At 46.3% G+C, this 288,358-nt stretch overlaps 1 long non-coding RNA gene across 1 annotated transcript; it reads right to left on the bottom strand.

The window, feature by feature from the left end:
- Positions 1–61,488: 61,488 nt before the first annotated feature.
- On the bottom strand, positions 61,489–274,030 carry LOC142767102 (uncharacterized). Its single transcript, XR_012884752.1, has 4 exons — positions 273,988–274,030; positions 141,731–141,852; positions 134,838–134,949; positions 61,489–61,659 (listed from the first exon to the last, which is right to left on the bottom strand). It is a non-coding gene; the product is annotated as an uncharacterized LOC142767102 (long non-coding RNA).
- Positions 274,031–288,358: the final 14,328 nt, after the last annotated feature.

The following is a 288,358-nucleotide window of genomic DNA, read 5'->3' as shown; positions in this document are numbered from 1 at the left end:
TTTCACCCATAACTAACTTCAACTCACACTAAGAACGAAGTTTTTCGGCCGGCAAACCTACAGACATCTTCACACGTTTTTGTTCCTGTCGATGCGTCTCGCCGTGCTCTTCAGCCTCGCTATGACGGTAATTTCCCAGTCTATAAGCGTTCTGAACATCATTTTACAATCCTGCATAATGGACATGAAGACACAGCCAGCATTGAAAGGATCAAGCTGGCACCCATTCTGACGAGCTCCGTCTGATTATTTTTTTTTTCAAGTGCCCACGGCCCCTTGCCTGGAGGGGGCGCCTATCTTTGGCATACTTTTCTTCTTCTTCTGGCACGACACACTTGGGACATAGCCTAGTAGTGGGTTGTCTGCTGAGGAAAAGAAGATGTAGTTGAAATAATGGCGGAGATGCAATGATAAACCGCGCTGTTTTTTCGGAACCAGGTTTCAGAGTGCTATACAAGCTAGAAACGCTTCTGCGTAAGGTTGCCAAGAGAGCCATGGGTCTACCCCTGTACACAAGCACAGGAGCTCTCAACGCATTATGCATGTACAACAGGCTAAGCAAGATTGCGGAAGCACAGGAATGGGCACAGATCACCAGGCTGTCTGGCTCACCTGCAGGTTGATGGGTCCTACGAGAAATCGGCGTCGCACCTCGGGAGACCAAGTGCAATAGGCACAGGTTAACGACAGAGCAGAGGAAAAATATTTGGGCAGCACCCCTTCACAGGAATATGTACCCAAAGCACCAGATCGACAGGCGACTAGATCGAGCCAAAGCACTCCTCCGACAGGCAGCGGCTACCGAAAAAGCAGCCTGCTTTACGGGTGCAGCCATATATTCTGGCAGACGAGCCTAAATAGCTGTGGTGGTCAACAAAGATGGCGTGGTTATCAACGCGCGCATGGTCTGCATGAAGAGTCCTGAGGTGGTCGCGCAGCTGGCCATCGGCCTTGCACTCCTTGACGGGGCAAAGACCTTGGCATACTGCAATTCGAAAAGGGCAGTCTTGTCCTACGGAACAGGGAGCATATCCCCGACAGTCGGCGAAGTACTAGGCACCCAACACCTCACCCCACCCTACGTTTGTTCCAGGCACCCACCCTACATTTGTTCAAGGCACATATGTCACCATTATAGGGGTCACTAGCTAATCTCAGCGAGACGCCACATGAGGCCACACGGAACCTAACTCACCGTGCGAGCCCACACTCCCTCTCGGCAAGATGGGAGAGCAAGCGTGATCCCCTGATCACTTATAAAGATCTCACGCAGCACTACAGGCTTATTGAGAGAACCATGCCACTAACACACAAATCAGTCAAGAAAGTACAAGAAGTCACGCTCAGGCAGGTTCAGATGGGCACATACCTATGCCCGGCATTCTTGCACAAAAACTTCCGGACGCTCACCCCCACGACTCTTTTGCTATGGTGACAAGTCAGCTAGTTTAACTACATGCTTGGTGGTTGCCTTCCGGTACCGGAGGCCAGAATGACTAAAAAAGTGTGGGACCGAGCTCTACGCAGCTCGGACCTTGAAGCACAACTATGCGCTGTCCGTCGGGCCCACGGCGTAGCGGAGGGGCAAGGTCTCTCGGTCCCGACGTGGGAGCGGCCAGCTGTGCGCTAAAAGTACGCACTGAAAGATTTTTTTCGTCCATTCATTCATTAGAAGTGCTGGAGTGTTGACAAAAGCGAAGGAGCCAGCAACGTTTAGTGGACCATTATTAAGACAGTGGGTAAGCTCGTATGGCTGTGGAAGTCAGCAATATTTCTGTGTCAATTTAAGAAGACCCGGTGTGTTGGTTCAAACCGTACAGCCATGTCGCCCATTTCAGTAAATAGAACAGTGAGGAGAGGCATGGCATGGTCTACGTCGCACTTGAAGCTGCCGCTAAGAAAAGCGTCCAAGACATGGAGCCTATCCCAACAACCTTGGACGGTAATCACACCAGGTTATTAGACGCGATGACAAGCGTCGTCCAGTCACAATCACGAGCTCTACAATACTTTCTTTATTATAGTCCGAAAACGGCGGCCATTGGTAGTATAATCTTTCAAGAACACGTGAATAAAATTTTAGAGCACAGCACGTGGACAGTTAATCAAAATAAGTTATCAAAGTGAGATAAAAACTGATTGCTCTTCTTGCGACAAATGACAGAAACGCTCAAAAATCACTCGTAGAAAGCCATCTATGACCCAATGGCTAATTTGAACGCGGCGCGTTTTTCTTGTAGAGATCGCCATGGGAAGCCGCGACTAGTATAGCGTGCGTGCATCAGAAGAAAGAAAAAGCGCTGAAGGTCACCGCACGTGAAATTTTTTTAGCCCCTGTCGTCCCTTTCTGCTTCCCTTCCAGCGCTTGCGCACGGAGAGGAGAGAATGAAATTGAAGCATTCGACAAATCTTTGTAACTTCATTCGCACAGGACAGATTCTTAAAATTTTTGTGGCGTTAAACTTCTGAGACAATAAGCTCTTCTAGTGAATTCATTCCAGTGTTACTGAAGAAAGTAATTTAGGGCCCGTTTAAAGTTGCACTGTTCACGGGTGATGCGTGTGGAAGTCCTTTCGGTGCCGGGTGTGTTGAATATTGGAAGGAAATATTGCTGATTGACTAGCATGTGGAGCATATGGTGCGGGAATGGACTAATCTGGATTGGCTGAGAATGAACATGTTTATGCAAAATGGCTTTGCGCAAATTAGGTCGCCCTGTTTTGCATTCATCCAACGAGACGGCTTCCTTTATTCTACGTTTTATAGCGCCGCAATACCCGGGATCGGTAAATAGTGTTACCCGACAACGAAAAGAATTCCACACCAACGAAGATGAATCGCATAAAGGGCAAATGAGTAACCCAACAAGCTTCGCATACGCGTTTGCATAACGAGACCAGCCTACTAAATGAATCGAGCCAGTTTCTCGCCCCGACATTTTGAGTTCTGCGCAACCGACTGAAAAACTGCAACAATAGTGCACGCGTGCTCAACAGACTGGAGAAACTCTTTACGGGCAAGCAAGCAGCTGTAGACTACTTATTGGTCTCGCAGTATGAAGACAACGCAGCAGTCACTTTGCATCTTCTCTCTATCAAATCGAGAAACTTCAGCCTGAAACGACCGTGATCAGACACCTGCAAATAACCAATAAAAGTAAGAACCTCGGTACGAGTGATTCTGCAAGACTGGTTGCCGGTGCTTCGAGAATACTGAAGCTTGACTTTGTGCACTTCAGCGGAGCAGTGCGACATGGAAGCCATTCTGGGACGCTTTCAAGCATGCCGTCCATACAAACGTCATGCGTACAAACGTCAAAAGATTGCTCCGCTATGGTGGTCTAGTGGCTAAAGTACTCGGCTACTGACCCACAGGTCGCGGGATTTATTCCTGGCTGTGGCGGCTCCAGTTAAGGTGGAAGCGGCAATGTAGGCTCATGTGATCAGATTGGGGTGCACTTTAAATAACCCCGGGTGGTTGAAATTTCCGAAACCAAGAGCAGCGAATGAGCCGCCGACAGCAAGGTCTCCCACCGGAGTACGGCCTTCTACAAGACAACGCGCGGAAGACCAAGACCTCGACTGCAGCGACAATGACAACCGGAGCGTCCCAGCCCGCGATCGTCATTCATCAACCCAGGGAACCACCAACGTTCCATGGCTCATCGTTTGAAGACCCGGAAACCTGGCTAGAAACATACGACCGTGTCGCCGCCCTCAACCACTGGGACAACGAAGAAAAGCTCCGTCGTGTGTACTTCTACCTGGAAGACACCGCAAGGACCTGGCTAGAGAATCGGGAGTCCACGCTCCGAACGTGGGATGTCTTCTGCGGCGCATTTCTGCAAACGTTCGCGAGCGTCGTTCGCAAAGAGAGGGCCGCTGCTCTACTAGAGGCCCGGGTTCAGCTACCAAATGAAAAGGTTGTAATTTTTACCGAGGAGATGACCCGCCTATTTCGTCACGCTGACCCAGACATGCCTGAGGAGAAGAAAGTTCGTTTCCCCATGCGAGGAGTCAAAGAGGAGCTCTTCGCGGGACTAATGAGGAATCCACCGAACACCGTCCAAGAATTTGTATCTGAGGCAACCACCATCGAAAAAACCCTGGACATGCGCACCAGACAATATAATCGTCGCCTGACTCCAGAATGCGCTGCTGCTCAAGCCAGTGACTCCGACAACCTGCGTGAAGCGATCCGAGCGATCGTGCGGGAAGAGCTGCGCAAACTGTTGTCTTCGGCGCAACCTCAAGTGGATTCGATCGCCGACATTGTGCGAGAAGAAGTTCGGCAATCAGTTCGAATTCCTGAAACAGCGCCGCCCGAGCCAGAAACTATGAGCTACGCCGCTGCAGTGCGCCACAACGCTCCTCCCCGTCCACGTCAAAACTCCGCCCCGTCACACTTACGTCGCCAGACGCCACCGCCGCCACCACCCCAACCGGCGTCCTACCGTTCCCCAGCGGGCCAGCGCAGTGCACCGAGGAAAACGGACGTTTGGCGTGCACCTGACAACCACCCGCTCTGCTACCACTGCGGCGAGGCCGGGTACACATACCGCCGTTGCCAGTACCGACAGATGGGACTGCGTGGATTCGCCGTCGATGCACCAAGTCCGCAGCCAGGGGAACGGCCACGTGACATCGCCGACTACCTGGCAGGAACTCAATGGACACCACGAAGTCCTTCCCGTTCGCCGTCGCCCAGCCGCCGCATGTCACCGCACCCCCGGCAGTACTCCGGCACAACGCGGGGCCGGTTTCCAAGCCCGTAACCGGGAAACTAGGGGCAGCAATCGGTGGAAGTGCGGTTGCTGTGCGACGAACTACCGAAGATCTTCCGACGACGACGACGCCGCGACGGAGCTTTCCGAACACAACGCCAACCAGGCAAAGCCCTGACGGCGAAAGCTCACTTACCGAAGGTGGCCTGACGACGCAACATGGAAGCAGCGGAACAAGCCGACGCAGCCGTGACCCGACGCCACGCCCTAACTGTAATGCGAGACGACAAACTAGCGACCTCGACGTTCTTATCGACGGCCACAAGGTGACCGCTCTCGTCGATACTGGAGCTGACTATTCTGTCATCAGTGGGTCGTTCGCCGCGAAGTTAAAAAAAGTTAGGACAGCTTGGAAAGGCCCTGAAATCCACACAGCTGGAGGTCATCTCGTAACGCCTGCAGGAATCTGCACAGCGAGAGTCACCATTAACGGCCGTATTTATCCTACAGACTTCGTAGTTCTACAGCGTTGCTCGAGAGATGTCATCCTTGGCATGGACTTCTTATGCCTCCATGGTGCTGTCATCAACCTAAAAACGAAGTCGATAACGTTATCCACAGAAGAAGCACTACCGCCGCGCACGCCGTCAGGACACCATGCCTTGAATGTGCTGGAAGAACAAGTCACCATTCCGCCTTGCTCAAGCGTCATTATTTCAGTCGGCGCTCCTAAATCACCTGACTTGGAAGGCGTCGTTGAAGGCAGTCAGCATCTGTTGGTCACCCGAAATATTTGCGTCGCAAGAGGAATTGCAGAGCGGCGGGGAGGCAAAGCAATGGTTATGCTCACGAATTTCAGCAATGAGTACAAACGTGTGAACAAAGGAACAACGGTCGCATACATCGAAGAAATTGTCGAAGCCACCAGTGCTTTCGCCCTCGCCGATTCTGCGGAACCTGCTTAGAGGAACCAAGCCCCTCCCATAGCTTTCCACGTCAATTCCAGACTTCCGAATGATAAGCAAGAACAGCTCAAGGCCCTGCTCCTGCAATACGAAGATTGCTTTTCGTCGTCATAGAAAATTCGGCAGACCCAATGAATACCGATCATGTGCCAATGGAAACCGATCATGGAAAACACTAGTTAACCGAAGGCAACGCGTTAAGAAACACGAGCGTGACACAAGCATCAGAAGCGGCGCAGGAGGAAACCCATTTAGTCAAAGACTGAGTGACCTGCAATTGGTAAACGTACTTGTGGACGACCAACATATGCTTTGAACGTGGGTGAATTAGAGTTTCTTTAGTGTCAGGCGCATCTTTTGAAAATGGCATAGTTTGGTCCTGTGAACTAAGAATACCGGCTGTTTCTCAGCTGTTGAGGCCTGTACCAAAACTGTACTCTTTATATACCGCCACCTCAGGCTGTGAAGCGTATTGAATATAAGCAAAAGGAAAGTATGATGATAAAATAGCGTTGGAGCATGCTATGCGGGACTGCGCCGATCTTAGTCGGCCAAGAATGGACGCGTTTAGGCAAAGGTACTCTGGGCAATCAAGTGAACCTGTTTTGCATTCTTCCAACAAGGAGGCTTTCTTTATTCTACAATGCGACACAACTTGCTGGAATGCCAGCTTTGTTATGCCAAAGAACAAGAATTCTTGTTTCTACGTACGAGAAGCAAATTAGGAGCTCTTCACTTGTTTCTCACGTGACGAAAAGTCCGTGGTTCATGTTGTCACACATGTCCCGTTAAATAGGGAGGCAATCGCCGGGCTAATTCCAAGAGCCGATGTATCGGCCCCCCGAACTGCACCACGAAAGCGTGGACAATTTAGAAGTGGTTCTTTTTGGCGCGCCAGCGGACGCCGGCTGCGGCCCAAAGAACAAGTTAGAGCCGAGAGTTGATAAACAAAACAAATAATATATTCTCAAAAATGACAGATCGAAAACAACACACAAGAATGCACACTCCACAATAGTTACATACAATACGTCACCAATCAAACAACGTACTACACAGTACAATCAGCCACACTTGAAACAACGGACGCGGACAACAATACGCACTACAATGCAGTCGCATGCATTGAACAACCAAGACACTTAAAGACTAGAGAGATAGAAAACTTATTCAGTCCAAAGTTCTTGGAACCAAAGTCTAGATGATACTCTTCCGAGAATCACTCACTCAAAGTTCAGCGTTGTTGTCGTTCCGCAGCCCTCGAAGTTTCTCTTCCAGGAAACCTCCCGTCTTCAATTCGCCCCTCTTCAAACTTCAACTTCTTCGCCGGAACACGTCGGCTTCACACCCGCAGCTGTTGCCTCGCGTCTTCGCTCGATAGCGGTAAACACACGCTCTTGCCTGTAGCTCGAGCTTCACCCCTCAGGTGGAAATCCTCTTTATCTCCGGCTTCGTCCCTACGGACCAAAACCTTCTCCGACTACACGGCGGAATCCCTACGCGCTCTGGCGTTAACTTCCGTCTCCTCCTGCTTTCTCGTCTCGGCTGCTCGATTAAATACGTTCCGCGCCACCTTCCAGAAAGTTCTCCTCATTTCGTCGGCGCCATGCGCAGCGAAAGCTGGGAAGAGGGCGAGACGGTTGGAAAGCCCTCTCCGGCCGGTGAGTCAACTCGGTATGACCACGCCCCTTTCGTTCTGGAAAAATCGAGCGCTTGCCCGGCCGCCGCTGTGGGGTTAGGAGGTTCATCGCTTCGCCGCTTCCGAGAGGAGAGGCGTCGCGCGCCCGGGGAGCCCTGGATGCTTGTTTTCTTTTTTTTTTGACCTAGCGGTGTTTCTCCCGCTCGTTGTCGCAAGAATTTGGCGGCGCGCTCATTTTTAGTGCTCGTTCTGTGACACATGTATCAGGACAACAAAGACGCCACTGAAAATGAACATGCAGCAGCTTTTCAAGACTTAAGCCAACGCTTGTTTCTCATATTCATGGTCTAGACTTCCATGACCTTCACGAAATCATCCCAGGCTTCAGTCAGAAGGACCTGAAGGAGATGTCTGAAATGATGTCCCATGTCAATACAAAATTGTCGATTTGATTGCTGAGTCAAAATAACAACCAGAAATCACACTAGTCATAAATGCCGAACAAGTCCGAGAAAATAGAAATAAGTGTGAGGGCTGGCGTGTACTAAATGTGGTGGAATAAAACTCCAGCCATACGAGAAGTCCCACTGTTACTTATTCCTCTTCATAGCGTACCGTTCGGTCAGGCAACTGTACTTGTCGATACCTTCCGGTCAGCTTTTGCTTCGGCAATAATGTCACTCGCACTACGACAGTGTCGCAGCCAGTGTCACGCAGTACTGTCACCGGCCGTTTACTCACGAAGCCTTTCACAACGGACATGTTCCGAAATTTCGCAGATATAACGCTTCGGCTGACTGCAGTGTTCCCAACAAGGACTTTTGACCCATCTTGGCAAACAACGTGATTTGCGTTCGTTGCAGAGTTCCTCTAGTTTCGCTCTACTGCCACACGCAAAATGTTTCGCACCTATCCCATAACAAGGTAGACTTGGCATCACTATGACCAACCGAAGGGAAGCATAATTTTGTGCGCGACCAGCATTCAGCTGCCCAATGTTCCGTCCTGTCTGGTCACACAGGAAGTGCTGTTTTAGGCGTTTTATTTGTCTTTCTCGCTGTCTTCGACTCTCTCAAGCTCCAATTATTCGGCTTGTTTGTCCCCCGTTTCTTGGAGAGGGTTAGCGCTTCTAATAAGCAGTCGGCGTTCTCACACATTGCTCTTGTGTCTGGTGCTTTTTCTCCATGAAAAGTATTCTCACTGCTGGGGAACAGCCTTTCATGAACCGCTCGCATATCACTAATTCCTTTAGGCTAGAGTAGCATTTTTCTCTATTGATTATTGCGAGCAAATGGTTGAAATAGCTGGTAAGCCGTACAGGGAACAGTAGGCCAGGCTTGATGTCTTCGGGTATGGTTTTGCGAAACTTCTTCAGAAACCGCAGCAGTAGTGCCACCCTTAATTGGTCATAATCCAACACCGGTGTTTGATCGAGGCAGTTTATTGCTGCTATGGCCTCTCCGGTCACGCATAAGCTCAACGGGAAAGACCATATCTTACGGCGCCACAATGGGAGCGTCACAACGAGCTCAAACCAATGTAGGTAGGCGTTGAAATCCCCCCGTGCTTCATCAAAAGATAGTATCAACCAATGAGCACCACACATCTCCAATGTACGAGTAGTTCTCATGCTTCATCACCTTGGTTCCCTAGCCTCCATACCCTCTCCTCCCGTGCTTCCCTGAAATCGAAGCTTCAGCTCAAAAAGTTTCACCTCTGTTTCCTGATGCCGAAATCACTCGGCGCTTCCTTTTGCATCGTGTCTTTCCCATGCGCGTTCATCACTAGCTAGGGTGCGCTCTTCCTTTGCCTAATCTCGGAGCTCAATCTTCTCAAGCCCGGCGAAGTGCGAAAAATCTTTCGTTGTCAATTACTCAGTTCTGAATCTGAGTTGTGGGTGTATTGTTATTATGCCATCCTGCCAGACGTTTGCCACTTTTGGTTGTTCAGGTCCCCCACACACGGATAATGAAGACAACGACGAGAAACAACCATCGACTTGACACAATTGCAAACACTATGAACAGACAAACACGACCAGCAGCATTTGCGTCCCAATTATTACGCTCCTAAACCTACAGAAGCACGGCCTTCAGTGCGTTCCAAAGTATAAAATTCATCCGATCTCATTTCCATGACGATGAGATGTTAATGATACGAGTGCAAATCGGTAAGGGGACAACGTGTCGTACTGGCGTGCACAATAACGTCCTGCGATAACGCACAAGAAGACGTTGAACTGCTCATTGCCGAGCACGCACGCCATGAGGCCAAGGCTTTATGCTACGGGTTGTGACAGACCCACTCATATGGTGTCCATGCCTCCACTGTGGTTCCGCGTCACTAGTACGATGACGATTTAACTGTTTATTTGGGCGAACCTGTGCCCGGTAAAGGGAAAGTCTAATTACAGCAGCAGTCCTGCACAGATAGCAGTCTCGGACTGATAGCGGCGAACGCAGCGTCGGCCTTCGATCAACAACTGACAAGCGGCGAAGAGCGTCGGCATTTATACTCTTGCCGTCGAATGTTCTAGCGTTATCGCTGGCGGTGGCGTAGGTTCCAGAACAATCTGTACCATTCGCACAGTGGGCGTGATCAAATCGAAATGATCTACTACAGTCCGGAACCTTCTCGAAACCTGCAGGCGCGGTTTGCGCCGAGAATGCTGTGGTGTTTCGGAACGATAACAAAAACTTGTGAAATGGAACGTGGCATTCCCCCCTATGAAAAAAGACATCGTCCCGGATCTTTAACTAAAGATGAAGGTACAATAATAATGCAAGAAAGTACAATGAATAAACTACAATACAACACTAATACAAAAAACACTGTTTCAGTTTGTTAATGTGCATGAAACGGCTTGAGGCGCGCGACATGGACGACTTCAGGTCGCGATCGGCGTCGTTGAGAGTTCGTGATGCCGTCGGGGACAACCTCGTAATCAAGTGGTCCGAGACGTCGAACCACCTTGTACGGTCCGAAGTACCGTCGCAGAAGCTTTTCACTTAGTCCACGTCGGCGTATCGGCGTCCACACCCAAACACGTTCACCGGGCTGGTATGCCACGAAGCGTCGTCGAAGGTTGTAACGGTGGCTGTCGGTCGTCTGTTGTTTCTTGATACGGAGACGCGCAAGTTGTCGGGCTTCTTCGGCGCGTTGAAGGTACTCGCTCACATCGAGGTTTTCTTCGTCGGTGACGTTGGGTAACATGGCATCGAGCGTAGTTGCCGGGCTCCTTCCGTACACCAATTTGTATGGAGATATCTGCGTCGTCTCCTGCACCGCCGTGTTGTATTCGAAGGTCACATACGGCAGAATGGCGTCCCACGTCTTGTGTTCGACATCGACGTACATTGACAGCATGTCGGCGATCGTCTTGTTAAGCCGCTCGGTGAGGCCGTTGGTCTGTGGGTGGTACGCTGTCGTCCGGCAGTGGTTTGTTTGGCTGTATGCCAAGATCGCTTGAGTTAAGTCGGCAGTGAATGCCGTTCCTCTGTCGGTGATAAGGACCTCCGGGGCGCCGTGACGTAGGACGATATTTTCGACGAAGAACTTAGCTACCTCGGATGCACTGCCTTTTGGCAGGGCTTTTGTCTCGGCGTAGCGGGTGAGGTATTCGGTAGCTACCACGATCCACTTGTTTCCGAAAGCCGACGTCGGGAACGGCCCCAGTAGGTCCATACCAATCTGCTGGAAAGGTCGGCAAGGTGGATCAATTGGCTGCAGAAGTCCCGCTGGCCTTGTCGGCGGTGTCTTGCGTCGCTGACAGTCCCGGCATGTCCTCACATAACGAGTGACATCGGTGGTAAGACGTGGCCAGTAGTACCTTTCTTGTATCCTCGCGAGCGTGCGGGAAACACCGAGGTGCCCTGCCGTCGGATCGTCGTGCAGGGCCTGCAGGAGTTCTGGTCGCAGAGCTGAAGGCACCATAAGGAGGTACTTAGCTCGAAGCGGTGAAAAGTTTTTCTTTTGTAGAAGACCGTTTCGTAGAAAGAACGACGCAAGTGCGCGCTTGAATACCTTCGGGATTTCGGCGGTCCTGCCTTCGAGGTATTCTATTAGGGCTTTAAGTTCCGGGTCGGCCCGCTGTCGTTCAGCGAAGTCGTCGGTAGTTATCGTTCCCAAGAAGTACTCGTCATCCGAGTCGTCGGGTAGCGGTTGGTCGACAGGCGCACGAGAGAGACAGTCAGCGTCGGAGTGTTTTTTTGCCGGACTTGTAAATGACAGTAATGTCATATTCTTGAAGTCTCAGGCTCCATCGTGCGAGGCGACCTGAAGGGTCCTTCAAGGTGGCTAGCCAACACAAGGCGTGGTGATCGCTCAAAACTTTGAAGGGCCTGCCGTAGAGGTAGGGGCGAAATTTCGACGTAGTCCAGATGATGGCGAGGCACTCCTTTTCTGTTGTGGAATAATTTGCTTCTGCTTTGGATAGCGATCGGCTGGCGTAACTAATAACCCTTTCAAGTCCGTCAGCCCTCTGCACAAGAACCGCGCCAAGACCTACGCTGCTTGCGTCAGTATGTATTTCTGTCTCGGCGAATTCGTCGAAATGGGCAAGTAACGGAGGCGTCTGGAGGCGATGTTTAAGCTCCTGGAAAGCGTGTTCCTGTGGCGTTTCCCACTTGAACTCCTAGTCGGCCTTGGTAAGGTTAGTGAGAAGATCGGCGATGCGGGCGAAGTTTTTCACGAACCGCCTATATTAGGCGCACAGGCCCAGAAATCGGCGCACGGCCTTCTTGTCAGTGGGCGGCGGGAAGTCGGCGATGGCGGCTGTTTTCCGTGGATCGGGACGAACTCCAGACTTGCTGATAACGTGTCCAAGAAACAAGAGCTCCTCATACGCAAATCTGCACTTTTCTGGCTTCAGTGTGAGTCCGGACGTCTAGATGGCTTCAAGTACACCTTCAAGGCGCCGAAGATGCTCGTCGAAACTCGAGGAAAACACGACGACGTCATCCAAGTACACAAGGCAAGTCTGCTACTTCAATCCTGCCAGTACTGTATCTATAACGCGTTGAAAAGTTGCAGGCGCTGAGCAAAGGCCGAAGGGCATCACCTTAAACTCGAAGAGGCCGTCCGGTGTTATAAACGCCGTCTTCTCTCGGTCTCTTTTGTCGACTTCGATTTGCCAATAGCCAGCCTTGAGGTCCATTGACGAGAAGTACTTGGCGTTATGGAGCCGATCAAGTGCGTCATCTATTCGTGGGAGAGGATACACGTCCTTTCTTGTGATTTTGTTCAGGCGGCAATAATCGACGCAGAAACGTAGGGTCCCATCCTTTTTCTTCACTAACACCACGGGGGATGCCCACGGACTCTTGGACGGCTGGATAATGTCATCTCGCAGCATTTCATCAACTTGTCTCTTCATTGCCTCACGTTCTCGCGTCGAAACCCTGTACGGACTCTGACGGAGTGGTCTGGCATTTTCTTCGGTTATGATTCGAAGTTTCGTGATTGGGGTCTGCCGAATTTTCGATGACGACGAAAAGCAATCTTCGTATTGCAGGACCAGGGCCTTGAGCTGTTCTTTCTTATCGTTCGGAAGTCTGGGATTGACGTCGAAAGCTATGGGAGGGGCTTGGTTCCTCTGAGCAGGTTCCGTACAATCGGCGAGGGCGAAAGCACTGGTGGCTTCGACAATTTCTTCGATGTATGTGACCGTTGTTCCTTTGTTCACATGTTTGTACTCATTGCTGAAATTCGTGAGCATAACCGTTGCTTTGCCTCCCCGCAGCTCTGCAATTCCTCTTGCGACGCGAATATTTCGGGTGACAAACAGATGCTGACTGCCTTCAACGACGCCTTCGAAGTCAGGTAAATTAGGAGCGCCGACTGAAATAATGACGCTTGATGGAGGCGGAATGGTGACTTGTTCTTCCAGCACATTAAAGGCATGGTGTCCTGACGGCGTGCGCGGCGGTAGTGCTTCTTCTGTGGATAACGTTATCGACCTTGTTTTTAGGTTGATGACAGCAGCATGGAGGCATAAGAAGTCCATGCCAAGGATGACATCTCTCGAGCAACGCTGTAGGACTACGAAGTCTGTAGGATAAATACGGCCGTTAATGGTGACTCTCGCTGTGCAGATTCCTGCAGGCGTTACGAGATGACCTCCAGCTGTGCGGATTTCAGGGCCTTTCCAAGCTGTCCTAACTTTCTTTAACTTCGCGGCGAACGACCCACTGATGACAGAATAGTCGGCTGCAGTATCGACGAGAGCAGTCACACAGTCGCCGTCGATAAGAACGTCGAGGTCGCTAGTTCGCCGTCTCGCATTACAGTTAGGACGTGGCGTCGGGTCACGGCTGCGTCGGCTTGTTCCGCTGCTTCCATGTTGCGTCGTGCGGCCACCTTCGTTATGTGAGCTTTTGCCTTCAGGACTTTGCCTGGTTGGTGTTGTGTTCAAAAAGCTCCGTCGCGCCGGCGTCGTCGTCGGAGGATCTTCGGTAGTTCGTCGCATAGCAACCGCACCTCCATCGGTTGCTGCCCTTAGTTTCCCGGATACGGGCTAGGAGACCGGCCCCTCGTTGGGCCAGAGTACTGCCGGGGGTGCAGTGACATGCGGCGGCTGGGCGACGGCGAACGGGAAGGACTTCGTGGTGTCCATTGAGTTCCTGCCAGGTAGTCGGTGATGTCACGTGGCCGATCTCCTGGCTGCGGACACGGTGCATTAACGGCGAAGCCACGCAGTCCCATCTGTCAGTACTGGCAACGGCGGTATGTGTACCCGGCCTCGCCGCAGTGGTAGCAGAGCGGGCGGTTGTCAGGTGCACGCCAAACGTCCGTTTTCCTCGGTGCACTGCGCTGGCCCGCTGGGGAACGGTAGGACGCCGGTTGGGGTGGTGGCGGCGGTGGCGTCTGGCGACGTAAGTGTGACGGGGCGGAGTTTTGGCGTGGACGGGGAGGAGCGTTGTGGCGCACTGCAGCGGCGTAGCTCATAGTTTCTGGCTCGGGCGGCGCTGTTTCAGGAATTCGAAGCGATTGCCGGACTTCTTCTCGCACAATGTCGGCGTTCGAATCCACTTGAGGCTGCGCCGAAGGCAACAGTTTGCGCAGTTCTTCCCGCACGATCGCTCGGATTGTTTCACTGAGGTCGTCGGAGTCACTGGCTTGAGCAGCAGCGCATTCTGGAGTCAGGCGACGATTATACTGTCTGGTGCGCATGTCCAGCGTTTTTTCGATGGTGGTCGCCTCGGATACAAATTCTTGGACGGTGTTCGGTGGATTCCTCATTAGTCCCGCGAAGAGCTCCTGTTTGACCCTTCGCATGAGGAAACGAACTTTCTTTTTTTCAGGCATGTATGGGTCAGCGTGACGGAATAGGCGGGTCATCTCCTCTGTGAAAATTCCAACGTTTTCATTTGGTAGCTGAACCCAGTTCTCGAGTAGAGCAGCGGCCCTTTCTTTGCGAGCGACGCTTGCGAACGTTTGCAGAAATGCACCACCGAAGACATCCCACGTTCGGAGCGTGGACTCCCGATTCTCTAGCCAGGTCCTTGCGGTGTCTTCCAGGTAGAAGTACACACGACGGAGCTTTTCTTCGTTGTTCCAGTGGTTGAGGGCGGCCACACGGTCGTATGTTTCTAGCCAGGTTTCCGGGTCTTCAAACGATGAGCCATGGAACGTTGGTGGTTCCCTGGGTTGATGAATGACGATCGCGGGCTGGGACGCTCCGGTTGTCATTGTCGCTGCAGTCGAGGTCTTGGTCTTCCGCGCGTTGTCTTGTAGAAGGCCGTACTCCGGTGGGAGACCTTGCTGTCGGCGGCTCGTTCGCTGCTCTTGGTTGGCGTCGGTGTCTTCTCCGCGACGGGGGCTGGGTTCACGGCTTGACGGGGGCGTTCGGTACATGAACGAAGCAGCACCTCCACCAGATGTCACGGGGCTGTGAAGTGGCCAAAGACAGGAAACTTCGTGTTGGGATTTAACTGTTTGTTTGGGCGAACCTGTGCCCGGTAAAGGGAAAGTCTAATTACAGCAGCAGTCCTGCACAGATAGCAGTCTCGGACTGATAGCGGCGAACGCAGCGTCGGCCTTCGATCAACAACTGACAAGCGGCGGAGCGCGTCGGCATTTATACCCTTGCCGTCGAATGTTCTAGCGTTATCGCGGGCGGTGGCGTAGGTTCCAGAACAATTTGTACCGTGTTCGCACAGTGGGCGTGATCTTATCGAAATGATCTACTACTTTCCGGAACCTTCTCGAAACCTGCAGGCGCGGTTTGCGCCGAGAATGGTGTGGTGTTTCGGAACAATAACAAAAACTTGTGAAATGGAACGTGGCAGTATCAACCAACGAGCACTACACATCTCCAATGTACGAGTAGTTCTCATGCTTCATCACCTTGGTTCCCTAGCCTCCATACCCTCTCCTCCCGTGCTTCCCTGAAATCGAAGCTTCAGCTCAAAAAGTTTCACCTCTGTTTCCTGATGCCGAAATCACTCGGCGCTTCCTTTTGCTTCGTGTCTTTCCCATGCGCGTTCATCACTAGCTAGGGTGCGCTCTTCCTTTGCCTAATCTCGGAGCTCATTCTTCTGAAGCCCGGCGAAGTGCGAAAAATCTTTCGTTGTCAATTACTCAGTCCTGACTCTGAGTTGTGGGTGTATTGTTATTATGTCATCCTGCCAGACGTTTGCCACTTTTGGTTGTTCAGGTCCCCCACCCACGGATAATGAAGACAATGACGAGAAACAACCATCGACTTGACACAATTTCAAACACTATGAACAGAAAAACACGACCAGCAGCATTTGCGTCCCAATTATTACGCTCCTAAACCTACAGAAGCACGGCCTTCAGTGCGTTCCAAAGTATAAAATTCGTCCGATCTCATTTTCATGACGATGAGATGTTAATGATACGAGTGCAAATCGGTAAGAGGACAACGTGTCGTACTGGCGTGCACAATAACGTCCTGCGATAACGCAGAAGAAGACGTTGAACTGCTCATTGCCGAGCACGCACGCCATGAGGCCAAGGCTTTATGCTACGGGTTGTGACAGACCCACTCATATGGTGTCCATGCCTCCACTCTGGTTCCGCGTCACTAGTCCGATGACGCATTACTTAGCTCCAACAATACGCATAAGTTCATCTTGCCTAGGGAGAGTTTATATGCTTCCTCGGCAACTGCTAACCTCTTGGTGTTTCAGGAAACCACTGTGAATGGCTCCCTGGCTTCCTCAGCATATCAACATCACTTCATAGGTGCTGCGATGCCATCTGACGAGACAGTGCACGTGTTCGACCCTGTATTTTAAACCGGATTATCTGATAGCACCACGGAGTTGCAGGACACCATCGCTCAGCTCTACTGCGACTAGCGCTTTATAGCATCGAGCTTCGAGCTGTCAACTGAAGCCTTGCACAAACTGTACGATAGAGATGAAGTGTCTTGCTGGGTGTATGCATCGGACACCACTTTGATGCGAGCTGATATAAGAAGCACATTGAGCACTGGCGTTCGCTCTCTGAATAAATAGTTTGACTTCCATGTCTGGCGTCAGCCGGCTCTTGATTTTTCGAGAGCGGGCTGACGCCAGGCATGCGCCAGGCACGATCTCTACATGCGAAATACCACTGTTCTGCGGCTTTCAGGACGTCTTTAAGTGGATTTGAACCATCAGCTATCTGGGCATTTTGAATGACTAGACGGAATATCACGAATGATTTGATAGCCATTGACCACATTCGAGATGTTGGGAAGACTTGCCATGCCTACGAAGGAGTTACGCAAGTATTCTGGACAGAGTAGTGCGCGAGCCTGACAAGTATTTTTCGCCAACGTTTTCATGCTTTTGACCACTTTTCTGCTCACCAAGTGTCACAGAACGAGCGCTAAACAAGAGCGCGCCGCCAAATCCTTGCGACAATGGGCGGCAGAAACGCCGCGAGGTAAAAAGAAAAAAAAGAGAAAGCCAACATCCAGGGCTCCCGGGCGCGCGCTCTCCCCGCAGAAGCACGGCTTCGCAGACGATCCTCCTCACCCCACATCGGCGGCCCAGCAAGACCGCGATTTTTCTAGAACGAAGGAGGAGGGGTCAGACCGAGTGAATCATCCTCCGGAGAGGGCAGTCGAACCGTCTCGTGCCTCTCCCCAGCCTTCGCTGCATATCGCGCCGACGAAATGACGAGAAATTTCTGGAAGGTGGCGCGGAAGGTATTTATTCGAGCGGCCGAGACGAGAAAGCAGGAGAAGACGGAAAGTTAGCGCCGGAGCGCGTAGTAATTCCGCCGTGTAGTCGGCGAAGGTTCTGCCCGTAGTGACAGAACAGGAGGAGACGGAAGTGAGCGCCAGAGTGTGTAGAGATTCCGCCGTGTAGTCGGCGAAGTTTTGGTCCGTAGGGACGGCTCGAGCTACAGGCAAGAGCGTGGGTTTACCGCTATCGAGCGAAGACGCGGGCAACAGCTGCGTGTGGGAAGCCGACGGATTTCCGGCGAAGAAGCTTGAAGCTTGGAGAGTGGCCATTTGAGGACGCGAGGTTTCCTGGAAGAGAAACTTCGAGAGCTACGGAACGACAACAACGCTAGACTTTGAGTGAGTGATTCTCGGAAGAGTATCATTCAGACTTTTGTTCCAAGGACTTTGGACTGAATAGGTTTTCTATCTCTTTAGTCCTTAAGTGTCTTGGTTGTTCAATGCATGCGACTGCATTGTAGTGCGTATTGTTGTCTGTGTCCGTTGTTTTGAGTGTGGCTGATTGTACCGTGTAGTACGTTGTTTGATTGGTGACGTATTGTAGGTAACTATTGTGGAGTGTGCATTTTTGTGTATTAATTTCGATCTGCCATTATTGAGAATATAATTTGTTTGTTTATCAACTCTCGGCTCTGACTTGTTCTTTGGGCCACAGCCGGCGTCCGCGGGCGCGCAAAAAGGACCACTTCTAAATTGTCCACGCTTTCGTGGTGCGGTTCGGGGAGTCGATACTTCGGCTCTCTGAATTAGCCCGGCGATCGCCTCCCTAATAAACGGGACAGGTGGGACAATTATACTGGCGTCCGCGACCTAGGACCTTTTGGCGCACAGTGTGTCCAAAGTAGTGAGAAAGAGCCTCGAGTTATTGATACTGCTATCGGAACGATTTTGTGTGTTGTTCAGTGTTCTCGTTAACGAGTGCAGGGGAGTTTTCCGATAGACTGATATAGGCAGATACTTTTTGCACGCGGCAAGGCCTTATTTGTGAGATACAATGGATCTCGAAAAGCTAGTTGCTCTTGGTGAGAAGATGGGTCTTTCTGGCACCGAACTACGGAAGTGGGTAAGCCAGAAGGAGAAAGAGGCGTTGGAGAGAGAGAGGTTGGCAGCGGAGAGAGCCAAGGAAGAAAAAGCCGCTGAGTTAGAACGAGAGAGGTTGGCAGCTGAGAGGGCCAAGGAAGAAAGAGCAGCTGAGTTGGAACGAGAGAGGTTGGCAGCTGAAAAGGCGAAGGAAGAAAGAGAGCAACAATTGAAGTTGGAGTTAGAGAGAGAAAAGCTTGCAGCTGAAAGGGCGAAAGAAGAAAGAGAGCAGCAATTGAAGTTGGAGCTGGAGAGAGAGAAGTTGGCAGCCGAAACGGCGAGAGAAGAAAGAGAAGCGAGGGAGCGACAGCTGAAGGAAGAAAGAGAAGCGAGGGAGCGACAGCTGAAAGAAGAAAGAGAAGCGGAGATGGCTGAAAGGGAACGGCAGCGGCAGCACGAGATGGAACTCGAGCGGCTCCGTTTGCAACAGCGAAGTGAAACTCCCGTCCAAGCTAGAGTTGAAAGCAGTGAACGGGAAGATCACGGCTTCCGCTTGAACCCAAGCAAGCTGCTCGTAGCGTTTGATGAAAGGAAGGACGACCTAGACGCGTACCTCCACAGATTTTAGACGATTGCGAGGAGCCAGAATTGGCCGGAACAGCAATGGGCAACTGCTTTGAGTACTTGCTTGAGTGGTGAAGCGCTCAGTGTGTACGGTAGGCTGACGCCGACCGATGCAGCCAACTATGCCAAGGTGAAAGCTGCTTTGCTGAAGCGATTTAGATTTACCGTGGAAGGATTCCGGGACAGATTTAGGACAGGAAAGCCAGCTGATGGGGAGACGGCTACGCAGTATGCCGCCCGACTTTGTCATTATTTCGACAGATGGATTGAACTTTCAGGGACAGCACAGGAGTACGACGAGCTTAGAGAGCTCCTAATTAGAGAACAATTTCTTACTAGTTGCCACCCAAGCCTGTCGCTGTATTTGAAAGAGAGGAAGGCTGAGTCACTTGAAGGAATGCTTGAATTGGCTGATCAATTCTTGGAAGCGCAAGGTGGCACTAATTTGGCCAAAGTCAAGAAGGAGTGTCCCGACGATTCGAAGAAATTGGCTCCCGAAGAAAAGAAGCGTGCACCAGAGAGCATTCCGCGATGTTTTCTGTGCAACCGAGTGGGTCATCGCGCGAAAAACTGTCGAACGATCTTTACGAGCCCTACGGCAGTAAAATGTTTCAAGTGTGGTCAGACTGGGCACAAAGCAGATGCATGTCGGAACGGAGTGAGTCAAACTCACCAGGTATCCTGTGTGCAAGCAGCACCGAAATCTGATAATAATGCCGTCACTGATGGATTCGTAGAGTTGAAGATTGGGGAGAAAATTCCTATTGTGGGGGCTGTAATGTCAAAACAGCCAACCGGTGTTACGAAGGGAATGCCAACGCTTCCTGGAAAGATTGCAGGCAAGAAGATTACGGTTCTAAGAGACACCGGTAGCTCCACGGTTATCGTGAGGAGAAATTTGGTACGGGAAAGAGAGTTGACAGGCAGAACGAAACCGGTTTGCCTAATTGACCGTACGGTCCGGATGCTTCCCGAAGCAGAAATTGAGGTTGAAACCCCGTACTTCAGCGGGAAGGTTACTGCGTTATGCATGACGACCCCCCTGTATGACCTTGTCATCGGAAACATCGACGGGGCACGAGGGCCAAGTGATCCAGAATGTTTGGGAGAAGACCCGAAGTTAGAGCCCTTGCCAACACAGCGGCCGCGAGATACAGTGGAGGAGCATCCCGTGACGGATCTCACTAGAGCCCGAGGCGAAGCCGAGGCGCAAGAGACAGCGAAGGAGAAGACGATCATGTCGAATAAGTTCACGGGCCGAGCAACCGGACTTACGTCGGCACGACCTCAACCGACCGACAGTGTAAAGGAGACGGAGTTGGCCAGCCGGGCAAAATGTAGAGGCATGATCAAGCGGGTAAATAAACAGACAGGACCCGTCGAATGTAATGACGCGTTAACGGTGTCGGAAGAGACAACGATGGCTGAGACGACGCCTCAGATATCGTCGTTGGAAAAGGCTCGCCGAAAAGGTACAAGGAAAAACAAGAAGAGATCGAGCGAGCACCGCAAGAAAGGGCGCAAGCGCTGTTCGAAGTACTCAAGATAGGTGCTGAGGTGGAATCAGAATGTGTTTGGCAGGGCTGAGTGACATATGTTGTGTTAATGTTCTCGTTATCCTGTGTCTCAAGTGTATGTCGAGCGAGTCAGTGTTCTGTGCGATGATGTGATGTATAGTGTTGTATAACTGTTGTATAGACATAACCTTGTACGTTTGTATTGTTTGGAATGTGTGATGAAGTGTTGTAATCATGTGCCTGTGGTTATATTTCATGTGCTGTGGAATTGAACTACAATGTAAGATTGTATTGAGTGATATATTGTGAATGTGAAGTGTCATGAGCGACGGATTGTGTTACAGTCTGTGAGAATGTGTGGTGACTGTTCGCGCTCGTTTGTGTGGTTTTGAATATTATGAGATAATATTCTTAAAGTGGGAGGCAGTGTCACAGAACGAGCGCTAAAAATGGGCGCGCCGCCAAATCCTTGCGACAATGGGCGGCAGAAACGCCGCGAGGTAAAAAGAAAAAAAAAGAGAAAGCCAACATCCAGGGCTCCCGGGCGCGCGCTCTCCCCGCAGAAGCACGGCTTCGCAGACGATCCTCCTCACCCCACATCGGCGGCCCAGCAAGACCGCGATTTTTCTAGAACGAAGGAGGCGGGGTCAGACCGAGTGAATCATCCTCCGGAGAGGGCAGTCGAACCGTCTCGTGCCTCTCCCCAGCCTTCGCTGCGTATCGCGCCGACGAAATGACGAGAAATTTCTGGAAGGTGGCGCGAAAGGTATTTAATCGAGCGGCCGAGACGAGAAAGCAGGAGAAGACGGAAAGTTAGCGCCGGAGCGCGTAGAAATTCCGCCGTGTAGTCGGCGAAGGTTCTGCCCGTAGTGACAGAACAGGAGGAGACGGAAGTGAGTGCCAGAGTGTGTAGAGATTCCGCCGTGTAGTCGGCGAAGTTTTGGTCTTTAGGGACGGCTCGAGCTACAGGCAAGAGCGTGGGTTTACCGCTATCGAGCGAAGACGCGGGCAACAGCTGCGTGTGGGAAGCCGACGGATTTCCGGCGAAGAAGCTTGAAGCTTGGAGAGTGGCCATTTGAGGACGCGAGGTTTCCTGGAAGAGAAACTTCGAGAGCTACGGAACGACAACAACGCTGGACTTTGAGTGAGTGATTCTCGGAAGAGTATCATTCAGACTTTTGTTCCAAGGACTTTGGACTGAATAGGTTTTCTATCTCTTCAGTCCTTGAGTGTCTTGGTTGTTCAATGCATGCGACTGCATTGTAGTGCGTATTGTTGTCTGTGTCCGTTGTTTTGAGTGTGGCTGATTGTACCGTGTAGTACGTTGTTTGATTGGTGACGTATTGTAGGTAACTATTGTGGAGTGTGCATTTTTGTGTATTAATTTTGATCTGCCATTATTGAGAATATAATTTGTTTGTTTATCAACTCTCGGCTCTGAATTGTTCTTTGGGCCACAGCCGGCGTCCGCTGGCGCGCCAAAAAGGACCACTTCTAAATTGTCCACGCTTTCGTGGTGCGGTTCGGGGAGTCGATACTTCGGCTCTTGGAATTAGCCCGGCGATCGCCTCCCTAATAAACGGGACAGGTGGGACACCAAGACTGTTGCCTGAGCTGTGAGGAACACAACGTTGATGGTGCTATTCGGGTGTCTACAAATCTGCACTGCGTTGGAGATTGAGTTAGTGGCGCACTCTCAACTTAGCCCATCGGTGTCTTCGAGCTCTTATTAGAGAGAGTTTGCAGCTGCTTTTCAGAAAACGTCGAAAGCATGCATGTTGTGTGCTTCGCTGCTGGTCTCCGTCTTTGCTCCTTTTATCCAACGCTATCACATTGATAGGGAAGGCGGAAACCTTTCCTTGTGCCACGCCGTTGAGGATCTGGCCAAGGATTCATCTTTGCTAGAGCACACTCAGACATCAGCAGCTGTGGTGCTCGACATCCCACCAGTGAATGCACGAGGAGAGCCAAAGGTCTTCACCAGGGAGGCCGGTGGTGTATTTTATGAAAAACAACTCTGTGTTGAACATACCCCTAGCAACCACCACAACGTGATTGATGCAGAATGCCTTGGAGCACACAAGGACCCTGGCGACGAGGAGATTTGTCCCCGTCGAAGATATGAAATTCGGTGATGTTGTCAGAGACCCCAATAACTTTTGCGCAGCTGCCCGCAACAGTGATTCCAAGCCTGTACTTTGCCAAGGTACCTGTAGAGTCCCTGGCACACACCAATGTGCTCGTAAACCTACTGCATCGATTTCTGCTACTTCTAGGGTATGGCTTGACGAAATGCGCACCGAATAACAACTGATCCAGTGGCAAGATTTTGCGGAATCAGGGTAACTAATTTGCCCTGTCCCTCGTCTCCTAGTATGTTAGCAGGACACGTACTTTACTGAAGAAGCCAAAAATGAAGCGCCCAGCCAAGGCAATCAGGTGACTGTCCGGAGGTGGTGACGGCAACATCCTTCACGCGTGCGACGCCTGCCGGGGACTCCACAGCACAGCCGGCGCCCATCCGAAGGTGTATGTTCAGCAGCTGCCCACGAAAACTCCATGCATCACTGATAGCGACCACGGCGCCACACTCAGACTTGACTTCTAGATCTTCTGAAACATTGTCGACCACAGCGATGAAGCCAGGGTCGCTCCGCAGAACGTTCGCCAGCTCGGCGCGAGTGGAGTAGTGGCAACAGAAACCGATCAATCCATCATGGTCAAGGCTAAGTGCCAGGTGCAATTATGCTAGCGATGGCGCTTCAGTGTGCAGGGCCTGTAGGCCTGCGAGGATCAACGTTAACCAGCCAGTCTCGTTCACCACTTTGGCAGATCCCCTTGCAATATCATGCGTGGATGAGTGTAATGACGGCAAATGAAACTAGCACGCGGCACACACGCATGCTGGATGGGAGAAGACATTAAAGACAAAGCAAAGCAAGAACAATTATATATATATATATATATATATATATATATATATATATATATATATATATATATATATATATATATATATATATATACATACCATATTGACAAAACAGCATTTCCAGTCTTCCCCAGTGCGTTTTAGCGTGCTGGGTGACGCTGGAAACGCTCTAAAGTGAGTCCTAGTGTACTACAGTGCATTGCCAGGCTCTGGGACACACTGTGCAGCATGACCAGTGTCGCCTAGTGCACTGAAACACACTGGGTCACACTGTACAGCGTAGCCCAGTGTCTTAAAGCACGCTTGGAGGCACTGGGCCACATTGTATAGCGTAGCCCAGTGTCTTAAAGCACGCTGGGCGGCACTGGTCACGCTTACAATCTCTACTGCACACTGATAATCTTAGTGGCACATTGGCAGAAACTAAGCGCGATCGGCGCACTTTCTCGAAGACTTCATATTGAATCACGACATGTCGAGCGTAAAATTTACCGAATATGATGGTAGTCCCATCTATGAGCTACACATAGCTTCAGTTTCCTTACGCAATGGATGCGAGTACACTGAAGCATTCATGATCGCGTGGGTCAGAGGTGCTGCTAGGCTTTTGTAGCGGGGGGGGGGGGGGGAACAAAGGACAACTTTGTTTCTGCAGGGGGGCAGGATGCACAGATTTTATGCATCGTGTTTTGTTCGTGCTTGCTGCTGGAGGTGGGGGCAAATGGGGGGGGGGGGGTGGCATGCAAGAGTTTCGGGAAAAAGGTTCCAGCCCATCCAAGAATGCCCCCCTTGGCGAGGGTGCACTTTCCTTGAACTTTCATTGAGTTTTGTCAATGTATTTCATAAAAGGCATCAATAGAACTCAAAATTCGCAACACAAAATGACAGTAGTATCAGTATGATAAACAAGACGAACCTACTCTAGCAGTGAGTTGGTGCGGCACGTACCGTAGCGAGCCCCATGTCCCCAGCAGCAGTTATCCAATGCAATGCCCGATTTTGGTGTTTTTAGCTTTCGATTTGTGTAATCGAAGGTGAAAATATGACCATTTATGGGCCAGTTATAATCAAAACTACATTGTAACACTTATTTGACTTTTTATAACTGACGATCTACGATCTTCAGAGAAACCGTGGCACAAAAAGTACGGCACTAAGCCTAGTGGTCGTTTCGGCTGGTGTGAACTACTGCGGCTATCCTTCGCGGAACGTAATCGAGCAGAGAGAAAATACTTACAAACTATCGAGGGTCAAAATCTACAATGCTCAGTAAGCAGTTCAGATGAACGCTGTTTTATACATAAGCATGACTAACCGCATAGCGAGTCATTATGATTGTTGTAACACATCTGCAGCTACGCTAACAAGCTGTGCGGCAAAACGTGCCAGATGGATGTGATCCAAGACAACCCGCAAATAATGAGCTAACAATCGCAAGTTTGGAGCGAGCACAAAGAGACGAAGCTCTGCGTAGGTACGACAAGTTCAATATATTTGACATCTGCATTACTTTCAGGATGGAGAAAAGTAGTCATTCTCGTGTTTCAGGTGTGGAGTAGTAGGCAGCGTGTGTGGCTCTCAATACGTGATGTGTTAAAGTAATACGTTCGACTCCAGCTCACTCAGTTTTTTCATTGCGTGCGTGTTTCAGACTTAATTACAAAGTGCGTATGGCCCCCAATTCTAAACACAATTTAAAAGCCAGATTTTGGCCAATAATGGGTGTCCCAGTGTGCAGCGCCAACGTGCCTCGTGCAGCGTGGCACTGTCCAAGTGTCAGCGCCACACTGGACACTGGTCCAGTAATCAGGTATGACACTGGGCCAGTGCCATTGTTTGTTTTGTTATATATATATATATATATAAATATATATGTATATATATATATATGTATATGTATGGTGTGCTCAAGATATTTTAGGCGGTCTTTACAAATACCCTGGTGTGTCCTAAGACAACGCAACTAATTGCAGTATTCTTATTACCGTATTCAGTGAGCCGGACTGATTTTTGTGTTCCACAACTTTGGTAACTAGCGAATATTATTTATTTAATTCGGTTACGACAGTGTTAGGCAGATAACTCAAAAAAAATTGTAGAGCAGTCTGGCACAAACACAATGTGAAATTTGTGCCTTTCTATCTGTTCATAAACAGCGTTGACCAGAAAATGAGGATGCCTGTGAAGTGCACTGTCCGCGCAGCGACTGAAGTGTTCTCAAACTTTCTGCGTGCGAACTAACACCGCATATCGCTGTGTGTACCACAGCTTACAGGCGCCAGAAGTTTGAACCAGCAGGTGGCCTTGCGGTCTAAATCATCAACCGTTATCGCTTTCGCTGCATAAAGCGTCTGACAGACACAGCAGTTACGGAAAGTGACAAACTCGTAAGTCGGGTAGTGAAGCAAAGTTGTTTCGACCATGATGCTTCATTCGCACGAAGAAAAAGCAAACATGGTTCTTGCCCTAGGAGCTGCAGGTAGGCATACATGGCTCGCTGCAAGAGTATTTGGCAACAGAAACACTGGCACGCAAGTTAGCCTGATGACCACAGTGAAAAATTATGATGAAGAAAAGGGCTGTTTTGTAAAAAAATGGCAAAAAGCTACACCAATAAGCAACGAGTTGAAGTCTGACAAGTTGGTGTATGTGGCGATGAATTCACACGCGAGCACACGTAGCGTGAGCGCAGAGACTGGAGTGTTGGAACGAACTGTCTGGAGGAATTCGCAAGTAGCTTCACTGCACCCCTATCATCTGCATTTGCATAAATGCCTGGAGCCCAATGATCTGCACAGAAGACTCGACTTCGTGAACTGCATTTTGATTCAATTTGAACAAAACAGTGAATTCCTAGACAGGGTAGTTTGGATAGACGAGGTCAAGATTTTCCGAAAGCTTCAAGTAAATCTTCACAATGCACCCTAGTACATTGGGAAAATTTATTCTGGCTCGGAAAATTTCGCCTCACAATTGAATGGTCTGATAATGTTTGGTGTCGCATAAGTAACAGCAACATTATTGGGCCAGTATTTTTCAACAACACACTGACTTGCCGGAGTTACTTAAGTGAGATTCTTACAAGTCCAGTTCAAGACTTCCACTGCGAATTAGCGCTGGCTTGGCTTCGCGTGATATGCTATCAGCCTAATGGGGCGCCAGCCTGCTCATGGCTTGATGTGAACTTCTCACGGCAGTTTATAGGGGCGAAACAGGCCCGTACAGTGGCCAGCTTGGTCACGAGGCTTTACCCCTCTTGAGTTTTTGCGACCCCAGAAGAGTTCAAGGAGAAAATATCTGAAGTATGCCGTGGCATTTCACCAGTCGTATAAAGGCAGCGATATCGAACTTGCCGAGAAGGTCCCTGTGCTGTATTTCAACACAAGGTGACCTCTACGTTTTGCGAAAGCGCATGTCTCCAAATAAGCATAACACCATTGAAAAATGGTGTAAGGCCATCGACGTGTCTTTTTTGCCGTCGTTATCATCGTTTTGAAAAAGTCTTTTTCGGGCATTTTCATTTTTCTTAGAGCTATCCCGTAATGACGCAATTGTTTCTTGAGGCAGCGCAAAGAGACTCACAGGATCTGCCGTGCGTATCGCAGTTATGATGCACAGCAAGGGAAGCAATATTGCTGGCGTCAATCACACAAACAAACTAACTGCCGTGTGGTGGTACGCACAGTCAAGAGCGATTCTAGTCCGAACGCGCGAACTTTGAGAGCACTGCAATCGCGGCACGCAAGAACGCATATAACGAGGTTTGGATTTGTATATCGCAGGTATCCGCTGTAATCCAAAAAACACAAAAACACAATCATAGATAGATACAAAATATTTAAAAAGCTGTTTGGCAGATCAGTCTTCGCCTTTACCTCAAGACATACTACCTTACTTTGGTGCTTTTAAGTTATAAAAAATAATTTCGCTAATAACCAATTTAATTGAAAAAAAATAGTCCGACTTACTCCTTACGATCTTAAGAAAACGCAATTGCTATCATTGCTATCATCACCTTCTGGTGCATGGGAGTGTATTTAAACCCTGGCTAAAAATACTGGGCACACTCTCTCTCTCTCCCTTAGGTATACACTTCTTTCTATTAATCATTAACGAGGGTCTCATACTGGCAGACTTGGTGCTGCTAGGTTGTATAAGAGGGACTATTGGTCAGCTGCCCGCTCGTAATAAGTTCACGTGCTACGTGACGCCACACAGGTTCATAAAAGGGTGTTCCACACTCGCCGCTATGGCTGCAGATGGCGCTGACTGACACTTTCATGTTTAAATTTACATTTGAGCTCAATAAAGTGGCTAGGGGCAAAGCCGCGGCACTAGCTCAGTGGTAAGAGCATCGACCGCATTATTGGAAGGTCGTAGGTTCGATGGCTGCCCAAAACAAGTTGTTTTCTCACCCACTTTTCTTTCTTCTTATTCACATTACATTGGTTCCAATAACTTCCCCTATACATTTCTTGCATTATTGTCTGTTAGATCTCAATAAATTGTGTAAAAACACGCAAAAACGAGCCCTTAGGTACACACTTCTTTTTTTTATACACACACACACACACACACACACACACACACACACATATATATATATATATATATATATATATATATATATATATATATATATATATATATATATATATATATATGTGTGTGTGTGTGTGTGTGTGTGTGTGTGTGTGTGTGTGTGTGTGTGTGTGTGTGTGTGTGTACAGTAGCCTCGTCTAGTTTTTAAGTGGGAGTGTTAAAAGGATCGTGTCGCAGAAAATTTCACTCCGGCATTAGGGTCGGCTTTGTTGTCGTTGGTGTCTACGGAAAATCGCCATCTTGTGCATGACTAAACAATCGAGAAATTAGCTAATAAAATAAATATAAGAATTTGTGGGTCCGAGTGTAAATTCAACCTGGGCCCTTTTCGTAGAAAACAGCTGATCAACAACAGTCATGCGGCTGCTAGAGAGTACCGTCAAAAAAACTCCCCCTACTTGTAAATGCAGTCAAAATAACAGTCATGCTCTACAAACTCATAGGTCTTGTATACAGGCTTCATAATACACATTGTAATACCGCAGTGACAACGCGTGGCGCCTAAATATTGATAGGGCGAAAGAACGAGCTTTTATCATGATGGATTTGTGGTTTAAAGCTGGCCACCCACTTCAAAAGGCACGCACGTTACCGCGCGTATTCCTTAACACTACGTAGAAAAAATACGCGTTTATTTGCACAAGTCGCGATATTTGCCGCCCATTACACAGAGAGCAGCTTTATGCGACAGCTTCACTGACACAAGCCATTTTCAGTTTTATCGAATACATTGCAGTAATCTGCAATTTGCACTTCTCGAGTAACGTCATACAACAAACAATATGCACCGATTGGTTGAACTACGCCATAGGGACAGAATATCGATATCGTGTTCAATATTTTAAGTCGAAGCTTAAGTGTCTCTGCCATATACATGCACCAGTAGGCACGTACTCAGTTTTTTTTTCTTCAAAATGTGGAAGCAAGGGGTAACTTTGAGCAGATTAGCCAGCCCACTTATTTGCTACTAACTGTAAACAGTGCATATACGTACCACACATCGAAAAGGAACAGACAATTGTGATGCAAATAAAAGATAGAGAGGAGAGAATAGTTTACGAAGCAGCTGTCATGGTACGTGTAGCGCAGCAACATGCTTCAATGAGCCATCGATAAAAACTCCCTCCTGCAGAAATCCAGTTTTTGATCGACGTCACAAGGGCAAGTCAATTGTTCTATATCTTTTCACGCTCTCTTGTTAACTTTTCTTGCATCTATTTCAAAGCTTCTTTAAAGGAAAATGTTGTGCAAGGTAAAGTGTTTTCGCTTTATAAATAACACGCACAAAAAAGTAATGAATACGTGAGCATACACCAAACGTAATTGTCACTTATCGCCAGTCACATGCGAGATCTGTAGCATTCAAGAATTTCAAAAAAAGTCGCGACATTGTTTCTTGAAGTTTGAGGGATCACGCGAAAAAACAATAATGATGACGCTGTCACATGGGGAGTCTAAACGTTGCAGTGCCTCAAATAAACCTAGCCGTTCCTTCTTAAAACTGACGACACTTAAGCAAATAGTGTTATATATAACCTTTTTCTTTGCAATTCGGGCCCAAGGGCGTCGCAGAGAGTCTGAACTTGTGGAGCCATGCTGATGCACGCGCTGATCCTGTTCGCATGTGATGAAGTAAGCTGGCGTATTCCCTCGATAGACCTTTTGTCACACGTGGCTGGTGGGGCCTAAGCTATAACAAGTGAAAATGCTTATTGACAGATTTTCGTAAGATACGCTGATTGTCTATGGGAGCCTTCTCCGTTGGTGTAATCTCCAAAGCACTCCGGACAAGTCTGTCAGCCGCCTCAGTGCCCGCTATACCCACATGTGGTGGTATTCATTGAAACTTAATGTTCATACCAATGCCATGCAGGTCTTTAAGGATTCGCAGTGATCTTTGAGTGCATCGATTCAAAACTAATTCATGCTTTAGCCACTGCAAAGCGTGGGTACTGACGGACAACAGCACGACTTGTTGCTGCCTACATAACTACAGTTTCTTCAGGGCTGCCTGAATATCCATGCTTTCCCATGCTGTCGATGAAACACCACGTTCGAGTCGCGCTGCCCAGCAACCGTTACAAACGGGATCACAAACGATTCAAAATTAAACCGAATAAAGCTCAGACAGCATCACAGCCGTGATTGAGACAACTCATACCACGACAATTGAGAATGGTGTTTCTTATTGGGTGAACGTTCCGAATACGATAACTCGAGAACACTCTTCAAAAGGCGCTTTAGGAAAACATCTTGGAAGTGTTCTCATAACAGATGTTTGTGCCAATGGAAACTGATCATGGAAAGCACAAATAATCCGTAGGCAACGCGTTAAGAAACACGAGCGTGGCACAAGCATCAGAAGCGGCGATGGAAGAGAAGGCTCAGGAGGAAACCAATGTGGTCACAAACTGAGTGACCTGGATTCGGTACAAGTACTTGTGAGCGATCAACATGTGCTTAGAACATAGGTGAATTAGAGTTTTTTTTTATTGTCAGGTGTCACACACAGGTCCCGTAAATTAGGGAGGTGATCTCCGGGCTAATTCCGAGGGCCAAAATATCGGCCCCCCGAACTGCACCATGAAAGCGTGGACAACTTAGAAGTGCTCCTTTTTGGCGCGCCAGCGGACGCCGGCTGTGGTCCAAAGAACAAGTCAGAGCCGAGAGTAGATAAACAAACAGAATTATATTCTCAATAATGGCAGATCGAAAACAATACACATGAATGCACACTCCACAATAGTTGAGTACAATATGTCACCAAACAAACTACGTACTACACAGTACAATCAGCCACACTCGAAACAACGGACACAGACAACAATACGCACTACAATGCAGTCGCATGCATGCTTTCAACAACCAAGACAGTTAAAGACTAAAGGGATAGAAAACCTATTCAGTCCAAAGTTCTTGGAACACAAGTCTGAATGATACTCTTCCGAGAACCACTCACTCAAAGTCCAGCGTTGTTGTCGTTCCGCAGCCCTCGAAGTTTCTCTTCCAGGAAACCTCGCCGAAGTTTCTCTTCCAGGAAACCTCACGTCTTCACTTGGCCACTCTCCAAGCTGCAAACTTCTTCGCCGGAAACACGTCGGCTTCACACACGCAGCTGTTGCCACGCGTCTTCGCTCGATAGCGGTAAACACACGCTCTTGCATGTAGCTCGAGCCTTCACCCCTCAGGTGGAAATCCTCTTCATCTCCTGTTTTGTCCCTACGGACAAAACCATCGCCGACTACGCGGCGGAATCCCTACGCACTCTCGCGCTAACTTCCGTCTTCTCCTGCTCTCTCGTCTCGGCTGCTCGATTAAATACCTTCCGCGTGAGATTCCAGAAGGTTCTCGTCATTTCGTCGGCGCGATACGCAGCGAAGGCTGGGAAGAGGGCGAGACGGTTGGAATGCCCTCCGCGATGGATGACTCCACCCGGCGTGGCCACGCCTCCTTCGTTCTAGAAATTTCGCGGGCTTGCTTGGCCGCCAATGTGGGGTGAGGAGGTTCGTCGGCGAAGCCATGCTTCTGAGGGGAGAGTGCGCGCCCAGGGAGCCTTGGATGTTTTTTTCTTTTTTTTTCTTTTGACCTCCCGGCGTCTTTCCCGCGCGTTATCGCAAGAATTTGGTGGCGCGCCCATTTTTAGCGCTCGTTCTCTGACACTGCCCTCCACTTTAAGAATATTATCTCATAATATTCAAACCCACACAAACGAGCGCGAACAGTCCCCACACACTCTCAAAGACTGTAACATAGTCCGTCGCTCATGACATGTCACATTCACAATATATCACTCAATACAATTGGACATTACAATTCAATCTCACACACATGAAATATAACCGCAGGTACATGAGTACAACGCTTCATCACACATTCCAAACAATACGAACGTACAAGGTTCTGTCTTTACAACAATTATACCACACTATACATCACAGCACAAACACTTCGACACTTGTGACACAGGATAACACAACATTAATACAACATATGGCACTCAGCACTGCCAAACACATTCTGATTCGACCTCGACACCTATCCGGTGCATTCCGAGCGGCACTTGCGCCCTTTCTTGCGGTGCTCGCTCGATCTCTTCTTGTTTTTCCTTGTTATTTTTCTGCAAGCCTTTTCCAACGACGGGGTCTGAGGCGGCGTCTCAGCCATCGTTGTCACTTCTGACACTGTTAACGGGTGATAACGCTCAACTGATTCTGTCACCCGCTTGTTCATGTCACGACATTGGACCTGGCTGGCCGACCCCGTCACCTTTACACTGTCTGTCGCTTGGGGTCGTGCCGACATACGTCCAGCTGCCCAGCACGTGAACTCATTCAACTCGATCATCTTCTCACTCGCTGTCTCTTGCGCCGTGCCGCGGCTTCACCTTGGGCTCTAGTGAGATCCGTCACGGGATGCTCCTCCACTGTACCCCGCGGTCGCTGGGTTGGCGAGGGCTCTATATTAGGGTCTTCTCCCAAACATTCCGGATCATTCGGTCCTCGCGCCCCGTCGATGTTTCCGATGACAAGGTCGTAAAGGGGGGTCGTCATGCATAAAGCAGTAACCTTCCCGCTGAAGTACAGGGTTTCAACCTCAATCTCTGCTTCGGGAAGCATCCGAACCGTACGGTCAATTAGGCGAACCGGTTTCGTTCTGCCTGTCAACTCACTTTCTCGTACCAAGTTTCTCCGCACGATAAAAGTGGAGCTGCCGGTATCTCTTAGCACCGTAATCTTTTTGCCCGCAACTTTTTCCAGGCAGCGTTGGCATTTCTTTCGCAACACCGGTTGGCTGTTTTGACATTACAGCACCCACAATAGGAATTTTCTCCCCATTTTTCAACTCTACAAATTCGTAGGTGACGACATTATCATCGGATTTCGGGGCTGCTAGCACACAGGATACCTGGTGAGTTTGACTCTCTCCGTTTCGACATGCGTCTGCTTTGTGCCCAGTCTGACCACACTTAAAACATTTTACTGCCGTAGGGCTCGTAAAGATTGTTCGACAGTTTTTCGCACGATGACCCACTCGGTTGCACAGAAAACATCGAGGAATGCTCTCTGGTGCACGCTTCTTTTCTTCGGGAGCCAATTTCTTCGAATCATCGGGACAATTTGGCCAAATTAGTTCCACCTTGCGCTTCCAAGAATTGATCAGCTAATTCAAGCATGTCTTCAAGTGACTTAGCTCTCCTCTCTTTCAAGTACAGCGACAGGCTTGGGTGGCAACTAGTAAGAAATTGTTCTCTAATTAGGAGCTCTCTAAGTTCATCGTACTCCTGCGCTGTGCCTGAAAGTTCAATCCATCTGTCGAAATAATGGCTAAGTCGGGCGGCGTACTGCGTATCCGTTTCACCATCAGCTGGTTTTCCTGTCCGAAATCTGTTCCGGAATCTTTCCACAGTAAATCTAAATCGCTTCAGCAAAGCAGCTTTCACCTTTGCATAGTTGGCTGCATCGGTCGGCGTCAGTCTACCGTACACACTGAACGCTTCACCACTCAAGCAAGTACTCAAAGCAGTTGTTCATTGATGTTCCGGCGAATTCTGGCTCCTCGCAATCGTCTCAAATCGGTGAAGGTACGCGTCAAGGTCGTCCTTCCTTTCATCAAACGCTACGAGCAGCTTGCTTGGGTTCAAGCGGAAGCCGTGGTCCTCCCGTTCGCTGCTTTCAACTCTAGCTTGGACGGGAGTTTCCCTTCGCTGTTGCAAACGGAGCCGCTCGAGTTCCATCTCGTGCTGTCGCTGCCATTCCCTTTCCTCTCTTTCTTCTTTCGCCCTCTCAGCTGCCAGTCTTTCTTTCTCCAGCTCCAACTTCAATTGCTGCTCTCTTTCTTCTCTCAGCTGTCGCTCCTTTGCCTCTCTTTCTTCTCTCGCCCTCTCAGCGGCCAGCTGTTCTCTCTCCAACTCAGCTGCTTTTTCTTCCTTGGCCCTCTCAGCTGCCAACCTCTCTCTCTCCAACTCAGCTTCTTTTTCCGCTTCGGCTCTTTCGACCGCCAACCTCTCTTTTTCCAGCTCAGCTGCCTTTTCTTCTTTGGCCCTCTCTTTTTCTTCTTTTTCCTTCTGGGTGACCCACTTCCGTAGCTCGGCGCCAGAAAGACCCATCTTCTCACCAAGAGCGACTAACTTTTCGAGATCCATTGTGTCTCGCAAATAAAACCTTGCCACGTGCAAAAAGTATCTGCCTAAATCAGTCTATTAGAACACTCCTCGGCACTCGTTAACGAGAACACTGAACAACACACAGAATCGTTCCGATAGCACTATCAACAACTCGAGGCTCTTTCTCACTACTTCGGGCACACTGTGCACCAAAAGGTCCTGTCGCGGACGCCAGATTAATTGTCACACACAGGTCCCGTAAATTAGGGAGGCGATCGCCGGGCTAATTCCAAGGGCCGAAATATCAGCCCCCCGAACTGCACCACGAAAGCGTGGACAATTTAGAAGTGGTCCTTTTTGGCGCGCCAGCGGACGCCGGCTGTGGTCCAAAGAACAAGTCAGAGCCGAGAGTAGATAAACAAACAGAATTATATTCTCAATAATGGCAGATCGAAAACAATACACATGAATGCACACTCCGCAATAGTTCGCTACAATATGTCAGCAAACAAACTACGTACTACACAGTACAATCAGCCCCACTCGAAACAACGGACAGAGACAACAATACGCACTACAATGCAGTCGCATGCATTCAACAACCAAGACACTTAAAGACTAAAGGGATAGAAAACCTATCCAGTCCAAAGTTCTTGGAACACAAGTCTGAATGATACTCTTCGGAGAACCACTCACTCAAAGTCTAGCGTTGTTGTCGTTCCGCAGCCCTCGAAGTTTCTCTTCCAGGAAACCTCGCTGAAGTTTCTCTTTCAGGAAACCTCACGTCTTCACTTGGCCACTCTCCAAGCTTCAAACTTCTTCGCCGGAAACACGTCGGCTTCACACACGCAGCTGTTGCCACGCGTCTTCGCTTGATAGCGGTAAACACACGCTCTTGCCTGTAGCTCGAGCCTTCACCCCTCAGGTGGAAATCCTCTTCATCTCCTGTTTTGTCCCTAAGGACAAAACCATCGCCGACTACACGGCGGAATCCCTACGCACTCTCGCGCTAACTTCCGTCTTCTCCTGCTCTCTCGTCTCGGCTGCTCGATTAAATACCTTCCGCGTGAGATTCCAGAAGGTTCTCGTCATTTCGTCGGCGCGATACGCAGCGAAGGCTGGGAAGAGGGCGAGACGGTTGGAATGCCCTCCGCGATGGATGACTCCACCCGGCGTGGCCACGCCTCCTTCGTTCTAGAAATTTCGCGGGCTTGCTCGGCCGCCGATGTGGGGTGAGGAGGTTAGTCGGCGAAACCATGCTTCTGAGGGGAGAGCGCGCGCCCAGGGAGCCTTGGATGTTTGTTTCTTTTTTTCTTTTGACCTCCCGGCGTTTCTCCCGCGCGTTATCGCAAGAATTTGGCGGCGCGCCCGTTTTTAGCGCTCGTTCTGTGACATCAGGCCTCACTTCTTCTAATGGCATAGTTTGGTCATGTAAACTAAAAATACCAACTTACTCTCAGCTGTTCAGGCCTGTACAAAAACTGTACCCTTTAAACACTGCCACCTCAAGCCGCGGAGTGTGTTTAAAATTAGAAAAAGAAAAGTTAGATGATGAAATAGCGTTGGGCGTGCTAAGCGAATCGGCACTGATCTGAATCGGCCAAGAATAGACGCGTTTATGCAAAGGTGCACTGGGCATTAAAGTCAACCTGTTTTTCATTCTTCCAAGAAGGAAGCTTCCTTTATTCTACAATGTGACACAACTCCCTGAGCATGCCAGCTTTGTTATGCCCAAGAACAAGAATACTTGTTTCCTCGTGCGAGAAGCAAATTGGGAGCCTTCACTTGTCTCTCGCGTGACGAAGAGTGCGTGGTTCATGTATCAGGAAAACAGAGACGCCACTGAAAATGAACATGCAGAAGCTTTTCTAGACTTAAGCCAACACTTGTTTCTGATATTCATGGCCTAGACTCCCATAACCTTCACAAAACCACCCCCAGTCTTCTTTCAGAAGGACCTGCAGGAGATGTCTGAAATGATGTCCCATGTCAATACGAACTTGTCAATTTGATTGCTGAGTCAAAATAACAAGCAGAAATCGCACTAGTCATAAATCCAGAACCAGTCCAAGAAAAGAGAGATAAATGTGAGCGCTAGCGTGTACTAAATTCGGCGGAATAAAGAATGAGCTATACGAGAACTTCCGCTGCTATTTTATCCTCTCTCTAGTGTACCGTTCAGTCAAGAAACAGTACTTGCCGATATCTTTCGGTCAGCTTTTGCTTCGGCAATATTGCCATTGGCACTACGACAGTGTCGCAGCCATTGTCGCGCAGTACTGTCACTGAGCGCTTACTCATGCAGCCTTTCGTTGCTGACATGTTCTGCATTTTTTGCAGATATAACGCTTCGGCTGACTGTAGTCTTCCCTATAAAGACTTTCGACCCATCTTCGCAAACAACGTGATCTGTGTTCGTTGCAGATTTCCCGTAGTTTTTCTTTACTGCCACACGCAAAATTTTTCGCACTTGTTCATAACCACGGAGATTGGGCACCACTATGACAATGCACAGGAAAGCATGCTTTTGTGCGAGACCAGCATTTAGCTACGCGATGTCCCGTCCTCTCTGTTCACACAGGAAGCGCTGTCTTGAGCACTTTTTTGTCTTTCTCGCTGTAATCGATTTATCTCAAGCTCGAATGATTCGGCTTGTTTGTGCCCACGTTCCTTGTAGAGGGTTTGCGCCTCCATAAAGCAGTCCGCGCTCTCACACATTGCACTTGTGTCTGACTCTTTTCTTCTTGAAAAGACTTCTAACTGCCGGGCAACAGACTTTCATGAACCGCTCGGATATCATTTTTCCGTTAAGGTAGAGTAGCATCTTTCTGTATTGCTCATTGCGAGCCAATGATTGAAATAGCTGGTAAGCCGTTCAGTGGACAGTAGGCCAGACTCAATGTCTTTGGGTTTGGTTTTGCAAACTTTCTCCCGATGCCATTCAGCGGACTACCGAAACCGCAGCAGTAGTGCCACCCTTAATGGGTCATAATCAAACACCGGTGTTCTATAGAGCCAGTCTATTGCTAGGGCCTCTCCACTCATGTATAGGCTCAACGAGAGCGACTATATCTTTCGGGGCCACCCTGGGAACGTCACGACGAGCTCGAACCACGGTAGGAAGTCATTGATATCCTCCCGCGCTTCACGAAAAGGTTGTATCAACTTATAAGGCTACACATGTTAAATGTACGAATAGTTCTCATGCTAGATCACCCTGGTTCTCTTGCCTCAGTATCCTCTCCTCCCGTGCTTCCATGAAGTCGCAGCTTGAGCTCAAAACATTTCAGCTCTTCTTCCTGAGGCCGATGTCACTCGGCGCTTCTTTTGGCCTCTTCTCTTTTTTATGCGCGTTCATCACTAGCTAGGCCACACTTTTCCTTTACTGAATCTCGGAGGTAATTCTTCTCAAGCCCGGCGAAGTGTGAAAAATCTTTCCTTGACAATGGCTGAGTCCTCAATCCGACTAGTTGGTGTAATGTTATTACGTCATCTTGCCAGAGGTTTGCCAATTTTGGTCATTGAGGTCCCTCAGACACGCATAATCATAACAACAATGAGAAACAATCATTGACTTGACATAATTGCAAACACTATGAACAGTGAAACACGACAAGCAGCATTGGTGTCCTGAATATGACGCTCCTAAACCTACAGAAGCACGAGTATCGATGACTTCAAAAGCAGAAAATTTGTCCGACTTCATTTGCATGACAAAGAGATGTCGACGACACGAATGCGAATCGTTAAGAAAACAACGTGTCGTACCGGCGTGCGCAATAACGTCCTGCGATAACGCACCAGAAGACTGAAATGCTCATTCCCGAACACGCAGGTCATATAGCGCCCGATTCGGCCTTGAGGGCACGGCTTCAGCTACGCGTTGTGACAGACCCACTCATATGGCGTTCATGCCTCCACTGTGGTTCCTGGTCACTAGTCCAATGACGCATTATTTAGCTCCAACAATTCGCATAGGCTAATCTTGCCAAGGGACGGTTTGCATGCCTCCTCGGCAACTTTTAAACACTTGGCACTTCAGGCTCCCTCTGTGAATGGCGTCCTTGCTTCCTCAACATCACAACAACACTTCATAGGTGCTGTGATGCCATTTGACGAAACAGCACACGGGTTCCGAGCCTGTATTTCCAACAGGATTATCTGATAGCACCGCGGAGTTGCAGCACACCATCGCGCAACTCCACGTCGCGACTAGCGCTTTATAGAATCGAGCTTCGAGCTGTCACCTGAAGCCTTGCCCAAATTGTGCGATAGTGTTGAAGTCCCTTGCTTTGTGTTGCCAGCGCACACCACTTTGATGCCAGCTGATATGAGAACCACAGTGAGCACTGACGTTCGCTCTTTGAGCTTTTAGTTCAATTTCCATGCCTGGCGTCGGCGCGTTCTTCATTTTTGCCTGGCATTTTACGATCGCTACTTGCGAATTACCACAGTCCTGCGGCTTTCAGGACGTCTTCAAGTGGATTTCAACCATGAACTATCTCGGCATCTTGCATGGCTGGACGGACTACAACGAATGATTGGTAGCCATAGACCACCTTCGAGATGTTGCTAAGACGTGGCATGCCTACAAAAGGTTAGGCAAGGATTCTGGAAAAAGTGGTGTGCGATCCTGACGAATATTTTTCGCCCATGTTTTCATGCTTGTGACCACTTTCCTCCTCACCAAGACTGTTGCGTTAGCTGTGAGGAACACAACGTTGATGGTGCTAATCGGGTGTCTACGAATCTGCACTGCATTGAAGATAAAGTTCGTGGCGCACTCTCAAGTTAGGCCGCTGGTGTCCTTGATCCCTTATTAGAGAGAGTTTGTAGCTACCTTTCAGAAAACGTCGAAAGCATGCATGGTCTGTGCTTCGCTGCTGGACTCCATCTATGCGCTTTATCCGACGCTCCTCGTGCCACCAATCCTCGTGCCATGCAGTTTAGGATCTGGCCAGGGATTCAACTTCGCTAGAGTACATTCAGACACCAGCGGCTCTCGTGTTTGACATACCTACAGTGGATGCACGAGGTGAGCCAAAGGTCTTCATCACGGAGCCCAGTGATGTATTTTATGAGAAAGACCTCTGCGTTGAACATACCCGTAGCAGCCACCACAACGTGATTGATGCAGAATGCCTTGGGGCCCACAACGACCCTGGCCACGAGGAGAGTTCTCCCCACCGCGGATATGAAATTCGGCTATGTTATCAGAGACACCAATAGCTTTCGTGAAGCTGTCCGCAACCCTGATGCCCAGCCTGTGATTCGCCAAGGTACCTGTAGAGGCCCTGGCACACAGCTCTGTGCTCCTAAGCACACCGCATCCATTTCTGCTACTTTGAAAGTATGGTTTGACGAAATGCGCATCGAATAAGAAATGATCCAGTGGCAAGGTTTTACGGAATCAGGGTAACCGATTTGCGGTATCCCTCGCTCCGAGTCTGTTGGCGGGACATGCACTATACCGAAGAAGCCAAACATGAAGCGCCCAGCCAAGGCACTCAGGTTACTGCCCGGAGGTGGTTACGGCTACCTCCTTTACGCGTGTGACGCCTGCCGCGACTCCACAGCACCGCCGGCACCCATCCCAAGGTATATGTTCAGCAGCTGCCCACGAAAACTTCCTGCGTCCCCGATAGCGCCCATGGCACCACAGTCAGACTTGATTACCAGATCTTCTGAAACATTCTCGATCACAGCGATGCAGCCAGTGTCGCTATCAAGAACGCTCACCAGCTCCGCGCGAGTGGAGTAGTGGCTTACAGAAACCGACCGATGCATCACAGGCAAGGCTAAGTGCCAGGTGCAATTACGCTAGTGATGGCGCTTCAGTGGGCAGGGCCTCTAGGCCTGCGATGATCAACGTTAACCAGCCAGTCTCGTCCACCCGAGAACACTTCGGCAGCTCCCCTTGCAATATTGTGCGTGGATGAGTGTAAGGGCGGAAAATGAAACTAGCACGGGACGCATACGCACGCTGCAAGGGAGAAGACAAAAATACAAAACAAAGCAAACACACATACACATATATATATATTTATATATATAGGGGAAAGATGTGTATACCTAAGGGCTCGTTTTTCCGTGTTTTAACACAATATTAATGAGATATAACAGACAGTAATGCCAAGAAATGTACAGGGGAAGTTATTAAAACCAATGGAATGTAAATAAGAAGAAAGAAACGTGGATGAAAAAATTACCAACTGTGAGCAGGAATCGAACCTACGACCTTCGAATTACGCGTTCGAGAGCATCGAACGCGTAATTTGAAGGTCGTAGGTTCGATTCCTGCTCACAGTTGGTAATTTTTTCATCCACTTTTCTTTCTTCTTATTTACATTCCATTGGTGTTAATAACTTCCCCTGTACATTCCTTGGCATTACTGTTTGTTATATCTCAATATATATATATATATATATATATATATACATATATATATATATATATATATATATATATATATATGAATGGGCGACGTGGCCTGGCACATACTCCATGTTTATTCCATTTTCCACTTCTTCCTCCTCTACTTCTAACAACCATCACTTCATACATCACACGATTCCCCCTCCCCCCGAAAGAAAGCCTGGATTACGAACAATAAAAAGTAAACAAGGAGAGGTTAAAGAAGTCATAAATGTCATAGTTCACAATTGGTTCTGTGCTCCAGGGAAGTTCCGTAAACTTTCAGACTTTCAGACTTGAGGGAAGAGTGCAGCAGTCCGGTTAACGCAGGAGTTCTGGTGGGTGAGGCTGGTGGTTGCGTCCTGGATAACACAAAATTGCTTTGGACGTGAAGATAAGGGTAAACACAGCTAGAATTCTTGTGAAGAACGAACGAGGTTCGAACATCTTGCAGAATAGACAGTTCCAATATTTTAGGCATCGAATTCCTTGTCGTGGGTGATACAAAGGCCGTGCAAGCAGCTTGCGTGAGCGTTGATCGAGGTTGATTGGCCGCTGCCTGTGTTCCTGCCGGGTACAAGGGGTGCTTTTGTGGCTTTTGTGGCTTTTGTGGCTTTTGGAGATTTTTCTATAGCGATGTCGCAGATGTTTTAATCGAAGGCGCATTTTCAATGTCTGGTGGAGAATGTAGCCACAACGATGGGCCTTTTCGCAATGTTCTTTGAGCCTTAACTGTGGTTTCGATGAAGTTTTCTTTCGTCGCTGACAATGTTGAAGTATACGTTGACGTTGTAGTTTCTTGGTTTCGTCGACTTGCGTGTGGTGTGACATTGATCGTGGTGTGCCAGCATTCTTAGCAAGTACTCCGCAGGCTTCTACAACGCCAACCAATGCAGCTGTCTCTGGCGCAAGACAATGTTGGAGGTTTCGTGCACTTGAATCTTCTGTATTTATAAACCGCTCATTGTAGGTGGTTGCCTGAATAGCACTTGTGTCATCAGAAGTCACACCTGCGCTTTTGTTTTAAGTGTTCGCAGTGAGGTTGTATGCTGCATTGCCGTCGCGTCGATCTTGTGATTGATGAACACTAGACGCTTCTGCGATTACTTTTCTTCACAAGATGCTGATTGTGAATGCTTCTGTCTTTGTGGAACTGCTGAGCTGAATACCACGTCAGTTTGCAAAGTACGCATGTGCCACGAAGTATTGAATTCATCCGGGTCATCAACAGTGGAGTGCATTCTTTTATGCAGAGGAGAGTTGAGCACTGGTGATATTTGCTCGGGTGAGGAGCCAGGTGGAAGGTTGGGAAAACGACCGCGTGGTCTTTCTGTGAGCATGTGGCTAACTTCACCTGACGGGAATGGTAACTTTATGCTGTGTGCTCGAATGCTTGAACGCTGCTTATGACTGCGATGACTGAGTTCGAATGCATTGAGAGTGTGTGTTCTAATCAAATTTTCCTTATAGCCTTGAAACCAAATGATCATTTCTTCTTTTATCTTTTGCCAAGACTCGTCGTTGTCGAATATGTGGGTGAGGTAAAATTTAAATGCCTCACCGGTTACGTAGTCGCTGAAATTCGTAACCATCTCCCGTTCCGACCAAGATTCAGCGGTAGCGTGGAGTTCGAACAGGTTGAACTAGTCCTGTACGGTTCCGTCGTCCGCTGATCCGGTGTACTTGGGGATGTCGAGGTCAGCCGATGGTTCTGTCATGGTGCTGGTCGTTGTCCTCCTAGGCGATGATTCGGTAGTCATTGTACGGTCAGGGCGTCTTCTGGGGAACTGCGTCGATGATGAGTGACTGATGGAGGGGCAGGCAGGTCTCCATCCTGTCGACTCGTGTGACGCTATGATGAATGGGCGACGTGGCCTGGCGCATACCATATGTTTATTCCATTTTCCACTTCTTCCTCCTCTACTTCTACCAACCATCACTTCATACGTCATATATATATATATATATATATATACTTATTTATATGGAGAGAAAGAGAGAAAGAGAGAGAGAGAAATGATTTTTCCCAAATAATTTAAGGTGGTCTTTATAGATACTTTGGTGTGTCCTAAGAGCACGCAACTAGTTGCAGTCTTATTACCGTATTGAGTAAGCCAGACTGATTTTCGTGTTCCGCTACTTTGGTAACTAGTAAATATTATTTATTTATTCCGGTTTCGACAAAGCTAAGCCGATAACTCCTGCAAAAAATTGCCGAGCGCTCTATCACACACACAATGTAAAAGCTTCTGCCTATCTATCTGTTCATGAGAGGTGTTTTCCAGAATTATGCAGATGCCTGTGAAATGCACTGTCCGCGCAGTGACTGTAGTGTTCTTAATCTTTCTGCGTGGGAACCCCGCATTTAGCCGAGTGTACCGCAGCTAAATGCGGTAAACGCCAGGAGTGTGACACTCCTGGCGTTTACACACTCCTGGCGCTTTCACACTCCTGGCACCTTCACAGGCGCCAGGAGTGTGAAGCAGCAGGTGGCTATGCGGTCTAAATCATCAACCGTTATCGCTTTTTCTGCATAAAGCGTCTTACAGGTGCAGCAGTTACGGAAAGCGACCGACTCGTGAGTTGTGTGTTGAAGAGAAGTTGTTTCGACCGTGAGGCTTCATTTGCACGAAGAAAAGAAGACATCGTTCTTGCCCTATGTGCTGCAAGTAGGCAGACACGGCAGGCTGCAAGAGTATTTGGCACGAGGAACCCTGGCACGCAAGTTAGCCCCATGATGACTGTGAATAATTATGATGAAGGAAAGGGCTGTTTGGTAAGAAAACGGCAAAAAGCTACACCTATGAGCGACGAGTTGAAGTCTGCCAAGTTGGTGTATGTGGCGATGAATCCACACGCGAGCACACGTAGCGTGAGCGCAGAGACTGGAGTGTTCAAACCAACCGTCTGGAGGAAATTGCAAATAGCTTGACTGCACCCCTATCATGTGCATTTGCATAAATGCCTGGAGCCCAATGATCTGCAAAAAAACACGACTTCGTGAACTTCATTTTGACTCAAGTTGAACAAAACGATGAATTCCTAGACAGGGTACTCTGGGTAGACGAGGCCATGCTTTTCTGAAATTATCAAGTTAATCTTCACAATGCACACTACTAAAGTGAGAGAAATTTATACTGGCTCGGAAAATTTCGCCACCGAAATCAATGATCTGATAATGGGTGGTGTCGGAGATATTTTGCAACAACCCACTGACTGGCCGGAAGTACTAAAGTGAGATTGCTACAAGTCCAGTTCAAGACTTTCGCTGCGACGTACCGCTGACTCGGCTTGGCGCGATGCGGTATCATGACAATGGGGAGCCAGCCTACAGCTCTTAAGAAGCATGCACATGGCTTGATGTGAACTTACCATGGCAGTGGATAGGGGCAAAATGGGCCCGTACAGTGGCCAGCTAAATTGCCAGGCCTTAGCCCTCTTGCTTTTTTGTGACCCCAGAAAATTTCTGTAGGAGGATAACTGAAGTAAACCATGGCTTTTCACCAGTCGTATTAAAACAGCGACACCAAACTTGCTGGAGAGGTCCCTGTGTTCTAATGCAGCACAAGGTGACCTCTCCGAGGACGTTTTGCGAAAGCGCATGTCGCAAAATAAGCAAAACACCATCAAAAATGGTCTAAGGCCATCGACGTGTCTGTTCTTCCGTCGTTATCAGCGTTTTCAAAACGTTTTTTGGGGCATTTTTATTTTTCTGAAAGCTATCCCGCAACGACGCAATCGTTTCTTACGGCCGCTCAAAGAGACTCACACGGATCTGCAGTACTTATCTCAATTATGAATCACAGCGAGGGAAGCTAAATCACTGGCGTCAATCACCTAAACAATCGAACTGGCGCCTTTCAGGCGGCGGTTCAACTAGTTAATAGCGAGTCTACTTTGAAAGCGCGAAGTTTTAGAGCACTGAAATTGCGGTGCGCAATGGCGCTTGTAACTAGGTTTTGTTTTGTATATCGCATGTATCCTCAGTATTCTGAAAAAACCCAAGAACACTAATTATGGATACATACAAAATATTTAAAAGTTGTTCGGTAGGTCAATCTTCGTTTTTTTCTTAGGACATATTTACCTAACTTTGGTGCTTCCTAAGTAATTAAAATAATTTCGCTAATAAACAATTAAGAGGAACAAAGATTAGTCCGTCTTGCTCCGTACGAAATATATATATATATACAGTATAAAAAGAGGTCGACAAACGTGCGAAAAAACACTAGTTTTACTAACGTTTCGGCAGGTGGGCCTGCCTTCATCGGAGTGAATTTCTCCGACGAAGGCAGGCCCACCTGCCGAAACGTTAGTAAAACTAGTGTTTTTTCGCACGTTTGTCGACCTCTTTTTATACTGCATTTTCCACCGGATCCATTGAATATCACCCCACCATATATATATATATATATATATATATATATATATATATATATATATATATATATATATATATATATATATATATATATATACAGGGTGTGCCTAGTATATTTAGCCAGAGGATGAATTTACTCCGATGCCCCTGAAGGTGGTGATAGCAATGATCCCTTTCTCTCTCTTTATATATATATATATATATATATATATATATATATATATATATATGTGTGTGTGTGTGTGTGTGTGTGTTTGTGTGTGTGTGTGTGTGCGTGTGTGTACAGTAGCCTCGTCTAGTTTTTAAGTGGGAGTGAACAAGTGAAAATGCTAATTGACAGGTTTTCTTAAGATACGCTGATTGTCTCTGGGTGCCTTCTCTGTTGGTGTGATCTCGTGAGCACTCCGCACAAGTCTGTCAGCCGCCTCATTGCCCGCTATATCCAGATGTGGTGGTATCCATTCAAACCTAATGTTTATACCATTGCCATGCAGGCCTTTAAGGATTCGCAGTGATCTTTCAGTGCATTGATCTAAAACCAATCCATGCTTTAGCCGCTGCAATGCGGGCGAGCTAACCGAAAACAGCGTCACTTGTTGCTGCCTACAAAACTATAGTATCTTCATAAATGCCTAAATTACCGTGTTTCACATGCTGTCGATGAAACAACGCACTCGAGTCATGCTGCCCAGGACGCCTTTATTGACGGGATCACAAACGCTGCAGCGCTTGCTCCGCGCACTATGTGGACCGATACATCTGTGAAAACTTTCAAATGATCGGCGTACTTTTCTTCAATATATTCAAGCACAAAAGAACGTGCTTCTGCTGTGGGTGTGAAACGTTTGCAGTGCATCCGTGAAATCATCACCTGGCGGTCGACATCCTCAAGTGACCAAGGTGGGTCTTGTCGAAGTTGCCTTTGTTTGGGAAAATCGCTGCCAATTCGCAAAGAGTGTGGAAGGCCACAAAAGCTCACGATTGCATGCGTCGCCAAACGCGACTGAGTAGTGCTCCTGCTGTGCTCGATTTACCAACTCGGCAAAGCTATGTCAGCATTCACTGAGAGGCGAGAAGACGTAACGGCGGAAGGCCAGCTTCATGAAGCACTTACATGAACGCTGTAAGTCTTCCACTCTCAAATTGAGTCTGAGGTCTTTACAATGTAGTTTTTTCAGCCATTCGTACTGACTGATTTGGAGAGATCAGAGGCAATCAGAAAAGCACACGATATACAATTACTGCCGTGTGTGACTTTATCATTGATATTTGGTGGCTCCCAAAGCTTGTTCCTGCCATCCATCGGAAAATGTACACACGGGTGACAACGCTGACATTGTCTTGTGTACTGCCCGTCGCCTATTCATATTGCTGTCTAGTGTGACTCCAGGAAATCTCATTCACTTAACATGCCTAATTGACGCATCAAAAAGAAATATTTTCATCCTTGTTTCTCGTCTTCGCACACCTGTGAATAGCATGAATCGAGACATTTCAGCTGCTAACGTTAGTCCAATAGATTCAAGATAGGTTTGTGCGGAGAGTATAACTGTTTTGTCAATCATTTTCAATCGCTTATGCTGATATCTAGACACCCAGATGCATATCTCGTCAGCATAAATTGTTATTTGAATTGCCTTTCTCACAGTCTTAACAGCATCAGGTAAACCAGCCATGGCCACATTTACCAACATTGGAGACAAGACAATGCCCTGTGGCACTCTGGTGATTTTGATTGAGCTACTGAGCACTGTCCTTAGCTTCACCTGGATCGAGCGGTCACTAAAAAACGCCTGAACAAAGCGTAAAAGTTGCCCTCTTACTCCAATTGAAACAATACAGCAAATTATGGCACTTCAGAACACGTTGTAGTACGCTTTTTAAACGTCCAGGAATATTGCCAGAGTTGAAAACCCGTATGCTCATAGGTCTTTAATGTGACTCACCAAGTCCAAGATACTGTCCTGTGCGCTGAACTGTTGCCGAAACCCAGGTATACATGCTGTGCGGGCCTTAAATTCTCCATCCACCAGGTCAGCCGAACACAGGCCAGCTTCTCTAACAGCTTAGCTTCGCATGAAGTTAGTGATACTTGTTTGTATGATGCCGATTCTGTCTGTCTTTACCTGGTTCAGCACTGCCACAACCCAGGCCATCTTTCAGGCTTGAGGAATGTTTCCCGACTACCAAACAAAGTTTTTAACTGCATCAGAAGCCTGCTTTTAACTTTTGCAGGCAGATTTATATCTTTTGGTATGTAATTCCATCAGGTTCAGAACCACAGCGTCGACGGAGACTACTTATGGATGGCGTAAGTTCCCGCAGCTTGAAAAGTGCGTCGATGGCAGATGTAAAATGAGGCGAAAGTGGGTAAAATGGTTCACTTTCTCTTCATTACACAGACATCAGCTAACTCTTCGGCTAGAGACGGCATTGATATATCATTGAGTAACGCGAGAGAAATAAACGATCTCAAAGGCTGCGGCGTGCTTTCGGCACTATTTACTACTCGCCATATCCATGAAAATGCAGTACACCTAAACTCTCACAAAACGTTGCCCCTTGTTTTTTCCGATGTTTGTTGATTGGTCGCCTTATTGCTTCATTAAGTCTGTTGAACTGAGTTTCGCTAGCAGGTTCTCCGCCTCTCCGCGTAAACCTTTTTTCTGCCCCTCTTCTAGCCGCAGAGAAATTACGGAGTTTCAAGTCGGGGACTGGAAATTGGGCAGGTAGCTTAGGTAAATTTGTTGGAGCTGCTTTGCTTGCCAGAATATTCTAAAAGCTATCCCTTGATCGGTAATCTAGTTGTTCTCGGTAACGATTCCAGTAATTTACTTTGCAGGATTTACCTACCATAAAATGGCACCTAGCGAGATTTATAAATATACAGAAGTGATGACTTGCTGTTCTGTCCAGAGCTGTGCAACACGTGAGTTGAACTTCAATTGAGTCAATAATGAATGTACGAGCGGAGACCTAAACAGTGTTACATTGCCGTCATTTGCAATGCATAAGTCTAGCTTACCAGTAGCATTTTGCAGACAATGTCCACGTGCATCTGAACACTTGTCCCTCCATGATGTGTGATGCGCATTGAAGTCACCATAAATGATGCGCGGAGCTGGGCAACGATGACACCGATTTTCTGAAAACTTTTCGATGAAACGTTTCTAGTGAGGTGACACTAGTACCGATGCAATGCTGACTTTGTGAATTCCTTATCTGTGCCCTGATCGCACAACCTTCTAAAACATCTGTGCACAAGTCCGCCACATTGAGTTCTACGTGTGGTATCTCTCTTCATACATACACATCTGCGCTTCCAATTAAGAAAGTCATTATGGTCGGGTACTTGTGAGTGACGTATCCAGTGATTGATTTTTCTCTCAGTATTCGGGCCTCCGACAGAGCCAAGAACGTAATTTGATATTCTCTCAAAAACAAGTGTAGTTCATTCATGCGAGAAACAATACCGCAACCATTTCACTGCATTATGAAAGGCAATTTTCGGTTATTTAACGTGCATAGAGGCTTGGCCTTCGGCATTTACTGCTTGTTGTGCTCGAAACAACCAAGCAGCACTGATGCTAGAGCCAGCACGCCCTGCAGAATTATCTTTGCAGTACTTCGTGGCACTGTCGCTAGGTGTGGACTTAGAGGGGCAAACAGAACACGAAAAATCTCTGCAGTGTCGCGCATATTTTTCTTCTTTCTCTTCGTCTTCTATTCGTATTCTTGTCTCAGTATTCTTGCATAGGTAGCTTGTGTAGAAATGTTCTAAGTAGACTCAGTTGGCCTGGCTCCTTCTTTTGCTTGACTCGCATTGCACGGCGTTTTCCGGGAGCGGGCTTCTGATTGCACCTCACGTACATTTTTGCACTAGTTGATATTCTGTCTTTCAATAATGGAGGAAAATCTTCAGGTGATTGAGCAACTGAATAGGCAGTAGTTAGTTTAGGCCCCGTAAGAAAGGCTTTTCGCCTACGCAGTGCACTCACTCGGATTGGGAACCCACTATAACTGGCGGGATGATCACTATTGTATTTTGCGCATTTAAAGTCCGTCTTGCAAGTACTGAAGTAATGTGAACCTCCACACAGATTGCGTCGCAGCTCTTCTTTGCAGAATTTTGCCACCGGACCAAAACGTTAGCATTTAAAGCACCTCGGTTGAGGCTTCGTGTATTCAGCAAGTTCATGTCGAATAAAGCCAAGGTTAATAGTCAGAGGTCGCCCGGTGTTTGGGGTAGACGCAAGTACTACCACATTCGTGGGTATAAAAATCCACTCAGTCATAGAAGAAACTTCTCGTCGAACAATCCTCCTGGCGTGAATCACGCCTTGGGGTTTCGTGTATCCGAGAAGATCCGCCTCTGTGTACCACTTCACACCACTTCTGATCAAGCAGGTGTTGCACAGGTAGGCGTTAGGATGACGAACAATAACTGCTACACCACACAGTTTACTGCACCTGAAAAGCGTATCACTTGATTTTCAGTGGCCACGTCAAGCAGTAGCGAACCTTGCGCAGACAGATAACTCCAAGCTGGCTCAAAGTCAATGACGATGTCACCGCAGACTGTAAAACAATAGGGTTCACCTTTCTTAAATTTTTAGGGGCAAAGCTCCTTATAGCGGCACCCGTTCGTCCCCCGTAGTATGTAACACGTATAACATTTAGACCTCCAAGGTGGTGCCGGTGAGAGACTTCTTCTCTGCGTTGTTGAACAATAAAAATTTGTGCTCAATGTACATGTCAATGGCTGCTAATCGGGAATAAGGGACAGGAGCATTCGGCTTTTAGGTAACGCACAAGCTTCGATCACCATTAGCAGCCATTGGCATGTCCATTGAGCACTATCTGACAAGAATGGGTTGCTACGTTATACTCGCTGGATGTAACGTCCTTAGCTTTAGAAAGGTTTAGCGAGCGTTGAGCCGCAGTGCCATGAATACAATGAACTTGTATATATTATGAATGAACTCGAGGTGGTTAAAAATGGGAAGTAGATACGAAGCGCAAGCCGTAAGAAAGTAAAAGCCGAATTCTCCGCCTCTCATTTCCCACTAGCAGCATTTGGCATGTACATTGAGCACTATCTGACTGAAAAAGTTTGCTACGTCGTACTCGCTGGGCGTAACCTCCTTAGTTTTCGAAAGGTTTAGCGAGCGTTCGGCCGCAGTGCCATGAATACAGTGAACTAGTATATACCATGAACTCGAGGTGGTTAAAGGTGGGAAGTGGACCCGAAGCGCAAGCCGTAAGAAAGTGTGCGTGTGCCACCTCTCGTTTAGTCCTTTGACTGTCCGCTGGATGGCGGTGCTTCTATATGGGGAATATATGACGAAAAGATGCGAGATGGTGGTAGTTGGAGTTTTGAATAGATGAACGAACGGACACATAGACAGATGCATGGATGGACGCATGAACGGACGCAGGGGCGGCTGCATGGACGAACGCAGGGACAGACGCACGAACAGCCGCACGCACGGACGGGCTGATGAACGCATAGACGCTCACACTGACGGACGCATGGACGGACGGAAGCAAGAACGAATGGACGGACGAATTCTTCGCCCCACTCTCCATCATTCACTCCGTGGATATGCTGCCATTTTTTTCCGCTCTCAACAGGTGATATAATGACCGGAACATCCAGAGTTATGCTTTTGTGGTGGCTTACCTTCTTAATGTCTACCTACTTGTCTAGTCCCACTATTGTGGATGTGCCGTCATCAGTTGGAAGTCCATTTTTTTGCCACCGTTACGTTCACCTGCTCGTTGGTCTGGTTGTTTCGATGACGTGTGGGATAGATCACACGTTTGTCTTGGTCACTTGCGTGGCTGGGTCATAGCCGAAGTCCCGGAATGAGATCCTTCTTCCGGTCACGCCTTCTCGAAAGGGGTTCAGAAGGGAAAAACCTTCTTGATGCAGCAGATGACTTGGAGAAAATAACAAAAAATACCACAAAATAAGAAAAAATGGAAGATTGAGGCTAGAGTTTGGTGCACTCTCAACGTTGTCATAAGCGTACCAGATCAATGCAATGACATATGTAGCAACCATCAAAAGTGAAAACTAGGCAGTGAAAATTGCATACCATTATTAAGAAGCATATTTGGATTTCTCAGTTATTCTTTCGTAGCCATCTCTCAAGTGTTGAAGAAGTTCCCGTCATGGGTTAAATGGTATAGGGAAAAGTCAGCTTCACATCACATTAAGTGTTACGGTACAGATGTTAAACTCACCTCATTAGCGAGCCGCAGTTTCAAATTTGTTACGTCTGTAGTAGAAGTGGTGGGGTTTACTGGTCAGATGGCTCGAATGGCCAAACCACAGGCAACAAAGCTGCCGAGAGATCATCTTGCCACCTCTACACTACTTCCGCCTTTTCTAAATCGGGCACGTACACATTATAATACTACCCCCCTCACAGAAGAAGCGCACCATGCGTTTTATTCATCGTCCTGCCATGTAAAATATTTCAGGTAAGCCACGTGGGTGGCCGTTTTTCTTGATTGTCTCTCACTAGATGTCAGTCATGCTGAGGCGCTCAAGACGACGAAGAGGTTTGTATAGTGTGCGAGGAGTTTTGGCACCAGCGACACTTGCGGAAAGGCTTTCACACCAGCACATGGCCTTCCGGTTCATAGGTGACATACCGGTACTTGCTGTAATAGTAGAACTTTGATCGTTCATGTCATGCTATGGCACGTAGGTGGGCAAAAGGGTGAGCTTCTACAGTGCGACAAAGTTTTGGCTAAAGAATATTTGTCAATATCAGCGAACGAAAAGATAGTGCTCACAGCATAACGAGAAGGTCGAAAATAAGGAAAGAAAGGGTTGTGGCCGGAGGTCCCGTGTTGCCCACTACTGAAGGCATACGTGATGAACAGTAAGCTGTCACCGCAGTTACTATGATTGGACGCCACGTACATTCGCAATAAAATCACCAGCGTCCGATTTGTTCGTTCGGTTAGGCAATTCGTCTGTGTAGCGTAAGATGTCGAATGTCGAAGTTCCGAGACATATGTAGGTAAGAGTTCCAAGTCAACGTCTGCTATAAGCTCACGTTGCGGTCTCTTATGACAGGAGTAGGTCCGTAGCGCATTACAATCGATTGCAAGAAGAACGAGGAGACTTTGCCTGCAGTCGAAGATGGTATGGTAGCCGCTACGCAGTAGTGGGTATGATAATCGCAAGACACTACCGTTCATCGGTTCCCTTTTGACGAGCGTGAAAAAGGGTCTATGAGGTAAATGCCAACTTGCCTAATTTAAGCACTGAAAGAGATCACAGACTGTAAAGTCGGGATGGAGCTGTCATGACGGATTTCAGTCTATCATTGAGCACAACTGGCTGCGTACTGCTCAACTCACTGGGGCATGTGTGGCCAGTAGAAGCACTCCTGTGTGCCTTGGAGTGCTCGCGTCAATCCCAAGTGGCCCGAAGCTGCGTCATTGTGCATATCTTGCAGAACAGAGGAAAAGTGTGTATCTGCGAGCACCAACTGGAACGGGTAACCCGTGGCCGAAATAGTCTTCATGTGAAGCAGTCCTTCATGAACGCAAAAACGGCCTTCCGAAGTGAATGCTCATGCTCTGGCAAACAACTGCTCCAAGCTCATACCCTTCTATGTGCTCCATTTTGAAGATGGCCTGGTTCAGGAGCATTGGTTTCACTGGCACAATGAGGTGATCGACGTTGTGGGCATCGTAAATAATGTATCAAGCGGCATTCGACCGGGGAAGTCATTAAGTGTCAGCACGTTTCCTGTCTCTCTTGTACAAAACTGTGAGGTCGTATTCTTGCTAGCGTAGGACCCACCTTGCAAGGCGGCCCGGTGAATCTCGAAGGCCTACAAGCCACCTCAAGGAATTATTATCTATGAGGACCACATGACGACTTGGAAAAAACGACCGCAAAAGTGCAAGTAGAATCGCTGTACAACGAACATGAGTGCCACACGTTGTTGCTCAGCCACCGTGTGTTGCGTTTAGGCTTACTTATTATTTTGCTGGTACCCAGCCGCGCGGTGAGAAATCTTATTTTTATTCAGCAGCAATGACTGGGATATGCAATCATGGTTTCCCTTTCGTTGCAGTGTTGACTAAAACTGCAGCTATACTAATGCCACTGGCGTCAGCAGAATATACGGTTGTCGATGAGGGGTCGAAGTGCCGGCAAAGAGGCTGCTACTTAAGTAGAGACTTCAGTTCGTTGTAGGACATTTGCACTCATGTGTCCCATCAAAACGAGTTCTTTGAAGTAGCACATTACCTAAGGTAAGGCACCATCAGGAAATTCAGGAATAAATCGGGAAAATTTCGAGCCCAGGCTTAGGAAGCTATGAAGCTCCTTCGCTAAGCGACATGGCTTATACGACTTGACGACGGCTTTCTTGTTTGAATTTGATCTGACGCCATCTTTATCAAAAGATTTTATCTTTGTCAATGCCATCTTTGTCAAGAAAAAGTTTTGTCGCCCGCCGTAAGGGCACTTTTTAGCATTAGGAACCAGCCAGCGTTTCTAATGCCAGCGTCTCATCTATTTTATCAATGTCAGACAGACGCGCCCAATCTAGCTGTTCACCGTGCTCTCCTTTTGTCCTTTCTTGCTCTCACCCATCGCCTAACTTTTGCCTATGTTTTGCAGTCATAGGGAAGAGAGACCTTCATGCAGTACCTCACGAGGGTAATAATATAAAGTAAGTTTTTGCTCATTATTGTACAGATTCATGGAGCGGGGTCTTGCATTACTCGTTATCACAATGTTGGTGATCACGCCGACCTTGTGAGTGATACGGTCATTTCAGATAGCGTGTCGCTATTCGTGGCGCGCTGCGGCAACCTATGGAGAGGCTTCATGTTGACGCCACTGCCTGACTAGCTCTGTAAGGTGGCGGCGCCAATGCAGTGGCGTCGGCAATGCTTCCAGTCACAAAAAGAAGCGTGAAGGAAGAAATCTGAATGACGTATAAGATTGGAAGAGACACACGTCTATAGTGTTTCTCGTAAAGGTGCTCGGAAGCACGCATGATTCAAGCAGCCCTATTCCTTCAGTTGGGTCACATCGCGACCACTCTGAACTAATGCGGACCGCCAGCGCTCGTTGAAGAGTGCGCATTTAAACTCGCAATAAATGAAATAAAGGAGGCATTGATAATACATTCCAAAACACTGTCCTCGTGTTCCTTATGCTCACTAAATGCGCGCTCAAAGATTTCCATGCTTTGAAGAGAACACACGCAGCTCCATTTTAGGCCACATAGATTGGTATTCATGAATCCATTGAAATTGATGGGAGTTTTACCTAACCCAAACAGCATCACGGTAAATTATTACACACTGTTCGGGGTACTGAAAGCAGTCGTTTCTTCGCCCAGTGAATGCGTAGGAATCTACCAGTAGCCTGATGCAAATTCATGGACAAAAATTGGCAGATCCCACGCACCTGGAAATCGACGTTGTGCAAATCATACTGAGGGAAGTTGACCATGTGGCAATTTTTATTGTGCGACACGCCATGAAATGACGCTAAATATATGTACAAATGTTGCAGGTGGAAACATATCTTGAAGAGTGGCACATATTTGTGTGACGAGTTCCTTGCACTCGCAACACGATGCCAACTCGAACGTGCGTATTACCCAGATGGTTGTCGTGGTGGCGGTTGTGATGTTGCAAAGGTGGGGTTAGCTTAGCTTAAAAGGCCGGCAATTGTTTGGCCTGAGCGTCTCCAAAATAAAAGGGGTCAGTCCCTAAATGTTGTTCAGCCCAGTGTATCACAGGAAAGTCATTAAGATATTTTGAACGCTCTTCCTCGACACCGCGTGTCTTTCAGGAAAAGTGACGTGTTCCGATGCCCCGTGCTTGTCAGAACCTTTTTGGAAGCTCAAAAGCATCTCTGTTATATTTCTGTCAAACTATGGATGCAGCTAATTGAAATGTTCGATGTCACCGGCGTTACCACAAACGGCACAAAACAGGTCAGCGCCTCAACCAGTCTAGAAAAACCAAGCCGGCGGGTATGAGGAGTAAGTTCTTATCCAATAAAGCAGCCTCACTTGTTGTCCGGAAAGTCCGTGGATTACGCATGAATGATGCGGAAACTTGTTGATCGCCATAAAGTGATTGCGTATAATGTTCATGTTGTTCTGATAAGTTTTAGGAGCTCTTATTTTTCGGAACGCATGTTCGCGCTTCGCGTGCAAAGGCATCAGCTTTTTCATTGCTTTCAATTCTAACGTGGGATAGAATCCACTGAAATTTTACATTGAAGCTCTTGCCGATCAGGCGGTTAATCAACACCACAGATCGTCTTGAGAATTTTTCTTGGGGTATCCCTTGATTCAGTCTCTGTAATGCCGACTGTGAATTAGTCAGCACTACCACATCTCGAGCAGAAAGCGTTTGCAGTATTCTCAAAGCCGCGGTGATTGCTGCGCTTATAAAGTTGGTGACGACACAACATGATCCAGACAGCCCGACTATGACACGCCCAAGGAGGGTATGCAGAAAGCTGCTGCGCAGCTATCTGTCAGTGTGCACAACGATCCGTCTGTGTAGACTTGTAGGTGACCACAGTACATTGGGCTCAAATGATCCAACACCAAAAATTTTGCTTACTAAGCGGATACAGTGCATTTCGTCGGCAGTTTGGGGAACCTGAAGTTACAGGCAACGTCCACAAAGGACCATGGCGGGTTTAGAGGGCTCCGATGAGGCGATTTCAAGCCTAAATGTCGAAATGTGTTCAGCGCCACGTAAAAATCCGAGTCAAGTCTTGCTCTTAGCCGCCGTAGAAAGGCCATCCCTGTGGAGGACTCGCTCATGCAGTCTTGATAGCTGCGTCAACAAAGCCTGAGACGCCAGAAGGCGGAGTACTAGAGACTCGGCTTTATCGCTGATGTTCTTGTTAGACGTCGCCTGAGGGACTCTCATCGCCAGTCGAAGACCCTTTCTGCGCACTGCCTCCATGCGTTCGAACTAGCTCGGTGGTTGCGATATGGGCGGCAGCGGATGAAGAATGGCGCTTGTTTTCAGCATAGCATTCAGCTATGCTCATCGACATATTATTGTTGCTCCAGAAAACACCTGCCATGCGACGAAGAGCGTTCAGTCTCTGCACGGATGTGGCTACAATACCATCAACCACTCGTCGAAAGAGTAACTTGTCATCAATGTTGATGCCCAGAAAACGAACACTTGTCGCATGAAATGGCCTCTGATAATCAGCAACAAGTGCGTTGACTTTCGCCGCACCCTCGGGAAGAGCATGAAGGCAGATTTCTCCGTTGATAGAGACAGACCAAGTGTCAACAAATGGCGTTCAAATTGTGGAAATTGCACCCTGTACTATCTGGACCAGACGTTAGTGTTGGTACCCTGAGACCCAAATGCAGGTTTTCTCCGCATAGATTGATATTTTAATTGCTTTCATAGGTACTTCGAGAGTGCCCTGAATGCTGGCCATGGCAACGTTAAAAAGCAAGTGAGACAGAACACTTCCTTGTGGAAGGCCGAATGAAATGCTTCGCTCTTCGCTCATGCATTTCCGAACCTAATCCAGACACGGTGGTCTCCGATGAATTCATGTACAAACGAAGAGCTTTTCCAAAACAACTATGGCTTGGAGTCCGTTGACAATGCCTGTTGGAAGCACATAGTCATGTGCTTTGGCATTATCCATGAAGAAGGCGAGTGTAGAGAGGCCGCTGCCACGCTGGTGCTCGATGGGGCTCAGCAGGTCCAATACACTGACCTGGGCGCTCCACCGTGGGCGAAATTTCGTCATACAGGCTGGCCATCTTCCTTGTTTATCAAGGTACCAAGTTAGTCTTGCGCATATGAATATTTACATCAACCATGATGGACATGATTTTAGCGATATGAGTTGATATGAGGTGAGGCTAGCGGGGTCTTTTCCAGGCTTCAGCACTGGCACCACCCATGGTGTCTCCCATACAAATCGAACCTCTCCTGTGCTCCAGACATGATTAGATATGTGCAAAAGGGCGCACCTTCGATCATATGGCAGATTCGTCAGCTTCTGATTGCTGATCATATCGGCACTCATATAGCATAGCGTCTTTTAAGTTTGCTAAGCACTATATTCCACTCTCGAAATTTTAACAGCGTACACATTGTATGGGATGATTGAGGTAACAGAGACATCGCTGCTCCTGCTGATCTGCCAGAAATGCATACCTCTGTAAAATATTCCACAAAAATTTGCAAATCTCTACCTTGCTTCAAAGCGAGTTCTTCAATATGTCTGTGAGAGTGGCAGTTTCTAGAAGACTATTTATGACTCTCCATTTTCTTGTCAAGATTGTGAACGGTGATAAAATTTCACAGAAAGCAGTCCATCGAATTTTGCGTAGTTTTTTTCTGTGGCGACGTATGGCGCAGCGTTTATGCGGTTGTATTCTGTTTTCACCGATTGGTTTCCTTTTTTGGTCACTTGCTTCCGCTTCACTCTTCTACGTGCTGCGCACAGGTTGTTTACTTCAAGTCTGCAGCAGGAAAATGATCGGGCGACTTCAGTACTGATGTAGCCACTCGCTCACTTTGTAACATGTCTGCAAACAGCTCACCGGATGATTCGTCCAGCGCTGTTAGGTACGGGTCACAGAGAGTCACATTGCAGAAATGTTGACAAGTGGTCCCGATCTGATGATATTGGTGAATGTAGAGAAATGGTCGCTGCCCATTCTGTTTGGGGCAGCTGCCAATAATACCAGAAGGTACTCGGAGTATAGTACAATGTCTATCACACTCCACTAGTCTGGTGGCTGAAAAAGTGTTCGTTTGCCATCATTCGCCAAACATAGGTCAGCAGCATTCGCTGCTGCTAAAAGTTCCTTGCTTCGGGAGTCAGCGCTCTTATCTCCCCAGAGCGGGTGATGTGCGCTAAATCACCACAGATTATTCGAGGAGCGGTACACCGTGTGCAAAAGTCATTTAGGAGAGCCTCCATAGAGACCTTTGTTAGTGTATTTATGTAAACCGATATTACAATTCCTTTTCGGTTTCTTTTGCACAGTGCCACTGCAGCGACTTCCAGTGAGTTCGAAGAGAGGTCTTGCACTGGTAATGTGACGTCAGTCACTTTCCACCTTTTCTATATTCTGACGCTTCCATTCGACAGGATTGATATGCTCGCATTGCAATGACAATATTTCCTGTGGGCGTCCTTCCATTTGGGAGGCCGGCTTCCGAAAGGGCTAAAGTAGGTATAGGAGTGTCTCGCAGGAATAAGTAAAATTTATACAGAGCCTGTAGAAGACTGGGACAGTTCCATAGCAATATTAATAGCAATTTTGAGGGACGCAATGGGCCAGGCGAGCAAGATATTACCCTTATTCGACTGTGTATGCGTGGAAGCTAAGCACAGTATCACCGACTCGAGAGCCAGTACTGCTTGTAACATATCTTTTGTAGAACTCGCTGGCATCTTTGCGACGTGTGAGCGTAGTGCCTTGCACAAAGCTCGAGTCACACGCTGGATGCTTTCTTGCTAATTGTATGCAGTTGTTTTAGATCGGTCAATGCAGCTGCACAGGTGCGCATGCCCAACTCTGTGACACGTTTTTCAGCAACTACAATAAATTCCGTTCGCCCAGTTACGTCTCGTGTTGATTTCAGGCGCAGAAAAATTCCGCTGCATGGTCATTATCTAAGCAACTACGCTGCGGTGCATTGATCATCTTTTTTGTGTGTGATGGTTCGCCTACAGCCTTCGGATCGAGAAGAGACGTTTTATTTATTCGCCGAGCAGCTGTTCGTCCTGGACATCGGCCGTAGCTAGCTGGATGGTCACCGCTGTAGTTAGCACACAAATGTTTTTTTACGTATACACGTCTTGCAGTCATGAGGACGCCCAAAGCACTTGCATCTCTTCTCCATGACAATGCTTAGTAACATGCCCGAAATGCTCACATTTGAAACAACGTGGCGGTGTGTCCATGTAGTCTGCCACCTTATGTCTGCTGAAGCCAAGGTTGAAGTAGTCTTGGCGCTCCGATTCGGGAGCTAGTGTGAGCACCAAAGAGCCAGTAAGCCTAGATTCCTATCCGAAGGACGAGGTTTGGACTCGATGGAAGATTATACCTGCGGGGTATACTCCGTGAGATTTCAGGTAGGTTAGCAACTCTTCGTCCGATTTCCATCTTGGGAATCCTCTTAAGATGCACGTATTCTTCATATAGCTATGGGGTATACGGGAAGATAAGGCTATGCCACAAGTATGTTTGGTTTCTAGAAGCACGTTAGCTTGATCTTCCATCGCAATGTCACCGAGCAAGGAACCCTATGCTGTGAAGTGACCCTTGACTGGGGCTCAACCGAGAATTCTATTAATCTCAGAAGAAAGCACAATATGGTTCCCTTGCGTCAAATAGTTTTTTCGGATGCTGAAGGAAGTATTACAATAATTCCCAATGTCCTGTATTTGCGATGACACACCACAATAAAGCCACCCTCGTCCATAACTACATTCGCAAAGCTCGCCACGTTGGGGTCCCCGATGTCAGTTGAGGCGTCCTAAGTTTAGGTGATGTCTTGTTGCTTGCAGTCAGACATATTTGCACAAGCCACTTGATGTTTGTGGCCTGGTGTCACCACTTGGGAAGTCATGGTGGCACTGTCGTTGACCCTTGTTTCAGTCCTTCGAGTACCTTTCAACGTGGCGGGTTGCCCAGCATCCGTCGGTCTCCAATACGGGAGGTACCTTTTCGAGTCGTCTGATGTATTCCTCAGTTCTGTGTCGTAATAGAAACAAAAGAAATTATAAATGCAAACAGAGCTACTTATGCAGGCAACACCAGCTTAGTCGTAATTTTCCTCTTTATCTGCGTATTAGCACACCAGAAGCTGATTTATTAGTTCGCGAGGATGCTGGCCCTGGACACTGCAAGATAAATCAGTTACAGCGCGTGGCAACTTACCACAATGAATGGTAACCAGACGTGACGACAGTATAAAAAGAGTACATATTATTTGTTTATAAAACTAGGTAGGCCGCACTGCAACCCCTATGAACGTTTCACGATGGTTAGCGTCTACTTGAAAAAGAGCTCCAAGACCTGGCGTAGCTCTGTAGTAAAATCCCTCATCGCCATGCAAAATGCTTAGGTTCAATTCCAGCTAGAAAGGCCATCTTTATTCTATGTACTTGTCGGGTCGACATGACGGATGTCGCGCATTTCTTAACGTTAGCGTGTTAAAATTGCCCATGTGGGTTCTTGTCGTTCCGGGGTAGACACCAAGTGTCAATCACCTGTGGCACATACCCGCATACTAGCGCCATATACCCGTTCGTAGGTATGTGCCGCCGTCTGACGCAAACTGTTTGACGACGTACGTGACGGAATTGTGACATATTTTATGTCTTGACAGGCGCGTCATGTTCGTCGAACGATCTCACCCTTACATGCTAATTCTGATTTACCCTAAGTGAAGCAGTTGACCTCGAGAGCACCCAAACGCAAATGGCCAGATAGATAGATAGATAGATAGATAGATAGATGTCTGGAAATCAAGAGTCTTTCGCTTGTGTTTGCCATGCAATCATGCCATACCTGGCCAGTTTTGCAACATGCCGTGTGAACGAAACCACCGCGAGAGCTGCAGGATTGTGAAATGTAAATCATGACACTCATGACACACATATAAAGATTTTGATGTTATGACTAGTCAAATATGTTCTTGATTGATAAGTGGGGTTTAACGTCCCAAAACCACTATATGAATATGAGAGATGCCGTAGTGGAGGGCTCCGGAAATTTAGACCACCTGGGGTTCTTTAACGTGCACCCAAATCTGAGCACACGGGCCTACAACATTTCCGCCTCATACAGCCATGTTATGCCATACCAAGTTAGGTAACGATACGATTATCGAAAAGGCCATAAGAGCTAAAATTCGTAGAGGGCTAGATAGATAGAGAGATATATATATAGATAGATAGATAGATAAATAGATAGATAGATAGATAGATAGATAGATATGCTCAAGTTTGCTGAAGTTCACTTAGAAATGCTTCGAATTTAAAAATAGGTCACTGAATATAGAAAGTCACATGTCATTCACGATGTCGGATGTGTGAGACACTGAAGCAGCGCGGAAAAACGCCGAAGTTTGATTTTCTTGCAATAATGACCATGGGGGTCAGTGTAGAAACTATACCAACCATTGAACATGCTAGAAAGTTGTGACAGCATGAAGTGCCTGGGAGGAGGAAAAGGAACCTTAAAACTTGTGTCGCCTTTGTAACTTACCCGAAAAAGCCGTAATAACTAAAATAAACGAGTGAAAAAGGTGTCTACCAATTGATAAAGGCAATCACTTTATTCGAGCTGAATTTGCGGGCCACGAACAAAACTTTTTAGGAAACCCTGCATTAGGGTTCTAAATTATCGTCCCACGAAATCATCGAATAGCTCGGCAGTGTTCACAGCATAGTGGGTAGGCGACCGGGCTTGGTTGTCCCAGACCTGCAAGATGTACGCTTTGGCCAGCTCGGAATGGACACCTGCGTTCAAAGAAGTTTTTGTTTTGCTTAAGACGTCTGCTTTTACAGTAGTGCTGCCACTAAAATAAAATATTTTTACAGTGAAAGCAGTAAATGGCTCTGGGCCAAAAAAAAAAACATTCGCCACCAGTATTGATGAACGTCTGCGTTGGGTGCTCCGTCACTTACGTATTTTTCTGCTTCACACCCAAGCGCCTGTGCCATTCAGAGTGCGATCAACAACGTCGACAATTTCCAGGCAGCCTTGCTCTCTAGCTCCATGCGTAGTAGTTTCAACGGAATGACTTTTAAAACGAGAAGATTGAAGGAAGACACCAGGCTGATTCTTTTTTCTAGAAATTGGTAAAACACGAGAGTGAAACATGTCTTCACCGAGATAGGTGAGTGTTTATTGTGCATTGATTTGGCACAAGGCCGAAGGAATGAATGCTACTATAAGAAATTACAAAGTCACGCGAAGAATGGCAAGCAGCAGTAGCTCGAAACTTGCAGCGTGTACCCTTAAGCAGAAAGCACGCGCAGCGCCAAATAACAACCATCAAAGCTCCACACTTAAAGAGCGCTGTATAAACAAAAAAAAGGTGCAAGAAACGAGCGCACAAGTATACAGAGGACCAGTTCGTATAAGTGTCACATTTTTTACTTCGTGTGTAAGTTGCGTGCTCTTTTCTTCTATGCAGCCGTGGCAGCGAGTTAAGTGACCTTCGTGCTCACTCGAAACACGAGCATAATACGCACGTGTGCAGGAGACCACGCTTCGTGGAGGCGGCGCTTTCAGAAATACGAGAGGCGGTGAAAATTGGCGCACCTAACGCGCGGTTCTTGTGCCATCTCGCTACTGACGACAAAAACGCACTGAAACTTTGGACCGTTAAAAACCTCCAGATTGTATACTGCGCATAAAAATGGCTTTAGATTAGCAGCACTGACTACATGCGCTCTGTGGCGTGGTGGTTAGCACTGCACGCCGCTGATTGATAGGCCACTGTTTGGACGCTCCGTGAAAGAGATCTCGAATATTGCTTTTTTTTCCTTTATCTTATATACTTACATGTGTCGTAGATACTTTACAACACCATATGCGCGACGGAAATACCTCCGCAGCAAAGTGGTGCACTCCGAAATAAAACACTATCGCGTTTAAATATGAGGAACGCTTTGAAAATTTTAAAGTGTGTTCGGCGAACAATGTGCCTCTGTGGCCAGTGGGGCGGGGTTGACAAGAATGGAAAGCGATAGGCGCGTCTCTCTTGAAGCCAGAATAAACACGCTGCGCACAGTGACTCAAAGTAACGAAAATGTTAGTGCTGTAGCACGGGAACTGTATAAAATATTGGCCGCGTATCTTCGCGCTTCACTGCCAAAGGTCCTCAAAGTCGATAGTCCTCCGTATGGAGACAGAGACTAAATCGCTTGTTTGACATTTTGCGTGACTAGATTGGTGAACGGGATCCATAGGCAGAGATTCCATTGGCGTGGGCTGCTGTCAACATGAGCTCGTTAAGACGTGTACGCCATTTGAGAGTAATTTCTCAAAAATTACCTTTTTTAGAGCCCACAACCACTAGTGCGTGAACACACCGTGTTGTTCAGGTGATGCGTAGGAAACACCCGTCAATTGTTCTTAGTGTCGAATAGTTAGCGTAGCGTAATTAGCACTGTGGCCTTTATAATTACGTATCTATATATTAAAGAAGCACAAACACTATTTATTACTAGCGCAGTGATAATAATCACAATTTGTTGCTTTTTGATTGACAATGTTCACAAGCATGAATAGAGCTAGGAGATTAATTGGCTGGGCGTTCAGCCTGAGCCGAAAATTTTGCCAGGAAGCAGAAATGTCCCGGTCCTGTCCTTGCTCCTGTCTAACTACCCTAAGATAGCAGAAATACCGACATGCCGGAATCTCTCAGTTTAAGTATCGCATGAAAGACTACCGTCTTAAAAAATTGAATAATGCCGCGTAACTTGGTAATCAACGTTACGCAATGGAAGTAGAGGGAAAGCAGTGATCTTGTATTTTTTATTGAGAGACACCTCATGAAAGAACGCTGAATATATCTCTCAATCTTCCACGCACAGACGTATGTTGAAGAGAAACACATATCTATATAACGAGTTTTTTGCCCTTGCGCAACGATACCAACAGGAACATGAGCATTCATCATCATCATCATCACCTGACTACGTCCACTGCAGGACAAAGGCCTCTCCCATGTTCCGCCAGTTAACCCGGTCCTGTCCTTGCTGCTGCCAATTTATACCCGCCAACATCTTAATTTCATCTGCCCACCTAACCTTCTGTCTCCCCCTAACCCGCTTGCCTTCTCTGGGAATCCAGTTAGTTACCCTTAACGACCAGCGGTTATTCTGTCAACGCGCTACATGCTCAGCCCATGTCCATTTCTTCTTCTTGATTTCAGCTATGATATCCTTAACCCCCGTTTGTTCCCTAATCTACTCTACTCTGTTCTTGTCTCTTAAGTTTACACATACCATTTTTTCTTTCCATTTCTCGCTGCGTCGTCCTCAATTTGAGCTGAACCCTCTTTGTAAGTCTCCGGGTTTCTGCTCCGTAGGTAAGTACAGGCAAGATACAGCTGTTATATACCTTTCTCTTGAGGGATAGTGGCAATTTACCTGTCATAATTTGAGAGTACTTGCCAAATGTGCTCAACCCCATTTTTCTTCTTCTAGTTACTTCAATCTCGTGGTTAGGCTCCGTGGTTATGACCTGCCCTAAGTAGACGTAGTCTTTTACAACTTGAAGTGCACTATTACCTATCTCGGAGCGCTGCTCTTTTCCGAGGTTGTTGTACATTACTTTCGTTTTCTGCAGATTCATTTTAAGACCCACCTTACTGCTCTCCTTGTCTAACTCCGTAATCATGAGTTGCAATTCGTCCCCTGAGTTACTCAGCAATGCAATGTCATCGGCGAAGCGCAGGTTACTAAGGTACTCTCCATTAACTCTTATTCCTAGCTGTTCCCATCCTAGGCTTCTGAAAAACCTCGTGTAAGCACGTGGTAAATAGCATTAGGGAGATTGTGTCCCCCTGCCTTACACCCTTCTTGATTGGTATTCTGTTGCTTTTTTATGAAGCACTACGGTAGCAGTTGATCCCCTGTAGATTTCTTCCAGGATGTTTATATATACTTCATCTACGCCCTGATTCCGCAGTGTCTGTATGACGGCTGATATTTCTACTGAATCAAACGCCTTCTCGTAATCTATGAAGGCTTTGCATAGTGGTTGGTTATATTCTGAGCATTTCTCTATTACCTGATTGATAGGTATGAATGTGGTCGATTGCTGAGTAGCCTGTTCGAAATCCTGCTTGTTTCTTTGGTTGATTGAAGTCTAATGTTTTCTTTACTCTGTTAGCAATTACCTTTTTAAATAGCTTGTAGAGAGCAAGCTAATCAGCCTGTAAATTTTGAAGTCCTTGTCATCTCCTTTCTTATGTATTAAGATGATGTTAGCGTTCTTCCAAGACTCTGGTACTCTTCCCATCAGGAGACACCTCGTAAACAGGGTGGCTAGTTTTTATAACACAATCTATCCTTCATCTTTCAGCAGATCTGATGTTACCTTATCCTCACCAGCAGCTTTGCCTCTTTGCATGCTCTCCGAAGCTTTTCTGACTTCTTCTATCATTACTGGTGGGGTGTCATCTGGGTTACTGCTAGTTCTTATAGTATTAAAGTCATTGTTGTCCCTGCTACTGTACAGATCTCTGTAAAACTCCTCCGCTATTTCACCTATCCTATCCATAATGGTAGTTATTTTGCCCTCTTTGTCCTTTAGTGCATACATCCGATTTTCGCCTATCCCGAGTTTCCTCTTCACTGGTTTGACGCTTCCTCCGTTTTTCAGAGCGTGTTCAATTCTCTCCGTGTTATACCTTCTTACATCGGATACCTTTCGCCTATTAATTAACTTCGAAAGCTCTGCCAGTTCTATTTTGTCTGTTGTACTTGAGACTTTCATGATTTGGCGCTTCTTAATGAGATTATTCGTGTTCTGGGAAAGCTTTCCAGTGTCCTGTCTAACTACCCTGCCTCCAACTTCCACTGCACACTCCGTAATGATACTCGTCAGATTATTATTCATTGTATCTATGCTAAGGTTGGTTTCCTCACTAAGAGCCGAGTACCTGTTCTGAAGCGAGACTCTGATTTCCTGTACTTTCCCTCTCAGTGCTAGCTCATTGATTGACTTCTTGCGTATTAGTTTCTTTCGTTCCTTTCTCAAGTCTAGGCGAATTCGAGACCGTACCATTCTATGGTCACTGCATCGTACCTTGCCAACCACTTCCACATCCTGCACGATGCCTGGTTGTGCACTCATTATAAAGCCTATTTCATTCTTATCTTGGCCATTAGGGCTCCTCCATGTCCACTTGCGGTTTTCTCGTTTTCGGTAGAAGGTATTTAAAATCCGCAAATTATTGCGTTCTGCGACTGCTACTAGTAGCTCTCCTCTGGCGTTTCTAGTACCGATGCCATAATCTCCTACTGCCTGGTCTCCAGCCTGCCTCCTTCCTACCTTTGCATTAAAGTCTCCCATCAGCAATGTGTACTGTGTTTTTACCTTACTCATTGCCGATTCCACATCTTCATAGAAGCTTTCAACTGAAGCGTCATCATGGCTGGATGTAGGCGCGTAGGCCTGTACCACCTTCATCTTGTATCTCTTATTCACTTTAATTACAATACCTAGCACCCTTTCATTAATGCTATAGTATTCCTCTATGTTGCCAGCTATGCTTCTGTGAATTAGGAACCCCACTCCCAGTTCTCTTCTGTCAGCCAAGCCCCGATAGCAAAGGACGTGCCCATTCTGTAGCACCGTATAGGCCTCATCTGTCCTCCTAACCTCACTGAGCCCTATTATATCCCATTTAACACTTTCTAGCTCCTAAAATAGTACAGCTATACTTCCCTCACTAGATAAGGTTCTAGCGTTAAACGTTGCCAAGTTCAGGTTCCAGTGGCGGCCTGTCCAGATCCAGAGATTCTTAGCACCCTCTGCTGCGTTACAGATCTGACCGCCGCCGTGGTCAGTTGCTTTGCAGCTGCTGGGGACTGAGGGCCGTGAGTTATTTGACATTTGGATGTGGGAGGTAGCGGCCAGATACTGCACCAAGGTGGCCAATCTTTCTCTGGTGAGGGAGTGCGTTCCCGGCGGTGGTCAACGGTGAGGCCGCACCCCAGGCTTCGTAATGCAGTTCCATCACCATGCGATTTTTTTTATCCGGTTGGGAACTGTGCGGCACCGGGATTTGAACCACGGATGCATGCCAGGCGGATGCTCTTTAGCATGCCAGGCGGATGCTCTAATCACTACGCCATCGCTGCTGATTGAGCACTATCCTTGCATAGTGCTAAAAGAGACGAGGTTTATTTTAATGTACACAGGTGCTTGTTACAAAAGTTGTTTACAAAAATGTTTAGCTAATAACCGAAAATAAGCAGCTCACTCATATATATTACTACATTAAATATTAGGTACACATATATTCACTTTGTGCTGTGGGCGAGAGCTATTCGAAGACATACAGTGTGCTTCAGTGAGCCATGGCACAGCCTAGAATGGACACTTGCTTAATTTTTACATGACAGTAAATAGTAAATAGTCTGCAATAAGAATTTCGTAGTTGTGGTATTTCTCACTTCATTTTTGATTTTCAGTGAAAATGCTGTCATCCCTCATTAGAGTGCATAGGTTTTTGACATGTACAGAATTAGTTGTGTGCTTGTCGGATAACACACAGTTTCATCCTAGAGGTAGGATCCCTGCTTTAGCTGTCTTGTCCATAAACCCTGGTCCAATTTTTATATTTGGTCACCGAATCACAACCTGTAGTTATTTTAACACAAAACTGCCTCAGCAGTAAACACAGTCTTGCATATTTTGCCTAATTGATCTAGTCATTTCTGTTTTTAAAAGGACTTCAAACATATCTGCGTAAGCACTCTACATGTTGGACACGGTACAAGCAACGAAAAGTTCTTGGTGTGTTGCTTAAGCCAACATTTGAATAACTTTGCTTTTCAAAATCTTGGCTCCAGCGACACTTAATGCATGATTTGTAACTTTTTGGTAACATAGCAGCCTGCCGATAAACATTGACATCAATTGCGAATGTCAATGTCTAGAATATCATAACAATTTAAAAAAGTTAGAATCGCAACGCCGCCACCTCTGCCCTCCTTGCGATTTACATTGAAATGTTCGTATCCTTGAAGTGCATAGTACTCTGAGTCATCATCATACCAGGTTTCCGTAAATATCAAAACTTCAAAACTGAGGTTACATGATTCGATTAGCACAGTGACCTCATCCGTTTTGTTCAACAGTGACCTTGCATTTAGATGCATAATTTTTAGCAGTCTGTCTGTTAGTAATGTTGTGCTTCATAATGATGTTGCCTGGACTTACATAGCCTGAAGGCTCCATCTCTATTCTGGGCATGAATATATTGTAGTGTCTGTGAAAAAATGTGTTCGTTATCTTGTTCAAATCGCTTTCACGTATTATGTGGACAACCGGCGAAGTCTTGGTGCGGTGTGCATGAACAGTGCCATTTTTCGTCCACCCAAATTTTCAGCTGTGTTCTCGTTTGCGCGCTATTGCCATTCTGAGCATTTTCTTCACTTCAGGGCAAAGGTGTTCATTTACGAACACCTTTGAGATTCAGCAGGTAGGCCGAGAGAGGCATTTGTTGGCCTTTTCTTGCGCGACTTCTGAAACAGTTCATCGCGTTTGTCCCTTCGCTGAAATTGAACAATTATATTGGTTTGACCAACCTGCTTTGTTCGAACCCTGTGGCAAACGTCAATGTCCTCAGGGGTTATAGTCTCGCCAACTACCTCTCAAATTTTTCGGAGTACTTCAACAAGGTTCTCATTCGGTTTTTCGGTTATTCTTTTATTTCCATAATAAAGCATATATAGAAAGGCATTGATCACAACGCTTTTCATATGCTTGTAGCCAAAGACCCACAGACCATCATGGCCGTGATTCAGCTCTGTGAAAGTTTCGATGAGCTGCGCAAGCAGCGAATTTCTACACGACGCGCTAATACGCATGCAGCGGATATTTCGGCTTCGGAGTGCAAAATTAGTGGCCCCATCTACAACGTATTGATGCCTCAAATTCAACAGTACACACGGGAGGAAGTTGCTCGACAGCTCTTTCTTGTGGCCACCATCAACGAGACCCCCACAGCTTTGGACCACTCACTTCACCGTGCTATTCAGCCTCAAATTGCAGAAGTTCGCCCTTTGCCCGCGTCCCCAGTATCAGTTACTGCACCGCTGACTTCTGCAGAAGCTGTCGACCGACCTCCTGCCCAACCGCCGCTTCCTTCATAAAGTCCAGCAACCAACTACTGTAGGTCACCAGTTTCTGTTTATCCGGTAAATCGACCCTTCCCGCCACCTGGAGCACCTGTAAACTCCTGGCGAACTCCGGATAATCAGCCCGTCTGCTACAACTGCGGTAATTCGGAGAATGTTGTGCGCTACTATTGTTGCCGTAGATTCTATTTTAATGATGCTCAGCATTCGGGCAAGTTCCCTCGGCAATACACGTGATGCACCTGACCTCCGCTCAAGTCGACCAGACTTCAGCCCACATGATGGGATATGCACATCCAACTTTGCCTTTCCCCATTTCTTGTATGTCCACCCCTCATGTAATGTCCCTTCTGTTAGGGACCCTTAGGGAAAATAAAATAAATAAATTACATCCATCTCCTTCACCCCGTCTCCGGTCTCCTACCCCCATGCTTCGTCGTTCCAATCACGCCCAGGAGGAAAACTAACAGTCGTAGTTCCTCAGGCAAGAACTGAGCCACCGACGAAATTTCCAAGGCCTCATCCTTCGCCCCTTAACGAGATTGCCCTGTTTGTGGACATGAGCATTAGCAACAACAAAAACGATAAGCTAATATAAAGCGCTCGTGCTTGCGAGGGTGGTAGCTGTTGAATTTTCTGCATATATCAATTTCAGAGCATAGCACACAACTACGAGTGGCTCGAAATGACAGCTGTAGCATAGGAGTATATATGTAATGTTTATAAAATTGGATAACCAAAACTACATTTACTATAATGAAACGGGTTGTTGAACAAGCAGAAGTTGACTCGGCGAAGGAGAGCTTTATTTAGCGCAAGAGCTAACTGAACGCAAGCTCATGCTGATGCTGATGGCCTTTGATGGATGGCGTTTACCCACAAAGGGGGATGGGCCAAGAACCGGGCGGCAGGATACTTAAATGAAACTAAACTGAAAATGAAGCCAATCTGAAAAAGTAGCTTAAAATAATACTACCAAAAACAAAAATGTGTGCTGAGCAAGTGGTCAAACCTTCTTTTGTTTTTGAAAGACATAACTACGAATTATAATTTAAAGATCTGAAAAGGTAGTGGTTGACTAGCATGGTAATCTTTTAGTTGCGTTGATGTACTCAAACACAGCGGAGCATACATTCCTGTGGCAGTAACCAAATGAAGTTCCGCCAAGTGATAAAATTACTGGTAAATTTACTTGTTTTCCTAGCTTTTGTAATGGGGCTACTAAAAATCTTTTTCTCTGATAAGAATAACGATGACAGAATAAAAAGAAATGTTCAATTGTTTCAATTTCGTTGCACCAAATGCCTAGCGGTGACGCCTTGAGTTGAGCTTTATTAAGGTAATAATTTAGTTGTGGAACTGCACAGCGCAATCTGGTATAAGTGACCTCCAACTGGCGAGATACACACCACTGTTTATTCCAGCAATAGCTCAAATGCTCGAAATCTTTCAGTTTATCCAAATTACCTTTTCCCCATTGCAGGCAAGCATTTCGGAACCTTAGCGCGGTTACGTAAGCCGTATCTGGCAAAACTGGGATGGTGGGCCCACCCAGGGATACTGCTGCTAAAGAGTCCGCCATTTCGTTCAAATATAATCCGCGGTGACCTGGTACCCATAGCAAATGCAGTTTTTTTTACGTTTTTCGGTACTAAATGCCGAAACGTATTCATCAGCTCTGAATTTACTGCCGTAGCGCAAGAGCTAACTGAACGCAAGCCTGCGATCACAGCAAGTCTTCTTCCTTTTCTATACTCGAGCTCCATGCCCACTGCCCTCGTTACAATAAGCATTTCACTAGCATTAGCGTCTACTTCAAAAGCAGCGTTGCTCTGTGGTAGAATGCTTGATTGCCACGCCGAATCCTTTGTTAGATTCCTCCAGTGACTCCGATATTTCTTCTTTGCATTCATTGGCTCAACGCTTCATATGTCAGGTTTTTCTAGACGACGTTACGTTATATTGCCGATGTGTGTCCCTGTCGTTCCTGGCTGCGTACTGTGTGTCGCCCACCTGTGGCACACACCCACAAGCCAGTGGCAGATAACCACTCTCGCGTATGGGCAACTGTTTCACGGGAAGAGTTTCACTACGTAATTGATAAGATTGTCACAATATTCTTGTCTTGAACAGCGCATCATATTCATCCCAGCATCTTTGCTCCGATGCTGATTTTGGTTCACGCCAAGGGGTTGATAACTAGAGCACCCAGACATAAGGGGTTAGGTAGATAGAAAGATACGCAAATGGACGCCAAAGTGTTTGCCGTTCGCAAAGAAGTGCTTCGCATTGAAAAAAAAACGTTTCAGCCCTCAGTTTGAGTGAGCTATCAGAGCCTCTGGACTGCTGCATTTCGATCTTCCCAGCTTTTCCTACACAGGCTTCGCTGCTGTATCTACGGGTCGGTTGCATACCGCCCTCCTGGTGAACCTGCACTCCAGAAAATTCAACACGTGTTTCGCAAGCTGCTAGATCCTATGATCCACTGCTGTCTTCTGTCTCCTCCTCTGGTGTCGCTGCTGTGCCTGTATTCAGGCGACTTAAGCTTCTCCGTGAACACCCAGCAGCATCAATAGAACGAGCGATCACAGCCAGCTGACTGCTGTATTTTGAGCTTCTAATCTGTCTGCCTTTCCTACTAAGGTGATCAAGTGCTTTATTCTTACGTGCATATTGCCGCATGAATTCGCGTGGTTTTCGTGTGGAAGAGGACGAAGAGGTTGGGATTGAGACCGGCATGGAAGTGCGCAGAGCTTCGGCATATGTGCGGTTCCCAACATCAGTGGACGCAGGAGGTGGTTCTAGATTTGTAACCGTTGGTTGAGGGCGACGGCTGTGAAGCACCTGCTGGACCTCGTCCCGAATAATATTGGTGATGCTGCTTACCTCCGGCTGTCTCGCCCCGTGTAGTTTCGCGATTTCCTCGCGGACGACGGAGCGGACGATTTCGCGAATCCACTCAATGCTGTTGCTCCCGAAGCTGGCGGAAAATTCAGTAGGTGATGCAGAATTCACTTGCCGGTTGAGTAGGGCTGACCGCTGATGAAGTACCCTCTCCATCGTAGTGGCTTCGGTCAGGAATTCTGCTACACTCTTCGGAGGACTCCGCACTAGACCAGCAAAAAGCTGCTCCTTCACGCCTCGCATCAGATAGCGTAGCTTTTTTTCTTCTGGCATTGCCGGATCCGCTCGCCTGAAAAGCTGCGTCATGTCCTCCACGTACATGGTGACGGTCTCATTAGGCATCTGGATGCGTGAATGCAATGCACGTTCAGCACGATCGCGGCGGTCGGGGCTCCGGTAGGTCTCCAAGAGGCGATGCTGGAACTCGCGCCAGGATGTCAAGACATCACTTCTGTTCATGAACCACGTTCGGGCGCCGTCTTTCAAACACGCGTAGACGTTGCGGAGTTTGGCGGCTTCGTCCCAGTAGTTGATCGCTGCGACGTGTTCGAACTCGCTCAGCCAGTCGTCCACATCCTCAAACAGCTCTCCGTGAAAGGGACTAGGCATCAGCGGGTTCTGGACAGTGCAATAAATTGGTGCCGACGACGTAGGAGTTTCCATGACGCCTTGAGGCGAAGTCATAGTCGCTCTATGGATAAGCTGTGCCGGTGTCTCTGGTGGTAGGCCTCGTTGGCGGCGGCTTGTTCTGTGAACTGGCGTGTCCACGGGCACAGGGCTTGTGTTCCGGCTCCTGGATGGGCTCTTGTGCATGGGGTGCGTCGTCAGTTGTCGTACCCAGCACCTCCACCAATCTTGTCACCAATCTTGTCTCACTCAAGGAAACCTTCCGCAGAACTGCTCGTCAAGCTAGGACAAAAAGAAAAACTGCTCCAACCCAACCTCTTCGTCCTCTTCCACACGAAAACCACGCGAATTCATGCGGCATTAAAAAGCGGCTCAATCCCAACCTCTTCGTCCTCTTCCACACGAAAACCACGCGAATTCATGCGGCATTATTTTTCCTCTGACTGCGGCGCTACGATCACTCATTTTGATGCGGGTCCTGCTATCGCATCGCTTTCTAAAGAGTTTGAAGACTTTAAGGTGTCTAATAAAAATTGGCTGCCGTTCGGTACACGTTTGACTCAGTAAAATTTGCAGTGAATGTGTGCCAACTTGAAATGGTGAACCAACTGAAATATAAGATCAATGAGATCAAGAAAGCCATAGATATCATGAGCAGGAAGTTTGAAGCTGCGAAGTCGGAAAACAGCGGCCTTGTGTCTGACAACAAGCACCTGAAAGAAAACAATCAGATGCTGCTGCAAAACGTTCAACATTTAGAACAGTACTTCCGCCTCAACAATTTGGAAATAAGAAACAAACTTGCTAATATTTATACCAACACGCTGCTTTGTTTTTGGCTCACAGCCATCAATCGATTACATTCTAACAAACATCTATGCCGTCAGTCATGCTGGTGTCATTGAGAGTGACAGTATTGATCACTTTCTTGAATTACTATATGTTGAACAGATCATCACTCGTAACAACGTAATAAGTCGAAAGTATCAATTTGATACGGAAAAGTAGCGCATGCTCATTGCCTATGAAGTTTGGTCAAACGTGTGTGCCGCTAATAATCATAAAGAGGCCTTGACCAGGTTTTACGACGATGTTTATTCAGCAGTTGAGCGTTCAACTACATTGCATTCATCTAACAGACGCTACTTTGCCCCACGGTGCTCTTGGTTATCTGACATTCTGACACGAACTCTTCGCAAGACAGAGAACCTCTATGAAAAGACAAAACATCAAATTTTTTGGTGGCACTCGAAAGCACGTTTTAAAACCTAATTAAACACATTGGCTACACTTTTAAGAAAGGTGAGACAAAGAAACAAGAGCGGGAACTACAAATCATGGACAAAATTCGGGGCACAAACGGCAGCTTTTAAAAGCATTTTTAAATTCTACCGAGTGCGCATAAAAGGCACTTCTATTCGTGCCAATAATGTCACCCTCACTGCGGCCAGAGACGTGGTCTTTATGTACACTTTTTTACTGGCCTTGAAGTCACCTCCTGCTCGCACTATGTACCTTCATTCTCTCACAGTTCCCAGTCCATGTTTCTTTTTTCTACTTGTGCTTCCGAAATTCGATCAATTAGTTTAGGATTAAAAGCTACCAGAGCTGGGTTAGACAACATACACTCGAAGCACATTTAACATGTAAGATATCTTGTTGCGCCTATATAAGGCCACATTTTACCGCTCTTTTAAAAACTGTTTTGCCGGATAAATTGAAGTTGCGAAGGTAGATCCAGCATCTAAAAAGGTGATCTCCTCAGCATGTACAGGCCCATATCTGTTTTTCCCTTCCTGGATAAAGTTTGGAAAAATTGATTCAAATAAGCATATCTAAACATTTAAGAAAATTTATCATACATTCTCCTTGTCAGTTTGGTTTTTGCGCTGGTCTTTCCACTGGTAATGCAATCGCATGTTTAATTGACAAAATCAGATCAATCATTGGTATTGGTAACATCGCAGGATCTGTCCTTGTCGACTTAACTAAAGCGTTTGTTAGTATTGATTATTTCATCCTATTTTGTAAACTTGAGTACTGTGGCATAACTGGTCCCGTATTAACGCTATACAGAGCGCACAAAACTTTGCATCCAGTCCCAACCCCTATATAAGAAGTGTTCTGCAAGGTTCAATTTTGGTTTGATACCGTTTTATTATTCATAAATGATTTACCACTTTGCCCTAATTCTTTTTGTTTACTCTGATGATACGACTCTCTTTTCTCATCACTTGCATTTTGTAACTCTTGTGTCCAGATGTCGAGCCAACCTTAATTCTGTTTTTTACTGGTGCAACCATAATAGATTATTGATTAATCCTTCGAAAACCTGTGTTACGCTTTTTTGTTCACCAAACCAATAGCACTCACTCCTCACCTTTTGTGAACTCAGTAGTTTATTTTTTAAGTGATCATAAGTCATTTTTAAAAGTTATAATGAACATACATATCAAATTTGAGCGACATATATATTAAAGACGATAGTCTTTTCCGGGAAACTCCGATGCGAAAATTCGGTCTGTCTGTCTGTACATTTGTCTGTTTCTCTGTCCTTAACAGTACACTTCGGCCCATACGACACCAAACAATACCTCAAACGGCCGGCCCCATCCGCAGCGCCCACCAATATTGCTCATGTTTTCGCGTTCACACTTGTGTGATTGTCAATTGAAAAGCAATAATTGCGAATATCTGAGGCACCATAACAAGACGTCAATATTTTCTATGAGTAGCTTTATACTAGAGAAAGCGAACATGAGTAATTCTAAGAACTGAATCATTTGTCACGCTGCGCTGACAGTGCAACACGATGCTCAAAAAGGTAAGTGTTTCCAACGATTTGCTAAGACAATACTGCGGCACCTACCCGTCGCCTTGCGTTCTGCACCTCATCGCCTCCAAGACAGGTACGCACGCACGGCGCTTAGTTTTCCAAGGTAACTAACTGTCAGATAGCGCTCATGTCTCACGTATGGCGTGACTCCATGCGCTCGTTCGTCTCCGCTGCATGCTCGAGGCCCTCTGACGCAGCGCCATCAGAATACCATTCACCTATTTTCTTGCGGACATCAAATAAACGTGTTGTTCACTCTCGTCAGACACAAGATTATCGTCTTTCGACATTTGCAGTGAAATATGCAGATACGGGGCCACTTTTTCTGTTTGTAAAATGATCTCACACAGTACCAGGGCGTTGGTCAAATCATGGCAGTGTTTTAAAATCAAAATTCTGAAGGCATTTATTTATGCATTCTTAAACAGTCATCTCAGTGATTGCTTTACTTCTTGGGGTAATTCATATTCAGTACACATTTTGCCGTTAAACGTATTGCAGAAACACGCATCGTGGCTCATAACTATAGCTTTACGTCACAGGCCATCACACCCAATGTCTTGCCAGCTTGACGTATTACTCATCTCCCAAATGTACGTTTATATTGTGTGTGTATTGTTTTTCAAATCTTCCACCGCACCCTCAGTGGCGACATATTTATTACTGCCTTGTTGAATAATTCTTATAAAACTAGATTCGTGGTCATCAATAACCCGTTATTACCCAAAGTTCACACTAATTATGAAAAATGAGCAGTGTTTTTAAATCAATTTCAACATAGAATTCTTCATTACATTATAAGAAAAACTCAATGCATATTCATATTTTAGGACAGAATTGAGAAAAGTGTCTATAAATGTATAACTGCTGTATTTAGTTATTTTTTTATATCTTGCTTTTTTGTAAAAATATTTGAAATATTCTAGTGACATGCCCTTTTGTTATTCATATTTTAGCTTTTTCTTTGTATTAACATGGGAGGTCCCGCCTGTGGTCTACCACATTGGGAGCTCCTCCTGCATAAATACTAACAATGTAAAAAAACAGAAACCACGTTAGAATGCGAGGAAGCACTGGCCTTTGCTCGGGTTACCATTTATTGTTACAATTTTTATGTTACCGTGCATATTTCATTTGTGTGTGGAGTTGTCTATGTGTTCTTGGGCACTTATGTTACGCCCCCTGCCAGTGTTGTGTATTACTGTGTGTGAGGACCACAAAGTGAACAGCCAACGCTGCTAAAAGAGTGCAACAGACGCAGGCAGCTGTTCGGCTCAATTTTCATTTTTCCTTTTTAACGATCACTACCCCGTGCCCTCCTCCAAACACAGATCTACATACAGTGGGGAAAAGCCGACGAAGGTTTCCCATAAGAAAATGTAGGATGTTTCTGCACTCCATTCTTTCCGTTTGAGGATGACGACGACGAAGTTTTATCGTTCGGTTTTTAGTTTTCTTGGCTGGTGAATTTTTTTCCATTTTATTTGTGTCGTCGTGCATTTTGGCACCCAGCATGTCCTGTACTGATCCTCAAGACCTCTGCTCTGCTGGGGAGACCCTCTCTGCAAATTTTGGTACGTCGGATGACTCGGATGCATTTCTACCTACTAAACATCGATGGCCAAGATGGAAGTCGGTGGCATCGTCCTCAAGTGAAGAGACCGTTATATACAACAGTACGTGACTTCGACAGTTGCTTATGTGCCCGCCGACGTCACGGTAAGCCTGAACCCTATCTGCAAACAGAATTATCATGACATTATCATGACTTTTTCTTCAAACTTGCCCCTGGTTTAATTTAAAAAGTTCAAGTGAACCCCAGGAAAAATATCATCGCCGTAGACACAACAGATGAGACGATAATGCAAACCCTGCTAGGTCTATCTCAGCTGTGCAACGTCAACGTGCGAGCTTTTGTTCCACAGAGCGCTAATATAACAGCTGGGGTTATATCAGATGTAGACCTAGAACTTTCGGACGACGTTTTGAAAAGTGTGATAGTTTGCACGTCCCCATGTAGAGTCATAAGCGCTCGGAGTCTTGGCTCTTTGAAGTGCGTGAAGATTTTTTGCTGTTGTGAAAAGCTACCTAGTCACATAAAGGCCGGACTAGTGTGGTAATGGATCCGACCTTTCATACCAAAGTCTCTACAATGCCGCCAATGTCTCAAGCTTGGACATGTACAGGGTTTGTGTACACGTTTGTGGTCTGTGCTAAATGTAGCGCAAATCACAACGTAAAACTTTGCAACAGTGCGACATCTCGCTGCCCTAGCTGTAATGGTGAATACTTGGCAACGGACAAGGAATGTCCCAAGCTAAAAAAAAAAAGAAATCCTGAAAGCGAAAACGAAAATGAAAGCATCACGAGAAAAGACGCCTAGCCATAGCACCCATCAAGTAGCTGGCAACAGCACAACTGAAGGTGCACCTGTTCGTCCGAAGAATAGTAGAGTCAAGGAGAATTGAAGCGGCGAAGGGAGGCGCCATTTCATCATTCAGGCCACATCGTGGCCGGCGCTACCATGAAAGCCGTCGGACACAACCTCCTCAAAGGTAACGCCTCATTAAGTTCCGAAACCAGGTTCCGCCAAGGCCATGTCTGCAGTAGAAAATACTGTAAACAGACCACGCTAACAGGACACGCTAACGACTGTACGACAGGTTAGTGACAGGTTAGCGACAGATTAGCCAGAGCCAAATCCTCACCTAAAGCTTTTGAGACTACGTCGTTGTCGACGACATGATTACAGGAGGGCACAGAGTTCCAAAAGAAGCTCTGATTGGACACTTTATAACCGTTTAAATGCAGCCAATAGGCGGCACACAAAACAACATCATCGAAGAAGCTGGGCTGCATTGTGTAGCTCGTTGCAAATGGCGAGTGGTTTCGGGAGTGTATGACGCATATTGAAGACTCTCCGAACAGCAGAGGTCTGCAAGAGCCCAACTACAGCATTGTGCATCATGAGTGGACGGTCTCTGAAAATTCTTGCGGTAGACTTTGCCAATATTTTTCCCTGTCCTCTGCCAAAAGACAACGCCAGTCATTCTGCCGTGCCAATTTTATATAGACCTCCAAGTGAGATGGATGAGGCAGAATTTACCCAGGCCGAGCTGCGTCATGCACTTAGCCTCTGTTACCATCGCACTGCCCCAGGCGAAGGTGGTGTTACGTACCAAGTCTTGCGAAACATTGATGAGGTCTTTCATGAAAGTATCCTGGACGAATACAACAAAGAGTGTCAAGCGAGTCTGATTCCTGCTGAATGCAAATCGTCTGTGCTGAGGCCAATTTTAGAGCCTGGTCAACCTGCACAACTCCTGAAGTCATACCGGCCAATATCACTAACTTCTAATGTTATGAAGCTTATAGAATGTATGATGCTGCTTCGTCTGGACGCCAGATTACAGAAGCTTACTTTCATCCCTGACGTCGCGAGTGGATTTCGTCGCCACCGATCAGCCCTCGATCGCATAGCGTACCCCGTACCATCGCTTGAATCTGCTCGTGTTAACAGACATTCAGCGTATATTCTAATTCTTGACACACCGCAAGCGTTTGACTCGGTGCCACATAAGGTGATTATTTGTGCACTGATGAATGGAGAAAATTCAGATTGTCTGTTATATTTTCTCCATGATTTTCTATCTGAGCGCAGAATGAAAGAGCGCATTGGAGATGTACCCAATACACCTCGCGCTGTTAACTGTTGTGCCCCGCAAGGCAGCGTCTTGTCACCACTTCTCCTTACCAGCATACTTGCTGGACTTCCAGGCAGAATATCATAACAATGTGACTTTCCTGTAGGCATAGCAATTTATGCTGATGACATCGCACTCTGGGTCAGTTCTCCATCACGCTATGGTTCACGTCTTTTTGTATATTGCAGTGAGCTCTGAATGCAACTTCAGAAGACTTGGTGGAAGTTGGCCTGCAGGCTTCACCTTCGAAGTCAGCTGCAATCACGTATCATCCAAAGCAACGCGCTCGTCGAAGCCTTAGCAGGCTTTACAAGGTGACACATCGATACTGTGGGTACACCAACATCGCTACCTGGGCGCAATCATCGATGATCGCCTTTCTTGGCGCCCTGCTGTTAAATCTTTGAGGCGAAAATCGCTGTGTCTGTTCAAGTATGTAGCCGCCTTGACTGCTAGGGGTGAGGGATTTGATCAGAAAATGGCTTTACAGATTTACCAATCAGCTGTATTCTCTTGCGTGATATAGGCCTTGCCAGTCTTAAATGTACCGCCTGCTTCAATGTCTCAGCTAGAACGGGATTATCGTGTTGCCCTCCCAGTACTGTTTGGCTTACCTCGTGAAGCACAATCCATCCCACTACTGAAAAAAGCACACGAGTTGCCGCTAAAGCTGCAAGCTGACCGGAGAGTGCTACATCATCTTGAGCATCTGAACCAAGCCCCACATGGTAACACACTCCTTAACAGGCTGTAACAGCGCCCACTTTCTCGAATGGGTAAAATGGCGGCTTTTTTCAATGACAATACTGGCTATTCCAGTGAAACTAATAGGTTGCCAACATCGACAGAGCACAGGCCGTGTGCCTTCCCTACCTATCTGTCAATTCCAGGAATACGCAAAAAGTGTGACCAATATGTTTCGGAACTATTCCAATTAGCCCATTCACACTTATTTGAAAAATCCGAAGACAATGCAAAAGTATTTACTAACGCATCTGTACCCAGCGATAGCCTGAGCGCTTCTGCAGCTTTTTTCTGCCCTTCAACTGATATCAGGTGGTTGTTTAAAATACCGCACTCCTCATCTTCGGTGAAGATCGAGCTAGATGCGATTTCGGTCGCCCTTAAGTACGTACAAGTAGGGTTACCAGCATCGAAGGTTGTCATCCTCACCGACTCTCGTGGTGCCCTTAGCAGACTCACCCAGCCAGGAGACCCACAGCCCTATTCTGAGCAGCATCATGGAATCCATCAAAAATATTCTGTCACATGGATATGCCTGGCTGCACAGTGTACTGTTACGAAGGCCGCGACGCCAACACGATCCCGAAGGCGCCACTGCTCCGAACTCCACCGCCAAGTTCACCAGTCGTTTCGTTGCGTGTCTTACTCAGCTCGCGACGGCTTCTGCGCAGAGCTAATAGACGAGCGGACGAGACAACGGTGAGTTAAGGCAAGGTTTATGTACAGCATAGCAATGAAGGTGTTACGTATTTGGCACTGGGGTCGACAGCTTAGGGACTCGAAAAGCCGAGATGTCTCCTCTCGCACAAATCCGTCGGGTTCTCTCTCTGTTACGAAGGGCACCGCTGACGACGTTACGTAGGGCTCCATAAAACTCGCTGCTGCCAAGGACACTGGGCGCGCCGACTGCGAAAGGGGCTCGACGCGACGAGAGGATTTTCTGACACACAGGTTTACTACCGGCGGTGCGCCACAGGGCTTTTTTATAGGCACCGCGTGGATCCTTTGAGACGCCAAACGTCCAACCATAAGCGCCGCTGGCCGTATTGTGAGAATCCTCCAATGGGGCCCGCCACTGGGGCGCGTCATGCTCATTAAATCCGGATACGCTGCGCGTGGTAGCAGCCTAGGACGAGTGGCGTCGCCACACGTTCTGTAAGATTTGCCCGACTGGAAGGTGCCGATTGCTTCAACAGGCTCGTGGGCTGAGAAGCTCGCTGTGCATTGCATGACAGACCAGCGGCGCCACTTGATGATGTCGTTTAGTCGATCATGTCAGGTGGGCTCTATGCTGGCCTTGACCCAGATTGCCTTTGCAGAGGCATTGGCGTTCAGTGTGGACTCGCAGGCGTAACAGTACCTTCGCACGTGAGTATTGTGGGCAATGAAAAAGCGGATCGCCTTGCTTCGTCATGCAACCATGATAGCTGTGACTGTCCTGGAATTCCATGTATGATGAACAACGCTCGTCTGCCTATATGCTTATACGCCGACACCTCCTAAAGCAGCACCAAGACCAGCCTGTGGCGAATGGGTTGTTTCTCCCCGTGTTCGTGGCCGTGGCTTGCCCCGTATTTTCCGAGCGGTGTTCTAAAAACTAAGCGTGGACTCTGTGCTGGTGCGTGAACGATTATAAAGTCATGGGGGTGCGAAAAGCCCGTTGTGCGCAGCTTGTGCCTCCTGCAAAACACTTGAGCACCTCGTAGTGCACTGTCCCACATTTACTACTTAGCGGTCTTTGCTGATTAAGGAATATAAATTCCTAGGACTTAAGTGTGCGACTCTAGACGACTACCTCTTTCTGAGTGATAGTGCTGCCTGACGCGACCAGGCTCACCGAGCTCTCCTTACAATTATGAATAAAACGGTCCTGGCCACTCGTGTATAGACGGTTTTTTTTGGTATTATTTCTATGTTTTTTACTCATACTCGTTGAAGTCTTCATCATTTTCCCCTTCCTCATCTTTTTTCTTCTTTCTACCTTCTAATCTTAGTTTTCTCTGTGCAGGCGTTGTGCCCCTCCAGGTGGCAGTTACCAGCTTGCTCTCTCCCTCTTTCCTCTGCGTCCTTATCTGTGTATGCAAATCAAATACCAATAGTAATATTTTCTGTCTATCGTCACCCTTCAGTCTTCTACGCGCAGTCCTTTCAAGAGCTAGAGATGCCAGCGTTGAGAGGGATTCATCATGCAGCAGCAGCTGGCATAGCCGAAGCCTGCACGCTTCAAGAGAAAATCTGCGGCCCCCGGAGAAGGACAGCCATAACGCTGCCATTTTTTCCCAGCCTCCGAGCTAAAAGAAGGTAACAACCGGTTCTTCCTCCTCTCCTGCCACGATCATGGCTTCCTACAAGGGACAACCTTCTCACAGCTGTCTAAAGAGGGAAATATTCTCCGCCTTCTGTTCCTCATAGAAACAATTAACACCAGCCTTGTCGGCTTCCAACCCATTGGATACGACGTGGGAAAACGTCGAAGGCTCCAGCTTCCACTTCCACACTATGTTTACACTCTCTATGTAACTAGACGACGACACAACCGAGGTGGCAATGCCACAGCAACCGCCCACTTGTGAGCAGCAGGAGAGAGCAGCGACACTACGCCTCAGCTGTTTGCTGACACACTAGCGGTGCCCGTGCCAAAGCCGCCTGTCCTTCGTGCAGCAGTGGGAAATTGCGGCCGCTAAATGATTGATTCACCCTGTTTAGAAGAGGGTGACCTTTTTAACAGCATCCCGCGAAGGCATCGCGGCCTTTTTGTCTTGCTTCCTTTCCAATCGACATATGAGCGTCAATTTTCGACACAACGTTGTGGGAGGGAGTATTTAGCCTTTCGCGGACCCTTCAATTCTTCTTCGGGTGGGCCGCGTTTGCGAGATCTAGATAAGAGGCATAGTGCTCGTACATAGCACCTGCGTGTGCACCAACGTCGACGCAAACCACGACATAGACCAAATAACGACCAACTTGGTTTCTGTGGTCCCTGTCTTCTCCTGCGTCCGCCGTGGCTGGCGTCTCTTAGTCACCTTTCAGGGCACTACAGATCCAGCGGAGGCACTCCCATTCAAACTATATTACCGGTTCTCCTGCGTCAGCCTCCGCTCCTTCACTTCGCCTGCTGTGGTCGCGTCAGCATGCCTCAGCGACTCGCTCGCGGTACGAAAGCTGCCTTCAATGAAGTGGCAGACACCCCAATGGATCGTGCTCCACATCTCCACGCTGCCTCAAATGCAGCAGAATGTACCGAGCGGACGAGGCACCCCACCTATACTGGCTGATTTACCGCAAGGCTGCCCTCATTATTGTCTCTTCTGACGGCCCCGTGACGCACCGCCAAGCGTCGGAGCAGGCCAGGACCGCCGTCAACATAGAGAAGCGTCGCAGTTCGGCGGCACTGTCGGGCCACTCGTTCTGGGACACGCACACGGGTGCCAGCAGGACGGCTTCAGGAACCACCCAGAAGGCCACCTAAAGTGCGCCTGTTGTCTTGACTACCACATCACCTTCTTTTTTGACACTGCTGGCTTCTGCGACTGACATGAAGGACACAGTGTCGGTCGTACTTGCTGTGAAAATTCGTGTTTTCACAATTCTCCAACTGAATTCACCAGTGCACTGTTATTGTGGGGCAGCTCTGCACGCCCACGATACCTTTACGCTTATGTAATAACGCTCTGAAGCAGCGCTACCAACTGGGCCAACCGGACCTACATTGTGAGTTTGCAAGGCCCTTTTTTGCCTTTTGCCCGTGTTAAAGTGTGCACACCACTGTACCCCTAGCTTTCTCGGCGGTTTTGCTCGGCCGATAGCGCGCGGCGAGCGGTTGTTCTTGCGTGCGTATGACACATCGAATGTTGTTTTCTTCTTTTTACTCCTCTTTTACTTTTTTATTCTTGTCAATTTCACTCACATTGCCCCCTTCCCCGCACGATGTTGTGAAGGTGTGCTCCTTAGAGACAGTAACGATGCAGCCTTTATTGGTTCCCTTTTCCCTTAAGAGCCTCTAAGTGGTGGGGAGAAAACAGAAGAGGAGAAACGAAAGCAGAGGCACCACTCTTCTACTTGACTTCCTTTCACCTCCTCGCGTGAGCGCGAGGAGGGTGTTCTTGGTGACCGTCCGCTCACCCACTGACCATACAGCAACAATACCCTCTTCTGGATAAATTTTCTTTAGACGTGAAGGAGCTTATGGAGGAATTATTTGTTAGTGTGCTGTGTGACCACCATTACTTCGCATGTGCTAGCTATCTTCCTTCCCCGCATGAGCGCGAGGAAAGAAGGTAAACTTTGCGCATGCGCAGTAAGGGGGGCCACGCCGCCCAATACCTGGAAAAGTTTCGCCACAGGCTTCTTCGCGTCTAAAGGATTATCAAGCGGCAATCACTGCTTACATATAGTCTGATCCGAAGTGCAACGACGAAGTAAGCTAAGAAGCAGCGCCGACTCCTCCGCCACCCCACGCGTTTGCTTGGGACAAACCGTACAACGTCGACGCTGTGGTCAACAGACATAATCGCAGGCACGTGATTTCCTCACGACAGAGACAAACGACAGCGATGAGCGATAAAGTTGGCTGTCGTGGAGCCCCATTTATCAATGCCACTTTTTCTGGAAAACTAGAAAATATTGCTTGTTAGAAACTAGAAAACATAGCCGCGGCCCTCGTACTTCCTTCATTTGCAAACTGCTATCGATGCTCGTAATCCATGCGTACTTCAAGGAATGCAAGGTATCAACTATCTTTGTTACATTCTCAACTCACGGCAGAAGTGAGAGAGCGGCCGTATGTTTCTTAATTCTCGTTATCGAAGGTTTATTTTGATGTTTCGATGGCATGCGACATCATTGGGTAAAATGCCTCGTAGCCGTCATAGCGTACGCTTGTGGGCAGCCTGTCATGGTTAAACTAAATATCGCAAAAAAGAGGGGTGTGAAATTTTTTCGTAGTCTCCTAATGCCACAGAAGACAGCAATAAATTTGACATGTTGTTATTGAGCTGCTACTTTCAACTTTCTTCACAATATATTGCCGCATGAATTCGCGTGGTTTTCGTGTGGAAGAGGACGAAGAGGCTATGCACGCGATATCTTTCAATCTAGCAACATTGAAGATATGTCGTAGACATGCGGTTGCAGCCGTCGTGACGTGACGGCACGATGGAGCAAGTTTGTCGCTGCTGCTTGTCGAGGTCACAAGCAGATTGCGTCATGCGGTAGAGGGCTTGAGGGTGCTAGCGACGAGCACCTATCGCGCGATGATTTGCGACTGGCAACCTAAAAGCCACGATGTTAACATTGGTAGAGGCTGCAGGGCTGCTTTAGAGCGACCGAAAGTCACAAACCAGGAGTCACGTGTGGATGTCGTTATCAGCGAGAACTTTCATGACTGGCGGCGATCATTTGATAAGGTGATTGCCAGCAGCCAAATGAGTGGAGCCAACTGAGCGTGCCGCGTTTATTATATGCAAAGCAGCTGTTTGACTCACTTATGTACCGTACGCGTAAGCGTCCGTATGAACGTGCCGCAACGTGCTCTTCTCGCCGCAGGTGTTGGAGTGGTGCCAAGTAGGTCCCGCCAGAGCTGCGTGTTGTCATCACGCTCCCCTCGCACGCTTTTCTCTACAGTTCGCACTGACGTAGCTCTCTCTCTCTCTCCTGCAATACGCTAGCCACACAATCTGCAGGTGCTGCCTCGCAACGCACTTTTCCCTCGCTTCAAACTCTCCACCGCCCACAACGCTGTAGGGCACGTCGAGTGGAAACGCTCTGCTCGGTTACATGCAATGAAAAGTACACAAACCCAATGCACCTCTCAGGTCCTTGCGTTTCAAACAAGCGTTTACTCGAGCAAACAGCACATCGAGTTTCGCTTCAGACCGTTCTTCTAGCCACCTCGTCGACGCCCGTTCACACCGGACCAACGCTCTGCAGACCACTGCTTCTTTTCTTCCAATCAGGGTTCACTTCAAAAAGATGGACAAAACTTTGTTTGCGTCAGATGCTCTGGTGAACAATTCCCAACACTGTGATGTAGCTGGATTCCAGCGAAGAAAAAGAGACTGTCATGGTCCAGATGCGCTTAACCATTGGGTCAGCGCTCGTAGCATGAAAGCGTTCAAAAAATAAAATTTGTGGTAAATGCGACCACCTTTCTTCACTAGCGAGAGGTTGCTGGGTACGCAACTCGCCTGTTTCCTGACCTGGTTTCACATGACGAGGGGTATTTCCGATATAACGTCGTACCTTTTTGAAACACGGTTCCCTAAATAAAGCGTGGTTTATTAATGCATCTCTCGCATCGTTCCGACTACCTCTTCTGACCACCCGCTGACTTCCCACGAAGAGTTCGTGTACCAAACGGGTAGTGCCACTTGAACGATCCTTGACCTCACCTTGACTTGCCACTGCCTTTAATGCAACACAAACGTGTTTCAAGCTCACAGCATTGAACTTGGTTCCAAGACAATTTCAATAGAAGGGGCAATTCTGATTAGGAAAAAAGATAGCGCATTACCTGTTTTCCCTTTCATTTGATGACACTTAGATTCTTGAGAATGCCAACATGAACATTCGACACTCTGCTCGAGTTGTGGCACCCCGCCATGTCCAAGCCGAGTACACCGTGGTGCCCATGGTAGCGCAGAGCAACACAGTGCTTTGTACTTCGCGGCAGTAGGTCAGCGCAATAAAAAAACAACGAGGTCGACTGTAAAAAATGTTGCCGTCACTGTATTGACTTCACTGATTGGTTGCAGACCTTCTGCTCTAAAACAGTCGCAGAAACTAAAAAATTGTGCAGCCAGTCACTATCCAAAGCAGTCGTTTTGCGACCAATACGACCGTTTGTGACCCGTCGCAAAACAACTCACTTGGTCGCGCGACCAGCTGCAATCGGTGGTCTGAACCAGCCTTAACTCTTTCCTTCACTCTCCTCCTCCACTCGCAGCGTATCATAATTCAGCGTATCATAAAGCCCTTGAATCTTCACAAAGTAGCGGCACTCTCCTCCTCCGCTCGCGTTTCTCATCAGTCTCCTCCTCTTCGCACTTGCATTTCGAGCAGCGTGCCACTGCCCTTGCTACTGCGTAGTAAACACCCTTCGCGAAGCCAGCGCCTGCTTGGCAGGCAGCAAGATAGGAGTATTCACGCCACACGTCTAACTTATCCTAAATATGTCTCGACGAGTGCAACGTTGGCCCATGATAGTTCTGCTCAGTGCCACGTGCAACGCATACGTTTTACCAGGCCTTGATCGAGTCACTTGGAGTCGCGCTGACCAGATGTTAACACTGAGCACTACCCAATTAGTCAGTATGTTCTTAACGTAAAAATGAAATTTTTAGTCAGAACTCCTGTGTTTTATTGTGTTAGTAGCTATGTGACACTCTCGGCTGAATTTTCCTGTCGGCGTTGACGTCAATATATATATATATATATATATATATATATATATATATATATATATATATATATATATATATATATATATATATATTATATATATATATATATATATCTACGTATCTACATAAATAAAAACGCAAGAGAGCAAAAAATCTTTAAAAGACTCAGGCGCGCAGAATCAAACGTGGGACCTCCGCGCCGTGATTGTGAGGCGTGAACCACTGAGCCACCAAGGAACATGTTGTTAAACGTTCAAAGAACAAGCTATTTATGTCTACCACTGACCGCTGTGGCAGGCATGTCGGGGGGGAGGGGTATAGAGTTTTCAGCATTATCAAAAGATGACGCAATGAGCGTGCGGCAGCCCTCATCTCTCCCGCGTACTTTGGTCCGTGGAGAGAAGGAAAGTGGCCAAATTCTCGCACGCCACTATCTCCCTGTGGGGAACATCGTAAATCTTGGCTGGCGTTGGGCTTGCACTGGAACAATTCTGTTGTAGTTACGGGGCGCGCAAACGCCACAGTAATCGTTGGACAGCCTGTGTTTGTGAAAATAGGCGCGCTTTTCTTACACAGCGAAATAACAACTGAGACGCTTATTCGCGTTCATCTCTACCTCTCAGTAAGTTTCGTGCGTCATTTGTGTGTCACAAACGCCAGGCAAGTTTGGATCAGCTTGCTAAGCTGCGCGGACCTTCCAACTTCTTGGTATCACGTTCATTGCTTCGCCTTTGCGGCTAAGCTGTGATTTTTTTCTTCGCCCATTCTTCAGCGAATCTTCAAGTAGGTTCTGCACTGTAAATACCATCACTCAAACGTTCATGTTGAGCTGTCACGGGTTACCTTTCTATTATTTCCGTGATATCACCCGAAGAGAAAGTATTTTTTTTTTCTTTCTCATGGCGTGGGTGGCGCTGGGTATGTCGTATACTGGGTGTAACAGGAACTGTCTAGCAGTGAAAGCAACTAGTCGCAATGACGCAGTCTAGGTGGGAAAGCGATGTGTGCGACGACCAATTTTAGCGTTTGGTGAAGCGTCTAAGGCTTTAATCATAATAATGATTCAGATGGCATGCATCAAATATTTGTTATAAATCAGAAGAGCTGTTGTTTCGTTAAGTGATTGAGCGCACCAATCACGATTTCGAAGTGCACCTTGTAGACATATCTCACATACCAACTATGCCATTTAAGAAATGAGCTAGCATATGAGTGAACTCGCGTGCCTTCATAGATATCAGTTCGTGAGACCTCCAGTCGTGCATATAAAACTTCGAACCTAAACAAATAAACTACCACGCGACATGTCAAATATGTGTGAGGTTGATAAACTATGCACGAATTGATGATCGGAAGGCATGCACGTTTTGCATTGCTGCCCTCAGAGAACAGAAAGGACTTTGCTCTGAAATGTATGAGCGCGCAACAAAAACGAACGTAGAGTAGCAATCGCAATTGAATTTGCGGCAATCTAATTTTCCTTATTCAGAACAGCAACGCGAAATTTTAGAAGTTTCGCATTTACTATAGAGGCGTTTTTTTTCGCGGACATTCTAAGGGCACGAACCAGCACCGCAACCTTAAATCAGTCGGCGCATAACAGCAAACAGAACACGTAAACATGAACCGTTGACAAAAAACTGCTCCGGTAGAAGCGTTAATGAAACCTGAGGGAGAAATAGCAACGTCCTGCACGATTAATTCGGACTCTCGCTTCGAAGATGACATGTCTGTTTTGTTACTTCTGTATAATACTGCGCATCTTGTGTGCTGTCTGGGAAATGTTAAGCACCTTAAATTTTTGCAAGCCAGCCACGGTGCTATTCATTGATTTATTTGTGGGGTTTAACGTTCCAAAACCACCATACGATTATAAGAGACGCTGTAGTTGAGGGTTCCGGAAATTTCCATCACCTGTGGTTCTTTAACGTGCACGCAAATCTGAGTACACGAGCCTACATTTCCGCCTCCATCGTAAATGCAGCAGATACAGCTTGGATTTGATCCCGCAACCTGCGGGTCAGCAGCCGAGTACTTTAGCCTTCAGACCACCGTGGCGGGGCATGGCCCTATTCACTTCATGGCGTGTCACTTGCTAATAACTGGTCAAGCTACGACTGTATTAATAAAGGTTTTTCGGTATGTGTAAAAAGTGCATGTTTAAGTATCCTGAAATTTGTTATCTATTCTCCTTCTGCACTCTCTTTATTTTCGCTGTATCTTCTTTTCTTCAATTTTTTCTTGCTGTATTGAACTTGTGTTCATGCTCTAAAGATATACCGAGTGTAGTGCACTATTTTGGTCTGAGGGGGATTGGTGCATTGTCAGGCATTCAGTTGCCTTTCACCCCTTCCTTGCCATTAAACCAGTGGATAAATATGTATGCTTCAATAATGAATGAACTTCCAACTTCAATTACAATTTAGACATACACAAACGCTCGCACACGCAGGCACGAACATACGCCTAAAAAATACGTGCGCTTAGTGACGTGCAACTCGCACACGAATACATGCAGAAGCGCACGATGGGCCTCACGCACATGCGCACGCTCGAATGCAGACATACACAAACTAACGCGCACGCCAGCATACACATACGCAGATATACGTGTGAGCACACGCATACACAGGCGTGAATACAGACGCAAAAAAACGTACGCACTCACATGAACATATACAAAGCCTCGCACACGCACACACACAGGCACAAATACTGACATACACAATCGTAAGCAAACGCAGCCGCACACTTGCACACATAAATGCACGCACACACATGCATTCATAAAGAGGCACGTGCACGCTCGCACAAACACAAACACACACACACAAACAGACACACACACACACACACACACACACCCGCATTCACTGCTATATATTCGGAATTACACACGTTGGCTTAAAAAGTGAATACCTCGAAAACTAACGCACACTTGAACACCCAACAAAGCTTTGCCAAGGGGCAGAGAAAAACAGCATAAAATAGTCACTCACTCAGAATAAGCTAAATCCACATTATTATGTATTAGTTATGAAACTTAACGGACAGCCCGGTCTGAAATGAGCATTATATTCTCCATACAATTTCATCCACGTACACATAAAGAAATTGCTAACAGTTATCTCGCAATGAACGACATGCTTCAAAGCATGAAGTTATTTCGCCCGATGTTCCAACTGCACTGCTTTCCGTGCAAACAATTTATTGCCTCGAAGAATATAAGATAATTTTACTCTTTTATCTCATGTGCGGCTGCACTGAAACACGCAGAAGCCAGGCAACGCTATCAAAAACGAAGCTCGAAATTCAACTATGAAGCACGTTCAGAGCGGGGAGCCTGGAGAATTTATGGCGTCCACGATGAATGAAAATTGCGTAAAGTTCGTTTGCGTGTGATTGATGTGACGTCTGGGCCACCTGACTAACTGGTAGCGCACGTCTCAGCTATTCAGCTCTGCGGATGCGCTGGCTCTGTGAACGAGGCAGTGAAAAAAAAAGGAGGCGATGGCACGGCGAGCGCGAGACAGCGTAATTGAAGTGTGCCTACTTTCCGAAATTTAGGGGTTCTAGCAACGATGATGATAGTGAATTGTGGTTATGCCCTTAGTATCAGATAGGCAACTCTCAAAGGCTTTAACTAAAGTGAAAAAGAGAGAAAAAATGGAAGAAAATTCACAATGTAGAATATAGAAACAAGAAAATGAGACAAACAAGAAAAAGAAGGGGAGCGATACACAGATGCGCGCACGAGACATAAAATGTTCGCCACAGCCGGCTAATGTATCATTCAGGGCACCTGTATTGCCTGAACTGTCTGAACACTGCACTGTAAAAACGGGCCGTCATTATGGCAACCATCTGTTCATCAATTTTGGCGAGTCGTCCGCGTCAAACCCAAAAGACGGGGTCACCACTTTCATTTAGCGAGAAGAGAAGCAGGGATGAGAGACAGAAAGGGAGAAAAACTTCCAGTGCGCTTCGCTTGGGTACGACACGTCATGTGACACCTCGCTCTCTCTAGCGCCCCTTTGAGGCCTCCCGTCCACGAGACAGTGCAAAGGAGGTTGCCGCTGCTGGGCCAGAAAGTGCGAGGAACAGCTGAGGGTGCCATTGCAAGCATTGCCAACTTTTTCCTTCGTGTTCCTGCGTCCTTTGTGCGTTTTTTTTTTCTGGTCGGGAAGAAGCCTTCAGCTTAGTGTGCCATTTTGTCTTTTTTCTTGCGTGCTGTACTGGAAAGACCGAGGGCCCGTGTAACGCCCATTCTGCTCGACGTTGCAGCCTAAACCTATGTTCAAAGTGAGTGTGCTTATGTACTTCTTTTGTTTGTTTACATCCTTGGGCTGTCCATGGCTTTACCACGTCCCCTAGTTTGCAAGTAGCGAAGAAGCAAGCGCTAGTTTTCGCGGGTTGTGCAGTTGACTTCTTTCACGCGTGCGCGCGAATTCTCTACTTGCAGTATGCATTAGAGCTACGTGCATGCACCGTGGAGTTAGCCCAACACCAGCGCCTTGGGAGGTGCTTTCGCGCCAAGGCTGAACCCCGTCCAGCGATTTTCAGGCGTTAGCTTGTCTAATAATAAAAAGAGAGAAAATTTCTCCTTCTATGAAAGAAGAAAAAAAATGTGAGCGTACGAGGAGTACTAGCGCGTGTTTATTGCAACTATTGCGCACTTTCGATCGCGATTGAAAGTGGTTAACGTTGCAAGGACCGTAATCGATCGGTCGGTCGCGTTCAAGACAAGTGCCCTTGTGAAAAGGCCGTCTTGACATTGCATGATCATAAAGTTTCCAACCGAAGTATAGTTTTTATATGGCCTGATTTTATCTGTGAACTGTGTTATATGCAGATGGTGAGGGATACTTTAGGCAGTCCCAATCTGCTTCACTATTGTATCACAGGTAAGATGCACTTGAAATTTGAGAATGAGGCTACCTCCAAATGCAAAAATTCTGTGCTTTTTCATTTATATGAATATTTAAGTTGACAAGCCACTTTAGGTCTAAAGACCCAGCCAGACAGATTTCTGTCGAATATGTTGTGCTATTTAACGCAAAAATAGCTTGTATCATAACATTTTGCCTATGCCAGCAAACTTCAACTACATTCTGCATTCCTTTTCCTTTTCCTAATAAGGATGTCTTTTTCAAAAAGCATATAATAGTTCGTTGCTGCTCAACGTTGTTTTCTTTTTATTTCTTGTGCAATGTCTATATAGCTATTTCCACTGACAGGTGTTATGTGTTTATCTAAGAGTAACACCTAGGTCATTCTAAGCCAAGTGTCCCAACCGTTTCGGTGGCCATGTCAAATGTATTGGGTCATTTCATATCAAGCCTACCCGGTCAATTTTCAACCATCTCCGATCATGCAAAAAAAAAAGAATTGTGCAGGTATATGTCGTTGTGAGGAAAAGGTATTGAGCCATTATATTTTGCAAAACAATATTGTGTTGGCTGCTAGATGGCACTTCAAACTTTCGGCACCCAAGTTAAACCGTGACACACTAAGTACATATTTATATAGTATTGCTGATTCGATCACCTATATATAATGACAAAGTGTTTTCGTTATTTTGAAGGTGATCATAACGATGATATGTAGGTTTAATTGTGTAAGGGTCATCTCTTGGCTAAAGAGCGCCATGGAAAAGATGGAAGAGCGGCAACGATTCGCAATGTAACAATGACATGTGTAGTATATCAACTAAGATGATGCTACAGGGCTGTATAGGGGCCTAAAATTGCCCGCCTTAAAGAATATAAAACAAAACATATTAAAACATGTCAGTGAGGTGAAAGGATTAGCTAAAGAATAATGGCAATACTCGTATTAAAAGGATAAGAAAAACTTTGGGACTGACATGTTATTTAGAACATCTGCCTCATCAGTGCCCTTGAATACAAGATCGTGAGGCAGGATGCTGTCTATGCGGCCACCGCAACAGCAACCTCAAGGTGGAGGCCGTGCTAAGAGTCACGTCGAAATATAGCTTTAAAACCATGTACTTCTTTTTAAAATGCCAACAATGATCTTTGTTTAAACAGTGCATCCTTACCGATAAACATAGAAGTGTGCAGTGGAAGCTGCTGTCGATAGGGCAGTAAAAACTGTTTTTTTTTCTGATACCATTCAACTCGCTGCCCTGGACAAAGATGTAGACATCTGTAAGTAGTTCACCACATATGTCAAAGCTAGGTTGTTCACCACCAGACAGAAGATATGAATGTCTGCTGTGTGTGTGTTCTAATTGTAGCCTGGTAAGTGTTACTTGTCCGTAGCGTTATTTAGATACCGGTGGCCAATTTTCAAGTTTGGGTTTGATAACATGTAGTTTATTTTCAGTCTGCCTATCTCATAGGCACTGCCCAGATTTTCTGAGGCTTTGTTTTAGAAAGTGTTTCATGTCAAGTGCAGGGACAGTCAAAGATGGGTTGGCGGCAGCGTTGTCTTGCGCGCATACTTTTGGCTGGTCCGCGGCCACGTTTCCAGCAATCTCGCGGTGCCCTGGGTGCCACAACATGCCGTTTGAGTGCGTAGATTGTACATAAAGTGAGTGAAGCGATACAAGCACAGGATTTTTATGTTTTTTCATTGTTTCAAAGCTGTTACAATAGTCAGAGAGTCCATGTAAATAACCGTGCGTGCTAGTTTTAATTACTTAATATGTTTGGCAGCAACAGATAGCGCATGAGCTTCTGTGGTGAAAATGCTTGTTTGTGGGTGCAGAATACCGGGAGCTGAAAAGGATGGCCCTACAGCTGCATAGGACACAGAAGTAGGGCACTTGGTGGCACATGTAAAATTTCAGGGCAAGCCTATTAGTGTTTAAAGGGCCACTCACCAGGCCCTATACCAAATTTTAGGTTGACAGTGGCAGTTTTTGGGTGTCCGATGAGGAACGTTTTGCTACAAATTTTTTTTCGAATCGGAGCGGAGAAAACAGGTTTTTTGAAGCGGCATGAAACGAGAAAGGGAGGAGGCGAGCTTGAAACCTTTGCAGCTCTTCCGCAACCTTTGTAGCCTTCGCAAGACAAATCTTTTCCCCACCCTCTCCAGCATCCGACAATGAGGTGACGTGCGCATGACGTGCCCAAACTAGTCCAACCATCGAGCATCCGAGCAGCGTTGCTTTGTTGACCAGCGTTATATTGTGGTCGTCTGTCTCTTTGGGATGGTTTGGAAACGCTGGCTTGGATGCGGTAGAGTAGATGTGCACAATGAGTGTGGAAACGCGTAGGAGCGTTTCGCGGTGGTCGTCTGCTTAATGAACTGATGGTGGAGACATAAACGCATGCTAAACGCTGGCACAATAGCCCCGCATCTCGTGGCATTTACCGAGAAAAAAAATGAAAGAAAAACGCGCACAATTTTTTATTGCTTCTCATTATTTATTTCAAGTTTTAATAATCTCTTAAAGCAACAAATACATAAACTAGCATGATGTGCTAAATAATTTTTGCTATGTCCCGTGGTATGCTGTTGACAACATCAGAGTAGAGTCGTCTATGTAGAAGACCAACCTCATTGCATTGCCATGTACGTAGGGCTATTCATACACCCACGTCGTGCCCTCATTCTCTAGGCGTGCGTCGGCAAAGGAGAGGGGGAGCAGCGTTCATTTTGAAATTTGACTCATTTCCGCAGCGCGTAGCATTGCAACTTTTGGCAGACGTGACTATGAACGCCTCGTCTACGCATTGCGCATGTGAGCTCAAAATGTCAAACCTGGTGAGTGGTGCTTTAAGTTCCATTACGTATGTGCGCATATGTGCAATAGGTGCATGCTTCGTCACTTTGCCGAAGGGTACACTACATTCTATCGCCTGTTACAAACACGGCGGTAGGTGTACAGCAGGAGCCATGAGATACTGTTAAAAAAGCGGCACACCTGTTATCTCGGCTAGGCCCAACACGCGAAGTAAGACTCTCCCGTCGAGGACCGGTTTTAAAAAAGTGCACAACTAGACCGATGATTAATTTTGGAACGCGTAGAGTGTTCCTTAACGCTGTTCAGTTTCAAATAATAGATAAAAGACATGTTGGACCTCTGCAGGCAGAGTGAACACTCAATCGTCTCAGCCTAAAGGTTCTCTACAGGGCTCGTTCAATAGGCACCTGTAGAGAGGCGGATGCCCAGATGATGTACAGGATCCAGAATCTTCAATGTGCTTGGCGAGGCTGAATGATATACTATTACCTCATTGTCAAGACGTGAACATACCAGGCTTTTGTATGGACTCATGAGGCACTTTCTGTGGCTGCCCCAGGATGTTTGCGACAATAACTTCAGGATATTCATTGTTTTCATGCATTTATTTTTAAAGTGCTTGATGTGTGATACGAATGTTAAATTTGCATCCAAGATTATACCTAGGAACTTATGTTCTGTGCTTACGGGTAGACGTTCGCCTTTCATGACAATCTGAGGATCAGGGTGTAAGCCTCTTTTCTTTGTGAACAGGACACATGTGCTTTTTTACGGGTTGACTTTGAACCCAATTTCATCAGCCCATTTCGACACTTTGTTTATAGCAAGCTGAACCTGTCACTCATGAATGCCGAGGGAACACGATTGAAAAGCTATCTGGATGTCATCAACATATGTGGAGTAGAATATGTTGTAGAGGATGTAACGACGGAGAGAGTTCAATTTTATAATAAAGAGCATGCAGCTCAGTACCCCACCTTGTGGTACTCCGGTGTCCTGTACAAATGTTTGGGACAAGACATTGCCCACTCGACCTCGGAATATGTAATCAGAGAAGTAACTTTCGATGATAATGAACATATTACCACGTATACCAATATGCGAGAGGTCTCTCAATATCCCAAACCTCCACGCTATATCATAGGTCCTTTCCATGTCAAGAAATAAAGATAGAAAAAACTGGTTATGGACAAAGGCTTGACATACGCGTGTCTCGACCCGTACGAGATGATCGGTGATGGATCAGCCTTCTCTAAGCCCGCACTGGTATGGGTCTAGCAGTTTGATTCTAAAAAGTGGAGTAGGCGGCAATTATTTATTTCTTCGAAAACTTTACAGATGCAACTGGTTAGTGCTATAGGCCTGTAATTTGATGCAGACAACGGATCCTTACCCTGCTTCAAATTCGGAATTATCACAGCTTCCTTCAAAGAAGAAGGGATCACACAAGAAAACCAGATAAGAGTGTAAAGGGAAAGGAGAGTTTCTTGTGTTTCGGAGGGTAGTTGCTTCAGCATCTCATACAATATGGTATAAGGACCTAGACAAGTTGTGTTGCAACAGTTCAGTGCTCTTTGCAACTCTGCTAAGCAGAAGGGTTCAATATAAGCCTCATTTTTTAGACATATTTTCTAGATTTTGTTTTTCCAACTGTGCTTTGCATTTTTGAAATGCGTCAGAGTAGTGTAAGGAGCTCGGTATATTTTCGAAGTGTCCACCAAGAAAGTTGGCTTGATCCTCCAAGATTTCTTCGAGGGTATTTACTAATGGGAGAAAACATGTTTGTTGGCCTTTGGTTTTGTGGCCTTCGTTTCACTCTTCTCTTTCATCTGTGTACGAGTTGATGCTCGTAATGAACCTTGTCCAGCTCTCTCGTCTGGCTTGTCTGCGTGTTCTCCTTGCCTGCGATTTGACCTGCTAAAATTTTCCAGGTTTTCTACTCTTGTAAAATCACAGAGCAATGCCTACGTTTTGTTCTGAATCATTCGAGCTTTCCTACAGGTGTAATTTCACCATAAGACTTGCAATTTAGAACTCATTCCTCTCATTTGTATAATACACTTAGATGCGGCATCAAGAATAAAAGCTGTGAAATACGCGACAGCGTCATCTATGGTCAGAGCAGACGACTCAGTCCATGTTATGTGGGTAAGAGTTTGGTACTGTTCTCAATCAGCTCAGTGAAGCTTCCACCTCAGAACCTGCGAAGATAGTTGGACTTTGTTTGACACGCTCAGGATGATCGGGAAGTGGTCACTCCCATAAGGGTTTTTGAGAACATTCCATTTAAATTCAGCTAAAAGTGACGGCTAAGAAATGCTAAAATCTATCAAGGAGTTGTTTGCGATGTTTGCGATGTTGAAATGCTTGCAATGCTAAAATACGTAGGCTCTTTTGTATTTAAGAGACATAACCTAGACGAATAAAGAAGCTGTTCAATGAGACGTCCTCGAGCGTCACAGCGACAATCACTCCACAGGGCTTTGTGTGCGTTAAAGTCACCTAATATCAAAAAAGGTTTTGGGAGTTCATCTTACTAATGATTCCAAGTCGTGCCCTTTAAGCTGATGTGAGGTGTTATATACAAAAAGCATATGGTGATGAGTTTGTTAAAAAGTACAGCTTGAATGGCCACTGCCTCAAGGGTTGTCCGGAGCTTCGTATGCTGCCATGCGACATTTCTATCACCTCTAATGGCTACTTCGCCGTATAATACGGCAGCATCTTCACGGTCCTTCCGGAAAGTAATGTATTAGCGGAGAAAGTTGCTGTATTTAGGAGTTAGGTGTGTTTCTTGCACACACAGCGCTTTTGGGTTAAATTTACTAAGAAGTTCTTGAACACCATCTAGATTTCTGAGTAGCCCTCTAACATTCCACTGAATGATTGTATTCATTATGAATTTAAAAAAAGTGCTCTGTGTAGACAAGATTGAGAAATTGGTTCATTTTGCAGGGCCTTTGCGCGGCCCTGTAGTTGGTGTTTTTTACTTTTTTGAAGCGGTTGACAAGAGGTCGCCGTTCCTTTGGCACTGCCGGCGCCGTTTGTCTAGAAGTGGTGTCCATAGCCTTCTGTGAGGCACTGTACACCCGCTCGAAAGAGCGATGTGTGCGTCACTTAGACTTCGACTCAGTCGACAAAGTCTTTGCCCCCAACAGGCAGGAGGTTTTTGGGGCCTCCTTGGTCTCCTGATTGCTATGGCTGCTGCCAGGGCTTGAAGAAGCCACCGGTGTGGACTGGTTGGCTGTGGGCGGGGAAGCGCTTCCTGGTCCCACCAGAGGGGCAGGTGGCTTTCACCTGGGCACGCTAGGCATGGTTCAGGTAGCCGCCAAGGGCCATTGTGGGGCTGCCCTCGTTGCACCACTTCAGCGAAGGAAGCTTTTAGTGCGAAAGTAGGTGAGACTCACTGTCGTGCATCGCGGAAGGTTATATTTTCGTTAACGTTTATGGTGATAGTTTTATCTCCTTTTCAGGATGGGCACGCTCTGGAGTATGCAGCATGGCTGTCTTCGCAGTTTGCACAGTGAAACTCATCATATTCGCACTCATCAGTACCGTGACCAGTTTTGCCACACTTGCCACAAGTAAGCTGACCTCGGTAGGTTTGAAATACGTGTACGAATCGCTGCAATTTAAAGCAACTTCTCAGGTTGGGCACGTATGGACGCACACGAAGTTTTACGTAGCTGATTTCGAGAGTTTGGGTAGAATGCTTGAATTGAAAGTATTACGTGCTTTGTTGCGGTTTCAGTGTTGTTGCGTCTGATTTTCATGCGCTGCACATGTATTATGCCTTGATCCTTCTATGCGTCAAGGAGTTCCTCTTTGCTTAGTGTCATAAGGTCTTGGTCGGATACTATGCCCTTCACGGTGTTCAGAATATGTTGTGCAGAAACTGATACAGAGGTATTGCTAAATTCTACAAGGTGTGAAAGTTTGTTGTACTGTTCTTTGTCTTTTGTTTCGAAGAGAATGTACCCACTTGCCATCTTTGTGGCCTTATAGCCGATTCTAATGGAGCTCTTTAAGCACTTGGCAACAAGAAAAGGTGATATTGATCTGGCTTTAGTTGACACTTCTTCACAGCGAAGAACATGGTATATCGAGAAAGTCTCGATGTTTTGGGGAAAACAAAGAGGATGCATCGGTGTGTACCCTTTTCAGGGCACCATCGGTTACAGGAGGGTTATTAGGTCCCGTGAAAATTGGCCTCTTCGGCAACGGTGCCTACCATCCAGCATTGAGCCCAACAAGAGGACGCAGCAGATCATGTGAACAAGTCTGCCCTACACCAGCAGTACACCATTGCTATAGCCGAATTACGTTCACCCTAGGTAGGATAGCACACAAGGTTAACCCTAGCCGTCAGGAAACAATGAAGTAAATAGAAAAGAGAAGACAGGACAGATTCAAAGAGGAGAATAAGAAGATGCAAAAAGAAAGAGACAGGAAAAGCCGACTGCCGATTTCATCTGGGTGGGTCAGCCCAGGGGTGCCGTACACGTGAAGCCGGGGCCAAAGGTGTGTGTTGCCTCTTCCGGGGGGCCTTAAAGGTCCAATTGCCCAGCGTCGGCTCAACCCCAAGGATCCCCTTTTTTCCGGACATGGCGCTATACACATGGCTAGGCGTGGGAGGGAATCGGAACTCCCCCGTTAGCTCGGGTCCGTGTGTCGCTACGCACCAAACGCCTACTTACGCAGACGCCCCTCCGGGGAATGCCAAGGTGCTACTCTGTGAAGGCTCTGATAGGTTATTCATTTTATCTGGATTTTTTTGCCTTGGCAAAAAGTTACAATGTGCTGCAAGTTTAGCGTTTTTTATAAGCACAACGTTTTCGCAATACTGTATAGTAATAATGTTTTGTGTTTTATATGTTCCCCTATTTTCAGCATATGACAAAAACCATTACATTTGCTGCACAACATTTGTGTCTAGTGTTCGTTATTTTATAATGCAGTGTTTAAATCACACAAGTTAGCATAGTTGAGAAATTTCCGGCGTTTCACTTCTGAAGCCCAAGTATGTGATTGGCACAGTTTATGTACCATGGACGTGGTTTTTCATTTGATTTTCGTTTCCAGGTTCAAGGGGCAGATCATTCCGACTAAACGCTGTGATAAAGGCGTAGTCGGTGGAGTAGCTCGAAGGGTGCTCAGTCTTCTCAAAGTACATTGAAGAATATATGGGCAAATATTCACAAAAGGTTTCATTGCATATTTCATGCAGTGCTACCAAGTCGAATGTCAGTGGCATGGTGACGTAATTCATTATGACACAGAATACGCTTGTTCACATGAGCCATTATCGACAATGCATTGAGAGTGTGCTGTCACCTTACAAAGAAAATGCTGCATTGATGGTGTAATAATAGTTTAATTGACAACGAGAGGTTAAATTACAATAATTAGTAATTACTTTCATCTTTTGACGGTCAGACGTTGTCACTTGGACAGTTCAGTTGTGTATCAGTTCACTAAAAAACATAATGAAAGAATACCATCATATGCAAAGACGACCTGTTGTTATTTTGATGTAAATGTCAATTTGACGGTTTGCTTGTATTTTGAAATGACGGGAAACACAACAAAAGGATAAAATTGTACCGTCATTTGAAAATCATGGCCTGTCGTCATTTCGACGGCCATAACCTTGAAAATTGAGCTGCCGATATATTCATCGTCATTTTGACAATTTTTACAGTATGTTTTTGCATCGGCACTGCCTGCACGTCTTGCGCCACAACTGGGCCAGTCTTTGTTTCGTGACGTGCACCGCTCTGGCCACTGCTGTGTTCTTCCACTCCGCATCTTCCCGAAACCCAGTGCCAGTGGAAACATGGTGTCCTCTGCGTGAACTGGGCACAAACCAGCGCAGCTGAATACGTCGTGTGCTGTTTTCTACTTCTTAGCGCCGCATATTTGGCATATGACCCAGTCCACCTCGCGATTCATAGTGCATAGCAATTTACAGTGCGTAACGCCACCTGATGTGGCGCGTGCATCTCATTCAACACCTGACATAGCCTCCGAAGCGGTGGGTGCGTGGCGTGGTTTTCTCGAGCAGTCCCGATCGCCGCACTCCTCACCAAAACTAACGCGTATCGACTACCGCGTTCGGCTACCGCGAGAGGGCGTGGATTCAGGCAGCGTAACGGTGAATTGACGTGTTTCTTTTGAGCGCTTCCGATCGACTGTGGAGATAAATTGTTTTGCATGTTTTGAGCTTGTCTTTATTATTATAAGGCTGCAGTTAAAATCCATATAGCACTTATTTGATTGTACGGCTTTTTCGGTGGTCAGTCACCAGGTATTTATTAGTTTGTGCGTGTGTGTGTGTGTTAGTTCATTTTTTTTGTTTTTCGTTGTTTTTTCGTTACCTCTTGGGGCAGGTGCACGTACTTTGAACACGTAAATTTTTGTAGTAGGGCTTAGGCTTTCTTTTTCCCGTTAGGCAGGCCCTGAGTTTTGTGATTATCGAGTGAGACAAGTCATAGGGACAATGTGTGTCGGAAAGACGTGGTTAAAAGGACTGTAAAGTGTTCAGGGTGTGGGGTGGGTTTGAAAGTGGACCCAAATGTTGAAGCAGAAGGAGAAGATGCTGACGCGAAGTGTAGGCAATGTGAGGTTGAGGAAAAAATGGAGAAAGTGATGGTTGCCCAGAGTGACCTGCTGTTGAGAATCGCCGAGCTCGAGACTGCGTTGGTGACAGAGCAAGAGGAAACGAGGGCTATGGAAAAAAGGCTGAAGTCCGCCGAGGAAGCAGCAGTCAAGGTGAACAGAGGAGCGGCCTACGGAGAAAACAGTAGGGAACCGTCCACCAGAACAGCGGAGAAGAAATAGCAAGCCAGTTTGGAAAAAACAGGTTCAGCCGGTTCAATTGTCGCAAGGCCCAGCTTCAGCGAAGTAGTGGTGGGGCTGGGAGGGACGTAGCAGCTGGCGTCACAGGTGCAAGTGTCCCCCAGGTGCAGGACGCTCCAGCTGAAAATTCACAGCATGTGATAATTGGTGGGGACTCGAATTTAAATCGATGCACAGAAGCTATCAAAGAGAGTGTAAGAGGTGACAAGAGGGTTGCAGTAGGGGCGTTCCCAGAACGCGAGCTTGAATCAGTCATGAGGCAAGCGAGCACAAAACTGAAAACTACAGCTGATAGACAAAGCTCGTGATGATTTCAAGCGGTTTAAACGATGTCCTAAATGAAGATACAGCAGGACTAGCAACCACACTGGCGAAAGGCGTCGATGACATGCGCGCCACTTCTCCTCAGGTAGAAGTAGTGATATGCACGGCACCGGAGCTACTGGTACGTGATATAAATCTGCAAAGAGCGTTTGTCAACGCAAACCAAGAGACATGACGGATGAGTTGAGAGAAAGGCTTTGAGGTGGTGGAAATAAACATAGAGGTGCATAGGTGGGGTGGCTTTCAACGAGACAGAATTCACTTCGATGGGCGGCTAGGTCATGAGGTGGGTTGGCGACTTGCAGGACGCGCAGTAGCTTTTTTGCTGGACAAGTGGGCCCTTCGGGGTGCAGGATAGCTAGTAAAGAGAAAAACGATCAGAGAGACTCTTTGACAGGTGGTATGGACAGATACGATTCCAAAGTGCTACCATTATCTAAGATAGGTAGTGTCTGGGGCAGAAACAGAAGTAGCCACTGGCACCGAGCCAATTCAGACATAGGGTATAGTAACATGCAGGGTGGTGGGAAAAGGCTGAAGTGGGGAGAGATTGAAGAACAGCTAAGGGAGGAGCGGCCGATGGTATACGGTTTTGTAGATACACATCTCAGGGACATGGAACAAACTCCTAACAATGCGGACTACGAGTGGCATTATTGTGAAAGAACAGAAAGCAGCAGAAAGGGGGGTGGTAATGGGGAATTCATTCATAAAAGTACAGAATGGCAAAGGGTCAAGCAGGAGTACAAGGAACATTTATGGCTAAAAGGGAAAGTGGCAGATAATTGATACTTCTTGGTTTCGTGTACTTGTGGACGGGAGCAAAGGCCAGAGTGGAAAACCAGGCAATGGTAGACTGTCTATCAAATGATATTCAGGGGTTAGGAGGAAAGTGCGAAATAATTATACTAGGAGATATGAAAGCGCACTTAGAAGATATAGGTGGGTATACCAACCCGACAGGCCAAATGATCATAGATATGTGTGAAAGGCTCTATTTGGTCATTTGCTACAGTACCGAGAAGTGTGAAGGTAAATAACATGGGAGCTAGGAAGGCTGCAGTTGACAATAGATTATGCACTGATGTCACATAGGATGTATTATAATCTTAGGGGATTGCACATAGATGAAGGTGGCTGCAGAAGTTTGGGTAGTGATCACAAACGTATCAAGCTAAGTTTTGGAATAAACAGTGAAAGTGGGAAACAGACAAGATGAGCAACTACAGGAAAAGTGTTATTCAGAACGGTAAATTGATATAGTTACTAAACAAATTGAGAAAATAATCACTAAGAATAATAAAACAGTTTGAACATACACGAATCTAATTAGACTGTTTGAGCTAGAGCTTGCTAAGGCACGTGACAAGTCACCCCAGAAAAGAAGACACAAACGCAAACGTTGGTGAGATGAGGAAGTTAACAGAGCCATAGCAAAACGTCAGGAAGCCTCTAGAGAACACACACATGCTAAGCAGCGGGGTGAACCGACAGATGATGTTGAAAAAAAATGGGAAAACTTTCTAAGCTGTAGAAGGGATGCCTCCCTTCTGATCAATGAAAATGTTGGAATAAATGGAGCTCAGTGGCTGGCAGAAGTACATAAAAAAGATAAAAAGGCAGCTGCGAATTTTTGGAACCATCTAAACTCCCTAAGATAAGAGACGCGCCTAGAGCAGAGGTTTATAACTACAGCTAAAGGAGCTAGGCTAGAAGGGGACGAAGCTATTGAATATATTAGAACAAGGGTGACAGCAAATTTTCAACAAAGTGCTTTGTGCACCACAATAGACAAGGATGAGTCAAGTAGCGCACTGGCTCCATTTTCACAACGAGAGTGCGAAAGGGCTGAGAAAAGTGTTCCTAGTAGTACATCAACAGGTACAAATGGCATTCCAATCAAGCTGATAAAGACATTAGGTCCGAAGTCAAAGCAGGCTTTGAGAGAGGCAGTGAGCAAAATGATGATCGATGGAGAAGTTCCCGATTTATGAAAACTTAGCAGGATGAGCATGATCTATTAAGGATAGGGGGACAAAGCTGACAAACAAGTAGTGTCCTATAACAGAGACATCAGTGGTCTACAGGCTGGCGATGCAGATTATAAAGGAAAGACTGCAGGAATGGACAGATGATGAGGGAAGCTGGGGGAACTGAAGAATGGGTTTCGAAAACAAAGGATGTGGGAAGACAATCTGTTTTTACGGACGCTGTGCATCGGAGTAGCAGAAGAGGAACACAGGCCCCAGTGGCTAGCATTTTTGGATATCAAGGGAGCGTACGATAGCGTGGATCAAGAGGAATTGTGGGGAATACTGGACACACTAGACGTAAAAAATTTAGTCACTAATCCCTTAAAGGATATTCATAAAAGTAACAAAGAAATTATACTGTGCAAAACACAGGTATCTAAGCCTGCAGAGGTAAACGGGGGCTGAAGCAAGGGTGTTCTCTGTCACATTTCTTATTCATGATGTACATAGAAGGATTAGAGGCAAAAACAGAGGGAAGTGGACTGGGCTTGAACCTCTCTTTCGTCAAACAAGGAAAATTCATTAAACAGGCACTACTAGCATTGATGTATGCAGATGATATAGTGCTAATGGCTGACAACAAGGAAGACTTGCAGAGATTGGTGGACATCTGCGGTAATGAGGTAGATAGGTTAGATTTTGAATTCAGTAAGGAAAAATAGCCAGTCATAATTTTTAATGACAATTAGGGTAGTGAGCTTAGAATACAGGAGGTCACGCTAGAGATAACATATAAATACAAATATCTGGGCGCATGAATAAGCAATGGGTCCGAGTACCTGAGGGAACACGAAATATACGTGACGAATAAAGGTAACAGGAATGCAGCGGTAATGTAAAACAGCGCACTGTGGAATTACAATAGGTATGTTGTTGCGAGAGGGATATGGAAAGGGGTCATGGTTCCTAGTCTGACGTTCGGCAATGCGGCCTTATGCATGAGATCAGAATTTCAAGCAAGGTTAGAAATTAGCAACGTGGAATAGGTAGGCTTGCCTTACGAACTAACGGGAACAGACCAAATCAGGGAGCACAAGCTCATATGGGATAGACATCATTTGAAGGCAGGGAAGCTAGCAGCAAGATAAAACTTGAGAAGCGATTGAGAGAATTGGGGTAGGAGCATTGGGCAAGGAAGATATTCAGCTAGCTTGTACACGAAGATTGTCGATACAAAATGAAGGAAGCCAACAAGAAAATTGACTAATAAATAATAAAACAGCAGGGGGCCAAACCGAAAAACAATTATCACTCAAGAAGAAGGTGAAGGAAAGTCAGACCAATATGTGGAGAATGGTCATGATTAAGAAGTTCGCACTAGAGATCTATCGAACTTAAAAGCAGGAAATTACCAAGGAAAGGATTTATAATGCTACGCGGGGTAGTTCTCTACTGTTTGAGGCCAGGATGGGAGTATTGCGAACCAAGACATCTCAGGCCAAGTACGAAGAGGTAGACACGGTATGCAGTGCGTGGGGAGAGGAAGGAGAAAATGCCGATCACATAATATTGCTACGTGCCAGTGCATGGAGCTGAAGAAGACGAAGCAGATAGACTGGCACGAGCTAATCTGTGTGGCTGGCGCTGCTCGCCTAACCGTCTGTAAATACATCGGTGACTACCCCTCTGAGTCAGTCTCCTTCACGTAACATATTTGGTGGAGTTGTGCGATCCCCGTCCTCGCCACGGAACTCCGAAGCGGACGCTCACTCGCGGCTTACAACATGACCACCCAAGACTCGGCTACATCCTCTCCGGTCGCTCCCCCTTCTGCCCGACCTGTCAACCCAGCGCCCGCAACAACATTCGTGACGCTTCCCGCGCTCAAAGACCCCGGCGTGTTCTCGGGCAGCGAGGGTTCCGACGTCGACCAGTGGCTACGCCTCTACGAACGCGTCAGCGCCACTTACAGGTGGGATCCCACTCTTATGCTGGCAAACGTCATCTTTTATCTCGACGGAACACCTCGTGTTTGGTTTGATAACCACGAGCATGACATAACAAGCTGGGACAGCTTCAAGGCAAAGATCCGTGAGCTTTTTGGCAACATCTCTGGTCGTCGTGAAGCTGCGAAAAATGAGTTGTCGACTCGCGCACAATCTTCCACGGAGCCCTACATCGGTTATATTCAGGCTGTCCTTTCACTATGCCGCCAAGCTGACGAAAATATGTCTGAACCTGAAAAAGTTGCCCATATCCTAAAGGGTATCGCCGACGATGCGTTCAACTTGTTGGTATTCAACAATGTGTCGTCTGTTGATGCCATCATTTAAGAATGCCGCCGGTTCCAACAAGCTAAAAGCAGACGCATCTCCCATCAGTTCCAGCGCCTCCCGAACACCACTGCGACGTCCTCATGTCTCGACACATATCATCCACCAGACAACTGTGACAACTTGACGCGAATCGTCAGGCGGGAGCTTGAAGCGGCTGCTCCAGCTAAGGTGGGAACAACGTCCCCTGACCCTTCTCCGCCAATTACGTTGCCTCTCATTCAAGCAGTCGTCCGGCAGGAAATCGCCAGCTTGGGAATTCACTCTATCTCACCGCCTACCCGCACCGACTACCAGCCCCGATACACGCCTGCACGTCCCTTCCCGACCGGCTCTCCCTCAACGTTCCGTAATCCGTCCGCATGGCGAACACACGATGACAAGCCGATATGCTTCTCGTGTCACAGAATCGGGCACATTTCTCGCCATTGCAGAAGTCGCTGGGGTCCTCCTGCACAACCGTCCTCTCGTCCCTTATATGCACGTCCTGCCTATCGCCATGAGACCAACCGCGACTATTTTGCCCAGGAACCTGCTTCTGAACGCCGCTACTCCCGCTCTCCATCCCCACAACGTCGCCAGTCTCGTTCTCCACAGCCCCGCCGACCATCTTCCCCCGCCTTCCCACGAGGTTCTCCGACGGAAAACTAAGCGTTGCAGCCCCCGGAGGTGGCGCTGCATCGCTCGGACTGACCGAAAATCCTCTTTTGACGATACCGACAAAACGGAACCTCATAGACGTACAAGTAGACGGCCTACATGTCACTGCTCTTGTCGACACCGGCGCCCGACTTTCCGTGATGACGAGTGATTTTCGCCGCAAGCTCAAGAAGGTTCTCACACCTGCGACCACCCAGTTCGTCCGTGTTGCGGATGGTGGCATAGCATCGATCGTTGGAATGTGCTCCGCTCGTGTGAGCATTGCGGATCGACACACAGTTGTTCTCTTCACAGTCCTTGATAAATGCCCCCACGACGTAATCTTAGGCCTCGACTTCCTATCCGCGCATTCTGCCCTCATAGACTGTTCGACCAGTACGCTCCGTCTACACTTGCCCACAACAGAACCTCTTACACAACGGCCGAGTCGCCTCTGCACAACGGGACACGCGCGCCTCCCTCCACAGACACTGACCTACATAGAGCTCGTCTCAATACCACCAGTTCCCGACGGTGACTATGTTCTGACCCCTATCACCGATGTTCTCATAAGCCGTGGCATTACATTACCGCACACCATTCTGTCCATCGCAGGAAATTCTACGTGCCTCCCAGTTGTCAACTTTAGCTTGACACCTCAAGTTTTGCCGCAAGGGATGTCTTTAGCGTTGCTCTGCACTTTAGCAGACAATGCGGTAGATGTTTTCGCGATGGCCGCCCCTTCTGAACCCCACGCTCAACATCAGTCTGCCACTTGCTCCGACAGCGCTATTACTTCGATGATCGCTTCCAACTTAACACCGCAGCAGACTGATGAGCTCCACCGGGTTCTGCTGTCCTACATCGACGTATTTGACATCAGCGGCCGTCCGTTGGGGAAAGCTACCGGTATGAGCCACCGCATAAACACTGGTAATGAGCATCCTATTCATAGGCGCCCATATCGGGTGTCGGCGGCCGAGCGTCACATCATCCAAAGTGAGGTCGACAAAATGCTCGCCAAGGACATCATTGAGCCATCTTGCAGTCCTTGGGCTTCTCCTGTAGTGCTAGTCCGCAAGAAAGACGGTGCATGGCGTTTCTGTGTGGATTATCGACACCTAAACAAAATTACCAAAAAAGACGTCTACCCTCTGCCACGAATAGATGATGCGCTTGATTGCCTCTATGGGTCCCACTATTTTTCCTCCATAGACCTTCGTTCCGGCTACTGGCAGATAGAGGTAGATGAAATGGACCGTGAAAAGACGGCATTCATCACCCCCGATGGCCTATATCAGTTCAAGGTCATGCCCTTCGGCCTTTGTAACGCTCCAGCCACCTTCGAACGAATGATTGACTCCCTGCTCAGAGGATTCAAATGGTCCACATGTTTGTGCTACTTGGACGACGTCATCGTCTTTTCACCAACGTTTGAAACTCACATAGAGCGCCTCTCAGCCATCCTGGGAATCTTCCGTCGCGCTGGCCTGCAGCTCAACTCGTCCAAATGTCACTTTGGACGCCATCAAATCACAGTGCTTGGCCATTTAGTAGACGCCAACGGTGTACAACCAGACCCGGCAAAAATCAGCGCCGTCAAAAACTTTCCTGTACCACGATCTGCGAAGAATGTACGCAGCTTTATCGGACTATGCTCCTACTTCCGACGCTTCGTGAAAAATTTTGCGCACATAGCGAGGCCGCTTACGCAGCTCCTCAAGAAAGAAGTCCCGTTTTCATGGGGCTCCGAAGAGGCTTCTGCGTTCTCGACTCTCGTCGCTCTTCTCACTACCCCTCCGATTCTGGCACACTTCAACCCTGCTGCCCCTACGGAAATCCGTACAGATGCAAGTGGGCATGGCATTGGTGCAGTGCTGGCTCAGAAACAACATGGCCATGATTGCGTTATTGCATATGCCAGCCGCCTCCTATCCGCCCCTGAACGTAACTATTTGATAACAGAGCGTGAGTGCTTGGCTCTTGTATGGGCGGTAGCGAAATTTCGACCTTATCTATACGGACGCCCATTTTCGGTAGTTACCGACCACCACGCACTCTGCTGGCTGAACTCTCTGAAAGATCCATCAGGCCGCCTTGGTCGCTGGGCTTTGCGCCTGCAAGAGTTTTCCTATTCGGTGGTCTACAAATCTGGCCACCTACACCGTGATGCCGATTGCCTCTCCCGGTACCCTGTCGACGATCCTGAGGACACTGACGAGCCCACGGAGAACTCTATCTTGTCAGTGTCCGACTTCCTTAATATTGGGGAAGAACAGAAGCGTGATCCAGAGCTGCTTGACATCATCAGCCGTATGGAATCCTCCACAAATGATGCTTCCGTCCGCTACTTTTTCATTCAAAAGGGTGTGCTATACCGTCGCAATTTCCGACTAGACGGGCCCGACCTTCTCATTGTTGTGCCTAAGCATTTGCGCCGCTGTGTTCTCACCGAACTTCACGACGCTCCCACGGCTGGACACCTTGGCGTATCCCGCACGTACGAGCGCGTCCGGCGCCGTTTTTTCTGGCCAGGCCTTGCTCGTTCGGTACGCCGATACGTCGCCACATGTGACCTATGCCAACGTCGTAAGACACCATCGCTGCTACCCGCTGGCCATCTTCAACCAATGGACATACCCGCGGAACCATTTTACCGTGTTGGGTTAGACCTGCTTGGTCCTTTTCCCACATCAACATTGGGAAACAAATGGATAGCCGTTATCACAGACTACGCTACACGCTACGCTATTACGCGAGCTCTACCGACCAGCTGTGCAACCGACGTCGCTGACTTCTTGTTACGGGACGTTATATTGATTCACGGTGCGCCGAGACAGCTTCTCACAGACCGTGGCCGTACATTTTTATCCCAAGTCATCGCCGACATTCTGCGTTCTTGTTCGACGCAACACACACTGACAACCGCTTACCACCCTCAAACAAACGGCCTTACGGAACGATTTAACCGCACTTTAACAAATATGCTCGCTATGTACGTGTCGCCCGACCACCGAGACTGGGACCTTGCCTTACCCTACGCAACTTTCGCGTATAATTCATCCCGTCACGACACAGCGGGCTTTTCGCCGTTCTACTTATTGTACGGAAGAGAGCCGACTTTACCACTGGACACAGTCATCTCAGCTCACACCTCGTCCACCAGCGAGTATGCCCGCGACGCGATTGCGCGAGCCGATCATGCCCGTCAGCTCGCTCGCGCTCGGCTGATGGCGTCGCAAACCAACCAATGCCGTCGGTACGATGCGGAACATAGAGACGTACATTTCGCTCCCGGTACCCTCGTTTTACTCTGGTCCCCTCATCGTCGGCTGGGCCTATCCGAAAAACTTCTGTCTCATTACACGGGACCCTATCGTATATTGCGTCAAGTAACACCTGTCACCTACGAGATCAGCCCCATCTGCCCATCATCATCTACTATGCGGCCCAGTGATATCGTACACGTCTCGCGGATCAAGCCCTACAATAATGCGTCAGATAACGACCTTTAAAGCACCGGGCCGGTGCCTCCGCCGCCGGGGGTCATGCTACGTGCCAGTGCATGGAGCTGAAGAAGACGAAGCAGATAGACTGGCACGAGCTAATCTGTGTGGCTGGCGCTGCTCGCCTAACCGTCTGTAAATACATCGGTGACTACCCCTCTGAGTCAGTCTCCTTCACGTAACAATATTGTTCTGTAAAAGGCTTCACCCTATGGTTCAGGATGATGGCGCAGAGTTTTTTAAAGAACTGGGGTTTAGGGACAGGGGGGGGGCAAAATAGACTTCAAACGGGTTGAATTAACAAGAAGGAGGTTATCTGATTGGTTGGTAAAGTCCAGGCGCGAGTGAAAATTAAACGCTTCACTGCAAAGTACAAATCCTCAAACTCAAACTCACTATTTAAAGGAAAAAAATAAATATAGGTTTTCGTTCATTAAATATTACAGCTTGGTGGTGCTAGCCACCACTCGATCTAAAGGGTACAAAAACATCCATCCATCCACTCGACCATCGGAGATGGCAGCGCAAAAAAGAAAGCAAGGGATTGTTGCGTGAGCATAGTTTTTATTGCGATAACAAATATATGCACAAATTAGCATGTTTTCATGATTGCTGCAGCTGCCGCAGTCATACACGTGTTTCCAGGAAAGGATGCGCTGTCTCTTCTTTCTGCACAGCAAACATCGACTTTCTGGCCGGGGCCGTTCGCGTGCGCGCTTATCTCGTGAGCGAACAAGAAGGGAGAGGCCGCTTATGGTTCTTGCGCTACAGCTTGGTGGCGCTAGCCACCGCCCGATCTAAAGGGTACAAGCATATAAATCAATCCATCCATCCATCCATCCTACTGTGGCAACGATGAGCGTTCCACTCTTGCCCCCACAGCAGGCTGAAGTTTCTATGGGATGCGCTCTCAACACAAAAAAAATGGTGCCAAAAGTGTACCTGGAGTGGCCTTTCACACATTGATCCGGTCTAGACATAAACCGACTCCAGCGGCGATACACGATATATAGCCCTTAGTACCAGCCCTTAGTACCAGCGATATATAGCCCTTAGTACCAGCAGAACAAGAAGGGAGAGGCCGCTTATGGTTCTTGCGCTACAGCTTGGTGGCGCTAGCCACCGCCCGATCTAAAGGGTACAAGCATATAAATCAATCCATCCATCCATCCATCCTACTGTGGCAACGATGAGCGTTCCACTCTTGCCCCCACAGCAGGCTGAAGTTTATATTGGATGCGCTCTCAACACAAAAAAATGGTGCCAAAAGTGTACCTGGAGTGGCCTTTCACACATTGATCCGGTCTAGACATAAACCGACTCCAGCGGCGATACACGATATATAGCTCTTAGTACCAGCATACGCTACCCACGGGGGGTGCTTTTTATCAACGCCATCACTACGCACGAGCCTTGTTGTGTTCATCTACCGTAGCCGCGCAGCAGAAAGCTTGGTTATATTGCAAGTGCATGTTTACTACAATAAATATTGCTCCTAATGTATTATAATCATTATTGCTCCATAATTGCTCCGATGTCGCTATAGAATTCAATGCTTAGCCCTTTTGGAGAAAGTATGATCTTTGTTCCGCGTATGAGCAAGAATCACCAACAAAATTTTTGGCTCAACAGAAAGACAGTTTTTTTCTGTTGCTGCATTTTTTGTCGAATTTACAAAGAAGAGCAATGTAACTGCTGTAGTTTCCTGATAGGTACTTGTAAGGATCAATTGATTCATCTATAGCATTCATTACGGTCTCTTTTGTGTATGTTCCAAGTACCTCAGTGTGATAAATACAGAGGTGTTCTAGCATTCTTCCTTTTTGGAGACCTGTATGGGTGATATTCATATGTGTGGTTTAACGTTTCAAAACCACCATATTATCATTAGAAACGCCAGAGTGAAGGGCTCCGGATATTTTGACCACCTGAGGTTTGTTTATGTGCACCCGAATCTGAGCACACGGGCCTCATCAATTCCGCCTCCGTCAAAAATGCAGCCGCCACAGCTTAAATTCAATCGCATGACCTTCGGGTCAGCTGCCTACTGCCTTAGCCACTAGACCAACGCAGTGGGGCTTTAGGGTTGAAAACTGAACAAGTTAGAGGCGTTTAGTCACAATCGTTTCCAATCCTGATGGTAGTTTTCCAATTATATAGCGTGTGGGTAGTTATGAGGTGGTCAACCAAAGCGCGGTTATGGTATAGAAACTGAGTGCCCTGGTAATGTCATTGATATAAGCTACGTTAGAAGAAATCCTGCCGCAATATAGTAGAAGGCTTCGCTTAGCCGACCCGCAATCACTACCCACGTCATTCCCAGTCAAGTCAAGATTGGGGTGCACATGCACGTTGGGGTGCACATGCACGCCGGAGGATTAAAAGAGCCTGAGTGTTCATCGTCTCCTTTTTCGTCATCTGATTTTCAATGAAGTCTTGGCAGCACAGTGGCAATATCAGTGTCGTGTTCGTTTACTGTACCCTCAACTGCATACGAATCAAAGCGTCACACGTGTAACATAACGGCATCTTTCTATGAAAACTACCGTAAAAACCGGAATATACGTCGAGATATTTTGAAAATAATAACGAGCTAAAGTCGCACCTCGTCTTATATAGTGGTGTCTAGCCGAAAGTGCACCGTTGTCTGGCAACATGTGGCTTGTATGTGCATGAGAAGCTATATACGGCCTTATTCGCATTCAAATCCGATGGCAGTTTTTTTTCTTTCTAGTCTGCTTGTTGCTTTCGTGATTTGCCTTCGATCTGTTCTAAGTTCTCGCTCCGCTGGCCCTGTGTTTTATTTCTAGTTGCATTTTTTCGTTCACTGACTATGAGTAGTGGTACGAGAAGGCAGTGCTCAGCTGCGTTTAATCTAGAAGTTGTGTTGCTAGCAGAAGTGATTGGGAATACAGCTGCTCAGCGTGGCTTTGGTGTATCGGGAAAAAAAAGCCTGCGCTGTTGGAGGGTGAAGAAAGGGAAGCTGCAGATGTGCAATCCTCTGAAAATGTCATTTCGTGGGCGAAGTGCGGTTCATCCGCGGCTGGAGAATACGCTAGGGAACTTTGTGTGGGAAGTTGATGCGTGCTCACTGCCACTGATCGTGGATACCATTCGCAAGAAAGCTGTTGAACTTGCTCGAGAAGCTGGGCTTACGAGGGAAGAGTTTCGTGCACCAAACTCTTGAGTGCGTTGATTCATGAGATGCAAATGATTTTCTTTCCGGTGGCGCACAATCATCTGTCAGAAGTTTCCAGACGAGTTCAAGGACCAGCTTATAAACTTTCAGGGCTTCATGAACCGGCTCTAAAAGCAGAACGAATACATGATGGGGCAGATTGACAATGCCAATGAGACTCACGTGTGGTTTGACATGCCTTCATCGACCATGATTAGGCATCGTAGCGCCAAGAATATGAAGCTGTTGTCTACTGGCAACGAGCACTCGCGCTTCACCATCATACTGGCATGCACGGCCGATAAGAGAAGGCTTGCGTCCTTGATCATTTTCAAATGTAAGACATTGCCGAAGGCAGTGTTCCCGCCTGGTTTTGTTGTTCGCGTCAACAAAAAGGGATACATGGACGAGGCCATGATGCTCGAACGGATACGAGTAGTCTAGAGTCGTCAGCCAGGAGCACTGCGGCGTCTTTGCAACATGCTGGTGTTAGATTCGTTTTGTGGTCACTTAACCGACGCTGTAAAGCACGCACAGGTCGATGGAAAAACGGACCTCACCGTGATACAAGGTGGTTTGACGTTCAACCTCCAACTGATCGACACTGTGCAAATAAGCCGTTCAATGACCGAGTGATGCTGGAGTACCAAAAGTGGATGTCTGGTGACAACCCAAAGACACCGACGGGCCACCTAGAGAGGCCTTCGCTTGCGACTGTTTGTAGCTGGGTGGTTTCCCGTTGGCGTTCCTTGCCAGATATATAGGTGGAAAATGCATTTAAGAAATGTTCCTTCAGCAACTTGCTGCACGGCACAGAAGACAACGCACTGTGGGAGGTGACCAGCGACAAACTCTCGTCTTCAGAAGACAGTGGTGCTTGTTCTGACGAATAGGAACAGTTGCGATGGTGGTTTAGGGGAGCTTGAATGATCGGGGTGTGGTGTACCCAATGCGCAAATAATGTCGTTTGGCAATTTCGAGTTGTTTTCTCTTTTTTCTTTTTTGTTAACCTGAACTTGGGGGTTGACCTATATTCCTACTGGACCTATAGTCTGCTTTATACGGTAAGTGTTCACAGAGGTAGACTCTTAAAGAACGAAAAAGTGCAAATTGGCACTGCCATATAACACAAGAGTGTTTCTTACCAGGTGCATCAAACTCTTAACACGTGTTCCATACTTCTTCACGAAACAAACCTTTTTGATGTTCGTTCTTACATTGCCCAATGTACTCACTGAACACCGTAAAATGCAAAGTGCGCATGGGCGACCTCAATTGAGGAAAACGTGCCTGTAACCAGCCTGTAATTGTCGAAGATCTGACGACGTTAAACATAGTCTAGACACATGGTGACCGCCTTCACCTTTCTCTCTGTATCCTGCCTATGCAGAACGACAGAGGAGTTCTTTGAATGGCGTTACACTGAAAAGTAGCACTAGTTCCATGAAAAGAAAGAAAAAAGTTACCCTTAAAATAAAGTATGACCCGTGAGCGTAGAACGCCGCACTCTATGGCTTTGTTTGTTCATTGAGCTGTCGTTTTTTTTTCTCCGCATGTGCCCTCGATAATATACAGTTTGCAATCTTTGAAGTACAGTAAGTTTGCAGACCATCCGGATCACTTGAAGAGGCATGGTACTTATGGTTGCTCTAATGTGGCCAGTGCAGATATAAAGGGAAAAAAAGCCCATGTGAGAACATATGCGTCCAAGCCCTGAAATTCCTTTCGCATACCTTCGCCCGACATTCCCAAATGACCGCGACGTTATATAAAAGTGCAAAACCAGTTTTTCTCGCTGCTTGCAAGCTTCGCCAATGGCGCGGCGGCCTTTTCTACCTAACGAAGCAGCGCCGCGGTGCCGCGAAAACAGTGTGCTACGCCGCCCACCGCGAGTCTTATTGAAAATCCTTGATTGGTGGATGCTGGTATCCTTAGTAGATATGGTGGAAATAATACTGGATATGGCGGAAGCTGTAGTAGTCATAATGGCTGATGACAGTGAGAGTGAAGAAAAGGATGGCAGATGGTGGTGGTGGTGACGAGTCAACGGTCGTGTCAGTGGAAAATGCCGGCTCATGATAGCAAGAGTAGAAAAAATTGGTTCCAAATCTAGATGTTAAACCACAAATGTAGTCCAAAGACAATATGCTTGCCTCTAGAGAGGGTGCACAAAACGTCTATTTGATGTTCTGCGCAAGAAAATCGGTGAATGGTATTCTGGAGGAGCTGCGTTAGAGTGCCTCGAGAGTGTAGCGGATGCAAACGAGCGCACCGAAACACGTTAGACACAAGCGCCATCTGGGAGTTATTTTCAAAAACGAAGGCATGCCGCCAGCGGATAAAGATGCATGCCAGACTCAGAGGTGATAAGGTGTAGAACGCAAAGCGATGGGCAGGTGCTCTCATTGTGCCGTCGTAGCAAAGCGTTGGAAACACCTTTTTGAGCATAGCGTTGCGATGCTCAAACACACAAGCAACGCGATGCTACAAACACACAAGTTACTTGTGTGTGCCTATTCTAGTATAAAGGGGCAGACATACGAAACTTCAAAGTGTTGTTATGGCGCCTCAGATATGCAAAATAATTGCTTTTTACTTGACAATCGCAAAACTATGAACGCTACACTTTGAGCATATTGGTAGGCGCTGCGATCGGGGTTGGCAGTTTGGTGCCATTTGAGGTATCGTTAGGGCGGACAGACAAACAAATGTACACACAGACAGGCAGACAGACAGACATACAGACAGATAGAGAGACAGACGAAAATTTTACAGCCGAAGGTCCCCAAGAAAGACTATCGTTTTAAAAATGGGGGCAGATGGTGGTGGTGGTGGCAAGCCAATGATGGTGACAGTGGAAAATCCCGGCTGATGATGGTGATTCAAAACGTGTATCGTGGATTGTTGGTTAACAAGCGGGATGATGATGGCATGAAGAAAAAGCAGATGACAGTATGTGGAATCACCTAATTTTTTATAGTGTTTCACTCTGGAATGCACGGAAAAATATGTTTACGGTCGAAAGAAACAAGCGCCGCTCAATAAGGTTTCTAGCATGTTCTCTTTTCCTGTGCTGTCAACAACGGTTCAATTTTTGTCGAGCGTAAATTGTGGCCGTGAAAGCTTAGATTTCGTGCACGTATACATCAGCTTGACATGAGCAATTTGGTGCTTTGTTTTGATGTTTAGAATACTAGAGGCGTCGCTGTAAACAGTGACAGTAAATGTGCTACTTCGCCACGCAGTTGCCGAGAAATTAATGAGCTCGTAATTAATGAGTTCGTAATTGCCCTTTTCAACGGTAGACCAGAATACTGCGGTCGCTTAATTTCGCCAAGCTAGAAACGCAACTGTGGCAATTCTTGCAGATCCAGTTACTTGAGCCGTACTTGTAAGTTAACAAAGTGCGTGCGACGCTAAAATACATAAACTTCTCCCTTTGACATACATCGAGACGAGTCCCAGCAAGTTTGACTTTCACCCTTCTGTTCTACCACCATGATTTCCACCAAAGGTTTTGCCGACCGACCAAGCCCATACAAGTGGTATCGGCGCTTCTGTGTTTCAGAATACACAATTTTAATGAGTAAGGACCACAATGCATCACAGCTGTGGCATCATTTAACCTAAATGAAGCGTTTTTTTTTGTAGCGTACAGTGTCCGCGGAAGAAGGTACAAACATCGATTTGACGCGGTGCCAGCACTTACAGCAGCTTACGCCTTCCGTCATAGACAGCCACCGATGGCACTCACCGCAACTTTTTTGGCTTTTACGCGAGCACACAGACTTGTCCTATGCTATGCTTACTGAACCAATATGATAGCATAATGTTTCCTGCACACTGCATTCGTTTTGGCCAAGCTGTTTGTAGTTGTTACTAACGATAGCGCTACAGCACTGCGCTGGCACGCCTGCCCTGTACATTGGGCGAAAAACATCGCATTACTCTATCACGTGTGTGGGCGTATCTATCAAATGAGCCTAGAGTCGTCATGAAGTCTGAGCAGATGCCGCCTTTTAGTACGAGCGAAAAACAGATAATAAAATTGACAGTATTCGCCGGTAAACTCTCCCCGGTCCTCAATCCACTTGGGTTTTTTTAAAAGACAAAAGTCTTTCTTGGGGACCTTCGACGTAAAGATTTTGGTCTTTCTGTCTGTCTGTCTGTCTGTCTGTCTGTCTGTCTGTACATTTGTCTCTGTTTTTCACTCATAACGGTACCGGCTACTCTGAACAGACCAGCCGATAGCCCAAACGGCCGTCCCCATCCGCAGCGCCCACCAATGTTGCTCAAGGTTTAGCGTTCATATTTGTGCGATTGTCAATAAGATCAATTATTGCGCATAACTGAGGCACCATAACAACACGTATACATTCTGTATGGGCGTATTTTGCTAGAAAAAGGTATACATAGGTAATTGGAACTACGAAAGCGTTTATCACGCTGCGCTGACGATGCAATGCTTGCACGAAAAAGCGACTGTTTCCAACGCATTGCTAAAACTAATATCAAGGGGCTTTAGCTAAAACGAAACGCTGGTGGCACCTACCCGTCACCTTGTGTTCTACATCTTATCACCTCGGAGACGGGCGCACACGTTCGTCTCAGAGCCACGCACTCTATTTTTCAAAAAAAAAACAAAAAACGGCCAGATAGCGCTCATGTCTCACGTGTGATAGAGTTACTGTATATGGTACTTTTACGTATCAGAGTTGCGCCACTGTTTTACGGGCGCCGCTCGCTCCGCCTACAGTAATTCAGCGCCTCTATTCGCCCAGCGCCATCACGTGTTCATAGGTGGTTCATTTGCACTGCGGAGAAGCCAACGCTACGCAGATTCCGGGCAGATCAAGCGGGTTTGACAACGGCTGTTGTGGTTCTCGCCGCGCTTCTGAAGCAATGTAGCCATGCTGCCTGTTGGTAATGACAAATGCGGCAGCAAATGCATACTGCATTGAATTGCACTACGTAGATCCATGCGATTACACGTGGGTGCAGCAGGTGCTGCTATAAAAAGAATAGTGTTAAGGAATCATCGCTTGGCCATTGTCGTCAGCAGGATTTTCTCTTAGGAGTGCAAACCATTGTTGCATTGCGGCATAGAGAGAGCGATAGCACTGGTATAACTTCGTTGAGGGCAAGTGCTGTTGTGGCTAGAGGGGGGCAAGGGCCCATTTTCCACTTCTCCGCTGACGCCCATACGCTTGGCTTTTTTTAAATCTGTACACAGCACTACAACGCTTGCCCTATTTGTATTACCCACATATGCAGTAGTGAATACGCTACACATACGAAGTTGGCCAGCGTCTGCCAGCTGCATACGTCCAAATTATTCTGGCGGTTAAAACGCTAAGATTAAAAGGAGAATTCAAATTAGAACTATTTATATTGGCAAGGTGTGGCTGCTAGTGGGTGAATTGAATGCAGCTTTGAAACGTTAAGCGAAAAGAATGTTGGAGATGACAGGTTTGTTGAATGACAATTCACATCAATTGTCGTGAGCAGCGATTGTAATGCGATCGTAATACGAGATGCGCGCTTAGCGCGGGCGTCGCATGGCCACTCGCGATCGCCATCCAGCTCGATTAAGTTCAAGACTACAAAGCTTCAGCTGGTTAACTCACACTGTTATCAATTGAGTTAAACGCAATGAAAACCTTTCATCTCTTGCTCGATAGTGATCAAGAGTGAAAAATTGTAGTGTGTAATTCGGAAAACCGATGCAAATCAACCCGAAGCTAATGTGTGGCCTAGTATAGTTATACATATGTACCACTGGTTCAATGAGCTGACGCAGGTTGTTTTCATTAATACTCACCAAAAACATAAACATAAAATCAAGGCTTCCAGGCATTACCAGTGAAACTGAGTTTATCTCATATCTTCATAAAAAATAAAAGCAAAAGAAAGCAAGAAAATAAATAAAGCAACGCTATAAGGGCGAGCGCTGCTCCTACATGTGTGTTGAGGGTAATTTCCGCAAAATATTTGAACCCAAGATGGCGTAACTTGGCGCAACTCTGCTACCTAAAGGAAGCATATACAGTAACTCAAACGAGTGAGGTGACTCGATGCGCTTGTTCACCTCCGCTGCACGCTCGAGGCACTCTAACGCAGTGCCTAGGAATGCCATTCTGGAAGCAGTGCCTCCAGAATGTCATTTACCAATTTTTAATGCAGAACATCAAATGAATGTTTTGTTCACTCTCTCTACACGCAAGACTATCATCTTTCGACAATAGATGAAGATTAACACGCAGATTTGGGGAAAATTTTTTTTCTTACGGTTGTGAATTTTAAGAAAAACACAGAGCTGAAGCCATTGTCGCAGTAGAAATTCTTTTGGCAGCAGTGCTTTGCGTTCAATGAATGTGTCAGTTTTCGTAGCAGGCGCAAATCCCCTCTAACTGTAATAAGCAACAAACAAAACTTAAAATGAACGGCCAAATCGTAAGTTCACTTGCGACTTAACTACAAGTTTCATCAAAAGTGGATTCTGGCAAGGCATGTGGGTCCAAACTCCTTTTGGTCTTCGCGAATATTCATTGATATGCGACTCCTATGAAATACCTTCGTGTGCCTCTCAATAACTATCGTAACAGCGGCCCACACTGGACCACTGACATAACTACGATCCGCCGGAAGGTGGCAACATGGCACGGACGAGAGCTTTTCATTTTTGCCAGAGCGAAATTGTGCAATATATTGCTTGTATCAAAGCTTATTTATTTGTATGCTGCAGGTGTTGCACTGCTCTCGTGGACACATTCCTGTCTTTCATAGGATATGTGCCTGCTTTATTGGGAACTTTTCCTGGGAACCCATGAGAAGACAAAATCTTTTTCTTCCGCTTGAAAAGGGTGGCCTCGGCCTTGTGTATTTGCTCGTGTAACCGATGGTGTCGCAATTTTTTTACCTCAATGATGTGTGCCACCCCTTTCTTTTAGCGGTTCTTCGTAACCGTCTATGTTCCCACCTTGCTTTTATTCATGTCACAACAAGCGTTGCTAAGGAATTGCCGTTGCGGAGATTCCTAAAGAAATTTTTGATTCTGTCAATTTTTTGAAACCCAGGTTTACCTTAGAGTATTTGTATACTATTGAGAGAACAAATTTAACAGCCGCACTTGTGAGTAACCTTTTCCTCGAACCTGTTTATGGAAAGCCATATTCGCTTTTGCCTGGTCACGATGTATTATTTCGTGTACGTAGAATGTGGATGTCTCCTTCAGCGAAAACATTTTTCTTTACACTGCACACTTCCACGCTGCCAGTGAAAACGTGGCTGAATGAAAAATGAATATACGTACCCTGGACATTGAATTGTAGACTCTGCAACCAACCTGAGACTATAGAGCATTGGTTTAATCATTGATGTTACGCTTTTTATTTTTGGGACATTCTAAAAAGAACATTAAGAAAAGAACTTCCAATCACAGCTCCTGGTATTAGGTTCCTCCCATTCAAAAAGAGTCTGACTGATAATACACCTTATGACCTATTTATGTTGTTGAGACATTATGCACTATTGATAAGTCGCATGATTTATACACACGCCAAGCCACCACGGTCGCCGAAATCTGTCTTCCGAAAAGCAGCTGCTCAAGTGCGCAGTGTTGTTGAGACTTTTGACCCCGTTCCAGAGTGGCTTCCTCTTCTTGACGCTTGTGGGTGTTTGCCTGACTTCTGATGAAGTATGTTGTGTGTACTTTACTGGTGATAATTTCATTCATTAAAGAAGAAAATTGGCATGGCGCAGTGCTTAACGTGTTCAGCTCAAAGTCCTAAGGTTGCGAGTTCGAATCCTCACGATCATGTATTTTTCAACGGGTTTGTTTTGCATTCTTTTCTATACAATTATTCTTTTCATTTATTTTTTTTAGTTTTTGGCAGCTTGTCACGTTAGTTCTGACGCCATTTCGCACTCCTGGATTGCCGCCACTCCATCATTCACATTGTGCCACCATTATTTTGAACACCATATCTACCAAAATGAGGGAATGTGAAGTCTAACATTTCTATGGTGAATGTTTTTCAATGAAGAACACGCTCTCTCCGTGCGATTGGGACGACCGGAAAGAAACTCGCCGCGCGCCCGCCATCTCAGTGGCCATGCTACTGTGCTTATAAACGCTTGCGTCAACTGTGAGAGAACAGCAGGGGCCATGGCAGCGGTGGCTGGCGATGGCGTGTGCGGAGTGTGTCACCTGCCAGAAACCCATATACCCGGTATCGGTGTCAGAAGTGTTCTTTATGGGCTGTGCTGTCAAAGGTCAACATTTATGTTTCCATCCTGTTTCTATGTTTCCATCCTGTTTCCATCCTGTCGCAGCGGTGGCGCTGATCGCACGTTCAACTGCTTCCACTGAAACGTTCAACATGGGTGAGCCACGGACAACTCTAGAAGAGCGCCGACAGTGGAAACGTGAAAGAGCACCTAAGCCATACAATTTGTGAAGTCTATTTTTTTGTTTTAAGTATGCCCATTTGAAACAGCCCACCTGCATGGTGCTAATCATCTGCAGTATGTTATGAATAAAAAAGAGAGGCAGAGATCAGGTCAAGTCCATGTCACTAATTTATGGAAGGAGGCAGACAGAAGTCGATGCTGATAGAGTTCAAGAATATATAGTTCGTTGGAAGCTCTTTGTGCAGACGCAGACAACAGGCGTGAGCACCTCGTGCTTGGTGCGTCATCCTCATCGTCTTCTGGTCGAATTCTCTTGAGACGCGGTAACGCTCTACAAGCGATTGACGGCGTTTTGGAGGCTAAAAGACGCGTGTACGATAAAGGTTGGCGCTTCGCGTTTATGTGCTTTGAGAATGCAGTAATTTATACTTTGTATTGTGTGATACTTCTTAACGGCTACGTTTCGTGACGAAGAGAGCATTACGGTCACAGTTCTGGGGGCACCATCTGCGGATGCGATGAAAGGATGGCATCAAAATAACATCGGTAATGAAGCCCTAGAACTTCACACAGGAGCGACACTCTCGTCCTTTCCTCACCTTTTTCTACTATCTCCTCTCTGTCACACTCACATTTTAAGCTTGGTGCCACCTTTATCCGGTAGCCTTCGGACTGCGTGACAGCGTTTTTTCTGACTCAATAGTTTTCTTCTTTTTTCTTTATTGATTTTCTTTTTTGTATTAGTTATACAGTTCTGATTTTTTATATCACCCACAGAGTCTCCACTGGCCTAAGTAGGATGATAAAGGCCAACGTAGCCTCTTTCTCTTTTTTTCGACAGACAGACTGACAGCGAACTTCAATAGAACTGAAGGAGTTACTGCCGGACACTCTAACTAGGGACTCTTGTAAACTCTGGCCACGCCCACGTAGAGTACAGAACGCCGTGACGCTCCGCCCATTCCTGAGCCCCCTGGACTGCCTGCATTTGCCTGCTGAGTTCCGTACTTCTTATGGCCTTGTGGCATTCGGCTTCACTTCAAAGAACACTTTTAGGCAGCGCGAACAATGCCAGAGCCTGTGAGCCACAGAGCAGAAGGTTTCACTGCAGTCAGGGCAGCTAGGATCAACGTCTGCGTATATTCAGCTTAGGAATTCCCGCTACAGGAAAGACCCCGTCTGCAAATGGTTAAAGTTGCTTTTTTTGAAGGTTTATTTATTACCTCACGCTAGCCGATTCATTTATTGTCCCCTGACACTCCTTGTGATCAGTGGCAACCTAAGGAGTTCACCATAAGGGGCAGCTCAAAACGCTGGCGAGCGTTTGAACTTTTTCTCCTGGAGGCAAACAACAACCTTCGGCAACATCAGGCCAGAAAACCGTTGTCGCCACGCCGTCATTCTCATGAGGTTCCCAATAGTACTGCTCACCCACGCAGGCACAAAAGACCCGCCACGGCTGTCCCTGGCACCACGTACCTAGCACCAGCACTGCCATCTAGCCCCGGCCCCTCCAATTCACTGGGCGCCATAGTTCATCAAGCCGAGGAAGTCCTTGCTGCCATCTCAACTCTCCCTCCCTCCCAAGGCGTCCAAGTTACCACTGAAGCAAATTCCACAGATCAAGTTTCTGGGAAACAGGAGGGCAGCGCCTGCACACGAATTTAATAGGAGAATCAGGCGGGACAGTTCACCTTTTTAAACGAAAATCCTCCCTTTACCAACGAAGTGGGGTGTGAAGACAGTCGAAGCAACCCACATTTTTCCCCAACGTGCATAGCAAGGCTGAGCATGATCGGTCTGGAAGCGCCTTTGCTCATGTTCAAAAAAGAAAAAAAAAAGAAGCCCCTCAGTTAGAGTGTACTAGAAGTGTTGAGTGGCGTGACCACGCCTCGCCGCCTGATCCTTTCCGCGTTGCCCGTAACGGCGGCGCTGCAGTCGAATATTACTGAAAGAGCCGCGCGCTGCGTGCAGGAACTGGTATGCATATTGGCTCCTCCATCGCTTTTTTTATTCAGATTTCTCTATGCCTGCCCATTAATCATTTCGATCACATGATGCCATAGTCCTTGAAGTAGGACAGGCCAATATACTGAACTTGAGCTCCATAAGAGCCCTTGTAGGGTCGAAAATAATTCAGAAATGGGGTGTCTTATATCGATTTCTTCTTTATTAACTCTTCTTCGTTGGTTAGGCGTCTGCAATATACATAATAACTGAGCCGATTTCTTGAAAGCCAGCTGCTCTCGGAAAGCTGTGAGATTTAAAAAAAGAATACCATTTCAAGCGCAAGCAGAACCTGGAGGCAGTTAGATGGAAGGAGGGAGCGTGCCTTAACCACCAACACCACAAATTTTTTTCGAAATTTTTGGAAGTTTTTTGCTCAGAAAGCTGTGAGATATAAAAAACAATACCATATCAAACGCACGCAGAACCTGGAGACAGTTTAAAAGGGAGAGGGAGGAAACCGGAACCCCCTACACCACTAAATGTTTTCGTAATTTATTTTGAGGGTATACTAAAATATTTACACGGATATACAGCGACCACCAATTGCTGAAGATAGTGGTTCTGCTGTACTCACCCCTTCAAAAAAATTCTGGGTGCTAGCTTTGCGCCGAAGGTTTACAGTTGGCGAAGGTAAATACAGCGTGTCTCTGTAAAATTGCTTACTGTAAATTTTACCTTTTTGACAGTATGACGTCCTAAAACTGGTTCAAGTCTGACGTAGTCGGACGAGAAATGCACCACCAAAAATAGTAGCAGTGCAAAGGGGCATTACATGGATATTGTAATAGGGCTGTGAGGTGTCACTCATACGCATGTACTATTATATATATATATATATATATATATATATATATAATATTTATATATATATATATATCTGTGTGTGTGTGTGTTTACTGTGTACAAATACAAGTTAAATATTAAATTTCCCAAAAGAAGATGCACCACTGCCAGCCTACACTTTTGACATTTAATCATAGACCCATACTTATAAGATAAAATATCTTCATAAATTTTCTGGCTTGCGATGACGTTACGGCAATAGATTATTTGGAAAGCAGCAAAAATTAAGCTGTCGACACAAAATGATAGCTGGTTACAATGAATTTACGCATAATAACGGACAGTCCATATATACAATTGCAACTTTTTTATATGTTACAGCACCGAGCCCTGTAAGGCTGTATGCCTTACAGCGCTCGGCGAGTAGTCTGTGTCCACGCAACTCAACTTCTGCCTCCTCACTTCGAGAAGTTCCACAGGACTCTCGTACACTACAGGCTGCCGTGTTTGCCGTGACAATTGCCCCCTTACACTGACTGAGAGCTCCTATCTTCCATCTTCCCTTTTTTCCTCCACTCTTCCCCCCCCCCCACAAGACGCTGTGCCGTGCTCCCTAACGGGCTGCAGAAATTAGGCGTCTTTTAGTTCCTCTAATCACTACCACCACCTTCTAGTACACTGTACCTCTGTGGCGTCTCCTCCTCCCCACTCCCCCGCACCAGCTGCGTGCTACCACGGCTGACGGCTGAAGTAACATCGCCCTCGCTCACTTCAACGTCGGAAGGAAACACCACCTCAACATCTGCCGTAGCAGCTACTGACATCAGGTCAGTAGCTGCTACAGCTGCTACGGCTGCTACGGCTGCTATGGAGGATCAGCAGACTCCAGATGCCCTAACATTTACCCTTTTCTCACACTCAGCGCGTCTGCCTGAGTACAATTTATCTGTGAAAAACAGTGAAGGTACCTCTCCTGAAAGAGGAAAAACATATTACCAGCCGGGCGCACCAGCTGGTGCGCCCAGCTGCGTCCCAGGAACCGTCTCAGCTCATAATTTGCCGCCCTTGGCCCCGATAGATCCTTCGGGCTACACACCCTTGTGCCGTCCAGTGGTTACCACCGTCTCGCGACAGCCCGACTGCCCCGAGTCCCCTGTCCTGTCTGCTTCTACAACCCTGTAGAGTCCACGCTTGTACAAGGAGTGCGAAACTCAATGCATCAATACGACACACTCCTCTACTACCCCTGGACAGAAAATTTACTTTCTGGCTGGTCTCCCAAGAAGCAATTTCTGCCTGACTGGCACCACTTGATGGCGTAGAACGGGTCAGTGCGAACCTTTGAAGAAATGTTGCTGCTGTAGATGTCCCCACCAGAGCCCATCTCAACTCCCTTCTGGCCATCTTTGATATTTGCTGCGTTGCGATGAAGGCTAAAGCAAACTGCACACAACACCTGTAGTGGGGTAATCTATAATGTTGGTCCCGCTATCGACGAATAGGAAATACGAAACATTTCGTGCTGCTAGTAAGCTCTCGAGTGTCCCTGAGTGGGTCGAAACATAGTTGCACGGTTCGCTGGCAAAATGCACCGTCAAACACTGCATTTATCAAACAACGCCACCGTGTTTGCGCCTGACGCCCACGTCCAACCTAATGTGTAGGCTGTGGCTGATACGGCCACACTGACATCACATGCACTTCTCGACCACGCTATATACGTTGCTGTAATCCCCACGCACGCGCTGAGTGCTCAGCCGAAAGGTCTAAATGTTTTTGCTGCGGTGGCCCAGTCCAGTCACTGTACCACGCTGCCCCCTATGACAAGACGAGTGGCGTCTTCTTGAGTCACTTGCGAGCGATTTCGCTCCAAAAGTGGAGCGGCAGCCTCCGCGTGATTCCAAAACAGGTTTCTGCAGCTGTGACTGGATGCCCTTGTTAATATCGCCAGAGTTGCGAAAATTCGCTCGCGGTATAATCGCCAGAGTGACAAGTGACGTCGTCTGACACGCGTTGCCAAGGGCGGAGTAGAAAAGTCGACACGCACGCTGTGGGGAACTCGCTTCGACTGAGTTGCAGGTGACATCTGGCCTCTCCCTGGCTCACAAATGTCTCGGGTTGCTTTCAACAAGTTGCTCATTGCAGAAGTTGTGAAACTACCTCTAGTTTGGAACGTTGAGATGGAGTATTTCCGCAAGAAGCATAAGAAGAACATTCTTTGGGAAGAAAAGGCCAAGCTCCTCAAGAAGTCGCATACTCTGTAAAGTAAAAGTCGTTGAACTGGCCAAAATCCCTAGTGAAGACGAAGTGCAGCTGTTTTCCTTTTTTTTGCTTTTGACGATGCTTCCACCAGAGTGACAACCGTGTGCGATACCTTTTTTATTTCAAAATTATTATTACCACTTTCTTTTTTTGCATTTTCATCAATTGTTACTCCCACAGAGAGGCGCCGCATGACACGCCGTCCTTCTATGTCGCAGTAAATGTTGCTGATTTAACAAACGATGAAATTCGGTGACATGATGCATAAAAGAAAGGGTTCACAGGAGCGAGAGAGCAAGGAAGGGTGCTACAGCAGTTGACTTGAGAAGTTGCATTTTACGCAGGTCACTCAAAAGGAATTTTATGACGTTCTCAACAAAGAGCAGGTAGGAAGCTTGCTGTCAAGGTTTGGCACATAAGGCATTCACCTGGGGCATTTGTTTTTGTTCTCCACTTCAAAACATCTCAATTTCTCACGAAAACCTAGGCTCATTTGTACGTGTCCTCCACGACGCTTTTCGTGCAAGGAACAGTTGCACCATACAGCGCTAAGGTCGGCGGGCTGTCGACAGGCCCTACCACACCGGCCCGCTGCTCTCCGTGATACTCAGTGCTGGAATGTGCGACTGGTTGGGCTAAAAGAGACGTTTTCTCACGAGCGCAACATACAATGCGTAACTTATAAAGAACAGCTGTTGATTTCAGGCACCAGTTTAGCAACACGTAAATTACATGGCCGAAGGCTACCGATCGAAGGTCATTGTGTGCTGACGACAGAGGTGAGTTGTGTAAAATGATGTGAAACTTCGACTTTCATGCTTACCACCGCAGTATGTATAGACGAAAATTTCTGCTTAAGCAAGAATCGCTACATAGTGCCTGACCTGGGCCGTGCACAAGTATATGTAAAGCACCAAAGAACCGGGAAAATGAGGGTATCACGTATGCCATGCTACTCGCCGTTGGTGAAACTCTTTCTGGGGAGCTCTAATGAATCATTCGAAACCTAAGAGGCCTCCTAATTATGATGGAAGCATATAAATTCGAGCGACAGAAGAGATGTAGACCAATCAGAAAATCTTCATGAAGAATTTGTTCGCATATGCCACAGGGTGGCCACAAACACGACCAAAGCTTACCACTGACAGTATTTATATACACTTTCATTTTAACTCGAGCAAACAGGTACTGGGCTGACGGAAACCTTGTTAGACGTCCCAAGGTAAATCGCTAAAAGCAAGAGCAATGAATCAAGGGAAACATAATAAGTGCTGTGCAAAACATGCTTGCAGTTCTTAACGATTCCCCTAGATGGAAGAGCTGTATAATAAAACCTTTCCAGCAAACAAGTTCTTTTGCTTCTCCATGGCCAGTTATATGAGTGCGCAACAAAAATCATACCTTGAAAAGCCAGGACGAAACAAAAAGCAACTGCAAACGTTGCTAGATTCATGTTCTACATAGCTAAATCAGTGTACAGACGTGTGAAAGTAGAGCGGCTATCAATTATGAACCTCGCTGCACAAAGAATGGACACTTGGTGAAGAGCGCGGCTTTTAGATACCACTGAAAATAGCGGTTAACCGGTGCTTTCCACGGACAACATTGCTTTCAAGAGCGGTATGCGTCGCGCAACAGAAGTGGTAGGAGCGATGCATGTAAAACAAACACGCGTCTGCGCGTCCTCTCACCGCTCATTGCCGCGACCGCCACCGCACGGTCGTTCGAATGTATGCAATGAGTCGGCTCTGCCGATACCGCGATGCGGGGCGCTCGTCATGGTGCGTGGCAAAGGTTCAAATTCGCAATCATAGCAGGATTCGTGCACTATTTGTGAGGACCTGTCCTTGGCGTCCGCCCCTGGTGGATCCTCGTCGACACGCACACAGCCTCGACTCAGCGTCCATATGCTTCCTGGCTCTTCCACCAGCAACAAGAATGACTCCATCCTCTCCGTCCAGGTTGTGGTACAAAAACCCGATAGAGACTTCCTGCCCACCGGCTGCCTCTTTCGCCCACTCTGTGCTGCAGCGCTGGCCACCCACGTGGCACTTACCAGTGATGACGACTCACAAACGTGAGCGAAGGCAACGCATACTGCATTGGAACTGTCGCTGACTTCATCGCCGCCAAGCAAAGCACGCCGTGATTCTTCGTCTGTGCGACTACAACGTCCTTGCCACGCAGGAAACGTATGCTCGCACATATGTTTCGCTGCCCGGCTAGATAGGGTACAGCAGTTACACTCAGTGTGCGCTAGCCGAGTGCAGCAGTCAGCCGTGCTGTGACATCCCCCACAAGACTGGAAAGCCCCCCGCTTGATTATACATTTGTGACACGCTCACCCATGCGCTGGTTCCTACTGAATAATTATGCAGTGCAATAGTTGAGTGTGTCAATGCCAATGTGTGCATCGACGGTGTTGACACTTGTGTCGCGAGTGTTTATGGGCGTTTTGTTCTTGCAGCCAGCTGCGAATTTGTGCCGCGTCTTCCCGCAGCGCTTGCGCATGACCACGTACTGTGCGGTACTTGAACGCGCATCACATGACAGATAGACGTGGTGGGATTTTGGCGACGCGATCATCTCAGTGGGTCTTTTGGTCCTAAACTCCGGTGAACTCACCATGATCTGCCGTAGCGCGGCCTCGACTGTGATCCACCTGGCGCCGGTGTCAGAACGCTGCTCTTATGACTGGAACCGCCATGCTGACACCGCTGGGTCTGATCACTACGCGATCACGCTCCTTCCTTGTTACCCCTGCCATGATATCGTTCGCGAATACAGAGTTGTGCAGTGGCCACTTTTCCGCGAGTCGTGCGCAAGTGTACTGAAAAGAGATGATTTCTTACTGCGCATCGCGGACTGTGCTGAGCGTACGACAACACGCTGTATTGTTCCTGCTGGCACGCCCTTCCCTGACATCTAGCTGCTGAACCTCCGCGCACTGTGCCAGCGCGCAGAGAGGCGCGCGCTGCGTTCTTCTGTTAGACGGTGCATAGACAGCGTACGATCGATTGGACGCCGTATGCCGACGTCACGCGCAGCGGCTACGTGACCGCAGCTGGACGGCCGTTTGCTCTTCTCTGAGAGACCCAGGCTGCCGTCGCCATGGCGGGCATATCATGCGCATCATGATGAATCCGAAAGTGTCACGCTACTGAGTCCTCGCTGGAGTGATTGCTCAGGGAATCATTGAGAAGGAGCTTACTGAGCTGCTTGCTCCTTCATTCGCGCCCTCTTCAAGTACAGATGGTGTCACCACTCGCACGGCAACTGGTGCGTTCGTCCTCCCTCCCGTGGAACCCCCCTACTCAGCCGACATTCGTCCTCTCTGCGAGTAAGATTTATCTGACGCCGAACTGGATCAGGTTCTCCTCAGAAGACGCAAGCGCAGCGCCCTGGTCCGGACAGAACCACGGATCCAATGCTCAGGAAACTGCACACCTCCCAGCAGTCTTTCTCTGGATGCATTAAACAGTGCTTTATCTCATGCTGTCCTCCCGGATCAGTGGCGCTCCGCAACTGTGATCCATGTCCTCGAGCAAGGCAAACCGTCAAACTTGGTCAAGTCGTAAATACCCATCTTCCTTACCCCAGTTTCGGGCAAAACAATGGAAGAGATGGTCTTTTATTGACTTCAGTGGATCGTGAATTGTCGAAACGCCTTTGCATCAGAACAGTGCGGATTCACACCTCAGCTCGCGACAACTGATTGCATCACCAAAATCGCGACCACCATCGAGCGAGCCCTACACGATGAAAAATGGCCATTATACTCCTCCTTGACATACAGTCGGTGTTTGACTCACTCCCCCCTGCTTCCATCATCAGTGCTGTGTGCGCACTCGGTGTCGAGGGCAAACTCTTGAACTACGTTCAGGCCTTCCTCACCAACCGGACTTTTACTGTGCGCGTGGGAGGGGTGCCAAGTTCACCGCGGCCCGTCAGCTGTGGCGTCCCACAGGGCAGGGTATTCATCCCGTTTTTTTTTATTTGGTGCTGGCGCCACTCAGCAAGTCCCTTTAAAAAGCTACTCTGTTCCCTGTGTGCTCGGTTGTGTACGCAGGCAATGTCGCTCTTTATGTGCAGGGATGAACTCGTAAGTGCTCAGCTGTGTGCGCTTATACGCAGGAGGACCTCCAGTTTGTGGCTACCTTTGTTAGAAGCATCGCCCTCACGGTCACGGCGTGTAAAACCAAGGCCCTCATCGTTCACTCTCGTGCTTAGGCTCGACGACGTCTCCCGAGCCTTCAGCTAGATGGTGCATCGATAGTTTTGCGCAGTTATGTCCGCTACCTCAGCCTCGCAACATACCGTCACCTCCGATAATTTCTGGTGGTGCGGCGCGTAGGCCAGGGGAAGCGTCACGCAGAGTCGGCTGTGTGCGGTCTACTCGTCCATGGCAACGTCTGCCCCGCTGCCTTCGCCTGCGCTATGTACTACGCGTTGCCTCAATTTACCGTCTGCTACACACTGCCGATCTGCAAACTCCAGGTACTCTAGTTGCACGGTGATGGTCCAAGACCATCACCGTGCTATCCGCATGTGTCACGTAATACCTAGTAGTTCATCTGCACTTGCCGAGAATCCGAACGAAACACGACACCCCGTTTAGTGCCATGACGCAGGAGGTTGCGGTGCGAATATACAGGGACTTGACTGGATGGACGCACGTGTTTTTTGATGGGTCCATGCTGCAGGATGGTTCGGCTTCGGCCACGTGCATAGCCTCTCAGCTTGGCACGGAGTGAGAGAGTGGCTTGCGGTTTTGTGCATCCTTGACAACAGCTGAGCTTGTCGGGCTTTTGTTGGCTACCAACCTCCTACGCGACTCGCCTGCTGTCAAGAGCGCAGCAATATTCTGTGACTCAAAACCTGCCCTTAGTCGGCTTGTGAAGGAGGAACGTGGCCCGCTTCTGGCTCAACGCGCTGCACGCAGCCTACTGGTCCACCAAGAGCAGGGCTGTGATTTTGTGGTTCAGTGGCTCCCATCTTATGTCGGTATTGCGGAGAACGAGGCCACAGACAAACTCGCCAAACGAACATACTTCGCCGACACCCCCCTAACCGACGAAATGCTTTCACCAGGAGCTTACGTGCGAGCTCAGGTTGCCGCCAGGCGCCCTCTCTTCCTATGCCAGCGACTGCTTTCACCCGCCGCGAGCAAGGGCTCCTCCTAGCCTGGGGGCCAGGTTCTTGTGGTCAGTTGAATGGAGGCATCGTCTGTGCGGCGCAAGCTTTCCGAACTGTGCTGACTGTGGCGTGGTAGAGACACTGTCGCACCTCTTGTGTGAGCGTCCTTTTCTCGCTGAAGTGCGCAAGCTGCTCTGGAAGAGATACGGTATCATCAGACTTCCTTGTGTGAGCCTGGAGGACCTCCTTTTCCCCACCGGCTACGAAGATTATTGCCGCTCGAGCCTAGCTGTATTTTTGGTCTTAAGGACACCAGCTTGACCAAGCGACTTATATAAGCCACTCGCCACTGTGAAGCATGTCTTTCTCCCATCAGGCTAGTTTCTTTTTTGGAGCGTTAACTACACTGGCCTCGCTGAGCCAATTTTGCGTGGCACTGGTCTGCGCATGCGCGACGATACTCCGCCGCCGCCGCTCGCGGCTCACCCTGGTGTAAGCGCAATTCGATGCGCTGCGCAGACGATCAGTGGTGTCACGCACCGGAGCCGGCACCTCCCTCGCACTCGGCCGCGGCCGCGCGCGACTCGCCGCACTGGTTTGCGCATTCCAGAGGAGTGCCGTCATAGCCTTGGTAGACATATGGTCGCCGATGCGCGCGGCTTCCCTGTGCAGTCGCCACCTGACACTGCGCTGGAGCCGCTTAATAGCGCCTCTGACTGGCGTTTGCCACTGTGGTATAGCCATGAAGAAGGAGAGTGCAAATGCTGCTCAACGGAGCAGTATAGTGGAGAAGCTTAACTCATCGGATCCCGAAGTAGTGGCCCGGCCAAATAAATATACATGTGCCACATAATACGTATACCGTGTGTGTGTCATTGGAACAGCTGTAAGCATGATATCTGGAAAGCTAAGAATAAACAGCTGAACCTTTGCTAACGCTTCGTATATCCTGGCATAGCTGAGCTAAGCCACTGCCATTTTTTCTCCTCCTTGTTATCTAGCCCCACCTTTTTCTTTTCAGCCTTTCTTTTCTTCACTCTATCTGGCACTTTGTTTCCTGTTCCCCATGACTGTATCAATTGAGGCGTCCTTGCAAGAGAGACAGTTATCGTGCACTCCACAACCAATATGTTTACGTCGTTGCATTTTTTCCCTAAAGAACCACTCCACCTTCACCTCAACGACCTTGCTCCTGCGTAGCAGACGCCATTTTGCAAAAATAGCACTTGCTCGGCAAGCAGCGCGCTGAAACCATTTGTGCCAGTCATTCAACTCGCCCTAACATTATCTTAACGAGTGTAGCATTCACCCATATGAGCTCTGTTAAGTGCCACGCGCAATGCGTACTTGTGATCCGGCCTTTATCGAGTAACTCGGCGTCCAAGTGACCGAATGTTAACTTTGTCCACATCCCTCTTTAACATATATCTCACCTTAGCATGTAAAAATGTGATCGTAGTGAAATCCCCCGTTTTTCTTGGCCCACGTTATAACGCGACTTTGGATAACCTTTACAGTGTAAATAAAATCGCTGAAACTTTATTGTATGGCGGCTACGGCTTGCCTTCCTGTTAAGTGGCGCGATAGTGCCCGAAGGGACAGTGCGACTGTTTTTCTTTACTCAGCGTGTGAGTGGTGCAAGCTTCGCCGTATATAAAACACACGATCTGTGCAGAAAGCTTTCACAGAGACTCTCATGCAGTGAAAGCAACAGCACGCGTTGACGATGCAAACGCGCAATGTCGCCAGCGGCAAATCTTAGCATTTGTTGAGGCATCTAAGGACTTCTTAATTTGTCAGAAGGTGCACAGTTGATACATTCAAAGAGCTGTGGTTGCTTTCTGATGTGGTTAGACGCACCAATCATCTGCTGCAAGTTTCCTTAAACAAGATATGGAAGTTGGATGTGACTGTTCTATCTGTTGATTGTCTTTAAGTCATATTTTTTTTTGGTTTTGCAAGGGTAATTTGAGAATTCGCAAGTAATTTCATTTGTCGTACTTGTACGGAAGAGAAGCTTGGTATTGTTAAAAGACAATCTAACACTTCAGCAGTGAGAGAGGCGTTGACAAAGACGACGCGATCTTCGTGTGTGGATCATACTCTTGTTCTCTATCTTGGTTTGTACTTTGGCGCTGTGTAAATCTTTCTTAAACTGCCTCGTTTTTCGCGTGCATTGGAAAGTGCCTTGGAAGGTGAAAGGCGCTGGGTCACAACGCACGATAGAGCTATGCGGGGGATGCCAAGTCGCTACTTTAAACAAGTCTACCGGCAGCGATGCTCCGTCAACAGCCACGCATGATGAATCAACGGCGCTTGTCAGGCTGCCTAAGTGTGTAATTGCCTTAACAATATGAATCCACAAATTGAGACTCCATTATGGCTTGGACAAGTGTACCCTGAAACTTTATTCGCGATGAGAGGCAATAATTTTAAAAACAAATGGGAACATGATGAATATTCTCACGTTTGGAGTCGTAGTCCGAGTCCATTAAGAAGGCAAATAACTCGAACGCAGGGGTAGGCGAGTGCCAGTGATTCGCCGCTCCTCATAATGTGACCCATAAACCTGCATCCTCCTGGTAGAAGGGAGAGTGAAGTAGTGAATGTTTTGAGCCGTCAACACGGAGACCCATAATTTTGTGACACCACGAAAGGCACGTTTAGTTGCTTCATTTTTGCGTGATTGGGATTTACTCTCGAAAGCACATTACCACCACGCGTTGTACGCTGCACGGTGTGTCTCAAAACTTCACGATGGCTTCGGACTGCTCAGCCTACAATACGCGAATGACATGAGTATCTGTTTTTATTAGAGGTCCCCAGCCATAGCGCAAAAAGTTTATATACGGCACTCAGAATAGCGTTTCAAGGATTAATAGATTATTCGATGGCTGACACCCATACTAGTTTTAAGACTATACTTCAATCCTTTACAATTACCGCTTAAAGCCTTTAATCTTTGCCTGCTGGGCTGTGTTATTTTCTCCAGCAAAGCCACGCGACGATATAACACCTAACATGTAATCTGTGGTTCAGTATAAGATGTTGCATAAACAGCAAAGTACTTTCGTGAGTACCTCTCCAGTCTAGAGACAGATTGTCGTGCTGTTGCTGCTTCTGCTTCACCTCTTGGAGCGTTGAGTCGGAATAAATAGGGGTGGACTAACTTGAAATCCTCCGATCCGTTCTATCCTCACAAAAGTGTAAAGTAATTGTGCCTGCTTACGCACACAATAATCAGAATAGTGAGAAAGAAAATAAGTTGGGTGCGTTATAGATTGAAAGCCTATGGCCCGCGCAGCAGTAATAATTATTATTATTAATTATTATTATTATATTTATTTAGTATTAATAAAATTATTATTAATTATTATTTCGCCTGACGACGAAAAATATATCCCTCTCTTCCGCTTCACTTTCTATCTAAACACTGAGATGTTGGTTTTGACGTGGAATAGGGTTTCTGACAGCATGGAACCTATTTGAGATTGAAACTTTGTGACATGATCACACAAAACAAACACGAACTTTACTCTTGTGTGGTACATAATTCTCAATTCATCAATTGTTTTCTCTTCATCGGCAACCCAGTGAAAAAAATGACTAAAACACTCACCACCTTGGCTACAAATGACGCTGGCTAACCCTCTCAGTTTTAAACGTACATATATACCCAGAAAAGTGCACAATGGGACGCTCTCCTTGTAGCTCAATGCGTAAAATATCAGACTTGTAATTTTAAAGCGGTGTGCTTGAATCCCACAGAAAAGCAAGGTGTTTTTTGTCACCGGCAAGAACTTCCAAGGTAGGCAACAATTTTCAGGCCAGAAATAAAACATTAAATGCAGTGCCCGTTGCTCTTGTTAGACGAATTTCCTTCACTTCGTCAACTGGTCCAAGAAGTCAGTTCTTCTCATGTGCTTGTATTGTTTGAAGATGTATGAGCCTCCCTGGCAGCGCCTATTTGCGATAAAGGAAGCTTCGTTAACAATGCTCTATTACTTTGCTTTAAGCACCTGATTTGTGCAGTGCAATAAGAAATGTTACGTAGATTCATTCGGCTTCGATTGGAACTATACTAGAATGAAAATAAACTCATGACGACTTAGTATTCACTTTCTCCACAGCCTACCTTGTATACGTACTAAAGCTATACGGTATCATCAACAGAATGACTCTTTTTTCTGCTGCGCGCGGAAGTTAAACAAGCGTGGCATACAAAATAATCAAAGAGGTGACGAGAAACGCAAATTAGCCGTCAAGGAGGTCAGCTAAAATGCCGTGAAGTTTTTATGTTTGGCTAACCTCTCTATGTTTAAAACGATGCATGTAGAAGTTTTCAACTTGGGCCACTCGTAATAAACAAATGCACTACTTCTGGTTTTGTCACATCAATGGAGACAGCAAAAGCTGTGGTTTAAAAAAAAGAAAAAGAGTACACATCAATATTACTTATTAAATGCCATAGAGACTGGGTCTGTCATCCTCTAGAGTGGGGCTGCAGTAACGCACGGTACAGAATGTGTAAGGCGTGTCGTTACCGGGGGCTCAATTTCTGATCACTAGTTTGTTTGGTTCGTTGTTTGTATGTTTTAGACATTTTCTTGCAATCGCAGTGTCTGTTGTTTATTTATAAGGGAAAGTGTCAGTAAACTCGACTACGGCCCGTAAGGAGTGCGCTAGTGTGCCGAAAATGAACGTAAGTTGCGCTGCGTACAGCGCTTTAGTGTGAAATACTCAGCTCAACGCAGCTCCATACTGGTCAAATAACGCCGTGTAATCCTTGTACTACCGCTCTAGTTTTTGAAATAGATACTTTTAACCTTACACTAGAAAGAGCATGCAGTGAAAAAATGAATGTTAAGTGAAAGCCCGGGAGGTTATAGAGAAGAACATTTCCGGTTGGTTATACCCAGAACGGTGGTGATGGAGTGCATAGGGTGACAATAATAAAACGGGGCATCGGGTATGGTGTCCAGAACAGCTATATTTCTTAACAAGCACACACACAGCCACTCCCAACGAACACTGACTATCGGCTGGGAGAGGCTCCAAATGAAAATCGTACGAGGTGAACGTACACAGCAGTGTGACACTAATGCCGGAACGCAGTCGTTCCAGTGTAGCGATCCCTATGTCTCAAATATGTAACAACACATTTAGTCTGTCGCTGGCACGGAGGCGGAAATGCGTCAGATGCAACATATATTGGCAATCGATGTTTGCAAGCATGCGAATGTAACGTGAATCTGTTTTATTTTTTCATGGGCGAGATTTCATAAAGTGGTGTTAAATATGTGCACAAATGCACGCACAAGCATACGTTAAGCAGGCGCGTGTGATTAGCAGCTGTTCGCTGTTACGTAGCGATGCCATCACTAACGTGCATGTTAGCAACACCAGTAACGGTAAGCTGATATGAAGCTTTGGTGTTGGCACTTGTGCGCGTGAGTATGATGGCCCACAACACTGCGACACAAATCAACTTCAGCGGACAGAACCCAACTACAGTTTACGTTAAGCCGACATCATGGCTGCATGACAGCATAAATTGGTAATGTTTCTCATATTGAATAGTCAGTAGTACAGCCACAAAGAGGTTGCATGTACCTGAAGGTCTATATAAAGAGTATATCAGAAGCCTGGCATGGTTATGTGGTGGAATACTGCATTGCCACGCAGAATGTTCGGGTTCAATTCCTGCTGGGACACGGCCATTTATTGTTTGAATACAACCAGTCAACTCCGCTTATAGCAGTCTTTTTTTTAACGCTCAAGTGTTAAAGTTACACATGTGTGTTTTTGTCGTTCCTGGATAGACATAACATGTCACCTGTGGTAAATACCCACATACCAGTGGCACATATTTGCCCCTTGGTATGTGCCACTGTTTTGGAAAGGCGTTGCACGATTTACACGACGAGATTGTCAAATTACTTATTTCATGACCAGCGAGTTGTGTTCGACGAACCACTTTACACACCTGTACTAATTTTGGTGCACCCAATTTAATGCGTAATCATGAGAGCACCCTGACGTAGATAGATAGATAGATAGATAGATAAATAGATAGATAGATAGATAAATAGATAGATAGATAGATAGATAGATAGATAGATAGATAGATAGATAGATAGATAGATAGATAGATAGATAGATAGATGTCTGAAAATCAAGAGTAAATCACTTGTGTTCGCCATGCAATCATGCCATATCTGGCCAGTTTTGCAACATGCCGTGTGAACGAAACCACCGCAAGAGCAGCAGGATTGTAAAATGTAAATCATGACACTCATAACACACATATCATGATTTTGATGTTATAACTAGTCAAATATGTTCTTCATACAGCCATGTTATGCCATACCAAGTTTCGTAATGATACGATTATCGAAATGGCCGTAAGGGCTAAAAGTCGTAGAGGGCTAGATAGATAGATAGATAGATAGATAGATAGATAGATAGATAGATAGATAGATAGATAGATAGATAGATAGATAGATAGATTGATAGATAGATAGATAGATAGATAGGTAGATAGGTAGATAGGTAGATAGATAGATAGATAGATAGATAGATAGATAGGTATGTGCCAAATTTGCTTATACGCAATGAAATGCCTCACATTTAATACTTCTCTAATACACCTCTCACACACTATTGTACAATAATAGACTTGACGCGCAACATTGTGCAATAAAAGAGTAGACAATGTACTCCTGATATGACAGGACTCTTTTTCGCATTTTAATGACTCCTCTGATAGACGAATCAACCACTTTCTTTTCAGTTTACAACCTTTGTGCAATACTACGCTATACTGAGTGAGGCTAAAACCTTATGCGGGGAACTTTTTGAAAGGCAACTCAGCCAGGCCATTTTGTCGCATGTCAGCAGCAGTTTGCACTAGGTAAAATATACCATCGGAAATCGAAACTGCCCTTGTATTGTGTACGTATTGTTTTTATTTACCAAGCTGATGAAAATATACGCCTACAAACACAGTAAATGCGCCCTAAACTATATATATGGAGGCCACTTTTCACGTCATTGCTAGGAAGCCTATGATTTTACTGCCAGATGCAAGCTTAAGCTATTGAATTGCTGCCAATGCTAGTACAGGTAATATTTAAATAATCTTCGAAGATTCAGTTTCACCAAGCGAAAATTAAGGTGGCATTGGTTGTCGTTTCAGTAGCAGTGTAGGAAAGTGTGCAAGCAATTCTTGAGTAATAATAACTCAAATAAAATACGGTGAACATTCTCCTGTTCATCGCCCATTTGTGTCGCAAAGCACATAGTAAGCAAAAATTAGCCGAGATGGAGTTTTTATTGCATACAACTACGAAAACTCCCCTGCCGCTAATATTTACTCCAAGGTAGTGGAGTGTACTCGCTACATTTTCTCGTAAAATGCCCCTTGCTTAATGACATAATATTTGAATACATGGTCTTGGTAAACTACCCATGGAGTTGCTGGTCATGCGACTAGAAACTCTCTATGAGAATTTTAAAAACCTTTTTTTTTATCAAGACGTGCGTGCGTGCGTGCGAGTGTGTGTGTGGTCGTATGTGTAGCACGCCAGTGTGAAACTCGATTGCAATGTGTGGGTGATCGTGTGAGAACTTGTCGACAGAAAGGAAAATGAACAGTGCAGCGAGGTTTTGTAACGACCGGTGGGTGTTTAGTGTGAATGTTCAAGGTATTTCACACCGTTCACCTACACATCAGATCAATTCCAGAACCACTGCGCCGCGAATACCTCGCTTCAATGTGCCGAGTTATGAAAAGTTGCGAAGAATAATTCAACGGTAACAAATGTAAGCTCTTGCGATCAGCAGTGGTTGCGCCTGGAGTTTCATCGTATGAAACTTAGAATTGATTCGAAGTAGGCTTCGCTAAACCTCGACAATCCGGCTGGCAGCCTTTTTAAAAGCTGCGCTGGTGACATGCTTGCCCTGACCACTGGTGGTGGTTGCTTCACACATTTTCCCCGGTATTTCACCGGCTGCAACGTATAAGCGGCGAGAAGGCCTCGCTACGCCGTAGGTATTCAGCCGGTGGCATAGCGAGTGAGCTCTGCCACATAGGCCGCCATGGCGAACTCTATGAGCTAACACTAGCCACCAGCAAAACAAAGAATGTGTTTCTCAAAAAATAAAGGCTGGTGAAGTGAATAACAGTTTATATTCTTTCCTGCGTCATGCGCCTGCAGCTTTCAAATGACTAACTGCGAAGCCGAACGCCAAACAAGACAGAGGTGCATATAAAAGGCGTATGGAATTGGGAGCAACTGGAACCGCGTCGGCGAACTGCCTCGTTCGTTTAAGTCCGTCGCTGCGTATCTAAAACTGCGTGGAGAGCGGACATCTATTTCTGTGCGTGTGAAAAATAACTTCGACAAAAACTGTACAGCAGCAGGCATTTCGTGATCGCCAGCTTTCATTCATCGTAGAGCTGTGCCGTGCTCCTGAGTGAAGCCATAGCAGTATAACGTGGTAGCAGGGGTGCCTCAATTCTTCGCCGGTGCTTCTAAATGTTCTCCTTTGATGTGTTCATGAACGACCGCTAGGCACTTGTTTACTATTGGGTGTGTTTCATGCGATCACACATAATGTCGATATTCCAAACAAATTCAGGCCATGCGACAGAGCACCAGCAGATTAACAAGTTCCACTAAAGGTACAAAGCATAAGCAAGTTGTGTTAGATTGCTTCCTTGAGGGCACCGCAACTTACACTTATGTCGTGAATGTTTAGAGGAAAGAATTGGTAAAAAAAATGTTCCTCCAGAGCTACATTGGAGGTGAAATTATGGTTTCTTTATATACCTGGTGACGGAATTCTGGCTGTCAAGCATGGGTGGCATGCTGAAGTAAGTGCGCGTGGTTCATTTTTACTTGAACGTGGAGTGCATATTTGTGTACGTGAGTCAACATTGTGTCCTTCCAGGGTGATTTTATTCAAGTTACGCCTAAGTTATTTTTTTCCAATGGGCGTAAAAATTTATTCCCCCGCATTCCAGAAAGATTACTCAGCTTGATGCAATGAATACTCTTCTAAATCAATCAGAAAACCCCCTCCTGTTGGGGGGAAAAATTGTTTACTTTATGCGGATGGTGCTTATAAAGCTCTCATTGTGGTGGGCGCTAGAAGACAAGCTGTTTATACCTATGCTGAATTTTTTTGCTTACAGCGTATTATTCTCAGCGAAATTTATTTTGATGTACAATTGTTAGTTGCGTAGGCCGCTACACTGCGAGTTTTTCCTTTCTTTTTAACACTACAAACCAAGGTGCTGAAAATTCAAGTTATATCTGAAGCTCTTTATTCCAAGTAAGTTTTAATTATTCTTACTTCTTGCGTTGGCTCTCGCAATGCACCCATCACTTTCAACAAGCATAATCTGTGCCGCCAGGAAGAAAACCGCTGTGAAGATCTTCATGTTATTGAAGGAACGTTCAGTTGGTCTTGTGTGCCTGTGAAAAAAGTTCAGCTGCTTGTAAAATATTCTAGCAAGCACAAAGTTTCATTTGTACGAAAAAAAAACTAAATCGAGAGTAGGTATACGATGAAAAACCACGCTCTAAATGTGTGCTATTCTTTCTGGATTGTAATTTGGGTCACTGGCCGTACCAGTTAAAAAATACGTATTTCACAGACTAAGCTGTTATGAGCTCCTAACAATGACCTGTTTTGCGAAAGTGCTTAATTTTGATTTCCTCTTACAATGATTTATGTACATAAATCTGAACCGATAGCTTGTGGAAACTAGTATCCACTACAGCGTTGACAAGTACATACAGGTCAGTGCAGTCTTTTACAAATAAGTTTATAATTACGTATCTTAACAGACAAATGAACAATGGTTTTCACAAAGTGAACCAGAATGGTTGCAGCAGATATTTTAGAGGTCCTTATTTACAAGAAAAACGAGTCTATTACGCTTAATAAAATTACGTGCGGTTTTAACCTCGAAAGGTAGAATATTTCAGATTTTAGTTTCATTTAATTTAATCAATCTTTAACCGTATACAATACTACATTTTGATGAATTCAGATTGCGTTTCAGCGTAAGTGTTCTGCTGCGCATCGGAAAACAAAACACGTCACAAAAATTTGCAAAACCAGTGCTCATATCCGTAATAACTGAAACTGAAATCTTATAATTACACAGAGCTGTGACCAACCAGACTTGCTGTGTCTGGAAATGTCATAAAATTTATCATTGCTATTGTTAGGTGTTATTCTTTTTAGTGCGCTTTTCTGTTTTTTGTGTAAAAGTTGTAGGTATGCCTTATAAGTTACATCCTATCATTCTAAACAAACACTACTATGGCTATGGCAAAACTCATAATATAGATTCGAGTGTTTCCCGGGGATAAAACGGCTTTGGTTTACTGAGATGATAACATCCACAAGTTGCCTTTCTGCACACGTTCTGTATATGCGCTTACCGGTGCATATGTTGGTCGAAAATGACGAAGATATTTGAATACGTCAACTTCCTGTATAGGGCTATTGTATAAGCAATACTTATGTGACTGGTGTCAAAATTATTTCTCCTTTGGCGAAAAAGAACATATTTAGTTTTATTGCTATTTAGAGATAGTTTGTTTTAGGAAAACAACGAAGAAATGCTTACTAAATCTTCCATCGCTTCTATTAGCATTGCTGAGAGTGTGTCAACTGTAAATAACAAAGCTCTGTCGTCCGCGAACGTTATCGCGTTAGGGTTCTATGGAACATCAGAGAGGTTATTACGGTATATTGCAAATAACAGTGGTACCGACGCTGATCCTTGTGGGACTCCACTAGTGACTGTGCAGAATGTTGAATAACAGTTGTCCATTAGTACCCTTTGTTTCTGTGAGGATAAATAGCTGGAAAAAATTTGAAGAAAATAACGATACTGTGACTTTTAGTTCTCGCGGTAATATATAGAGAGAAGCGGTATCAAACGCTTTCTAAACTTCAAGATATATTCTTATAACTAACTTACTTTGTGATGTCGTAGTAGTCGGTAACCTCCGCGAGTACACAATTTACATTCAAAAGAAGCCATCATTCGACGAAGATTGCTAGCCAGGCCGTACACCTGCACTCCCAGTACACAGACTTGCTGGTGCTCCAGTAGTTTGTCCAGACAAAAGACGCTTTAGAAGTGCTATGAATGCTGCGGAATTACTTTAAATGATGTGACCTTTAGTCACAGGCAACTAAAACTGCAGCATGAATCACACCACGTGAAAAGCACTACAAGTGCATGGTTAAGTCGTTCTGTTCAACCATTGACTCTCTTTAAATCGTCATATTCACCATTAAAACTACGCACTGGGCAGCTACTTAGCTGCGCATCTCACATTAGAAAGTGTTTGTCAATCATTAGCTGCTTCGTGATTTGTAATTATTTATTGTACTGTTGGTACTTCACAAGTCTACTCGCTGCAGGCCTCCTATCCAAGTTTTCGGCAGGCTGTATGAAGGTGGTTTTAACAGCTTGCGCTGTGACTGTCTTGCGCACAACGGAGGCATAAGATTTTCTTTCAAAAAACTAAAAAATGAAAACATTTCGTTTTCCTTTCGACCACTAATCACTTGGAGAATAATTGAAGATGAAGAATATTGGAAGGTGCGACAGAATTGTATCTCTGACAAACAACCCTCTATAATTAGAAATTTAAAGAGCTTACTTGTGCTGAGACTCGACTCTGAGGCAGTGAGGCTTCCACGTGCTATTACCTCTCTTGCCGTTGCATTGGGTATGGTAGCGTTAAAAAAAACAAAAACCCTGAAAATGTATTGCTAGTCTGTTGGTAATTCGGTTTTCAGAGGTACAAAAGCAACTGAGGCAATGCTGCGCCAGACACAAGGTGTTCCAAATGGACGTTCAGATGGTGAAGTCTTTACCTTAACTTAGACAGCCGCAGTTTCTCAGCAAGTTTATGACGTCACGCACGATCACTAGAGAATGATTTGCTAGGAGTATAGATGGGCGTAAATGTATATGTTGTTATTATAGTGTGCTGAAATATCTTTATCTGTTCCCATAGCGAGGCATTTGATTAAGTTGTGTATAACTTATAGCGATTCTTGACATTTTCCGCATATCTGTTCTTCTTTTGTTTCGAGTAAAAAGTAGTATGTTGACTGTGTGTGCCCATGGCGAAGCCGGCATATTATAACTTCGACAAACCGTTCTTGATGACGGTAGGTCTTTCATTCGCCAAGTATAGCCTTCCATTGATGAAGCTTGTAACTCGAGAACAAGTGCCCCGGTTGCTGCCATTTTGCTAACATTGCTAGACTAATTGTAGGCAGGCTGTCTTTATGTGGAAGTTTAGCTAATTTTTGATGAGCTGCCATTGAAGCATATTTATCTGGTTTTGAATTCCCGGTATTCCAACACGGCTTGGAACCAAGCCGAACGGGATCAAACTTCATGGTTATGCAAAGCTGTTAGTTGGTGAAACGTCACCAAATAATGACTTACATTCGGATTTTACCTGCAGTAATTTAGGTGAAATCAATCAGTTAGTATATATAATTGCTTTCTTGTATCTTTTAAAAAATTTTCTGAGCTCCTTGATGCAAGGCATAAACTTCAGCTGAATAAATGAAAAAATAGCTAGTAATTGCATCTACCGCTGTCACGATCTCAATACCCGCATGATTTTACGTTTGCGAACCTTTTGTATGAAATTCTTTGTGATGCCTATATTCATGCTGAAGTGCATGAATCAGTCGCATTAGGTGTTCTGGGGGAGTGTATTTTTTGTTGAAACGACCTAATGACAAATCGCAAAGGTGTGACAGGTGAAACCATGGTGGCAGTTTAGGGGGTTTACTGGTGACATGAAAGGTTTCTTCACAGATGGCATACATTCGGCACCGATCCTCGAAGCGTAGGAGTAGTTGTTTGACAGGGTCGGTTTGTTCAGGTAGTGTAAGCGTGGGTTACACTTTGTAGTGATGTCGTAGAAGACGTGTTCAGTTGCTGACCACATTCTTGAAACGTATTACAGCGTTAGCAATGTTCTTCGATGATATAGAGGAGGTTCGTTGCATTTCACGCAGAAGCTCTGTACAAAGATGTTCTGTAGGTGACACTTGACAAACGCCAACCAAGGTTGCGTACAGGGTCAAAACGATGGATATATGAATCTCGTGACGAACCATACTCAACGCAACAATAATCCAAAATACTAATGATTGAATTGTGGGGTTTAACGTCCCAAAACCACCATATGATTATGAGAGACGCCGTAGTGGAGGGCTTCGGAAATTTCGACCATCCAGGGTTCTTTAACGTGCACCCAAATCTGAGCACACGGGCCTACAACATTTCCGCCTCCATCGGAAATGCAGCCGCCGCAGCCTGTACTTGAACCCGTGACCTTCGGGTCAGCAGCCGAGTACCTTAGCCACTAGATCATCGCGGCGGGGCTAATCCAAAATACTATGCCCGACAGAACGAGAAATAAGTAGCAGCCATAGTCGATGTGAGCCGTGATTCTTGTGGGATAAAACTTTCATGAGAATAAGTGCTCTGTATGCCTTTGATCTAGGTGTTTTTATGTGCAAGAGAAAGTTAGGTTTTCGGTCAAATGGGCACCTGGAAAGTTATATTTTGACAGGCATTTCAATCTTCTTTCTTGTGAGAACTGGGTATAGAAAAATTACTCTTGTTGTGCTAATACAACTGCAGTAGTTTTTTTTTTTGAGGGGGAGGGGCAGACGAAAAGTGAAAAGTTTTATGGTCAGCCCGTTTTGTAAGGCTATTTAATTTCCCTTGAATCTGCCTCTCACATAATGATAGGCTGAATGCACGACAGCGATCATCAGCATAGACGGAGTGTATGATAGCCGTTCGTATGACCTTATTGATGTAGATCATTTTGACCATGAAGAAAGTGCATCTGAGGATAACACCTTGTGGTACATCATTTTCCTAAATTATTATTTGTGAGAAAGTGGTCCTCATACTTACTTGAAATGTTCAATTTGAAAGAAAACTGTGGCAGCTGTTTAAGATTCTTCTGCGAAGGGCCGACTCAGCAAAAACTCTCAGAATCCCATATCACCAAGCGCCATCATATGACACCTCTGAGTCAAAGGAAACCGCGAGACAGTGTTGCTGTGTATTTTATGTTGCAGTCTGGCAAATACACAAACAACACTGTCTGATCTCGTATTTTGTGTTACAGTCTGACGAGGTGGTTGGTGATGGAACAGCCCTTTCTTTTTCCACACTTGTGCGATTCAATAAGGTGGCTAGATTATTAGATGAAAATAAGTCTTATGTTTATGATACCCTCACATACACTTTAGGCAACTTGTTAACGCAATAGTCGTGTAGATATTTGAGGAAGTTAGAGGTTTGCCAAGTATAATGAGAGATATAAACATTGCATTTTGCCAATCCTTATGCATTGTGCCAGAGTCCCATAATTTGTAAAAAAATTGAAGTAGTACTTCCACTGATGGTCGGGATAGGTACGCTAGCAATGCGTAGTGTACGCGGTTCCTGCCTGATGTTGTTTTTGCGGGCAGAAACTACCCTGTTTATTTATTGTGGGGTAATTGCCTGATTGTAGCATACATATGCGAGTTTTTCCGTCGGTAGTCTCCGCTTTTCAGCGGATTTTTTGCGTATAATGAGTGTGTTTGCGCAGTTCGCCAATTTTTGCATTACAAAAAAAGTTCGCCTAGTAGATTAGCCTAGTCCTTTGGCACTGTTTGTGTGTTTCAAATTGTAATTAGTGGTATTGTGTAGGACGAGTATTCTCTTTTCAACTTCCTTCCTGGTGGCAGATGTGCTTAGACATGACTGAAAACTGACAGAAGTTTAAAGGGAGCATCCAGAAACCGTACAGATACTGACATCTCGGATGCGTTTCTGGAACCCTCCTCTGAGCACTCCACTTTCTCTAGCACCTCCACGGCACAGTCAAAGCCGACCACCACAAGCACGAGTCGTAGCACGTTAGATAAAATCGCTGCATGGCCGAAAGCTTCCGGCAAGCAACAGTCGAGGCCACAGTCTTGAGACAATTGAGGTTTTCACGGCGCTTGGCAACACGGACACAGACAAACGCGCGTGTAACCAATTTTACTGGAAACTACTTGCGGACTCCAGAATCCATTGAACTCACTACAGCCAAGGCCAACCATCAGCAGAGGAATCGCTGCAACTTTCTCTAATGGAATCGCCCCGTGACCGGAACCACCCGACATCGTGGCCGCCTGTAAGGAAGCAAGAGCAGCGCATGGCGACTGGCACAAGCTCACCTAGTAGGAATGCAGAATAAGAACAGCCAGCCTGGCATACCGGCGTTGTCTATTTTCTCTCCTTCACAATATATATATATATATATATATATATATATATATATATATATATATATATATATATATATATATATATATATATATATATATATATATATATACATATATATATATATATATATATGTATATATATATGCAGCGATGAGCTCGTGTTTTCTGGTAATCAGTTTGGCTCGCCGCTCACGGCTTCTGTGAACAGATGTTGTGAAATATTTGTAATCACGTGACATTCTCTATTGGAAGTGGTGGTTATAACAGCATGCACTGCAACGATCAAGTAGAACCAAACGGTAGTGACGTCTTGCGAAAACCAGGAGAGGTACAGCGTTGGCGGCCGCAGCTGTGCCTACAACCTGAATTTGTTCCCCTTCGACAACTAGGCAGAAATATGACAAGGGCGGAAACACAGACTAAAAGACATCGACTATGCCTTCTCCATGCATTTTCAACGCCCTGTGAATTCTGAGGCTCTTTCACTGCCCCCTTTATGAGGATGTCGACAACTGGCTTGACTACAAACATTGTGCAGCGTCAACGAGTGAAACGAGCTCCGGAAGCTAGGGTATGTCTACTTTTTCCTCGAGGACGCTGTGCGCACTTGGTTTGAAAACGATGAAGCCACTATGGAAACTGGGCCAGAGTTCTGCACCCAACTGCAGATTACCGTCGGCAGTTCTCACAGAAAAAAACAGGCTGGACTTCTCCTGTTTTACCGGATTCAGTGTCTGAACGAGAGCGTTGCCATGTTTCTTGAGGACATGTCGCAGCTGTTGTGGCGAGCAGACCCCTATATGACGAAAGAGAAGAAGGTGCGCGTACTGCTACTGGGAAGAAGATAGCAGTTGTTTCCATAACTAGTGCGCATTCATCCCAGCGCTGTAGCGTAATTCTTTCATGAAGCCATGAAAATAGAGCGAATGTTCAGGCAGCGATGTTTTCGGTATGAGCACCCTTGCACTCTTTCATCTTTGTCATCACCCCTGGCAACATCTTACGTCACCACCATTAGGAGCCTTACGAAGGTCATGTACAATATTGTTCGAGAAAAGCTGCAAATGCTGCAAGCAGTGTCTCCTCATACCCATTTGACTACTATAACAGTAGTCGTCCACGAAGAAGTATGGCATCTGGTACAACCCAAATCTCTACGTCCAGCCGAGGCTCTTCATTTAACCTAGGCGAAAGCGCTGCGCACCAACTGTCGGCTATCCACACCTTCAGTCTACTCATAAGACGACGCTGTTTTACTCAGGTTCACCTCAGTACATGAACCAACTACTTTTACGGAAATCGAGCGTGTGGCGTGCTGCCGACAACACGCCTCTCTGTTACCATTGTGCTGAAACAGATCCCTCGACTGTGAGTGCGCACACTGGGACATGGGTCTTCTTAGGTTTCGTCCAGATGCCTGTCCACTACGAGATGTTGAGCTGCCTTGTGCCATCGCCGAGTACTCGGCAAGCTAGACTCGACTTTTGCAGACGTTGCGGGTGAACGCATATGTCCTTGAGCCCAAGCCGACGGAACTAAAAACAGCGACCTCTGGGAGTGAGACCACTGCTGATCGAATGTTAATACACGCCACTCTGAACTGCCTGCTGACGTTCAACTCCTTTTCGCCGACGTATGCCACTGAGTGTGAACGTCTACCTGCTCGCATCTCCGTTCTTGTCGACAACGACCCGATGAGCTCTATGGTAGGTACAGGCACCGATTAATATGTGATAAGAGCTGACCTCCTTGCTAAACGATGAAAACTAACAACACCTTTGGAAAATGGATGCAGCCTTCGTACAGCAAGTGGTGATGTGCTGACACTTCTGATAGTATGCACCACACGGCTACGAACTGTTGAGTCAACGTACATTGCTTCATCGTGTTGCGCGAATGTTCATACAAACATATTCTCGAAATTAACTTACTCCGCGAAAATGAAGCCATTATTAACTTCCGAGGCCTGCTCATAACGTTTTTTGGTGTGCATACGTCAGACTAAAACATAATTCTGCACTGATAAAGAAACTTGGAAATATTGACGATACGATCGCACTCTTGCCGTGACCAATTATGTTGCTAATGGTGGGGAGCGATGGCGACAACTGTAGTGTTATCACCAAAAATAACGTATTGGTGCTCTTGGTGTGGCAGATGTGTGTCTCGAGCGACATCGTCCAACTGAAACGTCGAAGGACTCAGTCTTTGGTCACAAATTTCAGCGGCGAGTACGAACACTTGGCAAAGCGAACAGTAATCGCACACTTCGAAGCCATTGATGACGAAGCATTTTCTAATGTTGCTTCGACTACCACAACCACAGATTGTGATAATGCAGAGGCCAGCACCGTTGACGTAAATTGCCAGCGGTCCTCCATGCAAAAGGACCAGATACGCGTAATTTTACGCAAGTGTATTGACTGTTTTGCGTCTATTTCATAATTCAAATAGCTGAATTGTGGAATTTAATGTTCCAAAACCACCATATGATTATGAGAGACGCCGTAGTGGAGGGTTGCGGAAATTTCGACCACTGGGGCTCTTTAACGTGCACCAAAGCCTGAGCACACTAGCCTAGAACATTTCCACCTCTATCGGAAATGCAGCCGCTGTAGCCGGGATTTCATCCCGCGACCTGCGGCTCAGCAGCCGAGTACTTTAGCCACTAGACAACCACAGTGAGAATTAGTCAAACAGTCCCAAAGCGTGATGCACCGCATTACAACGGACTGTACCAAACGGCCAGTACAAAAGCTCCGCTATTGAATGTCGCAAAGTGAACAGGGGGCGATGGGGTACGGGGACAAGAGAGCGTCAATAAAGGACTATGCAGCAGTAAAGCGCTGCTGCGAAACGAAGTGTGGTTGATAACGGCAGGGGAAACAGTGTCGTCATTGATGACTTTTTGGAAGGAAATTGTAGATGCCCCATTTGGTGCACCGGTATGGGTTTCACCTGCTAAACTATCTAAATTTTACAGTTCTACAGTGATTACCAGCGACCGCCGTTCAGAAATTTGAAAGTGGCTATTAGCAAAAGGGACGTAAGTTCACACATTTGAATTGACCACTAGTTTGTACTGGTTAAAAATAAGGTTTTCTTAATTTTGCAAACTACAACTTTAAATATTGTTCATTCGTATCTGAAGATGCTTTCCACCAAGCTAAAGGGAATGCCACAAGCAGCACGCAGATAACTCCTTTCTGTAGTTTTTCAATAACACTGGACACATTTCCCGAAACATGCCATTTGCGATTTCGTGCATGCGCGTGCGTGCATGCATGTGGGTGTTATGTGGCTGTACACAGAGCCGGGCAAAGATACTTTGAAAGTTTATCGCGAAACGATACGAGACACCTAGGCAAAAAGCATTGGAGACACAAATACACGATACTGCTGCAAAAATGTATTTCATACAATGTTTGCCGATTGTATAATATGATACTACAATGCAATCGCAAATTTCTTGTTATATTTATATAATTCAGATTCATACTTCAGACATTTTATTGATAAAAATTCAAGATTGTGACATGTGTTTAGTTTACAAAAGGAGGTCCCAGAGTCCCAAAGTCAAAGACTGTATCGGGACCTTCTTGTGAAGACAAATTGTGGTGAAACAGTGTTAGAGGCAACGTAAGCAATAATCAAAATGATAAACAAAGCATGATTGCAGCTGGACATTAAAATACACTTATACATACAAGTTACTATATATACTTATATATACCTACTAAAGGAAATCAAAATACATAAAGCAAAACTAACTGAATTTATCAATAATGTGGATAGTCTAACTGTAAAAGAATACAAAAAGTTTTAATACATGAAATGTGGACATTCAAAGAAAGGGAAGCCATGGTAAAGGAGAGTAAAACTAAGCATGCATAAAGTGTGATTTTAGTTTTTTCTTATAGTAATGCAAGTTTCTTGCATTTTGATTAAAAGGTGGTGGTGTGTTTCATTATAGTGTAGATGAAAATTCAGCAGTTATTTTGTAATAATTAGTACGTACGTCAGGAAAAAGGACGTCATTGTTACGTGCGAATCTACTATTACAATGAGCAACAAGGTAGGAAGATGAGAAGCAAATTGAAGGTAGTGCCTTGGTTATGTATTTAGATAATGTGATACCTAGGTTGTAATTGAGGAGCTCTGGTATGGTCAAGACGTTGTTATCGTGAAGTAGGCATTTACAGCCAAAAAAACGTGAACTTTTAGTAATGACTCTTATAGATTGGCTCTGTAGTACTTGAAGGGAAGCCGAACGAGTGTTATAGATACTACCCCAGCACATTATGACATAATTAATTTGAGAATGAACGAATGAAGAGTAGAGTGACAGTATTGTGGTACGTGTGAAGTATGGACATATTTTGATTAGAGCACGGATGACGTATGCTATGTGGTTTTTTATATGAGAAATATTGATCGGCGATGGATAGTGGCGGGGTTGGGGAGACGGAGAGAGAGAGAGAGAAGAAACTTTATTCAAGTGTCCCTGCTGGGGTCAAAGGTGGCTGGGGGCCGGAAGACGGGCCCCTCTGTGACCCCCTTCCTCAGGCTGCGGCCAGGCCTTGAATCCTGGCGGCGTCTTCGGCCAGCCTAGAGCTGGTCCTCCGGGCACGTGTTGAGCAGCAAAGCCTCCCACTGCTCGGCCGTGGTGATTGTGAATGTAGGGTTTGTGCTGTGTTTAACTGAGTGAGTAGCTTCGGGCAGGCCCATATAATCAGGTCGAGCTCAGCGTTAGGTGCACCGCACGTTTTGCATTGTGATGTGTGAATAGCGGGGTAAATACGGCTGTACAGTGACGGACAGGGGAAAGTGCATGTCTGCAATAGACGCCAGGTAGTGGACTGCTGCTTACTAAGGCACTTGTCTGGTGGTGGGGATTTAAGTCTAGCCTTGCGGTAATACATTAGGATTTCTCCAAAGGTAACCATTCTGTCCCTCGCATTGTCGCGAAACGAGGAGACCATCATCTCTCGCTCAGCCGCGTCAGGTCGCGAGGGGTGGTGCTCTGTTGGATGACGCGCCCGGTGGACGAGAGCTCGGGCGGCGTCATGAGCGTGTTCGTTCCCCGCAAGCCCCAAGTGGCCCGGAGTCCAGATGATCTCAACGCGGCGACGACGTAACAGAGTTGTACTTGTGAGAATTTGGAACGCCGGTTGCGAGATCAAACTTTTGGTAAAGTGGCGGATGGCAGTTTTGGAGTCGCTGATGAAGCAGGATGCTTGGATTGACGCGTAGGCGAGAGCGATGGCTGCTTCTTCGCCTTCTTCTGGTTCGTTTTCGCGAATGGTGCCAGTTGCGGTAATTATGTACTGCGGCCCGGTGGCGACTGCGAGAGCCATGGCCCGATGCGCAGGATATTCCGCTGCGTCTACATACGCCACGTACGTGGCTTTCGCGTAACGCTTGCCTAGTTGCTTGGCTTGGTCTACTTGTCTTTCCACGTTATATTCAGGGTGCATGGGGAGACGGAGAACGGCGGCGTTGCGGTGATGGTGAACGCGCAGCAGAGCGGCTGTTAGGCGCGTCGGAAGCAGGATACTCACCACAAGAGTGGAGATGTGGGCTTGTTGGTATTTATGTACGCTCTGTCTTCTCAGTCTATTCTTTCCTGTGTTCGTTTTTTCGCGTCGCGCTGCATAAATTTTTTTCAAAAGATACTCACGGCTGGGCGAATACCGACGGGAGTCCGCGTATAGCCGAGGAAAAGAAAATTTGCTCCAACGAAGGGGGGGTGGGGGGGGTGGGGGTGTCCAAATGCTGCGGCAGTAGCGGGAGACATGGCTAACTCGGTGACAGCGGAAGCAGATTGGCTTGTCGTCTGCTGTTCACTCCGTCGGACTGCGGGATCTGGGAAGTGTGTATAGGTCGTGGCGGGGTGCATTTATGAGAATCGGACTGTAGTCCGGTTGGGAGACGGAGCAGGGACAGGAAAACCAAGGTTAGCAATTTCTTGCCGCACGACTGCCTGAATAACTGAGCCGGAGGTGTTTTCACGGTGCCCTGGTCGAGTGGAAGTGTATGAAACGGTGCCGGACGGGCCGCCTCAAGCTTGCGCCGATTCATGCGTGTGACATTCTCGTGCAAGTGTGGTGCGGCACCGAGATCGGTACAGGTTGACGCGACAGCCGTGTTAGAGAGCCGTGAAAATTGAGGCCGAACTCGGTAGTCTTTGGCCATTTCGAAGCGGCGGCATTACTTAATTATGATATCGACGGTCGTGACGTTGTTGTACACGAGCAAGTTGAAAGCGTCGTCCGCGATGCCCTTGAGTATGTGGGCCACGTCGTCGCTCTCGGTCATTTGCTCGTCCACTTTGCGACACAACGTGAGCATGTGCTGTATGTACGAGACATACGACTCGGTTGATGACTGTACTCGGGTGGCGAGTTCTTGTCGAGCGGCCGTTTGTCAACAGGATAGGTCCCCAAAGATGTCACGTAATCGGTCCTTGAAGATGTCCCAGCTGGTGAGCTTGGCCTCATGAGCGTCGAACCATACACGCGTAGTGCGATCAAACTAAAAGATTACGTTGGAGAGCATCATGGTTGGGTCCCATCGGTGAGACAGGGAAACGCGCTCGAACATGCGGAGCCAGTAGTCGTCGTCAAGGCCAGGCGGGGTGGAGAACGTACCGGGATCACGGGGATGGGACACCGCAAGGTACGCAGTAGCTGACGCTCCAGGTGATGGCGGTGATGGGGGATTATCATTAGAAGCCATGGCCGGAGGCTGGACGATGCGGCCACTGCGAAGCTTCGTGGTGAGGACGGGGAACGTTTCACCTCAAGCAAATATGTTACGGAAGAGAGACGCCGTATCGACGAGGCTGTGGATGAAATATATTTAAACCAGCCGCAGCGGCGGCGTGACCGGTGGACCAGACACCGAGCGGAGACCACTCTTCGTCTTCTTCGTCAGGCACACAAGCGCGTCGCCTCCTAAAATCTCAATTCGCATGCATGGAGCAATATAATGAATGCATTTGAAATAAAGCCGAGAGAAATTTCGAGAAAAGGAGAGCAGGAACAGAGAAAAACAGGGTGCGAGGCAAAAGTCAAAAAAGAAAAGGATGCTGAATATTTTTGATGCGACGAAAATACTGCCAATTCAGACTTCATTACGTTTATAGTTAACAAGTTAGTACTGCAACAACTTGAAACATCAGTGCTTTGCTTGTCGACGAAAAGTGAGATTCTTTTGTCAGAAGTAGAAATGGTAGTGTCATCAGTATACAAATTGGAATTTGTGAAGGACGGACAATTAGAAAAATCAATATTACAAATTAAAACCAGAGGTGGTCCTAAAATGGATCCTTAAGGGGCACCAGTCTTAGTAGATAATTCTTTAGAATATACATCAGTAATTGACACAAGTTGAACGCGTTTATGTAAGTAGCTTTTGAGTAACGCTAAATCAGGACCACATACACCAATCACTTCAAGTTTAGTAAAGAGAATAATGTGTTTTAAACTGAAGAATGCTTTTGTTAAATCAATGAACACTGAATTTGCCAATGAACCTTCGACAATGATTTTTTTAATTGATCGGTTAGATAAATGAGTACCAGATCAGGAGAAAAATTATTGCGAAACCCGAACTCACAAGGGGACAGAATTCTGAATTTTTCAAGGTAACTAGATAGCCTACTCTGATCAATTTCTCAATAATTTTACCGAAAAGGGGCAGTATGCAAAAGGGTCGCTAAATGTAATCAATGTGTTATTGCGTTTTTTTATGAACTGGGATAATTCTACCGCGTTTAAGCTCTTTAGGAATTACGCCGGTCTTGAATATCAAACTCGCAATGAAACACAGAATATCAGAAATCAGGCGCGAATTCAGTTTGATATGAGCAGGCAGGACTTCATCGATTCCTGCACCAGTGGAATAAAGGTGTTTTATGACATTTTGCATTTGTTCAGAACAGGTGGGAAAGAGAAATAAACAAGTGAGGGAGGCTTCTTAGTCATGTGATTTGTGTGGTAAAGGGTGTGTCAGCGCTAAAGAAGTAGGAACAGTAGGAGCTATGTCGATAGGCTAGTTAAATTGAATTTTGTCGATTACAAGGCTGGATATTTGGTGTCAAAATTTCCGTTTAAAAAGCACTTTGCAATGCCCATTTTCATTTAGCAATGTACCTGCCTACAATATTTTCTTCTAGAAAAGAACGTTTAGCAGCTTTTAATTATTGGTTTACAGCGTTACGTAGTTTTTGTAGTGGGCAATTGACTTAGTATGAAACGGCTGAATTTTCATTTTTGTAGAGGTTGTCGCATTTACGCGAAGCTCCTAATAGCCTTTGAGACATCCAGGGAATATGGGAAAACGCTAATACTTTTTACATTTCATTTAGCAAGCGAATTTTCGAATATGTTCTATTATTAGTGAAAAAAATTAGAAAGCGCTTTTTGGGAATCATTACAAGATTTAACCTCGGTTCAGTCTAACTCATCAAATGCAGTTGTAAAACTCTCTTCATCCAGAACTTATTTTGAATGAGGAAGAGTACAAGGACATAGTTGTCGGCTGAAACGTAGGAGCAAGAAATAATAATTAGTAATATCGATGTCGAGAGTTTTCAACTACGGAGGTATTAGCCAGTTGGAGAAAGCATTAGCTATCAGGGTTCCATCCCCACTGCGAACTTGCCGGACTCAAATCCATAGCTTTGCAGCAGACTAGTGTAGCTAACAACAGCAGGTGAAATGTAATTGAGTAAGTTATTGTTGAAGTCTCCAATTAAAATGGCAGCTTTATTCTTAAGAGAAATGATATGCAGGACATTTTCAAGATTAGAAAAAAAATCTTCGCATTAGGATAAAGGAGATCGGTAAATGCCGCAAATATGAAATTCCTCTGATCGCAAGATGGAGAGCAATCAGCGATTTTAATCCAAACTGATTCGCAATGAGTTACAGGCAAGTGCAAATTATGTGTTCTCCTTTAAAAAAGACCAGGAGGTATACAAATGGCCGCACAAACATGACTGCTAGTTTTTCTATTGTAGTATTCCGAGTAATATGCTGGAAAGCAATAGACTTTTGTCACCAAATGATAACAATGTTTCTGTTAAGGCAATAAGTGAAAAAGAGTTACGATAGGAAGAAAGGAGATCATGGATTTCATCGAAGTATTTAAGCAGGCTTCTAGCATTGAAATGGATCATAGAATTATATCCACTTATGAATGAATTGACATGATCTGATTCTATAGGAACACACATGTTGATGCGAGGAAAAACGATGCAAACACAATATTGTGCAAGGCTTAGTCTATTTTGGTCAATTGAAAGTCATCGCGTATGCGTAGGACTCTACTATTAGTAGTCTTTCTAGCTTTATTAGACAGTTGTCTGTCCCGAGAAAAATCCAGTTTTTTCTCTTCTTTAGTGTTAAGGGTTTGGAAAAGAGGATCTTGTTGCTTGGAGTCAAGTGATCATTGATAAAGACAGGGGCATTAGAGCTACCAGTAATATCAAGATCACAAACACAGACCTTCGCCTTATGTGCTTTACTGATGCAGTGAGATTTTTTGTCCGAGAGCAGAAGCTTGCAATATTGTTTATTTTATCATTAGAATGTGTGGGCACGTGATGCGCAATGTCGAGATCACCAGGCAGTATCAGACAGCCAGCCTTTTCCACTATCATTTTCGCAATTACACTGCAGTCTTCCCCCTGGAAGCAGGGAACACACTTGACTTCCACATTGCTCATGCGTGAGTATTGTTCCAGTTCCTCAACCTTGCAGCTGAGGTTGTCATTTTGGCTTTTAGTTGTTTATTTTCATTTACAAATGTGACATTATGTGAGGTAGGTCCTCAACAAGTTCGTTCAAGTGCTCTGCATTCAATTATAGAAATACAACTTCTCATTTTAGTTCAGCAACATATATGCCTGATTCTTGCGACTTGAGTGAGAACATGCCGAAGAACTTTTCAGATGTGTCTTTAGCCAAGCTGTTATTTTAGCCTCAAGTACTTCAATCTTTTCTGAGATTTCAGCATTTGTTGGCATGGTATATACTCTTGATAAAAAAAAACAATTGCTGACACAGGAAAATATAATGCGGTTCAAAACGCAATTTTAGACAGCAGCGGCAATGAAAAAAATAGAAACTATTACAGAAAAGAGCCTAAAAGAATACCTGCAAGAACAGCGAACTCTGCTTAAGTTGTAGCTTCTGCAAGGCCACTGCTGCCAGTGAAGAGGAGGTGCTGGTGCTGGCAAATATATAGGGCTTGCTCTCAGGGCAGTGACCTCCAGCGGTGAAATCATTCAATGCTAGCAGCAGGCCACAATGCGACCGCGCAGTCGTAGCTTCACCTTGTATGGGTGATCCAGCACCTTTCAAAGGCAATGCGACGATTAAGCACCACGAAGATAACCATCGATGAAGCAGCCGGCATGGGCGAAGAATGGGCGGTCAGGATAACTGAGAGAACAGAGAACTCTGCTTAAGTTGTAGCTAATGCAATGCCACTGCTGCCAGTGAAGAGCAGGTGCTGGTGCTGGCAAATTTATAGGGCTTGCTCTTAGGGCAGTGACCTCCAGCGGCGAAATCATCCAATGCTAGCAGCAGGCCACAATGCAACCGCGGAGTCGTAGTTTAACCACGTTTGGGTGATCCAGCACCTTCCAAGGACAATGCGACGATTAAGCACCACGAAGATAACCACCGAAGAAGCAGCCGGGATGGGCAAAAAATAGGCGGTCAGGATAACGGAGAGAACAGGGAGCTCTGCTTAAATTGTAGCTCGTGCAATGCCACGGCTGCCAGTAAACCACGATAATTTCCTAACACGTATGCCTAAAAACAATGGTTTGAAAATTTCTTAAATATACCCAATTTTATTTTATTGGCCTGTTACTTGATGTCTTAAAATTTTGTTCCAACATGAGCTAGCCTTCTTCCTGATTGATTGATTGATTTGTGGAGTTTAACGTCTCAAAACCACTATTTGATTATGAGAGACGCCGTAGTGGAGGGCTCCGGAAATTTTGACCACCTGGGGTTCTTTAACGTGCACCCAAATCTGAGACCATTTTGAAAATGGAATCACCGACAAACACCAGAAACAACGCTGGTAACGACAGTATTGTGGAACATATTGCAATAGTGTACATAGGGCTATGTTGATCGCACAAAGCTGCTATTATTTTACTTCCTCTTATCTGCCGGTCTAGACCATTTGTTATCTTTATTTTTTACCATGCAATCAATTTTTGTGAGCGAGAGACTCACCTGTGCACCTCCAAAACTCCTGAGCGCTATGGTAATGTTATGCGGTCGTGACCTTGAACGAATCGATTGTCACCCTGGTAGAAACGAAACTCGGCAAAAAGAAACAAGGTCTTTTTAGGCGTGTTGGTTCATCGTGGTTGTGTTCTAGTACCGGAGCGATAACTGCAGGAAGAGACAAAGAGGGCAGAAAGAGCGCTGCACTCTTTTCTGTCTTTTTTTCTCTTCCTGCGTTTTTCCTTCTTTTTTTTGCTCCGTCTTTTCTTTGTTGTTTTTCGACTGTTTTGTTCATGCCTTTTTCTGTTCCTGCGCTATTAATAAAACACAACCTAGCTAGAAAACTAACTTGGGCCCAGAAAACTAAGTAGGCGTAAATCAAAGTACATGTAAACAGCGCTGTACTCCTGTAGCGGCTAGAGGTGTCGTCGGCCTTCGATAATCTAATCATCGGCAGATTGCGTGTTGTATTTATACAGCAGTGATCGCACTTTGCAGCGTCATCGCGGGTGCATGCGTAGGCTGGCGAACTGGCAGGAGTCCTCGTGCTGCGCGTAGTCTAAGTAATTTTTGCTGAGCTTTAGCGTCATAAATTTGCGAAATGATTATGAGAAGGCACCTGTGGGGGACTTCAGAAATTTGGACAGTGCGGTGTTTTTGCACTTCTAGCATTACACCTCCATCGACATGCGGCCGCTGCAGCTAAAATTTTACGCAGTGTTAGCAACCCAATATGAGACAATCTTGAACTTCACAAAGCATAGTGGGTGGCTTACGCCAAGCGGTTTGAAGTTTTTTGTTTGTGTGTGATTTGGACTCAATCACACCAAAACAAAAACATAATTTAGGAGTGCGTGGGAACATAGGGGCACAACTAATCACGGGACGAAACTGCTAAGCACGCTACTGATGTTTATGGCTACAATTGCCTGGCAATTAGATTAGCAATATATAAGTAGGACTGACAAAGAAAGATAATTATATCTACATTAGAAAAGGCGTGTTTTCTCAACAATCCGTGGTGAATAAGCCATGACGCACAATACAAGTGAAACTGGAATTAGCTACATTGAAGCATGACGAATTGTCAATATACATGTTAAGGAAACATAATAAAATTCAGTGCGTATGTAAATTGCCAGAAATAGCTTCTTGAGATGTCCCAGAAGTAATTGTTATGTCAAATGGTTCGTTTTCCTTATGAAGACCCTTACCTAAATCTTTAGGATGTGCTCTAATTATTCGCAGTATTATAATGCAACTGAATTCATTCATTTCACAAAGCAGTAGAATGTTTGGTGCTGCATACTCCACGCACGCTCACGTATTTACACATTTGCTTTCCAAATCTGCTTTTCAGATGAGTGAACTCTAGTGTATATAAAAACTCAAGTAGTAACAAAAGCGAAGTTGATAAATAAACGTAAGGATAAAACAGAGAGCTTATTTTGACTGCTGAACTTTACAAAAGGCATATTGCGTTCTCGTGACCGAGAAAAAAGAACAGTACATAGCACTACATTATATATGGGATGCAAGAGCAGAACAACTGAGAAAGCACTTGTACTAAAAGTCATATCATAATATTTATTTAAATAGCAGGAATATTATTACATAAAACGCAAATATATCGTCTAATCAGCAAACGGCTCTTCAATTTGATATGGAATCAGTGCTTCCGCACACTCTGTGCTACGCGGCACTTGCAAGTGTCTAACGGTATCATCACTATCACACAACTGCGAAGGAAAAAATCGAGAAACCAAATTTAAGCAGGCTTTATTTATAGATAGATTGATTTAAACGTGGGGCCTAATGTCCCACAACCATAATGTAACTATGAGACTCACCGTAGTAGAGGGCGCCAGAAATTTCGATCACCTGGCGTCTTTAACGAGCAACCAAATATGAGCACACGGGAATAAAGCATTTCCGCCTTCATCTAAAATGCTGCTGCCACCACTGAATTCGACTACACTGCGCGAGCTGTCATGCTCCTCTGCTCCACCGAAAGAGACGCGCCAACCTCATTGTCTAGCCTCACTGTTTCATTCAGGAGAAACGATGAAGTAATGTCCCCAGTACCAGCCTAGGAAGTGCAGTTGAGTCAGGGGTTAATGTTTCGCAAGGTATGGCATAAGTAGGGACCAAAGTACCTTGTATCTTAAAAAACAAGAAAAGTTATCGAATATAACGGAAATACAGATAGAGATACTCGTCTTGCGAGACGTATTGTAATACAGGTACAAATTACCTAAAGAGTATCTAAGATAGTGTCTCAGATAAATGTATCTTCCATACTGCCTAGCTCTGGGTGTACATGGTGGCATATATGGCCGTAGCATTACACGCAGCGAAGTAGATCCTTCGTGGAAACAATAACGAGAAAAGTGGTTGTTTCGACTGTTGCTTCCAAAATATGGCCTTCTTCATGAAGAGCAAATTTCGGCCGAAACTCTCTATATAAATTCTTTCAATGTTCTTGTTCTCGCGGACGATGTATTTTACTACGCACACACACACACACACACACACACACACACACGCACACACACACACAGATATATATATATACACATATATATATATATATATATATATATATATATATATATATATATATATATATATATATATATATAATAAGGGAAAGAAGTGTATACCTAAGGGCTCATTTTTCCAATTTTTAACACATTAATAATGAGATCTAACAGACAGTAATGCCAAGGAATGTACAGGGGAAGTTATTAGAACCAATGTAGTGTAAATAGGAAGAAAGAAAAGTGGGTGAAAAAATAACCAGCCGTAACCTGCTCACGGCTGGTTATTTTTTCACCCACTTTTCTTTCTTCTTATTTACTCTACTTTTTACTTTACTTATTTATTCTTATTCTTGGCTCGATAGAATAACTGGAGTTGATAAGTTGACTAGAGATGTGCGCTCGATCACAGGGTAGGGACCTTCATATTTTGGGAGTAGTTTGGAAGAAAGGCCAGCTACAGAGGTCGGGATTGAGAGCCATACAAGGGAACCAGGAAGGAACGGAGGCTCAGAAGTGACGGAGACATCACGAATACTTTTCTGCCGCTCTTGCTCATGCGCCGTAAAAGTCTTGGCAAGCACGCGACACTCTTCAGCAAGCCTGCTTGTCTCGAAAGTAGGTGTACACTAAGATAAATCCGGCGAATTCGGAAGTATCGTGTCGATGGTGTGTGACGGGTGCCTTCCGTACAGCAAGGAAAAAGGTGAAAAACTGGTCGTGCTCTGAGGGGCGGTGTTGTAGGCTTAGGTGACGAAGGGCATATAGTATCCCAATTCTAGTGGTTGGCGGCGACGTACGTCGAAAGCATGTCGCCGAGGGTCTGGTTAAAGCGTTTGGTCAGACAATTCGTCTGCGGGTGGTAAGCAATAGTTTTGCGGTGGACCGAATGACACTCATTGAGAATGGCGTCGACGACTTCTGACAAGAAAACACGGCCTCTATCGCTGAGAAGCTCCTGTGGTGGACCATGGCGCAGTATGAATCGTTGCAATAGGAAGGACGCAACATCGCGCGCCGTAGCCGCAGGGAGAGCGGCGGTTTCGGCGTATCGCGGTAAATGATCTACGGCGACGAAGACCCAGCGGTTGCCAGCGGACGTCAGAGGGAGTGGTCCATACAAATCGATACCTATGCGCCCAAACGCATGGTCAGGGCAAGGTAACGGTTGCAGACCGGCTGGTGACATGTGTGCGGATGGTTTGCGGCGTTGGCAAGCGAGGCAGGAGTGAACAAACTGCTGGACGTAGCGGTACATCCCGCGCCAGAAGTAGCGTTGTCGAATGCAACGGTAGGTTTTGAATACCTCAGAGTGCGCGTATTTCGGATCACAATGGAAGGACTCACATATCTTCGACCGCGGACTGCGGGGTATTACTAGTACCAACGCCGGCCTTCGGCGTCGTAATTGCGTCGGTGTAGGAGGCCGTCACGAATGGCGAAATGGTGAGTCTGACGACGCAAGGCACGCGTGGATGGCGTTGCGGACGGATCAGAGAGCAAGTCGATCAGTGGGGTGATCCAATTATCCTTTCGCTGTTTGGTACTGATGATGTCAACATCAATGGCAGAAGCTGCAACCGAGGATATTGAGCTGAGCACGTCAGCTTCAGGCAGATGGGAACGCGAGAGGGCGTCGGCGTCAGCATGCTGGCGTACGTTGCGGTAGCGCACGCGGGTGTCGTAGTCTTGTAAGCGAAGAGCACAATGGGCGAGAAGGCCTGAGGGATGCTTCAATGATGACACCCAGAATAGTGCATGATGGTCTGTGGCGACATCGAATGGGCGACCCTCAACTAAGGTCGAAACTTTGGGCCGTTGGGTCGTAGTGGCGTAGAATGGTAGGAGACGTCAACAGATAGCGGAGCTTCGTGAACGTGTTGTCCCACTCGGACGACCACGAATTGAGGGGCCCGTTACTTCCAAGGAGCTTCGTCAGCGGTGATATGATTGTGGCAAAGTTTTGTATGAAGCGTGGGAAGTAGGAGCACACGCCCGCCAAGCTACGCAGTTCTGTGACGGATGCAGGTTTGGGGAATTCGGCGACGGCCCAAAGCTTGGCTGGGTCAGGACGAATGCTATCCTTGGACACGACGTACCCTAGGATGGTGAGTTAGCGTGCTGCAAAGCGGCACTTCTTCAGATTTAGTTGCAAGCCAGCATTGCTCACACGTGCGAAAACTTCTTTCAGACGTTGGAGATGCATGGAGAATTCTGGAGCGAAGACAACAACGTCATCGAGGTAACACAAGCATGTGTGCCATTTCAAGTTGCACAGAACGGTGTAAATCATGCGCTCAAATGTCGCAGGTGCATTACACAGACCAAACGGCACGACGTTGAATTCGTACAAGCCGTCGGGTGTGATGAAGGCAGTCTTCGCTCGAGCGTCATCAGCCATGGGTACTTCCCACTACCCCGAGCGCAGATCGAGAGAAGAAAAAAAAATTGGGCTCCGTGAAAGCAGTCGATTGCGTCATCGATGCGCGGCAGTGGGCAGACATCCTTGCGAGTAATCTCATTGAGCTTTTTGTAGTCCACACAGAACCACACAGAACCATCTTTCTTCGCAAGAAGAACAAAATGTGAGGCCCACGGACTGTCCGAGGGCCGAATGACGTCGCGTTGGAACTTATCATCAACCTGCTCGTTATTTTCCCGGCGTTCAGCAGGTGACACGCAGTATGGACGTTGCCGTAATAGTGGATGGGCACCAGTGTCGATACGATGCGTAACATTGGACGCGCGACCGAGCAAACTTCGCCCGACATTGAAAGAAGAACGGTATTCTTGCCACAAGTCCAGAAGCTGGGAACGCTGTACTGACGTAAGGTCGTCATCAATATATGGGCCAAATACATCAAGAGACGATGGATCAGAAGTAGAAACACCACTGATGGTACGCGAATCGGGACAACACGAGTCTTCGGGTACTTCCAAGACTTGTGCATCGTCGACTGGTTTAACTCTGCCGAGACAATGCCCCCGAAAGAAGGTAACAGTGTACGGGGATGGATTGGTCACAAAAAGAGCGGCGTTGCCCTGGGTGATTTGCACGGTCGCGAAAGGTACTAGCAACCCTTTCCTTCTGGAAGCACGGTCGGATGGCAAAATGAGTGCAATTGTGTCGCAAAGACCGGTGCAGTAGACCGATACACCCATCGTCGAGCTTGGAGGCACTGTAGTATCGTCTTTCACGAGAATCTTGCTCACTGTCGAGGGACTGTCTTCTGGCGTCAAATGCAAGAAGGGCGAAAGTTCAATTTCGGCGGCGGCCTAATAAATGACGTCGTTGTTGCGGGAGAGAAAATTCCATCCCAGAATGACGTCATGAGAGCATGCAGGAATGATGATGAATAGGGCGACATACAGAACGTCCTGAACGACAACGCGAGCTTTTTACCCTGCTGTAAGATGAATACAATGAGAAGTAGCGGTACGAAGGGACAACCCAGAAATTGGCGTTGTCACTGTTTTAAGCAAGCACGGCTAAGCTTTTCGTTCATAACTGATACCTGATACGGCAGCTCCATGAACACCGTCCGCAAATATAAATATATGTATATATCTATTTATATTTATTTATTTATTTATTTATTTATTTAAATACTCTCAATGCCATTTGCGGCGTTACAGAGAGGAGTGGTTACAAGTTAGAGATGGCAGTCTTGAATGATGCATGATCAGGGTTGCTGGCGATGGAGGCAGGAAGGTGGTTCCATTCGGATGAAGTCTTCGGCACGTAGGAGTGGAAGTATATGTTGGTATGGCAGAGTGGCACATGGACTTTGAAGTTATGGTCGATGCGAGATGAAACGTAAGAAGGTGACGAGAACAATGTGCCCTTTATTTCAGGATTCATAAAAAAAATTTTGTGAAAGAGACAGAGTCGGGCCTGTTTCCTCCTGTTAGAAAGGGTAGGAAGGTCTAGAGAATTTTTAATTGATGAGATGCTAGCGGTACGGGAGTAATTAGCGACAATGAAGCGAGCTGAGCGATTTTGGATGGCTTCCAGTGCATTAACAAGTGAACAAGAATGAGGATCCCAGATTGATGAGGCGTATTCGAGTTTAGATCTGACTAGTGTTTTATAAAGAAGAAGTTTTAATGAAACAGGTGCTAATGAAAAGTTACGGCGCAAGAAGCCGAGAGTGCGGTTAGCATTGTTAATCACATAACTGACATGATTATTCCATGTTAAATTGTTATCTATGTGAACACCAAGATATTTGTAAGTATTGACAGACGACAACAGAAAATTAGAAATTGAATAAACAGGGCTAGTGCAGTCAGTACTTCCTCGAGAGATCCTCATTATTTTGCACTTGCCAATATTTAGTTTCATTGACCAGAGTGAGCACCAAGATGTAATGTTGTCAAGATCAGATTGAAGTAGTGATGAATCATGAGAGTTAGTTATTATGCGGTAGATGACACAATCGTCGGCAAATAGCCTGATTGTTGATGTAATGCTGGATGGAAGGTCATTAATATAAATTAGAAAGAGTAAGGGTCCAAGGACAGAACCTTGCGGCACACCAGAGATTACTGAACAATTGCGTGAGTCATGATCGTTAGCTGTTACATGTTGGGTTCTGTTAGATAAGAAGCATTCGATCCATCGTAATGTGTTTGAGTCAATATTTAGCATGCTTAGTTTTAGTAGGAGTAAACGGTGAGAAACGGTGTCAAAAGCTTTTTGAAAATCAAGGAAAATGCAATCGATAATGGAGCCAGTGTCAGAAGCTGAAAATAAGTCGTTGGTGAAGAGAAGTAGTTGGGATTCACATGAGTAGTGTTTCCTAAAACCATGCTGACTGTTGTGAAAGAAGTTATTTTCTTCGAGAAATATAATTAAGTTAGAATAGATTATGTGTTCGAGAAGCTTACATGGAATACTAGTCAAAGTGATGGGCCTGTAGTTAGAAGGATTAGATGAGTCACCTGGTTTAGGCACAGGAACCACCTTCCCCGCCTTCCAGTCACTGGGCAATGAGGCATTTTGTAATGACTGTGAAAAGAGCTGTGAAAAAATGACTGAACAATAAGTGGCAGTCTGTTTGAGAAATTGGGGAGCGATTCCATCTATGCCAGGTGCCGAGGCTTTCATTTTTAATATGAGGTGAAATAGCCCCAATTGATCAATGATGATTGGTTCCATTCGGGGATATCCAGGATCGGCTTGAATTGGTAAATGATTGGAGTTGTCAACGGAAAATGATTTTTTAAATACGTCTTGCAAAGCCTCGCAGCACCTGTCACTTGCAATCGCCAAACCAAGTTCGTCACAAAGATCAATGTTCTTATTTTTTGGACCATTTACTAGACACCAAAACTTACGAGGGTTAGACTGTAGAAGAGAGGGAAGGGTATCGCTGAAGAAACTATGTTTAGCTACTGCATAAGCTTTTTTGTATTCTAATGTTGCGTTGTGATAAGCCGCCCATCTCTCTGTGGTGTCAGATGATGAAGCGCTGCGGTAAAGTCGTTTTTTTTTATTACGTAAGCGAAGAAGTGCTGATGTGAACCACGGAGAGCGGAACGCCGTTCGAACAGTTCGTAAAGGAACATAACAATCTATAAGTGAATTAAACTTATTTTTGAACGATACCCAGTTCTCCTCTACAGTGTTATCAGCGGCACATGCAATGTATTTTTCAGTGAAAACTTCCAACTCAGTACATATAGATGCATAATCAGCTTTCGCATAATCTTTTATAACTTTAGTTGCGTGCATAGGACGCTGTGGTTGCATTGCGCAGGTGAAGTGTACAATGCGATGATCACTAAGCCCGGGTAGGTAGTGAATCGATGAAATGACCGAAGGATTAGTTGTGAAAACCAAATCAAGTATATTTGAAGAAAATGCTGTGATGCGCGTGGGTTCATGGATTACTTGGGTTAAATTAAAATCATTGCATATGTTTAAAAAGCAATTACCTTCCGCTGAAAGACAGCTAGCCGTTCCATCCCCACTGCCCCAAGTAACTTCTGGGAAATTAAAATCGCCCATGACAAATATATGAGAATTTGGGTACCTGACAGAAACTGCGTGCAAACAGTCATGGAAGTTTTCGCAAAAGTCTGAGGGGCAGCGAGGCGGTCGGTAGCAAACGCACAAAATCACGTCCTGATACGCAAATCGAACGCACGCGCATACGATTTCTAGTGGCGAACTTATGGGAACAATATGAGAGGAAAATCTATCTGATATCGCGATAAGAACACCGCCCCCTGTTCTTGTTATTCGATCTGATCTGTAAAAATTGTAGGTGTTTTTGCAGTGTAAAACCTCAGTGTTGCGAATTTTACTTGACAACCAAGTTTCTGTTAACACTACTATGTCCGCAGAACAGTCATCAATTATAGAAGATAACTCGTCACGTTTACTTAGCACACTTCTAATATTTGTAAACAAGACTGAAACTGGTTCAGGTGTTGTGGCACGTTTAGTAGGTTGGGATTGCTAGGAAGAGGGAAGAACACTGCTAGGAATATTGGTACTTGAAGGGGAAAGTGAAGAAGTAAATTCACGGGTAAGTTCACAAACGCTGTCGGTTTGACTGCAGTAAACGAAGCATTTTTTGTTAATGAATAACTTGTTGTAACGCACTGCAAACTGTTGACCAGTCGACTTTCCGTACTCGTACAATTTTTTACGCGTGTTCCTAGTTTCTTTGCAAAAATCTTCACTTAAGCTGACACCGATACCTTTTAATTTGGCCTTATTTGCCATAATGCTTTCCTTAACCTTAAAATTAGAAAGCTTTACAATTACAGGACGGCACTTCTTATTTGCGTATGAACCAAGCCTATGCGCACGTGAAATGGCATCGGTCGGCAGTTGGAGACCTAGAGTGGACATAATCTCGCGAACCTTATCTTCGGACTGCGACCATGTTTCGGCTGCAGCATCAGGTATTCCGAAGAATAGAAGGTTTTCTCGCCGTGACCTATCCTCGAAATCATCTAGGCGTGAACGTAATTCAGCGTTCGCCCCACGAACAGTATCACTTATAGTTTGCTGCAGGTTACTTGGAGGCATTTTGTCGAAGGAATTTACACGAGCTTCTACAGCAACCAATCTTGAGTTAATATCTGACACAGTTTGCTCCAAAATCGCCTGACTGGACTTCAATTCATCAAGAACTGTTTTTAATTCTTTATGGCGTGCGTCAACGTGCGCATTAATTGCCTTCACGACTTCAGCCAGCTCATCAGGAAGACTAGAAGAATTATTGGGACCTGGATTGGATTCGACGTCACCACTCAAAAGCAATAGTTTCACAACATGAACACATTCGCAAATACATAAAAAAAGTACACTTGGGCATGGTACAAGCAGCAGACACAGGTTGTTTGACTTTTTAGAGTGGCATGAGTGAAATTTACCAACCTGGAGTAGAAGAAAAAACGGGTTCTTAGTCGACTGCATAGCTGCTGCTCGACCATGCCCACTGAAGTCGCGCGGGGGATGACGGCTGCTTATAAACTTGTGGCTGGGTGATGACGATGCTGATGAGCATTCGGAGATTATCGGAGTGACAACAGGCAGGCTTGTTGTGCTATCAAACACGGGGCACTGCCAAGCATGATTCCAAGCCGAAGAAGAAGACTGCAGAAGCGTTGGCGGTCCGCCCTGAACAACATGCACCCGTGACGCGAGGCACCACGAAGAGAACCTCGCCGTGTCGTTCCAGTTGGAAGCGCCCTTCGAAGGTAGGTGAAAGCCGTCCGTTAGAGCTTCTTTGCAGGGGGCGGAAGCCAGCATCGTCAGCAACTGGAGTAGAAGAAAAAACGGGTTCTTAGTCGACTGCATAGCTGCTGCTCGACCATGCCCACTGAAGTCGCGCGGGGGATGACGGCTGCTTATAAACTTGTGGCTGGGTGATGACGATGCTGATGAGCATTCGGAGATTATCGGAGTGACAACAGGCAGGCTTGTTGTGCTATCAAACACGGGGCACTGCCAAGCATGATTCCAAGCCGAAGAAGAAGACTGCAGAAGCGTTGGCGGTCCGCCCTGAACAACATGCACCCGTGACGCGAGGCACCACGAAGAGAACCTCGCCGTGTCGTTCCAGTTGGAAGCGCCCTTCGAAGGTAGGTGAAAGCCGTCCGTTAGAGCTTCTTTGCAGGGGGCGGAAGCCAGCATCGTCAGCAACTGGAGTAGAAGAAAAAACGGGTTCTTAGTCGACTGCATAGCTGCTGCTCGACCATGCCCACTCAAACCATGACCATGCCCACTATACCATGACCATGACCATGCCCACTATATATATAAAGAGAGAGAGAGAAAAAGAGAGAAAGACAGACAGAGAGAGAAAAGTATTAGCGCGGCTTACGTTAACAAGCGGGCACCCAGGAGCCTTGCACACAGATTCAATAATATTTATCAAGGCTATGATACCGCACTGATTTTATAGTGAATTATACATGCCCAACGTGCACGATTCTACAAAGTGCAGTTGAACTCAGTAAATATTCAGAAGAATCATCTCTCAGTTTGGTCTCTCTTGCCATAAAACGTAATCACGAAGAAGCTTTCTAACTATTTGTTAGAATAAAACGTGTTTTCTATCCTTTCTTCCTACCGAAGCATTGCATAATCTTTACAAAAAAGAGCGAAACATGCAATTCAGATTTACGTTAAACAAATACCGTCCACTACAGCGTACCAAAAAAAATTGTTGTTCTAGTGCATAGCAGCAGCCAGAGTATTTGTTTTTATTGAATATACATGATTTTCTTAAGCTTATGAGCTAAAAATTCTAAACATCTACTTTAAAAACAAAAACTTCTAGAAGCTGGTTCACTATCATATTGAAAACAGAGCACAGGTACGTCTTGAACGCTCCTCAAGGCCGTTTATCACCAAAATATGTACATGCTTTTTAAACATAGTTAGCGCATTTCCAATTCAAGAAGCTGTGAAGTGTCGTCTGCTGATATTTAAGCCCCGATACTATTCAGTAAACGACGTTTTATCTGCATCCATCCTGATTGATCACTCATTCAAGTTGAGTCCTGTTTTGAAGCCTGGAGGCTTCTACTTCCTATGTAAGTCCCAGAAAGATGCAGCCGACACATATCTTGTCGTTGGGGAATCGCTCTAAACTGCAATTCACGGTACACCATTGATTGTCGAATGTGTTCTCATTATTCCTTATTCTTGAAGTTAGCTACTTTACTCCCATAGTCGAGCTCCACGGTTACTAGTTGGGCTAAGTATGTATTGCCTAATTGATCCCAATGTCTCGCCACCTACCACATGGTGCTCTTCCTTCCCGATACTGTTGCACAATACTTTTCTTTTGTGGATAGTAGTTTTCAGACCTGTTCTGGTGGTTTACATGTCCGATTGAAGGATCTCAAGATAAAAAATACTATATATACGAAAACTTCAAAGCACGCTTCTAAGCATCTTTGGAACCTTTATGCCTTTTTTGCTTCACAGAAACTTGTATTGTAGCGAGCACTAGCTCACGGTACCCCACTGACTATTCCAGCCGATACCGCTGAATAACCAAAATGATGAACTGAATAACCAACATGATGAAAGCAACTTCCCCTGCTTGGAAATGCCGTTAAAATAAATCATACTTGATAAGCCTAGATGTAATGTGAGTGCTGTAATAGTGTGCAACACGAGCGTATATGTCCATTGGTCATCAGAAAATGGGATCATCATAATGACTGCAAGGCTTAAACCCGATCACCTGCTACAAGAAACACACACTAAGCTATGCCTTTTCCTCAAGGCCACGTAGTGGGTGCATCGCAAGTTTGAAAAGATTTCATGCATTAAGTGTTTCAAGTACGCATTATGTATAGAATATCGTTATCGCATTCCACTCCGAAAGGAGAAGCATAAGAGCCTCCGAATTTTCCAGCCACCATTTTCTCCGAATATCCAGCAGTTCCTGAAACGAGTCCGCGACAAGGCGGACAAATCTTCCCCGCAATTAACATTTGCACTGACGCTGCTCTATTACTCGCTAGGAACGTACAATTACGTGTTAGAGCAGTACAGCAATGTTTTACGAAACCATCTTGCTTTTCGTGAATATAGAGGTGCTGAAGCATTATCCTAGCTTTAGGTCTCAATAATGTTAATTCATCAAGATAAAGATCATATAAAGCAAGTAAACGAGGAGCCACCAATTGCTTTCATAATGTTTGTCGATATAATATGTTCGACTTGTGGGCCAAAAAAGTTTTCCAATATGTTAATTTGGGCATGGGCAGTAACCCTAGATCTTAAATTGAGTTTCATTTCATTTTTTATGAAGTATTTTTTCACTGCAGCTAGTGAAGTGATTGTAATAAAGTATTCTCAACTTATATCACAGTGTACAATTTTTGTCTCCATTAAAGGAGTAAGTGCGGCAAAGATATAGATTAGTCCTACAAAATACCGCTTCAACGTTCGCTCGCATTCTAAGAATACTAAAGATGGGCAGTTTCTTTGCTACGCCGAGCAGTGATTTCACATACACAACACATTTACCACTTCCTTCTGCCCGGAGCAACATGGCAACTGCAGCTCCTTTTCTATACATAATATGGTAGTCGGCACTGGCACTCCCGAATATTAAGTAAAACCTCTTTGACTTCTTCAAGCAGGTCTACGGCGCCACGTCGTCCTCAAAGAGCGAGAAAAAACGCCGCGTCGTGAAATCCAGCTGAACTTCCTAAATTACAATTTACAATGAAAGCTTTACAAGGCTAAGACAAAAAAAACCATTCGGCATCGATGTCATGAGTGGTCTCCATTGGCTGTGCTATCTGGTACGTTGTTCTTTGCGTCGCTCCCAAGCACGCACGCCATTGGCTCTGTTGTGAGTGACGTCGTACATCCCGTCGAAGCCATGGCACCGAGCACATCTAGCAGTTTCTATTGACAGCTCCAAAGGGGGAAAGCCACGGACAACTTTACAAGATCGACGAAGTGAAAAGGCAGTGCCTAACGCAGGATAGTAACAGACACGTCCCTATCTCTGTGTCCTGTGTTACGTGCTGCTTTTCGCTTCGTTGATCAAGTAACACCTGTCAGAAATAAGCACTTTTGTACAACTCCAGCAGAGCGCTGACCGTAGAAACGTGAAAAAGCTCGGATTTGGTGGGCTGATGGTGCAGTGACAAGCACCAAAATGGTCCCGGGAGGTGCCGCGCTAAATTGTGAACGACAATGCAAACGCCGGTGGCGGGCGAACCCTGAAAACCACAGCTTCTGCCAAGTGTCAAGTCTGTGACAGCTCGCGCTGGTAAACATTGCTACAACGCTATGCCAAACAACAGGCGTTGTGGGTTCAACAGCATCAACGTGACAATTGCGGGAGCGCGTTCGCAGGGGCGAACGCGCGCCTTCAGGTGTTGTCTAGCTGGGAGTTTCTTCATCTACACTTTGCCTTTCCCTGCGACGTCTGTGAGCATCTGTGTTCGAGAACAAGCACTGTTATTAACGCTTCGCAAAACGCATTTATGCACTTATTATAATCATCGACGTCAGTGATAAACATTGTGGTAATCCCAAACCAATTGTGCGTCTAACCTCATTAAGAAACATGACCATGTGACAAATAATAGTGAAAGGCTTTACTTAGGCATCGGGTTGAAGCAAACGCCACAAACAGAGGCTGCAAGTTGCAGCTTTTCCTGGTTAATCATTTGTATAAAGTGCTTGGCCGGTGATAATAAATGCGAAGCACTTCTTAGCGAGATTAGGCAATTTTCGGCGTATCTATCTATCTATCTATCTATCTATCTATCTATCTATCTATCTAACTATCTATCTATCTATCTGTCTCTCTATCTATCTATCTATCTATCTATCTATCTATCTATCTATCTATCTATCTATCTATCTGTCTGTCTGTCTATCTAGGCGCCTAGGACTTTCAGCTCCCCTGGCCGCTTAAATAATGGTGTCGATACTATACTTGGTAAGGCATGACAAGACAGTATAAAAAACATATTTGAATAGTCATAACAAGAAAATCAGGATATGTGTGTCATGAATGTCATGATTTACCTTTCATGGTCCTGTCACTGTTTTGGTAGCTTCGTTCACATGGAATGTTGCAAAACTCGTATGGTATGGCATGATTGCATCGCGAACACAAAAGACCCACCCTAACATGAAAATCATGGCATGCGTGTCATGCAACAACATGACATCATGCCACGCTCATAATGCGCTCGCGGGAGTTTCGCTAGCTTCACATGTACAAAACTCAGTATTATGTGACGCGAATGGACGACATAGGTAAAAGACAGACCCAACCATGGTAATCCCGCCATGCGTGTCATGTAACAACATGACTACATGCCACACTATTGATGCACTCGCAGCCGTTTCACTAGCTTCACGTATGGCAAATTCGCTATTACGTGACGCCAATGAATGACGGAAGTAAGTGACTGGTGCAAAATTGACAATCATGATATACGTCTCATGTGAGAACATGACTACATGCCATAGTCAAAGCGCCAATACATTTAGACGAGTCGCGATGCGCGTGCTCGCCGGCGCTCTATTCGACGCATCACGCCAGCGATGCCACGCAACGCGCCTGTCCTGCCATATACTCACAGGCGCACGCCGCGCTGCGTTGCTTTGACGCATGCACGTTACAACGCGTCCGACGTCCATTCGTCACGAAAAGAGAGAGACGCTTTTATGGGCATTGTACAAAATAAATGAGGCATTCGTTGTGGAAGAGGGAAAAAATTCAGTTTCACCTTTGGATGCATCAATCAGGGGTTGAAAAATTGGTTATTGCTTTTTAGCGACTACAAAATTTTCTGTCTAAGTATTACTGAATAGACAGGGAGCCCGAAATTGCGAAATTCCTAAAAAACGACTTTTTTCTCAAAACATTTGCTGATCGACATTCTGACCTATCTTGACCCGAAATGATGGCTGTATCTTGGAGCGAATATGTAATATATATAAAACTCAACAGCCAGTACTGCAGTCAGAGTTGACAATTCAGGAAGATTAGGGTTTATTTGCAAAGTACTTCTGTGACCTGGTGTGGCTCCTTGGTAGAATATTTGATTGTCACGCATATTGCTAGGGATTATTCCTGCTGTGACACTAACATTTATCCTCTGCATTGGTCTGGTGAACAGTGACTTTTTCAGCTTTTTCTTAAGGTTAAACCGTTTAAATTACCGATGTGTGTTCTCGCCTTCGTGGTTCATATAAAATGTCAATCACCTGTGGCACATACCCGCATACCAGTGGCACATACCTGGCCCCAGATATGTGCCAGAGTTTTAGGGGTTAGGCTCGTTTTAATCTAATTTTGTCACGTGTCACGCGTTACCAAGAAAAGAAGAGATAAGAAAGAAATAAATGCAGCATTTCCACTGCAGGATCAGGCAAGACGACTTCTCAATGAGTGAAGAGATGGTGCGTCTACTTATACGGGGAGTGAAAGAGCAGTTGTTCGCGGGATCAGTGCGACACCCTCCCAGCGCTGTAGTGGATTTCTCTACAGAACCAGGACCATGGAGAGAATACTAATACAGCATTTGTTTCAGTATGAGCAACATAGAAATTTTTATCTATGTCATCGGCACTGGCAACACTTTGCGTCACGACTAATTGTGACATCAAGGAGCTCATGCCCAGTATTGTGCTCGAGGAGCTGCGAAAGCTATACGTAGTGGCTCCTAAGCCTAATATTGCTGCTTTAACGAATGACATCAGCGAAGAGATCCGCTAGCTGGTGGAACCCGTGGTGGCTTCGCGTCTTGTGAACCTATTGCATGAAACAACTTCGCTAGCGTGATGTAAGTACGTTTCTAGGCCCTGGTACACGCTGAAAACACTGATACACGTGGGTATTTTGTGGCTCTTCACAGACAACACTGTAAAATAGCTGGGGCGCACTGGTAGGAGCGCTGCCTCCACCGCTGTGACGCTGATGCACACTAGGATGTGCTCGAAGCGCTGAAATTTTCACTGGAGTTCTCTAGTGCATACTGGAGCATGCACTTTTTGTACCAGCACCCCACTCACATTTATGTAGCGTGTGCAGTGATATGTTTTGATATTGTTCAATATAAAACGCTTGATTCACAATGATACCCTAACAAATTCCAAGCATGACTCACTATTTCGAATATCAAACATTATCATAATGATCTGTGATATGTGATATTACTGTTATTTTTGTTGTTGTCTGTTGAAATGTAGAGAGAAATGCGTAAATAACCTCAAGCAAACAACGCTGACGATTTTGCTTACGAGGACACTTTGTTTCATAAATCGCGCATCGTCATTAAAAGCTTTATTTCTGCGATGCACGTGGGTTGCAACAATTATTGCACGTTTTTTGCATGTTGACCACGTATCGCATATACCAATTTCACATCAGTCGTGTATTGTTTCAGCAACTCCATGTTCCAGTGTTTATAATCTGAGAGCTAGTCACCACGCTGAACGAAAACAGCAAATCGTTTACTCTGCAAAGTTGACGAGGCCCAAATTAGCTCTTTCTACCCTTCACCAGGTTTTCTAGCGGAGGCAAGAACAAGAGCTCTCGTTAGATATCGGCACACCGGGAATCCATGTCTGGCAATTCCTGTCCTAATAATTTGAGGTAATCATTATAAATGTTCCGAAGCGCAAATGCAGAACCTTCAAGCGACGGAACTCAGCTGCTTCGAGAGCAGTCTTACCCAGTGCCCCGTCAGCGAGTATTAGGCCTGTATTGCTGGTCGCATCGGTGTACACGTTACGGGAGTTTCTCGCTTTTAGTACACACAATTCTAAAGGGTAAGAACGACTGAAACGTAAAGCTTAACATCCTTCAACACAAACCAACCATTTTTCGTCATGTGCAGTGCCCAGACATGAAACCACGACGGTCGATGCGTCGTGCATTTGGCAAGGCATGCTGTCACCGAAATCTGCCGGGCACAGTAGCCGGCACTTCTCCGAATCATAAGAGCACGCAATTTTATGTCGGTAATTTGGAACGCCTTAGCAAACTACCACACAGGCATTGTTTTCAGCGGATTGCATTGGTCTTTTTGGCGGTGTTTTAGCGGTATGTATAACTGCCAATCTGTACACTGACACATGTCTGCTTTATACTGCTATATCCTCGCACATATATATATATATATATATATATATATATATATATATATATATATATATATATTAACGGCCGTAGAATTAAGAAAAAATAAGTATACGCCCTTACAAAACTTTTTATCCGTGACGTTTCGATCGGAGACCGATCTTCATAAGTCTGATGAAGACCGGTCTCCGATCAAAACGTCACCGATAAACAGTTTTTTAGAGGCGTATACTTATTTTCTCTCTCTCTCTCTCTCTCTCTCTCTCTCTCTTTATATATATATATATATATATATATATATATAGATATATATATATATATATATATGCAGCAACAGCCGACGACCTGTTGCTGCTCCTCCAGTCTTTTTGATAATCTTCAGAGTTAAGATGCGGATTCATCAAAAAATCTTGCACTCTTGTCATTATTCAAACGTGATTTGGTGCCCAGAAATCATTCGTCAGTATTGAATAAACAGACAATTGTTATTTAAATATAACATCGCGTCAATCTTGACTGTGCGAATGGCACGTTATTTGGCAAAAACAGTCAAGTTAAAACCCACTCAACGTGTCCTGGCTAGACATATTAGGTAGTCTACTCGATTGGGAATCAGAAGGAAGCGGCTCCGGATGCAGTGGTTGGGCATTTTGAATGCGCGCTATAAGAGTTCTTTTAGTTATACATTTGTTTACTTACGGCTAATCGGTACTGCCGTTTCAACGCTGTAGACAGTGTCAAGCCATTTTGCGCACAGTAGCCAGTGCCTCCCAGAGTCATGCCACTCCAGCGTCTCAGTAGCCAGTGAAATACTGGGCCCATCGGGTTTGGCGCTGGACGCTAGTACCCAATGGCGCCTGGTTTTGCAATAGAAAAGGTCCAACTCATGACGACCCCGCGTTCACCCAAAGCTCCGCTATTAATGTACGCGGAAGCATTACGTACTCCTCCACTGGCGGTTGGCTATCTATCTCATCCGTCCACCCTCCCGACGGCGCTGCTGATCTACTCACGCTCACCGCAGTGGGGCAACCAGCCACGTATACGGAAATATAGCCCGCCAAAATCCGGCAACCAGCCACGTACACGGAAATCTAGTGTGTGGCGTGATCTCGAGAACTGGGCTCTGTTATTTTTGTGGTGAACCAGGGCACATCTACCTTTAGTGCGCATGCCGGCACATGAGGCTTCGTGGCTTTCGTCCAGATGATCGTCGACCCAGGGAAGGTGATTGCCCCGTGGCATTGCCGAGTACTCGGAAAGCCAGCAGAGTCCAACCTTTCCGGGCACCAATACCGCACATAATTAAATGGCGCTCTACGTCACCTGGCCAACAATCAACCTTTGCGAATGTCCTTGCAAGATGATCGCCCGGGTTCACCAGCTTGGACCGGGAAACTTAAAACAGTGACATCAGGGATGAGGCCGCTGTTGATGGACCATTGACTCTCTCTCAAACTGCCCGCCGCCCTCTGACGACTTCCTTTCGCCATTGTATGCCATTGACGGCAACCTTGTATCTGCTCCCATCACCGTACGTCTTGTCAACCACCTGGTAAGAGCTCTGGTAGAGACGGGTGCCGATTACTCCATGCTCAACTACAAAAGGCAACGACACCTTGGGGGCATGGGCATAACTTTTGGACAGCATCAGGTCACTTAGTGACACCGCTTAGATGATGAACCGAACATTCCGAATTCGTGAGCCAACGTACGTTGCTTCATCATGCTGCGCAAATGCTCAGAAAGGTTCTTACTTTAAATGCATTTCCTCCACGTGCAGGGAGCTGTTATTAACCTTCACGACATTATCATAACATTATCTAACGAGATTACACCCAGAACAAAACAAAGATCTGTGCAAACCACAACACTTCAAATTGCTGACGACACCACCACACCTCTAGCCGGCAGGTTGGGAACTGTGTAGAGCAACTTGGATAACGATAGTAGTAGTATTGTAGAAACTAACGTCTCAAAGCTCAGGGCTTGGCAATTATGTGTCGGGCGTCGTAACGTCCAACTGAAAGTTTGAAGGGATCAACTTTTGATTACAATTTTCGCGGGAGCACCAGCACTTGAAAAGTGTACAGCGAGACTGAACTTCAAAGCCATAAATGATGCGGCGTGTTATATTATCGCTCCGAATGTGGCTGCTACCGAATCTGACTCTGCATTGGTGAATGCATTTGATGTAATTTGCCAGCTATCCTCCGCGTAGCAAGAGCAGATACGCATAATTTTATACACGTATGTTCAGTGTTATGACTCCACTTTGCAAATCAAGCATATACCAACCCTGAAGCACAGCATTATAAGAGACCCTACCGAACGGCCAGGACAGCACGCCTAACTTAGGTTGAAAAAAGAACAAGTTACGATACGGTCTCAGGTGAAGCAAATGCTCGACGCCGAAGTCATCCAACCCTCGAACAGTCGAAGAGCGTTGCCCGTCGTACTTGTCAAAAGGAAAGACGGCACTCGTTGATTTTGCGTGGATTACCGTAAAGTGAACTAACGCCAGGCCTGCGCAGAAAGCCTAGCACAGTAACAGTGCAAGCTAGGACAGCGGCCTTTCCGAGCCTTTTCCAAACACTCTTGTTGTTGTTCTTTTTGCCCTTCACTTGTGGCTCATACCCACTGTGGGGGAGAGGCCAATAACTGAGTGGTGCTATAAAACATTATTCTACTTTCGATTAAAGGAACTTACAAAATGTAAACGTCACAAATTTTAGAATGAAATTTTGATTATCATTGATTTGCACTTGCTATTAAGTTTTTGTATTAGTAATAGAACTTAACATAGATCGAAACCTAGCTTAAAAAAGAAAAAAAGGGAGCTGTTATGGCTATGTCCAGACAAAAAGATAATGTTAGTTTGTTAATCTTTTCGTTTCATTCAGATAAATCCGCACAACCTCGCAAACTTTAGCACCGGCAAACCCAGAAATAGAGGCTCCAAAGAACAGAATCACGGGCATGGCTAAATGCATTCCAATAGCAAGTAAAGAAGTTTCTAACTCTGATCTACGAGCTGTAGTGAATCGTCGTTCATGGAAAAAAAAGTAATGATCCATAGTTTCTGGCTCGCCACAGAAAGGGCACATTGGAGAAAAAGCCGGACCTGACGTGCGTTGGTAGAAAATGACTTTGAGCACCCTGCAGTGCAGCCTCGTCATTGCGACTTAAAGTTTTCGTGTGTCACAAGAGGATCGGCGTCAGGGATATAATAAGTGGCGATAATAGGTTGAATTTGTGAGTGATGTACATGTGGAGCTTTCCATATTGGTACGCCTGAGAAATCGCGCAGCTGGTACATAAGCGGGTGGTGAAAAACACAGAGAAATTGGCCCACTTATTGCTGAATTCACTAAAAAATTGGCCAATTTGTTTAAGAGCAACCCTTTATGGCCCAATACCTAAAGAAATCGAAGTTTTCTCAAGTGGGGGGTAATAATGCACGAAACGTCTTTATCATGTGCAATTGAGCACCAACCGAAAATTCAGCGCAAAGAGACAGGAAATCTGTAAATATAACAGCCTATGAAATTTGCGCGTTTAACTTTCGTAAGGCGAGTACCACTGCCACAAAACTCTGCCACAGAAACTCAGCAACAACAACGGGTATGAAGTCAGGTAATCGGAGCGAAGAGGATCGATTTAAGCTTGGGCTGAATATATCAACACCTGACTTTTCGTCACTCTGTGATTCATCTGTAGCAATCATTACATTTGTCTTGAGGCTCTGCAAGTGTTCTTGCAATAAACCATCTCGTGTGGGATGGGGATTATGTTTGAACTATTGGAAAAAATAACGTCAAATTGAATATTCACATGGGGTGAATTATCTCTAGTCGGTCTTATCTCACCAATACGTTCATTTAGAGGGTCCAGTAAACGTTGTGCAAATATAATTTGTGGGTTGTGAATCCTTGACCAACCAACACCAAAAAATTTTTCCGGAGAGGATATAAGTACTGTCTGCGTTGGCTTGTGTGATAACTCGTGAATTATTAAAATCGCCTTAATGGTCAAGATACGAAATGGGCACGAAAAAGAAGGAACACTCAATTCTAGGTATCAGACGCAGTTAGAAAATGTTTTAGGGAGACCAAGCCATAAGCGTAGCGATTCTTTTTCTAAAGGAATGAGAGGGCGGATTTTCTAGGCTGGAGCACCAGAGAAAAGCTCGCATCCACATTCCAGAATAGAACGAACATATGCTCGCTCTATTGTTCCTCTTTATATCTTCTCATGCATCTTCGGTAGTTGCTTATCCTACGTAACATGTCGATGTCTCGTGCACCCTGTCCAGCTATGTATTCAATGTGTTGGTGCCAGTTTAGAGATGCATTATAAATTACCCCAAGGCGTTTAATAGATTGCACCAGTGGTATGTCCTAAGAATGGTAACATAAAAAGATGTGCACGAATTATTTTAAGGGGAAGACAAGAAGACCACGTATATTAGAATTTAGTAAAAAGTGATTGTCATCAAGCCAAATCTCCAGGCTGTTAAGATAAGACTGCAGGCGGTCGTATAAAGTCAGAATTGTGTCTGCCGTGGCGAAGAAAGCGATATCGTCTGTATAAACATAAGTTGTTATGAGCTGGTTACATGGAAGGACGCTCAATAGTACATTAAATGACACAGGGGACAACACTGAGCCATGTGGTACTCTCGTTTGTGTGTGCATATTCAATCAACAGCCGCCTTTTAAGCAATAGATCTTCCTGTCCAAAAAGAATTTGTGAATCTGTCACAGGTCCCGTAAATTAGGGAGGCAATCGCCGGCTAATTCCAAGGGCCAAAATATCGGCCCCCGAACCGCACCACGAAAGCGTGGACAATTTAGAAGTGGTCCTATTCGGCGCGCCAGCGGACGCCTGCTGTGGCCCAAAGAACAAATCAGAGTCGAGAGTTTAAAAAGAAAACAAAATATATTCTCAATTATGTCAGATCCAAACGATACACAAGTAGGCACACTCGACAATAGTTGAATACAATATGTCACCAATCAAACAACTTACTACACAGTACAATCAGCCACACTCGAAACAACGGACACCGACAACGACACGCACTACAATGCAGTCGCATGCATCGAACAACCAAGACAACTAAACAGTTGGAAAACTTATTCAGTTCAAAGTTCTTGGCACAAAACTCTGAATGATACTCTTCAGAGAATCACTCACTCAAAGTCCAGCGTTGTCGTTGCGCTGCCCCCGAAGTTTCTTTTCCAGGAAACCTCGCGTCTTCAAATGGCCGCTCTCCAAGCACGAAACTTCTTCGCCGGTAACACGTCGGCTTCCCACGCGCAGCTGTTCCCACGCGTCTTCGCTCGCTGGCGGTAGACACCCACTCTTGCCTGTAGCACGAGTCTTCACATCTCAGGTGGAAATCTTCTTCTCCTCCTTTGTCACTGAGGACAAAAGGCTTCGCCGACAAGGCGGAACACCCTACGCACTCTGGCGTGAAATTTCTTCTTCTCCTGCTTTGTCACTGAGGACAAAACCTTCGCCGAAGACACGGTGGAACACCCTTCGCACTCTGGCGCATACTTTCTTCTTCTCCCGCTTTCCCATCTCTGCTGCTCGGTTAAATACCTTCCATGCGAGATTCCAGAAAATTCTCATCATTTCATCGGCGCGATACACAGCGAAGGCTGGGGAAAGCGCGAGACAGTTCGAGGGCCGTCCACGACAGATGACGCAAGCCTGCATTATCACGCACCTTTCCATCGAGAACTTTCCAGGGCTTGCTCGGCCGCCGATATGAGAAGGTTAGTCGGCAAACCTACGTTTCCGAGGGAAGAGAGACGCGTGCCTGCGGAGTCTTTGGATGCTTGTTTTTTTTTTATAGTTGACCTCGAGGCGTCTCTCCGGCACTTCGTCGCGAAAACTTGGCGGCGCGCCCTTATTGAGCGCTCGTTTTGTGACAGAATCCACGTTACTATGTATGCCGGAAAAGTAAGAGATTCCAGTCGATCTGCCAGAATACCATGCTCTAATGTATCGTATGCTTTTGCAATATCCAAAGTAACTAAAGCCACATATTTCTTGTCCCGTCGGGCAAACGGTAGACGACTTTCCAAACCAACATGGGCATTTCATATGGAACACTAAGCCTTGAACTCGATATGACAGAGGCTTAGAATCGACCTTTTGTCAATACATTTATTGATTCGAGTATAGATGATTTTCTCAATCAATTTCACCAGATTTGAAGTCAAGGCAGTTGGCCTTATATTGTTCATTGTTTACCTGCCATCTTGTTTCTTCAGCAACAGCATAATACTAGCTAGTTTGCATTCTTGCAGTATCCATGAGTTATTCAAAAAAGAGGTCACAATCTTAAAGAACATTAGGTGATTCTTGAACTAAAAAAATTAACAAGAAATTTGTAATTCCATCCGGTCCATGGGCAGTAATTGGCAAACAAAGTACAGTTTCAGTCAATTCACATAGAGAAATATCTGTAACTTCATGCATAGCTACCTGCATGTTGCGAATGTTCGAGAGATCTGTCCAAAAAGGACGTTCTAAACCTTTATCTCTTCCCGAGAGGCGGTCACCTCTTGCGGCGTCAAGATACCTAATTCTAAAGTTAAAGGTGTGCAGTACCTTACTTGACCGCAGATACGCAAACAGAGCACGCTTATTGTTTGATTTGGAAAGATAATCGAAATGTCAACTCTCATACTCTTCTTTCGCACGTTTATCAGTGCACTTAAGTATGCCGGCAAAAAACTGATAGTCATTTTTTTTGTTGGGAATTAATTATGCAGAAGCTTCTTCCAAGCGGCTGTCCGACTTCTTTAAGTGCGCGTGCATTCCTTAGTCCACCAACGTGAGGATGGCCGTTTGCTCAATGAATTAACCAACTCTGAATTTTTCCGACATCTACCTAGTATGTAGCTGATCTTAGATGCAATATCCTGACTATTGTCATTCTGAAATTTCGCAATTGCCGAACGCAGACAGGTTTTGAGTGTCATATGGTTGGCATATACTCGAGGTTCTGGCTGTAACGTTGTCATTGGACATATGATGTTATAATGTTATAATGACATATGTTATAATGTTATAATGACATATGTATAAGGACATATGTTATAATGTTATAATGACATATGTATAAGGACATATGTATAATTTTATAATGACATATAAGATGGTCGCTGTTAGTTGCTTAGTCAACCACTGACCATAACGAAACATTAATCGCACTGGTACAAAAGTCAAATAAAACACTGATTGAGTCTTACCTCGAACAAATGTTACGTGTCGATTATTTACAGACAAGAAATTTTGGTCAATGTTCCACTCATACAGCTGTCCACCACACAGTATTTCTGCCCCAAGACAAATGATAAGAAATAAAGTCCCCTGTGAGCTCCATTTTCTGTTGACAGGCTGCCGAAGCACTGCTGAAGTGACTTGTACTTTGTACACCAGTGGGGAAATAACAATTTATATTTGAAAAAGAGTGGTATCCTGGAAGGAACGAATCTAATGTTATGATCTCACAATCAGAGCCCGAGATCGTGAGAGCATTTGCTTTATGACATAATCTACTTGATACTAGTATATTTAAACCACTACCACAAGTTTGGCCATTTAATCGAAGGGAGCAATATTCTGTAAACTATCACTTTTTGTTAGCTGTTTCCAAGTTTCTTGTAGAATAATAATATCGGGGTTAAGTTGGTAAGAGAGGTAATGTAAGTCAGTCGAGGCTCAGAATATAGAACGGCAGTTCCACTAAAGTACCTTTGCTTGGCCCATGCTGCTGAGCGCACCGCAAATGCGCGTGCCCTGTCCTTCTTCGTATCTTTTTTTTTTTTTGCAATCAACAACTCATTCCTCACAGTTTTTGACTTTAAGTCCACAGAGCTAGGCGATCGTATACGTTTGTTAGCTCGGACCTCAATTTAAATATATGTAGCATTACCTGTGCTTTGCTCAGCTGTAAAACGGTCTTGCTGTACTTGTGAAACAGGTTGGTCAGTATTATGAACACATGTAGACAATTTATCCAGCACTCACACCACGGTGGTCTAGTGGCTAACGTGGCTAACGTACTCGGCTGGTGACCTGCAGGTCGCGGGATGAAATACCGGCTGTGGAGGCTGCATTTTCGATGGAGGCGGAAATGTTGTAGGCCCGTGTGCTCAGATTAGGGTGCACGTTAAAGAACCTCAAGTGGTTGAAATTACCGGAGCCCTCCACTACGGTGTCTCTCATATTCATATGGTGATTTTGGGACAATAAACCCCACAAATCAATCAATTTATCCAGCACCATGCTATCTAGTTCAGTAGTGTTAATGGTGCCTGATTGTTCAGGAACTGTTGGAGCCTGAGCTTGCACTCCTTGCATCTTTATATTTGAAAGGATTTGCGTTAAACAGTCATTGAGGTTAGATATTAACTTATACGTTGCCTCAGCCATTTCCTTTTCGACGGCAGATTCAATGGCTTGTGAAGGTTGGAGTCCAGACTAGACATGTGTCGTACTGCTGCACCAGAATAGCCGAAGGCCCTGTCTTTAACTATATAAATAGCTTCCCTGCGCGAACAGTGGCGGCAGTCGATAATCTCTAGAAGTTATATTTCCTGAGAGCAAGTAGAGCATTCGGATTGGTTTGTCGAGTGACTCCCTTCACAAAGGCAGCACTTTTCTGAGGTTACTGAGGATTCGCTTATGGAGTGGCTTTTGCCCCAGGCGCGACAACGAAGATTCGACTAGCATCCTCCCAGCCTTCGGCCGAATATTCAGCAGTTTTAAGTGCGAATGCACTTTATAAGTGACCCTGAATTCCCCGTCCGCGGTATACCTCCTCCTCTCTCCTAGCAATGGCAAGAGAAGCGGAAAGGAGCGCCTGTAGTAACGGCGCAGCGACGTCACACACCACGTGATTGCGCGCACTCTGTTCTTCGCTCCGTGGCTGCGCGCGCCCGCGCCGGCTGCCGCCCGCTCTCCGCGCCATGACGTCATGGCGCGCTGTATAGCTGGCACCTCCGCGCTGTGGCTGCGTGCCCCGATACGCCTACTCGCACCCCTCTCCCCGCGCCATGCAGCTGGCGTGCCTCTGCTCCCATTAGGTTTGCACTCACTTTCGGTGTGCGCCTCTCTCCTCGCTTGACAGAAATGCGGCAGCTTGGGCTAGTTGGTATGGCATGACGATAGTTATAGCGCGCAAACAAAACGACGACACAGAGAAAAGAAGGACACGAAAGACTTGAGGGCAAACTTCCAACTTAGTTTATTGCGCAGAGCACGAAAATATATAGAGGAGACAGTAACCATGTGATAAAAACCATATGGCACAAAGAGCAGAACATGAGTAAGAGAAAAACAAAGACAAAAATCAAAAGCACAAAAAACGGTCAAGAAAAATTTACAAGAAAACGAAACAGAAAAGTAAAGGCAATATAACTACTTGCGCGCACCGAAACCTTCCAGGAATCTGAGTTCCTTCTCGGACAGAGCCACGGAGGGCTTGCCAATACAAAGCACCTGTTCACGTGCCATTCGCGTGGCCTCGTCAATGACTCGGGTGCGCTCATCTCTGTGCTTGTACAGCGTCACTGTGTCCTTGAAAATAAGCGCACAATTGCACTCAGTGCAGTGCTGAGCAAGAAAACCATCTTTCCCGTTTTTAACATTGTTAGCATGTTCTCTCAGCCGATCGTTCAGACACCTTCCGGTCATTGCGACATAACAAGCACCGCATGAAAGGAGGGTCCTATTGACAACTTTCCGGGAGCAGGCCGCGTACCTGTTTCTACGTTGAACTCTACATTCCGTTGATGACTGCGTTTTCAGGGGGGTTGTAGATTTGGTGAGGCTGAATAATTTGAACGATGCCGAGAACAGGACACGAACTCCAACACGTTTTCCGATTTTCTTAAGCCTGTGTGATATCTGGTGTTTGTATGGAATCCCGGCTATCCTTTCACGTTCTGTATCCGTTATACTCGGATTCTGTGGCTGCCTCCGCTATGCGCTATTAGTCCACAGGATAGTCTAAGCAACGAAAGCAATAAACGCCTCGGGGAAACCCGAAGCCTTAAGCCGGGAAACTTGAGCTTTGAAGCTCGCAAAGATATTGTGGGTGCACGACCTATTTAAGGCATCCTCAACACAGGTTCGTGCTAGGCCTCGCTTAACTAACTTGCTGTGAGTGGAAGAAAACTGAAGTAGAGGTTTCTGCGCACGTGGTTGATAACACCAACAGATGTGCTGTGAGCTAAAAACCAGTCTTAAATCCAAAAAGCGTAACTTGTCATTCTCGGGCATTTCATGTGACAACACAAGAGGCTTTAAACAATCTTTGAACACACCTATCGTTTGAGTCTCAAACGAGTGGAACATAGAAGAATTACAATTTAGGAGAACCAAGAAATTCCCCACGTATCTTAATACTTTGACCACATGTGAGCCTTCTAACTTTTCTTGCAATTTTTTGCCCATCTTTGCCAATAGAAGATAACTGAGTAGAGGTGCTATGCATGAGCCGATTGAACAACCCTTTTCTTCAAATAAATGCAATCATTCCTTTGAACGAAAGTATATGTAAGGTACAGCATCACCAGATCAAAAAAATCTCGCGCACTGATGCCAGTTTTTAATTGGAAGTTCATTTCCCCGAAAATTTCTATGTTTTCCCTTATACATTTAATACCTCATCGTGAGGCAGAAAGTAGTATAGGTTCCTAATGTCAATTTAAATAACCGAAAAGATTAGATTGATTTGACTGTTTGAAAAATTCTATCAGAGCCTGTGAGTTTTTGATCAAAAATGGGTCATCAATCCTTAGACACTTTATGTGTCTGAATAAACAAGCTGAGTTGCTTTTGCCCCATACCACTTTCTGTCACAATGATATGGAAGGGCATGTCGACCTTATGTGTTTGGGAAGAAAAAAACATGCTGAGCTCATTGTTGTCACTTTTGCTAATCTGCTGCGCTATCTGTTTTAACTCTAGTTTACGAAAGATTTCCTTGGCCTGCGTTTTTACTCTATCTTGACGAATGTCGGTACAACATTTGAAAACAGTGTCGATCACTGTGACCGCCTTTTCTAGGTACAAGCAATTAGGAAGAACGAAGAAACTACCCTCCTTATCTGACGGCACGACACAAAGTTCATTGTCTCTAAGAAACTTGGTCGTCTTCCGCACCGGAAGGCTGCTGCTGGTAGACTTACCCCGTAGGAGCACGTCGACGCCTTCTGATATGCACCTTTCGGAATCCCCTGATTCGGCCAGGTGCTATCGGCAATGGCATGCGGCTGTGCAAACTTCTTTGGTCTGAATGGCACCGACAAGAGCGCACGTACAGGGACGCCCTGCATGTCCAGCTTCAACAAACAAATCTAACACCGCGAATGAAGAAAAGAAGATGACGAGATGTCTGCGACCGAATCGAGTACACCGCAAACGGCTTGTCGTCACGTTAGCTCACTAGCCTTCGTTCGCAGCGCCCAACCAAGCCCCGGAAATCAGGCGTGGTCCACTCATGCAATAACGTCGTCCTCCCAGGATAAGTCCACAACACTCTCGCCCTAGGTCCGATGTTCGTCGTTGACCGAGAGAGGTCCGCACCCGAGCTTCTTTCAATGATGCGCTCTGTTGCTGGCCACGCTTCACCAGCGGATTTGGACAGGTGCATCTCAGAAGGCGTCGACATGCTCCTACGGGGTAAGCCTACCAGCAACAGCCTTCCAGTGCGGAAGAGGACCAATTTCTGAGAGACAATGAACTTTCAGTCGTTCAGTCAGATAAGGAGGGTGGTTTCGCCGTTCTTCCTAATTGCTTGTACCTAGAGAAAGTGGTCACAGCTATCGACTCTGTTTTCAAATGTTGTACCGACATTCGTCTAGATAGAGTAAAAAACGCAGGCCAAGAAAATGTGTCGTGAACTAGAGTTAAAACAGTTAGCGCAGCACATTGTCAGAAGTGGCAAAAATGGGCTCAGCATGTTTTTTTCTGCTAAAACCAATAAAGTTGACATGCCCTTTCGTGTCATTGTGACAGAAAGTGGTATGTGGCAAAAGCAACTCGGCTTGTTTATTCCGACCCATCTAAATTGTCTAAAGATTGATGACCCAATTTTGATCAAAAACTCGCAGGCTCTGATAGAATTTTTCAAACAGTCAAATCAATCTAATCTTTTCGGTTTTTCAATTGACATTAAGAACCTATACTACTCTCTGCCTCACGATGAGGTATTAGAATGTATAAGGGAAATTATAGAAATTTTTGGGGAATGGAACTTCCAATTAAAAACAGGCATCAGTGCGCGAGATTTTTTTGACCTGGTGATGCTGTACCTTACATCTTATTTCGTTCAAAGGAATGATTACATTTATTTGAAGAAAAGGGGTGTTCAATCGGCTCATGCATAGCACCTCTACTCAGTTATCTTCTATTGGCAAAGATGGGCAAACAATTGCAAGAAAAGTTAGAAGGCTCACATGTGGTCAAAGTATTCGGATACGTGGAGGATTTCTTGGTTCTTTTAAATTGTAATTCTTTTATATTCCACTCATTTGCGACTCAAACGATAAGTGTGTTCGAAGATTGTTTAAAGCCTCTTGTGTTGACACATGAAATGTCCGAGAATGACAAGTTACGCTTTTGGATTTAAGATTGGTTTTTAGCTCACAGCACATATGTTGGTGTTATGAACCACGTGGGCAGAAACCTTTACTTCCCTTTTCTTCCACTCACAGCAAGTTAGTTAAGCGACGCATAGCACGAACCTGTCTTGAGAATGCCTTAAATAGGTCGTGCACCCACAATATCTCTGCGAGCTTCAAAGCTCAAGTTTCCCGGCCTAAGGCTTCGGGTTTCCCCGAGACGTTTATCGCTTCCGTTGCTGAAACTATCCTGCGGACTAATAGGACAGAGCAGAGGCAACGACAGAATCCGAGCAACACAGATACAGAACGTGAAAGGATAGCCATGATTCCATACAAAAACCAGATATCACAGAGGCTCAAGAAAATCGGAAAACGTGTTGGATTTCGTGTCCTCTTCACGGCACCGTTCAAATTATACAGCCTCACCAAATCTACAAACCCCCTGAAAATACAGTCATCAACGGAATGTAGAGTTCAACAAAGAAACAGGTACGCCGCCTGCTCCCGGGAAGTTGTCTATAGAACCCCCCTTTCATGCGGTGCTTGTTAGGTCGGAACGACCGGAAGGTGTCTCATCGATCGGCTGAGAGAACACGCTAACATTGTAAGAAACGAGAAACATGGTTTTCTTGATCAGCACTGCACCGAGAGCAATTGTGCATCTCTTTTCAAGGACACAGTGACGCTGTGCAAGCGCAGAGATTAGCGCACCGGAGTCATTGTCGAGGCCGCACAATGGCACGCGAACAAGTGCTTTGTATTAGCAAGCCCTCCGTGGCTCTGTCCGATAAGGAACTCAGGTTACTCGAAGGTTTCGGTGCGCGCAAGTAGTTATTCTATCTTTACTTTTCTGTTTCGTTTTCTTGTAAATTTTTCTTGACCGTTTTTTGTGCTTTTGTTTTTTGTCTTTGTTTTTCTCTTACTCATGTTCGGCTCTTTGTGCCATATGGTTTTTATCACAAGGTTACTGTATCCTCTATATATTTTCGTGCTCTGCGCAATAAACTCAGTTGGAAGTTAGCTCTCGTGTCTTTTGTGTCCTTTTTGTCTCTGTGTCGTCCTTTTCTTTTCGCGCTATAACTATCGTTCTCCTGACAGATCCCTCTAGCCGGTACAGTGCCTTCGCGCGTGTCTCTCTACCACTCCCCTCTCTCTCCAACCATGTTTCGTTCCGCCGTCCTTGTGTGCGCGTGCGCGGTGCCTGAGCGTCAGTCCGTATATAACGTCCGCCGGCTGCCATTCACTCTCGCTTCTCGCTCGCGGTTTGCTGTATGACTTCCTATGATGGCTTGCAGCTTTGACGACTTGCTCGAGATAGGCAAGTCGTCAGAGGTATGGATCCATCGCAGGCATAAACCACGACTGCAATACTTCCAACAAGGAGTGCAACGCAATCAGACGCGAGAATTGCACGCGTCGTTGAAGATATCGTGCCGGTTGAAGACAAGGCAGCGCGGCGAAAGGCCCGTGATGCCGAGCGCAAGCGGGTGAAGAGGGCCGCGGATCCTGAACTCCGACTGCGGAGGCCGATGGGCGACGTAAACAGGGCATCGCCCGCGGTGGTGAAGGCCGGTGGTGAGACGCAAACAAAAGCGGATGAAACGAGCCGAGCCCCCCCGAAGCCGATCTGGTGGGGGATGCGCAATGTGTAAGCGAGCGCAGATCCTGGAGTTTGCTCATCCAGACGACTTTGTCGATCGCACCTTCGGTCACAGCTGCGCCGTGTGCGACTGGCTGTGGTTTGACAACAACCTGAGCTGCTTTTCCTGCGTGATGAACGAGACCAACAGGTTAAACACGTGGCGGGTTCTTTGCAACGAGTTCAGAAGACGGTCGGCCGAACGCCAATGCGACGTCATGGATGCGCAAGACCCGCGGCTAGCTCCCTTCGGTGCGTTCCGGGTGTGTGCCTCGTGCCGATAGTCCCTGCATGCTAGCCGGGCGGGTTCCGCCGTTGAGCAAAAGCCACGGCTATGCGTACCCGCCTCGTCCGGCGGACCTACCCGATCTGAACCCGGTGGAAAAGGGCCTCACCTCAGCTCGACTCCCCTTCTTGAGCATCAGGCGGCTGACGCGGGGCAACGGTCAGTACGACATTGAGAGACAGATTGTGAACGTGCTCATCGACGTTCCGAGCATGGTAGAGTGTCTTCCGCAGCTGGTTCCCGATGACGTTGTGATAGACGTGCACGTGATGCGTCCATGGCTGGTGAGTCCGGCTACGTACAAGCGCGGACTGGTGAAGCACGGTAACATCTTAGAGTGGGTGAAGCACCTTGAGCATGCGCCGCTGTATGTCGCTAGCGGCGTGTGCCGTGACTGGAGTCGGCTGGGTGTCTTCGATGACGATGATGCGGCCATTTGTAAAGGTGAACGCGCCGAACTGGGGAGACGATGCGCATGACATCGAGACTGCCCCTGAGCTCATAGATTTGGATGACCCTGTGCCACTGGCCATCGCTCTGAATGCCATGTCAAAGACGACCTTCTTTAACAGGAAGAGTGAGCAACGGCTGCGTGCTTGCTTGATGAGAGATGATGGGGAGCGAAATGGTGAACTGGACAATGCCACTGTCGCGGACAGCATGATTGATCAGTCGCATAGACTGCACCTCGCTCCGGGGGAAAACCGCGTCCCACTGGCACTCTTCATGGACGCGTATGCGGAAGAGCTCACCTTCCCCACGATATACACGAGAGTGACTCGCAAGATCTACGGTCCACGTTCCATGCCGCTCACGATGGCCAGCAGCGAGATACGGCGCACCGACCGGCGTGGAGCAACGCCGAAGCACGTCTTGTACAAGCCGCGAGGGTGATGCGTTGATGCGGTACTACGTAGCGGAAAGCATCATGATGTTTCGCACCAACGAGACCACTGGTTCCATCACGCGCGAGCAGCTCGAAAGTGGAGGTAAAAAGTTCCTGGAGGAGATGCTGGACCGCGACCTCGCATTCATGCGGAGCGTTCCAAATACGGTCCAGTACTGGTTCGTACGGTCCGTACACGTTTCTGACCATGTCCGCGACCGAGGTACACTGGGAGTGCCTGCTCGAGATCCTGAAGTGGCTGCGGGTCGGACCCCACGGCACGCCTCGGCCCATGTCCGAGATGATGGCCTGGAAGTGCGTGGAGCTCGTGAATGAAGACACCATTGCCTGCGCGATCTGCACCTGCAGGATCTTTGACGTTATCATGAACATTCTCGCCGACTGAAACCGCTCGCCATTCCGCTTGTACGGGATCCGGGATTACTTCAAGCGGGTGGAGTTCCAGCAGAGAGGTAGCGCACACTTGCACGTGATCCTGTGGCTCGAAGAGGCGCCCGACGAGGAGCTCACCGATGAGGAATGTGCTATGCCCAAGACCCTCAAGATGGTTGCCCAACTCCTCACGCTCGACACTACGCTCCTCAGGCGGCCACGCATGGAGACGCATCAGCACAACCACACGTGCTACAAGCGCGGCCGCACCAAGTGCCAGTTCGGGGCATCCTTCATGCCCAGTGATGAAACGAGGGTCGTGGTCCCGTTTCCACCTGCGCCGGAGGGAGACGATGCGGAGGGTGAGCGAGAACGGCCGCGTCTCAAGGCCCTCAAGAAGAAGTATGAAGAAATGCACGAGGGCCTCGAGTCCGGCGACATTGAGGATCTCGCCTCGTTCCTGCGCGCTTTCGGCGTACACTACGACAAGCAGTATCTGGGTGTCCTGCGCGCCAGCCTTTGCGACCCTGTGTCCTTCATCGAAGGACCCCGCGAAGAAGTTTGAGAATGCATTCAACGCGTTGATAGGCCGGGTCTTGGGTTCAAATACGGATCTGCAGGTCATACTCAATCATTAGGCGTGCGCTTCCTACGTGGTGGACTATGTCAATAAGTCCGGTCGTGGAATGTCTAACCTCAAGCGCACCGTTGCCGAGATCTTCAAAACGAATCCCAACGACAACTTTGAAGCCGTGACCCGCAAGCTTCGTGTGGACATCCTTAAAGGAATTGACATGTCGGCAGAGGAGGCGGCCTGGTTTCTGCTCAAACAGGATATGTCGCGAAACTCCGCCATGTGATCACATTGCAATTCCCAGGAACCATCTGGCCGTAAGGTACCATAGTTTAAATAATAAATAAATAGTGCGAATAATAAATAAATATTATATATACTGTAAAATAAATATTTAAATAAATAAATATAACATATAGCATGATTTACATATACAATACACATACCATGTGAATAAAACATAACGCAATGTAAACATCATTATATTGCAAATTTACTCTCACATATGCGCGTCAACTCGCCAAGGTTTCCCGAGAGGTTCCAATGGTTCTTTGAATCGCAATGTGATCACACGGGGGATTTATGGTTAACTCACTGGCGAATGCCAACGGGTTTTAACTTTACTCTCCCTCTTAGCATCACCCCGTGCATTCGCACTTAACCCTGTTCACCTTCGGAGAAATGCTTGGGAGTTTTTTACATTGCACTGGATGGGAAGCGAGGGGCTCCACGCAAAGATAAGTGGCCATAGCTTTATATCTAATGGGCAAGTTGTGCCTACAAATGTAGCAATGACAGATTCGGTTGGTGTCCTCTCTTTATAATCAGGCGACTGCAACAGTAAACGAAAATTACGCCTGATCCCGGAAGCCTGTATAGGGTCTCTTCTAGACTCAGTTTGGAATCGACGCTCCTTACGAGGCCTTTAGTACATGCAAGGTGAAGCGGAATCGAAGCTCTCACCGGGGTTGACGCGAACGAAGTACACTTAAGCAGAGCACACAGGTCTGGTCCAGTGAGCTACACATAATCACACCACGTCCGAACCGGCACACGTCGGAGATGGTCTTAAAGTGGTTCGATGTGGCTTTCAGTTCTTTTTGGACAGCCTGGGTAGATCATGAGCTTGATGAAACCACCATATGTAGGCACCAGTGTGACAGGAATGTTGCTGACCCGACTGTGAAAGAATAGCACTAATGGCAATTCATTAGGTGACTGTGAAGTTGACCAGGTGGATCGCGCCTGGCCAGGAGAACTTATCGACGTGAGCACAACAGATTGGGGTAGATTCAAAAGCAAAGAGAAGCAACTAGAGGCTGTAAAAACAAACAAGAACTCTGAACGAAGACAACTCAATACTTAGTGAACAACCCCCCAATGAAACCCTACGACAGCAAGAGCAAGAGAAGATGGTCTAAAACGACGACCGCCGAACGTCCTGTCTTGTCTTGTCGCCTAAGATATCTTGGCTCATACCCACATAGGGGATTGGCCACACTGTACCTCATAATAGATAATTTTTTTCAACGCTTGCTAAAAAATGAAAAAGAAATTAGATAGGAACCTTAATAATGTTCCTTTAAAAAAACTTGAAAAAGTGAAGAAGAATGCGATTAACCAGAATACATAAAACAAATAACACGAATGAAGAAGGGGGACAATGAATTCGATATATCTGGCAGTACCACTAGCAGCGTATCCTTCCGGTTGCCTGAGTGAATTTATGTAGCGCTGACAAAATAGCACTGCGGCCCGCACCTAACTGACTGACTCCAAACGATAATAGGGTGGTTGTATTGACTGGCAATCCGAGCATACAAATCGGTCTTTCAAGAATTATTCGTCGCAGTGAGGCGAAGCGGCGGCATGTGAGAAGAAAGTGATCTATTGTTTCCGGTTCATTGCAAACTGCACATAGGTTAGGTAATGAAAATCCTGATTTGTTGAAATAAAAACTTAACCGAGGACCTCTACAGCGAAAGCTTGTAAGGGTCACCTCACATTGACGGGAAAGGCATTTTGCGATGTTCCATGTCAACTGCAAGTGCCGAAATTCTTCTGATTGTAGGAGAGACGTTTCGTTGATTTTTAGGATTAACATGCGTTTGAATTGTTCGGCAGTAATAAAAGGCAACTGTGGAGCTACAAGCACCACCGGGAAATTTAAAGATGCCGAAGCGAGCAAATCAGCAATTTCATTTAGTAAAATTCCAGCATGCCCGGGGACCAAAATAAACCAAACTTCTGATAGGCTATGCGGTACGAGAGACCAAATTATCCTGAGAAGAGCAGACTGCTTTGCGGACTTTAGATGTGTACATACAGACAAAGAATCCGATATAATAATACCTTTTTATTGCTGATAATTTAGTTTTCGCAAAGCCAATGTTATAGCCAGGAATTGTGCGAGATAAGTTGGTGTGAAGTCAGGCAATCGGAGCGCAAAAGACCAATTAAGCTGATGAGAAAAAATACCTACTCCAGCCTTCTGAATCTTTTGCGTTTCATCCGTCAAAATTACTACGTATTTAGGGAACTGACTGAGATGGTCTTGAAGGAGGCCCTCCAGAACATGCTTTGGAAGTAACTTGGCATTTTTCGGAAAAATATTATCGAAAATTAAGCAAAGTGGCACCGACCATTGGGTTTGGGGAGTTAAATGCTGGAGGGAAACGTGAAGATTTTATAACAGAGACTCGACGAAAATGACTTGGAGCCTTTGATAACGCAACAACGTGCGCTGAAAGAAAAAAAAAAAACTGGATGTTTGATGAAAACTGTCTGTGAGCAGAAGAGGGGCGGGCGCATCGTAAAGTTTTAAAAATGTTTGCACAGTAAGCTGTCGAAATCTAGCATCAAGTGGAATGATACTAGCTTCCAAATAAAGCACGCTATTCGCGACACACTTAGGTAGCCCAAGACACAGCCGCAGAGCTTGCCTTTCCAGCAATATCAGAGGTCTTACTTTGTACTCAGCACTTCCGGAAAACAGAACACAACCAAACTCCAGAATTGGGCGTACGTAAAATTTGTAGATCATAAGTAACGTATCCCTGCGCATCCCTGAATTCTTAATGCAAAACCGGCGTAGCAATACTAGGGCGCTTTCTGCTTTACGGGTGTTGGATTCTACTTGTTGCTGCCAATTTAACTTGTACACGTAAACAATGCCAAGATATTTTAGCGCTGTTACTAGTGCAATCGGATCATTTTGATAATGCAGTGAAAGAAACACGGGAACAGATAGAAGGCTTACAAGCAGAGCACATTTGCTAACAATAAGTGAAAAAGACAGCCCGCCAAGCCATACCTCAAGCTCCCTCAAATAAGAATGTAAGATATGATACAAATTATTGATATCTCCGGATGACGAGAAAAAATCAATATCATCGGCGTAGACGTAAAGAGGGACATTTTTATGAATGGGAATGGATGGTAATAATATATTAAATAAAAGAGGTGACAGGACTGACTCTTGCGGAACACCTCTAGTTTGCTTATACGAGGCAGAAGTAATTCCCTCGTGGCAGCAAAAGAATTGTCTCTGAAAGAGAAACTTCTGAACCCAAGATATAATGTACTTGGGCACCTCACAGTCCACTAATCTTGAAATTAATGTACTGTGTTCCACATTATCGTACGGGTTTGCGATATCTAACGTGACTAATGCAGAAAGCTCACCAGATACTTTTGCAAGGCGAATTCAGCTTTCCAAATCAACATGAGCCGACCATATAGAGCACCCCAGTCTAAATCCTACTTGCCTTGGTGAAAGAATGTCCTGACGAGCGATGAATTCACTGAGCCTTTTATGAAGAATTCTTTCAATTATTTTAACTAGGTTTCAAGTTAGCGAAATTGGCTGATTGTTATCCAGGACATATCCGAGGCTTGGATTTTGTCCTGGAACGTCATGGCTTGCTTGCTTGCTTGCTTGTTCCTTTCTTTTGTGGCTGTCACCCACTAAGGGGGATTGGCCAAGAAGCCGGTGGTTAATGCGAGTAAATACCTATATTTTTTCTAGATTAGGGGAATATGATTACTGTGTTTTGACTGTGAAATTAATTTGGCGCAATTTAAAAAAAAAGAAAAAAAGGGGGGGAGAAATAATAGAATTTGTTGAATATCTGTGGCGGAATCGTTATATGAAATTCTCCTGAAAGTTGAATCATTGCAGTGTATCAGCTAAATAATAAGTGGTAGTGTGACTAGTAAAATTCGAGAGCTGATGGCTGACTCAGCATGGCTTGTAAACGGTCCTCTCGACTTCCTCGTCTTCTTCTAACACTCAATAATTAACTGCTGCCAGCACACTTTCTTGATACCCACCACGCAAATAATAATATTGTTAGTGTTAGTAATGTGTTTATTACGTTGTGGCGTACTGGTAGACTTGAAGGGGTCGGGCCCCAGAGGCCTATCTTTGTTTGTTTATTTGTTTTCTTTGGATGATAGCTTATACCCACTCAGGGGGATTGGCCAGAAAAATGTAGTGCAGTTTTTCTGTGATCGTTTTAACTATGTGTAATGAATTTATATTATAATAAGACTAATGTAAGGAAAACAACATAAAAAAGAGCAAACGAGAAAAGAAAGATAGGAAAGTCAAGTTGAGCAATTTTGAGATTTGAGGGGTTATGATTACCACTCAGCTGCGTTTGCTTCACTTTGTCCTGGGAAGTAATAAATATTAATTTTTTGATTGAAGATCACAAAGGTTTACGCTTGGTTGCCTGAATACAATCGCAAACGACATTCAAAGCATCCTTATGGGAATGTCTTAAAACTGAGGCACCAAAGCTTAGCGCCGTTTCCGCCGTCAATCTAACGCCTGTTTTCAGAAATGGAATGACTGGTAACCTCTTTTGAAGTATAGCGTAGCGGTGACAATACAAAAATAATGTTCTAGTGATTCCATTTCTCCGCAGAATGCGCAGAGGGGTGATGTTGTCTGACCAGCTCTGTGTATATACAGGTTTAGGGGGGAGACACGACATCGAAATTTAGTAATTAAAACTTCGAGCTTTCTGAACTGGCTCCAGTGGGGTTTCCCTGGAAACTTGAGGTGGTTATATTCTGTCCATGTAGTTACTTTTTCTATCGTATCACTGAAGATTGCTGATTTTCGATATCTTATTGCCATAATATATTCAAAATTTGGCAGTATGAATAAAACTGGCCCATCAAGTGCGGCTCGTGCTAAGAAATCGACCAATTCATTTAATTTTAATCCACAGTGTCCCGGAACTCATAGTAACCTCAGGAGTCTCAACGGCGGGGGTACTACTGTTTTGAATGTGCTTAGAATTCGAGAGTTTCTTAAGCTGTATGAGCTGCACAAACTGAAAGAGAGTCCGTCATTATGACTGCGTTGTTTTGATTTGATGGAAGTTTTCGAAGAGCTAAAATAATCGCCACGAGCTCCGTTTCAAAAAGTGCAGTAAAATGAGGCAGTCTCACTGAAACGGACCAGTCAAGCGAATCAAAGGCAATGCCTACACCAGCCTTTTCATTATTTACTGAAGCATCTGTGGCTATTATATTTTTAGTTTGTGCATGCTTCAAGTAATCTGAAAATATGTTATTTAAAAGTTGAGAGATTTTAACTTGGCGTTTTGGGGAATATATCATCGTACTCAATTATAATATGACAATTCCAGTCATTAGTCTCAATTACATTTCTAATGTTCACGTTTATACTTTGTAGATTCGTGTGTACAAACATATCTGAGGTGTGTGAAAGCGTGGCCAATGAGCAAGAAAGAAGACGTCTGGGTTTGCGATAAAAGCATATTGAGACCTTCTTGCCGGTAAGCTATAAAATTTTAAAAATGCTTGCACGGTCGAAATTCGAAATCAACAAAGTAGTGTAGGCAGGCACGCTTCCTGGTACAGTACGTTGATAGCCACAAACCTAGGGAGTCCCAGACACATTCGCAGCGCTTCTCGCTTCAAGACAACTAGAGGTTTCGTTTTATAGGCAGGGCCACCAGAGAATAATATGCAGCCGAATTCCATGATGCGGCACATATATATCTTGTACAATGTTATCAAGGTGTGCCTCCGTAACCCTCATTTCCGGCTACTTAGCTTGTGCAGCAATCCTGAAGCCCGCTGTGCTTTGGTAGTTATATTCTATATGTATGGACTCCAGTTGAGTTTTTCATTATAAATGATTTCCAATTATTTTATAGAGTCTACTTGCTGGATGGGCTCCTGTTTCTATATAATTAAAATCTGTCTAGCTAGCCGAACGTCCTCTTCTATAATCTGCTTGTTCCCCGCTACCGAGAGGCTCATACTCGAATCACGTATACATAACAATAATTTTTGTGTAGTAGGCTGGTAATCGCTATGCAATTTTTTGTCATTCGTCTGAGAAGCATGATATGCGCTAAGCACTTGCAATAAATTTCGCGCACATTGTTCATGCCGTGGATGATGAGGATGAGGAATTGTGGCTGAAGTGGGTATGCGCCACAGTAATAGGTGAACAAAAACAGGCTTTTGTAATGGGTTGGAACATTAGACGACCAACTCGTTTAGCTATTCGCGTTGTGGGGCGACTGGTTGTTCTTTCGCTGTTTTGAAACGCTTTATAAGGCGAATTAACGAGAGTGCTCTCCCGACATCAAGCCTGAAATCAAGTTAGCCAAAAATACCTAAGCACAAGCGTGGCTCACAAGTAGATTGCTGGGCTGGCATCTAGCAGACCCAGGTGCGAGTGCCACTGTATTATCGTACTAGGTTTTTTTTATTTCTTGCGTTGCGGGTGTGGACAGCGGCGGCAGTGGAAGTGGCAGTGGCGATGGACACCTATGGCAGCGCGTGACCATAGTTTTTTTTCCTCATGACAGCTTACGCTGTAAAAGATGACGAATAGAGACATTCATAATCTCCCATGCATAACTGACTCACTAGAATGACTTCGACATGCCCGATAATTATCATCAATGGTTTTGCGAAGTGGCTACTGGCAAAATGAGGTTGATGAATGCAACAGGGACAAAACGGCGTTTATAACTCCCGATGGCATCTACCAACCTAAAGTGCTATCGTTTAGATTGTGGTCTGCACTGGTGACGTTTCAAAAAAATATTGACACTGTGCTGTCAAGTCTGAAGTGGGACTCCTGCCACGTCTAGATAATGTCGTTGTTTTTTAGAAAACATTTGAAGAACATATACAGAGACTTCATTAAAACTGGTAGAGTGTAATTTAGGCTACGAAGAACTAAAGTTCTTCGGACACCTTCTTAGTCACAATAAAATTCGGCCAGACATAGATATGACAATGGCTGTTGCTACATATCCCCCTTCTAACAAACGGAATGTGTGCCTAATTTTGGGTATCTTCGCATACTACATGCGTTCTCCGCAGAATCCCCCTAACATAGCTGAACCCCTTAGCCCTTTAACGAAGGAACATACTACTTTTGTATGAGGTGCAGAGAAGAGAACCGCTTTTTTTCAACTTTAACAGCGCGTTTAGACTGGGCCTCCACTAGGGCACTTTGATGATGATGCCGCCACCGAACTGCCCACTGACGTAAGCAACACTGGTCTTGGTGCAATGCTCGTGCAGTTCAGAGACAGCGCATAGTGTGCTATTGCTTATGCTAGTCGCATTCTATCATCTCCGGACCCTAAGAACTCGACCACGGAGTAGAAATGCCTTGCTGCTATTTGGTTCATATTCAAGTTTAAACCATAACTGCATGGCCCTCCTTTCAGAGTCATTGCGGACCATCCTACCCTCTGTTGGCTGAGCACTCTCTAACACTCTTCAGAACGCCTCACTAGGTGAAGCTTGCACCTTCAAGAATGGGACGTAACAGTCGTCTGCAAGACTCGTTCAGTGCCGCTTTCGGCAACTGTGCGGAATTATCACGCGTGCTAAGAGAACAAGTGTGTCAATTCCACCACGTGCCGTCGCTGAACACTGACTTCTCACTTGCCGCTTCACTATTGTCAGCTGTTGGGTCAGTGCTGGTGTTTCGCCGCAATCGGGATGACGTATTCCTGTGAGTAAGGGCCATTGACTGTCGGTACCCTCCTTGCCTGGCCGAAATATTGCAAGTGGGTAATTACCATCGACAACCTTGGCAATGCCGCCAGGGCATGGCATGCCTACGGGGACATCGGGCAGCAGTCCTGAACTGAATGGTGTGGTAGGCTCACAAATATATTTTGCCCTCTTTCACATTTATGTGACGCTGTCTCTTACGACACATACTACGATTGATGGTAGTGTGTGCCACCTACTTTTGGGAGATGCGATGCAAGTCAGTTCCACAGAACGGTTGTGTCCTGCAGCCTCTGCGCATAGAACATCCAAGAGACTTCCGCGACAAAGAGCAACAGCAGCAGTTCCTTGCAACAGCCATGCGATTCCACAATTTAGCTATCTACACGAACATCATAAGAAAACACGACCCACTTATTGCAAGAACTGTCACAAACGTGCACTCCGATACCACTAGTACTTGCGGACACCCAGTTGCCAGATTTTTTTTTGTACCACCACATGCGACTTTCGTGGAGGTGAGGAAAAGGCCATGGCATCAATGACAGTGTTCCGATACCCACCGAAGCCACTGACCACTCCAAACTTCTTGACATTGTATCCTCGATCCCGATGAAGTCGGTATTGAAACAACCTGTCGTCACACTTGAGCCCGCCCACCTGAACCACCTCCGCAGCGCTGCGCGCCCAGCACGTTCAAAGTTACGTGCCTCTAAGTGAAGCCAACACGACTCTAAATTTTGCCTTCGAATACCAGTCACGAGATCTCAGGTCCATGGGTGGTTCAAGTGGTGAGCTAAGCCACTCAGACTTTGGCAGCTCTGCTACACAATAATTTAGGGCAGACGTGAACCCGACGTTGCAACTAAAGCCTGCGAATGAGTTCACGGTAGATGCCGCAGTCATATTGTCTAAACTTGGCATTTAGTGGCCACGGACGTTCCGGTGTGCACATACCTCGAGAGCACGTACAGGAGCGGGATTGGACAATCATTGAATACACCTTCCGGTGCCTAAAATTCTTAGCTACCCACTAAATGCGCTTGTCCATACCACGTTGAGATGTAGTGTGGACGAGACCTGCGGCCGCAGCAAGGCAGTAAGTGTTAGCCACATCAGATTTCGGCATTTGAAACATCGGGAGGCACAGAAGAGAGATCACTCATGCCCAACCAAAATCATACGCCACGCAACAGCCAGAGCTGGCCGCATGAGAGTTATCGTTGACGTCTCACCAAGCTAAGTCACTGTATATCCAAGGCCGAAAGACACGGAACACCCAAAGCCTGCCTCCAGACACAATTTCGCGCCTATAGCCGTGTAATGGCGCAGCGTGGCCAGGTGTAAGGAGCTTGAAAATTAGACTGCTACAATAGTGTGAGCTGCGCTTGCAGAAAGATTATCACGATGGCAGAGAATGCAGGCGGCGTAGCTCCTTTACCACACACACACACACACACACACACACATATATATATATATATATATATATATATATATATATATATATATATATATATATATATATAAATATATATATATATATATATGTATATATATTGTGACGGAGCGAGATGTAGGTTTATATTATAGTGTCCAGAGAGAATCGGCAGCCGAACAAGATGGCTGAGTTGCATCTTGCGCAGGCGTCTAACGCACAGGCGCCTTCGTCCTCTTCGCAAAGTGCTATGCTTGCTCCTGTCGATGGTGCACCGTAACATCACTCCCCGCTTGGTACGGAGGCGACGAACTAGCAGGGTGATACTTCTGTGTGTCGTATTGCACTTTTCAATGCATTGCACTTTTATAATATTTTCACATTGTGACTTTCGTTTTATTGTAATAGTTCTTTTTTTTGTCAAGTGTTGCGTGTTGCTGCTTGTTTTGCCTTGTACGAAGTTTCTTATCACCTGATAATCTTCTGCCAATTGTTTTCAAATTTCTTTGGCTGTAGTTTTTTACTGAGGGTCCCGCTTTCAGTATTTTACTCTGGGTCCCACATTTGTATAGAAATGTTATGTAACCGATGCTTTGTGACTAATAGAAACTGCAACTGAACTGAAACTGAAGCACCGGTGCGTGTCATAATCAAAACTGTTCAGCCCTGCATTGTCGTATTTCAACTCACCCGTCAGTGCTTTACGCGTTCTAGTCGCCATAAGGCCTTTTTATATCCCTCTCTTTTTGTCTCTTAGCCGTATTTCCCGACCTTCGGGCCGATTAGCAGTTTTTTGCTCGTACATTTTGCCAGTGTGCCAATGCACAATTTTGAGAGCTTGCTTCATAGCTATTCCGTGCAATGCCAATCTAGTGCTTAACGTGCTTCACATCGGTAAGAATGCACCACTGTATTGTATACGCGATCATGCACGTAATGTGCGTAATTACAATGCGCACACAACTAACACGCAGCGAGCGCACACCGTACAATACCTATGCATTTAGTCCGATAACTAGAAAAGTTTGTTGTCTTTCTGTATGAACGACACAACTTCAACAAATGCGACACGATGCCTACAACACTAAAAACAACAGCTCGCTTGTGTTCTTGGTGTAAACAATAAGTAATAACCAACGAAGCGTACAGCTGGTAGCTCCACATGCAAATACCATGCATTATTGATCAACAGTGAAGCGAACATACGTGGAAAAAAAGCCACCTGGTACATCCAGTGGTGCACGCGATTCGCACCGAGTATATAATAAACCTGGGAATCGCAAAGCTTTCCTAAAAAACACGCAAAAGAAGCAGTATTGGTGAATTAACTAGCTGCCGGCAAAGAACACCTTCCAACTTCCACTCCGCCGGCGCCGCCGCGGTGCCGGCGAAGTGGAACACTAAGTGTATGCACGTTCCTCGATAGTGGTAGGTTGCATTTGGATGCATAAGGGCGTACTTGGAACGCATGTGCTGCTCAATGCAGTCATCGGAAATGAGGTCCATCCGTTCATGCGTCTTTCCGTTCGTTCATGTCTTCGTTCGTCTGTCTGTCTGACCACCTCTACGTCCATGTGTCTGTCTCTCTGTCTGCTGTTTGTCTGTTTGTCTGTTTTTCTTGCTGTCTGTCACTAAGTGCGTCAGTTTGTCTTTCTGTCTGTCTGTCTGTCTTTCTGTTTGTCCGTCTTGTGGCCACTCACACTAGCACCGCCTGCTGAGTGAGGCGCACAACTAGGTAGTTACAAACCAGTCACAAAAAAGATATTCATAGACATACCCACGGCCTTAGGAGCTCCGCCCTTAAAATAGGACAAGTGAACTTATACAACACGATAGTGCAGCAGATGAGACATATGTCGCCATACAAGGGTGTATACTGTTTTCAGTCACGAATTATGATACGCTGTCAGAAACGCGTCTAATTCACGTGGTATAATATCAAGGCACTCAGTGTTGCATTCTGAGTAAGGAAATGCAAAAAAAGTTGTCCCGTGCCAGTCTTGGTTATAAAATATAATAAGTGTTTACCTAATTATTCCATCATACTGCCACTAGTCAGCTTCCGTACTTTCATAATACGAATCCGATATTCGGTTCGAAATTCACGCAAATGTGTTTTTCGGTTGAATTTATTTCGAGCAAAGAAAAAAGATACTTTTGGCATTGGTCTAGGAATGCGTCACGTCGAACAAGGGAGTGCCTCTGACAATGTGATCCACTGCAGCAACACGCATCACAATGAAATGAATAATCAGTAGATGTCCACTCAGGAGGCCTGCTCGAGTGTGCACATTCAGTTTCAAGCCATTTGATTGAAGACGCATTGTGTGACGTGCCATTTAACTTGGCGTCATCATTTGTTCACATTGTGACTGAAAAGGATACGGAAAAAAACCCAACGATGCTCGAGCCATGCTGTCAAACATCAGTGACGAATGATGCCTCGACACCACCATCTATCTTCAGCGCGCAAAAAAAGCCGTACAACTTGCCCGCTGAAAATCGTTATGCAGCACAAAAAAGGCACAACTGACATGCAGAACCACTCACAACTGAGCACGAACTTTCAGCAAGCACCAACTAGCTAAGAACAAATCCTTCTGTGGATGTTGTCTGCCTGCGCATCAAGAATCAGCAGACGACCGACAGTTGCTGTTACACTCTTCAAAAAACTTTGTGTAATGCCAGCCCGGTGACCCCGTTTAAGTATGGAAGTCAATAAACAGACGTGGAATAAGTGATAAATGTGTTCTGCAATACTTCGGTTCATACAAAGTGCTTCCACGTCACCGCAGTCTTGACTTCGAGGTTATTTGTATATGGCATAACGAACTTTCAATGGCGCCGAGCTCGACCCGGAGTCATCCAACTCATGCGTCTAAGATCATTTACGTACGTGAGTGGATGTGTGCATTTTACTTCTTGCTATATTTTACTTTTTTGCTTTATGGTTGCTATTGTTGCATGCTTTCCCACCTCCCGTATTTCGTTTTACACATCACAACAATGCTTAAGATAGAGCACGAGAGAAAAGTACAAGCTACAGTAGTAACATCTCAAGAAGACTTCGTATATCCCTTGGACGATTACTTCAGGTGGTGATCATAATAAATGTTGATTCAAATAAAATACAGTTACTCAGGACCTGTGATGGAAATTGCGCAAGTCATGATGTCCAGTATGAAACTACGAATCATATTTTATTACGAACGAAAAAGCAGAAGAGATCCAAGACACATTTTTGCGAACACGGGTGAATAAATTACATAGGTGACAAAGACAATGAACGGCAATATACTGGCGCGGTCCCGCCGCGGTGGTCTAGTGGCCAAGGTTCTCCACTGCTGACCTGTAGGTCACGGGTTCACATCCCGGCTGCGGCATCTGCTTTTTTAATGGAGGCCAAAACGCTGTAGGCCCTTGTGCTCATAATTGGGTGCACGTTAAAGAACCCGCGGTGGTCGAAAAATCTGGAAACATCCACTACGGCATCTCTCATATTCATATGGTGCTTTTTTGGACTCCACATATCAATCAAGATATTGGCGCAGTAAAGGAGCGAACGGCTAAGAATCTCTCACGCACATGCGTTAGAAGCAATTACTTGGTTGACAGGAACAATTCATGTTTTTGACTGCTCGACTTGTGCGCCTCCATAGCATACATGCGATTGCGCGTGTTAATGAACGTGTCACAAGGATTTCCTTCCGTGTCTTGAACAATTTTCAAGCACTAATTTTGCGCGCCGGTTGATTTGTGAGGAACGCTTAGCTTATGTTGTAGTTATCTTAAAAACAATTACATTATGTCGTTTTAAACAACAACAAGACAAGTTGAGAAACGAGAGCTTAAATCACAGCGCTGTGATGTGTCATGCGCGCCAGCAACTGTAAAAGAAATAACACAAGTACGCACGCTACCAGAAAATCCAACCTAAACAAAAAGTTTGGTATTTCTTATTGCCCTAAGACGTAAGAGCTAGAAAGAAAAGAAAAGTAGGGCAGCATGTACAGTAACACATTGGGTAGAGTTTAGTGGCTTACACTATTGTTATGCGACAGATATATTTTAAAGGTCAAGGGAATTTTCTGTTTGCTTCAACTTGCCACCTAGGTGAGTTTCAGAAAGACTGCTTGTACTGAACTGCTATAGTACATGTATGCAAGTGTACCATTACTACTTACTGAAAATGCTCAATATAAGTAGCGCACATATCGACGTTAATTTAGGAGTTGTCGACAGAATCATTGTTCTCCGGAAAACTGATTTGATACAGAGTCCAAACTTTCACGGTTATCTCAATGCGCGAGAAGCTATGTCATACATCATTACTCTAAGGTATCTTCACAGATCTACAATTTAGAGTTTCTAACGCTTCTTACGTTGGAGGTTTCCTCATGCTATGCACCCATCACATACAACAAGCATAATCTGCGATGTGAACATGACCATCAGAGCGAAAACCATCATTTTGATACAGGATGAACAATTTCTCTCATTTACCTGGTAAAGAGAGTTGTGCTGTTTGTAATATCATTGGCAAAGCACAGAAGCACATCGGCATGAAAAAATAAAGGACATCAAAGAGTGGTCTAACTTACCACAATTCTATCCTGTTTCTATTGATTCAGTCTGGCGTGTTTTAGTGTCATTCTGATTGCAAGCTCGTGCGAGAACGAGCAAACGTATTTTTCAGTGGCCTAAACAAACGCTCTTTCGGTCGTTCTAACATCAGCTGGTTTCCTGAATCGTTTCGTTTTCATGATTACGAGAATGGCAGCTGGCTTTTTGCTTGCCGGCGTCATATGAATAACTAGTTAAGGAATCGTACAAAATAATAATGCTATCTAAGGTTTAACGTTCCAAAAGCACAATATGAATATGAGAGATGCGATATGTAGGACTCGAAAAATTTCAAGCACCTGGAGTTTTTAACGTTACGTAAATCAAAGTACACGGTAGTAAAAGAGTATCATCACCATCAGCCTGAATACGTTCACTGCAGGACAAAGGCCTCTCCCAAGTTCCGCCAGTTAACCCGATCCTGTGCTTGCTGCTGCCAATTTATACCCGCAAACTTCCTAATCTCATCTGCCCACCTAACCTTCTGTCTCCCCCTAACCCGCTTCCCTTCTCTGGGAATCCAGTTAGTTACCCTTAATGACCAGCGGTTATCCTGTCTTCGCGCTACATGCCCGGCCCATGTCCATTTCCTCTTCTAGATTTCAACTATGATATCCTTAACCCCCGTTTGTCCTCAATCCACTCTGCTCTCTTCATGTCTCTTAAGGTTACACCTACCATTTTTCTTTCCATTGCTCGCTGCGTCGTCCTCAGTTTAAACTGAACCCTCTTTGTAAGTCTCCAGGTTTCTGCTCCGTAGCTAAGTACCGGCAAGATACAGCTGTTATATACCTTCCTCTTGAGGAATAGTGGCAATCTACCTGTCACAATTTGAGAGTGCTTGTCGAATGTGCTCCACTTCATTCTTATTCTTCTAGTTACTTCAATCTCGTGCTTAGGCTCTGCGGTTATTACCTGCCCTAAGTAGACATAGTCTTTTACAACTTCAAGTGCACTATTACCTTTCTCGAAGCGCTGCTCTTTTCCGAGGTTGTTGTACATTACTTTCGTTTTCTGCAGATTAATTTTAAGACCCACCTTTCTGCTCTCCTCCGTAACTCCGTAATCATGAGTTGCTATTCGTCCCCTGAGTTACTCAGCAATGCAACGTCATCGGCTGGCGCAAGTTACTAAGGTATTCTACATTAACTCTTATCCCTAACTGTTCCCATTCTATGCTTCTGAAAACCTCCTGTAAGCACGCGGTAAATAGCATTGGGGAGATTGTGTCCCCCTGCCTTACACCCTTCTTGATTGGTATTCTGTTGCTTTCTTTATGAAGCACTATGGTAGCAATTGATCCCCTGTAGATTTATACCAGAATGTTTATATATACTACATCTACGCCCTGATTCCGCAGTGTCTGCATGACGGCTGATACTTCTAATGAATCAAACGCCTTCTCGTAATCGATGAAGGCTATGTATAGTGGTTGGTTATACTCTGAGCATCTCTCTATTACCTGATTGATAGTATGAATGTGGTCAATTGTTGAGTAGCCTGTTCTAAATCCTGCTTGTTCCTTTGTTTGATTGAATTCTAATGTTTTCTTTACTCTGTTAGCAATTACCTTTGTAAATAGCTTGTATACTACACAGAGCAAGCTGATCGGCCTGTAATTCTTCAAGTCCTTGTCATCTCCTTTCTAATGCATTAAGATAATGTTAGCATTCTTCCAAGACTCTTGTACCCTGCCCGTCAGGAGACACCTCGTAAACAGGGTGGCTAGTTTTTCTAACACAATCTGTCCTCCATCTTTCAGCAGGTCTGATGTTACCTGATCCTCACCAGCAGCTTTGCCTCTTTGCATGCTCTCCAAAGCTTTTCTGACTTCTATCATTACTGGTGGGGTGTCATGTGGGTTACTGCTAGTTCTTATAGTATTAAGGTCGTGGTTGTCTCAGCTACTGTACAGATCTCTGTAAAACTCCTCCGCTATTTTAACTATCCTATCCATATTGGTAGTTATTTTGCCTTTTTTGTCCTTTAGTGCATACATCCGAATTTTGCCTATCCCAAGTTTCCTCTTCACTGCTTTGACGCTTCCTCCGTATCACTTTCATCCAAAATGTGCCATGGTCACAGGAACTTCATCCCGTGAGCTTCCGTTTACTATTCGAGTGCCAAAACTAGTAGACCACGGCGGTCGAACAGTTAAGGATAGTTATTGTGTCATAATTCTTCTTCTTCGCCTCGCTCGACAACCTTTACAGCTTAGACAGGTTGCATTTCTAACAGCAGTTTGCAAGCGCGCTTTCTTGAAAATTTGCTTATGAACGCTTTGCTAAGACGACATGGAGGTGGCACCTACCCGTCGCCTTGCGTTCTACACCTTATCATCTCCGTGACGGGTGCGCAGGACGTGCGCGCTTTGTTTTGCAAGATAACTGCCAGGTAGCGCTCATGAGTCACGTGTGACGTGACTAGAGGTGCTCGTTTACCTCCGCTACACACTCGAGAAATTCTAACGCAGCGCGCAGAGATTACGATTTACCAATTTGTTTTGCGAACAGCATCAAACAAATGTTTTGCGCACTCTTTCCAAGCCCATCAGCCTGTTTACGTCCATTGCAGAACAAAGGCATCTCCCATGTTCCGCCAGTGAACTTGATCATGTGCTGGCTGCTGCCATTTTATACCCGCAAACATTTTAATAATGCTACATGCATGTTGAAATTTTGTGGGACGATGCGCGTGTGTGCCTGACAAAGAGGATGAAGGGTGGTCTCCACTTGTTCGCTGTTGAACCGGTCATGCCTTCATTGCTCGTTTTAAGTGCATCTCATCGACAGCCTCGTCGATATTGTGTCGCGTCTTATCCGTAACATATTTGGTAGAGATGGAACGTTCCCCGTCCTCACCACGAAGCTTCGCAGTGGCCTCACTGTTCAGTCTGAAGCCGTGGCTACCAATGACAACAACCCGTCTGCGTCTCCATCTAAAGCCCCAGCCACTACATACCTGACGACGCCCTACCCACGTGATCCCGGTATATTCTCCGCACAATCTGGGTGTGACTCTGACAATTGGCTCCGTATGTACGAGCGTGTTAGCCAGACACACTGATGGGACCCTACCATGAAGCTTGCCAACGTAATATTTTACTTGGACGGCACCCCACGTGTTTGGTTCGACGCCCATGAGACCAATATTACCAGCTGGGAAACATTCAAGGAGCGCATGCACGACATCTTTGGGGACCCGTTTGGTCACCAAACGGTAGCTGCAAAATAAATCGCCCCTCGTGTGCTCTCCTCAAATGAATGATATGTCTCATACATACAGAACGTGCCCGCGTTGTGCCGAAAATTGGACGAGCAAACGACAGAGAGTGACATTATGGGCCATATACTCGAGAAGATCATGGACGACGCCTTCAACTTGCTCGTGTACACCAACGTCACCACTGTCGATATGGCTAATAAAGAAAGCCAGCGCTTTGAAACAGCCCAAATCCGCCGTGTTCTGCCTCAATTTACGCGGCTACTAAACGTGGCTGTTAGATCAACCTGTAGTTATCTCATTGCCGCACCACCCATTCAGGAGAACGTGACACCTATATTGAGACGGCAGCTTGAGGCATCAAGTCTGGTGCCATTGACTTCACTTCCCCTCGACCATGGCGCCGCACAAATGCGTGCGGCGGTCATCGTTATTTAAGCCGTCGTGAGGCGAAAAATTGCAAAGCTGGTTTTCCTGTGGTCTGCTCTCTCTGCAGACCCACCTCCTCAACGATGACAATAAACACACCGTGCCATGATTGACATTTTCTTCCGCAATCCCGCAATCCGACGGAATGGAGAACTGCAGACCAAGAGCCAATATGCTTGTTCTGTCACCGAGTTGGTCATGTATCCTGTTACTGTCGCAGCACTTCGACGCCTTACAGTTGGAGCCAAATTTCTTCTTCTCCTCGGTCATACGACGACCCCCGTCGGTATTCGCCCAGCCGTGAGTATCCTGCTTCCGGCGCACCTAACAGCAGCTCTAGCGCTCGTTCACCGTCACCGCAACGCTGCCGTTCTCCGTCACCCCAACCCTACCGCTATCCATCGCCGACTATGAACCTTCCCCGACGGAAAAATAGATTATGCACCTCCTGGAGGTAGTGCTGCATCAAGTGCGAGTGACCCAAATGCTCTGTTGACGCTCCCTACTAATAAGAACTTGCTGGAAGTGCACATGAACGGTCTTTCTTTGATGGCGTTAGTTGACACTGGAGCTCAGGATTTTATATTGAGGGCTCGTCGCCCCACCGTGGTGGTCTAGTGGCTAAGGTACTCGGCTGCTGACCCACAGGTTGCGGCTTCGAATCCCGGCTTCGGCGGCTGCATTTCAGATGGAGGCGGAAACGCAGGCCCGGGTGCTCAGATCTGGGAGCACGTTAAAGAACCCCAGGGGGTCGAAACTCCCGAAGCCCTCCACTATGGCCTCTCTCTTAATCATATGTAGTTTTGGGACGTTAATACCACATATAAATCAATAATGAGTGCTCGTCTCTGTCGCCGCCTCAAAAAAGTACTCACGTCTGCCGCAGCACAAGCCGTCCGTGTCGCCGATGGTGGAATTGTGGCCGTCATTGGATTGTGTACCGCATGTAATAGCGTTGCCGGCCGCCATGTTCCTGCTTTATTTACCGTGCCCGACAATTGCCCTCATGACCTTATTTTCGAGATGGACTTCTTATCGACGCATCCTGCCCTGATCGACTGTTCCGCCGGCACTCTCTGATTAGAACTTCGTATTCTTCTAAATTCTCGCCTCGAGCTGCCAAAAAGGTTCTGTACCACAAACTTAAGTCGGATACCGCCAAAAGCTCTCAAATACATTGAATTGGTAACAAGTTCAGCCGTTGGTAACGGTGATTATGACGTCACGCCTATTGCTGATGTTCTTCTGGCGCGTGACATCACTGTGCCGCACTCCGTCTTAACCATGGCCTCTAACCGAAGATGTCTGCCAATTATCAATTTTGGTTTCACACAGCAAGTAATACCACACAGAATTTCAATCACCACGCTTCAACCCTCAATAGACACCCACGTCACCGCTTTTGCGGCAGATGCATGCTCCGATCTTCCATGTAGCCTGCAGAATGGCACATCCCTCGATGCGGCCTTGGGCGTCATGATCAACCCGAAACTGATACCTGAGGAGTCCAACGCCCTATTCCACCTTCTGCCGTCCTACCACAACATATTTGACATCGACAGCAGTCTACTCGGTCAGACTTTCCTCGTGAAGCACCGCATTAATACAGCTGCTTCTCCTCTCATTCATTGCCGACCATACCGTGTGTTTCACGGAGCGTAAGGTAATTTAAGAAGAAGTCAACAAGATGCTAGCCAAAGTAAATATTGAACCCTCCACAAGCTTTTGGGCATGTCCTGTTGTGCTTACTAAAAAGAAAGATGACCAGTGGCGCTTCTGCGTTTATTACCGCCATAATAATCGAATCACGAAAAAGCACATTTATTCTTGGCCCCGAAATGATGACGCCCTTGATTGTCTTCAAGGCACGCGATACTTTTCTTCAATTGACCTACGTTCTGGCTATTGGCAGATTGCGGTGAACGAGAAAGACCAAGAAAAGACTGCGTTTGTTACTCCCGACGGCCTAAACCAATTCAAGGTGATGCCGTTCGGGCTATGCAATGCCCCAGCCACGTTTGAGTCTATGATGGACTCGCTATTGCAAACGTTCACGTGGTCAACATGCCTGTGCTACCTGGATGATGTCCTTGTATATTCGCCTACATTTGAGACGCACCTCCAGCGTTTTTCAGAAGTTCTCAACATGTTCCGCACTGCTGGCCTTGAACTAAACTCGTTGAAATGTCACTTCCGCCGCCAGCAGATTACGGTGTTGGGCCACCTTATCGACGCATCAGGTGTGCGTGACCCAGAGAAAATTCGTGCCGTCACGAGCTTTCCTGCACCCCAGTCTGTCAAGGATATCTGGAGCTTTGTGGGACTTTGTTCCTATTTTAGAAGGTTCGTGAAATATTTTGCAACAATCGCTCGACCACTCACCGACCTTCTGAAAAAAAAACGTGACTGTTACGTGGGGTTCCGCTCAAGCTGCCACTTTTTTTACCTCATCACCCTCCTCACGACTCCAGCTATATTGGCCCACTTTGACCCGACCGCTCTGACAAAAGGCCAAACCGATGTGAGTGGTCACGAGATTGGAGCCGTCCTAGTCCAACGACAGCGAGGACACGACCAAGTTATCGCCTAAGCTAGCCGCCTTCTCACAGCTGCCGAGCGCAACTATCCAATAACAGAGCGTGAATGTCTTGCTCTTGTTTGGGCAGTCACGAAGTTCCGCCCATATTTATATGGCACGAGTTTCTCTGTAATAACTGACGACCATGCGCTATGTTGGCTTTCGTCACTGAAGAATCCTACTGGTCGGCTCGGGCGCTGGGCTCTGCGACTGCAAGAGTATACCTACACGGTGACGTACAGTATACCTGATGTAGGCGACGTACAAGTCCGGACGCCTACATCAGGACGCAGACTGCCTCTCCCGCTACCCGGTTACTGAGTCGAGTGCTATGCCTGACACCGGCACCGAGCCGTGTGTCTTTCCCTTTCGCAAACGACATGCATCGGTGACGAGCAGCGTCATGATGCGTCCTTGCGTGCTATCATTGAGTGCCTCAATTCACTATCTTCCAATGAGTCCCATCGCTCATTTGTGCTCCACGATGGTGCATTATGCCGCCAAAGGTTTGAGCCGGATTGACCGGCTCTGCTGCTTAACGTTTCAAAATGCCTTCGCTCGGAAGTTCTACTTGAACTTCATGACCTTCCGACTATTGGTAACCTTGGTGTGTCACGCATTTATGACCGAATACGCCGACGCTTCTTTTGATCAGGGCTTGCACGCTCAGTCAGATGATACGTTGCGGCTCGTGAGAAATTCCAGTGCCGCAAAACACCATCGACACTTCCCGCTAGATTCCTTCAACAACTTGACATTCTGTCAGAACATTTCTTCTGCGTTGGCTTGGACCTACTTGGCCATTTCCCCTTGTCTTCCTCGGGTAACAAATGTATGGCCGTGGCCACCGACTACGCCACACGTTATGCCATCGCACGAGCTCTTCCAACAAGCTGAGCCACAGATGTCGCCGACTTCTTCCTCAAGGATGTGATTTTGCAACATGGAGCCCTACAGCAGCTGCTTACAGACTGTGGCCGCACCTTTTTGTCGAAGGTCATAGCCGACGTCTTGCAGTCCTGTCAAACAAGACACAAGCTGAGTACGTCATACCACACGCACACTAATGGACTCACGGAGCGCCTAAATTGAGCTCTTCAAAGCATGCTCGCTAATATGTTACTACCAAGCATAACGACTGGGATGTCGCGTTGCCGTACGTCACACTTGCCTACAGTTCTTCTCGCCGTGACACTGCCGCTCACACCCTATTTTTGCTGTTGTTCGGCCGAGAACCTACATTAGCGTTAGATACGGTCATTTCGTCTACCGCGACACCGACCAGCGAATATGTCCTTGACGCTATCACTCGGGCTGACCATGCACGCGAAATTGCCAATTCTCGCTTTCTGGCCTCTCAAGAGAAACAGCGGCATTTGTGCACTTCTTACCCGGTATATTGTTGATGCTGTGGTCCCTGACCCGTCAAGTCGGCTTGTCGGAAAAACTTCTTCCCCGCTACAAAGGTCCATATCGAGTCCTTCGTAAGATAATTCCTGTGACATACGAAATTTCCCCTGCTGTCATATCGCCTTCAACTGCTTCACAGAACACCGATATTGTAAATGTGGCACGCTTGAAGTTTTACCACTCTCCCGCTGATATTGACATCTCGATGCGCCGAGATGTTACTTCTGCCGCCGGGGATTATGCTACATCCATGTTGACATTTTGTGGGACAATGCGCGTGTGTGCCTTACGAAGAGAACGAGGGTGGTCTCCGTTGGTTTGCTGGTGAACCGGTCACGCCATTACTGCTGGTTTAAGTAAATCGTACCCACAGCCCCGACGATACGGCGTCGGTCGCGTCTTATTCATAACAATATCATCTACCCACCACTAAGACCCACCTAACTTTCTGTCTCCTTCTAACCCTCTTGCCTTCGCTGGCATTCCAGTTAGTTACCCTTAGCGACCAGTGGTCATCCTGCCTACATGCTACACTCCCGGCCCATGTCCATTTCCTGTTCTTGATTTCAACTATGATATTTTGAGCCCATTTTCTTCCTTGATCCACTCTACTCTCTTCTTATCTCTTAAGGTTACACCTACCTATTTCCTTTCTAGTGCTCGTTGTGTCGTCCTCAATTTAAGCTGAACCATCTTTGTAAGTCTCCAGGTCTCTGCTACGTAGCTAAGTACCACCAAGATGCAGCTGTTATATACCTTCCTTTTGAGGGATAGTGGCAATCTACCTGTCATGAATTGAGAGTGCTTGCCAAATGTGCTCCACCATATTCCTATTCATCTAGTTACTTCTAAGTCGTCGTACAGCTCCGCGGTTATTAGCTGCCCTAAAGAGACATGGTCTTTTACAAATTCAAGTGCACTATTACCTATCTCGAAACGCAGTTCTCTTCGAGATTGTTGTACATTACTTTCGTTTTCCGCAGATTTATTTTAGTACCTGCTTTTCTGCTCTCCTTGTCTAGCTCTGTAATCATCAGTTGCCATCCATCCCCTGAGTTATTCAGCAATGCAATGTCAATGATGAAACGCAGGTTTTTAGGCTTCGCTCCATTAACTCTCATTCCTAACTCTCACCATTCTAGGCCTCTGAAACCTCCTGTGGGCACGCGGTAAATATCATTGGGGAGATTGTAGTTCTTTGCCTTGCACCCTTCTTTATTGGTATTCTGTTACTTTCTTCATGAAGCACTATGATAGCAGTCAATCTCTTGTATATCTCTTCCAGTATCTTTTTATATGTATCGTGGGCGCCCTAATTCCGCAGCGTTTTCATGACAGCTAATATTTCTTTTGAATCAAGGTTTTGCCAAGGCTTCGTGAACAATCTGCAGAGATTGCCTAAATGACTTCCGTAAGGCAGAAGTTTTTTGTGTTTCTTCTTGAAGGGGGGGGTGTGAGCGGGGGCAGAGAGCGGCATTGGAACTCCATCTTACAATTCCGTTTGCACAAAGAATTGAACACAATGGCACTTCGTTCTTTTTTGGTTATGCATTCATTTATTTGCATGAGTAAATGCCAAGGAAATACAGTGTACCAACCCACAGATAGAATTATCTGACCAAGGAAGTTCTGAAAAACTCACATAGAAGCAGTAGAAAGGAATGTCGTTTAAAGGATGCCATGATATGCGAAAGATAACGCATACGACGCAAAAATAAATATGACACTGACCACGCCTCCACAGCCTCCGTGGTTCGAAAACAACTAATGCGATTAACGAAATCCTAAAGCATTAAAACACTAAAAACACTGTTCCATGACAGCCATTATGTGAGGCGCTATTTGAAGCATGTGAAATAAACACTGTAGTAGATCAAGCGAAACATGCGTCCAACCTGATTAAGAAGCCCGAATATGTAACGAATATTTGCGAAAGGCTGCAGTGCAGGGTCAGCCTCACCCCACTACTGAACTTCAGGACGATACGTTTCAGCTTTCGCTGGTGCTTGGGCGGTGATTTTTTCTTGCACCTGTCGCTTGCTTAAGCTCATACAGATATTTACTATAATCTTGAAGAAAATAGGGCTGCGCGATCATTTAATAATTGCGGAAATGATGTAAGGTAGACATTTGGGATCAAATTGTGTAAGTTAACGAGCGGCCTACGGGTGTTCTCAGTTTCGATTCGGTTCTGCACGCGGCAGCTTCGCGTGGCCTACAGTATTCACAGGCGTGTGTACAAGTGTTGTTGCGATCGGAATTCGCAGCACCGGAGATTTGGAATCAAGAGGGGGAAGCCACTGAAGTTTGAACTTCGTATAGAGGGTATATTTACATTATTGACATGGCACGGGCTTTCTGACTCGAAGCTCTACATAGAAAAGGCTGTCTCTTGAACAAGATCCGTCAACCACACTAATCAGCCTGCGAGAGCTGAATAAATACAGTCTCACCTCCCCAAAATCCTAGATTGGGGAGCAGGTTCGTACAGCACTGTTCAATAGCATGTCCCGTAGCACACACAAGTGTCATTATGCTGACACCATCCCCAACATGCACATACACAAATACACAAAGCGAACACGTGTATGAACTTGGCGTTGCTACCTCCTCTGGCGAATCTTGCTTGAGCGGGCTGGAACAAGTCTGTCATTTCGGCACTCGGGCCGACCACTCATGCTTTGTCGAACGGCAGTCGCGCAATGGGCGTCTTCGAGGGGCCATGCCTGGACATCTGGTGCTGATTTAGGCGTCGGCAGCTCATCAGTCAGAGACGCACAGTGTGGTGGTCCGACGTCTGCAATCTGCAGAAGCTCGGCATTGTGGCTTTTACCGGTGCACGAAGACGCCACGTGTCGCATCTCTGCGCAGACCCTAATGACAATGGTGCTCCCGTTTCGTTGAGTAATTTCAGCCACGCAGCGCCCAGCACATGAAAACAGCAGGGCTTCTTGGCACTGCTTTTTATCTCCACAAAATTATGCGACTGCCTTTCGTTCGTTTTGGCAGCCGTGGTGAAAGGGTGGCCCGTCAGACGCAACAGCTCGTCAATGGGCAGGAAGCCCCGCCGCGGTGGTCTAGTGGCTAAGGTACTCGGCTGCTGACCCGCAGGGCGCGGGTTCGAATCCCGGCTGCGGCGGCTGCATTTCCGATGGAGGCGGAAATGTTGTAGGCACGTGTGCTCAGATTTGGGTGCTGTTAAAGAACCCCAGGTGGTCTAAATTTCCGGAGCCCTACACTACGGCGTCTCTCATAATCAAATGGTGGTTTTGGGACGTTAAACCCCACATATCAATCAATCAATCCATGGGCAGGAATCTAGCGACCTGAAGTGATCAGTCGTACAGCTTGCCCGAAGCATCGTTGTTTGGTGGCGTCATCCAGACCACTGCCAATGACGCAATACGGCAATCGTCAATCTTCCATAGGCCTTTCCTCCTTGAGATTTAAACGGAACACACGCAACCACAGGCACGGGAGAGTGCCCCGCCAGCACTAAGACACATCAAGTCTGAAATTGATGTCAAAAGAACATTTCTTCAACAGTAAAGCTAAAGCATGAAGCAGTAGTCAAAGCGTTTTTTTCCGACCTGTCGCTGAAGCTCCCAATCTCTATTCGAAAATATTCGTCCTATTAAACTGCTCTTAAGATAATGAACTTCCAAGTCATGCGCTTTCCATGACATACTTTTGTGCCAGCGTTAGAAAACCGCTGTAACCTACCTACCAGATCTCATACTCCTAAAATAAATCCTTTTTCTTCCCCTTATCTTTTGTCTCCAAAATTTTGTGCCACCAAAATTAGTCGTGAATTTCCATTGAGCAGACGAAAGAATAGCTGTCGTGCTGCAACTGCATCAGGAACATCTACATTACACATCCATAAACGCACGTCATGATGCTCCTGCATGTAATAACTACTAATTCTGCCTAGTGGTTACCGTCTTCATAAGAGCTACACATTAGCTCTCGAACCGACGAACTCATTTTACGTCTACATAGGACATGTTGAGGAAAGGACAAGCCACGGCGCCCATGGTGAAGCCCACCCATCGAGCCCTTATTTATTCTGAACCCTGGTGTTCTCCTAATTATGACCACCCCACCGAGGTCGTGTAGTGGCTAAGGTACTCGGCTGCTGACCCGCAGGGCGCGGGTTCGAATCCCCGCTGCGGCGGCTGCATTTCTGATGGAGGTGGAAATAATGTAGGCCCGTTTGCTCAGATTTGGGTGCTCGTTAAAGAACCCCAGGTGGTCGAAACTTCCGGAGCCCTCCACTACGGCGTCTCTCACAATTAAATTGTGGTTTTGGCATGTCAAACCCCACATATCAATCAATCTTTTAATGATGATACTGGCGCCCTTTCTCGTTCACATATAATTTAACATCCTCCACGCCATTACATTAGCACCTGACGACAAAAAAAACTGATCACTCAGGAGTCCGAGTACAAAATGTTTGTCAGTATTAGTAAGAGTTCCATGTTAGTCCTAGTAGTGTCATCCGGGTATTCTCCTGCACTCAATTTTCCAGTGGTGTTTTTGATGCTTGTTCCAAATGCGTGCTTTTGAACGTGTTCCGCATGATGGACTTTCGATGAGCACTTTAAGTTCACATGAGCAACGATGATGCAGTCTTTTCCATGATGTTTCACTGTAGCTCGCTTTGAAGAGTTTTCTTGATTTTCTCGTCTTGCCTTTGTTTACTTTCGAAGCACCAACCGTCTCTTTCTGTTTTGGTCCACTTTGTTTTATACGTGGCTGTGACACTAGTTCAGCATCATTTGCTGAAATAGGATCGGCCCTCCGTATTGCCCTTAACCGTGACGTTTGTAGCGTCCTAAAAGAAGAGAACCTAACTGCAGTACAAGGGACTTGCATCTGTGTCCTCGCGGTATTTTTTCTCTTTCCACTCGCTTTAAAAATTGGTGTTGTCTTGCGTCAGCCAGGCGCTTCTAAGCATATCGGTGGTGACATTATTTGGTCTGAAGTTGTCGTCTTCGGCATGCATTCATCTTTAAGACCTGGCGGTTTACCTGTGTGATCTTCAAAGGCTTCCCAGTTTCCTATAAAAATATGTCTTCCACCATGATCAGCTGAGTTATTGTAGATAGTCTATCAGTACCTTCGTGGGTGCAATCCGTTGGCATGAATTCTAAAGTCGTGAAAGGTGTCTTCAGACTTAGAGGTTGTTTTTCGGGTTTGGGTAATTCGTTTGCCTGTTCTGTCGTGGGAACTCTGGTTTGTATACTGCTGTTATATTCCCTCTTTTGTCCTGAGGCCGACTCATCTAGCTTCTGTGCTACAACATTCGTATTCGGCACGTAATGACTAGATATGGGTAATGAGGACAAAGAGTATTTTTCTTTGTGCTTCTGCTCTCATACGTTGTTTTACCGCTTCCACGTGACTTTGCCGAGCCTTTTGTGCATCTTCAATCTTATACTCCGCTCTCACCCTCGCTAGGATAATCTTGCGTTAATAAATTCGGATTCATTCATTTCCGCTTCCAAATGATCGGTGTCAACTGCGTTAGCAGTCTCCTCATCGATTCCTCTGATGATGATGATATATGGTGTTTTTTGGCGCAAGGGCCATTTGTTGGCCAAAGAGCGCCATTTCATCTTACTAAAAATATGGACAATGATTGTGATAAGCGGCTGTATAAGGGCCATAAAATTCCTCGCGATAAGGCGGGTAAGAACATACAAGTAATAAAATGATGACCATGCCGTGAAAGATGTGTGTGGTGTGAATGACGACAAACGTTGGTGATAATAAGACGATGGTGGATATGTATGGCATTAGCACAAGTGCCTCACTCGTTCATACCTTTGCGTCCAAGGGCCGTGAGGCAAGTGCTTTCCTGAGTAGCCACCGCAGCAAAAACCTCTCTAGAGAGGTCGTGCTACGGTATTCCAGGGTATATGATATGAAAATTATGAATTTCCTTTAAAAACGCTAATAATGATTTGTGACTAAAAAGCGGTTCCCTACCGACGAACATTGCAGGGTGTAAAGGTATATGTTGTCGGTAGGATAGTGGGAAGTGGTGTCTTCTTAGAGTGTCTAAATGTTTACATTGAATTAAAACGTGAAGAACTGTTAATGTCTCACCACATTTATCACACAATGGTGGATCACCGCCGGATAAAAGATGTGTGTGTGTCGAGTATGTGTGTCCTATCCTGAGTCTTGTTAGTGTTACCTCTGTTAGACGTGATTTTGATACTGGTGGCCAATGGCCAAGGTGTGGCTTGATAACGTGTAGTTTGTTTTGTGTGTGTGTACCCACTTGCTCTGCCAGTAGTCCTGAGGTTTCGTTTGAGAGATGGCTTAAGATCAAAGGCCGGGATTGATATAGATGTAATGGCAGAGCTCTCATGGACGGATGCAGCGAGCTGATCCGCCCTCACGTTGCCTTGGATCTCACGATGCCCTGGCACCCAGCACACTACAACATGTTGTTTGTGTGTGTAGAGTGTGCACAGAATGGAGTAAAGTGAGACAAGGACTGGGTTTTTTTGTTTTTTAAGACTGTGCAGAGCCGTTACCACACTGAGGGAGTCTGTATAAATTACTGCTTTTTGTATTTGTAATTGTTTGATGTGTTTAGCTGCCACCAGTATCGCGTAAGCTTCCGCTGTGAAGATACTTGTGCGTGGATGTAGAGGGCCAGCATCCGAAAAGGATGGGCCGACAGCAGCGTAGGACACAGAGGAGTTAGTCTTGGAGGCATCTGTGAAGAACTCAGGACGTGTGTATTTGTGTTGAAGTTCCAGAAAGTATGTTCGGATATGGGAAATGGGTGCATGTTTTGTAACCTCTAGGAAAGACACATCGCAGTCTATAGTCTGCCACTGCCACGGTGGCGGGTATGCTACAGGAGCCATTAAACTGTGTTCGAGTGACACTCCAGTGTCCTGAGCTAGACCCTTCAGGCGAAGTGAGAAGGGCTGCCTCATTGAAGGCCTGTTTTGAAAAAGAATGGAGCTCGCAAAGTCATTAATAGTAGAGTATGAGGGGTGCCTCTTGTCTGCTTTCACCTTAAGGAAATATACAAAGGACATGTAGGTTCTTTGCAGATGAAGCGACCACTCATTTGACTCAACGTAAAGGCTTTCTACGGGGCTGGTGCGAAAAGCACCCGTAGAAAGGCGGATGCCCAAATGGTGCACGGGGTCCAGCATTTTCAAGGCACTTTGAGTGGCAGACTGATAGACAACGGCCCCATAATCTAAGCGGGTACGAATAAGGCTTCTATAGAGGTTCATGAGGCATTGCCTATCACTACCCCACGTAGTACGCGACAGCACTTTTATAACATTCATGGCTTTTAAACATTTTGTTTTTAAATACTTTATGTGTGGTACGAAGGTCAACTTGTTGTCCAAGATTAAGCCTAGGAATTTATGCTCCGCATTCACAGACAGACGTTGGCCGTTTAGTTCAATGTCGGGTTCTGAGTGCATGCCTCTCTTTCGGGAGAACGAGACACACGTGCTTTTTCCTGGGTTCAGCCGGAATCCGTTTTCCTCTGCCCATTTGGAGACCTTGTTTAAACCTAACTGAACCTGTCGCTCACACATTGCTAGGTTGCATGACTTAAAGCCAAGCTGGACGTCGTCGACATATGTGGAATAGAACATGTTGCGGGGTATGGACAGGTGCAAGGAATTCATTTTTATAATAAAAAGTGTACAACTAAGTACACCACCTTGCGGTACTCCCGTTTCTTGCACAAATATTTGGGAGAGAGAACTGCCCACACGGACACGGAATTTCCGATTGGACAAGTAACTCTCGATTATGGAAAGCATTCTACCGCGCACACCCAGGCGAGACAAGTCTCTTAATATGCCAAAACGCCATGTTGTGTCGTAAGCCTTCTCGATATCGAGAAACACTGAGAGGAAGTATTGTTTGTGGACAAAAGCGTCTCGGATCTGTGCCTCGATACGCACCAGATGGTCGGTGGTGGATCTACCCTCCCGAAACCCACACTGAAATTGGTCGAGCAGATTGTGTGTTTCAAGGAGATGTAAAAGTCGGCGGTTTATCATTTTTTCAAAAAGTTTACAAACGCAGCTGGTTAGTGCAATGGGCCTATAACTTGAAACTGAGGAAGGGTCCTTGCCCTGTTTCAAAATAGGGATAACAATAGCCTCTTTCCAGGAAGCAGGGATGGTGCCTGAAAGCCAGATAGCATTGTATAGAGAGAGTAAAGTTTTTCGCGTTTCGAGCGGCAAGTTTTTCAACATTTCATATGTGACACGGTCGTAGCCTGGAGCGGAATTATTGCAAGAGTTTAGTGATGTTTGTAGCTCAGCTAAGTTGAAAGGTTGGTTGTATTCCTCGTAATTTGTGCACTTGGATTCTAGTTTCTGCTTTTCTATCTTTGCTTTGTGTCTTTGGAAAGCTTCAGTGTAGTGTGACGAGCTAGACACCTGCTCGTAGTGTGCACCGAGGAAGTTCGCATGATCTTCCAGGCTATCACCCTGTGTGTTTACGAGTGGGAGTGAGTGTACTTGTCTTCCTGCTACCCTACGAACCATGTTCCAGACTTTATCCTCTTGTGTATATGAATTTATCCCTGATAAAAACTTGTGCCAGCTTTCTTTTCTGGCCTGCCGACGCGTTCTCCTGCCTCGAGATTTTATTTTCTTAAAGCTCTCAAGGTTTTCTGCTGTTGGCGAGTTCCGCAGCAACCTCCATGCCCTGTTCTGTTCCTTTCGCGCATTCTGGCACTCAGTGTTCCACCACGGAACGTGTCGTTTGCTGGGCAGTCCAGATGTTTGTGGAATGCACTTGGTTGCTGCGTCAGTAACAAAAGCCGTGAAGTACTGCACAGCTTCATCTATGCCTAACCCGCATATGTCAGTCCAATTTAGGTGAGTAAGCCTTTAAAATCGTTCCCAGTTGGCTTTGTTTACCAGCCATTTGGGAACTTGTGTAGGACATTCATTTATTATTGGTGTGCTCAAAACTAAAGGGAAATGGTCACTTCCGTATGGATTATTTATGACTTTCCACTGAAGTAATGGTACAAGTGAAGGAGATGCGATACTGAGGTCTATGGAAGAGTAAGTTTTGTTGGCAAGGTTATAGTGTCACCAATCTTGTCTCACTCAAGGAAACCTTCCGCAGAACTGCTCGTCAAGCTAGGACAAAAAGAAAAACTGCTCCAACCCAACCTCTTCGTCCTCTTCCACACGAAAACCACGCGAATTCATGCGGCATTAAAAAGCGGCTCAATCCCAACCTCTTCGTCCTCTTCCACACGAAAACCACGCGAATTCATGCGGCATTAGTCCCCCCTTTTAAAAAGCATCGACTCGATGCTTCTAAATAAAAAGAAGAAGAAAAAAAAACCCATAATTAGAACACGCGTTGACGCAGAGAATGACAAAGTGAGTGCCAGGGAAAACAAAGAGGGCGCACAAGCACTTGGACCATGCGCGAACACAACAGCACCAGTGGAAGAGTCAAGAAAAAAAAAAACACCACATGAGATCACTGTCACGTTTGCGAAGTAACTCGCAAGCACAGAGACTATTGTGTGTAGTACGGCTTGAGTCGTACGACATGCACAGTTTCGGGCCGATGTTGTCGACGTGACGACACTGTGCCGTCCGGAAGTACTTCGTATGTAAGGTCACTCACACGTCGGATAACCTTGTATGGTCCGAATTAACGGCTCAGAAGCTTTTCAGACAAGCCTGGTCGTCGGACAGGAGTCCACACCCACACTCGTTCACCCGGGTGGTATGCGACGTTTCGACGGCGAAGGTTGTAACGTCGTGCATCTGCGTCTTGTTGGTGACCGATGTTCACGCGAGCCAGTTGACGAGCCTCTTCGGCGTACTGCGTGTATTGCTCGGCTTCTGGAGAAAGAGCATCGCTATTATCGTACGGCAGCATAGCGTCAAGCATCGTTTGTACGTTGCGTCCATAAACAAGGTGGAAAGGTGAAAATCGGGTTGTTTCCTGCATTGCCGTATTGTATGCGAACGTGACGTATGGGAGGATATCGTCCCAGGTTTTGTGCTGCACGTCCACGTACATTGACAGCATGTCCGCTATGGTCTTGTTGAGCCTTTCCGTCAGTCCATTACTTTGTGGGTGGTAAGCCGTTGTTTTTCGGTGACTCGTGCAGCTCAGTCTGAAAATGTCCTCTAGCATTTGTGCCGTAAATGATGTTCCTCTATCCGTAATCACACATGACGGCGCGCCGTGCCGGAGGACGATGTGCTGCACGAAGAACTTCGCCACTTCAGACGCCGTGCCGCGGGGTAATGCCTTTGTCTCAGCATACCGGGTCAAGTAATCGGTTGCCACTATAATCCATTTGTTACCAGTGGCCGACAAAGGGAAGGGTCCTAGAAGGTCCATTCCCACGAGGTCGAAAGGTGTCCGTGGTGGTGTAATAGGGTGGAGAAGGCCCGCAGGTTTCACGGGTGGCGTCTTGCGACGCTGGCACTCGCGGCAGCCTTGCACGTAGCGGTGTACACTGGTCGAAAGTCGTGGCCAATAGTACTGCTGGCGCACTCTGGCGAGAGTCCGCGAGTAGCCCAAGTGTCCCGACGTGGGCTCGTCATGGCACGCGAGGAGGATGTCATCCCGCATGTCGGCTGGTACAACGAGGAGGAAGGCTTTGTTGCTACCTCGAGCATTTTTCTTGTAAAGAATGCCCCTCCTTAGACAAAAGGATGACAATTCGCGAGCGATGCGCCGAGGAGTGTGAGAATTTCGGCCTTCTAAGGAATCAATAATAGGGCGCAATTCCTGATCGGCTCTCTGTCTAGACATAAAGTCAGAATCACTGAGGGCTCCGAGAAAACCATCAGCATATTCCGAGTCCATATCAGGATGTCCCACGGGTGCTCGAGAAAGTGCGTCGGCATCTTCGTGCTTGCGCCCAGACCTATACACAATCATGATGTCAAACTCTTGCAAGCGCAAACTCCACCGAGCGAGACGACCAGACGGGTCACGGAGATTGGCCAGCCAACACAGCGAATGGTGATCGGTCACCACCTTGAAGGGACGGCCGTAGAGGTAAGGTCGAAACTTTGCCGTTGCCCACACGACTGCGAGGCATTCCTTCTCTGAAGTGGAGTAGTTGGCCTCGGCTCGAGAGAGAGTACGACTGGCGTAAGCTATGACATGTTCTACGCCGTTGTGCCGTTGTACAAGGACAGCGCCAAGTCCGACGTTGCTTGCATCCGTGTGAACTTCGGTATCAGCGTCCTCATCAAAATGCGCAAGAACAGGTGCCTCTTGCATTCGCTGCCGTAACTCTGTGAAAGCTGCTTCTTGCTCTGTAGTCCAGGCAAACGGTACATCATCTCGGGTGAGTCGCGTGAGCGGTTCGGCTATCGTCGAGAAGTTGGTAATGAATCGGCGATAATAAGCACACAAGCCGAGAAAACGCCGTACCGCTTTTTTGTCTGACGGCACAGGAAAGGTGGCGACTGCTGCAGTTTTTTCTGGGTCAGGCCGCACTCCATCCGCACTCACAACATGTCCCAGAAATTTCAGCTCATCGTAGCCGAAATGGCACTTCTGGGGTTTTAGCGTGAGTTCGGCCGAACGAATAGCTTCCAGGACCATTCTTAGACGCTTCAGATGTTCTTCGAAACTCTCGGCAAAGATGACCACATCATCAAGGTATACAAGGCAGCTTTGCCACTTCAAGCCAGCGAGGACGGTATCCATCATTCGCTGGAATGTTGCGGGAGCCGAACAGAGGCCGAAAGGAAGAACTCTGAATTCATAAAGCCCATCGGGAGTTACAAACGCTGTCTTCTCTCTGTCTCGCTCATCGACCTCTATCTGCCAATAGCCGCTCTTCAAATCTATCGATGAAAAATACTTCGCGTGTCGTAGTCTGTCGAGAGAATCATCAACCCGTGGAAGCGGGTAGACGTCTTTTTTGGTGACGCTATTGAGTTTCCTGTAGTCAACACAGAATCGCAGCGTTCCGTCTTTCTTCTTTACTAGAACGACTGGCGAGGACCACGGGCTGCTCGACGGTTGTATCACCCCGTCGTCAAGCATCTCCTTTACCTGCGTCTGTATAGTCTCGCGTTCTTTAGCCGAAACACGGTAAGGTTGCTGGCGGATTGGGCGAACATCATCGTCGGTAATAATTCGGTGCTTTATGAGGGGTGTTTGACCGACTCTAGATGAAGAGGCGAAGCAAGATTTAAATTCCTTCAGCAGGGTATGCAGTGCGGCCTTCTTCTCGTCCGAAAGCTTCGAACTGACGTCGATGTGGTCCAGAAACTTATCTCCATCAACCATTTCCTCGGATGCGAAGCACTCGGTGACATCCGCTACACGGTCTCCGAAGGCCACGGTGGTGCCGCGGAAAAGATGTCGGTGCTCGAAGTTAAAATTTGTGACGAGTATCTGCGACCGTCCGTCACGCACACGCAGAATGCTTCGCACTGCACACACACCTTGAAGCAGTAAAAGGGATACGTTGCTCTCGGCGACCACGTCACCGTCTTGGAGGTCTTCACAGGTGACTTCTACGAAAGCAGTCGCTCGGGGAGGCAACGTCACGCTTTCGTCGGCAACACGCAGCGCAGGTCTACGACAGCTATCAGCGCCTCGATCGGTTGCAAGTTGCGTCGAGAAAGTCACCATTCGCTCGCGGAGATTTATGATCGCGCCATTCTCTCGAAGGAAGTCCATTCCAAGGATGAGCTGACGAGAACAGTCGCGTAGTACGAGGCAGGTTACCACAAACGTTGACTCGCGTATTTCCACTCTTGCGGTACAGCGACCCAATGGAGTAATAACGTGGCCTCCAGCAGTGCGAATACGCGTCCCATTCCAAGGTGTCATCACTTTCTTAAGACTGGTTGCCAATTTTCCGCTCATAATAGAATAATCTGCACCTGTGTCCACCAATGCGCTGACCTGAAGACCGTCTATCAGCACGGGAATGTCGAGTGAGACTCGGCCACTGGGTTCAGACGCACAATCCGGCATTTCTCTCGCACTGCACTCAGACGTCAATTCAATGTCTGCAGCGTTTTGTGGAAGCGTCGATAGGAGGTCTTCCGCACTTTTAGTCCCAGCGACCTCGCCCCCGAAGGTCGCTGCCTTCAGTTTTCCCGACGAGGGCTTGGGGAACGTCCCCGTGCCATCGTACTGAGACGTGGTCCAATAGCTGCGGGTCGTCGTGGAGATGGAGACCGCGATTGACGCCGTGGGAAAGGCAGACGTTGCTGCGCGAGGTAGTCCTCAATTTCTCTTGGCCTCTGACCAACTAGGGGACGAGGCGAATGAATAGAGAAACCGCGCAGTCCAAGTTGTCGGTATGGACATTCCCGGTAGATGTGACCGGCTTCACCGCAATGGAAGCAGAGGGGTCTTCTATCCGACGTACGCCAAATATCGGACTTCCGCGGAGGGGCACGGCGACCGTCGATGTCCAAACCAGCATGCGCAGATTGAATTGAAACTGGCGGCATCGTCTGGATTGGGACTGCAGGGCTTGTGTTCCGGCTCCTGGATGGGCTCTTGTGCAATAGTATGTTGCCTCTTTCCTATTCAACAGACAAGCACCCGATGAAATGAGGAATTGTTCAATGAGACGACCTCGGGCATCACAGCGAGAGTCACCCCACAGACCATTATGTGCGTTCAGGTCCCCAAGGACCAGATAAGATTCAGGTAGTTCGTCGATTAAAGACTGGAATTGAAATTTTTCAAGACGGTGGTGCGGAGGTATGTACAAAGAGCAAACAGTGACAAGTTTGTTTAGAATAACTGCTCGGACAGCCACCGCCTCGAGGGAAGTTTGAAGGGGTAATTGTGTGCATGCTATACCTTGACTTACTATAACCGCTACACCACCGGATGGTAGCATGGCATCATCTCTATCCTTTCGGAAGATTATGTAGTTACGTAAAAAGTTTGTGTTAGTTCGTTTTAAGTGTGTCTCCTGTACACACAGCACTCTTGGATTGTGTTCATGAAGGAGTTCTTGTAAGTCATCGAGGTTTCGAAGAAGGCCTCGGATGTTCCACTGTAATATTTCTGTCTGCATACTTAATTAAGAGAGATACTGCTGTGTGTACAAAGAGTATCCTGTGTTGGAGTGAGCTCGTTAATTGAGGTGGCAGGACGGTCGTCCGGCCCCGTTATTGGTTTTTTATTTTTCTTAACGCGCTCCAAGGAGGCGCGCCGCTCTTTTGGTACCAAGGGTACCGTTGTATCCATTGCCTCTCCAGAGGCACTGGTGGTTGCCCGCACATGCGAGCTGGTGGTTCGGATTTTAGGCCTCGCCTGGTGAGGGGAGGCCTTGAGACAAGAGGACCCTGGAGTCTCCGGCCTCAATTCGCTAGGCGGCGGAGTAGACTGAACTACTGCCGCCTTGGGGGCAGGTGCCACAGCCGTCGGCTCGCTCTGCGCTGGCCGAAGGAGTGACGAGGGCTGGTGCGGCGTTGCCCCCTGACGCGCCGCATCAGCATATGTAGCGCCATAAAATGGCGACATTCTTCATCTTGCTTCCTTAAATGTAATATTTTCTTTAATTTTCAATGTGATAATTTCTTTTTCTTTTTTCCAAAATAAGCAAGACCGTGAGTATGCGGCATGATTTCAGCCACAGTTCACACAGTGTGATGGTTCTTCGCAATTGTCAGAGTTGTGGCTTGACACTCCACATTGTGCACAAGTTTGGTGACCACGACAGCGTTGTGAGCCGTGGCCATACTTCTGGCATTTTAAACAACGACGTGGGTTAGGTATGTATGGTCTGATCGACGTCTTAGTGTACCCTGTTTGAATACTTTCTGGCAGATTACTGGAAGCGAACGTGAGTATTAGGTGTTTTGTTGGTGTTACCTTGTTGTCTCTTCTGATAAAAATCATCTGTACATTGGTCACAATCTGACTCTTCCATCCCTCCAGAAGTTCGTCTTCAGTCAAGCCGAGCAAATCAGCATCAGATACTACTCCACGGGTTGTGTTCATGGATCTGTGGGGCGTTACAGTGATGGGAGTGTCACCAAAAGTTGAAAGATTCTGTAGCTTTTCAAACTGTTCTTTTTCTCGAACTTCAAGGAGGAGGTCTCCACTGGCCATTTTGGTAACTTTGTACCCGGCTCCTAGAGTTTCTGTGAGACATCTGGCTACTACAAAGGGGGATACAGTTCTGGCTTGCTTGCTGCAATTCTCACTATGTATAACATGAAAATGGGGGAAGTTCTCAGTTGATCGGTTGAAAAATCCTAAGTCTTCGGTGCGTACGCGCTTTAAGGCGGTACGATCACTTAATAATGGAAATGCTCTATGCATGCCAGTTTAATTTTCTTCAGAAGCGTTGGCGGCCACCCACCACGGAGCCCAACGAGGGGACGCTACAAGTTTGCGGGTGCTAAAACCTACAGACGCCAGCCGTACAACGCTACTATAACCCAATGCGCCTAGACCAAGGTAGGCTATTTGCACAGGGTTAACCCTAGCCGCCAGGAAGTTTGGATGTAAACAGAAGAAAGGAGAAGACAGGACAGATAAAAAGTGAGAGATAATGACGAAGATGTAGGGAGAGAGAGATAGAAAAAGGCGACTGCCGATTTCCCCTGGGTGGGTCAGCCCAGGGGTGCCGTCTACGTGAAGCCGGGGCCAAAGGGCTGTGTTGCCTGTGCCGGGGGACCTTGAAGGTCCAATCACCCAGCATCAGCTCAACCCCCAGGATTTCCTTTTCCCCGAACACGGCAAAGCCACGCACGGCTAGGTGTGGGAGGGAGTCAAAACTCCCCCGTTAGCTCGGGTCCGTGGTGTCGCTACACACCAAACGCCTACTTGCGCAGGCGCCCCTGCGGGGTCATCGATTCCTCTGAGAAGCTCGTACTGTTCAGTCGAAATTTGGTAAAACTTGTTCAACTCACATATTGACGAGTTGTTTTAATGTTGCTGTGTGGTTTTAGTGGCAATGGCTGCACTGTCCCGGCCTTTTTTTTTTGACGTAAATTGGTGGCCTCCCAAATGAGCCTACAAATCACCGAGTTGGCTCATTTTTGTCGTGACACCTGTAGAAGAAAATGTGTTAAGGGGACTCTTTCCACTGCATGGTATTTATGTAGTGGCTGCTGAAGCAGCTGCAACATTGTGGCTTTGTCGTAGAACACCTGCTTGGCTCGCGAGCCATCCGGCTTCCATCCTCAATGGGACCGATAATTTTATTCTTCATTTCCTTTGCTTTTTTCTCGATTTTTCACTCACCGATGATTTTTCGCTCATAACATTGCTGCTGACGCCAACGGCGAAGTTTCCGCGACACGAGCTTTTTAGTGCTATCGCGTTAAATTGGATCATTTGATTGTCATGTAGCCGGCACTCTCCCAAAGTCTCCTTCTTAGACCATACAGTATTGCTGTTTGAGAAGGAGTCACATATTTTGTGTGTATTTCTGGTATTCAGCGGTGAAAGGGGCAGGGACAGCACATTCTTGAGGCAAGGTCCGGGATTGTTGCCAACTAACGCCTCTCAGTATGGTGGCCACTTTGGAGACTATTCTCACATTTCCGTCTTAAAAGTCATATTGCTAAAAAACCACGCCCTCCTTCCACCTGACCACGGCCTGCTCTGAAAGTCCACTTCAGTGACCCGATCCTCCGAAATCCTCACGGTTCATGCAATGTTTAGTAATTCCGACTGCCCCTAGCGGACTTCGGCGCTACAGGGCCACACTGCTCTGTAGCAACAGTTAAAAAATCACAGTGAGAGGCATCCCACTTACACAATCTCAGACGAACGGTGCCATCACCAATTAGTCTGGAGTGATTGCGTGTGTTTTCTCTCTGATTTCTCACGCCCTAATAATGTCTGACAGGCCAATAATGCTGAAGGAACATAATATATTTTTAGCAGTTGCGCATTTTTAGTTTTATTTAGTCACCCTTCTTCCTGGCCCCTATACTTTGTGTAGAGAAAGTAACTTCTCAGAGCTTTTTTTTTTGTTTGCGACGACTCATTCCGTCACTTTCACTTCCTTTTTACCTTTCGCAAATCTGAACTAGGTTCTCTAGCATGCATCTAATTGAACAAAATTCAAATCATCTCACTTTCGCAATATTTTAGAATTATATTCACTAAGACACATCAAGTAACTTCTAAGCTGTCCAATAAAACACTCATGGTGATCCACGTTCAACATGAAATATTTATGACTTTGACAGACAAGACGGAAATCTGTTAGTGTGATTGTTAAACTGCGTTTCTCGGCTACCGACTCGCACTTCGGGGGATTTATCTAAGCTGTGACAGTTGCATTGTTGGTGGAGGCAAAAATGATGTAGTCCCATGTGCTAAAAATTGGGTGCGCGGCAAAGAATCCCAGAAGATCAAAACATCCGTAGTCTTTCACTACGGCGTCTCTGATAACCATATAGTGGTTTTGGTAAGTTAAAGCCCAGATATTATGCGAATAATTTTTAGCGAACTTCGGCTACTTTAAGCGTATATATCTATCTATGTATCTAATCTATATATATATACATATATATATATATTTATATATATATATATAGCCACCTACGACTTTTATTTCTCCTGGCCGTCACGAAAATGGTATTGATACGAAAAATGGTAGGGCATAATTCACTACTTGACAAAAGTAACAGTTTAGTCATAACACAAAAGACATGATATATATGTCTTGAATGTCATGATTTACATTTCTTGATCTGGGTGCTCGTGCGGTAGTTTTGTTTACATGACATTTTGCAAAACTGGTATGGTATGACATACCTGCATGGCGAACGCAACTGATACACCCTAATATAGAAATGATGCCATGCATGTTATGATTTTCATGTTATTACTAGTCAAGACTACATGCCGTGCTCACATTGCGCCCGCAGTCGTTTTGGTAGTTTTACATATCAAATTTCGCATTAGTGACGTCAGTTAATGACAAAGGTAAAGGACACGTTCAAAGATGATAATCATGACATTCGTGTCATGTATAACCTAACTTCATGTAAAGCCCTGTAGCCCGCTCACGGCCATTTCACTAGCTCCACATATGCCAAATTTGGTATCAGGGTACATGAATAGACGCCTAAGGTAAATGACACGTCCAAACATAATAATTCCGATGTGCGTGTCGCGTAAAACGTGATTACATGCTACGCTCATAATGTACTTGCGGTCATTCTGCTTTCGTCACATATACGAAATTTGGTAAGGCCTGTCGTGAATAGACGGCGAAGGTAAATGATACACTTAGATATAGTGATATAGATATGCATGTCATCTAAGACATGATAACCTGCTACACTCGTAGCATGCTTCCGGCCGTGTCGCTAGCTTCAGATCGCCACGTAAGACTAAATTTCGTATCACGTGACGCGAGTAAAACGCAAAAGTATATGCCACGTCGAAGCATAGTAATGAAGGCATGGAAGTCATGTATGGTACAATTTACATTCACCTCGTAACGTTGGGCTGATTTCAAAGTCACATATCGGCCTTCCTTATTCGTGCTTCTCATAAATCGATTTCACAGTACGTGGGATCAGCCAGTTTTTTAAAACGTGTTTGATATTGCAATGTATGACACATAATGAACTTTTTTCGGTGGCTGCTTCGCTCGCATCAGATTATTTCTCATCGAAAGATTCACCTCATGGTTTAGTTCACGTAGCTCAACGTGTTAAGGAATGTGACGCCAGGTATACGTGACCTTATCAACTAACACATTTTCACAAATATTGTGATCTACTTGCTCAGGTGCGTCACATTGTATGTGCCGACTTCCACAGGAAGCCACTTGGGTAATTGATGTTGGCAAACACGGACACGATTGTATTTTTGCTCACTTTTTTCACTGGCCTTATTATCCATTCCCATCAAAATATCAAACGTTATTCATCTTAATCGACCTCAATCTTTTTTTATAATGAGCATTGATATTTTTTCTAAATTTTTAAGATCATGTTGTTGGTAGGTTATTAGCACGTTTACCATAGCTGTACTAATGTCTTCAAGAACCTGGAGAGCCGAGTGGGGGGAAGTGGTTGTGGCGTTCAAAAATTAGGTATGTTTTATTGCGTGGCACTAAGCTGAAGATGAACATTGACGTGTTCTTACACAAAACAAACCATGTATTGCTTTCTTTTGTAAAAATTTCGCCGCGAGATTGACGAACAATTGCGAATAATTTATAGGAGCCTATTTCACGATCACTGGCCAAGAAAGCGTACGCATGAAATTCCGCTTTGATGTAACGCAAATGAACTCTGTCTAACAGCTTTAATTGCATTACTTTGCAATAATATAAGTTCGGCTGCTGAGAGTTTTTGTACTTCCATCGGGTTTATTTGCACACTTTGAACGCCAAGCATTCGTTCGATGCGTTCAGGCAGCAGAAAAGTCGCACAAATACACGTTTCTTTTACATCGCAGTGGAGGCAAAATGGAGATACCTTCATAAACATTTATGTCACGAAAGACATCGACTATCAATATAGGGCATATTCGTTTTTCTGTTTATCTGTATTTTTAGTTTAAATATAGATGATCAAGACGCTTACATGGAACGTTTATGCACGTACAGGTTCTATGAAGAGTTCAAAAAAAAAAGCTAGCGTAACGGACTTGCCTTCAGTTATTCCTATGTCATTTGACGGAAAGTTGCCAGACTAAGCAACGATGAAATGAGAAAACAAAGGAAAAAGGAAGTCGACACTGGAATCAAACTGCGATCATAAGGTCATGTCATAAGTGATGTTGCGGCTAATGCCCTCATCTATCACATTTTGTTTTGTGTCGTTCATTTCGCAATTGCATCAGCTTGCTGGTATCTAGCATTATGAATCCTGCGACCTCTTTATAAAAACTGTCTTTGTGAATAAACTTTTTTTTTCAATTTCAGAGTGGGAGCTGGTACCTTGTGAAAGCTAAGACAATCAATTCCTTCAATCTTCAGAATGCAGCAGCCCATAAAACAGTTGATTGACAAATCTGTCATTATTGGCAAAAAAAAACGTCAAAAAATGAAATGTTTCCGTAAACTGCCTTACTGCAAACATCTCCAACTCCATTCGGAACGGGTCTTAAGCGTAAGCGACGGTGCCGCTTCTATAAGGCGCCAGAATAGTTTGTTAAGCTTATTTTGTAAAGAATTCATTTCATTTATTTATACTGTTAGCCAAAAAGTGGGCCCATACAGGGTGGAAGTACAAACAATTATTTGCAAAAAAGAAGTACCGTACAGGTCTCGAGATAATTTCTCGGTATTATTGTGACCAGCAACTCGAAGTTATACATAACATATATAAATGGAACACACATGCGATGCAATACATACGCGCAGAACAGCACATGACGCATTTGAGGCGGCACTTTTGCACCGCGCTGAAGATTTGAAAGACAACTACTGCAGAATCATGCAACCAACAAAAAGTACACACACACGCCAAAAAAAAACATATGTCACTGTTATTCGGAAAATAAACGTTTTAGATTCTGTTCAAATGATGTAAGCGAGGAACAACCAATTATAGACTCTGGCAGCATATTCCAATCTTCAATAGCACGTGGAAAGTAACTGAACTTAAAGCAATCGTAACGTGGGACTAGGGGTGGTATATACATATTATGGCGATGTCTGGAGTGTTCTTGTGTGTTGACCTGGAAGTAATCTGAATAGTTTAGTTTAAAATGATTATGAATTAACTGGAAGAGGAATTTCAGACGCTCAATCCTCGTCCTAAGTTCAGGACTATCCAGTCCAGCTTTTTTACAGAGTTCAGTAGGAGAATGATGTCGGCGATATTTATTAAAAATAAATCTCGCACCAAGTCGCTGTATTTTTGTTATTTTATTGCAGTTTGTCTTTGTGTAAGGGTCCAAGACAATTTTAGAATATTCGATAATCGGTCTGACAAGAGTTTTGTAAGCAAGACACTTTATATCAGATGGGGCGGTATAAAGGTTACGTCTAAGGCTATACAATGCCTTGGTAGCCCTGGAGCATACATTATCAATATGAGTGTTCCACCGGAGGTCGGGCGTGAACCATAACCCAAGATATTTATAGTTTTGTACACGCTTGAGGAAAGCATTGCCAATCTGGTAGTTGTAATCTAGAGGTGCTTTCTTTCTAGTTATAGTCATAAAGACTGTTTTTTCTGTGTTCAAACTCATTTGCCATTCTTCGCACCAATCCTTTATTCTTTGAAGATTGTTGTTTAGATTAACTTGGTCATGTTCAGTCTCGATTCTGCTATAAACAACACAGTCATCGGCAAACAACCTTATCGGGACCGTAACGCGGTTTGGTAGGTCATTTATATATAACAAAAATAAAAGGGGACCCAGCACACTCCCCTGGGGAACTCCAGAATTCACTGCAACTGCTCTAGACTGTTTATTTTTTATTTGAACAAACTGCTGACGGCAGCTGAGATAGGATGAAAACCATTTTGTCAAGTGATTATTTTGAAACGTTTTGTCAATTTTAAACAGTAGCTTTGAGTGCGATACTTTATCAAATGCCTTTGCGAAATCCAAATATACCACATCAGTTTGACCACGCAAATTGATTGTTTTTGAAAGATCATGAACAAATTTGATTAACTGAGTTGTTGTAGATAAGCCTCGGCGGAAGCCATGCTGCTTCGAAGATAATAGATTGTGCGTATCAAGATAGGACATCAAGTGTTTGTTAATAATGTGCTCGAGTATCTTTGAACATGTACTGATAAGCGAAATAGGACGGTAGTTGCGCTCGTCCCGAGAGGAGCCACTTTTGTGAACAGGGGTAATTTTAGCCTGCTTCCACGCTAGTGGGAAAGAGCCACTGCGCAGGGACGACTGAAATATTTTTTTAAGGAAGCGAGCCGCCCATTCAGCGTATCTGTACAGAAATTCGTTTGGTATACCATCAGGGCCGGGGGTTTTTCTTGTATTAAATTAAGTAAAAGATTTAGGACACCCTCTTCGCTAATTACCACATCATCGATCGGCCGCTGCAATGGTGACGTAGAAAACTCGGGCAAAATGCCATTATCATGAGTAAACACAGAAGCAAAAAAAGAATTGAAATCATCAACACGTTGTTGAGTAATTTCAGGTGGCCTGAATTTTTTGAAAGAGGTCCCACATGATCAGTTTATCCGCGAACTCTACATGATCCGATATAGAAGGCACCTGTCAGCAAGAGCGCTCCATATCGAGCTGTTACGCTATATCCTTTTAGATTTACTATATATATATATATATATATATATATATATATATATATATATATATATATATTGTGATAAGCGACGTGTGGACGCCTCGGAAGATTTTGCAAGAATCTTTTATTGCAAAAACTTTACGAGTATATATAGGTACATGGATTGCTTTATCGATTCACTTGGTGGTGCTAGTTCGAACACAAGGCATGCGCAGTATACACTGGTTCACTCAGTTTATGCTGTTATCACATCCCTTCCCCCCTAGCAGTCAATGCCACAGTGGAGCACTGGTCGTCGTGCACGAGTAGAGCGGCGGCATGCTTGCGTGGTATCAGGTAGAGTCGATGTCGGCCCATCATCTGCTGGTATTGCAGGTACTTGCACAGATGATCTGGTCACCAGAGCTGGCGTCACTGGAAACTGGAAGTGAGGGTCAGCGGTGTCTGGTGGGGCAGACTTCTCTGCTCTGCGAACATGGTCACGACGACGTCTGTGTATCCCACCGCTCGCCGCTCGTAGTTTGCACTTCGTACATGACGTGACCTAAGGACCTCAGTACGGACGCGGCTAGCTACTTTGGCTCACAAGAGAAGTTCCGCACGTACACAGGATCACCACAATTGAACGACGACTTTGGCTGTCTCGTATACCTTGCGTCTTCGACGTCGGGCTGCATGCTTGACAAGGCAGAACGGAAGCTCCCTCCCAGCATGAGGTCTGCTGGCGTTCTCCCGGTTTCCGTGTGTGGAGTGGAGTGCTGCTGAAATAAAAAAATGGCAGCATATCCACGGAGTGAATGATGGATAGTGGGATGAAGCATCCATCCGTTCATTCGTTCTTGCTTCCGTCAATCCATGCGTGTGTCTGTGTGGCCGCCCGTGCGTCCATTTGCCTATCCGCGCGTGCGTCTGTTCGTGTGTCCGCACGTTTATCTGTGTGTTCGTCCCTGCTTTTGTCAATGCATCCGCTCCTGCGTCCGTCAATGCATCTGTCTGTGTGTGTCTGTTCGTCCACCTTTTCAACACTCCAAGTACCACCATCTCGCATATTCCTCATATAAAGCACCGCCATCTAGCGGAATTCCAAGGACTTAACGAGCAGGCACACGCACATTTTCTTACGGCTTGAGCTTCGTGTCTACACCCCAACTCTAACCACTTCGAGTTCATGGTATATACTAATTCACTGTATTCATGGCACTGCGGCCAAACGCTCGCTAAACCTTTCTAAAACTTAGGAGGCTACGCCCAGCGAGTATAACGTAGCAACCCTTTCTTGTCTTCTGTGCCTTGTTGAACAATGAAAAATTCGCAGCGTGCGCGTTAACTAAAAGCCGAATTCTCCTGTCTATCATTCACCCTTAGCAGCCATTGGCATGTACATTGAGCCCTGTCTTCTATAGTTCAAAAACGCACAATAAAATCCCTCACCGGCATCACCTTGGAGGTCAAAATTTAATACTGGTTACATACTACACTACTACTGCGGCTACTAAGTAAGAGCGGGTGCCGCTATAAGGAGCTTCGCTCCTCAAAACCGAGAGACTTTACACGCCACTGTGCCCCAACTTTGCCTTTAAAGCGCACACTTTAGCTCGCGAACCATGCGCCCAGCCCTTCCATTGCTTGCGGAATGGTATGGTGCTGTGCGCATGTTGCGGACACCGTTCCGCTTCAAGAAAGATTGCATTTCTTGGCTTGAAAATGCCGTTAAATTATCCAAAACGACCAACTCCGGTACTCCGTATGAAGCAAACACCTTGCGCAGTTTATCGATCACCACTGACGAGTGAAGCGATGGCACAATTTTTATCTCAGCCCAGTTTGATTGTGTGTCCACGACAACAACAAAGGAAACACCTTGATCTGGTCCGGCAAAATCTAAATAGAATTTCCTTCATGGAAGCTCGGGCCTTCGTCAAGAAGTGGACAGGCGTCTTAGGTTCGCTTTGCCTGTTTGTTTGGCATGGTTGGCAAGGTCGAACGAAATCTTCGATTGGGCATCAATCTTTGGCCACCACACAAATGATCTTGCAAGAGCTTTCGTGGCCGTAATGCCAGGATGATCTGCATGTAAACTGCAGAGAACATTTTTTCCGAGTTCGTTTGGCAGTATCACCATGTTACCCCATAAGAGGCAGTCGTTGTGCAGTGACAAATCTTTGCGCCTCATCTGATAGGCGGCATACTCTGGGGGCACACCTTGTTCTGGCCTGCCGTCCCTGACCCATTTCTTCCCCCTGGACAGCCAAGGATCGCGCAAAGTGGCTGAGGTGACATTGCACTCACAGGTGGGTACTCGACTGCTTCAGCATGAGGACATCTCCTGGCGACTCGATGTCTGGCCGGTCTCCAGGCTTTGGCAGCCTGCTAAGACAGTCAGCCTTTCCGTGGTCTTGCGTTTTTCTATACTCTAATTTGTACTTATAAGCACACAACATGACAGACCAGCGCAACGTACGTGGTGACAGCAGTACCGGGAGTTGTTTATTTTGTTGAAAGATGCCTAGAAGTAGCTTGAGATTGGTAATAATGTGAATTTTCGACCACAGAGGTGCTGGTGAAACTGTCGAACGTCATACACCATGGCGACCACTTCGTGGTCAATCTGGGCGTAGTTAGGCTCCATCTTAGTGATTGTTCTTGACGCATACGCAACAGGTTGCTCTAGAGTTTTAGCACCTCTGTGAGCCAACAAAGCTCCTACGCCCACCGGGGATGCATCGCGCGGCAGAATTAATGGTGCATCAGAATTGTAGTGCACTAGAAGCGACTCTGACGTCAGCAGCTTTTTTACTTCTTCGAAAGCTTGCTGTTGCTCTTACCCCCCCCCCCTTCCACGTACTGTCACTGCCTAGTAGGCGGTATAACACTTTTGCAACTTCAGAACGACCTTTTAGGAAGCGATTGTAAAAATTCACCATACCTAGAAAGTATTGAATCTCCTTTTTGTTCTGTGCTGTAGGTGCTTGGTAAATGGCCTCGTCTTTGCTTTTCGAAAAATAAGTAACTCTTCCGTCTATCTGACGGCCGAAATACTGCGGGCTCTCTTCGAAAAACTGGCACATGGCGCCATGAACACGCAGTTTGGTATTCGAGAGTCACTTGTAAACCTCTTTCAGGACCTTGTGCTGCTCCTCAGCAGATTCGCTTGCCACCAGAAAGTCGTCGAGGTAGGCCGCCACCTGCGGTAAGCCTGCAAGCAATGTATCCATTGTTCATTGAAATAATCTGGGTGCCACCGACACACCGAACGGCAAATGTCGCACTTCGTACGGGCCCTTTACAGTGTTGATAGTGGGCACATCTGCTAAAGCATCATTCACCGAGTTGTTGGTACGCCTCCGTCAAGTCAATTATTGACAAACTACGGCCTTTCCCTAGCGTCGCAAAATGTTCTCGGCCAGTAGGTAAAGGGTAAACATTGCTTGTTTCCGCTTGGTTGACTCTGCTCCAGTAGTCACCACATATTTTAAGCAAACCTTCCTTTTTTCACACAATCACCACAGGAGTGTCCCATTCCGCATACTGGGTCGGTTCTAGAACACACTGACGGTCTAGTTTATCCAGCTCGGCGATCACACCATTCTTAAGAGCGAAGAGAATGCTGCCGCATTTAAGAAAATTTGGCTGGACGGCAGGCTTCACTTCAATGTGTACTGGCGGTAGGGCTGCGCCGGCAAAGGTCTCACCGAAAACATCCAGGAATTTTCCGACAAGCTCATCGACACTATGGGCTATGCAGTGAATTACAGTAATCATCATCATTAACATCATCATCACCATCAGCTTGACTACGTCCAGTGCAGGACAAAGGCCTCTCCCAAGTTCCTCCAGTTAACCCGGTCCTGTGCTTGCTGCTGCCAATTTATACCCGCAACCTTCTTAATCTCATCTACCCACCTAAACTTCTGTCTCCCCCTAACCCGCTTCCCTTCTCTGGGAATCCAGTTAGTTACCCTTAATGACCAGCGGTTATCCTGTCTACGCGCTACATGCCCAGCCCATGTCTATTTCCTCTTCTTTATTTCAACTATGATATCCTTAACCCCCGTTTGTCCCCCTAATCCACTCTGCTCTCTTCTTGTCTCTTAAGGTTACACCTACCATTTTTCTTTCCATTGCTCGCTGCGTCGTCCTCAATTTAAGCTGAACCCTCTTTGTAAGTCTCCACGTTTCTGCTCCGTAGCTAAGTACCGGCAAGATACAACTGTTCTATACCTTCCTCTTGAGGGATAGTGGCAATCTACCTGTCATAGTTTGAGAGTGCTTGCCGAATGTGCTCCACCCCATTCTTATTCTTCAAGTTACTTTAATCTCGCGGTTAGGCTCTGCGATTATGACCTGCCCTAAGTAGACATAGTGTTTTACAACTTCAAGTGCACTATTACCTATCTCGAAGCGCTGCTCCTCTCCGAGGTTGTTGTACATTATTTTCGTTTTCTGCAGATTCATTTTAAGACCCACCTTTCTGCTCTCCTTGTCTAACTCCGTATTCAGGAGTTGCGATTCGTCCCCTGAGTTACTCAGCAATCAATGTCATCGGCAAAGCGCAAGTTACTAAGGTATTCTCCATTAACTCTTATCCCTAACTGTTCCCATTCTAGGCTTCTGAAAACCTCCTGTAAGCACGCGGCAAGTAGCATTGGGGAGATTGTGTCCCCCTGCCTTACACGCTTCTTGATTGGTATTCTGTTGCTTTTTTTATGAAGCACAATGGTAGCAGTTGATCCCCTATAGATTTATTCCAGAATGTTTATATATACTACATCTACGCCCTGATTCCGCAGTGTCTGCATGACGGCTGATACTTCTAATGAATCAAACGCCTTCTCGTAATCTATGAAGGCTATGTATAGTGGTTGGCTATACTATGAGCATTTCTCTATTACCTGATTGATAGTATGAATGTGGTCAATTGTTGAGTAGCCTGTTCGAAATCCTGCTTGTTCCTTTGGTTGATTGAATTCTAATGTTTTCTTTACTCTGTTAGCAATTATCTTTGTAAATAGCTTGTATACTACAGAGAGCAAGCTGATCGGCCTGTAATTCTTCAAATCCTTGTTATCTCGTTTCTTATATATTAAGATGATGTTAGCGTTCTTCCAAGACTCTGGTACCTTTCCCGTCAGGAGACACCTCGTAAACAGGGTGGCTAGTCTTTCTAACACAATCTGTCCTCCATCTTTCAGCAGGTCTGATGTTACCTGATCCTCACCAGCAGCTTTGCCTCTTTGCATGCTCTCCAAAGCTTTTCTGACTTCTTCTATCATTACTGGTGGGGCGTCATCTGGGCTACTGCTATTTCTTTTAGTATTAAGGTCGTGGTTGTCTCGGCTACTGTACAGATCTCTGTAAAACTCCTCCGCTATTTTAACTATCCTATCCATATCGGTAGTTATTTTGCCTTCTTTGTCCCTTAGTGCATACATCCGACTTTTGCCTATCCCAAGTTTCCTCTTCACTGCTTTGAAGCTTCCTCCGTTTTTCAGAGCATGTTCAATTCTCTCCATGTTATACCTTCTTACATCGCATACCTTACGCCTATTAATCAACTTCGAAAGCTCTGCCAGTTCTATTTTGTCTGTTGTACTTGAGACTTTCATAATTTGACGCTTCTTAATTAGGTTCTTCGTTTTCTGGGAAAGCTTGCCAGTGTCCTATCTAACTACCCTGCCTCCAACTTCCACTGCACACTCCGTAATGATACTCGTCAGATTATCATTCATTGTATCTACGCTAAGGTTGGTTTCCTCACTAAGAGCCTAGTACCTGTTCCGAATCGAGACTCTGAATTCCCGTACTTTCCCTCTTAGTGCTACCTTATTGATTGGCTTCTTGCGTATCAGCTTCTGTCGTTCCTTCTTCAAGTCTAGTCGAATTCGAGACAGTTTCATTCTATGGTCTTTGCATCGTACCTTGCCAACCACTTCCACATCCTGCACGATGCCTGGGTGTGCGCTCATTATAATGTCTATTTCGTTCTTAGTTTCGCCATTAGGGCTCGTCCATGTCCACTTGCGGATTTCTCGTTTTCGGTAGAAGGTATTCAAAATCCGCAAGTTATTGCGTTCTGCGAATTCTACTAGTAGCTCTCCAGTGGCGTTTCTAGTGCCGATGCCATAATCTCCTACTGCCTCATCTCCAGCCTGCTTCTTCTCTACTTTTGCATTAAAGTCGCCCATCAGTATAGTATACTGTGTTTTTACCTTACTAATTGCCGATTCCACGTCTTCATAGAAGTTTTCAACTGAAGCGTCATCATGACTGGATGTAGGCGCGTAAGCCTGTACTACCTTCATCTTGCATCTTTTATTCAGTTTAATTACAATACCTACCACCCTTTCAATAATGCTATAGTATTCTTCTATGTTGCCAGCTATGTATCTGTGAATTAGGAACCCCACTCCCAGTTCTTTCTGTCTGCCAAGCCCCGGTAGCAAAGGACGTGCCCATTCTGTAGCGCAGTATAGGCCTCACCCACTGAGCACTATTAACCCCACTGAGCCCTATTATATCCTATTTAACACCCTCTAGCTCCTCGAATAGTACAGCTAGACTTCCCTCACTAGATAAGGTTCTAGCGTTAAATGTTGCCAAGTTCAGTTTCCAATGGCGGCCTGTCCGGATCCAGAGATTCTTAGCACCCTCTGCTGCGTTGCAGATCAGACCGCCGCCGTGGTCAGTTGCTTCGCAGCTGCTGGCGACTGAAGCCGTGAGTGATTCGACATAGGCATGTGGAGGTAGTGGCCAGATACTGCACCAGGGTGGCCAATCCTTCTCTGGTGAGGGAGTGCGTTCCCGGCGGTGGTTACCGGTAAGGCCGCACCCCAGGCCTCTTAATGCAGTTCCATCTACACGCGGATTTTTTTTAATCCGGTTGAGAACTGCGCGGCACCAGGATTTGAACCACGGACCTCTTGCATGCGAGTAATGCTGATGCAGTAATGCAGTAATTGCAGTAATGCTGATGCAGTAATGCTGACTTTCAAAGCCTTGAACCAGTCACGGCCCAGAAGTGTGCTACCTTCGTTCCTTACAACGAGGAGTGGCAACTTCCAGTCCCGCTCTTTATACTTGATTAGCAGTGTAGCTTTTCCGATGACGTCTACTCCTTCCTTGGTCCACGTGGCGAGCTGTGTGTCTGCTTCCTCAAGCTTAATGCTTGTCCCTACCTTCATCTTTCGGAACGACTTTTCACTCATAATTGATCTAGCTTCTCCGGAATCTACTTCAATCGGTACCGTTTCTCCGCCATTGCTTACGGTAACCATAAACTTGGGACAACTGCTGCTTACTTGGCTGATTCTTCAGAAGTCATCATACTCAGTTGCCGCTGAGCTTGCGGTAGTTTCCAGCTGTTGGTTCACCTGCCCACTTTTTTTACTCCGACACACCTTGGCTATGTGACCTTGGCCAGAACAGTTAAAGAATACAGCGCTTTTAACCTTGCAGTGATAAGCGGCGTGCTTGCCCGAGCACCGGAAACACCGTTGTTGAGACTGCGTGTATGACGCCTTTTCCTCTTTCCCCTTCTTCAGACGTTGCGTGCCTATCTTGGCAATGACATCTGAGCTTTCCCGAAGCTGGCTTTCGATAGCTCTTAGATGTTTTGCCGCACATTCGTCTGTGATTGCCAGGTCATGGCTGTCGCAAATGTCAGTTTCTTCTCGGCCAACAGGCTCTTCTGCACTATGCTGTCGGAGATCCCAAAACTAAACGGTCCTTGAGCCTAATGTCAAGCGGAAGGTGTTTGTCGTTGAATCCACAGTTCTCGGCCAGATTGCGTAAAGCAGTAATATAGTCATCAACTATCTCGCCGTCGTGCTGGTCTCCTTTGGAGAACACATACCCAGCATACAGTTCAGAGGGCTTCAGATTGATGCGATTATTCACTGCCTCTGCGATGGACTGATAGTCGGCGTTCGGAGGTCTTAGAGGCTTTACCAAGGTGGCTATCAGAGAGACGGTCTCTTCCTTACAGGAACTCAGTAAGGCTGTCCTCTTGTCGGCATCTTCGGTGAGCTTGTTAGCTGCGCAGCATAACTCGATACGCTCAACGTAGTCTTTTCATGAAGAGTTGCTATTCAGATAAAACTCACCGATGTGAACGCTGCAGCAGCTTTTGCAAGAATACTTTAATGCACAAACTATACGAGTTTATGTAGGTACGGTGGGCTGCTTTATCGATTCACTTCGTGGTGCTAGTTGGAACACAATACATGCGCAGTACACAGTGGTTCCCTCTGTTCATGATGTTATCACACACACACACACACACACACACACACACACATATATATATATATATATATATATATATATATATATATATATATATATATATATATATATATATATATATATATATATATATATATATATATATATATATATATATATATATATATATATATATATATATAGTGATTGCTAACAGAATGAAGAGATGACAACACAAGCAGGATTTTGAACAGGCTTTTCAACAATCAACCACCTTCATACTATCACTCAAGTAATAAAGAATTGCTCAGAATCTAGCCAATCACTATACATAGCCTTCGTAGCTTACAAGAAGGCGTCTGATTCAGTAGAAATATCAGCAGTTATGAAGACACTGTGAAATCAGGGCGTCTACGAAGCCTATATAAACATTCTGGAAGAAATCTGGAGGGGGTAAACTGCTACCTTTTTATTGAAATGCGGGGTTTAACGTCCCGAAACCACCATATGGTTATAAGAGACGCCGTAGGGGTGGGCTCCGGAAATTTCGACCACCTGTGGTTCCTTGACGTGCACCCAATTCTGAGCACACGGGCCTACAACACTTCCGCCTTCATCGAAAATGCAGCCGCCGCAGCCGCGATTTGACCCCGCGACCTGCGGGTCAGCAGCCGATTACCTTAGCCACTGGACCCAAACTTGTACCTTGGTGCTTCATAAAAAAAGCGACAAAATACCAATCAAGGGGGGTGTAAGGCAAGGGGATACAATCTCCCCCATGCTATTTACCACATGCTTACAGTAGGTTTTTGGAGGTCTAGAATGGGAAGAGTTAGAGATAACAGTTCATGGAGAATACCTTAGCAACCTATGCTTCACCTATAAAATTGCATTGCTTATTAACTCAGGGGACAAATTGTCACTGATGGTTACGGAGTTAGACAAGGAGAGCCGAAAGGTAGGTCTTGAAATAATCTACAGAAAACCAAAATATTGTACAACAACTGTGAAATAGAATAGCGTTCGGAGAGAAGTAGTAGTGCACTTGAAGCTGTAAAAGACCATGTCTACTTAGGGCAGGTAATAACCCCGTATTCGAACCACGAGATTGAAGTAACTAGAGGAACGAAATCGGGGTGGAGCACATTTGGCAAGCACTCTCAAATTATGACAAGTAGATTGCCACTATCCCTCAAGAGAAAAGTTTATAACAGCTGCATCTTGGTGGTACTTAGCTATAGAGCAGAGATCCGGAAACTTACAAAGAGGGTTGAGCTTAAAGCGAGGACGACACAGCGAGCGACGGAAAGGAAAATTAGAGGTGGAGCCAAGGAATACGAAGAAAGCAGAGTGGATCAGGTAACGATCCCTGGTTAAGAATACCATAGTTGATGTGTAGGGTTTAACGTCCCAAAACCACCATTTGATTATGAGAGACGCCGTAGTGGAGGGCTCCGGAAATTTTGACCACCTGGGGTTCTTTAACGTGCACCCAAATCTGAGCACACGGGCCTACAACATTTTCGCCTCCATCGGAAATGCAGCCACCGCAGTCGGGATTCGAACCCGCGACCTGCGGGTCAGCAGCCGAGTACCTTAGCCACTAGACCACCGCGACGGGGCCGAATACCATAGTTGAAATCAAGAAAAAGAAATGGAAATGGGCTGGGCATGTAGCACGTAAACAGGATAGCTTCTGGTCATTAGGGGAACTAACTGGATTTCTAGAGAAGGCAAGAGGGTTAGGGGAATACAGAAGAATAAGTGGGCAGATGAGATTAAAAAGTTTGCGGGTACAAATTGGTAGCAGCAAGCACAGGATCCAGTTGACTGGCGGAACATGGGAGATGCCTTTGGCCTGCATTGGACGTAGTCATGCTAATGATAATATATATATATATATATATATATATATATATATATATATATGGGATATGGCACAACGGGAGTGTTGTCAACAAGGATAAATATATTTACTTCCCAACTGTTTTGGGAGGGGTCCTCTCTTCATCAGGGGATGTGTTATTCTGACATGAACTTCCAAACTTCGTTGCTGCCGCGTCCCTCTCACCTTGAAAGATGTTTGCGAGAGTGAGAGGGAACAAAAAAAGAGAAAAAAACGGGAAAAAACAAAAAGCAAAAAGGGGGGAAAGACGAAAAAAAGAGAGAAAAGAGAAAAAGTAAAAAAGAGGAAGAACCACTGTCCGCACTGAGAACAAAACCAACTGTCTGTGTACGTCCACATACGGTTCTTATCACGTGCTGTTCAGTTCTCGACGTGTGTCGGGCCACCCAAGATTGTCGCCGCGGTGCCGGCAGGGTCCGTGACGGCGTGCGTAAAGAAAGGGTTTCCCCGTAATGGGTCGGCTGGCGTGCGGCGTGCGTAAAGGGAGGGTTTCCCGTTAATGGGTCGGTCGGCTCTTTACCTTCAATCTTCGTCGGTTTCCGTTCAATGTTCATCAAGTGGTAGGCGAACGTAAACACTTTGTATGAGCATGTGGAAAAAAGAAAAAAAGGAAGAAAAAAGAAAAACAAAAAACAAGAAAGGACAGTGTACACATACGGGTCTGTCAGAATAAGGATGTTTTTATATATATGTATATATATATATATATATATTGTAACGAAGAGCGGCGTGGCAGCTGTGACCATGGGCTGGACAGCGAGGAAGAAGAGGCAGAATAGAACAGCTTGCCCGACGAACGGGTGTTCTCTCTGTCTCGCTCATTACAAGGGCAACGCCGACAGGATGGCATCATCATAGGCCGACTTGGCTGGCATCAGTGTGCACTTCAATGATTACTGGTCCACTGAAGTGCACACTGATGTCTACCAAGTTGGCCTAGGAGCTGTGTTAGTGCAGCGTGATCCAGATTGCGTGGAACACGTCGTCGCTTATGGCAGCCGAAAACGTTGAGACACCGAGCGCCACTATCACTCCAACGAGCTTGAATGTCTTGTAGTGGTATGGAGCGTCAATGACAAGTCTCGACCTTATCTTTTCGGGCGTAAATTCACTGTTGTCGCTGATAATGCTGCTACAGCATGGATGCTTTCCCAGCAGCAAACTAAGCACAAATTTGCCCGGTGGATAATCACACTGCAAGAAGACAATTTTGACGTGTTACGCCGCGCCGGGGGGCTAAACAACGTCACCGATGCGCTCGCATGGAACCCCCTTAACTGCGCGCAACAAACCAGACAAACCCACATTTTTTTCACCCAGATGAATATATCTCGAGCCCAGCAGAAGGATAAAGATTTGGAATCCATTATCGCATCAATCACTGACAAGAGAAATCACAATACTTTTGTGATGCGCAATGCCGCAGTGTACCAGCGTCACTGGCGAGCGGAACGATCCGAAGAACGTTACTTCCTGGTGATCATGAAATACCAAAGGTCAGAAATATTACGAGCCATTCACGACTTCCCAGAAGGCGGACACATCGGCCAACGAGCTACGCTCCGGAGACTACAAGAACGTTTTTGGGGGCCGAATATGCAAAGTAGCGTCCGTTCTTATGTCGCCAGGTGCAAAGTCTGTCAGCAGTTTAAGCGACTGCTTGGGTGTCAGCCTGGTTTACTAACACCAATCCAGATACCCGAAACAATTTTCCACAAGATTGGCATTGATTACATGGGACCTCTACCCACCACCACTGCGGGAAATGTTACGTCATTGTAACAGTAGACTTCCTGTCAAAGTACGTGGAAGTGGAGGCCATGCCATCTCTTGCATCCACTACCTAGTCGACTTCTTCAAGCAGCGATTTGAATGGAGACATGGCTTACCAAAAAAGTAATATCGGATCGGGCTACAACGTTTTGTAGCAGGGAACTGAAAAAGTACCTTTGCATGACAGGCGTGCAGCACCACTTCGAATCCGCGTTTCATCCTCAAGCAAACGGCCTTACTGAGAGATATAACCAGAGCATCCAGGCACGACTCGCTCAATATACGAAGGCAGGGAAAAGAGGAGAGGCCGACTGGGCCGTCCACCTTCCGTCAGCCGCTTTTGCGATTAACACGGCACCGCAGACGTCTACCAGGGAAACGCCCTACGGAATTGTTTATGGAAAACTACCACAGCTGAAAGCGGTCCTCAGTCTGGATGCTCCCATTATAGTTGCACGTGCCAACGATCGCAATGCGGCCTGTCAGAAGATCCGAACTAAGGCGATCAAGAAAGCCACCAACGCACAAGAAAATCAAAGCGCCACTATGACAGACGCCATAGGCCCGCTCCTGCTTACAACATTTGTGACGAAGTCTGGGTGCAAGGGGGCACCAGCGGGCCCGGCAAGAAGCTAGTCCCTAAGTTCGACAGGCCATTCATAATTACTGAGCGTGAAGGAGAAAATACCTGGCGTGTGAACACCTCAGATGCGAACTTCACTCTCAATAAACGCAAAAGAAACAACTTTGCCGTGCATGTGTCGCGCTTGAAAAAAGCAGTCGGACCGCTACAGGTGCAATGAACTGTAATTATTTTTTTTTCTTTGTCAGGTCCGCAGTGTGGCCAAATGTAACGAAGAGCGGCACGGCAGCTGTGGACCATGGGCTGGACAGCGAGGAAGAAGAGGCAAAATAGAACAGCTTGCCCAACGAACAGGTGTTGAGTGTCTGTATATATATATATATATATATATATATATATTGTAACGATGAATGTAGGGGGTCATGCAAATCTCGGCAAACACACTGTCAGTGCTGAGCACTGAGCACGAGACGCTCCGCTCGAACTGTCGCTGATTTCGCTAGCTAGGCCTACGCTCCTACCTGGTCTCGAATAACCGTTTTGACTATCTCAGGTTTTTATTATAATTGGTGGAGTTTGCGGGGTCTTCTTGCAATCCTGGAGTTGCGTAGCCGAACTCTACCTGCTGTCATAACCACTCCATCTGCCACAAGCCCTCCTCCTATGGCTTACCAGGCCATCGTGTGCTGCGGCGCGGGCCTTCAGCGGGATCCTTCCATATTCAGCGGCACTGACAATCATGACGTCGACGACTGGCTGGCTACTTACGAACTCGTGAGTGTCTTGAAAAAATCGGACAAAGCCACAAGACTGGCCACTGTCGGCATTTGCCTCAGTGGCATTGCCCACTTATGGCTCCGGAACCGTGAGACCGACGTTCCCACCTGGACAGCATTCAAGGCAAAGTTCAGCGAAGTCTTCGGTCGTCCTTCTGTCCACAAACTTCGTGCGGAGCAGCGCCTTCAGTCGAGATCTCAACTGCCCGGTGAGAACTTTACAAGTTACATAGAAGACGTCATTGACTTGTGCAAACGCGTCGATGTGAACATGACAGAGGTAGACCACATCAAGCATATTTTGAGGGTATTGACGGGGACGCCTTCGAGATGCTCATTTCAAGAAGCCCTGCTACTGTCGCGCAAGTTACCAAGCTCTGCCAAAGCTATGATGAGCTCCGCCAGCAACGTCTCCTCACCCGCCGTGCTGTCCCACATCAGGAATCGATGTACGGCTTAACTCATTAGCAAGACCCCGTACTCCTCTCGCAGATCAAAGATTTTGTGCGCGAAGAAGTTGCCCGCCAACTCTCGCTCATCTCTAGCCTGCCTGAGCGCAGTGCACCACTTAGCCCTACTCTACGGACTATTATACGAGATAAAGTGTCTGAGGTCCTGCCACGAACTGTGCGCCACCACTAAACAAGCACTGCCAGTCTACGCTGCACGCGCCTTCTATCTTATCTCCCTCTTCCCCTTCCCTTACCTTTCGTTCTTATAAAAACCCAAGCCGGACAATAAACGCTTGCTTTTTGCCCTGGCCACTCTGTTCGTGTATTTCGGGGCGCGGCTCAGCCGCGGGGGCCGGTTATAACAGTGGCGACGAGGATTTCAACAAAGAACGAGACCCAGCTGCTTCCTGAAGGCGGGCAAGCAGCCACCACATCGACAGCCATGAGTCACCGCCTCCCGGAATTCAACGACGACACAGATAAGTGGCAAGCGTACCTCGTGAAGGTTGAGGCTTATTTTGAAACAAATAAAGTCACTGATGATGCCAGGAAAAGAGCCCTGTTGGTAGCCGCACTTGGGTCGCGAACGATTGATGTACTATGCGGTAGAGTGGCATCGCAGAGGCCACTACGCACTGCAGAGGAAGGCACAGAGATGCGGGAGTATCACAACAGGCGGAACGAGCTGTCCGTGCAGCATAACTTGCTTTACTGGGGTCATCGTGTTGTGGTTCCGGCGGAAGCCATGAAGAAGCTACTGAAGTTATTACATGGAGCTCATCAAGGAGTCTCTGCAATCAAGGCAGTTGCACGGTCAAAATTTTGGTGGCCTGGCTTGGACCACGATATTGAGCGCTTAGCCGCTGTGTGTCAGCACTGCGTACAGGCGTTGCCCATGCCACCCGCGCAAGCACCCATTCGCTGGCCAGAGACGCAGGAAAGATGGTCGCGGTTGCATGTCGACTTCGCGGGTCCGATCCAAAACAAGATGCTTCTTGTCGTCGTGGACTCTCACAGTAAATGGATTGAGGCCATTCCCCTGGCTCACGCGACCTCGCGCAACACAGTCGATGCCCTGCGAACGCTGTTCAGTAGATTCGGTCTGCCACACACAGTAGTGTCTGATAATGGCACGCCATTCACCGGATGGGAGTTCAAGGAGTTCTTGCAACAGAACGGGGTAGTTCACGTGCGGGCACCCCCGTACCTTCCACAGAGTAATGGACTCGCCGAACGTGTGGTGCGAACCATCAAAGACGGTCTAAAGAAGTGTGGGGACGCAGACTTGTCAAGGGCTCTGGCTAGAACATTGTGCCGCTATAGAAACACGCCGCTTCCGTCCGGGCGCTCCCCATCAGAAATGTTGTTGGGTTACCAGCTCCGCACCCGATTAGACATGTGTTTTCTTCCCAGAAGCCAAGCAACAGGGGATGTCCACTATGTTGACAGCGCCGAGTGGAACTTCGCACCGGGAGATCCTGTGTACCTTCGCAATTACGGCCGTGGTGACAAGTGGACACCTGGGAAGGTCCAATCAACCTCTGGTGCACGCACCGTGTCTGTCGACATAGAGAACGGGCTTGTTCACCGGCACATGGACCAGCTCAGGCGGAAAAGCATCGAAGAACCGTCGAGTCCAGAGGCTCTCACTAGTCCACAGATAAGCCCGGACCCTCCAGTACAAGACTGCGAAGCTCCAACGGCTACTGGCCCCGGTCTTCCGGGCCACCCGCCCCCAGAGCTAAGACGTTCCACACGTATCAAGAAGCCAGTGGAGCGTTATGGATTCTAAGGAAGAAGGAATGCCACGAACTGTTCGCCACCACTAAACAAGCACTGCCAGTCTACGCTGCACGCGCCTTCTATCTTATCTCCCTCTTCCCCTTCCCTTACCTTTCGTTCTTATAAAAACCCAAGCCGGACAATAAACGCTCGCTTTTTGCCCTGGCCACTCTGTTCGTGCATTTCGGGGCGCGGCTCAGCCGCGGCGGCCGGTTATAAAAGGTCCTTTCTCCGCAGCTGGTGTCCCCAGTCAATGCACCAATGACGTACGCCGAAGCAGCGGCACGACCACGACCACAGACGTTCCAAGCGCCGCCTGCACTGCCTGCTCCTGTTTATGCCGCCCAGCCGCCACGACCTCCAGTTCACGAGTCCCTAATCCATGGCGCACTGCCGACAACCGACCGATCTGCTTTTCGTGTGGTCTACCTGGGCACGTCGCACGTCTGTGCCGCCGCCGCCCAATCCACTCACGTGAAAACCCACGCCCGTATGAGAACAATTACACGTACAATCAATACACTCCAGACCTCGAATCGTACGCTCCTCGACCAAGCCACCTACCAGCTCCTGATCGCCAATCTCCTTCTCCACGTCGACGCTCGCCCTCCCCAATGCGCCGATGCCCCCCTACAATCGACGCGGAAAACAAAATGACGCAGTTCCCGAGGCAAGAACTGCGTCCTCTTTGCAAAGCACAAGCCCTCTTCGTTCGCCGCCGAATGTAATTAATGCCGTTCTTGAAGGTGTACCCGTACTTGCCCTTATTGATACAGGGGCCGCAATTTCTGTCATCGCCGAAAAAGTTTGCCGTTCAATTCGAAAAGTGACAATGCCTTACTTGGGTTATTGTCTTCATACTGCCACTGCACAGCCTGCGCAGCCTGTGGCCGCGTGTACTGCCTGACTTGTAATTCAAGGAGTGCCCTACACAGTGCAGTTTGTAGTACTCCCACACTGTTCTCATGACATCGTTTTAGGTTGGGATTTTCTCTTCCATCACCAAGCCGTCAATGATTGCGCCCGTGCGGAAGTCGCCTTTTGTCCCTTTGGTGATGCGCTACCAGTGCACGATCGCCCTTCCTACGCGAAGTTGGTCATTAGTGACGACACCCAGAATCACGCCTACGGCATTCCGCATTCACGCCTACTGCATGCTTCACGCCTTCCGCTGCTTTCGTTCATCGCCACTTATCACCGGTCCCAACCGCTCTCCTTACTCTTCAATGTGGTACGACCAACGTGCCTGTGGAGAATCTGTTCCTATTCACGAATACGCTGCTTCGAGGCGAATGTATCGGTTCGATACAATCATTCGAAACCATGGCTACACTTGACGTTCCTGATGAATCATCAGAAGTCAGCGCCCTCTCCTGTAGTTCCGTGAATGAACCTTTCACTTCCGACATTGTCAACCGTGTCATCGACGAAGGCGTAAACCCACAACAGAGGTGTTAGCTTTTGAGCCTCCTTGACAAGTTTCAGCCATCTTTTGACAATCACAGCGCTACTTTAGGTCGAACATCTACCGTATGCCACCAAATCGACACAGGTAAGCAGCCACCACTACGGCAGCGACCATACCGTGTTTCGGCGACTGAAAGCCGTGTTATCGATGAACAAGTAGGTGACGTGCTAAAGCAAGGCATTGTTCAACTATCAAACAGTCCTTGGGCGTCGCCAGTTGTTTTAGTTAAAAAGAAGGATGGCAAGATACGCTTTTGCGTAGATTATCGTCGCCAAACAAAATAACACGAAAGGATGTTTATCCTTTGCCTCAATTCGATGACGCCCTCAACTCTTAACAAGGCGTAGAGTTCTTTTCCTCCCTTGATCTACGATCTGGGTACTGACAAGTGCCCATAAATCCGGATGATTGGCCAAAAACTGCCTTTGTTACATCAGAACGCTTGTACAAAATTAACGTGATGCCATTCGGCCTATGCAATGCGCCGGCAACATTTGAGCGCATGATGGACACTATCCTACGAGGCCTCAAATGGAACACGTGTTTGTGCTACTTAGACGATGTAGTGGTATTCTCGCCCGATTTTCCCACGCACCTTCGTCGCTTGGAACAGGTTTTACGCTGCCTCTCTGCAGCAGGCCTCCAACTCAACTTGAAGAAGTGTCACTTTGGAGCGCGCAAGCTGATCATTCTCGGACACGTCGTGTCGAAGGGTGGCGTTCTTTCTGACCCCGCTAAGCTACGTACTGTTCGCGAGTTCCCGAGGCCCGTGTCTCTCAGGCAGCTGCGTAGTTTCATTCGGCTTTGCTCATACTTCCGCCTCCTTCGTCCGGGATTTTGCCTCGATCATGGCCCCTCTGACAGACCTACTTCAGGGAGACCGCAATCTATCTGCGTGGTCTCCAGCCTGCGACCGTGCCTTTGCGAAGCTCCGTGAACTGCTTACAACACCACCCATACTGCGTCATTTCGATTCAAGCGCCCCCACAGAAATCTACACAGAAGCTAGTGGCGTCGGTCTTGGCGCAGTACTCGCCCAACGAAAGCCTAGTTACCAAGAATACGTTGTTGCGTACGTGAGCTTCACTCTTACAAGAACAGAAGCAAATTATTCGGTAACTGAGAAAGAATGCCTAGCGATTATCTGGGCCATTACAAAATTTCGGCCTTGTCTGACGGCCGCCCTTTCGATGTTGTTACGGACCACCACGCGCTCTGCTGGTTATCCTCCCTCAAAGATCCTTCAGGACGCTTGGCACGATGGGCTTTACGGCTCCAAGAGTACGACATCCGCGTCATTTATTGCTCAAACCAGAAGCACGCCGATCCCGACGCTCTTTCGCGTTCGCCTGTTTCTACTGATATTGCGAGTGTCTCCATCCAAGACAACTTCCTTCCACTATCAGGACCCATCAACATGGCTGCGGAGCAGCGCAAAGATTCGTGTATTGCGTCTCTGATGGATTACCTATCTGATACGCTCGCCCACCCACCATCTCGAGCGCTACACCGACAAGTCTCTCACTTCGCCATCCGTGATGAAATACTTTATTGCCGCAACTACCACCCTGACGGTCGAAAATGGCTACTCGTCATACCCAGGCATCTCCGTGCCAGCATATGTGCTGGTTTCCATACCGATCCGCTGTGTGCGCACGCCGGTTCGTTTAAAACCTACGCCAGGCTACGTTTTCGCTTGTATTGGCGCGGCATGTACACATTCGTTCAAAAGTACATTCGATCTTGCACAGAGTGCCAACGCTGCAAGCAGGATCCTAGCCATCCTACTACACCAATACAGCCGTTACCGTGCCCAGTGCGACGTTTAGACCGGGTTGGAATAGACCTTTATGGTCTTTTACCATATACATCAGCTGGGAATCGCTGGATTATGTAGCGATTGACCATCTCACGAGATATGCAGAAATGGCCGCTCTACCAGCCGCGACGGCACGTGACGTTGCGTCTTTCCTGTTGAAACGTTTTGTTCTGCGTCACGGCGCTCCACGTGAACTTTTGAGCGACCGAGGCCGCGTATTTCTCGCGGATGTTATTCAAGAATTTCTAGCAGATTGCCATGTCATTCACCGCTGTACTACCACATATCGTCCACAAACAAATGGCTTCACCGAGCGTTTCAACCGTACTCTTGGCGACATGCTTTCTATGTATGTCGCCTCCGACCATACCAACTGGGATCTTATCCTTCCCTGCGTAATGTACGCTTACAACACGGCACCTCAAGCGATGACAGGCTTTTCTTCCTTCTTTTTACTTTATGGTCGAGAACCATCATCTCCAATCGACACCATCGTCCCCTACCGACCCGACTCATCTGAAGGCACACCAGTTTCCGAAGCTGCGTAGTATGCGGAAGAATGGCGGCAATTAGCTCGCACCCTTACAACAAAAGAACAAGGGCTACAGAAATTTCGTCACGACGATGGCCGGTCCAACTACCAATTTTCGCCCAACTCTTTCGTTTGGCTGTGGGTGCCCCCCCAGTGCTGCCCCTGGTACCTCTACAAAGTTTGTCAGTAAGTACCATGGACCTTATCGCGTGAAAACAAACTTCCGCTGTTAACTACCTCATCGAACCCCTCACGGCCACTGTGGACCTGCGTCGCTGAGGCCGCGAAATCGTACATGTGGATCGCCTCAAACCATATCCCGAACGACTTGTCCTCACAACACCTAAGAACACGTACTTGGCGCCACCTTCAGCGAGGGGGAAATATGTAATGATGAATGTAGTGGGCCATGCAATGCAGTCTCGGCAAACACATTGTCAGTGCTAAGCATGAGACGCTCGGCCCGGACTGTCGCTGATTTCGATAGATAAGCCTTAGCTCCTACCTGGTCTCGAATAACAGTTTTGACTATCTCCGTTCTTTATTTGAAACGGGGTGTCGGACCAGCAGGAGTTGACTCGGCGAACGAAAGCTTTATTTAGCGCAAGGGCTAACTGAAAGAAAGCCTGCGATCACAGCAAGTTTTCTTCCATTCCTATACTCGAGCTCCATGCCCACTGCCCTCGTTACAATCACCCCCGGGTGATGAAGGAGCCATCCTGGCGATTTAAGGACAGGTGTACACAGAAGGGTCATGGTATGGCTTGAGTCTAGAGATGTGTACGATTTCTTGTCCCCGATGGCGCTTGTCCGGAGATGCATTTAGCGGCTCGACCAGGTAGTTGACAGGGGATGTTTGGAGTACGACTCGATAAGGGCCATGGTACCTGGACGAAAGCTTGTGGGAGAGTCCTGGAGGAGTAGAAGGAATCCATAACCACACCAGTGAGGTCGGAGCAAAGCTCATGGGCGTGGTTGACGCGTCGTGGCGATGTTTTTGGAGCGTCTGGTCATGTGACGTGAACGCACGAGCAAGCTTCCGACATTCTTCAGCGTGTGCTGCTGCTCGAGAAACTGTAGTGATCTTTGAAGGGTCCGGTCTATAAGGAAGAATAGTATACATTGTTGATGATAGCTCGCGTCCATAAAGAAGCAAGAAAGGCGAAAATCTAGTGGTGCTTTGCGTTGCAGTGTTGTAAGCATATGTCACAAAAGGCAGTAGGCTATCCTAATTTGACTGGTCGGATGAAGCGTACTTGGCCAGCGTATCCCCAAGTGTACGATTAAAACGCTCCGTCATCATATTAGTTTGCGGATGATGGGCTGTGGTAGTACGGTGTATGATGCGACACTCGCTCAACAACGCTTTGATGGCATCGGAGAGAAAAACGCGGCCGCGGTCGCTTAGTAACTCTCCAAGTGCTCCATGCCTTAAAACCAGGTTTTGCAGTATAAAACATGCAACGTCTTTTGCGGTAGCAGAAGGTAACGCAGCTGTTTCAGCGTACCGTGTTAGGTGGTCGATAGTGACAATGACCCAGCAGTTGGTACTCGAAGTATAGGGAAGCGGACCGTGAAGGTCGATTCCGACACAATCGAAAGCTCGTGCAGGACATGGCAACGGCTGCAAGCGACCTGTGGCATGCTTAGTGGGCATTTTGCATCGCTGGCACGTAAGGCAAGACCTTACGTAACGGCGAATGAAACGGTACATATCGCGCCAGTAGTACCGCAACTGCAAGCGAGGGTATGTTTTTAACACACCAGCGTGGCCACATTGCGGATCATCGAAGTGTCCTGCTTGACGGCAAAGCGTCCTGGAAACTGGAGCGGGCGTCCGGTTTGAGAGCAAGTCCAAAAGAGAAGAAATCCAAGCATCTTTGCGTTGCTCGGAAGGCATGTCCGAAATGCTGATGGCCAAGGCAGCACTGGGAGAGATAGGCGAGCCGACAGGCTCTGAAGCCAATGGCGAACGTGACAGGGCATCGGCGTCGGAATGCTTCCGGCCAGACGGTAGATAACACGGATATCGAACTCCTGTAACCACAATGCCCAACGAGCGAGCCGACCATTAGGATCTTTTAGTGAAGATAACCAGCAAAGCGCATGGTGGTCGGTTACAATATCAAACGGACGTTCATATAAATAAGGCCGAAATTTTCTGATTGCCCAAATAATGGCACGGCACTTCTTTTCAGTTACACTGTAATTCTTCTCGGCTTTACGGAGGGTGCGGCTGGCAGAGGCAATGACGTACTCGTCAATGCCATCCTTGCGTTGGGCCAGTATGGCCCCTAGCCCGACACCACTAGCGTCTGTATGAAGCTCCGTTGGAGCAGGTGGATCGAAATGTCGGAGTATGGTAGGCGTGGTGAGGAGTTGTCGGAGTTCCTGAAATGCATCATCACACGCCTGCGACCACGCTGACAAATCAGAACTTCCAGCAAGAAGATTGGTCAAAGGGGCGATAATGGAGGCGAAACTGCGGACGTAGCGCCGGAAGTAAGAACATAAGCCGATGAAACTTCGAGACTCTTTGATGGTGGTTGGCTTTGGGAACGCCGCGACTCCATTAAGTTTCGAAGGGTCCGGGAGAATGCTGTCCTTAGAAACTACATGGCCGAGAATTACAAGATTGCGAGCGCCGAAGTGGCATTTGTTCAAGTTAAAATGAAGTCCCGCCGTGGAAAGGCACGATTCGATTCGATTTGTGGGGTTTAACGGTTGATGTACAAGTAATGGAAGGAATTTCAGATCATAAAATGGTTTTCTTGTCGATCCCTGGAAATCGTATCATCAAAACAGAGAAATACCGACGGTCGGTTCCAGTTTTTTCACGTGCTCAAGATGTGGACATTATTGACGCTCTAGACATGTCGTTTCCAACATTCTGTTCCCTTTACGAGTCAAATGATTGCTCTGTCGAAGACTTGTGGCACTTTTTTAAATCACTTGTTTTGTCGTGCATTGAACAATTTGTGCCCTTCAGAGAAATTTTCAGCCATAGGGTTAATCCATGGATTACAAGAGAAATAGTGCGTATGGGACGAAAGACAAAAAAATTAAGAAAACAGCATCGCAAGTCTCCATCACTAGCTAACAGTGAAAAACTTGTGTCAATGCGCAAACGCCTTCAAGAAAGCATTAAAAAGGCTAAAGAATTTCACCACAAAGTAACTATGAAAAATTTTCTTCTCTCGTCTTCTGAAAAATTTTGGCGCTATTTTTCCCCAAATAAGAAGTCAATTTCTAACATTGTAGTTAACGGGGAAACCGTCACTGACCGACTCACCATTGCAACGTCTTTTAACGACTTCTTCTGTTCAGTATTCACGAAATATGACACAATTACACCTTCAGTCAACCAGTTCGAGAACATTCCCCCAATAAGCAACATTTCGATATCCCAGGAAGGTGTCCTTTCTCTTTTGCTTCAAATTGATCGTAAAAAAAACACCCGGAATAGACTGTATTGATAACCACTTCTTGGTGAGGTACGCTGAATGGAGCTCACATTATCTGCATCTTATATTTAACAAATCCTTATCCCAATCTAAGATCCCAGAAGACTGGAAATACGGTAAAATTACGCCTATACCTAAATCAAACACTCCACATTTGGTTACTTCATATAGACCTATCACCCTCTTGTGTACAAGTGCAAAAATATTGGAACATATTATGTTCAAGCACTTATCAACATTTCTAGAAGAAAACAAACTTATTGATCCCAGGCAACACGGCTTCCGAAAAGGTCTATCTACCGTAACACAACTATTAGAAACAGTACATGAACTCGCCAAAACCCTTGACAGGCAAGGTCAAACAGATAATATTTTTCTAGATTTTGAAAAAGCGTACGATCGCGTGTCGCACCAAAAGCTGCTCTTAAAACTTCAACCCATACTGAAGAACGATACACTTCTGTCATGGATAAAAAATTACTTAAATTTAAGACGACAATGTGTAACAATTGACGGTACGTGCTCTCCAGCAGAGACAGTGATATCCGGTATACCTCAAGGTTCGGTGCTTGGGCCACTTTTCTTTCTTGTGTTCATTAATGACATAGTACAGGATATACCAGTAAAAATTAGACTATTCGCAGATGACTGCATCCTCTATCATGAAGTTCAAAGCCGCTGCGACCAAGTTCTTTTGAATTCTTCTTTAGCGAAAATACAAACTTGGTGTTCAACGTGGCAAATGAGTGTTAACAAGGCTAAAACGGTAGCCATGTCAATAACGCGTAAACAGCATCCCCTAAGCTTTCCATATTCCATAGATAATCACACTCTTTCCGTTGTAGAAAGGTACAAATATTTAGGCGTAATTATTACCTCGGACCTTAGATGGAATGAACATATTTCGTATATTACAAATAAAGCCATGCGTAAACTTGGATACCTTCGAAGGTCATTGCGAAAATCAACCAAGGAAATAAAGTTACTGGCTTACAAAACTTTCATTAGGCCCTCCCTCGAATATGCATCAGTTATATGGGATCCGTACACAAAAAACAACATTGATAAACTAGAACTCGTTCAAAGGAAGGGCATCAGGTTTGTTCATAATTGCTATCGCTGGCAAGTATCTGTAACTTCAATCTTGGAAGAATCAGAGCTGGATACATTGCAAAAGAGACGTCAGCTTGAACGGCTCAAGTTTTTGTACTCCCTTTATCATGATAAGCTGGCAATAGACAAGAGTAATTTTATCGACCTGGTTGGTAAGCGCTCGACGCGATCACACCACACGAAAAAGATAAAGGATTTTAGCTGTAAAACAGACACATACAAAAACTCCTTTTTTCCGAGGACAACGCGTGAATGGAATCGACTTCCATCCAATGTAATTGATTGTACTACACTATATTCTATTGCTAAAGCATTGTCAGATTATCTGTAATTTTTTCGGTATCTTGGTCGTCACTCCGCTTTCCTAGTATCGCGACTTCTGCAAACTGATATGTGATTGTGAAACAATAATGTTGTTCTGATGTTTTTTTTCTTTTTTTGTTGTTGATGTTGCGTGTGTCACATTGTAGCTCTGTTTTGTTTAGCGGTGCACCTCGGTCCAGATTTCTCCTGCTCTGTCCAGTCATGTCTTGTATATGATTAATAGTTTTTATCAGTGTAGGTCTGGCTTGGTACCAAACAAGTTGTTAAAAGCACCTGCTGTCACTTTGTTGATTGCGTAATTGTATATTTTTTGTTTTTATTTTGTTCCCGCTCATTGTTGCGGTTGTTTTGTGGACGTATTTGCGTATGTTCTCGTATTCTTTTATTTGTTCTGCCCGCTCCTGCCAAAGGCCTTTTTTAAAGGCTGGCAGTAAATCTGAAAATAAATAAATAAATAAAAAACCAGGATATGATTATGAGAAACGCCGTAGTGGAGGGCTCCGGAAATTTTGACCACCTGGGGCTCTTTAACGTGCACCCAAATCTGAGCACACGGGCCTACAACATTTCCGCCTCCATCGGAAATGCAGCCGCCGCAGCCGGGATTCAAACCCGCGCCCTGCGGGTCAGCAGCCGAGTACCTTAGCCACTAGACCACCGCGGCCGGGCGGAAAGGCACGTAAGAACTTGCTCGAGGCGGCTGAGGTGGGTCGCAAAGTCGCTTGAAAATACCACAATGTCGTCCAAATAACAGAGGCACGTTTTCCATTTCAGACCTCGCAAGATGGTATTCATCATCCTTTCGAAAGTGGCAGGCGCATTGCACAGGCCAAAGGGCATAACGGCGAATTCATATAGTCCATCAGGAGTTACAAAGGCTGTCTTTGGACGGTCACCCTCTGCCATGGGCACCTGCCAGTAGCCGGAGCGTAAATCTAATGAAGAAAAGAAATCTACACCTTGGAGGCAGTCCAGAGCATCATTGATGCGCGGCAGTAGGTATACGTCTTTGCGCGTTATCTTGTTGAGTCGGCGGTAGTCAACGAAGAACCGGATGAATCCGTCTTTTTTCTTGACGAGAACAACCGGTGAAGCCCAGGGACGGTTGGAGGGCTCCATGATGCCACGTTTCAACATGTCGTCTACTTGTTCGTTCATGACACGGCGTTCAGCAAATGACACACGGTACGAACGCTGTCTTAGCGGGGCTTGTTGACCGGTGTCAATGCGGTGAACGACAGCAGAGGTTCAGCCTAAGCCTGACTCGATACGATCGAATGAAGAGGGGAAGCAGAGTAGAAGATTTATAATCTCTTCGCGCTGAGTTGGTGCGAGCTCAGGATTGATGGCATCCGAGATTACGTCGAGAACATCATTAGGCGTGTTGGTAAGAGTGACAGCACAAATTGGGAGCGAAACCGTAGAATCGGGTATAGTAGCCGGAAGAATGCACTCGTAAGGTTCGTAGCTTCCCAGGCATTCTCCACGTAGTAGAGATGACGGGCTGTCCGAGTAGTAGAGATGACGGGCTGTCCGAGGGATTGCACACATAAATGGCAGCGTAACCGTTGCGAAAAACGATGACGGCAAAGGTAAGCATGATATTTTGACGGCACGCAGATGGAACCGATGGCATAAATAACACAGGCGATTTCGGAGGGGAGGCACACGACATCGAGACAACAACAGCTCAGAAAGGCGCAATGTCAACGTCAGAAGCAGCAAACACTCTACACGAAGCGCCATCGTCGGGGTCATAGCACGGCACAGATAATGCGAGTTCGGAACGAGCACAGTCGACCAAAGCAGAATTTGACGAAAGAAAGTCCAATCCATGGATAACGTCATGCGAAGAACGGAATAAAACTACAAATGTGACGACGTACATTGCACCTTCAATGACGACTCGTGCAGTGCACAAAGCTGAAGGCTGAATATGATGGAACGTAGCAGTCTGCAAAGATAGGTCGGTAAGTTGCGTGGTCACTTTCTTCAAGTTTCGGCACAGTTTCTCGCTAATTACAGATACGGCAGCTTCAGTGTCAACAAGGCCGTGCACCTTAATGCCATCAATATAGAGTTCGATTTCGTTCGGGACAGCAGTTAGGTCTTGAAATTTTCGCTGCCAACGCTGTTCTTGTCTCCGGAACTGCGCCCGTCAGTTTTCCCCTCGCGGTGGGCTGTTGAGACGTAACATTGGAGAAATAGATCTGCGACGAGGAGAAGGCGAACGGCTTCACCCGGATGGGCGGTGACCGGTACGTACGTCTAGAGATGGATCGGCAGAAACGGGATATCGCTGCTGAGTGGGCATGTAGTGTGAGGCCCCTGCAATGTCATGAGAAGGGAAGCTGCGACGACGGCAGTGACGAGCTATGTGGCCTGGGATGCCACATGAAAAACATATTGGCCGATTATCCGGAGTGCGCCATTGGCTGACGGTAGGGGCACTTGTCGCTGAATAAGGTACCGGAAACGGTTGTGCAGGCGGCGGCTTCATATAAACGTTCCGAGTTGTTTCGTATAAAGCCGGAGACGGTACAGTCAACGGGCAGGCAGGTGGCGTCGACGAATAAACGTGGCGAGTTGCTTCGTAGATAGCCGGAGACGATGGGGCGCGCGGCCGAGCAACAGCGGCTGCATATGTTAGTGGTGCGGTAACAGATGGTGGAGCCTGAGCTGGCTGCTACGCTTCGGCAACTTGCGATTTAATGACCTGGCGAAGCGAAGGCGATAACAGTGCCATCGGCTCGGTAGTTCTGGTGAATATAGATAGCTGCCGGGCGACCTCCTCGCGTATGAATTGCTTAATGAGTGGCATTAAAGCAGAGTGGTTGGCAGTGTCATGGCGATAGTCGAGGGATGAGAGGTACGCGGTGTCTTGAGCAGCGCAACGTGTGGAAGCACGTTGCCTACGCAGCTCATCATAACTTTGGCAAAGCTGAATCACCTCAGCGACCGTCTGGGAACACTTCGCAGCAAGCATTTGGAATGCACCGTCGTCGATTCCTTTCATGATGTTTTTTATCTTGCCTCCCTGATCCAGAGTCAGGTTGACGAGCTGGCAGAGGAAGAGCACATCTTCGATGTAGCCCGTGAAAGTCTCATCTGTTCTCTGTACTCTGCCACGCAAGCGCTGTTCAGCACGAAGGCGGCGAACAGCAGGACGTACAAAGACTTCCGAAAGGGTTTTTGCAATGCCAATTGCGACCAGGTACTTAAATAACTTTGATGATTCCTGTACCATAGTTTCGCCACGTCGGTCAGGTAAAAACTCACATTTGTGAGCTTATCGGCTGCGTTCCACTTATTGCACGCGCTCACCAGTTCATACTCGGCAATCCGGTTGTCCACACCTTGGTCCTCTGTGCCACCAAATATGGGGGTTCACGCTGCCGGAGAGCGCTAGCGCAGAAGACAGGTATGGGTGCGAGACCTGGAGTGGCGGCCTGAGACGGTCCCGGATAAGTCATTGCAGAAGGTGGTTGGAGTGTGCGGCTGCGAAGTTCCAGGGTGAGGACCAGATGTATCCCAGCACTTCCACCACTTGAAACGGGGTGTTGAACCAGCTGGAGTTGACTCGGCGAACGAAAGCTTTATTTAGCGCAAGGGCTAACTGAACGCAAGCCTGCGATCACAGCAAGAGTCTTCCTTCTCTATACTCGAGTTTCATGCCCACTGCGCTCGTTAAAATAATATATATATATATATATATATATATATATACATATATATATATATATATATATATATATATATATATATATATATATATATATATATATATATATATATATATATATATATATATATATATATATATATATATATATATATATATATATATATATATATATATATATATATATATATGCTACCTTCAGGCTGCGGAGCTGCACGCTCGGCTAATCGGCGAGCGATGTCATGCGGTGGAATGTGACGTAAAATGCTCCTAATCACGCGGCAAAGCGAACTTTACGCGCAAGTAGTCGGCGCGGGCCCACAACGCGCTTGCACCGGGCCGACTACTTTCTGTCCATCCCATCATGAACGCCATGAGCGATAATCGAGCGTTTCAGCGTCCGTGTTCACGTCGAAAGTACGCATCGAGTGTGCGCTTTGTTTATCGTCTTGATACCTGGCCGAAGTGGTCGAAAATACGTCGTATTGACAGTTGTGCACAACATATCTGAATGTAGAGCACCTACTGCCGGCAGGTATTGGCCAACCAGACTATATAAACCATTGAAAAATATAACATCATTGTAGAGCTCTTGTATCTCTGTCTCGTGTGCAGCTTGATTTAAAAGTTGATTTAACAGTGTCCCTTATTGCATACTAAGATCTCTCGATGGCAAAAGCCAGCATGCATTCTCACGCAGATACGTTGTGATGTATGTTGCGTTTTCAGTTTACGTGTTTCATTCTTGCTTTGCCCTAAATGGGTTTGGTTTAACTGATGCACTAAGCTTACATGCGTTGTTCTCTGAAAATTGTTATTGTTGATTCTTGCTTCATTTGTGCTCTTAGTTTTATTAGTTCACTCGGTCAATTTTAGTGATAGAAAGCACACTTTAGTGTATATGGGGTGCACTACATGACGCAATACGAGCATCGGCAGCACTCGTGCATTCACTTAAGGACCGTTTCCTAATAGAAACGATAACAACGCTTGGTGGCACTGCGATTCTGAACAGGCAGCACCATCTCTGGTAGTAAAATGGAAATTGGACATACACGCGCGTGTTTTCTTTTTTTTTGCACCGTGCTGCCGCTCACTTCTGTCCACGTGGAACGTGAAGGGCTATAGCCCTTTTTTTGAAGCACCTCGCGCCGCTTAAGAAAAATACCGGCTGGATAGGTGCTTCAAAAAGCGAGCGTAACGAAATGAGAAAAGTTTGTTCATCACGCTTACGTGGCCCGCCACGGTGGTCTAGTGGCTAAGGTTCTCGGCTGCTGACCCGCAGGTTGCGGGATCGAATCCCGGTGGCGGCGGCTGCATTTGGAATAAAGGTGGATATGGTGTAGATGCGTGTGCTCAGATTTGGGCGTACGTTAAAAAACTCTTGGTGGTCAACTTTTCAGGAGCCCTCTACTACAGTGTCTCTCATAATTATAGTGGTTTTGGGAGGTTAATACCCACATCTCAATCCATCAGGGCGACGTTAGCTTCCTTCTGTCATACGTTAATTACAGTCAATGGAGTATCATCTTCATCATCATCATCATCAGCCTGACTACGTCCACTGCAGGAAAAAGGCCTCTCCCATGTTCCGCCAGTTAACCCGGTCCTGTGCTTGCTGCTGCCAATTTATACCCGCAAACTTCTTAATCCCATCTGCCCACCTAACCTTCTGTCTCCCCCTAACCCGCTTCCCTTCTCTGGGAATCCAGTCAGTTACCCTTAATGACCAGCGGTTATCCTGTCTACGTGCTACATGCCCTGCCCATGTCCATTTCTTCTTCTTGATTTCAGCTATGATATCCTTAACCCCCGTTTGTTTCCTAATCCACTCTGCTCTCTTCTTGTCTCTTAAGGTTACACCTACCATTTTTCTTTCCATTGCTCGCTGCGTCGTCCTCAATTTAAGCTGAACCCTCTTTGTAAGTCTCCAGGTTTCTGCTCCGTAGCTAAGTACCGGCAAGATACAGCTGTTATATACCTTCCTCTTGAGGGATAGTGGCAAACTACCTGTCATAATTTGAGAGTGCTTGCCAAATGTGCTCCACCCCATTCTTATTCTTCTAGTTACTTCAGTCTCGTGGTTCGGCTCTGCGGTTATTACCTGCCCTAAGTAGACATAGTCTTTTACAACTTCAAGTGCACTATTACCTATCTCGAAGCGCTGCTCCTTGCCGAGGTTGTTGTACATTACTTTCGTTTTCTGCAGATTAATTTTAAGACCCACCTTTCTGCTCTCCTTGTCTAGCTCCGTAATCATGAGTTGCAATTCGTCTCCCGAGTTACTCAGCAATGCAATGTCATCGGCGAAGCGCAGGTTACTAAGGTATTCTCCATTGACTCTTATCCCTAACTGTTCCCATTCTAGGCTTCTGAAAACCTCCTGTAAGCACGCGGTAAATAGCATTGGGGAAATTGTGTCCCCCTGCCTTACACCCTTCTTGATTGGTATTCTGTTGCTTTCTTTATGAAGCACTATGGTAGCAGTTGATCCCCTGTAGATTTCTTCCAGAATGTTTATATATACTTCATCTATGCCCTGATTCCGCAGTGTTTGCGTGACGGCTGATATTTCTACTGAATCAAACGCTTTCTCGTAATCTATGAAGGCTATGTATAGGGGTTGGTTATACTCTGAGCATTTCTCTATTACCTGATTGATAGTATGAATGTGGTCAATTGTTGAGTAGCCTGTTCGAAATCCTGCTTGTTCCTTTGGTTGATTGAATTCTAATGTTTTCTTTACTCTGTTAGCAATTACCTTTTAAATAGCTTGTATACTACAGAGAGCAAGCTGATCGGCCTGTAATTCTTCAAGTCCTTGTCATCTCCTTTCTTATGTATTAAGATGATGTTAGCGTTCTTCCAAGACTCTGGTACTCTTCCCGTCAGGAGACACCTCGTAAACAGGGTGGCTAGTTTTTCTAACACAATCTGTCCTCCATCTTTCAGCAGATCTGATGTTACCTGATCCTCACCAGCAGCTTTTCCCCTTTGCATGCTCTCCAAAGCTTTCCTGACTTCTTCTATCATTACTGGTGGGGTGTAATCTGGGTTACTGCTAGTTCTTATAGTATTAAGGCCGTGGTTGTCACGGCTACTGCAATGGAGTATATGGACTGCGAAATGAAGCCACGCAAGTGATCAATGTTGAACGTTGTGGGCAATGAAAAATGAAAAACCTGATTGTTGTTTCCATGTGCATGCTGCCAGTAGCAGACGGGTACTGTCGTGAACGCACTTTATCGGCATGCAAAAACAAAAAAAGATGAGACGGTCATAGCGCAAAAAATCTGATAAGTTTAGTCATGTCCTCCGTACCACTGGAGCATCGCCCGCTGACTCAGCTCCGAAGCTGCTAGCTTTGCTTTAACCGCTTCGAAGCAAGCAACCCTCGCTACTTGCTAACCTTGTTTTTTTCCTCGATACTCGTGTCGTTTTTGCACTCCGAATTTATGATAATATGAACTATACAGCTGTATGAATCCTGCTGAGCAAGTGCCATTGAGTTTGAGAGAGACATAATTCAAGGCACGATGTGATATCGGGTAAGCGACAAGTTCGCGCAACTAGCACGCACGTAAACGTATGCTGGAAGCACTCTACGGAGTGTAACACGCATACATGCAGCGCGTGTGAAAGAAAAAACGGCACAACGCGAAGTGTAATGAAATGCATGCTAGATTAAGTGGCTCGAATAAATGCCTATTTAATCAAGTGACAAAAATAGAACAAAACAGCCCTGGCAGTGTCGAAAATTGCAGAAAGTGCACAGGAGTTTCTTGCAGTGCGATGATGCAGCCTTTCTTATGCGTGACATGCAGGTGGCGAACCTGTGACAATTTGCGCAGTTTAGTTGAAATCAACCAACAACGCAACGTTAACTGCGGTAAGACTTATGCAGAAGCGAACATCCAAGAACACCAACTACGTCTCACAAATGCAAGAAATGAAAACACAAAGTTGTTTAGACTCACTACCGAAACTGGATTTTTGCAATGCAAAGAGACAGTGAGCACTATCATTATTGCAGTCGTTGCATGGACGCGCCGTGTCATGTACAGATTCAGGTAGTCGAAGCGATTAAATACAAGTGAATGTAGCCAAAAAGAAAGGCGAAGTATAGCTCTAACTCACGTTATTCTTCTAAGTGTGGTGATCCGTGCTTGTTTTATTTTTCTCTAGTACGAATTGTCAGGTAACCAATAGTTTTACAAGACGATCGCTTATCTTGCACTTTGTGACACAGAATAATACTTTAGACCTCGCTGCTGCTTCCGATATGGTCGCTTGTACCATATCGGCAAAGCAACGTCGTAGAGTGACCGTCTTGCTCCAGCAAACTGGGTTGACGACTCGGCGTCCAAACTCTCTGCTCCGACTCTGGAGGGCGTACCACACATGCAACTGTTGCTGTAAAACACAATGAACCGCCTGCGCCTTCTGCCTCAATGATAATCAATTTCCCTGAGCTTGCCCGCAGGGTTACAGCACAGCGTTGTTATCGCTCCGCTATCTTTAGCTTTGGGTCCCTATAGCATTCCAAAAGAGAATGTGTACTGCACAGAATGTGCCGTTAGTGTGGACAACTAAAGTGAGGGCTTAGATAATTTTCTGTGCCCCCTTTTTGAAAGTCAAGTACTTACGAATGGGGGTTAACGACAATTGACAATTTGCCAGAGGTTGCCAGCGTGACCAAACGTTCAATAGTATTCTTTCAACAAACTCCGATCAGCATGCATCGGCAACCAAAAATTTATTGTGATGGCTGATCATACATACGTGCATTTCCCTCGATTTCCCTTCAAGACAATTTTTATTGCCCTCCAGTCAGGAAAGGAAGAAACGTCGTGTGCACGTTGAAAGTACGTCTACCGCTTTTCTTTGCAAATTGCTGGACAGAAAAGTGAACTTTTGAGCTGTTCGATGGCAGTATGCATATGAAATTTGTGAAGGCGAACCTCTTCTTTAAAGTTTTCGTTCACCGCGTCATTTTGTTCGTGGACACTATTCGTTAGAACCTATAGCAATATACCGGTTCACTGCAAACGTTTATTCTTGCGCAGTGCGTGCGAGTAGGTGTGTGAAACGTCACCCACGCTGGAACACTGCATTGTATTTGTCTCTTGCACTCGCGACAAGTGGCATCACTACATAGCCGTTTAAATTAATGTTGAACCCATGCGCAACTCTACTCCTGTAGGAAAGTGTACTTATCATTACTATCCCGTAGATTTACTGTAGAAAATACAGTAGTAATGAGAAGATGGAGGCTTGCGATGAAAAATTCGTTAACAAGGGCTGTGTTGAGTCCTTATGCCGAACAGCGGCCATGCCTTCCTCAAAGCTCATAGAAGAGAACGGATTTCTTTTGTGCTAGGATGTGTCTACGCTTCATATACCTTCTGATCCACCCTAACGAAGAAGAGGGAGAGGCACATTGAACACACGGGTATTACAGAGCGGGGGAAGGGTGCTGTGAATCATTGTAAGACTGAAGAAGGAAAATATGTTGCGTGATTATAAAGAAAGTAAGGAACCGGTAGGGAGGTAAGCACGATGTACATGTGGTGCTGATCCCGGCAGTTGAACCGGTTATCAGCAGTTAGCAATTAAAGTTCTAAATTGCTGAAAGGGGGCTTTCGCGTATGTACCACATACAGCTTGAATTCAAGAGTCCATTTAGAGACGTTTATATCCACTGGCAGGAGTGTATAGAACTTGTCAATAAGGTACAACTGTGTATATTCTTCTACATGGCTCTGTACATGTTACTCTACGTGGCTTCTTTTTAAACACATCCACACCCTTTCCCACCCCCCCACACGAGTATCTTCACTCTGGTGAAGCACGAAATGACTCTCCTGGATTTTAAAAGATGTTTCATGCCGAATTGAATGACAAAGAAAAATATATTTTGTCAAACCCAGTTGCAGACTTGTCAGAACCCCGTTCTAAAATCGGTGTTCAAAGCACACATTCATTCAACCTAATTGCTGGAAAGGCATCGACGTTGCTTAGCTAGGCCATTTTTCTGAGTCTTCGTGAAAGTCGCTCGCCTTATCAGCGTCGCCTTCGACAAATCGTGTGACGAAGACGCGCAATTACATAAAGCGCCAGTAGCAACATAAACATGAGTCCGAAAGATGCCACAAGGCTATAATGACTAAAAAATCAATTCAACAACGCTGCGCGCCAATGCATTGCCACCAGAGTCTTCAGCGTCAATAAGCGGGAAAGGGCAGATGAGGAGTTAGCTAAAAGCCAGTGACTATAGTGACTGGGACCACCAACTCAGTATTATCGTAAGAGTGAAGAAGGCCATCAGCGAAGTGTAATCGTGACTACAGTGACCACCCAGAACCAGAATACATATGAATACAATACATGTGGCTCTGATGTCGGGCCTACTTCATGTGCACGTAAAATCGCAGATACAGACTAATTATTTTTGTGATCGAATCGGCTCCTTCAAACATAGGTATTTTTACGTTGCTTTCGTCTCGTGAATATGTGTTATTGCTAAGCAAACATAGATATACATTCAAGTTCTTTATGGTAAAGTAAAAACTCTCACAGTAGTGATATCTCTGCAGCGGTCTTACTGTTCTTAGACGAGGCTAGTCCTGCGGGAGCCAAGCGTGTTCTGTATCATTCTCAGCGAATAAATTGCGAGGGCGCTAAAGTCATGGAAGGGACCGGTTGTTTGGATGCTTTAATTTGCAAGTACGGCCCGATGCGGCAACGGACTAGGTTAAACCACAAGGTGTGACCGAGTCACTGAATTGGGTACGCGAAAATGAGTGTTCGTCTAGCAGTGTCGATGTACCCAAAATGAGGAAAGGTAGCAGTAGGAAGCTTGAACGCAGTGATTTCACGCAGCTGTGAAGAAAAGGAAAACAAAAACATATTCAATCAAATTAGTGAGATGAGAATCTAGCAGCACTAGTCGAGGCTCGTCACTATAGGGTATGGTGGTAAAACGCGCCACATAACTTCATCCTTACCGATCTGTATTAATTTCCTCGCTGCGGTATATAGTGTCTGTTCACGCTCTTTTTATGGTGGCGGTTAAAAGTTGCTACACTCTCAGTATTTCAGTGAATTTTGTGGTGTGGCGATCTAATACCGATGCTCTGAGGCAGCGGCCACTCAGCGAGCCGGGTTCGTCAACGACAACCTCGACTCAGCTGATCGTCTAGGTTCTCACTGGCCAGTGACTCCTCTTATCGCTCTAGTATAGGATTCTGCCCGTAAAATAGGCAACATTACTTGAAAGAATATTTCCTCACTTTAACGATAATATTACGCTGACAGGCCCCGTCACTGTACGAGTACACTACACTGACGGGTCCCTCCCCTTAGCTGAATCGCCATTATGACTTGCCCCGTCACTGTGACGATTTCACTATGGTGATGGGCCCTCTCACTTGAACGATAGTACTGCGCTGATAGGCCCCGTCATTTTAGTCCCGACTATACCACGCTGATGGGCACCCTCACTCAAAGAAGAGTAATGCGTTGACGGGCCCCGTCACAAAGGTCACCGCCTAGTCAATAAAATACGGGCGTTTCCAAGGAGCCTCAGTATAGTTGCAATGGTAGATTGTCGGGAATCAATTTTGGTATCCGTGCAGCGTGTGTAATCGTCTGGGGTTCACTGCAAAGCTTTCGACGGTCCTTGGTGTGCGAGACCTACAATAGCGTCACAATGCAGCAGTGACGATGTCCTGGCAATGTGTTTAATTTGACTACCCCAAGCAAGTGTCGTTTTGCGGGGCGCGTTGCGACTCTGTCTTTTTTTTTTGCAGAGTTTGGTCTCGGTTCGTCACTAACAACGAAGAGCCCTTACTAGAGCTGCTGTTAATATAAACGCCGTATAGCTGTCGCGACACCGTCTATTCATGTCCATGGGTTACTTGTCCTCCCGTTAGCCAGTACGCTATCAGGCAGCGACCGACGACGTTGCTAAAAAGATGGCTATGCTGATGAGAAAACATTTGGTATAATTAAGTGAAACAGACAACCATGCCGGTTTTTCATCATTCTATGGTGTCCACCAAGCAACGAGACGAATTGTCAACACCACCTGTCCTCTTTGATGGCTCTCCGCTTGCCTACTGGGCTCGTACAAAGAGAAGCCGCCCTTGTTCATCGCTTGTGGCTAGGAATGGAATTCACAAACTCTTATTCATTTGTGATAGGAATGGCCGACAACGCTCTCTGTGATGCCTGTCGTTGCGAAGAGACAATACACCATATCCTGTGAATCTGTCCGTTGTATGATACCCTGAGACAATCACTGGCGTCCGTTCTTGTGCGCATCGACAACAGACAAATGTCTGTGGACACTATTTTTTCAAGTGCCCGAGAGAATACATTGCAACAGACGGCGACAAAAAGCTCTGTTGAAATTCCTACGCAACACGGACTTGAAGAAGCGGCTGTAACAGCAATGTCAAACACCGCGAAACACAAGACTGGACTATGACTGAGTGTGCGCGCGTGTGCTGCCGACTGTTCTTTGTTATCTCTCTTCCCTCTCTCCCCATCTTTCATCTCTCCCGTTCCCCTCGCATGCGCAGTGTAGCGAATCGGCTACCTATAACCTGGTTTTCCTCCCTGTCCTTCTTTTCCTCCTACTTTCCTTCCTTCCTTCTATATAGGGAACTACTTTTATTTTTGCTTTCATGCACAATTTTTCAAACTTAAACCTCAGTATGCACTTCATCCTTTGTGAGTTACATATATGCCCTCTGCTACATCATGCTAAATCCTGCTGGCACATCATAATTACTTCTGTTGCTTCTCAAATTTACCGTTGAATTTCCAAGAACGCAATAAAAAAGTGGATTAGGTAGTCTGTGCTTTTTTTTTAGATGACACAGTGACTTCAAAATATGGACAGATGAAGAAAAGAGTATACGCCTAAAGGGGAAAGCGTCAACCTTGTCTGTTACACTTCTGTTAAGACCTCGTTCGTTTCAATTGCATTTCTGAACCAATGTGTCCTCAAGGAAAGATAGTTCTCAAGGTTGTCATGTTGCTTTTAGTAAACGTTGTTCTTTCATAGCCGCTTACAAAATATAAAAGAATTCTTACTCACTGAGAATTCTTCGTGGCCAAGCTGATATTTTAAAATACTGAAGTATTCTTAATATATTACAGAAGTGTGTTCTTGTTGGCAGCTAATGTACCTAATGCGTTAGGCCTCCCTTTGTTCGATGTCATATGACTCACTCTTTATTGAGCATTTCATTGCGCTAACTATGATGAGCCCGACCTCTTCAATTTATGAACTTACGATTATCATTGTTCACAGTAATGACCATATTTTTGACATCATCCTGTTCACTGACTTGATAGAAAAAACTGCAAACATTTCCACCGAAAGTGGCCTTGACTAGGGATCACAAGTATGAGTATAGTTAATTTACTTGGCTATTATTAACTCATACAGTAATTGATGCCGTAAAGTATCGACTACCTACTGAGCATATGTTTTTCACTGACAACATTCCATTGTGGCATTCATATTGATGAAGTAATTGTTTTCGTCGTCTGGTAAGGTACGAAAACTTAATAATCTTCCTCATTAAGCATTACTCGCTTTGCAATCTGCTAAGCATGCCCACTTTAATAATTTACCTTACAAAAACGAAAAATGCTAATTAATAATTAGAATCCCGGGATTGTCATTGTATTTATCCACATCTTTTTCATTTTCATTTGATGCATTAAGACTTGCTCTTCCCTATATTCGTACAGAATTCACGCCCCATCATCAGATATTTTTCTTTAATATTTGGTATTGTAAATGTCCATTCAAAATTGCACGCCTTGAAAAAATTGATAACTATTCCGATAGAAGAAGATTGCTGTAATAGTTTTGCGGAACAAAGAAACGTCCGAAGAAGGCTTCAGCAATATGGATTTTCCTCAAAATAAGTTCTCTACACAAAAAAATTTGTTACAATCTTTGCTGCTGTTTAGAATGAGAAATCTATTTTTTGAGTATCCCATTTTGACGTCTGAAAGCAAATACATACTGAATTTTATGCATGCCGACGTAAAAATACAAGTAGCATAAGTATTGTGCCACTTTTTCACTTCGCTCACCTCAGGATGAAGTTTTTAACTTTGCTTCCTTGTGCTAGAAAATATGAGAAGGCTACCATTGTAAACTGCCTTATTATACTTCACACGTATGTGAAATGTGTGCAAAAGGAACGACGAAAGTGGCATTGATGACATTCATTATGAAAATATATTGTAACAAAATGCCCAGGCAATTGAGTGTAAGAAAAATTAACTGTGCACGTAACAAAACTTTTATTATTCCAATCATGCCCCGCCGCGGTGGTCTAGTGGCTAAGGTACTCGGCTGCTGACCCGCAGGGCGCGGGTTCAAATCCCGGCGGCGGCGGCTGCATTTCCGATGGAGGCGGAAATGTTGTAGGCCCGTGTGCTCAGATTTGGGTGCACGTTAAAGAACCCCAGGTGGTCTAAATTTCCGGAGCCCTCCACTACGGCGTCTCTCATAATCATATAGTGGTTTTGGGACGTTAAACCCCAAATATCAATAAATTATTCCAATCATCTTTTGCAATTTGGCTCAAATGGCACAATCTGTGTTGCAGGGCTCACCTTTTCGCTCGCTTGTTTACACTTTTCAAAAAAAGCAGGACCAGAGAAAAACGTATTATCTATGAGGCCAGCAGAATTGTTAAGATTCTGCATGTGTTCTACCAACGCCTCCTCTATTTTGTTCAGTTCCGAGCGAAGGAGCGGATTTCCATGGAAGACGGCCGTGAGTGCTAGTGCGGCGTTTTGCCGCCAGGAGCCGCAACTGGAGTAGAGACGCCGCCGCGTCGTCTCTCACGCAAACGAATACACGGCTGCATTCGAAGCTGCTATACGGCGAAGTTTTCGGCTGCTATCGCATTTTCCAAACAGTAATGAAAACTTCGAAATGATAATCGAGAAGCACTTGCTATTCTGGGAAATCAGCTCATTTCAAAGGCGTGAGTAGTTCGCCACTACCTGGTTGAGCTGCTGATGCGTCGTCCGCTAGCTAGGCTGATACCTGATAGATCAATAAAGTAATCCGCGGAAGATCGTTTTTTCACCATGGCATTCGCTAGGCTGAGAGTTCCTTTTTTCATTAACTGAAAATTGATTTTTGAGAGAAGCCTTTCCCAGGCGCTAATAATGAAGCTTGTGTGCCTTATGTTCCCCAATGATTGCTACTCTCTAGTGGCGCAGCACATTATCCGGAAGCCTAGAGTTCATGCTCTAAATAGCACGAAATGTTACTAGCCTGCTTCGAAGGATATAAGTAATCATCTATTCTCTTCGCAAAGCCTGACATGTGCTGCCACCGATAAAAAGAAAGTGTCAAAAAATGAGGAACTTTGGCAGGCGATTTCACCATTTTGAGAGCTTCAACAATGAAATCCTCGTAAAATAGACAAGAACACCTTCATAAGTGGCGCGATTTTGGCGATCCTTTCCTGTGTTTTTAACAGGCGCTGTTAAAGTGTAAAGTGTAGTGCCGACTCTCAACTTGAGCTATCATTACAAGCACGAGAAATGCAGCATGTGATCTGTTGCTAGAGCTGTTGCTAGAGTGATCTTAATTGCCGTGTTGCCAAACGTGACGGGGAGTCTTCAGCCACCACTACTCATATTCTATAAAATACTGGGGTTGTAAATGAACGATGCATATTACAGCGTAGTACGAAGATTTATTAGGAGACCAATTGTTCTGCCTGATTACTACAAGCACGCTCCCCAGAACACCAACGGAAGCTTCAATTTCACGGAGCTAGAGCAGTACAGTGCATTAAGGCGATAACTTTAAATGTCTCATCAAAAAGAAAAAATGATCGGTGGTGGCGTCCGGCTCCTTCTTACGTCAGCGGCATGAACACGAGCGATGCAATGAATTATCATTACATAAAACCATCATCATATGACGTCACATATCCTAAATGTTGGCGTCGTATCGGAATGTCACACAACTTTGCGGCATCCTATAACATATTTGCTTGGTTGAAATAAGGCGATCATGAGGGCAGTGCTGAACCAGCCGAGGGGCACAAAGCTAGCTTTGTCTCCAATCCTTGAGGCAGTAAGAAAATTATGTACAGCGCAGAAATATTCCGGAAAGAAGTAGGAAATATTTATTGCATTGAATCGGAAAAACGACAATAGTTTTGCCTTTCGTTCGCCTCAAACTTCCATGAAAATTTTAGTGAAGTTCTTCGAAAAAATGTGAAGTTATTATCTTCAGATTCCGGTGCCGTGTTCACCATTAAATTTGTCTTTACCCTGTTACGGCTGGGAGTCCACACTGAACGTCAATGTCTCTGCAAAGGCAATCAGTGTTATGGCCAGCGATTGAGCCCGCCTGACCCGATCAACTCAACGACGTCATCAAGCGGCGGCGTCGGTTTGTCTTAAGCAACGCAAAGCAAGCCCCCTCAGCCCACGAGCCCGATGAAGCAATCGACGCTTTCCAGTATAGCGAGTCTTACGCAATGCATGGCAACATCACTCGTCCTTGGGTGCAACCACGTGCAGCGGCTCCGGATTTCATAATCATGACGCCACCCAGTGGCGGATTCCCATTTCAGGATTCTGACATCACGGCCAGCGGCGTTTCTGGTTGGACGTTGGTGACGAAAAAGGTCCTCCCGGTGCCATCAAAAAAGCCAAGCGGCACGTCGCCAGCAGTTGACCTATGCGTCAGAGAGAAGCCAACGTATGCGTGCGAGAGAAGACATTCCATTGCTTCGAGCCCTTTTGCTGTCAGCGTGGCTGGTGTCCTTGTAAGCGGCGAGTTTAGTGGCGCCCTTCGTAACTTCGTCAACGGCGCGCTTCATAACAACACAGAGCTGGTCTGACGCTCCCCCCTTTTTGTGCGTTCTGCGAAGAATTTGTAACTATTGAATATTATTTTGTCTCATGTCGTATTTACGCAGTAGTTAGTACAAGACTTCTAGCAATTTTGTTTGTGAAGTATAATTAAAATATAACAAAAAGTCTGTTCTAAATTTTCGTGCCTTCGTTTTGAGAAGTCGCCAAGAGGTCTATTTGATGCGGTGCGCAGTTTTATTTCAGACATTTAACGAACTTCAACATAAGGTCCCCTTTAACATATACTTAAAAAAGGAGTCGGGAAGTAATTTTCAAAATGTCAATAAATATGAGACATATATCCAAAATCATTCGGGTTTGGCACACTCAGCTGTCTAACCAGCTCCCAAAATCAAGGTAGATTTATTATATTGGGGTTCTTTTATTTTTTCTCACTCTCTGAATCTTTGTTTTTTTATATCTTCCTTCCAGATCTTTTACTTGTCATTTTTTGTAAGCAATAGTGCAGTTATTGTCTACTCTATATTTTTTTGGCCACTCCCCAAAGGTAGGTATGTGCCATAGATTCTAGGCTACAAACAAACAAACAAACAAACAAACAAACAAAGAAGTCGTCTCAGGTGAATCCGTAACAGGACCAGCGAGTTTTTTATAACAAATGACAAATGAAAAATAAAAGACGATCTGTGTTTTTTTCGTCAGATATGCAGAGTGGTGCACAGCAGCAATATACACTGTGGCATGCAAATAAGGGGGTTTCAGAATCTTGAAAAAAAAATTAAAACACAAATGCCATAAAACTCAAACGCATATATTTAAATGGTAGCACGGCCTGAAAGAGCCGGTGAAAAAAGCGCGCCGCTATGTTCAAGTTACTTTTCATCCTCCCTGCATCACTGCGCTCGCTTGAAAACATGAATTCGGGATCATTCTAATACGCGCGGCCGTTCAGCACTAGACCCCGCCGCGGTGGTCTAGTGGCTAAGGTACTCGCCTGCTGACCCGCAGGTCGTGGGATCAAAATTCCGGCTGCGGCGGCTGCATTTCCGATGGAGGAGGAAATATTGTAGGCCTATATGCTCAGTTTTGGGTGCAAATTAAAAACCCCAGGTGGTCGAAATTTCCGGAGTCCTACACTACGGCGTCTCTTATAATCATATGGTGGTTTTTGAACGTTAAACCCTACAAATGAATTATTCAGCGCCAGCATTCCATTAACTACTCGTGCAGTGCCATCAAGCCGCAGCGGCAAGTGGAGGTGGAGCACACGTTCGACGGCCGGAAGAAAGCGTTCGCCCGGGAATTAAAAAAATAAAGGAGGCATTGGTTCTACCCACAAAAGCGTCATGGGCAACTTCAGGTATTAAAAACGGATATACTGCAACACCGATTCACCTCTGGATACAGCAAAAGCCCGTCAGGTAAGTTTCTTCTGAGTTCAAGAATAATAAACCTGCTTCAATAAAACTACTGCAGATAAATGCCACAACATGAACATCGCAAAAAGAAAAAGCTCTTAGTTTACATAGGACAAGAAGCTACTAGTAGAGAATACATGTTAACAATGAGAGTTGAACGTGCAGGCACATTCACAAGAGAAGAATATTAGACAGCACAAACGCAGAGTGAATATTGTGCACTGTGCTCAAGCGAAAAAAATCTATTTTACTCGATAAGCCAGAAGCCGTGGTGACGAAGACTACAGGCACTATGACAGCCAGTGTGTTGCCCGTGATAGTCATGCTAGAAAAACTGAGGGTGCCCAAGCATTTATGCATCGCGATTAGAAGAGATGGCAAAATAGAAAAAAAAATGATGAGTGGGGAACAGCCTATTGTGGATCACCATTGGATGAGCCGGAAGGCAAGAGTAACTGAAGGAGCCAGCAACCACTTGTGCTTTTCCATTAGAGGAGCCGGTACGCTAAAAAAGGGAGGGAGCCAGCAAACATTTTTCTATTATTACTAAAATCTCTGTTAAGCTGGAAAAACAGGAGGAACAGCAACAATTTGTGGATTAGTATTAGAAGAGCTGGAGGCCGCTAGGGGGCACCAGACAAGATGGTGGTGCTCACACAGGATCCTACTTTTTTCAGTGTTTTAGGCTGAAAATTTTCTTCGAAACACGTTATTTTTTAAACAGAAGACGTCTAAAATAAAAAGGATCACGCCGATAGTTTTTTTCTTGTGGGTGGACTTTTCATTGATATTTTGTCACTTTCTGCTTCGACCACGCCTGAGAGGGGTGGGCGGGTCCAGCCTTAGCCTCAACGCTGGTGGAGATTGTTTCACGCTAGGGCGACACTGGTCAAAGCTACTCGAAATAAAAGTCACTGTGGAAAGAGATCACATTTCTTCTGAGCTCGTTTCTGAAGTAAAATGGTACGTTGGGTCAGATGGTTAGGATCCATCATGAACTTATTTACAGCGCAACACCAGAAAACATAGACAGGAAGGTGCAATACAGAGAAGAGACAGCGCCGTCTGTTCTTTCTCCTTTGCTCCTGATGATAAATTCTAACCAACTGGCCCAATACACCGTTCTACTGCGATATATTTCTAGTACCCAGAGCTCTTTTCAATGTGTTAACTCGAAAGACAGCGCCGTCTTTTTATCTCTTTTGTTTCTTCACTGTCTGTGTTTTATGGTGGTGCGCGGTAAATAAGTTCACAATTGTTTCTGAAGATTTAGGATGGCAGCAGGTGGTTTCTAGGCACTCTCGCGATCGCCTTCAATAGCATGAGTGCTAGCTAAGCTGCCCTCGCTATCGTTAAATGAACTGTTGGCACTGAGCTTTGCATCGAAGGGACGTGGCATGGTGGTGCCCGTGCTGCGCAACTTAAGGGAACGCTTCGCAAGGCAGGGAGAAATCCCAGTTTATCTAAAGGAGAAGCTAAACTCATTATAAGACCGAGCGGAGGGCTTAACATCGCCAGGATAGGAGCTCCGATGGTCGCAAGAGTTCTAATATGGGTGGCCGCTATTATTGATAATGAATCAGAAGGGGAGTCTGTATGTCCCAATGGACTGCAGAACATTGCTATCGTCCGCGCGCCGAAGAGCAAGAACGCTACCCTGTACGTGAGAATGAAGGCCATCGAGATAAATGGTGAGAAATACGAGAATAGCGCCTACGAAGTGGCACCACACAACACATGCAAGGGCGTTATCCGTGGCATCCCCATCGGAGACAGCCACGCGGATGTGCAGGAGTGACTAATCAATAGCAAGAACCAGATAGCTCTCCAGGCTAAACGCAATAAAAACACGGGCACGGTGATTGTGGCGTTGGATGGACACAATGTGCCGAATTTCGTAAAGTGTGGTCTTATTTTTGTTAGATATACGCTGTATGTAGAGAAAGTAAACACGTGCTATTAATGTGGCAAGTTTAGGCACCCCGTGAACGTATGCACAACACCCCAACCCGCAATCTTTGTGGAGGCGCCCACGCGATGGCGGACCGCTACTGCAAGCAAAGATACCAGGTACTACAAGTGGTACGACGCAGAAGATGGAACAAGGCGGAGGCTTTGAGCGACACGGAGGTACCACATGGCAACATTGGGTTCCAGAGTCTTCAAGACTTGGCCACTCGGGAAAACCAGCGGTCCGGGTACATGGGAACTGAGAGCCAGCGACCACCCCAAGGGAGCTCTCGATCCAGTGAGCCTTCTAGGTCAAGTAGACGGTCCGGCTCCAGAGGATGACCCAGGTCGACGGAGCATTGCAGGTTCCGAGGCAGATCCCGCGGCAGATCCCTGTCGAGAGGGCGTGGCTAATCAAGGGAACACTCCACTTCTGGACCCGAAGGCAGCAGGATGAACCAGGTGCAATTCCTGGAAGACCACTACGAAGGAGGCAGATCGACGACCACCAGCCTGACGTTGGCCCACCACATGCGGGCAACCAGCCCAAATAAGGTAACCGGGGGTGCGATAATGGGGCATGTCAGTGATGATAGATTGGCTAAGCTAAGAAACGAGAACTCGCATATGTGAACGGTGATTCAGAAACACATGAAAGATGTCGAGGAGCGCAGGAGTGGCAATGTGGCTAGTGTAACGGCTGAGCCTACATTCCAACTATGACCGATCAGTAATGAAGCTAATGTTGAAACTGATTGCGAGAGGCCCACAAAGCGCAGTACTCTTAATAGCGAATCGGTGGTGGTCGGGCACTCGCTCTGAGATCCGTGTTATGCTGAGTGTGCTCATGACAGTGTCAAGCAGCTAAAGTAATCAGTTGAAGGCATGCAATTCATCACCGCTTGTCTGGAAACCATTGTAGCCAGCTTAAAAACTTATTCGAACAGCCTCCAAAGTAACCTGGCGGTTATGGAAGAAAAATGCAATCAGCGCTGCAGTGCCATTGAGGTGTTCCTAGACATTGTGGAGGGCGCTACACGTGGACCCTGAGTGACTAACTTCTCTGGGATAACGACCAGTCAGCCAACGGATCGAGTAATGCCAGGTGGTCACGCAAACTGCTCCTCATGGTGCTAGGAACCGCAAACGACTTCATAGTATGGTAGTCTAACTGTCGAGGATATGGAGGCAAGGTGCAAACACTACAGCAATACGTCAGGACACATTAAAGAAAACCTAGTGCAATTCTGCTGCAGGAGATACTCACCGAGCACATGAACATCCTACGGTATCGTATCTTCGCTAAGCCTTTTGCAGGTAAAGGGTCACTCTTCTGGTACCTAAAAGCTCACTTTTGTACAGCATGACAATCACATGCCATCTGATAACATAGAATATCTGATCCTAGAAATAGCAGGCAAGTGAAAAAATAGTAAGCCAATGGTCATTCTCAACGTGTACAGCAGCTGGAAACAGTATAAGCAGAGATTTTAGGCTTTCCTAACCAAGGAAACACACCTGGGTAGCAGTAATACCCTGCTCGTGGCGAGAGAACCGCTCTCGACCTGGGAATACGCGCACTGTACTCCAAAGGATGAAGATCTATTGAAACAGAGCATAGAGACTGGCGTCGAGCTCCTAACTGAGCTGAGAAAACCAACGTGACGGGGAATTTCCACCTGCAGAGACACCACGCCGACCTCACCTCTATCAAGAACATTACTCAAGCTTCGTGGTATAATACAGGAGTCGAGCTTGGCAGCGACCACCACGTCACACTAATGACCATAGGCTCGCACAAGAGCGAGGAAAACATATTCAAGCTAGTGGACTGGGACAAACTCAGAGAGCAGATGACCACTCGGCCCGCGGAGAACACGGACGCATCCCTACACGGGTGGATGACGCATCTCAAGACTGATCGAGGCACCAATGAGAACAGTCACTACCGAGCTTGAAACTGAGAAGATGGACTGGAGATGCGCCCACATGCTTGAAGCCAAGCAATTATTGCTGCAAAGATGGAAAGGGCAACATCTGAACTGTCAGCTGTGGAAAATTGCGGAACTCAACCAGAGCATCAAAAACAGTGCTCTATATTGATAAAGCAGCAATGGAATGAAGTATGCAACATGACTGGTGAGCATGTGCGCAACGTGGCTCTTGGAACCTTCTGAAACATATCTTAAATGGTGCGAACACCAAGGCCTCTCAGAGGTATGCCATAAGCAAGCTGCTATACCAGGCATGCAAGACCAAAACACTGCACGAGGTTGTAAGAAGACTGACGGTCAAGTGCCTCCCCGTGGCGGATGCGGCAGCTACCGACGACATGACCTCCCAATACCTAGGGAAACCTAACCCGGAGCTCGATGTCGAATTCACTCAGAAGAAATAGTACAAGCGCTCAGAGGTCTGAACAGCCGATCCGCACCGGCGCCGGGTAGCATTACCATTAAGGCCCTCTGCAATCTAGATGACAGCATTGCGGAACAGCTCACTGCTATAGTTAATGAAACGGGGCGTTCAGGCAAAGTTCCCGGAGAATGGATGAGGGCAGAAACGGTAATAATACCAAAACGTCGCAAACCCTTAAGTTCAGACAATATTTGTTTAATACCACTCACAGCGTGCGTGGGTAAGGCTATGGAGCATGCAGTGCTTAACTGTATGAGGCCCTACCTGGAGAACAACAAGATATATCCTCCCAACTTGATTGGCTTTCGTCAGAGGCTGGCAACGCAAGGCGCTATCAAGTAGGTGTAGAGTCAGACACTAGACAGTCGAACAAGAGGAGTTAAGGCCATCTTAGGCCTAGACATATAAAGGTCTCTTGATAACATCCAAAATTCCTTCATTACACAACAAATCCCAACACTTTCGCTTGGACAACGTCTTCACGACTATATTCGGGGCTTCCTCAGCGAAAGGCAGGTGCCTTTACGGATCGGGTCCCTGCAGTAATAGCCAGTCAAGTTGGGCGACAAGGGGACCCACAGGGCTGGATAATATTTCCTACGCTCTTCAACCTGGCCATGCTAGGACTGTCCGTGCAATTGAGCGAAACCGAGAACCTCCTACATACCATCTATGCAGATGGCGTAACCATGTGGATGGTGAAGGGGAGTGAAGAACAAATTGAGGTCACTTTACAAAACGTGTTCTAAACCATAGAGGAATACCTCAAACGGACAGACCTGCAGCTCTCACTGAGCAGGTCTCAGCTGGTGTTATATACACCCAAAATACGAGAGCCCAAACCGAAGGGATGCGACACAGCCGCTGACCCATGTGTTCGCCTGTACACCACTTAATGCAACATGTTACCTGCAGTCTGTCACATCAAGATGATGGGCATGACAATAAAGGCTCCATCACAGTCTCTAAGCTCACCACGAAAGCAGAGAGCGGCACCCGCCTACTGAGATGAGTGGCCAACGGGCATCATGGGCTCAAAGAGGAGAACTTGCTTCTACTGGCAAAAGCATTCGTGATAAGTCACTTTGTGTACATCGCGGCCACACATAGTTGAACGAAAGTGGAAAGAGACAAGCTAGAAACGCTTCTCTGTAAGGTCTCCAAGAGAGCCATGCGTCTACCCATGTGCACAAGCACAGAAGCTCTCAACGCATTAGGCATGTACAACACGCAAAGCAAGAGTGCAGAGGCACAGGAACGGGCACAGATCACCAGGCTGTGTGGAGCACCTGCGGTCGGATGGGTTCTACGAGAAATTGGCGTCGCGCCTCGGGAGACCAAGTGCAATAGGCACAGACCAACGCCAGAGCAGAGGAAAATTATAAGAGCAGCACCCCTTTCCAGGAATATATAAACCCGGAGCACATAAAAAAAGAGACTCGCTCGAGCCAAAGCACTGTTCCGGCAGGCAGAGGCTACCAGAAAAGCAGCCTGCTTTACGGATGCAGCCAAATATTCTGGCAGACGAGCCTACATAGCTGTGGCGGTCAACAAAGATGGCGTGCAGATCAACGCGCGCATGGTCCGCAAGAAGAGACCTGAGGTGGCCGCGAATGTGGTCATCAACCATGCACTCCTTGAAGGCTGAAAAACCTTGGTGTACGGCAATTCGAAAAAGGTGATCCTGTTCTACGGAACAGAGAGTATATCCTCGACAGTCGGCGGAGTACTTCGCACCCAACACCTCACCCCAACCCAAATAAGTTAGTTCCAGAAACATATGGCACCATTAGAGGGGTCGCTACCTAACCTCAACGAGATGCCGCATGAGGCCACACGGGACATAACTCACCGCGCGAGCTCACACTTCCTCTCGGCATGATGGGAGAGTGAGCGCGATCCCCTCATCACTTATAAAGATCTCACGCAGCACTAACGGCTTATTGAGAGAACCATGTCGCTACTGCACAATGCAGTCGAGAAAGTACAAGAAGTCACGCTCAGGCAGCTTCGGATGGGCACATACCCATGCCCGGCATTCTCGCACAAAATCTTCCGGACGCGCACCCTAGTGATGCTTTCGCTATAGTGACAATACAGCTGGTTTAGCTCACATGCTCGGTGGTTGCCCTCCGGCACCGGGGGCCAGAATAACTAAAGAAGAGTGGGACCAAGCTCTACGCAAGTCGGACCTTGAAGCACAACTATGGGCTGTCCATCGGGCCCGTGGCGTGACGGAGGGGCAAGGTCTCTCTGTCCCGCCGTGGGAGCGGCCAGCTGTGCGCTAAAACCACGCACAGAAGTATGTTTTCGTTCATCAATTCATTAGAAGTGTTGGTGTGTTGACAAAAGCGAAGGAGCCAGAATCTTTTAGTGGACCACTATTAAAAAAATGGGTAAGCTCGTAAAGCTCCTCAAGTCAGCAACATTTCTGGAGCATTGTAAGAAGACCCGGTAAATTGGTTCAAACCATTCATCCATGTCGCCCTTTTCAGTGAACAGAACTGTGAGGAGAGGCACGGCGTGGCCTACGTCGCACTTAAAGCTGCCGCTAAAGAAAGGTCCTAGAAATATAGCCTATCCCAACAACCTGGGATGGTAATCACACCAAGTTATTAGCCATGATCACGAGCGTGTGCAGTAACGATCACGAGCTCTACAATACTTTTTATATATAACTTGAAAACGGCGGCCCTCTGTAGTATATTCTCCCAAGAACAAGTGAACAAAATTTCAGAGCACAGCACATGGCCAGTAATAAAAAAAATATCAAAGTGAGCTAAAAATTTATTGCTCTTCTCGCGAAAAATGACAGAAAACGCTCTAAAATCATCGTTGAAAGCCATCTATGACCCAATGGTTAATTTGAACACGGCGCGCTTTTATTCCAGAGATCTCCGCGGGAAGCCGCGACTAGTCAACACGTGCGCGCATCCGAAGAAAGAAAAGCGCTGAAAGTCACCGCACGTGCCAATTTTATTTTTTTGCCCCTGTTGTTCCTTCCTGCTTACCTTCCAGCGCTTCCGTAGGGAGAAGAGAGAATGACATTGCAGCATGCGACAAATCTTTCTAACTCCACTCGCACTGGATAGATTCTTAAAAATTTGTGGCGTTAAATTTGTGTGACAATAAGCTCTTTTCTAGTGAATTCATTTCAGTGTTACTGAAGAAAGTATTTTAGGACCCCTTTAAAGTTGCACTGTTCACGGGTGATGCGTTTGGAATTCTTTTTGGTGCCAAGGTGTGTTGAATATTGGAAGGAAATATAGCTGATTGACTAGCGTGTGGAGTATGTGGTGCAGGACTGACTAATCTGGATTGGCTGAGAATGAACGCGTTTATGCAAAATGGCTTTGGGCAATATATCGCCCTGTTTTGCATTATTCCAACGAGAAGGCTTGCTTTATTCTCTGCTTTATAGTGCCGAGAAAACCAGGATTGATAAATAGTGTTACCCGGCAACAAAAGGACTTCCACACCAACGAAGATGATTCGGATCAAGGGCGAACGAGCGACCCAACGAGCTTCGCATACACGTTTCCGTAACGAGACGAGTCAACTCACTGAAGCGAGCCAGTTGCTCACCCCGACATTTCAAGTTCTGCGCAACCGACTGAAAACCTGCAACAATAGTCTACGCGTGCTCAACAAACTGGAGGGACTCTTTAAAGGCGAGCAAGCAGCTGAAACTACTTATTGGCCTCGCAGTATGAAGACAACGCAGCAACCACAGTGCCTCTTCTCTCTTATCACATCGAGCAACTTCAGCCTAAAACGACGGTGATCAGAGACCTGCCAATAACCAACGACGGCAAGAACCTAGGTACGAGTGATTATTTAAGACTGGTTGCCGGTGCTTCAAGAATAGCGAAGCTTGCCTTGGTTCACTTCAGCGGAGCAGTGCGACAGTGGAAGCCATTCGGGACACCATCAAGCATGCCGTCCCTACAAACGCCGTGCTGACGAACGTCAAAAGATAGCCCCGCCGTGGTAGTCTAGTGGATAAAGTACTCGGCTGCTGACCCGCAGGTCGTGGGATTGAATCCCGGCGGCGGCGGCTCCATTTACGATGGAAGCGGAAGTGTAGGCTCGTGTGCTTAGATTTGGGTGCACGTTAAAGAACCCCAGGTGGTCGAAATTTTCGAAGCTCACCACTATGGCGTCTCTCATATGGTGGTTTCGGGACATAAAACCCCACATATCAATCAACATCAAAAGATGTCACTACCTGAAATACCTTTAGGTTGGACCAGCAGTTAAAACAATCGAGAGAATTCAGGTGACTGACTTTTCATATTGCCACGTTCCATTTCCCAAGTTTTTGTTATCGTCCCAAAACACCACACGATTTTCAGTGCAAACCGTGCCTGCAGTTTTGGAGAAGGTTCCGGACTGTAGTAGATCATTTCGATAAGATCACGCCCACTATGCGAACGGTACAGATTGTTCTGGAACCTACGCCACCGCCAGCGATAACGCTAGAACATTCGATGGCAAGAGTATAAATGCCGACGCGCTTCGCCGCTTGTCAGTTGTTGAACAAAGGCCGACGCTCCGTTCGCCGCTATCAGTCCGAGACTGCTATCTGTGCAAGACTGCTGCTGTAATCAAACTTTCCGTTTACTGGGCACAGGTTCGCCCAAATAAACAGTTTTTCCGAACACGAAATCTCCTGGCTTCGGCCACGTCACGACCTCGTGACATCTGGTGGAGGTGCTGCTTCGTTCATGTACCGGACGCCCCCGTGAAGCCGTGAACCCAGCCTACTTCGCGCGGAAGACACCGACGCCGACCAAGAGCAGTGAACAA

This window comes from Rhipicephalus microplus, chromosome 7, assembly GCF_043290135.1.
Source record: "Rhipicephalus microplus isolate Deutch F79 chromosome 7, USDA_Rmic, whole genome shotgun sequence".
Taxonomy (NCBI): domain Eukaryota; kingdom Metazoa; phylum Arthropoda; class Arachnida; order Ixodida; family Ixodidae; genus Rhipicephalus; species Rhipicephalus microplus.
This window is presented reverse-complemented; position numbering and strand designations above follow the sequence as displayed.